Genomic DNA, 288,358 nt, shown 5'->3' with positions numbered 1-288,358 from the left:
AGATGTACACCCAAATGAGGGACTGCTGGAATTTTTCAGCTTTTAAGAAACTACAACATACTATTCTTCATAATAAAAAGTACTAATGGACATTCCTACCAACATTATACCACTGTTCCCTTCTCTCCACTTCCTCACCAACACTTGTTATCTTTTGTCTTTTTGATAGTGGCCATCCTAACAGTGTGAGGTGATAGCTCATTAACATGTATGCATTATTGTCCATCTTTTACTGCTTGATGTTAAAAATCAACTATTTTTCTTTCCATAAAAACTGAGGCCCATCACATGTGCCCAGAGCTTTATCTTTACAAAAACTGGACTTGAAATGATACATATATCTTAAACAAGAAATTCTCTTTATATTTGATTATAGATATATTTAAGAAGCATGAGACTTCTTTAATATTTAAATCCATAACAGAGTTCTAAAATTAGCACTCTTACACCTGGTCAACTCAAATTGCCCTTATTTTTCGTTTTTGCTTGATTTAGCAAAATAATAAAGAATACCAATAGAAATGTCCAAATACCTACAAATAAATTGACTAAGAAGAATAAATCCAGTAATTAGTCTGGGAGCACAAGGCAGGGTTGATTTCATTACATAATAGTTTCCAAAGGGAGCTAGCTGTCTTCCCTTTGAATCTTGATTAAAGGTGTGCACAGGAAGGGTATTCTACTCAATGATCCTTGGGGATTTCTTTCCATGATGTGGTTTCCCTTGAGTAGCTGGTATGATTAACTGGGCTGGTTTCTTTTATAATTGTCCTGAAGCCCTTTGTATTTCAAACTGCTTTTGCAATTGTTTTTTTTTTTTTCTTAGAACATACCTTAAAATTATTCCATTAGGTGATGCAGCGGGGCAGGCACGGCTCAGAGAGGTTGTTGGCAAAGCCAAGATAAAACCATACAAAGTCTTTCTACTTTTTTAGAATGCTCAAGGTGCCCTATTAAAGACATTTGCATTTACAGATACAAACATGTCCAAAACAAAACAAAAAGCAATGAGCTTAGCTTCTCTGTTTGTATGTAGGATAGAGTTGCCATATGAAATACAAGATGCCCAGTTAAATTTGTATTTCAGCAAAAAAATGATTCCTTTGTTTTGGTATAAACATGTCCCACACAATCCTAGGAGTTTTGTATCCTAATTTGCTATATCTAGGAATCCTAATTTAGAATATTATTCACCCCAGAGCTATATTGAACATGAGCCCCGAACTTCTTTCTGGGTTAAAATATCCTCTCTTCTTTCAAAATAAAATGCATTCCCTTACTTGAAAGTGTTTTCTCTTGCTAACTAAGGTACAAAGCAACATCTCTCCACCACCCAAGTCTTACCTGGAGTTTACCTGTGGTGTGGCAGAAGGATGTTGCATGGGGAGTAAGAATACCTGAGTTTAAACCCCATCATTAATTGACCATGCCATTTTAAGCAAATCAAATCCTCAGCGTCTCAGATTCTTATTCTATAAAAAATGGGGAAATATAGTTATCATAAGTGTCAAATTTAAGATGTACAAGAGTGCCTCATATCGATGAAAAGTTACCAACAGATTCTGAATTACTAGCAAGTTGTTACCCCACTCCTGCCAGGAGTCTCTCTCCACGTGTGTTCAAGTGAGTCGTCATGGAAGGTGCTCGGCAGAGGCTCTGTTCCCTACATGATTCAAACCAAGTTTTCAAGTTCAAATGAATTCCTGGAAGGTACCCACAAGTGGTCCTCTTACCATCCCTTCTCTTTATATTTCAAGAGCTAAGGTTCAAATGTGGATCCTACACCTACTTCTTTACATAACAAATAGATAAAATAATATCCATGGCACATATTTATCATAAAGACTGAGTAAGAAAAAACATACAAAAGGCTTAACCCACAGAGTTTCTCACTGGAAACCAGTTCCCTCTCTACAGTTCTCTTGGATGCCTCCACCAAAGCCTGGTCCTAAGTCAAGGTCCAGTGAGTGGATGTGTTTAAGGAGCGGGCCTCAGTTTCCATTCTCCTCCCAGCAGCTCAGCTGCCAAAATCCAGCAGGAATTCCAGGAGGGCCTCCTTCAACCCCTAGGCCTCCCCCTAGGACAGGGTCTGAGACCCTCAACACATTTGGTTTCCCTGAATCTCTCTGGACCCATGAGACAATAATAACCTTGCCTAACCTCAACCAGATTTAAGCCAGAAAGCAGCAGGAGAAAAGTCGCCTTGACCTATACGGGCATCCAGTCTCTCCCTCCCCAGACACTGGCTAATGCAATCCAGACGGCACACAATATTTGATTAAGGCCTCAGCCCTCCCTGGGCCCAGTCTCCCAACCTCAGCCCCTCTCACATCAGACACAGCTTGTTCTCGGTCACATTTTCAGGTACACTAGGTCACTTCTATATGGGAACAGAGAGATGTCTGCTCTGGGGGAACTTTTAAGGTGCCCAGGGGTTGTTAAATTTACCCTTAGCAGAAGCCAACTTCAAAAGGGCATCGGGGAGCTTTGTGCACATATCTGTGGTGCAATAGTGACCTCCAGTGGCAAAACCAGGAAGAAATCACGGTCTGCTCCAGCTCAGAACCACCCTACCTCCCAGGAGGCAAGTGTACAGGTCACCTCTTCTAGGTACCACCCACCAGAAAACCCATGCACAGTATCTTTAAAAAACAAAGAAACAACCCCAGAGTGATACACCAATTGAATTTTACCATACTGCTCCATTACTTACAAATTAAGTAGCCAATGGCCTCTTCAATGACTGCAGGAAAATCTGAAGTCCCCTATACATCAGACGGGGTTCTTAAGGATCTGAGTATGACTGTCTATCATTTAATATTACATCCTCATTTCTTTATACATACCACTTACTCTTTCCCTGTATGGTTGGTACTGCTTCCTCTGCTTTAAATGAACACCTTCTCTTTTCTGTCTGTTAAAACTCTCTTTTTTGCATTTTAGGATTTCAGATCAGACATTGCCCTTTGGGGACACCTTCTTTCCTAGCCACTGAAGAAATAATACTGTTTTCAAAACAGAGCAAATGAAGCTAATACTGATACCTTTGTTTTTCAAGAAATAATAACAGGACACTAAAAAAAAACAGGACACTAATATAAGGCATTACTGTGCTTGCAGACTAGTAGGGAATATATCGGGGAAATAATTGCCATAGACTGTAGTAAGGAGCTATGTATTTCTTACACATTGGGCTTAAGAATGAGAATCATTACTTCAGCCTGTGAAAACAATCAAGACTCCACCCTGATAGAAGGAGAGAGTTTGATTAGGTCTTGAAGGATGAGTAGAAGTGCCAGGCAGACAGGAAAATTCAAAAATGGAAAGAAGGAATGAAGCACATTTGGAGCAGGAAGTAACTCACCTAGAAACAGGATGCTTTGGGTAGAGAGGGTCCTTATCAGTTGGAATATGGTTTTTATGTTACATGGCCCAGAGGTAAAGGGCTAGAACACAACTGTGATCAGAATACAGGATATGGGGATTCCAGATATAAGTCATGAGTTAAGGAGTTATCAAAGACTCTTCAATGAAATCAATATTTAGGAGGACTCAACCGACCAAACTAGCATATAGAACAGCAAAAAGAGATCAATATCAGGTTTCTGCCTCTTAGTGGTATCCAGACATATTGAAAAGTCCACTGAATCTCAACTAAGAAGTTAAGGAAAAGTCAGTGAATGGATAATCATACAGGGCAGGTACAGGACCTCAAAGGAGAAGACTGAAGCACAAGAACTTACAGCTGTGAATGGGAACAAATATCAACATTTCAGAAAATGAAAGGCCAAATGAATGTGTGAAGTCCAATTGTATTCTGGTGAACCAAATCTTGCTGGATCGAGGTTTCTTTTAAAGGGCTGAGGTCTTGCCTTAAGGGAGAAGGTCTGACGAAGCTGCTCTGGGACACTAGAGGACCTGCCCCCAAAGGGCCACGAGGGGCTCCACTCTTGATCTAAGCAGAAGTCCTGAGCATATGGTTGTTGGTAGGCCTGTTCCTTGGGATCAGATGATAAATAGTAACTGCTGACTGGTTCAGGATTTATTACAGAACCCCTCTGGACATTCTATCATGAATGGGAGAACTCTGTCCCTTGACAAAAGGGGCAGGGTACTAATTGGTGGCTGAGAAGAGAGATGGTATAAACCAGGTAATGCATCTACGCATTTTGGTATCGCACATCCCAGAAATCTCCTGAACACAGATGGAGGACCACAATCAATCCATAGCAGGGCCCATCTTGGGAAGGCAGCCAACATGACAAAAAGTGTGGCATGGGTGTTCATCCAGGTACCTACAGCAAGCTCTTTCTCTCTGTTGTGATGCTTAACGCAGCATAGAGTAACTGTCTGCTTACTTGCCCACTTGTCTTAATTGAAAGTAAGCTCCCTCAGGACCATAGACACATCTTCCTCAACTAGCACTGTGCACTCAATAAATACTGTTGAGCCAAAGAACACATAAAGCAACCCAGAATAAGGAAAATTGGTTATGAAGTTCCTGCAGATACCTGTGGGTTAGGCAGGAGTACCAAAAATTCCTATATTTCCCAGATTTGTCCTTTATCCTTTTACAGACATTGCTAACATACGTATTAGAAAGAATGTTAATTTTGGAAACTGATAAAAGTGATTTTGAATTCAGGCTGTGCCAACTCATTAGCTTGGGCAATTTACTCAAATTGTCTAAGATGCCATTTTCTCACCTATAACACAAAGACAAGAATAATACTACCTTCCCACTAAACCGTGGTGAGAGCAAGAAATTATACATGTAATAATTTCTCGCACAAGGCAAAGCAAATCGTAGGCTTCCAACAAGTGGCAGCTGTTGTGATTACAGCATGCTGTTCCTTCTTGCAACAGACTTTAAACCAACACAAATCCCCGAAGCCATGGTGGATGGTCTTATCCAAACAGCAGATCTGGTACAGGACTCAGTAACTGGGGAAGGGTGGCCTGACTTTAGAGCTGGCATCGACGACTTTGTGGGTGGAATAGAGATGAGCACCTGTGCCCTCACCAGTTTAGGGCCTTACTGGGTATGGAACGGTAATAGGATGGGGACATTCTTGTACTCGTACATCAAGGTGTTGCTGCTGGAGATGAGGAAGGGAAGCTATGAAATCCTTGGGGCAGAGAATCACATGGGAGTTACATTCAAGATGAAGCATTAGAACTGCAGAGATCTAGCTCTCAGAATTATAGGGCATAGCACAAAAAAAAACTTGAAAAAAAAGAAAAAGTTACTAACTCTAGGCCAAAGTTGCTGGTAGTTGAGCAAGATCTTCAATACCTTAAAAATCAGCCTGAGCACCCACCGAGTATCAACCAGCTTCTATTAGTGGCACCAGGATTCCTGGCCCAGCACTGCTTGTCACATAGAAAATAATTCCACTTGGTTCGATTGTATATTTAAGACAACTTAAAGTGGCCAACAGAGATACAGGTATACTTCCTGTGGACCTAAGCAATCCAGAGTCTAATGTCCTGGAAACCAGTTTGAGAAAACAGGGACAAAGAGAGGAATAACTTTTCCCCAAATATCTACTGGGTGTGATGAAGTAAAGTAATCTCCCTCACTATAAATGTGAGTCTATAACCTAAATCTCTCTTCTAAGATCCAGACCCTATATCCAACTACTTACCTTGCTGGTCCACATGCATATCTCTCAGATTCCTAGAATTCAGCTTTCCCCAATCTAAGCCACAGTGGCAGCATGGATTCTGACACACAACACTCTTCTTGATTGCTCTAAGGCTAAGCCCTCTACACACACCTTAGTTTTCTATTGCTTTTGCAACAAATAACTACAAAATTATAGGTTTAAAATAACACAAATGTACTATTTTGCAGTTCTCTGGGTTAAAAATCCAACACAAGTCTCACTGGACTAAAATCGAAGTCTTGGTGGTGCTACATTCTATTCTGGAGCCTCTAGGAAACAATGTTTCCCTGTCTGTTCCTAAAGGCCACTGACATTCCTTGGCTCATGGCCCCCTTCCTCCACCTCCAGTGCCACCAATGAAGCATCTCTCTGATGTATGTTCCATCACCACATCTCTTCCTGACATGGCCAGGAAAAGGCCTCAGTTGTCCTCTACTTCCAAGGACTTGTGTGATTGTCCCTGTTTGTACCGGTCGGTACAATTCAATCTCCCATCACCGGATTCTTCATGTGAATCATATTCACAAAGCCCCTTTTGCAATGTAAGGTAACAGATATTTACAGGTTCTGGAGATTCAGATATGGCTATATTTCAGGGGGAACAAATATTTTGACTACCACAACAGTCATTATCTCATAATCATCTGCAGAATTTTGTGATACGGTGACTGTTGTTATCTACATTTTTTAGATGAGAAAACAGATTTAGCAAAGTTGCCTGAATTGCCTCAGATCTTATAACCTTGGACGCGTGGTAGAGAGAGATTCATACTGAGGTCTGTTTGATTTTCATACTGCATTCCTACTTCTTTGTCTCTGCACCCATAGTGTCTCTTGACTGGATCAAGCCACCTTATGATGGTCTTAGATTACTGGATTATCCTAACTGGTCTCTCTCCTTCCAGCCTTATAATCCTTCAATCCATTCTCTACCCTGCAGCCAGAGTTATCTTTATAAAACACACATCTAATAAGGTCACTCATCAATGACATTCCATTACTCTCAGGGAAAAGCCCAGACTTCTGGGATGGCTGTACAAGGACTATAAAATATAGCATCTGTTTAACTCACAAGTTTCACTCATCTCTCCCATACCCTTCCCCTTGGTCTCACAATCTCAGTGCTGAAAGCAAGACAGAACTACTCCCAGTTTCCTAATTTGTTGTGTCCTCTCTGGGCTCCAGATGTTTCCACATGCTAATTCTTCATAGGGTTGTCAGTAGATTAAGGTGCAAGGAGCTTATTATTGCACATGGATCATGCCGGTGTTTAATGAAGGACTGAGTGCAGAGAAAGGCGCTGTGTTGTATGGCAATAAACAATAGATAAGAGACCTTACAACATGGACCTAAAATAAATTAAACAGGGAGTTCAAAGGAAATGTGGCAAATTTGCTTCCTTTTCACCCCACCAATTTGCTTTTCATGGGTTGCCTCTGAAGATTAACTTCAGCAGAGATGAGAACAAAAGCATATTTCAAAAACAACATAGGCAAGAATTACTGAATAGCTCATCCTCTCCATTCTGTTGTCTAACACTGTAAGCACATAAATGGAACAAAAGTAACAGAATTCAAAGACTGCAACAGGACTCCCTCTGTTATAAACCACACCAAGTACAGGGAATGGGCTGGTTAATGTGCAGGGTTCTCACTTTTGAAGCACTCTGTCACAGGGATCAGACAAAGGCGCAGGGTGAGTGATCTTATAAACAACGCATATTTCTATGTCAAATAAAATTTTTATAGAATGATTTAGGGAATATATTCAGCACCGGGTCATGTGTTATCCCATGCCTACACATGCAGTAAGCTCCATTATTAATTCATTGGACAAAGGTTGACTGCACATCTCCATGTCTCGGACACTGATACAGACATAAATAACCCATAACCTGTGAAAAGAAGCTCATAGGTTAGTGACAGAAACAGGCAGAGAGCAAACCATGACGATGCACAATACATAATTCCATGCACAGGATGCTGAGGAAGTTCAGAAGGGAACAATCTCCTCCTCCTCCTCCTCCTGTTTTGGATGGTTAAGAAATCTTTACTAAAAATGGTAATGTTCGAGCAGAGTCTTGCAGAATGCTCAGGAACAAACCAAGCAGCACGTGCAGTGACAGAGAGGCACAAGACAGCATGGCATGAGCTGAAAATGAGACTGGGGAGGGAGGCAAGAGCTAGATCTTGCAGCATCTTGATTGGGATGTCAAGGAGTTTGGAGTTTTATCTGAAGTTAATGGAGTCCGTGAATCATTTTAAGCACAGTGGCAATGTAGGCAAATTTGAATGTAGAGCTATTATTTGGGCTACAAGTAAAGAAGGGATTGCAAGGAGAATGGAGGATGGTTTAGAGGTTGTCGTAGTGATCCAGGCAAGGGCTGCAATGAGGTCCTGAACACTGATCATCAGCAGAGTGGAGATGAGGGGACAGAAATGAGGAGGAGTAAAAAGAGACTTCCTGACTAGTCGGGTGGGGGTGACACCATTCTCTGGCACACAGAATTTAAGACAAAGGCCAATGTGAGGTGGGGAGATAAAATTGGGTTTGGACATTTTCAGTTTGAGGTGTCCGTGATGTGCAGTGGATAGGTGGATGTCTGGACTTGGAATTCAGGAGGGACTCACCATAGACATGAATTTGAGAATCATCACCACAAAGTGAGGGCTGAAGCCATCAGAGGGAGAGTGAAAAAAAAGCAAAACAGGACCTCCCTCGCCCCCAGGGTCCTTTCAGGTCAATGGGGAAAAGTCCATAGAGTAGATCGGGGTTTAGTCACGGAAGAAAGAAAAACCACAGGAGAAGAGCATCCCTGGGGCCAAGTGAAGACAGCAGCTTCATGACAGAAGAACCGTCCCCGAGCACCATGCAAAGAAGAGGGAGAAGTCGAAGGAGGATCACACACCTCAACTCCAACCTACAAAGCCTTGGCTCCCCACTTCTGCCTCCCTCATGTGCCCGTGGCTCGGCTCTCTGTACTACTACCCTGACTGGCTTTCCTCATCACATGAATTCCAGCTGGAAACATCTCATTTGTTCTCATTTGCCTTGTCTGTTTCCCACTATGGAATGTAATGGGAATGCAATGGGGACACAAAGGCAAGAACCTCACACATCTTGTTCACCACGATCTGCATCTGGACTTCACCACAGCAGCCCTGGAGACTAGGATTCAGTGCCAGGAGTTTATTTGGAAAGTGATCCAAGGAAACATGGGTAAGGGAGTAAGGAGGAAAGGCAGCAAAGGGAAGCACGATAATTAAGAGAATATTACAGACAGTTACCACTGTGGGCACCCAGCATGGGTGCTGGGACCATGGAAAAAGCTCTGTTAGTCACTGTGGAGCACATTCCTGGGAATTCTATCCTCCCACTTCTTAAGGAATGTTGGGGTTGGTGCTGGGGGAGAGCTTTAATTCCCAGCACTCTCGCCTACCCTAGACGTAGACAGAGTGGCTCCAGCAGCCAGAGAAAGCCGTCGACTACTGGAAAATAGAAATGCATGTTGGGTTCAAAATAGATAGAAATAGGTGTGAGGGAATAAGAGCAGGCTCCTGACAGCACCTGCTTTAATGCCAAATCCCCAGCCCAGAAAATACTGCTAGGTATATTATGAGGTTTCAATAAATATTTGAATAAATGTCATACTCAGGGAAGGAAGGAGGGGAGGGACTCTTTGGCTTTGCCTCATGCCACCTTCACTTCTCTGTTCTAGTTCTATTGGATTTTTACCAACTCCTCAGCTCCGGGGATTCTCATACGTGGTTCTTAGTGCCTGCTGGGCCGTTTCACTTGCCATTAAATGTCACTTCCTCATTGTGTTAGTCAGTTCTTTGGTACTGTGATCAAAATGCCTGACATAAACAACTTATAGGAGGAAAAGTTTATTTTGGTTCTGTTTCTCTCACCCGCTCTCTCACCCCAACTCTCCCTCTGGGTTGCCATGAACTATGCTGCTTTCCTCCTCCATGCCCTTCTGCACGATGTTCTGCCTCACCTCGGGCCCAGAGCGATGGGACCATGGGGTAAAACCTCTGAAACTATGAACCACAATGTATCTTTCCTCCTCTAAATTGTTTATGTCAGGTATTTTGGTCCCAGCAATGAAAAGCTAACACACTCGTGAGAGCCATCTCAGACCTCCCTTGGAATGGTTTATGTCCTCGGGTTATGTGCCCCCTCAGCCCACTGTCTCCTTCCCTTTAACTCCGAATTTGGAATCACATGTCTACCTTGCTGAGACACCCAGCGTAGTTCCCACGATTAGCAAGTTTTCAATGTGCACTTATTAAATAATTATGAGTTAGGAACAGAGTTAGATGATCACATAGGGATTAAAAAAAAAAAAAAAGAGCCAAGGATAGAAACAGCAGCTGAAAGTGGAAATGAAAGTTGTTGATCAAAAACACATAGGCGGGTTCTGAGCAGCACTAAAGATTCACAGAGAGTGGACATATGAATTTATCAGGGCACTGAGCTTCGTGTTCTTTAGTTTTTTCCCAATTTATTCTCTGAAAACAGGAGCAGGTTCATGTTGATACAGCATTGTTTTTCTAGGGTAGTGCAGGGGGAAATTAAGATGGCAGAGGGGCTGGGGCATTTGGAAGAGTGTCCAATAGATACCCTGAATGCCTAGATGGGTTTCCAGGGGAAACATTGAGCCATATGGCAACAGGCGTGTGACAAAGCAGGTAAAAAGGAGATAAGCCATTCTTGATAAGGAGGAGGATGAAAGTGTCAAGAGAGAAACTATAGAAGACTGAGGTTAGAGAGTAAAATGTTAAAGCTATGGCTTCAGAGATGGAAGAGTATTCAGTAATCATCAGGGACTTGGGGACTTCTGGTCAGCCTCATCAGGACTGAATTTAGCTTCAACTGGCAACATTGGAACAAGATTATGGATCTTATGGCACAATTTTGTAAGATGTGAATCAGTGAGGTCTCTGGATCCTCCCTTAAAAACAAAGCCTTCATCCACCTTATTCCCTGCTATGTCCCGCAGTCTGGCTGGGCACAATTCAGGAGCCACTTGTCAAAAGAAGCGAACTTTATTTTTAGAACCACACATGCCAAACAAAACAGCTCCTCAGGAAAAACCCTCAGAGCCCAACTGCCACCACTGGCTTCCCACAAGCCTCTCACCGCAGAGGAGCCAATCAGTTGGCAGCTAGAAGTTTGCTGGGGCTGCTGTGAGCCAATCATCAACTGGCAGCTGGTTGCTGGCAGCTGGAAGTTTGCTGGGGCCCCTTCGGCTGTGGCTCTCAACAGCTATGATTCTTGGCATCTGTAACAGTGCTTAGAACAATGTGGAAGCTCAGAGAATATTTGCTTATATAATAAATAAATAAATGGAATCCCAGAAATCTTAACCTATCTGTTTTAAGCAAGTAAAGAAATGTATTGTCTGACATAAGCTAAAATCACAAGGTAACGTTGGCTTCAGGCATTACTGGGTTCATAAATCAAATAAAGTAAATCAGGACTTGTGTTCTTTCCATATCTGAGCTCTCCCTCCCATTGTTTTGTCCTCAGTCTTGGGCTTCCCTCAGTAACAAGATCTGGGAAGAGTCACTTTCCAAAAGATCTCAGTAAACATTTCATTGTCCCTAATTGGTTAAAATGCCCATTCCCAAATCAGTCGCTATGGCCAAAAGAACGAGATGATATTATTGGCTCAGGCCTGGATAACATGTACCCTGGGGGCTGGAATGGAGTCACTCCAGTCTCAGAACCCAAGATTAAGGAAAAGTGAAAATTCAATATGACAAAAAGTTGAATAAATTGATACTGTGCCGTGAGAACAACAGGGGCCCATGACAAAGAGCATAACCTACATTCTGTCAAGTAGCAATGGGGAACTGCTGAAAGATTCATCAGGAGCAACGTGGTCTCATTTGCATTTCAGAAAGATAACCCTGGAGCAGTGTGGAAGACAAGTTAAAGAAGATTGAGGCTTGGGGGGCGGGAGGGGGGGGGGAGTACATTAAAAAAAGTGGAGCATCTTTCGCCTCTATGTGGAGCACACTAACAAACAAAACATCTCCCTTGCACTCAATGATCTCTGGTCAATGAAGAAGACAGAAAAGTAACAGTATTCACATTACATGATGATAAGAACCATGGAGCCTTCCTGGGTGTCATCTAAGTTAAGGTGTGAAAGATATGTAGATGTCAAGAGCATCTGCAACCATCTGGATTAAAAGATTATAAAATTTGGGTTGTGGTGTAGCTCAGGGGTAGAGCATGTGTTTAGCATGTGTGAGGCCTTTGATCCCCAGTAGCCCCCCCCCCAAAAAAATATTATAAAATAATATACAAAATCACCACAAAAGATGCTTTTGACAATTCAGGGAAGAAATGGTGGTGCCCTCTATTACCCTACTAAGACAGTAATACTGGAAATGAAGAGAAAGGAACATTTTTGAAGGAGTTTTTGCAGTTGGATAAAGAAAAGATAAAGTAAAGCTAAGGAAAGCAAGTGAGAGTAAGGAGTCAATAGCAGCACTTAGATGTCTTATTTATGAACTGAATGGAAAGGGATGTTATGCACAGCAGGAGAGGAGGTTTATGTGGGGAAATACTGAGGTTTTTTATGGACACACTGAGTCTGAGATGGAGTTCCAGGAGTGAAACAGCAAGAGATGAGGTCAGATTATCCGACAGCATCCTGGAGGGCCTTGTGGGATATCAATGTGGAAATGCAGAGATAGTCTTTGAATTTGTTGATCCGGAGCTCAGGAGAGAGTTTATAGCCAGAAACATGCATTTGGGAGCCACAGGATTTTAAAAATGGCTACTAAAGTCTTAAAGTGGATAAGGTTACTCTGAGACCATTAGTGTTCTAAGAGAAGGATCTTGGCAGCAAAACCTAGGAAGAAAAAAATCTTTAATATGACTGTGTGTCCGTTTTTTGTTGCTGTGACAAAATATCTGAGAAAAACAACTTAAAGGAGCAAGATTTATTTTGATCACAGATTCAGAGGTTTCAGTCCACATCTCTTGGCTCCATTTTTCCTGAGCCTGTGGTGAGGCAGAACATCATGGTGGAAAAGCATGGCAGAGCAAAGCTATTCAGTCTATGCAGCCAGGAAGCAGAGAAAGAGCAGAACAAGATAGAGTCCCCAAGAGTATGCCCCCAAGGGTATTCCCCTCGACTAGGTTTCCTTTCCCACAGTCCCACCACCTCCCAGTAGTGCATTCAGCTCTGAATCTCCCAGTGAGTTAATTCATTGATGATGTCAGCGCCACCCTGATGCAATCACTTCCCCAGAGCCCTGCCTCTGAACATTGTTGCTTTGAGGACCAAACCTTCAACACACAACTCCTTGGGGGACATTCAGGACCCAAACCATAGTAATTAACAAGGACTAGAGCCATCAAAATAACCAGAAGTATAAGCAGGGAGCAGGGAAGAGGGAGCCTGGTATAAACAAGAGTTAGAAAGAAGTGTTCAAAATATTTTTGAGAATTATACTTAGGATATAAAATGAACAGAATTCCTCAATATCCTGAATGAGGGAGAGGAAGGGGCAAGAATGACTTCCAGGCCTGTACCTTGAGGGACCAGATAGATGACTGGTTAGCGGAGGTCAAGATAGGGCTTAGCCTAGGACATAGTCAAGGTGTGCTTTAGCATTATGAGCTATGATGGCTCTGGAGGGGCCATTATCGAGACTGGAGTCCCAGGAATAGGTCTGATCATTAAGGAATAGACAGATAAAGAAGTGCAAAGCAAAGGAGACTATAAAGAAATGGAGAACTGAGTTTGTCATTCAGAAAAAGTCTTCATACGTGTAACTCACAGAGTGGAATATTGGTCCTTTCAGCCATCAATATCCTCAACTACTTTAGGCCTTAAAAGGTCAGGTTACACATATCTCCTAAATATATCTCAAAGCTTATTAAAGATCCTAGGGAGTATTAACTCCTAGAGTTTTCTAACTTGTCTTGGAATAAAGGACTTTCATGGGTTAAAAGAAGTGGATTCCTTAATCCAGCAAGGGCTTAAATTTACTTCCATATTTGGAGATACTTCAATTATTAGGGTTCAGCAGAAACACATAGCATCCTTCAAACACTGTTCCTCTTTCTTCACATGGTGTTGTGAATGGCTCAGCAAGTGGGCCCATCATTTTCTTGCTAATTAATTTAGGTCTAATTGGTTTCAGCCCACACAACAGTGCAGGTTGCAAAAGAGGGCAATAGCAGTCATATTCCACTAAAAGTACCTGCCAGCATCAAAGCCTCCACCATTAAGCGATTCACTACAGAGGGAAGAACACTTAAGAGCTAAACAAAGTGAATTAATCCCCCCTCCCAATTAGCTTCAGAAAATCTCCAATTGCTGAGAACTCTGTCAAAGCACCAGGAAACATTTCATCTTACTATCACCATTCCAGCCTAACACATTTTTGTAAGAAGTCACCAAACATTTACCAGTCTGCATGCTGTGCATTGTTTAGAAGGATCTCAACTTCTTCAAATGACTGTTACTTCTATAGATGCCACAACCAGGACTAGTTTTGTTAATTATTTTTCCCCAGAGGCTAATACAGTGCATATAGATAATTTTTGATGAATACTTGTTACACAAATGAGTGAATAAATGAAAAGAAAGAGATGGAAGAGAGTAGGGAGGGAGGGAGGGAGGGAAAGAAGAATTGATTTGTAATTACGCCAATTCAAAAGGTCACAATAAAAAAAAGTTTTACTTAAACCCAGTGAGCCAGCCCCATCTCCTTTGAGCTGTGTGACCATGAGCAAGTCACCTCACTTTTTGGAATCATTGTTTCTCCTTTTATTTAATGGTGGTGTCTGCACCCCATATCTTAATCGAGCAAAAAAGAATTGATGAATTTGCAGTGCTTTGTTGTAAACAATAAAAGATTGTTGTTGCTATTAAGACTGGGAATCAAATTTTAAATTTTTTCTTCTGCTGTGCCTCTAGTTAGATCATGATTATGTGTTTTATTGATGATATTTTAGTTTTTCCAAACTTTCATAAAATTATTACGGTGAGTTAATGTCCTGAGTGAACAAAGAAAACTACAAGCTGCTGCCCTTAAGGAGCTCACAGTTTAGTGAGGGCCCCCAACATGAAAATAGAAACTATTAACCTAGAAGTATGAACAAGCCTCTAGCTGGAGTGACACAACAGAGATCTGTGTAAATGAACGGCTAGAAGTCACAGAAGAGGGATGACTGCTCTCTTGGGCAAGATGGGGCCTGGAGAGGAGGGAATAGTAACAGATGCTTGTCAGATGGAGATGAGAATAGTCTTGGGGTGCTTGAAAAGTTCACATAAGTAATATTTTACTTCACCTATTTTTTCAACTTTCTTTTTATGCTCAACATTATGTTTTTTAGATTAATCCAGATAGTAGTATAATGTATTCACAGGTATCTATGTGTTTTCTGGTTGTTTCCTATGTTTGAAATGTCCCATGATTTTTTTTCCCCAGTACTGGAGATTGAAGCTGGGGGTGAGCTACATTCCCAGGCCTTTGTATTTTGTTGGTTTGTTTATTTTGCAATAGAGTCTCATTAAGTTGCGCAGGCTAGCTTCAAAATTGCCATCCTCCTGCCTCAGCCTCCCAAATAGCTGGGATTAGAGGCATGTGCCACATTACCTGCTAAAATTAATTATTGAAGGAAAAAGAGCCAAGTACCTGACTGGGAAAAAGGATTTGAGGTAGTTGAGAGGTAGATTTTGGTAGCTGTGGGCCAAATTGAGAAAGATGTTGCATTTTAGAATGAGTGTCTTAGATTTCATTGTTTAAACAAAAGGAATTCATATTTCATGGGTAAAGAGGAAGTAGATTTTTGTTGGTGCCTGGCTTAGAAAGCTAAGTCAAGCTAGGCAGAGAATACGCTGATTGCAGCCAATTGAGACCTGACTCATGCATGTTTTGCTGACTGATTCTATGAACAATGCCCACCTGATCCTGTGAGTCAACCAAACCAGGACAGATCCTTAGCATCAGGGAGACCAACAGAGACCAACGTTGCTTTCGACATGTTAAAACTGGTGCTTCCAAGGCCAGTGTAGGAGGCACAAGCCCACAGGTTCAGAGACCCCAAGGTAGGAAGAGCAGCAAGCTAAGCAAGGCACGCAGAAATATTTCTGCATTCACTCTTATTTTCCCCAACTTTACCAATAAGACATCCTTATACCACCTTGTGCCAATTGTGGACCCAGCCTCAGCCCCAGGATTGAAGGCCAATTGTGTGTTGCCGTGACAGCAAGTATTTAAAAGAAAAATAAAGAAGCGACAAGCTGCGACATGCTATCATTAAGTAATCATAATTTCCTCCCTATATTACGACAATAGATGTCACTCTCTCATCTGGAAGGCAGGCCACGTATAGAAACACCATGTCAAAAACCTTTTCAGACAAAGACGGAGGAGGGGTGAGTTAGCTGGCTGCAGAACAGAATATTTTGATGGGCCGCATCCACCCATTTCCCACCCCCCAACTCCTACATGCTCTGATAAAAGTCAGATCTGTAAAGAACTTCAAAGGCTCCCGAGTCTGACAAACAGTAATAAAACAAGAAATTGAAGAAAAAAAAATCTGCCAAAGCGCATGGAAGGAAGCAGGGCTGACAAGTGCTCTGAGAGTTCTGTTTTAGTAATCAACAGACTAACTGCAGGGCACTTCCTCCTAGCGGGGAGCCGAGCCTGGGCTGTCAACTGTGAAGAAGTACAGAAAGGTCAGGGGCAGAGGGAGTCTGCGGGCCTGGAAGGAGCAATTGTACATTCTTTCTGGCTATTCTTCCAGCCCCCATCCCACCCTAGGCCACAGCTGCACTAGCCAGCTCCGGCCGCCATGGCTTCCTCTCTTTCTTCCAAAGAGAAAGACGTAAGAAGCAAAATTGGTCTATCTGGCCTCACTTTCCCTTCCTCCATTTACTGGAGGACTGGAGGTGGGGGGTGGTTGCGAAAGGGTACAGCAAGGAAATAGCTCTGGAATCCAGAACATCTGGCTTCTATTCAGGCCCAGGCCCAGCCTTGGGAGCATATTGAAAGCATTTGGCTTGTCTCAACAGTCTAAAAGGAGCTATTTATTTCAGACTCAACAACCAGACCAAACATATGCTTCCATTTGGAAACAATTGGAGGTAAGACAGTTCCTTTTCTTTCTTTCTTTCTTTTTTAAGGAGGAAGGTGGAAGTAACACAGGGCCTTGAGTTGGAGGACTGTCCTGCATTCCAGTCCCTGAGCTGCCACTTGTTTGAGACAGCTGTGTGACTTCCTTGGACTTCCTTAGTCTCTCTGCAATTTGAGCTTCTCAACTGTCAGGCCACGATTAAATTCCCCTCAAATGAAGGGATTGGGAAGATCAGGTAACACAGCATACCCTAAGGGCCTAGTGCAGTCCCCTCTTTCCTCAGACAAATCATTTAGCCACAGTTTACCCACAGAGCATGAAAGGGCCTGTCTCCTCTCCCTCACACCGTGTCGCAGCGATCCCATGTATGTAAGTGCTTGGTAAATTTGAAGTGCTTTACAGACATGAGAGATGATAGTTACAATGACAATGTATAATAGTGTGTCATAGCTGAATATTTTGGTTCCTAAAGCCAATCCAGAGGAAATTGGAAGTGAGAAGTTTCTAGAAGTTTCTAGACAAACACTGCTCTTTTGTTTGGTCGCTTTGATGACAAAGACCTCTTCTGCGTTAGCCCACCCACACCCCTCTCGTTAGCTGGTCCTCCCTAGAAACTGCTTTCCCATAACATCCCATGGCCTCTGCTTTTCTGAACACTATTGAGTGGAAGCGGTTTACTGGTGGGTAGATAGACAGCCGTGCTAAGGCACAAAGCAGGGGCTGGTCCAAGGCCTGATGAGAATTGCCCCTACGTCTACACCAGCATGTTTCAATCCATCCCTGGACAGCATCCAAGTCTAGGTAAAGGTGACACCTGAAGCTCCTTTACTTTGGGCAATTGGTGTAGCCCAATGTGTCCAGAACATTGCTAAATTACCAGGCCTCACTAATCTCTAAGACCAGGAATCCTAAGCCTAAAGAATAAAAACCATTTGCATCATGTTTTGGAATATATAAGACACTTTGATGTGCTCTCATGTTTTGATTATGACAATCACTTTGTGACTGTGTCTGATATTTCAGATGAGAAAACTGAGTCTCACCCAGGTAACACTAAGGTGAGTCTCAGGACTCCTTACACCAAGTCTGCTGCCTAATGTCACAGCTCCCAACCAGGTCCTGATGGAATCCAGGCGGAGCCAACTTTAGGTCCTCAGGAACTCTGGATGAGTCCCAGGAAGTACAATTACTCGATGACAACATTCTCCAACCTCAGAGAAGCCTCTCCCAGCTGAAGATTTTGGTCACGTAAAACTATTCCCTACTCTAATCCCTACTGAACCTTTTGCTTGAAAAGAAACTATTGCCCCTTAAAACTGTGGAGGAAGGAGTAGACCTGCAGTGGAGATACTGTTGCCCAGAGCTGGCTGCAGGGCCCCATCTCTCCACACCCCTAGCCCCAGTTTGGCCTCTGCCTTCCAACTTGGTTCTCAGCTTGCCCATGACATTGAGCAGAGCTGTGGTCTAAGCTCCTATCTCTGAACCCAGCTCCTGCCTCTGCTAGACACGTCCTGGTCTCCTGCCTGTTAACCAACCAAGTCTTCTGGGAGGACTATTGGTGTTATCAAGTGATAACGCCAAGGTCGCGGGTTTGATCCCCGTACGGGCCACCAAATGCCGCAGTCTGGCTGGGCACAATTCAGGAGCCACTTGTCAAAAGAAACTAACTTTATTTTTAGAACTACACATGCCAAACAAAACAGCTCCTCAGGAAAAACCCTCAGAGCCCAACTGCCACCACCAGCTTCCCACAAGCCTCTCTCACACCCACCAACCTCTCCACCTCCCACAATCCTCCTGCTCTTGAGGCCGATTGGCTGGGTCGCGTGGGCGGAGTCAAAAAAGTCCCCCAATGAGCAGCTCTGTGGTCTGAAAGGGCAGGGAAACAGCCCAATGAGCATCACCGCAGAGGAGCCAATCAGCTAGATGTTGCTGGGGTCCTGTGAGCCAATCATCAGCTGGCAGTCTGAAAGTTTGCTGGGGTCCCTTCAACTGTGGCTCTCAACAGTCCACTGTGACTTTTAACTCCGTGGAAAAAGCAAAATAAGGAAGTAGTTCTTCACCATAGATGCTGCCCCTCTGGGAAGACTTTTTTGAACACTGTTCCTCCCTCCCAAGCTTCCCCTCAATCTGAGTAGGGGCCACTCCAGTATACCTCGGTGGGGCCTTCCCCTACTTATCCTGTTGATAAATGTTTGTCTCTCGGTGTCTCTACCTTTTGAAATAGGTATTCTGCCTTACCACCAAGGCCACGGTTCCCGGTGCAATGTCTTTAACATGGTTAATTAAATAATATGTAATGAATAAATGAGTGAACTATGTTTTTAAAATGCCTCTATATAAACAAAAGCTATAATAGGACATAGAAAAATTAAAATAATGCTGTACAGCTAGGCATGGTGGAGTATGTCTGTAATTCCAGCTACTCAGGATGCTGAGGAAGGAGGATTATGAGTTCAAGGCCAGCCTGGGCAACTTAGCAAAACCTATCTCAATAATATAATATTGATAATAATAATAATTCTGTAAAATAATGACATTAAGGTTTTTTCTTCTTTATTTGAAATATTATTTGCTCCAATCCAAAGAAAAATAAAGCATGCTTCCAAAAATTTTTATAGAGTGATAACACTGACCATTAGCAATAAATAAATAATGAAGCAGCAGAGCTTAAATTTTCCGAGTCCCTGACTAAGGGCTCCTTACAAAGGCCTAGTCAAAATCATGTTCATAATTTTCTTTTCTTCTTCTTAGAGCACCTCTCAAATTACGTGTCAAGCTTCTTAAAAATCTAGGTCCACTCTTCCTAAAGCCAAAGTTCAATAAAAACAGCACAAAAATAAGAAAAACCACAATAATATTATGAATATCAATGCAAATAACCCTAAGTAAAATATTAGCAAACAGAACTCTTTCAAATACTATATAATTCATTATGATCAAGTGGGTTTTATATTGGAATGCAAATATAGTTTGCTATTAGGAATCTTTTAGTACAATTTATCATTAAAATCACTCTAAGAAGAAAAAAAATCCTTGTAGCTGCTAAAAGAAACAGTATTTAAAATAGAGTACTTATTTTTTATTTACAAAATTCTGATAGACGGATTCTTCCTTGACATGATAAAGTCATATCTAACCCTTCAGAAAAGTCAATGTTCTACTTATCTATTACTGTGTAACAAACCACTGAAAAATTGTGGCTCTAAAACATTAACTCTCAATTTTGCTCACAAATCTGGAGGTTGCCTGGGCAACTTGCAGGCAAACCTGGAGGTTTGCTAGTTAGTTTCACCAAGGTTTGTCAGAGTCAGAGCTGACAGTGGCTGGGGCTGGGCCATCTCCAAGGCTTTTGCCTTCTGGCATCAAGGTTACAAAGACTGAAACAGCAGGGCCGCACCAGCTGTGACTCCTTGGCCTTCCTCCCCATGGGACACCTCAAGGTAGAGACCTCAGGGGAGCTGAGGTCTCTTTTTAAATCGCAGCTGAACATGCCCAAAGCAAATGTCCCAATAGAGAGAAAATGGCATACCCTTTTCTAACCTTTCTGGGAAAGCCAACAGAGTTGATTCATGCACTACATTTCTTGAAGCAGGCATAAAATTTTATTTAACTTCAAGGAGAGGGTGCTAGACTCCACCTCTTAAAGGGATATTATCAATTTGCAAATGTATCTTAAACTTTCCTGTGGCATCATACTTAATGGGGAAACACCAAAGTGGCATTAAAATCAGAAACAAAACAAGGACGCCTACTATTAATCATGATTTTGCATTTAACCTACTTCTAGCATAGGGATGGACAAACTTCTCCTGCAAAGTCCTGAATGGCAAATATTTAGGGCTTGGTAGGGCACAGTGCTTCTGTCACAACTACTTAACTGCAGTGCTGAAGCCACAGATAATCCATAAAACAGTGGGTGTGGTTCTGATCCGAGAGAACTTTATTTACAAAACCAGGTGGCAGGATGCTTTGGACCCATGGACTTCAGTTTGCTGACTTCCATTATAGAGATTCTTGCTAACATTAATTTTTAAAAAGAAAGTAAAAAGTATATATATGGGAAAGGAGATGATAAATTTTTTTATGCCAATAATATGATGTAAACATCTATAAAACTCAAGAGAATTAACTGAAAAATTATAACAAGCAATAAGAAAATTCAGAAAGACAAATGGGTATATATAGAAAACAGAAATTAATAGCACTCAAAAATGTAATCATTTAAAGATATAATGAAAATAGCACTAGGAAGTTAAAATAACTCACAGTATAACTCCAAAACTCAGGATGCAAGAATTGTGTGTGATTTACAAACACTCTTGAAGCTTTACTCTACATATTTACTTGTGAGCGTGAAAAATGATGAAAACACAAAGATATATATCACAGTGGTGTTTGAAATAGCAATATACTGCAAACAACCAGTCCAGCACTTCTTATTTGTATCCAATAGAATATTAAGAATCCACCAAAGAAGAATGAGGAAACCCTTTGCACCAATATGTTTCTGGATACATAGTTAAATAAGCAAACAACACAAAAAGTGTAAAACATATTTATAGTCTTCCACCAAAATAATTAATTAATTAATACCATCTGTGTTAGTCATCTTCACAGCTGGAACAAAATGCCTTAGGAAAAAATACTTAGAGAAGGAAAGATTTATTTTGAGCTCAAGGCTTCAAAAGTTTCAGTCCGTGGTCAGCCAGCTCCACTGCTTTGGGCCTGAGGTGAGGCAGAACATCATGGCAGAAGTGTGTGGAAGAATGTGGCTCCACTCGTGGCAGCCAGGGATGAGAGAAAGAGAGTAAGCATGGGACACAAAAAGAAGCTGTGGGACAAGATGAGTCCCCAAGGACACTCCCCCAAAGACCTACTCCCTCCAACTAGGTTTCCTCTCCTACAGTTTCCATTGCCTCCCAATAATCCACTCAGCCATTATTTTGGTCAGCTTTTTTGCTGCCACAACTGAAAGACTCAACCAGAACAACTGTAGAGGAGGAAAGGTTTATTTAGGGGATCACAGTTTCAGGGGTCTCAGTTTATAAATGGCTGGCTCCATTTCTTAGGGATCAGGGAGAGGCAGAACATCATGGTGGGAAGAATGTGGCAGAGGGAAGCAGCTCACATGAAGATAAAGAAGGAGGAAGGGAAGGAGAAAGAAGGAGAAGGAAGGAGTGAAGGAGAGAAGGAAGGGGAGGGGAAGAAAGAGGAGAGAGGGAGAGAGAGGGACTTCACTGCCTGATACCAAATATATACTCTATAGCCATGTCCCCAATGAACCATTTCCTCCAGCCACACCCCACCTGCCTCCAATCGCCACTCAGTTAATCCCATCAGGAATTAATTCAATGATTAGATTAAGGCTATGACCCAATCATTTTTCCTCCAAAACTTCTTGCATTGTCTTACACATGAGCTTTTGGGGGACACCTCATATCCAACCCATAACAGCTAAGAATCTTCCAGTGTATTAATCCACTGGCAAGGTCAGAGCCCTCATAATCCAACCACTTCCAGAAAGCCCCACCTCTGAACACTGCTGCACTGGGGACCGAGACTTCAACACACCAGTCTGTGGGGTACATTCCAGATCCAAGACATAACACCAACTTTAAAAATTTTATGTGTACACAAAATAAAAATCAAATGCCCTTAAAATGTTTTAATTGACTTCTAATTAACACAAAATAATTGTACATATTAATGGGTTTTTATGTGATATTTCCATTAAATATTTTAAAACTTTTTATGTGTTTATCATTTACTTTTCTTCACAAGTTTCAACATGCCTTAGACTGTGGAGCCACAAATATGAACGAGCACAGAATAGTTGTTAAGAGCACAGACTATTGTTTCATACTGCTTGGATTAGAATCCCAGCAATGAGCTCATTAATGAATACGTCTGTGCTTTGATGTACGTATCTGTAAAGGAGCAGTATTAACGTCATCAAAAAATAAATGGGATTAGCTCTGTTCATTGCCTTTAATCCAGCACCTTGGTGGGGTAACTATGTAATGTAATTACCCTGCATTGTCCACCAAGACAAAAAATATAGGAGGAATTGGAAAGGTAGTATGTTCCTAGAGATATTTACCATATAGGTTAGCAAACCATCAAGTCTTAGACTTGAAACTGATCTTAAATTTGAGAAACATTCCTCCTAACAGAGATTTGCAATGCAGATAAGATACCTGCTTGACTTGTTTAAAACCCTACCAGTTATAAATGCAAATGTTCCCAAGCATGACTGGCAATGTAACCCTCCACCCAGAAAACCTAGTATTATCTCTCAGGGAAATTGTATTCAGAACAGAGTTTCTCAGGCTTTAATATGCAGCTGGGTCACCCAGGTTTATGCTTAAAAAGCAAATTCTGGTTCAGTAAGGTCTGGAATTGGGTCCGTGATTCTGCATTTCTAACTATTTCATGGATGAAAACATGATCGAAGCAATTTGGGAAATGTGGGTATATATCATACTTCTACAGATGGATTCATGAATGAGTTTGCATTCATCGCTCTATTATTCAGGTCAACTTGTGTATAATGTATTTTTACCTTTTTTTTTTTTTTTTTTTTTGTGTGTGTGTGTGTGGTGCTGGAGATTGAACCCAGGGTCTCGGGTACACAAGGAAAGCACTCCACCAATTAAGCTATGTCCCCAGCCCTGTATTTTCACCTTTCACAGGACAGGTTTCATTCATTATATGTGCCATTTGGCTTATTATGTAGTTAAGGGGAATAAAACTGATCCCACTCACAGTGACAGACTTCTAAACTTTTGTTAAAACCTGCATACATTTTGCTTCAAATGAAAACAGGAACAACAGCAAATATGCTATTTTAAATGACATTAGGATAACATTCATTGATTGGACATTCTTTGTACTGTAGAAATCTTAGGAGAATGGACACAGTCCCTGACTTGAAATTGCTTACTTACTTTAACTTCATGTCTTTAACCTATAAAATGAGGATAATTTGCATATTAGAAAGCTAAACAGAGGGCTAGAGTTGTGGCTCAGTGGTAGAGTGCTTGCCTGGTATGTATGAGGCCCTGGGTTTGATCCTCAGCACATATTAATTAATTAATTAATTAAATAAATAAAAGATACACACACACACACATACATAATGCCATCAGGAACTTCTTGCCACTTAGTAGTTAATCAAGGCATTAATTTTTAATCAAAGTAATTAAAGATTACATTTCTTTGGAGAATCATATCATGTAATTTAGGATTACCCTAGAACAATAATTGTCAAACTTTAGTGTGTAGCAGAATTATCTGGAGGATTTGTTCAAACAAAAAGAGAAACACCCTCTACCCAGAGTTTCTAAAATTGTTAGTTCATGTCCAAGAATTTGCATTTCTAACAAGTTCTCGATTATATTAATGTTGTCACTGTAGGGAGCACACTTTGAGAACTATGCTCTGTAGGGAAAAAAAAATATTAGAAACTATCTATTTCCAGAGAAAGCTGATAATATATGCCCTGTGTGTTAGTCAGTTATTATAACAAATATCTGGGATAAACAACTTAAAAAGAAGAAAGGTTTAGAGTTGTGAATGCTTCAGTTTACACTTTGTTGGGCCCCTTGTTTTGGGGGATATAATAAGGCAGTACACTGTGACAAGAGTTCATAGCAGTTCAGTCTGCTTAACTCATAGCAGCCAGGAAGAAAAGAGAGAGAAAAAGGAGAGGCCAGGATTCCACTATTCCCTTCAAGGGCCACCTGCATCTGACTAGAAATCTTCCAACCAAGCCCTACCTCTTAAAGTTTCCCCTGACATTCAATAGCACCAAGCTGGGGTCCAAATCTTCAACACATGGGCTTCCATGAGACAAGTATCAAAATCATCACTCTATGCTTTGTCACAGAATTAATGATAGGAATTGGTGATGTGGTGTGATTTCTTTAACACATACAATTTCCTAGTTCTTTTCATTTTAGCCCTTTGGATTTAGGCTTCATGAGCAACTAAAGAAACAGCCCAGAAGATACTGGTTAATGCTTTTTCATTCACATTACTTTGAAAATAAAAATTAAGACACATTTTATTCCAAAGTGTTCTGGTACTTACAAAAGAACATCTGCTAAGTAACACAGCTGGGATGTGAGCCCAGAGCTTCCGATTCCACAACCTGGGATGTTTGCACTGAACCCCACAGATTTTCAGGAGACAGTATTGAGTTATTGCTATGTCCTCCACTTTCCCCATCTAGATGTTTTAGTTCTTATTGCTCCATAATTCACAGCCATAAATGCATGTACTGAGCATTGGTGTTCCTGAACATCTTTCAAGGATGAGTTTCCAACCATCATGCCTACCCTAGAAACTTACTTAGTATGCACTACTCACTCGCCTCCACCCCCAAGTATTGATAATGCTAAAAATGAATTCAGATTCCTGATGCAAAGAAATAATAAATGTTTGAAGTGATTTATCATTGCATATTGCAAACATGTGTCAAACTATCACACTATACCCCATGAATATGCATAATTATTGCACATCAATTAAATAGAAAAAAATGTGTTCAATAGAGGACTGGGAATAAATTCTCATATACTTTAAAGTCCTACCGTTGTTTTCGAATGAATAACTAAAATCTGTCACCGAGATTCAGGTTAAACATTAATAATCCTTTTTTTAATATATGTTCCTCCAAACATAAAATATATTAGCAACTGCTTAAGATGGAGAGTAAGGAAATGCAGAGAGACCAGGGTAGTGACTAAAGGATACAGGTCATAAAAATATTTGAAAATACTGAGGTAATGTTTGTACCTACTGTGAAAATTCTAAAAACCTTTAATTTTACATTTTAAATTGTTGAGTTGTGTAGTATATAAATTATACAATAATTTATCTCAATAAAGCTGTAAAAATTTTAATTAACAATACATCTTCCTTGACAAGCATGTTGACTCAGGAGGCTGAGAAGGAGGATCGCAAATTCCAAGCCAGCCTCAGTAACTAAGCAAGGCCCTGAGCAACTTAACAAGATAAAAAATGAATAAAATTTAAAAATAAAATAAAAAATAAAAAGAGCTGGGGATGTGGCTCAGTGGTTAAGCGCCCCTCAGTTCAATTCCTGGTACCAAAGAAAAAAATGCATTTTCTCCCAGAAAGCTCACAATTATTACAAGCTCACAATATAATACAGCTCTTATATTTAGTTAGAATGCAACTTATTATGAGTAAATTTATATGTATTATAATTCAGTGCCTTTTCCTCTTTCCTTCATAATTAGAAACATATTTACTCTGAATTATCCATTTCTTATTTAAAAAATAAATAATGCATCTTTTTTCTTAAAATTAGGAATCTGAAAACTATCAGTAGGTCTCAAAGGTCCTATAATAGGACTTGAATTCTGTAAAGTTCTGAGATTCAGTGATATTTTCATGGAAAATACTCTGTTGTAGAAAGTGGAAGATTCTTTTCAGAAACTCATAAACAAAGGACTTGAAAATATTCCAACTGGCTTGTTGTTAGAAGTGGGCAAGACAGAAGAATGGATATTCACAAAGTTAATAAAAGTACTGACAGGAGAACATAGTGACCACTCAAATTAAAACTGGCTCATCACAAGCACATCGTGTCAGATTGACCTTGGGTCTTTCACTGACACGAGGATCACTGGACTAAAACATTTTCTCAAGACATTTAACCATGACTTTCAATGATGTCTTGTAAGAAATGAAAAGTCAATGAAGAGAATTAGTAAATGACAACACAAATAAAGAACCTGTTGAGGGCTGGGGTTGTGGCTCAGGGGCAGAGTGCTTGCCTCGCACATGTGAGGCAATGGGTTCGATCCTCAGCACCACATTAAAAAAAAAATGAATAAACAAAATAAAGATATTGCATCCGTTTATAACTAAAAAAAATATTTTTTAAAAAAGAACCTGTTGAATAAAAACTTGTCCATTCCAAGATTCCTACTAGTGTGCCCTTGAGCCTACAAGGGAAAACGAGTCAACGTCACAGGAACTTAAGAGAGCTGCCTTAAATGCTAAGTGGAATTAGATGAAGTCAGTATTCTTCTTAAGTCAAAAAAAATGCTCAAATATTCAGCCTCATTCATGAGGAGCTCCCTCCTCCAGGACCCGTCTGTTTCCATCCCTTCACACTGTTCAGTTCTCACGGATGTATCTAGAAAGTTCTCACCCCAGTATGCAAGGTCTTTTAAAACTGAGCTCTAACTTTCAATATCTGTTTCACTAGTGTCTCGTGGACACCCAACATTTTCACCAAACAGGACTTCTTAACATACCTTATATTTTCTATCTGCCGGTGTTTGCTACAGCCTCCCAAATCCCCTCCCTCTCTCCCATAACCTCTTTTGCATGACACATGAGGTTGGAAATTTACTCACAGTACATTGAGAAGAAAGAGAAGAAAGCTTACTCTTTTTGTATCTTACTGATCCAGTGTTCTTGTGAGCCCCTACCCAGTGGTTAAACAGGAGGGGGAGTAGCCAGGGTTGGTCGTAGCCACTACAGAGGCCTAAACTGTCCCTTCAGGGACGGCTTTGTCTCTATGTAGAAAACTGAAAGCCCATCTCCTCACATTGCTCAGTCCCCTTCCCGCCTCCCTAGACCTTCTACCCAGTGGTGTCTGCGGGGCGCAAGGGAAGGAATGGAGGGCAGAGAGTGGTTTGTTGACCTCCTGATGGAAGCAGACTCTGGAGTTCTTGAATGTTTCAGCCCCAAGAAGGAGGGAGAAAATGTTAAAGGTGGAGTCTACCCTTCTCATATCCCTCCCTCACACCCATGTTTTCCTTTGTATTTCTTCTATAAGAATCCTAATTGACATCTAGAAAGATAGGTAGCTAAGATCAAAAAGAAGCTCCTGTGCTCAGAGAGTCCAAAATAAAGAACAGACCCTTACCCTCTTTCCTGACTCCTTCATATCACCTTGACCACTGGTGACTGTCCTGTGTGCATTGTTTACGTGTTCACCGGATCCCCACCGGTAAGACATCAGCAAGATGAACAGCAAGAGGAAGGAGTGAGCCAGGCCACTCCAGAAAAACCAGAGTAGATGGGGCAGGAGAAGGCGGAGGAAAGTGGGAAGTTAATTGACTAGAGGCTCCAGAAGAAAAAAGGAAAATAACAAACGAAGCAGAATGCTTGAGCAGAAACAGCACATCCTCTAAGAAATCTCTGATTCTCCACCTCTGTACTGGAAGCCTCTCTGAATGTCCTTCCACTGGGTTATACTGACAGAATCTGGCCCCAAGCCAGGAAGTGTGAAGTCTTGGAATCTGCCTACATTTTGCAGGTAGCATGAAGACCAATATGCCAGCCCAATGTCATGTTGAGTTAATTCTTCCTCTGCCTTTCTGTTGTATTCAAGCCCTCAACGGAGTGACATATGCCCACCAATATCAGGGAGGACAATCTGCCTTACTCAGTCTACTGATTCAAATGCTAATCACAATGGCAACACCTCACACATACACCTAGGAAGACAACAGACTAGCCAAATGTCTAGGCACCCTGTGGTTCAGTCAAATTGTCACAAAATTAACCTTCACAACTTATTTAAAAGATGTTCAACTGTCTAAAGCAAATATATATATATATGTGTGTGTGTGTGTGTGTGTGTGTGTGTGTGTGTGTTATTGGGTTTATTACACTTAGATACATGACAATAGGTCAATAGAGAAGAATTGAAGCTATAATGATACAAATTTCCTAGATTTTTTTAAATTTTGTATTATTGCTAAGTAGACTATGAAACTTAAAGTTACCTATTGCAATGCCTAAAGCAACCACTAAAAGTTTTCAAAATATATCTAAAACGTCAATAAAGGAATTATAATTTTATAACTAAAAATATTTGTTTAACAAAAAAGAATTTGGCTAAGACTAAATCGGAGCAAACAAACAAATAGAATTAGACAAGTAAAAAAAATAACAAATGAGCAAATATAAATCTAATCATAACAATAAGTACACTAAATGTGAATGAACTAAACACTCATAAAGCAGAGATTATCAGGATAAAAAGGTAACATCCGAATGCATGCTGTCTATAAGAGATACACTTTCAATTCCATGACACAGATAGGTGAGGAGTAAAAACACAGAAAAAGATATACCATGTAAACAGTAAGTTTAAGAAAGATGAACTGGCTGTTTTAATATCAGACAAAATAGGCTTTAAGAAATATTACAGGGACAAGGAAAATATTTCATAATGATTGCTGGAGGAAGAGGATGCACAATTTTAAAATGTGTCAAAGCACCTAACAAAATAATCTGGAAATGCATGAAGAGAAAGTTAATAGCAATAAGAAAAAGTAATAAGCAATCATTGTTAGAGATTTTTGTATTTTTCTTATAGTAATTCATAAAGTAAATACAAAGAAAATCTTTAAAGAAACAGAGAACACTATCAAACACAACCCAGGTTCTCACGTCAAAAGGGTACAAGAGTGTGATTTGGAAGACTTTGATTCTGGGTCTCAGAATACCAAGTAGTGTAGGCTCTCTGGAAAAGGGCTGTGTCAGAATGATACACACTGGTTCATAACCCAGGTAAGTCTGCAGAGTCAGCCCTGGAGGTTGGGGCTGGGAGACAGATGGGATAGAGCTCTGGTCCAGGCACAGTGGGGGCCCTGGTGTGCTCTGGGGCCCTGGTTATGCTCAGGCAGTGTCTAAGAGCACTGTCAATCAAGGCATTTTCTACTTCTAATATCTATCTCCAAGAAAACCGAATTATTATGAGGCAGGTAGAAGAATGCTGCTTGATCCCAAATTAATATTTCTGATTAAGAAAAAAAAGAAACCTTTTAATTGCAATATTATTTTTTAAAACAACAAAGTGACTAGTTTCTGCTCCAGCTGTGCAACAGTTTCAAGGCTCCAAACATCACCCCATCCATCAGGATCCTGGCAGCACAGCTGGGAGTCACAACCTGCCAAGATACATTGAGCTTGAAATGCCCTTCTCCTGATAGAAGCTCCTCTGGAGTCTCCCCCTTACCTCTCCAGCTTCAATAGTGGAAGCTGGCGTGCACAAGGTATATTAACAGCACTGTAAAAAGCCTTTCATCAAATGTGATCTCATTTGATTCTCATAAGACTCCTAGCAAACGTATTCCCTGTAAAATTCCTGAAGGTTAAGATGGAAGAAGACTGAGGTTTTGTGATCGGGATCATTAGTTTTCCTCTTCCTCTTCTTGCTTACAGTATTAGACATTGTTGAAAGCTCTAAACTCTACCAAACATCTCTGAGATGGCTCCTAAATCAACTGACCTAAGGACAACCTGCTGAAAGTCCATACCATTTCCCATATAGCCACCCTGGGGACCTCCTTCCCTCCATGTGAACCTTTGAGAAACCCAAACCATATTCAAATCATACCAGATATATTTACTTGGGGATTTTTCTCAAATCATTGTCTCATCTTTCTCCTGTTTCTCTCCATAGGACCACATCCCTTCAATTACACAAATCAGAATTTCTGTCCACTTTCACTCTGAGCCTTCCTTGAGGACCAACTCCATCTTCACCCTGTCTCTTATACCTACATCCACTCCCTGCTGTGGGGCAGACGCCAGGTCACTGTTCCTAATCATCTCAGCAGGCTCCCAGAGGACCCCACGCCCACCCACTCCACCTACTGGGATCAGACCCACAAAGTACTTGATGCCCCATATTCTCTACTAAATGTCAATCCACTCTTTGTCCCACAGACTTATCTTCTGACAAGTTGTGGGTATGGGCTAACTGTAACTCACTGTCCTTTAAAACATGAAAGAGCCCTGAAGCCCCTTCAGAATCTGTACCTTCACTAGTAGATAGCAAGCTACAACCACTGGACAAAACTGGCCCCAGCTGAGAATGTCTTGTACAATTTTGAATGGGGATGGGGGAGTTCCTAAAAAGCAAACTATTTTGTAACATGTGAAAATTAGATGAAATTCGGATTTCAGTATCTTTAAGCAAAATTTGATGGGAACACCACCATGCCCATCTGTTTACCTATAGTCTTTGCATGCTTGTGTACTGCAATGGCAGAGTTGATTGTTCCCCACAGAGTGCCTACAATCCTGAGCACTGACCACCTGGCTTTCTCTGCAGTTTCTCTGTCCCCGATCAACACTACAACCTCACCAACCTTCATTATTAGAATTGTCTTTAATATTTCTTGTACACATTGTAAATACTTCTCAATCTGTCGCTTCTGATGTCAACTATGTCACATCTGTAAGTTTTTAATGTCATGAGCTCAGCTCCATCAGTATTATGGTTTGCTTTTACATTTATGCTTACAAAGGTCTTGCTGTCTATCTGCTTCATAAAAAAATATCATTTATGTTTTCTTCTAATTCTTTAATGATTCGTTCTTAACATCTGACCTTTGTAACAAATATTGGAGTGTGTTGTTGAGGGTGTGAGTCAAAGAAAATTAACTTTTACCCAAATCATTTTCCAATTGTCCTAGCACCATTTGTTAAATATATATTCATTTCCTGCTGATTTGAAAAGGTGCTATTTACACACACTAAGTCCTTGGGGTCTTGTCTGTCTCTGGATTCTATCCTGCGCTACTGTTCTATTTTAGCACCAGTACCATGCTGTTTGAAGTGTAGTAGTACTAGGCGTTTCACTGCCTTCTAGGGAATTTACTTTATTCCTTCACTTTTCAATCATCTTCAAATTTTTCTTCTATTTCTTTTCCCTGTTGATATTGAGAAAGGCAAGATACAGATGTTCCATGACTCAGGATGGGACTACATCCTTATAAATCCATTGTAGGTTTAAAACAACATAAGTTTAAATACATTTATTACACCAAAACATCCTAACCTAAACTATACCTTAGATGTGGTTGGAACACTTACATTAGCCTATGGTTGAAAAACTCATTTAACACACTATTTTATAATAAAATGCTGAATATCTCATGTGCACCCAGAAATGAGTGTTTTTAGATATAATAGAATATAAAATTAATGTAATATCAAATGAAAATAATATAATAGAATACACCATAATTTAAAAAACCCCACTGGAAAAAGGGTTAATCTTGAAGAACTTCCATCTAAACAATATTTAATTCCCCCAACAGTAGGTACGTACTAATATACTTTATGTCCCAAAAATTGTACTAGGTAAACATGATTATTAATTCCACTCTTAAAAATGAGGGAAATAAGGTACTGCAGCAGTGCATTCCATTCCGACACTAACAACCCTGAGATCTCAGAGACCCCACATGTTGCCCTCACCTCAGATGTCAGTCCCAAGTTTCCTCAGGCCACCTATATTTTTGACCAACTGGATATAAACTCAGGAGTTCCCACAATCTCTTCAAGTTTGATAATCTTCTGGAAGGGCTCACAAAACTCAAAAATACACTATACTTTTTTTTGGCGGGGGGGAGGTTTCTGGGAATTGAACAGAGGGTGCTTTGCTACTGAGCTACATCTCAGCCCTTTTTATTTATTTATCTATTTATTTTTGAGACAGGTCTTGCTAAGTTACTTAGGGCCTTGCTAAATTGCCGAGGCTGGCCTGGAACTTGCAATCTTTTTGCCTCAACCTTCCAAGTGGCTGGGATTACAGGCAGGTGCCACCATGCCCTGTATTACAACTTCATAAAGAGAAATTATTTGTTTAAAAATGGACATTAAAAACAATTTTGAGGGCTGAGGTTGTGGCTCCATGGTAGAGGGCTTGCCTAGCAGATGTGAGACACTGGATGCCTCAGCACCAAATAAAAATAAATAAATAAAATAAATATATTGTGTCCATCTACAACTAAAAATAAAAAAACAATTTTGAATATGGTAATTTAATTTCAATTCTCTATACTGAAACATTTAAGAGTCCCCAGATATTTATGAAATATTTGTATAAAGCGTTTTATGCCAGTAGATCACAAGATCAACCCTTAAACCAGTATCAAACCTTGATAAATTTTTCATCTCTTTTGTAACAAGCTTACAAAAATAAGAAAAATTTAATGAGGATTCCTCTAAGCTAACTAGTTCATTCAAAGGGTCTTTTTGTTTTCTGAGAGAACATTTTCTCATTGGGAGTTGCTCTAGGGCTGGGATGTTGCTTAGTCCTAGAATACTTATGTAGAATGTGTAAAGCCCTGGGTTCAATATCCAGCTCTGCAAAACAAAAATTTAGAAAGTAAGATGTGGCAGACACGGATGCTACCTTAAAAAATTTATTTCACAAAATCTGAAATTGGCAACCAGACAACGGCCTTATTTATTTATTCAGGGCTTTTATGGAGTTTTTTGTTTGCTTGTTCTCTTGTTTTGCTTTAAAATTCATGAAAGTCTGAAAACCTGAGAATAGTTCACAAACTGTAGGTGTCATCTCGCCCACCAGATGGCAGAGCAGGCCCATACGTAACTTGTCAGTGCACCACCTTCCGGTTCTGCCTTTGTCCTGGGCGGAGAGCACCAGTTCATCTTTCAAGAGATCCATTTCCTCTTGTTAGGATGTCCGCCCCCCACCCACCCACCCACCCCCGCCGCCCCAGAGGAATATTTTGAGTAGAAGTATTACATCTCGGTCTAAAAATGAAGTTCCTGTCCGTGCTGATTTTAGGCTTGCTCTTTGTATTATCATTTATTATTATAACTATTAATAAAACAAAGACCTAAACAAACTGTTCAGAGATACAGAAAGGCATAGGAGAGGGAGGAGACAGAATTGATCCTAAAGGTTGATCATGCTTTTTTCTAAACCACCAACAGCCAGCCGCACATGCAGCACGCGCGCGCGCACAGAGAGAGAGAGAGAGAGAGAGAGAGAGAGAGAGAGAGAGAGAGAGGGAGGGAGGGAGGGAGGGAGGGAGAGAACGAACTGTCAGAATGTGCAAGGACAGCTCTATGGGGAGTGGAGAAGAAAAAACAAGAGTGGTTGGGCGACCAGAAGGAATATGATTCCTTAGGGTTCCGAAAACGCTTCAGCTTAGGAGACACAAAGAGGAACACCATACTGCCACCCAGTGGTGCGAAGTGTTTATGTCTTAATGCAAACATTTTTTTTTTTTTTTTTTAATTCTTTTAATGGTGCCTGAGCCATAGTCTCCCTGTTCTCACCAGAACCTGATGCCCGCAGGTGCCAGGCCCAGCCCAAGTGGTCAGTATAGACACAGACCTTAGTCGGGGGATCCTGGTCATGTCTGAACAAAGGGCACATGAGCACTTGCTCCCTATTCTTGCCATATCCCCACAAACCATTGGGAAACAAAGAATTACCCAAGGGCCTGGACGTCATTTGGACAAAAGACTTGTGATGACTTTATTTGGTCAATATTCTTTGAAATCCATTTCAGAAAACTTTAGTAAAACTATGATAGTTCCTCAAATGCTTTGTCTTAATGGGAACTGAGAAGCTCCATAAAAAGTCCCAACTTTTCTAGCAGTCACTCCCCTGGACTCTGGGCCAAGAATGCACAACCTTGAAAAGGACCCAGGGACCCTCAGTGTTCAAAGAAGACAAAATCAAGGCACCATGCTTCCTCCTACTTCCACAGTTTGTTCTAAGAAAATTTGTAGAGTACCTGATAGCTCCAGGACCTCCTTCCTTCCTCCTGTTTTTCTTCCACTTCCCAGAGCACCTCTCTTTTAAACTTTGAAATTTGGTAGCTGTGAGTTCAAATCCAGATGGCCTTCCTTTGCTTGTTGGGTCACATTATAAAGTGTTTATTTGCTGTTGTGTGTGTGCGTGTATGTTTGAGGTGCTGGGGATTGAACCCAGGACTTCACACATGCTAGGCCAATGCTTTACCACCGAGCTACAACCCTGGCCTGAAGTACTTGTTTCTTGAAATGAAGATAGGAGAACTTCACCAGCACTCGTGGAGCTCCAGCCTCTCAGTCTAACTCTTCCTTAAGAAATACCTCCATGCTTCCAAACCACCTACTGTATTTCTGCATTCCCATTCAAGCTCTTTATTCTTATATGTCAGCTTTTAAGAAAGCAATTTCAATGAACTAATTTACAATAATGGGAAAATGTCTCATAACAGCCATTCTCTCCTAGAGCCCTATAATCCCACCAGAATCATAGAACTATTGATGGGGAGTGGTCCAAATCCATCATCTTTCAAATGACCATCTGAACCCTGAAGTTGTTTGTGGATGGCATGAGGTGCAGAGTGTTTCATAGAAGAGCCCAGACTAGAGAATGATAGATGCAGGGTACAGACCTAGGCAATATTTCACACTGCCTCTGGGATTCTATTCCTGCCTGCTGTCCTTGGCCTCTTCCAGTTGTTCACCTCCGAACCTGTAAGTACAAGTTTCCTCTCTGCTCCCCTCTTCCTAATGATCACCATCTCGCACAGGTCTCCGGTGTGCATTTAGAACGCCTTAGGGAATGGTTCCAGTCTCCACATCCAAGATAATTAAGTATGCAGTTATTTTGGAAGGACACGTAGAAGGAATTTCTGGAAAAGAGAAAACCACATGAGCAAAGACAAGTGGGTGTGGAAGGTTCACAGCAATGAATCTAAGAAGGTGAAGAAAACATAAAGACACAGGAAACAGAGCAGTGGCCTAAGTTTCAAGTGTGACAGTGGCAAACTGATGACTCAGGGAGATGACCAGGAGGAAACCACGTGGTTGAAGATTCAGCTGCCAGATCTACAGAGTCTGTTATGAGAGAGAATCAGAAAACTAGGTAGCAGGTGGAAAGAAAGAATCCCCAGGAGGAAGTGAAGAGAAAGCAACCACTGGGCTTTATCAGGGGTTGTTTCTCACAGCAGGCTTCCCTTTCCCACCCCCAACACCCCAGGGAGAGAGGGAGGGGAATGGAGTACAAATGCTCAGGCCTTCTCTGGCAATTGGATCAGAACTTCTGGAAGTGAAGCCTAAGCTTCGCTGGTGATTCTTCCCCAGCACATTGTCATGAAATATTTCAAAGCTACAGCTGAGTTGAAAGAATTTCACAGTGAATATGTTTATAGCCACCATCTAACTTACACAATTAATATTGCAATTTTATCAACTGGTAATAATGACTTCTTTTGGGTGCACAGGTCTTAGAATGTGAACCCACGCACACACATGTAACCACCACCTCAGCCAGGAGACAGAACAGTTTCATACCCAGAAAGTTCACTCTTATGACTACATCCTCTCTGTACTTGCAACCTGGCAACTGCTGACCTGTTCCTCGTAACAGTAGTTTGTTCATTTTTGAGAATGCCATACAAATAGCACTGTGTTAATTGCACGACCTTTTGAAAGAAGGTCATATAGAAAGATTTAGATTCATTTAAGTTGCTACATGTATCAACAATGGCTTCCTTTTTATTGCTGAGTAATATTTTATCATATGGACTTGTTATAATTTGTCTATTAACTTATTCAAGAAAATTTGTTTGATGATTTCAAATAAAGTTGCTATAAACATTTGTACACATGTTTTATGCATGCATATATTTAATACCCAGAAGTGAGACACTTGGTCATAATGGCAGGTATAATTTAATTTTTTAAGAAATTCCTAAAAGTTTTCTAGAGTGTTTAGCATTTCTCATTTCTACCAGTAATTTGTGGGAGTCCAGTTCTTTTGGCACTTTAAATATGTTGTGCCACTTCCATCTGCCTACATGGTTTCTAATGAGAAAACCGTAGTCATTTGAATCATTGTTTCTCTGTGGTTAACATGCCATTTTCCTCTGGCTGATTCTTTTTTTTTTTTTAAGATTTTTTTTAAGAGTTGGATCATAGTGTGTCTTGCTGTGGATCTCTTCAGGTCTTTCTTATGTGAAGTTTTCTGAGCTTTTTAATCTTTAGATTTACATCTTTTACCATATTGCCAAAATTTTCAGCCATCATTATATCAAACATTTTTTCCATACTGCAGTTTTTCCTCTCCTCTGAGATGCCAACGACATGAAAGTTAGACTGTTTGTTTTGTCCTAAACTCTGTTAACTCTCTTCTAAATCTTTTAAATATCTATGTTGTACAGATAGACTTATTTATATTGATCTGTCTTCAAGTTCTCTCATCTCTGCCAATTCAGAGAGAGAGAGAGTGTATGTGTGTCTGTGTGTACATACACACACGCAGTTTTTATAAACTCATATTTTTCAGTTCTAAAATTTCTATTTGGCTCCTCTTAATGTTTTCTGTTTCTTGGTTGAAGGTTTCTATTTTCTTATTTTTTTCTAGAGTGTTCATGATTGTTAGAGCACTTTTATAAAAACTTCTTCAAAGTCTTTGTTACGTCTCACTATCTCAGCATTAGCATGGGCTGCTTGTCTTTTCCCCATGAGTTAAGATTTTCCTGGTTCTTCATAAGCCAGGTAATTTCAGATTGTATCTTAGACAATTTGGACACTGTTATGAGACCCTGGGTCTCGTTTAAATCCAGTGGAGAATGTGGACATTTTTGGGCAAAGTAACTGGTTAGATTCAGGTCATAAATTCTCGACTTCCTTATGTACCATGGTACCAATGTCGGTTCTGCTTTCAAAGCCTTTACTGTTATTGGGATCTGTCTTCTGTGTGCCACCTTGTGCTGAGGACCTGGGCAATGGTCGCTCTGTTAGTTCCACTAGAGTCATCGATATGTTGATGAGGATCAAAAACATGTAAGCCCAGGCAGACGATGAGCTCCAGAGCTCATCAATAACTCCGTGATGGTGATTTCCTGAGTTCCTGTGCCATATTTCTCCAGTACGTCCTAGTTTCCTGGAGCTCCCTTTTCAGTCTTCTGTCCAGAAAGTTGGGATGTATTTATCCCACCGGGTGGTGTATTTCTGTGACTAGGCTTACGCCTGGCAAACAGCAGGGAGAAGGCAGAGAAAACAGATCACAGGGAAGGTCTTACTTCCTTGGACTTTGGGCAGCTCCCACAGACTTCCGTTGCTCCCGTTGTCGCTGACAGAAAATTTCTTGGGATTTAGAACTTAAGAGAATGGAAATCAGGAGAAGAAATCGGGGAGGTATTTTTTCATTCTTTCTGATTGCTAAGTTGCCTGTTCCTCAAGCCAGAACCAGAACGATCTTCAGGAATCTTCTCTGTACTAGCTCCTACTTCTGGGTTTGAGTTTTGTTACACTAAGCCAGGAGCTACTGGAAAAAAAAAAAAAAAAAAGATAAATTCATTGCTGTTTCAGTGGTGCTTTAAATTCCGGTTTTCATGTTTGATCCTACTGCCACTCTTTACTTATCAGAGCTCTTTAACAACTCTTCCATGCATTCTGTCCAGAATTTTAAGACACATTCAGTGGGAGAGGCAAGGTAGAAGGTGCTTGCTCCATCTTAAGCAGAACCAGTATGCCCTGCCCATTCTTTAAAATACTAGGCAATCTTAATTTGCATTCCAGGGTAAAAGTAACCTGCTTTCACTCTTCCCTTCATTTCCCCCACCTAATTCTGTAAAGACTATTATGATCCTTGGAAGTTAAACTCAAATATCCCTTTTTCTAAGATGGCTTTTCTGAACTCCCAAGCAGAGTGGATTTCTCTTCCTTCTCTGATCCTCCATGGCATTGACTTATGCCTCCATTATAACATGTGTCAGTCTCCTCCAGACATTTAGTGCCCTCTTTGAAAAAAAAAAAAAAAGACTGTTTTAATCTTCCCTGAATCGCCTCAAGTACTAGACCTCAGCACATAGTAGACAGTTCAATACAATTGCTAAAGGGAAATCAAAACTTCTAGTTTTAACATGGTTTAGAGTAAAGATGCATTTCCACCTTCACTTCTCAGAAATCACTCATAGGTAGCTGAGAGAATGTGAAATAGAAAAGGAAATACCACTCTGTACCCATGGGCTTCTCTTGGCTTTTACAGTTTCCCTCCAAATCTATTGCCTGGGGCAGAGAGTATGCCCAGATGGTGCCTGCTGGACACGTAGCAACCTGACCTATGTTCTTTAGGAGGATTTTTTATTACAGTAATTTTTAAGAGGATTTATGATACTCTTCTAAAGGCAGAAATACGGTTCCTACAAATATTTGTAATGCCAAAAAAATAGCATTTCATTTTATTATCTTCTTAATTTATATTAAAGGTTAAAATTTAAAAGCTTTGGGGGAAAAGGGTGTGAGGTCCTTATAGATCCCACATTGTGTAATGGTGGGGTGTGTGGGGGTACAACTGCTTTTCTTCACTTAACAAGACTCTATATCCTTACGGGTTATGAGAGCTATGTAAGTTAAGACCCTTTGTAGCAGGGGTATCCATGGTATAACACAAGTTAATTACGTAGGAGTGGATGTGTGGGGGTGGGACCTTATGTCACCACCCAGCTGTTCCTACCTGGGGCCTGGACATTGATGTTCAAAAAAACAACAGAGACAATGTTTTGAATAAAAGAAAACCTAAAAAAATTCCTGTAGAAGATAGAGGGAAGCGACTCAGTAAGCAGCCTTCCACCTGCTGATCTCTTGATTCTGGAAACTTAAGACTGAACCCACAACAAGGAGTTCTGAGGGCACCTCTAGGACAGAGCACTCTTCATCTTCCACAGCGCATCTAAGAACTCATCTCATGCAAAGATGAGCAACAACTGAAAAGAAGAAAGAAAATAAAACCAAGAAAGAGACTATAAGAAATTCTAAAAAGAAAAACATGACAAAACAAGAGAAAATACCAACTAGGAAAAAAGAAGATCCTACCCTCTTAACTCCTAGGTCAAAAAACTATAACTTAACTAACAAAACACTAAGACTAATTAAAATACTACAGAGAAACACAGGGGATTATTAATAGAAATAAAAGCAGAAATTAATAAATTAGGAAATGGGAAAATTATGAAATTAGTAAGTAAACCTTAGACCTAATTCTTTGAAAAACAATAACAAAAAGTGATTAATGTTATTATTTTAATAAATGGGCAACAAATATACAAAAAAAGAAATATTATTAGAGAGAAATTTTCAACCTTACAGAGCAAATTAACCTAGCTTGGAGATTACTCAAAACTATGTTTACAATTTTAAGAAAATACATGAAATGTTTGATTTCCTGTGAGAGACTAATTACTTAAATCAGCCTCATAAGAAATGAAAATCTGAACAGTTCGGTTACCATTAAAAGATTAGAAAATTTTTTAAATATAAACTCTTCACCTAGAGGTTTGATAAAAAATTCATCAAACATTCAGGAAAATCAAAGGTTAGAATGTAAAAGTGATATATTAAGAAACAGCTGTATAAAAACGTTACTTAGAAATATGGATGTCACAGGGCACAGTGGTGCACACCTGTAATCCCAGCAGCTCAGGAGGCTGAGACAGAAGGATCACAAGTTCAAAGCCAGCCTCAGCCAAGCAACTCAGTGAGACCTTGTCTCCAAATAAAATACAAAATAGGGCTGGGGATGTTGTTCAGGGCCAAGTGCCCCTGAGTTCACTCCCTCATACCCCTCTCCCAGAGAGAGAGAGAGAGAGTGAGAGAGAGAGAGAGAAGAAAGAAAGATGGATGTCCATAACAGAAGGGACTGGGGATACAGTTCAGTGGTAGGATATGAGTTTACCATGAACGAGGTCCAATGTTCACTCCCCAGAACCTAAATAAGTACCAGAAGAAGGAACTGGAAGGGTTTGGTGAGTGCTTCCTTACAGTGAGGTCACAAGGAAGGGCCTAGAGCTGGTATTCTGCCAGTGGGAACTGGTTTTTTAACCTAGCTTTTGATTAAGAATCATTTGATTTTTAAATATGAATATGCATTACTTGGCTACCTGCAAAAAATAATTAAATATTTTAAAAGATTGGTTTGAAACAAGAGAGGTGCTTAGGTGATCTATTATTTTGGGAGCCACACAAAAGGCCTGGACAGGTCAGGTCCCCACTATCCAGCTTGAGCTGTCTCTCAGAGAGTGAGCAAGGGACCAAGATCCTACAAAGACTCCCCTCCGCTTAGAATATCAATCGAGCTGGGCTTGCAAGCCCTCAGACCGCCCTAACACAGCCTCTATTCTTTCCCACAGGCCCCCTGCTTCAGCAAGGTTAATAATACAGTCTCTTTTCCTGCACATAATTCACCTACAACCTCAGGGTGTCTGAATAATGCCTCTTTCTGAAATGACTTTCATGGCCATAACACTTCCCCCATTCACTTCTGTTCCAGCAGAATTCATAAGCCACTTTACCTAGGTGACTTTCCTGTGTGGTCCCACCTGCTTTATCACTTTTCTCAGCACATTGAGACTGACTTACTGCTAAGGTTTCAGTATGGTTTGTCTCCCCCTCCCCCAACTCATGCAGAAGTTTGATCCTCAAAGTCACATGTTCATGGTATTAAAATACTTAATCTATTATTGAAAACTTAATCTGACTATAAGGTTCAGAAGTAAGGCCTTTAGAAAGAGACTAGGTTTAGATAAGATCAGTAAGGTGAAACCCCAACCATCAAATCTGGGTGGCTTTATAAGGGACAGAGACCAAACTTACAAACACGGACACTCAAGCTGTTTGTCCCTTGCCATGTGATGTTGTGTGTTGCCTTGGTATTTTGCCAGCAAGAAAGCTGTCAACAGAAATGAGCAGATGCCAGCACCGTGCCCTTGAAACTCCAAAACAGAGATCCAAATAAACCCCTTTTCTTTATAAAGTTAGCCTGCCTTGGGTACTTTGTTATAGTAATGAAAAGCTGAGTAGTACATTTATAGATGTATTCATGATAATGGATAAGTTTAGCAGTTGATAAAATATCAGGCAGCTTGCTGGCACTTGGTGACTGTTTCTTGAAATTTTTTTCAATAAATATTCTTCTTAGGTGCTCAGTCTCTCCAAATAGACTGTTGGAGCAGCTCAGACATTGGTATCCTCTTCTGTTGCATCTGATCTACAGAGTCACTCCGGCTGGCTTATTTAGGTAAGATAAGAAATGATCAAAATGTTAATACTACGGTCCTTCTGGGGGTACCTGGTATTCCTAGCTTCAATTTTCTCAAACTGTGAGTTACAGAACATTATCTCTTGAAATGTTAGTAGGTGTACTATATGGTTTTCGTTTTTCTTTATAAAGTTAGCCTGCCTTGGGTACTAAATGTACTACCCAGTTTTCATTACTATAAGAAAGTATCAAAGACAGCCTAACTTTATAAAGAAAAGGGAAAACAATTTTGCAGTAGGCAGACTCCAATGTGACCTCAGTGATCCCTACCTCTAGTATTCATATCCCATGTGGTCTCCTACCATTGAATGTGCCCTGGACTTTTTGATTGACACCTAATGAATAGAACACAGCATATGTGATGGCATTTCCAAGGTTAGGTTATAAAAATACTGTGTCATAAAAGAATAACAAAGTCAGAAATCTTACTTCTTGATTTTAAAACTTGCCACAAAGTTACAATAATCAAAACAGGGTAAGATTGGCACAAAGCAAGACATATTGGCAGCCAAAAATAAACCTTCATATGTGTAATCAAATGACACTTTCAAAAAGATTATTTTTTTGTATTTGCTTCCCCATTTTAGCTATTATGAATAATACTATTAGAAACAGTAAAGAACAGTCTCTTCAACAAGTGGAGCTGGGAAAACTGGACATTCACATGAATCTGTACCATTATTTTATGGTATATACAAAAATTAACTCAGAATGAATCAAAGACCTAAACAGAAGAGGTAAAATTATAAAACTCTTAAAGAATAAGAGAAAATCTTCATGGCCCTTGGCTAGGCAATGATATCTTAACTATAATACCAAAAGTACTGGCAAACAAACAAATAGGAGTGAAAAAAATAGGAGTGAAATTCAAAACCTTTGCAACAACAGACACTATTCTCCATACGCGGGGAGAAAATACTTGCAGATCATCTACCTGGTAAGCGATGAATATTCAGAATATACAAAGAACTTATATAACTCAATAACAAATAAATAAAAAATGGGCAAAGGTCTTAAATAAACATTTCTCCAAAGAAGATATATGAATGACCAATAAGCACATGTAAAGATGCTCAGCATCACTAATTATTACATAAATGTAAATAAAAACTACAATAAAATACCCCCTCATACCCTTTAGGATGGCTATTATAAAACACATGTATGCTGTTATGGTTTGTATGTGAGGTGTCCCCCAAGAGCCCATGTGTGAGACAATGCAAGAAGGTTCAGAGGAGAAATGATTGGGTTATGAGAGCCTTAACCCAGTTATCAGATTAATACCCTGATGAAGTAGTAACTAAAGTCGTAGGGTGTGGCTGGAGGAGGTGGGGCATTGGGGGTGTGCCTTTGGAATATATATTTTGTATCTGTCAATGAGGTCTCTCTCGTTGCTCTCTGATCACCATGTGAGCTGCTTCCCTCTTCCACACTCTTCCACCATGATGTTCAGCCTCACCTCAAGCATAGAGGAATGGTGCCTGCTATTTATGGACTGAGACCTCAGAAACTGTGAACCCCTAAATAAACTTTTCCTCCTCTAAAATTGTTCTCATCATGTCTCTTGGTCACAACAGAAAAAAAAAAAAAAAAAAACTAACTAAAACATGCAAACAAACCAGAAAATAACAAATGTAGACAAAGGTGTGGAGAAACGGGAACCCTTATTCCTTGTTGGTGGGAATGTAAAACAGGGTGAGCATTATGGAAATTAGTATGACAGTTCCTCAACAACTTAAAAGTAGAATTCACGTATGATTCAGCAATTCTACTTTTGCTTATAAACCCTAAAGAATTGAAAGCAGGACCTCGAACAAATATCTGTGCAGCCATGTTCCTAGCAGCATTATTCACAAGAGCTAAAAGAGAAGCGACCCAGGTGCCCATTGACAGAAGAATGGATGAACAAAATGGGCCATAACATACAATGGAATTTTATTCTGCCTTTAAAAGGAAGGAAATTCTGATATGTGCTACAACATGGATGAACCTTGCAGACATTGTGCTAAGTGACATAAGATAGACACAAAAAGACAAACACTGTATGATTCTCTACAAGATACCTTGAACAGTCAAGTTTATAGGGATGGAAATTGAATGATAACTGCTACCAGCTCTGGGGGAGAAGAGTGTACAGGTACAGAGTTTCAGTTTTGAAAGACGAAAAAGTTTTGGAGTCAGAGAGTGGTGATCGTTGCCCAACAAGGTGAACGTACTTAAATCTACCAAACTAAAAACTAAAAATGATTAAAGTGGACAACCTAGGTAACTTAAGAGACCTTGACTCAAAAAATTTTAAAGGTATGGAGGTGTAGCTTAGTGGTAGACCACCTGCCTAGCATGTGCCAGGCCCTCAATTTAATCCCTAGTAAAACACACACACACACACACACACACACACACACACACACGATATCTTCATTTTGTGTGGCCTCCCTCCACAGGCCCCTCATCACCCACACTGGGAGAAGTTAACACAGATCCCTCCCAGTGGAGCATTGGGTTTCTGCAGCCTGGTTGGAGCCCCTAGGACAGAACCTCTTGATGAAGTCATTCTCAAATTCCCGACCTACTTTGTGAGACAATAAAAGTTTGTTGTTTTCAGCTGTTCAATTTTAAGGTCAGTTGTTCCAGCATAGATCCCATGGTCAATTTGGGAAATGTCCTAATATACCTCTTTTGTAGATTTGCCAATATAACTGACTTTTCTTTAAAAAGATCTTTCTGAAGAGCCGGCAAGATGGCCCAACTGGAGAAGCAGCCGCAGCGACCTTTGTCCCCAAGTTCATCTGCAGGTGGGACAGTGACTCCCCTGAGGAGCTACTGGAGGGACTTACAGTGGTGGCCACTGCACCGCGGCCTCGGGGGTGGCTACACTTACTGCCGATGCACCTTCACATGACCAAGGAGGAGCCACCTTAGAGAAGCCAGAGGTGGTGAAGACCATGGCACCTTGGCATGTGGCCCTTCTGCCACTGGTGGTGCACAACTTGATCGGCATCTACAACCCAAGACCTTCAGCCATGTGGAGACTAAGCCAAGTTAAAGGCCACTACCTCCATCACATACAAGCTGCTGAAGCGTAGCCAGCCCAGCCTGGGGCCACTCATTCCTCCCACTTTGTGTCCCCTGAAGTAATCTGCCCAGCCAACAAAGGCACACACAACTCAAAAAAAAAAAAGGTATGAAGTCCTTCAAAAAGAACAGTCATTAAATTTCACTTACCCCAGTGTTACTCAAATTCACTTGACCATCAGATTCTTTTGCCATGGAATGCCTCTTCACATTTCAACATCATGCTACTCCAAGAATCATAATTGGATTTTAAAAAATCTCATTTGCATTCAACTTATAAATCCTTCCTAATTAGGAAATCATTTGGGAGACCAGACAAGAGGATATATATATATATATATATATATATATATATATATATATATATAATTATAACACACCAATAAAAGAAAAATTTTAAAAGATACAAATGGAAAAAAAAAAGAATGTATTAGCTTCAGACTTAATAACAATTTTGAACTTGAGGAGGAGACAAATAACAGGGAGATACCAGTTATATCTGCCCCTTTGTATTGTAAAAAGCAAATACCTCCTTGGAAAGACTTTCACTTATTTTATTACCTGGCAATGTATTGTCTGGCGTCTCCTGCAGGAGAGGCTGGAAAGGTGACTATCTCCTGTGGAGCTGTGTGTATTTCTGTCTAGAACAAAAGTGAAATTTGTTAGCAGGCAAGAAGGGCTAAATGGATACTGCGCAGACAAATGATAGCATATGAGCAGAAAGCACAGGAAGAGCAGGAGAAGTCCACCCTTACTCCCAGAAGGACAATTCAAAGTTCCTGTGTCCTCAAGATGTATGGGCTCATGAAATATTTAAACTGCAAAACAGTCAAGAAATTAAAATATTTAAGCCCAGCTGCTGCGGAATACATATTCGAGAGGACATAAGAAGCAATTGTGGGGTAAAGGGTCTGTGGTTGTAGGAGGAAAATCTCTCAGGGATCACTCAGCTGGGAAACAGTCCTTTCCCTGCCAAAACTCAAATATTCAAAACATCCCCTCACTTAACAACCTCAGAGGGTATTAACAGGAAGCTGGAACAAATTTATTTGCATCTAAACAGAGTGTACAATCAGAAGAACAAAAACTTCTGGGAAAATGCAAACCCAGGTGGTGAGCTTGAATTTAAGCAGTTTCAGGATGAATAACCAAGAACCTTTGTCATTAGTATGTCAGAGGTGAAGAGAAAAGTGAGACTTCGGAGCACACAGAAGGCAATCAGAGAAAGAGGAGGTGGGGTGGGAGGACCTTAGCCAGAATCCAAACAGGAATCTCCTAGTCATTCATGAATGAAAACAGGTACCCATCCGAATGCATGATAAGCATGTATGGGACAGAATCAGTTCATGAAGCTATCATTGCAAAAGCCATGTCTAGTGACAGTGACTGAGCACATTTAATGACTAGAATGAGAACTGCATATTTCACTTGCAGTCTTTGTTCTCACAGTGACTTTTGCACATAAAAATGTATTTTTACAGTACACATTACTATGAAAATAGTAACGTTCAGAAAAGTTTAGAAACTTGCTCAAAAACCACATAGTAAGTGGCAGATGTAGGATTCTGACTAAAATCTGTATGTTGCCAAAGCCCTGTGATCTTTGGTCACTATAATACAGGAAATCTCTATTGGTAGTATTTTCTTATGTGCAGTTTATCTAATAGATTTTAATTGCTCAGTAAATTCAGTTCAATCTAGTCTTCAACACTTTTCTATATGGCCATTTTACTTTTGTAATTTTTTTTAAAAAAAGTACAGTGACAAAGAATTTATTAGAGATGCTAAATCAGATCCTAAAGAACCTATAGAGAAGTTGTTTGTAACATAGGCAATTGAATTCAGGGGCACTCTGTCACCTGTCACTGAGCTACATACATCTCCACCCCTTTTTATTTCTTATTTTGAGACAGGGTCTTGCTAAATTGCCCAGACTGACCTCAAATTTGCCATCCTCCTGAATTAACCTCCTGAATAGCAGGGATTACACGCATGTGCTATCCCGGCCAGTTAGCAAGGTTTCCATTGGGTTATTATTAGAGATTATGCGTTATTGTAGTCTAAACATGCCCACCTCTACGTCCATACATTAAAATTGTAACACCCCAAGGAGATGGTGTTAGGAGGTAGAGCTTTTGAGAGGTGATTAGGTAATAATGACTTTGCCCTAATATAGGAGAGGCCCCTGTGAACTTCCCTGTCCCTTTCACTACATAAGGACATAACTAGAAGGCATCATCTATGAGCTAGAAAAGATAAGCCATCACTAGACATGGAATCTGCCAGTGCCTGGATCTTGGCCTTCCCAGCCTCCAGAATTGTGAGAAAAAGTTTTCTGTTGTTTTTAAGCTACCTTGTTTTTGGTGATTTGTTACAGTAGCCACAACAGACCAAGACACCCATCATCTTGTCTACCAAGACACATGACCAGACTTTTGGTAGCTATGAGACATTAGGGATGCTGAGAAGAGTAAAAAGACCAAAACCACTTGGTCAGAGGATTTATGATATTGTGTTGCATAACACACCATGGGAGTTGGGTAAGATTTCCATTTCAGCCTAAGTCATACAGAAAAGCATAAAGAAGTTTTACATTAATTCCCCTGTGCCCTCCTGTGGTGCCTCCTATCTCCATGGAAAGGGAAAGCCTAGGAGCCCCACTGCTACCATCTTGTAAAAGGCTACCAGTTTCATGTGCAGCAGGCAAGATGAGCAGACACGCAAAATTGCCTTGTTCTTAAGAAAAGTAACAGGAGCATCTGCGAGTGCCCTCCCAGGAGAGAAGCTATAGATTTGCTACAAAGGAAAGAACATATTACACTTGCAAATTTCTTGTGAAAAGTTTGCCTTTGCTCAGAAATCATAGGTATTTGTTTTCTGGAGGTTTTTAATTAAATAATCAAAAGGAGAAGACTGCCCATGTCCAAATGAAATGCTTAACAAAGTTAGGATCAGGTATCCCTAAAAACCTGCTTGGAATTATGTTTATGCCTGAATAACACAAGTAGCATGTGATTTCTGCCCTGAGAAAAACAATAAAAGGGGTCAGAACATTTCCCTCCTTCAAGGTGGTTACCTAGTTATAATGGCAGAGACATGGCTACAGATAGCAGCCATCTCCCCTGTCATCTGCCTTCAAAGACCAAGTAAATTGAACCTATTCTGGGGCTCTGAACCATTTGGATGATCAAAGACAACTACCTTTAGAAGGAAGACAGAAACCATGCATAAATACAGAGGTATTTCCTGACACTATATTTTGATGTCCTGATGTTTTCATCTCGTTATGATTAAAATAATCAAATTATGATTTGGAATAAACAGAGGATGCATCCCAAGTTATGGCAGACCCTAACACAAACCCACATAAGAAAGTGGCAGAAACTAAGTTTCTCTTACCTTTTTAATCTACGGGGTCTCACCTTGTCCCTTGCTCTTTCACAATGTATGAAGTTACCAATAAATTCACTTATTTTACTAAAGAAAAAACAAAACTAGTGCAAATATGTTATTATAGGTAAATCTGATTATTTTCAAGGAAATAACATTGGAGGGCAAAAAGTAGTATACAGGGATGGGGAAAAGCATAAGAAGAACAAAAAAAAGCCCGAGCAAGGTAGCACACACCTATAACCCCAGCAGCTCAGGAGGCTGAGGCAGGAGAATTGTGAGTTCAAAGCCAGCCTCAGCTAACGCAAGATCCTAAGCAACTCAGTGAGAATTTGTCTCTAAATAAAATACAAAAGAGGGTTGGGGATGTGGTTCAGTGACTGAGTGTCCCTGAGGTCAATCCCTGGTACCCAAAAAAAGAACAAGAAAAAGTATATAACACAAATATCTAGTCATCCCTATCTTTTTTGCTGGAGGAACACAGTCTCCTATGTGTGAAACAAGGTGTGAAAGTTTTCTGCTTTGATGAATTATCAAGATCTTTTTATGAATTATCAGGTATTTTCAATTACAAATCATTCTCTAATTATTAATATGGATCAACACTAATATAATGGATGCTCAGGATGCTAGAACTGCAGAATCTCCCAGACTAACATTTTAAAAGTTTTGTTTAGCTATAAAGCTCATAATGTAAAGGAAGGAAGGAAAATAGGGAGGGAGGTAAAAGGAACAAGAGCAAGACTGAGTGGGAGAGGAGATAAAAGATAAATTTGCAGCTTTTATAATTCTCATATGAATGTGATAGTTTATAATTCTCAGATCAGTGTTTGGAGAGAGATACTCTAAATACTTCAGTTCTAACCTAATTCCTCCAATTCAAAGGACAAATTGCTAATATGCCCATATCTAGACAAATTAAATAAGATTAATAATACTTTATTTTCAAGGGAAATTGCAAAGAAAAAAACATCAAGCAATTGTAAAAAAAATGGAAGTTTTTGTTATAAAAATATAAATTTTCTTTGAAATATATCATCCATTCAATTCTTGTTTGTATTTCACTTTTACTTATGATTATGTATCATTACATGTTGAATGCAAAAACAACTTCAAACAATATGAAAACAGAGAGACGATACATAAAGAACTCTCATAACTTTACCCCCTTCCAAAAAATAAAGTTTTAATCTTTTGAAAATAAAAAAAGTAACGATACTTAATACATAAAGCAGACAGAAAAAGAACCATTCTTCCCAAAGGAATGAAGGGAGCAGAACTCAGTAAATTTCTCCCTTTTTCTCCATAAAAGCTTCTGAAAGTTCTAGAGAATTCCTTAGTCTTCTAGAACCAATCATTCTAGTCTAACTTTCATTGACAAGGCAAAAATTGATTTGTGCAAAGCCATAGCTAGAATTCAGATCTCCTGGCACCAAGTTCAGGACTTATGGATACAAATTTTTCTCATTCTAATAGCTGTGATGAAATTAGCAACCCCAAAGGATCTGTTCTGCACCATACAGACTTCTTGACAGAAAACCTGAGATGAAGTCCAGCCATAGAAGCAATCAGGAAAAGGATAATATATATATAATATAATATATTATATAATATATATAATATCATAGCAAGATAATAAGCAATAGAACGTGTGGCTAGGAGGTTCTACTAACTACCCCCACATACTCTTGTCAGAACTGAGCTCCAGGAGGGGATGGCAGTCGCCTATCAGCTTGCCTTGAGTCCAAGTAGAATATGATCCCATCTCGAGCTCAGCCTAATACAGCCCTGCACTTGACACAGAATATTTTTCCAAGTTTTTTCTTCTGGGAGGAATGGTATTAATACATAAAAACATAAGCTGTACTAGCAAATAAAGAACACGGCTAGACCACTGTCCTTTTGTGCCATTTTTTTTTTTTTTAATGTTTGGGGAACTCAAAGTGATTTGTTTAAAAAGAAAATGTTTGAAAGCTCAGCTGATAACCATGCAAACTCATGGAATCTTGACTTGGTTTACCACAGCAGGTTTGCAGGGAATGGGGTGTGTTTGGGGGTGAACTCCATACCTAGCCATGGGAAAAGAACTGCTTACAGTGATCACATACCAAGTGCCTGCTCTGAGACAAACCTTCTAAAAGCACTTTACATCAATATGTGAAATTGTCACCTACACCCCTCATTATCTTCACTTTTTAGATAAAGAAAACTAGAACTTGCTGACGGGGAGTATGTCAGCCAGCTTTACTCAGAGGTAAGATGGAACACCAGTATTTATTCAGCAAATGCTTAATGGGCATTTAAAACGGGTCAGGGACCTACTAGGGGCTAGAGTCAGTGAGGAATAAGGGCAGCTCTCTCCACACTCATAGAACTTGCAGTCCTGAGGGATACAGGCAAGGGAACAATTGTGAGAGTTTGAGAAGCTGACAGAGACACGAGGGAGTGTGTGTGAGCCTTAGAGGGCCCCCAGACAGAGGAGTCACCCGCGTGTCTTCCTGGTCTCATTGATGCTGAAGCACTGGTAAAGGAAACCTGTGAAGCCCAGATAATCTCCCTAAAGCACCTAAGAACCTGGTCTCTATTCCTCTCAGCCAAAGAGCTTCAAGTTCAAGTTGTATCACCTTTCAAGGAGAAAGGAGCAATTTTCTCCCTAGGCATGAGCAATACACGTTCCTTAGAGAGGGCTTAGCCAAGCAGACTGAATGCTTAAAATTTTATTTGTATAATGATTAAAGGATAAATTGTACCTAGTATATAAATTCTATGCAGGCAACTTGAACAATGTCACCGAAAGTATTCCCTTCTCTTAATTAACTATACAGAGTGAGTCTCCCAACACAGAAATCTCCCAGGAGATCCCTACAGTGTAACCACATCCTACCATATTTCTCAGGGATGCTGTCTCCCTCCTAATCTTCCACTACTTTCTGGGTCATCCCAAGCCCTTTACCTCAGGAGACAAAAGCACCTTCTTCCAATAGGTCCTTGTAGATGTCTCCCTTTCTTTTTTTCTTGTATTTCCTCCCCTCATTCCCTCCTCTGTTACTCCTTCCCCAATCCTAGCCTTCTCACTCATTCTGCTTTCTTCAACTTGTAGCTTTTAAAGCTTTTTTCTCTTCTTCGTTGTCCTCAATAAAATTAATCTAAAAGAAAGCACAAAGAAAAGCCAACAATGCCATTTTTCTTTGCTCTACGTGCATGGGTCTCCGTCTCAGTGAATCACAAACTTGCTGCAGGCTGAAGTCACTCAGAATCTTTAATAAACACTGATGCCAGTCAAGTAGAGGAAGTGGACCAGAGTAGGGGAGGTACTGGGGAGTGACATGGAGCAAATTATGTTTTGTGCATGTACAAATACGTCATGATGAACCCCACAGTTTTATATAATACACCAATTAAAAAAGTAATTAAAAAAAGAGAAAAGAAACACCAGCACCTGTTCCCATCCAGACATGCTCATCTAATGGGTCTTCTGGGCATCAGGATTTCTAGATGCTGGGTGATTCTTAAATGCAGCAGTCTTGATGGACTATGGCACTGTGTGGTTCTTCATCTCAGGCACGACACATGAGCACCCACACTAAATATGACCTCCTGTCCAATGACAGGTTTGAAGAATTTGGAGTAAAGAGGGATACGCTTTAATATTCACAGCCAGGCCAATTCCTTCAGAACAGGGCTCTTATTCCTTTTGCCAGTCTCAAATTTAGATTGTCATTCTGAAGGGAATATAATATATTGTCTAGCTTGAGCTGATCGGCAAAAGAAGAGGGGAAAAATGAGCTGGATTCATGATTATATTAGCCTGTCAAGAACAATCCTAAAGGTAATTTATTATATATACAGATGTCAGCTACAACTCGTCAACATTGCACCATCCCCTATATCATGTCTTTCTCTCCTGGAAGGCAGCAGTGGGATGTATGCTCTGAAAGTGATCAGCCTGAAGTTCAGGAAGGTGAAAGCCTATTCCATCATTATTTGGTCAATTTATGGTAGACACAGATATAGGAGAACTCAAATATTCTATGAAAATGTGTAAGCAGTCAAAATTGCCATGGAAATTCTGCTAACATTATTATTATCACATTACTAATTCAGTACTACCACAGACTTTGCAGTAGTAATTTCATCTGGCTTGAATATGGCCCATAACAGAAAACAATGAAGATTTCTGCATAGCCCCTCTCCCTGGAGGGGTACTTAAGCTAACCTCCAACGCTACTTATACCCCTTGCAATGACTGAGGATGCCACAAGCCTCTCACTGGAAAGCGATGCATTAGCCTGATAACTGGTAGTCCCTGAGAACAGGCACAAGGGCAGCCAAGGTCATTTTTTTCAAGCACAGAAGGAAGAACCCTTCTGCTCAGTTTTCCTAAGTTCCTGAACAGTGACTAACAACCTGGTGAGGAAAGAAACTGGTCAGAGGCCAGAGCAATGAGCTAGAATTCTGGCTCTCCACTAACAAGCAGTGTGGTCTTGGCCAGCCATACCAGCTCCTCATCTGGAAAATGATGGTCTTGGACTAGACCATCTCAAAGGACACTTCCAGCTCTCAGATTCATGGATTTCATGATCTGACTCACAGAACAGTCATGCAACTAGCTGCAAAGCCAGGCAGATGCAGAAATTTGCAGCTCCCTGGAGTTACATAACCTTAACTGGAATAAGCTTCTTGGAGCGGATTTGAAGTTGTGGGAATTCTATGCCTCATTTGATGACAGGCAAACCTACGTGTGAGCAGAGGGGTGACTTAATTATAGAGAAACCAAAGTTCAGATTTTCTAAGACATTTTAGATTTCAACCATTTGTTCTTATCATCCCCATAAAGACCTCTTACCTGTCAAACTGTAATCCCTGATAGTTAGGCCAGAAAGCATAATCTCTGTTAAGAAATCTTTTAAATCTGTGCAAGATTTAAAAGATTCCCCGAATCTTCTTTGACTCTCATGGAGCAATATGCACATGATTTCTTCTTTGGTTTTATTCTGCCCATATGAAAGTTCATGTATTTTGTCTCAAAATAATGCAACTTGGTAGAGTAGTTTCATATATAGTTTTTCCATTTATGGATTTGAGTTTTTTTTAAAATCCATCAACACTTTAAGATAGGTGGGATGGTATGTTTCACTATTTTACAAATGCTAAAATTATAGCCCAGGAAGATTAAATTTGTTGCTAGCAAATGTCAAGTCTCTGCCAACTCAACTCTTGGCTTCCAATTTGATTTCCTGTTCACTTTGAAATCAGAACAATAGCAGTTTATCCCCTGAGGAAACTAAGCTGCTACCTATTTGCCATCTCAAATTGATTTGTCAGGTATGACTTAGGCTCACTAGGATGAGACAGGATAAAATGCTGGTTCATGGTCAGGGTCAATGACTGCAGGCTGCACTCGAAGGTTCATGGTCTGACTTGGGACCAACAAGCAGGCTCAATGCACGAATAAGTTCCTGGACCACAGATATTGACCTTTCTGAACCTCTAACAGTTTACTATGTAACTGAATGTGGTTGTTGATCACAGAAGCCAGGCCTTGAATTAGAATGATTAAAAAAAATGGATCTATATTCTTGCTGTTCCAGTGTGATCCAGCTGCATGGGTGTCACCTGAGAACTGTTAAAATACAGAGTCTCTGCTCCACCCCAGGTGCACTGAATCAGAATCTGCATCTTAACAAAGGTCCTGGGTGGCTGGTGTGCACACTAGGGCTTGAGAAACACTTCCCTGAATCCCTTTCCATTCTTGGGGATCTAAGGGCAAGAGTTTTATAAGTTCAACTTCCTGGGCATGCTAGCCAGTGGGGGCGATTGGTGCAAGTCCACCCTGGCAATCTGGATACTTACGGAGTATGCATACACGAGTCCGCAAAAGCCATCAGAACAACTGCAGAGCATCTAGCAAGATGCAAATTGCTCGAACCACTCAGAAAGCAGCTTGTTGATCCACTTCAGGGGGAGAATAGTGAAATTTCCAGGTCTTACCACTTTCCTGAACTCAAACATAAAAAGATGAGTGAGATTCAAAAGCTGATAACATTGAACTTTACCCTCATTGCCTACCTGAAAAGAAAGCTGGTTTTCTGCCTCTGTCTGCCATTCTTCATTTCGGTCTTTCTCTGTTGCCTCCCTCTGTGTTTCTCTCTCTTCGCCAGCTGGCTCCCCAACCCCCAGCACACACCATCTACACACACACATGCTCATAAAGTTATATTTTCAAAGTTTAAGGAATGCAAAGATCATCTCTTCAGATCAGGGCCCAGGAGAGAAGCTTCTGCAAAGATATTTGCATTAATTACCACATTAATTTCGTGTCCCAGGGAAAGCTCAGCAAACCAGAAAAGCTTCCTGCAGGCAAACACCTGTGAGGCCTGGCAGTGGACTGGGGGCCCTGGGTTAGAGAGGTGGCAGTGAGAAGGCTGGAAAGGCGCCCGCTGATGGCTTCCGTGCAGGTGTTCAGCTTAATAGGGTGTTAATTGGGTAACAGGTGGAAGCACAGAGGGTAAGGGAGCAGCAGAGTGAACACGGCAGAAACTGACTACCATAACCTAATTTTAAACAGAGTGGAATTTTCCTTCTCCTTACTTCAATTTGGGCTCTGAAAGCTCAGTCACAGTAGAACTGAACAGCACATCGTCATATATAACAACTAATATTTATAGCTGCTTCAAAGTGCCAGTCCTGTGCTAAGTACATGGCACAATATATCCCTAATCTTAAAGGCAATCCTGTAGGAGACAATCCGGAATCTTACTTTTAAAAATGCAGAAGCTAAGGCTCAGAAGGAGACAAATAATTGCTCAAGGGCACAATAGGATGTGGCAGAGCTGGAATTCTCTGACACTTGTCTGTGCATGAATCCACTGAATGGTGCTATCTTTCTTTCTGAGTTCTTCTTTTTCTTCCACACATTTTATGATGGGTGCATTCTCTTTGTGTTCTTATGAGAGATGAGAAGCCAGCTGGACTATATGTTCATCACCTGCATCTGGAATGTTGTCCACCAGATTGATCTAACTGATTGGAATCTAGAACCACATGAGAATTGGCTAGATCACCACTTGGCAAACTACCACCCCAATCCAAGCCTACTCCTGTTTTTGTAAATATAGGTTTACTGGAACACAGCTATGTATTAACACGTTGTTTGGGGCTCCTTTCATGCTCCTGTTGCAGAATTGAGTGTGTTTATCCCCCTTTATCATCAGGGGATATCACCTAAGATCCCCCAGTGGAGACCTGAAACTGATGAAAGTGTGGAACCTACGTAGAGGGTTCCTTTGCATATACAAATCTGATATGTTTAGTTCATTAGGTAGGGTCCTGTGAGAGATTAGCAATAATACCTAACAGCAAAATAGAATGGTTGTAAGAATATACTAAAATAAAAGTTATGAAAATGTGGACTCTCTCTTGAAATAATATTAAAAAAAAAAATAACTTTGGACCACAGTTGATCACAGGGAAGCAAAACCATGGATAAGAGGAAACTACTGTTGTTGCACCAGAGACCATGAGCTGCAAAGCCTGAAGTCTTTACTACCTGTCCCTTTATGGAAAAAGTTACTCACCACTGGGCTAAATAAACCATTACCCCTGAGCCTAATTGCAGGGACTCTGTTCTGAATCACTACTTGATGCTGCCAAAGAAACTGGGGATATTTTGCTTACAACAAAGAAAATTCAAGGGCATATCATGAAATGGGACTGTTGGAGACCAATGTTTGAATTTTCAGGATCTGCTTTTCGGTCCAACCTAAAGAACTTTCTTTTCCTAATGTGTTTGAGTTAACTTGTCCATTAAGGAGCTCTTCATCACCCCAAATATTCAAATAGCCAGGTGAGCCTCCATCAGAGATGTCACAGATTTTATGACATGATCTCTATGTCCATTTATAACTCCTACGGTCATATAACTTTGTGCATTTCAATGTCACTAATGAGCCTTGGGCTATTTTCTTAAGTCTCTGTGTTCTAGTCCACTACTTCATTGTCTCCCACCACCTTGGGCCATAAATATAGTAACTCTTACTGTAAGCTGTTTGTTAAGCCTCAGTAAAGAAGATATATTTGCACCCAGTTAACTGAGGTTTGACCTGTGGTCAGGATGCATTCACCCTTAAATGCTCTTTTGTTTTCTAAACTCAACAACAAAGAATTATTTTTAAAGCCAAAAAGCCATAGCTGCTATCAAAAGATAGATTAATTAATTTAACTATTTGATAAATATTTATTGAGTGCTGCTATGAGCATGGTCAGAAACATAGAGGTTGAAGCATAGGCCTCTGGAGTCCCTGGTCCAGAAACAGGCAGAGGCAGCTGGGAATCCAAGCCCTGTGGATAACACGAGGAGGAGAGGGGGCTGGAGTCGGAGTCAGCAGGAAAAGGAAACTAGAAAAGCTGTGACACCCCCTGGGACGACAGAAGAGAGGCTGAGAGAGAAGCACACAGAGAACATGGGCCAACGCACCATGGGGTCTGAGATGATTCCCCATCGTCACCAGTGGGGAGAAGCTCTGAGCCATCTCCACAAGACCTGACCTGCAAGTTGGGGTCCCATGGGCACAGTGCAGCCAATCACAAAACCACAATATGGGGACCATTGACAGCAGAGAGGGGGAAACGCTCATTCAGATGCCCTTATCTTCAAATCATTCCAGGATTGTTCTATTATTTACACTTTTTGGAAAGTGAATTCAGCTTCCTAATGTTGACTTTGTTGGCCAGTTTTCAAAGCACAGGAGGGAAATATGCACTAAGGATGAAGAGTCAAGAAAATGAATCCTAATGAAATGTAAAGAACAGAACCATCTTAACATGATTTTTACCTAAAACCTCAAAGTAATTGAAAGGAACTGTCATTTTAAAAAAAGAACAAGAGATTTATTAAACAAAAGCGTCAATGAAGCTTATCGTTTTGTGGGAGAGGAAAAAACAAAATATAAAGTTAATGTGTATTGCCTGGGTGCTTCCTCACATAATTGTTGAAGATTTTGGCTGAGTTCAGATGTATTCCCATCTTTCTAGGAGGCTCAGACCTGGCCAGACCCATAGCATTGTAATGCCAAATTGGACAAAAGGAGGTAAAACAGACAAGAAGAAAAGAATATAAATCTGCAGGGATCAAAGCTGGAGCTAGAACGAAAAAGGAGGGGCAAAGTCCATCTGAGGAAAGTTGTCTGAGGTTGGGAAGAAGTTTTTCTACAATCTACATATTCACCATCATGTGCATGAGAAATGGAATTAACATACTCTCATTTTAAAATTGTCATACTGGCTCCTGTGTATTTTTTGATCATAGAACTTCCCTGAGACTGGACCACAGTATGGTATTTTCATATATGCATATAATCTTAACTTATTTATGTTTAAATTCATTTGGTGGAAATCTTTTGAAATATATGACAGATGTTCCTTTTTTCTTAAGCTAGATAATAACAACCTTTGTCCTATAATGACTAGTATTATATTAGAAGTGTTGCTCTTCAATATGGGAACCCCTCTTCCTGTTGGGGTTTTACCCCGTTTTTTTCAGCCTATGCCATTTCTGAAGATCCCATGGTGCGTGACATTTCACTTCCATCTCTGCTCTCAATCTTCTGCAGCAGGACACCAGACACCCAAGCTGACACTTAGGTTACAAAAACAGTGTGGAATCAACGGGCCTGAAGGTGGTTCTGTTCTCTGTTAAGTCAAAATGTAAAACACCCTGGCATACCTTGTTTCATGGCACTTTACAAACTAAAGATTTGTGGCAACCCTGTATGGAGAAAGTCCATTGACACAATTTTCCAATGGACCAGATAATTGTTAGAATAGCAATAAACTATTATTTAATTAAAGTATGTACACTGTTTTCTTTAGCTACAATACTACCATATACTTAGTAAACCATATTATAATATAAATTTAACTTTTATATTCCCTGGAAAACCAAAAAAAAAAAAAAATTGTGGTGCTCCCATTATTGCAATATTTGTTTTTTATTGCAGTGGTCTTCAATATGTTTGAGATATAACTGTACAAACTTTTTTAATTTATTTTTTTAATTTTTTAGCAGTGCTGGAGATGAAACTCAGGACCTTGCACATGCTAGGCAAATGCTCTACCACTGAGCTACATCCCTGGCCCTGTTTAAGCTTTTTGCAATCTATTTTCTGTCTACTTTTCATTGCTTCCTTCTAAGTGCTTTCTTCTTTCACGGTTATACTATGAACATTGAATGTTATTGTGTGGGTATAAAGTGTCCCTCAAAAACTTTTGTGTTAATGCGGGAATATTCAGAGGTGAAATGATTTGATTAAGAGCAATCATCTGATCAGTTCGTCCTAGCTTAAATGGATTAACTTGGTGATAATTAAAGGCAGGTGGGGCATGGCTGGGGGAGGTGGGTCACCAGGGTGAGCCCTGGATGGCTCATCTTTTCATCTTGCCTGCAGCCCCTCTCCTTCTCCCTCTCTCTGTTTATTGGCCACCATAAGCTGAGCGGATTTCTTCTGCTTCACTCTTCTACCATGATGCTCTGCTTCACCTGGGGCCCAGAATAACGAATTGGTAACCACGAACTGAACCTCTGAAACCGTGAGCCAAAATGAACTTTCCCTCCTCTGAGTTGTTCTTATCACAGTGTGTTTTTTATTCACAGAGACAAAAAGCTAACTGGAGAAGGTGAGAAGTCAAAGTTGGATAAAGGGAACATTACTGTAATGCGAGGAGCTAAGTATGAATTGCTGGTCAAACTGAAAAGTCTCGTTTTTTTCTAATGATGGCAGAGTGAACACCTTCAACACTTGAGAAAAGAGAAAAGTCCCCTGAATAATCTCCTACCCCCAATCTAATTCAGACCACAGCTAAAGCTCAACTGGACGAAACTGTCTCAGCAAAGATGCACCGATTGATGCTGTAGGATGGAGCTGAGGGCCATCAGGCACCCAGAAATTTCCAGGTGTGTACACATGGTACCAAAGAGATGATAAGCAGCCAGCAAGAGCCACTTCATTCATCTATGGAGTCTGACAGCTAAAACCTCCTCTACCGTCCACTGTCTCTCTTATTTGGTCCTTGTTGAAAATTCAATTTATTGACATTTACTATGTGCCCATCACTTTAGTAAGTACTGAAGGAACATGAAATTGAATGAAAAAGAAAACTTTTTTTCATATCGTCACTGTGGCACATACCCATATTCCCAGCTATTCAGAAGGCTAAGGCAGGAGAATCTTAAGTTCAAGGCCAATCTGGGTAACTTAGCAATACCCTATGTCAAAATTTAAAAAGTAAGTAAATAAATAAAAAGTGCTAGGTATGTAGCTCACTGGTAAAACACCCCTGGATTCAATCCCAAGTACTGAAAAAAAAAAAAAAAAACAAAACTTTTTTTTTTCAAAATATCCCATTGAGAAAAGGAATAATGAAAATTGTAAGCAGATTACTAAAGGATAAGGCAGCAAAATCAGCAATGAAATTGAACATCCTGCTATGGAAGCATGAAAAGACTCACTCATTTTGAACAGGAGGCCAGGGAAATCTCATAAAGGAGATAACATTGGGGTCTGATCCTGAGGGTTGGGAAAGATTCCAACTCACATTCAACAGAGGGGGAGTCATGGAGACCCAAGGGAATGGAACAAACCTGAATGCATGCAGGACAGTGATCGTGAACCGCAACCTCTGCCTCAGGGAAGGTTGTAGGAGATAGAAGCAGTCAAGAGACGTCTGGTGCTGCATGCTAAGCTCCTAGAAGTTCCTGGACTTGATCCTGAGGAGTCTAACTTACTCTCCAGTCAGTGGAATTCATGGCCCACCTTTAAGGGGATCAAAAGTATCAACCATTCTGAGCGCCCAGGTGTGAGGACTGTACATGGAGCAGGGATGAGGTGAGGGCTATAGGGGTAGAAGAGGATTGTTTCAGGGGTCCTCACATGAGGAAATGCATTAAATACAGGGAACTTCCTTCTTCCTCTTCTAAAAAGCACTTGAAAGAATCATCCACCTTAATAGAAAGGAATGAACAAGTATGGCCTATGAAGCCATGCAGCCTGCTTGCCTGTGTTAAACCTTGCTCCACCCATGCCTGCTTGCCCATGTTGGACCTTGCTCCATTAATTCCGAACCCTTCACTGAACGGAAGATTGTTTCACTCCATTCTGACCAATTCTGTTGACCTCTGCTGGTTATCTCCATGTACATATATAGCTTTCAGAACAATGCCTGACCCATAACCAGTGCTGGGTAGTGACAGTTTTCTGGATACATTTTCTGGATACACTCTGGATTCATTTTTGCTATATGTGCATGAAAGTCTGAGTCCCCAGCTACAGGCTGTAAAACACCAATAAGTTCCCAGGCTGATCCAAATAGACTCCAATCTATGGAGCCAAATCATTTAGGCTCAGAGACCCTCAGTGGCCAGTTTTTCTTGCATTAAAATAGGTTTTCAGCAAGCCCATAGACAGAGCCACTCAGTAGGTGACTCTTGTAGGACATGGAGGAGTCCCAAGTCAAGAAGAGGCAACAGTTTGTCCAAGCAGCTTCCAAAGTTCCTTGGCTTGAGAGTTCAACATTTCTTTCCCGTATAGCTCTGCATTCTATTCGTTCTTTACCCTACAACCAGATAATTTCTTATACTGTACTTGCTTCCATGACATCTATATTAATTCTCTGGTCTTTTGTAAGAGACAACTCAAAACCAACAGCTGAAGGTGATAACAATGCTCTGTTGTTATTTCTCAGGGAGCTGGAGTTGGGCTGAGCTTAGCAGCGAAGTTCCCCTTTAGGTCTTTTATGGATACAGGCAGAAAGTAGTTGGGTCTGGGATCATCCAAAACCCTACTCACTCCCATGACAACCTCTTGGACTGGGACTCCAGGAGTTCTTCCTATTTTTATGTCCTGGTCCTCTTGCATGCCAACTTCAAAACAGGCAGACTTCTTACATGGGGCCCCGGAGCTCCAAAGGGAAGAGCCTAAAAGAGAGCTGATGGGGAGCTTCATTGCCCTTTCTAACCAAGGCTCGGCAATCATTGACGTTTCCACCCCTTTCTACTCCATAGAGATGAGTCACTGAGTCCAGTCCACTTTCAGGAGGAGGAGAATTAGACTTCACCTGTAGAAAGGAGGAGTATCATAGACTTTGCAGACACATGGCAAATGATGACATCATCTCTCTGCTAACATCCTTCAGCTGTCCCCACTGACACCTTTCAATGTGAAATTCAAACCCTTTGGAGGTTCTCAGAGTCCTTCCTGATCTGACCATTTGCACTTCCAGTTCCTTGTCCTCAACACCTCATACCCAAGCTCCAGTCATGTTGAACACCACTCACTACCCCAGTGAGTACACCAGGACTGGCCTCCTCCATATTTATGTACATGGGGCCCCTATGTCTGGTGCTCCCATCTTCAACCAACATCTGCAGCTTGATGCAGCCAGGAGCCGCACCCCCCCCCCCAAAAAAAACAGCATCCAATGGAGCTAAGGAATAAAATGTGTCAGAGAAAATGAACAGCCAAGCTAGCTTCTGAATTATGGGGTTAATAGCCCTCTGAGAAAATCAGGAATTTAAAGGTAAACAAGTCTTTGAGGCTAAGGGAGTGAGATAACCCACCAAAAGATGGGAGGCAAAGAGTGTCACATCAGCCTTCTGAGACCTCGTGATCAGCAGAAATGCCAGCTAAAGCCTGATATTCTGAAAAGAATATTAGAAACTTCCTCAGATGATAAGGGCAAATTTCTGATTTTCTAGAATAGTCACTTAAATAACACACAGTTACCCTTACCTTATTAGCATAGTAAAATACCCCTAGGTGGCAACCTAACACGGTATGAGACATGCAATACAGGAAGAAACATGATGAAGAAGAGCACAGGTGAAGCTCAAGTCCCACCTCGACACATGATGACATCAAGAGACACAGGTCTCTGTTACCCCTTTGTTCTTTGTCAGCCTGGAATACCTATCCCCCATGTGCTGCCTCCCTTCTGGCTGGAGTAGAAACCCACTCCCCAAAAAATATAGCTTTGCCTGTGCTTAAATTCTTCTGAGCTGGTGTTCACTTCTACAACTCTGGATCCAAGAACCCAAGTTCAGTGACAAGCTTATTAGAAATTGCTCAAGATGCAACTTTGGAGCAGCTTCCTGGACATGGTATTGTCCGTTGAGTTCAAGGCCATCTCCAGCTGCCCCATTATATAAGCACCTACTTTCACCCACACTGCCCCTGTGTCTCCTCATCCTGTGCTGCACTGTGATCTCCTTGAACATGTGGAACAGGTTTTTTTCATCATTGTCTTCCAGATCTTAACAAACCCAGCATATAGGAAGCCCTCAATACATGATTAGGGAATGCATAAATGTCAAGGACCTTCAAAAATTCTGCCATAGTCCCTGAAATTTAGGCTTATCTGTGTATATTTATCCTTACATATGGAAAAATGCTTTCTGAAATGCTGCTCAGACATTCCAATATGTATATAGAAGAGTTTAGACAAAGTTCCCTAGAAGAAACAGCCCAGTGCAAACCTAGGTCAAGAAAAGTGAAGAAAAAAAAATAAGACAAGGAAAGATTAAGGGCATTCTGAATGGGTCTCTGGCCAAGGACTTCAGGGCCAGCCTCCCAGGCAAGTATCTGGATGGCCTGGAGGCATCCCACCCTGTGGGTCAGGCAGCTCAATAGGAGAAGCAGATGGGAAGAAAGGAACCACACGAGATGCCAAGAAAGTGTGCCATGTGCATTGACAAGGAACTGCAAAGTGTGCAATGGTTTAGTAAAAGGTTTAGTAAAAGGACCAGTTTTTTAATTTTTTCCGATCTATTACAGACTGTAACATATAATAAAAATGAAGTTTTGGAAAAAATAATTTTTTGAAAAACAAATACTCTGCGTAGTATTGCTACAGAACATATGAGTCACTGTTGGTGGGGGCGGAAGGGTGTTTATGGCCAGATGAATTTGAAAAACACAGCATGCATGCCGTCTGCTTCTCTCTGGGAGTCTCTGTCTCAAGTTCTGAGATACTCTGCAGTCAGGAAACATGTCCCCTTGCTTGAGCAGAATTTATAAAAATGTGTTTGATCACAGAACACAACTTTTGAAAAATTAAGAATCCATTAAACTTTATGGATTTCAGCCTCATCACATCAATAGACTAGAAGTAGTCATTTGTTAGGTATTTTCAGAGTCAGTTCAATCAATCTGCAAGTCAACGCTAAGCAAAGTAGAACGTGCCCAATCCTGTGGGGCACTGTAATCATTATAGTCTAATTAAGAAATAAGAGTGCTGTGTCTGAAAGGTTTTAACTAGAGCAGGTGGGCTGGGGTGTGGCTCAGTGGCAGAGTACTTGCCTAGTATGTGCAAGGCCTTGGGTTCCATCCCCAGCACTGAAAAAAACTGGAGGGGGGAGGTTGGGAGTGAATAGGACTAAGTACCTTAAGAGGATTTAAAAGACAATTGGAAGAAAAAGACAACAGAAAAAAAAATTGAACATTTTATCAGAGCTTCCCAATTACCGGTAAAAGGCATGAGATTAATATATTGGTGAGAATGTCAATTAGTACAGCCATTATGGAAAACTGTATGAAGGTTCTTCATAAAACCAAAAATAGAACTGTCACATGATTTAGCAATCCCACTTCTGGGTATTTTCCTAAAAGATTTGAAATCAGTATGTCAAAGAGATGTCCACACTCCCATGTTCGTTGCAGCACTCTTCACAAAGGTCAAGTTATAGAATCTCAGTGTTCATCAACAGATGCCTGGATAAAGAAAGGGTGATGTATATGTGCAATGGAATCCTACACAGCCTTTAAAAAAAAAAAAAAGGAAGAAATTATGTCATTTGCAACAACCTGAATGGAACTCAAGAAGCTTAATATAAGTGAAAGCCAGAAATGGAAAGACAAAGACCACATGTTCTCACTAATAAGTGGAATTGAAAACAATTGCTTCTTGAACAGAAGCAGAGAATAAAGGTGATTGCAGAGACTGCAGGATAGGGAAAAATGAAGAGACAATGGTTAAATAGTACAAAATCTCAGACAAGAGGAATAGGTGTTATTTAATTTTGGAGACCTGTTGCACAATGTGGTGTATACAGTTAATAATCGCATATTAAACATTTCAAAATTACTAGGAGAGTAAATTTCAAATGTTCTTACCACAAAAAAGTGATAAGTATTTGAAGTGGTGGATAATGGGTCAATTAGAATGATTTAATTATTCTAAATGATATTAATCAATCATAATATCCCTCTGTATCCCATAACTATATGTAATTAAAAGTTATCTGTTAAAGTTTCGTCCCAGGGTTTCATAAACTGACTTCCAGACCACTTATGTATAATCGAATCAAACCTTTATTGAAGCACACCCGTGGTGGCTGAACAGAACATAAAGCTGTTCCCCTGATCAGCCCCTAACAATTGCAAGGGCGGTCTTTATAAGCCTGAAAACCACAAAAGAGATGTTTGGGGGTCTAGCTAATGCAAGCAAGCCAGGTTGCAGAAGCGGGAGAATGCAATCAAGCGGAGGAAGCCTAACCAATCACAGTTAGCCCAGTCACCCCAGTTACAGAAACAGAGCCCCATTACCCTACTTACAGAAACAATGCCCCATTAGGTAGTTCCATGTTCTTAAAGGTTTCTATAGCAAAAGGAAAAGAACATCTTGCCCCAGTTTACTTACCCTTCTACTTGGCATGGTTGTTTTACAGGATGAAGTCAAAAAACAAAATGGAGTCACATTTGCTTCTACTATCACAATAAACTTAAAATAAAACTTTTTTAATTTAAATAAATAAATAGAACCAAACAATTGATTTACCCAAATGTTTAAGACACATAAAATTTCAATATTATTAAACTATTCTGGAACATTAAACAAAAAGAGAAAATTTCTGAACTATTTCTATGGAGTTATTATATATTGAAAGCATACTTAATAAATATGTCACAGTAGAATCACAATGTACAGACTAATGTACGAATACAGATGCAAAACACCTAAGTAAAATCATTAATAAATATAATCCAGGAACTTCTTAAAAATCAATATACCAGGACCAAACAGGATTTAAATCTGGAGAAAATGGTTAATATCGAGAAATCTATTTACAATTAATTGAGTAAAGTAAGAAAAAAATTATATATTCAGAGATCCTACAAAATCGATTGATAAAATTAAGCATACATTTTTTTTCTTTTTTTCTGAAATAAGGTTTTGCTTATTAAAACAAAATAAGGTTTTATGCCTAAGCTGGTCTTGAACTTTAGGTCCCAAGCAATCCTTCTGAGGGCAGAGAATGTGGTTCCAGAGGTAGAGTGGCTTATCTAGCATGCATGAAGCCCTGGGTTTGATTTCTCTCTCTCTCTCTCTCTCTCTCTCTCTCTCTCTCTCTCTCTCTCTCTCACACACACACACACACACACACACACACATACACACACACAATTCTACTGCCTCAGCCTTCCAAGTAGCTAAGACTAGACTGCAGGCACCTTATACATTAATCAGCTCCCTTCCTGAATTATAAATACTTATTTCTCAATACAAATACATGCATCTGTATCTACTTTTATAACTATATGAATTCTTAAGTCAAAGCCAAGTTTCCAGCTTAACAGTGAAATGCAGGAAGTACAAATCCCATTATTATGTACAACCATAATGCACCAATATAAAAATATGGGGGGAAAAAGAAAAAGACTTCTTTAAATTTTTTAAATTCAATAGATAATTCAATTAAAGTAAAAAACAAGATAAGGTTTTATAATTATTTCTATTTGTCATATTTCTGAAGCTACTAGCTAAGGCAATTAGGCAAATAGATACATGCATTTTCAAGAAAGAAACAAATTCATTTTTTGCAGTAGCTATGACTATGTACGGTTTTATCAATAAGAACAGCTTTCTTATACAAACACATAACATATTTTTTCCTACCAAACAACAGCTATATTCTATTCTACTGCAAGCTGAAACTTTAGCCTGCCAGTTTCATGGATGCTGGCAGAAAATAAGAGACTCCTGAATCAGAGACAAAGGATTGTTTTCCTCACAGTAATTGTGAAGCCAGAATTAGACAGGCAGGCAGTGTAGATAGATAAATCAGGTTGGGTCAAGGAGGCCAATTTGGAGTGAGTCTGGGAAGTTGGAGTCTGTCCCCTGAGGGATCTTATCAAGAACCTGCCCCTGCTCCAACCTGTTGCCAAGGTAACCTGTCCCAGGAATTTCCCCTCCCTACAGGGAGCTATAAGGTTGTTACTCCATCCTGCCCTTCCCCCTTCAGCCCACCTATTTCCACCTTTTGGCCCTCCCACACCGAGCATTTGTGCCGCAGTCTGGCTGGGCACAAAATCACGAGCCACTCACAGCCTTGTAGATTCAAACAGCAATTCTTTATTCCTGAAACTCTCACCGGCACTCTACGCACAAGTTCTGGGGAAAATCCCCACCTCCATGGAGCTCTGCATCCCAAATACTCTCTGAATCCCGCGAGAACTCAGGGGAACTCAAGGAGCGGCGGGCGCCTGAGGCAGCAGGATACTCCCTATTCCCAGCAGGATACACCCTAAACCTGGAGCCACCCTAAACCCGGATCCGCCCTGGTCCTTGAGCAGGGTCACCTTTCTCAAACATTCATGCAATGTCACTGCAAATGACCTGGGTCCAAGGCAAGCCCATTTCCACAATGGAGAGTCCTCCCTCTAAGCAACATTGGATAGGCTGACAAAGAAATTGCCATGCGTCATTTCTACTTGGCTATGGCTCTCAGCATCTCCCCCCTTCTGATTCACTAGCAGAAGGGAGGAGAATACAGAAATGCCACGACACCAAGCCAATTGACGGCTCCTTTGGAAAAATTGCATCACTGGTGACACCATCAGCAAAGATATGCCAGCACTACCACAATTCGCTGCACCAAACAATAGTTCACAATGTATACAAGTGATACATAGTCCAGGCAAGTTCTGCAAGCAGTTCAAAGCAGAGGAGTCTATCAATATGTCCATTTCCTCCCAAAGTAAATCGACTCCTTGATTGAGCATTACTTGTTGAGTTATATGCATTGATGCATCAGTTTATACAGTTTACTGTGATAGCTATCATAGAAGCTGTAGTTTGGTTTTATCTTTGTCTTCACTGGCACTGGGATGAAGAAGGAATTCTGGCAATGATGCTAAAGAGACATTATCCTGAACAGAATTATTAAATATAATGAAAAGGAAAGGTGAAAGTAAACAAACAGATCTGTTAACCTCCTTTAAAAACAATCCTTAACAGCTGTTTACCTAATTTAAATTAAACCATTTAAATCACGTGAATAAAAAAAAATTCGGATCCATTTTTTCATGAGTGATCCTCATATATGAAATATGGACATATGCACACACAGACATACAACACAAAACACAAGAGTGCACACAAACGTACAACACATAAGACAATAGTAAAGGCCTTGTAGCTTTACCTAGGTGAAATCTCCATTGCAATGTTTAAAAACTCCACAGTCAAAAAATAAAACTGATCAGAAAAACATTAACCTAGGTTTGTATGAGCTCAAAAAATAAAATAGAACTTTATGATGTGGAAAAGGCAATAATAAAATAGATATTGGAAAAAGCATCCTGGTTAATCACTGTCGCAGATGTAAGAATAGCCAAGCTGGAGCTCTGGATATTAGCTGTTAGGGATTTGAGTCCAATCATCTTCTTTTTGGTCTGTAGAAATTGCTTTGGTTAGTCTCTCTGGAATCCAAATCGGCTGCTGTTCTCCCTGTGGAAACACACAAACAGAACCCCGACTCCAGACAATCACTGGGTCAGGACCTTTCCATTGTCCTGTTAGAATATCCTTCCAAAGTACCTTTGGCTTATGTATATTTTTTGGATACATATGCCTTTCCACAGCACTAAGTCCTGATGAATCCAAATTTAAAAAGTTTAGAGTAAAAAGGGTTATTTTAAGTTTATCTTTGGGGGATATATACCCCTTTCCAATTCCCTCTTTTTGCTTTAATAAGTATATTTTAATAGTTTGATGAGCTCTTTTAACTATGCTTTGTCCCTGTGGATTGTATGGGATTCCTGTTAAGTAAAACATTAACTGATTTTTCTTCAGGGATGATGTTCCAAAATATCCTATATGCATCCTTTGTAAATTTAAAGATCCTTTTAAATTCAAGTCTTCCAAAAGTTTTTAGAATTACTTTAGTCCTTTTATTTGATGTGGTTTTAAACCAATTTCCTTCTAGTTTAACATTTTCTAAATTGGCTCTTGTCTATAAATTTTAACACCCTCATCTGAGACTTCTAATTTCTACACCACCAGAAATTAAAGTTGATGGGCTTTTTGAAAAAAATTACTAATAATCTCCTTGTTCTTCTATTTTATCCAATATTTGACTTTAAACTTCTCTCTTCTACCCTTTTCTATCTTGAATGTCTGTATCTAATAGTTGTCTTAGCTTTTTGCATTTTCTATCTGAAATACCTTTATTTGACATTTTCAACCATTTTCTATCTTATTTCTATCTTCTAGTTTTTTTTTTTTTTCCCTAAGGTTTATACATTGACCCTTAGTTGCTTTTTTCCTCCTAGTTTTCTTTTGTTTTCTATTTTGTGGGTTTAAAATTCTTGTCTTCCTACATCTTCAATATCTTCCTACATCTTTTTTATCTTTTTTTTCCTTCCTGTACTTCTGTCTTTAAAGTTTTTCACTTCAAATTTCTTTCTAATATTCTTTCTCCAAATTACTTTTATCCTACTATCTTCCCATTTTCATGGTTTTTTTTTTTTTTAAGTAATGCTTTTAAGATTAACTAGGCTTCGAATGACACAATCTGTCCTCTGTCATGAAGGCATCTTAACTACCTTCAATTTAACCTTTTAAAGCCTTCCAATTATCATCTATACTGTACTTTTAAATGTACTTTTTCACCACCTACAGCTTCACTCTTTTAAACGAGGCTTAGATTCTGTTTAAATCGCTTAATGTTTGTTTACATGGCTGCCCTTCAACTAAAGGCTTTTTTTTTCTCCATTAAGAAGCTTTGTCTCAATCTGCCATGTGCAAATACCTTTTTCTTCTTTCTTCCTTTCTCAAGCTTTTAAAGTAAGTCTAGTTTCCTCAAAATCTTTTTAAATGGCATTTTACAACTTTTTACTTTACCACACAGAGATTATCTCATCTAGAAACATATTTCCACATCTTGAATCTTTTTATATCTCTTTTGTAGCCATTAACCCTTTTTTAAAAAATTTACATTGTACATTTACCCTTAGTTGCATTTTTTCCTCCTAAATCTTTTTAAATGGCATTTTACAATTTTTTACTTTACCACACAGAGATTATCTCAACTAGAAACATTTCTTTTTCTTTTAACCTTCCATATTAAAATATATTTTCACATCTTCAATCTTTTAATATCTCTTTTCTAGCCATTAACCCTTTTTTAAAAATTCATATTCTGAAACAACTCTTATAAAATTTCTGATTTAGACAAATTCCTCCACTTTAATAAGATGAAATACTTTCATGTTTTTTTTATGGTACTATAATACTATAATTGAAACCCAACTAAAACTTCTTATACTCTTTGTATATAAATTACACATGATAGAATCTTAATGCTTAGTGACCTTGTTTTAGCAAAGACACAGACACAAAGCAATATTAAACTTTTGTGGTTTTTTTTTTCATTTACCAATTTATGAAAACACACATAATGTTTAAATATATTACCTTATGTAACTTAATAAGTAAGAGTACTTGATTTTATATCTAGTGGTTGATATTTCAACACTTTATCTTTGTAAATTAATCAGATTTCTGTAAAAACCAAGATCTTAGACAAATGTAGTAAGCAGAACTAGCCATCTCTTTCTTGTTGAAGAAAAATCCTTTTACAGGATACCATGATGGTCCCATTGATATACCTAATAACTCGTCTTTAAAAAGCCATGGGCTAAATTTTTGTATTGTATCAACATATGTCCTAACTGTTCTTGGTCTTACTGGGGTGCCTCCTTCCTCTAACAATTTCTCTTCCTCGGGGGCGAACAACTTCAAACCTTGAGTTGACCATTTTCCCCAGTTTGCCTGAGAAAGTTCTAGGAATAGGCAACTTGAAATAAAAACAAAATAAATCAAAACAAGAACACATTGTTTTTTGAAATGGTCACCCATACTTTCGCTTTCCTTCAGGGGCGAGTAATTTCACTTACCTCCAAACTTCAGGCGTTCCCCGTAAGGACCACCAAATGCCGCAGTCTGGCTGGGCACAAAATCACGAGCCACTCACAGCCTTGTAGATTCAAACAGCAATTCTTTATTCCCAAAACTCTCACCGGCTCTCTACACGCACGTTCTGGAGAAAATCCCCACCTCCACCAGGCTCTGCATCCCAAATACTCTCTGAATCCCGCGAGAACTCAGGGGAACTCAAGGAGCAGGCGGGCGCCAGAGGCAGCAGGATATGCCCTATTCCCAGCAGGGTCCACCTTAAACCTGGAACCGCCCTAAACCCGGATCCGCCCTGGTCCTTGAGCAGGGTCACCTTTCTCAAACACTCATGCAATGTCGCTGCAAATGACCTGGGTCCAAGGCAAGCCCATTTCCACAATGGAGAGTCCTCCCTCTAAGCAACATTGGATAGGCTGACAAAGAAATTGCCATGCATCATTCCTACTTGGCTATGGCTCTCAGCACATTTGAGCATTTGTGGGCCTAGTCACATATGCAGGAAGGAGAAAGATAAGGGGGGAAAGGCAGGAGAACAAAGAAAGCCTAGGACATATAAAAACGGCAGAACACCTCATTTCTTGGGCTACCAGGATACCAGCTATGGCCCCCTTCTCCCTCACGGGAGAAGTCTGTGTTACCCCCTTTTTAAATAAACCCTGCTTCATATGCTTGCCTCAGCATGCTTCTCTAATGTTCAAACTTCAACCAACGTGTGGGGAAGCAGTACTTGCCACCGATAACCCGCAGTATCAATCACAGTAGCCACAGTACAACATTTTCACATGACAAACTTCCTGAGCTCTAGTTCCAATAGAGCAGGGCAAAAGAGAACCAAGTGACACAAGAGTTCCCATTGCTGGAGAAGACACAGTTTAGGGAATCTAACTATTGGGTATGCTTGCCCTTTGCTCCTAGAAAGACGCCATCTCTACATTTTTTTAAATTTATTTTTTAAATTTTAACTTGTTATACATGACGGCAGAATGCATTACAATTCATAGTACACATATAGAGCAGAATTTTTCATATCTTTGCTTGTACACAAAGTAGAGTCACACCATTCCATTCATGTCTCCATACATGTACTTAGGAGGATGACGTCCATCTCATTCCACTGTCTTTCCTGCCCCCATGCATTCAGTTCTCTGTTGTCTCTTTTAGTTTTCTTTAACTTCTAAGGTAGGTATTATTAACCAGAACATTAGCGTAATGGTGTCTAACTCATTCCACCATCATTCCTACCCCATTTCCCCCTCCTTTCCCCTCCCTCCCCTTTGCCCTATCTAGAGTTCATCTAATCCTCCCATACCCTGCCCCCACCACATTATGAATCTATATCCTTAAATCAGAGAAAACATTTGGCATTTGGGTTTTGGGGATTGGCTAACTTCACTTAGCATTATATTCTCCAACTACATCTATTTACCTGCAAATGTCATGATTTTATTCTATTTTAATACTGAATAATATTCCATTGTGTACATATACCACATTTTATTCATCCATTCATCTACAGAAGGGCAATTAGGTTGGTTCCACAGTTTAGCTATGGTAAATTGAGATGCTATGAACATTGATGTGGCTATGTCCCTATAGTATGCTGTTTTTAAGCCCTTTGAGTATAGATCAAGGAGTGGGATAGCTGGCTCAAATGGTGGTTTTATTCCCAGTTTGCCAAGGAATCTCCATACTGCTTTCCGTATTGGCTGCACCAATTTACAGTCCCACCAGCAATGTATGAGTGTAAATAAATAACAATAAATAACACTTATTGTTATTTGTATTCTTAATAGCTGTCATTCTGACTGGAGTGACATGAAATCTTAGAGTAGTTTTGATTTGCATTTCTCTAATTGCTAGAGATGTTGAACATTTTTTCATATTTTTATTGATTGATTGTATATCCTCTTCTGTGAAGTGTCTATTGAGTTCCTTGGCCCATTTATTGATTGGGTTATTTGGGGGGGGGTTTTGGTGTTAAGATTTTTAAGTTCTTTGTATATTCTAGAGATTAATGTTCTCTCTGATGTGCATCTGGTAAAAATTTGCTCCCAAAACATAGGCTCTCTATTCACCTCACTCATTGTTTCTTTTCTGAGAAGAAGTTTTTAGTTTGAATCCATCCCATTTATTGATTCATGATTTTATTTCTTGCACTATAGGTGTCTTATTAAGGAAGTCGGGGCCTACCCAACATGATGGAGATTTGTGCCTACTTTTTCTTCTAATAGGCACAGTGTCTCTGGTGAGGTCCTTGATCCACTTTGAGTTGAGTTTTGTACATGGTGAGAGAGAGGGATGTAATTTCTTTTTGTTGCATATGGATTTCCAGTTTTCCCAGCACCATTTGTATACCATCTCTACATTTTAAGGCTGTTTGCTATATAAAAATCCTAGAACAAAGGCAGAAACACAAGACATACAGAAACCTGAGAGATCTGTAGAGAATTGCCTCTCAACACTCCTACAGAAAACTTTAAATGCTACTTAAACATGTTAATGAAGATTTATACAAATTGAAAGATTTGGATAATACTGCTAAACATAATGAAAAGTCCTGTAACTCCTAGATCAATCTAAACATTTAATGCTATCCTAAATAAAATACTAACAGGTGGAGCAAAAGGAACTCTAATTCACTGCTGATAGGAATATAAAATGGTACAGCTACTTTGGAAAACAGTTGGGCAGTTACTTAGAAAGCTAAACATAGTCATACCATATGATCCAACAATCATACTCCCAGGTATTTACCCAAATGAGTTGAAAACTTGTGTTTACACAAAAACCTGAGCACAAATGTTTACAGAAGCTTAACATCTAATTGCTGAAAATTTGAAGCAATCAAAATGTTCTTCAGTGGAAGAATACATAAACACACTGTGGTACACCCACATAATGAAATACTATTCAGCATTAAAAAGAAATATACTATCAAGCCACAAAAAGACCTGGAAAAAATTTAAATTCAGACTGCTAAGTGAAAGAAGTCAGTATGAAAAGACTGCATACTATGATTCTAACTGAATAACAAGCTAGAAATGGTAAAACTATGTAGAGATAATACTAAAATCAGCTGTTTCTGGAGTATCAGCTTAGGACCAGGGAAGAGGAATGAACACTAAAGCACAGGAATTTTTAGGGCAGTGAAACTATTTATCCTGTACCATACTGTAAAAATAGATATACAACATTATGCATTTGTCAAAACTCATAGCATGTATAACATTGAATTGAATTCTGCAAGGAATAGTGGTGCACATCTGTGATCTCAGCTACTTGGGAGACTCAGACAGAAAGATTGCAAGTTTGAGGCAAGCCTAGGTTAAAAAGGTTGAGGATGTGATAGTGAAATATGATGGACATCATTATACAAAGTACATGTATGAAGACTTGAATTGGGTGTCAACATACTTTATATACAAACAAAAATACAAAAATTAAGAATTGTAATGCAAAAAAATAATAATGTTACCTTAAATTAGGCAGAGGGAAGTGAAAGGAGGGGAAGGCAGGGGATGTAGGGATAAGAAAAATAGAATGAAACAGACATTATTACTGTATGTATGTATGTGACTGTATGACCAATGTGACTGTACAATATGTATACTCAGAAAAATGAGAAATTGTATCCATCTATGTATGATACATCAAAGTATATAAGTGCATTCTACTGTCATGTATAACTAATTAAAAAAAACAAACAAACAAAAGGTGAGGATGTAGCTCAGTGGTAGAATGCTTACCTAGTGTACAGGTGGGCCAATACTTGAAAAAAAACTAATATAAATCATGATGTTAAATCAATAATAATGTATCAATATTGTCAATTTTTAAAAATACACCACACAAATATAAGATGTTGTAATAGGGAAAAAAACTATGGGATGGGGAGGAGGAAGTATTATATGGGAATTCTGTGCTCAATTTTTCTGTAAACTTAAAGTTGTTTTTAAATGCAAAGTTTCTTTAATCTCAAAAATGAAACAAATAATTTTAAACATCAACAGGCACAGTTGTATGTATAAGACAATCTGACTCCAAAACTTAGGTGAAAAAATATATGTGCAAGAATAATCCTGCACTAGGCATGGTGGTGCATGCCTGTAATCCCAGCAGTTTGGGAGGCTGAGACAGGAGGATTGCAAATTCAAAGCCAGCCTCGGCAATTTAGTGAGGCTCTAAGCAACTTTGTGAGAGCCTCTCTCAAATAAAAAATAAGAGACCTGGGGAATGTGGCTCAGGGTTAAGTGCCCCTGAGTTTAATCTCTGGTACCAATAAATAAATAAATAAGAATAATTCTGCAACCTTAAGAAAGAAAGAAAAAATACCAGTGTAAAATATATTATAAAACCACAGTAAATAACATAATTTAGCATAAATACTAAATTATACTAAATAGTGTATCTCTAGAATGTTGTCAGTTATAGAAGTTATACTCCAAAGTGTTTGGTAATCTGATACCTGAGAAAGTGGCTCTTCTAATCAGCAGGGAATTGGTGCCATTGAACACAGCTAGTCTGTGGGGAAAAGCAAGATGAATTCCTGTTTCCCACTGTAACTAAAAATAAAACCCAAATAAACTATAGATTTAAATGTAAAATTGAAACATACAAAGTAATATCTTAATTTTTCCAAGGAAGAAATTTTAACTTTTTTTCAAAGTAATATATTTTACTTTTTTTTTTTTTTTTTTTTTTTTTTTGGTACTAGGAATTAAACTCAAGGGACTTAACCCCTGAGCCACATCCCCAGCTCTTTTTTATATTTTATTTAGAGACAAGGTCTCACTGAGTTACTTAGGGCCTCATTAACTTTCTGAAGCTGGCTTTGAACTCAAGATCCTCCTGCCTCAGCCTGTTGAACCTCTGAGATTACAGACATGTACCACCGCACCCTGCCAAATACATTTTACATTTTTAAATATCTGCATTAAAGAACTCCTTAAAGTTGAAAGACAAAATGCTCCTGGGGAGAAAATATTTTCATCTCATACCATAAACAAAGTTTAATTTCTTTAATAGAAAGTAGACATTGGATAAAAGTGTAACTTATAGAAAAACAACAAATGCCTTTTAAGTATTTTGAAGTATTTATATATCTTTAAATATTTTAAGTATATAAAAAGTATTTTAAAAGGTATTAAGTAACTACAATTCTGTTGCACTATTATATTTTTAAAGAGAATAAATGCAAGTTAAAACTGTAAGAAACCATTTTTCATTTATCAGCTTGGCCAACATTTTTTTAGTGGATATACTGTCATTGACAAAGAAAATAAACTTTGTATACCTTGTTGTTGAAAGGGTGAATTGATGTAACCTCGTTAGAAAGAGATTTCTTAATATCCAGCAAACATTAAAAAGCATGTATCCCCTGATCTCATACTTCAATTCTAGAATCTTCCCTTAGATATACATGTGCCCATCTATATGTACAAGAAAATTAAATTGCAGCATCTTTTATACTGCAAAAGATAAAAGAGTTATATAAACTGTGATAACACCATACAATGAAATACTATACTCCCCCCACCACTGGCTGAACCCAGGAGAATGCTACTACTGATTTACACCCCCAGCCCTTATTAATAATAATAATTATTTTTATTATTAATTTAATTATTCTTTATTATTATTTTTATTTTACTTTGCCACAGGGTCTTGCTATGTTGCCCAGGCTGACCTTGAATTTGCCATCCTTTTGTCTCAGTCTCTCAAGTAACTGGTGTTACAGGCATGCACCACCAACCCCAGTATTATACAACTTTTTAAAAGAATAAGATTAAGGTCTGGGGGTATGACAGTGGTATGCCTAGCATGCACAAGGCCCGACCGAGTCTGATCCCCAGCACTGCAGGGAAAAAGTAAAAATAAATAAAGTTGTACCATCAGTATGATCATGGAAAATTTTTAAAGATGCAATATTAAGGAAAAATCCAGAAATAGTCTATGCAAGATACTACCATTATTGTAAAAAAATATTAAAAAATAAAAAGGAGGGAGGATACATACATATATGTGCTCTTGTATATACAAAAGAAGAATCCATGGAGAGAGAATTGTTGATAGTTCTTGGGCCACACACTTCATGATGACAGTACTTCTGTTTTCTTCTTCGTCATTTCTTCCCAGACCCTTGGATACATTAGACACTCAACATTAACTAAAATTAATGAACAGAAACAAATAATGAGTAGTTAAAGACGGAATGACTATTACCAATCAGAGTCTCACTGTTAGCAATGACCTTCTGTAGAAGAAAACTCTATTTTCCTCTTATTTTTTCCTGTGTCCTCTGGATACAGCTTCTCTCTTCATTTGAATTTACAGGGTATGATAATACCAGGCTTTGGAAATGCCACAGATGACTTAGACGACCCTCTTCCACTAGAAAAATGACCTGCCCTTCCCTTTTCCACAGTGCACTTGTTTCTTATTTTGCTACAGTAAGTCTAAGGCTGTCCCAGTCCCAGATTTGCCCTATACATTTCACCAAGGGAATCCCTAGTAAGAAGCTGTTTGGGGGAAAATCTGACTCCATTGTTCCATCTGGGCCACCTTCTGAACAGGGTAAGAACTGGCAGCATCCCTCACAGCCACACACCTTCATCAAGGTGAGACCCTGAAATCAATGGACTCACAGCAATCATTCCTTCAGAAATAGGGACCAAAAATTATAAAAAACAGCTGTCATTCTTTTGTGATGTTGATGAGTCTCTCAGCTGAAACAGGAAAAAAAAATCCAAGTTCCTTTTAGCATCATAACAAAGACAATTGTTTAAAGACAAACCCAAAGCCTCAATAATAGGGGAAATAATCTGACCCAGGTGTGAATGTGGATGATAAAATCTCTAGAAAATACCTAATATTTATCTTCAAGAGATGTGCTTATTTCCCAAGTCAACCCATAAAGAAGTCAGCCATAACAATGCTCATTGGTGGCAAGATTGAAAATCAACTGAGCAGCAACATTCACTGCCAGACATAGCACCTGCATTCATCCTTTCCCTAAAATATGGGATATTAAGCAGACTTAAGCTCATTGACCATCTCACTGAAGCCTCGAGTGATGTAGAGATGGCAGGGCTAAGGAAAGAGACAAGGAGTGAAAAAAAAATGGGCTTCCCCTAGTAGATCTCAGGACAGTGGCTTTATAAAACTCCATATGCATCCATTGATTCTTATCTTGGGCAAAAGAGTAGATCAGCGTACCAAGATTCATAAGTAACTAAAAAAAAAAAAAAAAATACCAATATGTTTTCTAAACTCAGGAAGAGACCAAACAAAAAAAGTGAGGACCCAACAAAATACTTCTAACTTTTCTACATCACCTAGTATAGTCCTTTGAATATAATAAATATGCAACATGTATTTGCTATGGGTTTCAGCTAAATAGCTTCCCAATGAGCATTAACAGCAGATTTCCTTAGTTAAAAGTCCTAGATGAAAATATAAACATCATTAAAATTTCACTCCATGGCTTTCAACTCTCTGAGGTCCATACTGCCAATATTTTTCATCTTCTGCTAAAGTACAAATTAGCTCTTAGATCAGATGGCTGCTGAGGCCTGTGCTCTTCCTTTCCAGAAAAAAAGTCTTTTAACTGTGATTGGAATAAGCATAGCGGCTGCTGCTGGAAGGGGCAGGGATGCAGGGAACAAGCTGTGAGGAGGCTTTGTGGGTTGGCAGATGCTCTGATTTTCCTCTCAGAGCCGCAGTTGTGTTGAGCTATATGTTTTTGCATAGACACATTCCTTTGGCAAACAGACTGTTCTTTTTGATTTATGCCTCCAACAGACTGGTGCCATCCTGTGCAGAAGAGAAGCATGTTCCTCCAGGAAAAGGAAACCAAGTCTGACTAGTCTAGTCAGAGCCAGTCCCCAGAGATGCAGCGCCTGAAATAAGCCACAAGGCGTTGCTCTTGTGCACCGCTGAAATTGGATTTAAGAGACAAAATACCCCTGATAATGGATAGGCAAGAAGGCAGCTGGAGATTTGTGCCCCCAGGCATGTAAAGGAAAGAGTATTTGTTGTAAAATGACTAAGCCAGTGGAGCATGCATATTGGCCAGGTCCTTTTTGAATAGACCATACCACTGAGGAACTTTAACTGCCTCCTTTCCCCCTTGCTGCCAGACTCAAATGAAAATAGCCTCAAGTCAAAAACACACAAAAATTATTAAACAACCAGTGAAACACCAGACTCTATCTCAGAGCAAAGCCTGTCCAAGGAAGGGATATGACTTTTGTCCTTGGAAAGACCCACAGAGCACTTCTAGGCACATTCCCACCCTGCTAAGTGGTTTATCTACAAATAACAGGAGAGATCTGCTGCACCAGGTGTCCCTGACTCAGTCAGGCTAGGTGGGGATCCATAGCAACCCCCTAGCAGCCACCAATCAGCATGAGACAGGGAAATACCTGGGATGCCAGATGACCCTCCCAGTAGTTTATGGTGGTTGATAACGTGTTGGGAAACCATGTAGTTCATTGCGAACACCCCTTATGGCTTAAACCAATCAGTTCAAATGAATACCCCTCTTGTAGTAACCAATCACCCCTACCCAACTTGTTCCCGCCAGTGAATGTGCTAATCATGTTTTAGAGTTGTTGTTTGATTTCCCCGCGGTGTGTGATGATTTGCTAAGAGATGCTATGATGTATGTGGGGGTCCCTGCCTTCTCCAAAGAATGTGTAAAACTGCTGCAAACCCTGGACTTGGGGCCTCTCAGCATCACCAGTTGCTGTGTGTGCACACAGAGGACCGAGCTAGCTCGCAATAAACACCTCTTTGCTGTTTACATCGATCTTGGTCTCTGGTGGTCTTTTGGGGGTCCCGAATTCGAGCATAACACCAGTTATTAGCAAACTGGCAGAGAAGAGTTCATATAACTTGTACTGTAAATAGAACAATGAACTCCCAGCTCTCTGGTTTGTTTCGTTTTGTTGGTCTTCTTCTTTTAGTGTTCCAAACATTCCGCCAGGAGGGAGGCACAACATTCCAGGAGATGGGTTCTGTTACCCTGAGAGTTAGTGGTGGGTAACCTGGAATGTTCCTAAACTGATGCTAGACACAGATCACAAAAGGGTCAAATCTTGCATTCCACTCCCCAAAGGAGCAGGCTCCAGAGCTCAAGAACTTACTTTATTTGCTCAAAGTATATCAGTGCTAAGACCATGAACTCCTTTAGGAAAGAAACCGAGTCACATTCTCTTTCCCTGCTGTAGAGTATCTGCAAAGGTGGCCATCACCATTTCCTGCCAGCCCATCAAGAGGTAGAGTATAGTTCTCATTCCCAAGCCCGGCTGGCCCCCAGTCATTTCTACCCACTGAGTTTTAAGTTATCTATTCCAAAGTGATGGATACCTACACATACCCTTTCCCATCCACCCCAGCACAATGCCTGTCACATACATAGCGACAGAAAAGTGGCTGGCTAAATTCATTACCTCCTCCCAGGAGCCTCCCCAGACTTCCATGCCACTTCTTTCTTGGTTCTTACAGCATTATATCATAACAACTGTGATGCACATGCTGTGTGCCTATGTCTCCCCCAACCTATTTGACTCAAGGACATGAAATGTGTTATATTCATATATGTATATTAAACATCTTAAATTTTATTCAAGGAATAAGTCAAAGAATAAATAAATGGAAATTGAGATATAGACCAGAGTGTAGATATCTCCTGATACAAAAATCCTACAGAATTTTAACTTTGTAAACCAACAGTACAGTCAGAAACAATCAAAATCCATGAACAATCAAAACCAATAGTGTCATTTTTCATTCCCCAAGAATCTGACTAGAGCCACTCATCCAGGGAGACTTGTGTTTGTGTCTCCTTCCTCAGCTTCCCTCTGGGGAGGCAGCTAAAGAGCTAGGCGAAGACCAAGATGCAGCTGAAGGAAGACATGAGCCAGGAATATGAGCCACACAGGCTGAGAGCAATCGGCTCCTAGAGCTTGCTGGCCATGCCAGACCCAGGCAGGCAGAGGTGACAACAGCATCACAGCGGAGAACTGTGTCACCCATCCTTGTTGACCCAGCTGATGTTACTAGAACACATCTCTGCTTGCTGATAGAACCTCAACTGGAGATTCCTATGTTCAGGATTATTCTGCCTCAAAAAAAAAAAAAATGTACTTCTGTATGTGAATGGATAAATACAATGTAGTATATCCATACAATGGAGTACTAACCATTCAACCTCTAAAAGGAAGAAAAATTCTGATACATGCTACCATATGAATGAAACTTGAAAACATTATCCTAAGTGACATAAGCCAAAAACAAATACTATATGATTCCACTTACATGAGACACCTAGAGAAGTCAAAAGACAGGAAGTAGAAACAGTGATTGACTGGAGATGAGGCAGTTATCTCTAATGTTACTATGTACAGAGGTTCAGACAGGGAAGATGAAAAATTTCTGGAAACAGATGATAGTGATGTTCTCATAGCAATGTGAATGTATTTAATGCCAAAGAATTATACACTTAAATATTGTTAAATTAGGAAATTTCATGTCATATAATTATGTACGATTTTTTAGAGTGACACTTATTTGATAATTTAATGAAGGAACTCCCCCCTCCTTCTTTCTGTTGCTTTCAATTCTTTTACGTCTCATCTCACATTTTCCATTAAATTTGACCTTGGGCATGTGTGTGCCACTCAGAGGACTAGGTTAAAGATATTACTATAAAGAAAGCAAGAAAGTGAAAAGCTTACTACCTCCCAGAATTTTCAAGGTGGCAACCCAATGACAAACTTTATAAAACAATATACTTCCAGTAGAGAAATCCCTGAGGTCAGCCCAGCATTGGCAGAGGAGCAAGCTATTCCTGCCAAGTGAATCAGTTGGGTTAAAAAAAATGTTAATTATTTGAATAGGCATTTTAGGATAGCTCTGGAGGGGGGAAAATCTGTGACTCAAAATAGGTCAAAAACAAAAATAAAAAAAACTAGTCCCCTACTTTTATTTGAACTTTCCCAGTGCCTTCAGATAATCAAGTCTGACTCTGAGTGTGCAGTTCTGCCCTAAAAATAGGAGTTTCTGTAACCTTTTCTTTGTTCAAAGTCTCTTTCCCAAACCTCTCACTCAGAGCCAGTCTCTCTGAATGCAGACCTTAAAGTCTCATTTTCTCATTCCACCATTGGATAATAACATTGGCATCACTTACATGGGTTTGGCATTACGTATATGGTTTGGTTTGGGTTTTGCCTCTTTGACCACAACTTAGTGTTTACCCCAACATTTGACCACCACAGCCTAGACTGGGTGTTTCTGCGAAGGAACTCAGAGGTAGCAGCTCAGTGGATTCCCCAATACCACAGACACTTCATATATTTCTTTGGCCATAGCTGTCTTTCTAATACTTCCCTCTCCCTAAATGAAGAATTCATTAGCATTGGATATTAAGGATGTGGAATAACCAAGATAAGCCCTCATGAGCTTAAAGAGAGAGAAGGATGACCAATACATAATAGAAGATAGAGTTAGCAGAGAAGGGCAAGGCCCTGTACCAAGAATGGAAGGACTTAGGCGAAGATCATTTTTAGCTCAAAAATACCCCTCTGAGGGTGTGATATTTGTGCTGAGACTGAAAACATCTGAGGAAAGAATATCGTTGGCAGAGGAGTCAATAAGCGTAAAGACTCAAGAGCAGAATGTACTGGGAATTTGAGGAGTGTTAAGAAAACAAAGGAGAGAAGAGAAGTTTGGGGAGAGTGCAGGACCATTGTGTGAATCAGCTTTCTGTCACCATTGTGTAAATCAACTTCAAGGGAGGAAAGCTTGATTTTGGTTCATGGTTTCAGTCCTTGCTTTCTTGGGCCTGAAGCGAGGCAAGAACATCATGGTAGAGAACAGCGTGGTAGAGTAAAGCTGCTCACCTCATGGTGTCCAGAAAAGGGGGAGAGAGAGAAAGAGGGAGGGAGGGAGGGAGGGAGGGGCCAGGATCCTAATCACCTCCCAACAGCACCTTAGGCTGGCAACCAAGCCTTTAGCACCTGACCTTTGGGAGACATTTAAGATCCAAACCATAATGGCCATGTTAAGGCTTTTGTTATTCTGGAGAAACTAATGGCAGTCTGTGAATAGAGAGTGAGGTCTCCAGATTAGCCTTTCAGAAGGACCCTTCTGCTGACTGTAAAAAATCGAGTGGAGTAGATGTGGTTTTAGAATAGAAGCAGAAACTTGTGAAGAGGCTATTGCAATAGTCCAGGTAAGAGATAATTGTGGCCCAGAGTGTGCTATAGTGGGTTAATGACAAAAAGTGATCAGATATGGAACATGTTTAAAGAGAGATGACACATATTTTAAAGGACCTGCTGATGGACTGGGTGTAGGAGGTTGGAAAAAGAATAAAACCCACAATTCTAGGAAATTTTGAAATCAGAAACTAGAGAATGGTGGAGAGATGGGATCCAGTTGGCATCCAATAAGCAGTGATATAGACAATTGGATCTAATAGTCTGGTGATCAAGAGAGAAGTCCAGAACCTATAATCCCAGTGGCTCAGGAGGCTTCCCAGTGATTTAGGAGGCTGAGGCAGGAAGATCACAAGTTGGAGACAAGCACGGGCAAAGTAGTGACACCCTATATTAATATATATTAGTATATTAAAATATGTATAAATATCATACACACACAAGAGAAGTCCAAATTTGGTGATATAAATTTAGGGGTGTCAAATGAAAAGATGGTATTTAAAGCAATGACTCTGACAGAGATCTCCTGCAGGGAGAGCAGTGAGGAGAAAGGAGCTTGAAGGAACCCAGATGAACTTCCAGGCACCATTTACAAAGGAGGTGAAAGGGTGGAATTCAGGCGGGTAGAGCATCCCTGAGGCCAAGTAAGAAAAGACTACAAATTGGAACCCAATGTAGAAGGAATTGCAAGTCTCCCTTTACGAGTTGTATTTATAAAGCAGAAGAAAAGTGTTGCCAACTGTTTCAGTCTCCAAACCACCTGTGAATTTACCGGAACACCTGGGATTTAGAGAGACTGCTAAGCCTCAGAGAATCAACCCAACTTCCCACACAAACAACTGAGGTTCAGATCATCTCAGATTCAGAATCCAAATGTAAATCATGTCAGATTCGCAAGCGTGAGGTCACTGCCACATCACCTCCAGTGAGCCTTTCTAGGAATTTGAGAGTAATTACATCTAGAACCAACATTGTCTGAAGACAGTGAATAGTTCGTTGTGTAATGTCAGATTTGTTGGACCCCAGTAGACCTCCAGAAGCCAAATCCGATGCAATCCCACAAGAGTCTTTATTGCAAGCTGGAGCCTGGACTCACAACCATTCCCCATGCAGTGGTCCCAGGGAATGAGTCCTGATCTTTTGTTAAGTGAGATTTTATAGGTTTCAGGGGATACTCTATGCATCACAACATCACACAGCAAATCATTCCATACAGTGGGAAAATTAAACAACAACTCTTAACATTGATTAGCACATTCACTGGTGGGAACAAGTTGGGTAGGGGTGATTGGTTAGTACAAGAGGGGGATTCCTTTGAACTGATTGGTTTAGGCCACAAGGTGTGTATGTGCTAAACTACATGGTTTCCCAACATGTTATCAACCACCATAAACTACTGGGGGGTCAAGTGTCATCCCAGATATTTTCCCTGTCTCATGCTGATTGGTGGTTGCTAGGGGGTTGCTATGGGTCTTCACCTAGCCTGACTGAGTCAGGGACACCTGGCGCCACAGACCTCTCCTGTTATTTATAGATAAACAACTCAGCAGGGTGGGTATGTGCTTAGGAGTGGATTAGGACAAGGGTCACACCCCCTTCCTTAGGACAGGCCTTGAGGTAGAAGCTGGTTTCTCAAAAATGGAGTCACAGCAGTTTCTCAGTTGCCAAAGCAGCCAGGTTTTCTTTTATTAACAAGACATAAAACATTGCCTAGGTGTGCAGGAGAATATTTTTGTTTTGGGAACAATTTTTTATTTTCTTTTTAAGTTTGATATTTCTCTGAAATTTAATATCAGTTGCTTAACCACTTTGTGCCAAAGGCTGCAAACAGGAGAATACTGTATGTGGTGAGTCTCAGGCCATGGAGCTGGGGGATAGCTGAAAAGAGGCAGAAGCCCATGTCCTCATTCTTGCGAAATCAGCTTCTACCTCAAGGTACATGAGCCCCACCAAAGGCTACTGGTATTGTGAACACAATTTCCCAACAAGGCATTTGAAACTGGGTTTACTTCTGAAACTTCAATCTGTGTGATTGCCATAAGTAGAAGAAAGCTAGTTGAAATATAGTTTCAACAAGTTCTTACTGAAAGACTCGATTTGGGGTGCGGGGTGGAGGGGAGCGGGGAAGAAAGCTATAGCAACAAATGGAATTTTCAATTGGGTCTAAGGAGAGTATTTCTGAGAACACACTTTATTTCCAAGTTGCCAAGGGAACTGAAACATCAGTCTAACCAGCTGTAGGTACATGCTGCCTGGACTTGAAAGCATGATCTTTTGTGTGGAGACATGTTTCCACCTGGTCTATCATGTAGCGATGACTGTGATGGGTAATAGGTCCAGAGGTGACTTTAGCAGGTGAGACATGTCACCATGCAATCCTAAAAACAAAGTTTTTTAAAAAAGTTAAAGAACACAGAGGAGATAGCCTCATACCAGAAGGAGCAAGAAGAATGTCTAAAAGGGGAAAAATATCAATCCACATTATACGCAAATATACGTCTTTAACTACAAGAGAGGAAATGGAATTTGGAGCAGTCAGGCAAAGAGTCCAGTCCAGATTACCAATAAACTCGGAACAAAATAGACTGAGCCAATTTAACTCGGGGAGACAATGCACCTTAATAGGTATATTCGTGACCCTAGGAATCAGACATATCTGGATTCCAATCCTAGCTCTGCTGGCTACATTTTGGACAGAGTTTTAATCCTCACTGAACCTAAAAAAATTGCTTATCTGGGTAATAACACCCACTTAGAAGTTAAGGAAAATTAAAAGAGACAACAGAGAACTGTATGCAGAATTGTATGCATCATAGAGTATGCAGCATGTTTTCAATTAATGAAAATACTGATAATTAAAATTGACTCCAAGGGAAGAACCAAGTAAAAATTCAATAAGAGAGATCTGGGTGACAGAAATTAAAATCATATCATATAGCGAACTGAAGTTTTTCTTATAGAAAAATATAGATTCAAGAGCTCTCTTTGAATATATAATGGGCCATCATGTGGAAAATGGGTTAAAAAGTGTTTTATATTCCTTCACTGGATAGATTTTAGATCACAGATGAAGAATACAGGGAGACAAACCGTAGTTCTGTCAATGGAGGACTTTGTCTGAAATGCCTGCTTGGAAAACAGAACATCCCAGGGTGAGAAGTGCTCCTGGAAAGGGGGAGTGACATTTGCAGGGACCTTGTCAGGGAACTCAGACCTGAACTGGATGTTGTTTGAGCTGCCTTGCAGCCTCACAATCCTGGGTCTGCTTACTGTGAATGTTACCATGTACTTGCAGATCATGTCTTGAATATCACAGTGAGATTAGAAGAGAGAAATGAAGTACAAAGAAGTAAAGGCTAAGGTTCCTGTCCTTGAAATATTTCCAGTTTCCTTAAGAAAAATTAAATGTACAATTCACCTTAATTCAATAAATATTTATTAGAGCTGACGTTGTGATAAAGCCTTCGCTTTTCAGTAGGAATTCAAAGGGGAGTTGGGATGGTCCCAAGGATCCTGGAGATGCATATATTAGAATAAGAGATATGCCAAGGGCCAAGTGAAATTCTTGCATTATATACTCTTCATGAATTCAGAGGAAGGAGAAATCCTGATTTTGAGCAGGAGCGTCATTCTGTATAATCAGTAACGCCTTAGTGAAGACTTTGTTTACAAGAACCTTCCTGACTAATCCCAATAAAATGTGTTTGCATTTTTAGTTGAGGGCTTGCAACAAGCAGGGTTACAAGGCAGAAAAGAAGCAGGCACCTCCAGATTTCAACCATGAGAGGAAGGGCTCTGGCCTTCAGCCTTCCCAAGTAGGGACAGTGACAGCTGGAAGATCCAAAAACAGGAAGCAGGGATGGGGTCCTCTAGGGTGCATAATGATGAGCTAAAACAACATCGCTGGCGAATGTTCTATTTCTTATTTGGTTGCTGTGCCATTATGCAGGTAGCTGAATGATTACTCAGTCCTTTGATAAGCTGACAGCACATCCAATTTGCCTCAGTTACATCTTTCATGCTTTCTTTACAAGAAATTCTGTCTTAGAAAAAGAAGAAATGCAAAGGAGTTAAGGCAGAAGGATGTAAGTTAGAGACCACCCTGGGCAACTTAGTGAGACACTGTCTCAAAAGAAAAAAGAAAAAGGGCTGAGGATGTAGCTCAGTGGTAAAGGGTCCCTGGGTTCAATCCCCAGGACTAGAAGAGAAGAAATAAAGAAGGGAAGGAAGGAAGGAAGGAAGGAAGGAAGGAAGGAAGGAAGGAAGGAAGGAAGGGAGGGAGGGAGGGAGGGAGGGAGGGAGGGAGGGAAGGGAAGGGAAGGAAAGGAAAAAGAAATGAACACAAAGATTAATATTTTTAACCTCTACATTAGACATTTTGGTTACATTATCCTTTTTTTTTTTTTCGTCCTGAAGGTAATAATGTGAACATTACTGTCACCTCCACTTAATCAATGCAGAAACTGACATTCGAAGGTATAAGCAACTAGCCCTAGGTACTAGTAGGGAAGAAGGGATTCAAATTCAGATCCACCTGGCTTCATAGCACTTTTGTACTAGCCTGCCGTTTTTCCCTTGGGCCTTACTGCAGATACACTAGGTGGTTTTGGTGGCAAGGCAGAGGAGGAAGAGGATGTTTACAATCACTGATGAAGTCAATTACAGAATCACGTCCCATGGTTCTAGGAAACCAAAGCCAGACAATGTCACCAACCAACACAAGAGGGACCTGTAACACCAGACTAAAGGAAAACAGTTTCTTAAGAAAGACAATCCACTCCTGAATCCCAGGAGAGATGTGGTTCTGGCAACACTCTTGCTGCCTCCTAAGCAGCCCACCTGATACTGCATTTCTATCCTCAACTCATCTACATGTTAACTATTATCCTTTGGCTAAGTCTAAATGTGCCTGCTAATAAGACGTTAAGATGGCGTTTTGTTATTGCCTTCAACAAAATAACACTTGGCTTCATTAGCAATGATCTTGTTATTTTATCTAGATTTCTTTGTTATTTAGATGAAATGTGGAATTTTCATGAAAAAACATTTTAAGTAAACAATTCAAGATATTTATTCTGAATGGAAACAAGGAACCTTCTAGTTTAATCTCATAAGAAAGCCGGCATTGTCATTAAGGCAGAGGTAACCCAAGAAGGTCCCAGAGCTCCCCAAGAGACGTATGTTCCTAAGGGTGGGAGGGAAAGCGGAGAATATAAGAAACCAGCGTAGAGAAGGGAAGAGAATGAGAAACCGATGGTCTCAGATTTCCACACCGGAAACTTCCTCTCTCTCTCTCTTTTTTTGGTTGGTTGTTTACTAGTTGTAATCCGAACTGAAAACAGGAAACATATACAACTGACTTCAACTAACAACTCACAAAGTGATGGCTGGAAGTCATGCCAGCAATTTCCTCTGGGTTGGAGCCCTGGGCCCTTTGCCCCACCTCACGTGGCCCTGGGTTCTGCTGACCAGTGGGCCCTTCCAGTCCCGTGATTGGTCCAGACGGAGAGAACCTCTGGTCCTGGAGAACCAGCCTGCGTTTGGGCTCTGTGTGTGTGTGTGGCTCTCAGCCCTGTCCTTAGCGTGATGGCCCCAGGGGCCCCCATCTCCCACACTTCATGGGGCAGTGTTCTGGTTCTGAAGGCCACAGCCAACGCCTTTAAGACGCAGCTTTGCATTTCCAGCTTGTTGCCCCTCCATTTCTTTTTAAATGCAATATATCCAAACTTAATTTAGCAACCCCTCCCCTCCTGCCCTACAGCTTCGTTCTTTGAGTAACCAGTTTCTGAGAATGGAATTTCTACTCCTCTAGGCTCAATCTCTCATTCACTTCCCATGTCTAAGGCATTCCCAATCCTCCAGAAAGGGCAGATTCACTTCCAACACATCTCTTGAACTGAGCGTTTCATATTCAACTGTACTGCCAACGTCTGACTCAAACCATTTCCCACCTGGGTTTTTGCAGCATCAAAATCAGTCCTTCCATATCCCTGAAAACAGCATATACTTTTTACCAGAGTTTTCCTTGAGAAATGAGTGAATACAATTTAACAAGGAAAAAAGACAAACAAACAAAAAACTCCAAGGCCCTCCAGGGTTGATATAATCTTGTTTTTTATTATGATCTTTTAAAATATATACAAACAAAATTGGTTTTCACATATAGTTCTTCATATTACTACAAATCAAAAATTACACTAAATTAAATATACATATGCAGCTAATGAAATCAAAATACATTTATTTAAGGTGACATTTTAATTTATTGAAACTAGTAGCATTAGCGAGGTAGACTTACTAGTTTGTGTTTTCTTTATTGTGTATTTAGGTATTTTTTAAATTTACTCATCTCATTTTATGTTTCGCTTGTGAATAACTTGATTCTTGTGATTCTGAGTGTGGTGGGCCACTTTCTGAGTCACTGTCATATTGTATATTTAACAACTAATATTTTTTAAATTGTCACTGAGTTATTTTTAATAATGTACCTCATAATTTTAAAAACATTTAACACTTCACTCCATACTTGCTAACGAACAGCTTCATGTACAGAGACGTACTCTGAATACTCTGGAAACAGCCACTCCCAAGATGTTGCAGGCACCCAGTGGGCTCTTAGGAATCCAGAATGCTTGTATCTCCATGTCCCAGAAAGGACCGCATTTCCCTCCCTCATGTGTGTCTGAACTGCTTCACAACTTCTGCCCCTGTCTGGCACTGCGACATTGTACTGCCCTTGTTTGGTGTTGATGCCATGGTAGCACAAATTTCAACACTAAAAAGCAAACTCCACAAGGGCAAGGGCTCTTTTTCTTCAGTTTTAATTATTAAAAAATAGTATGTATAGCTGGGCACAGTGGTAGATGCTTGTAACCCCAGCAACTATGGAGGCTGAAGCAGGAGGATCAGAAGTTTGAGGCCATCCTCAACTACTTAGTGAGACCCTGTCTCAAAATAAAAAATAAAGTAAAAGGACAGGAGTTGTGGCTCCATGGCAAAGCATCCCTGGGTTCAGTCCCCAGTAACCACACACACACACACACACACACACACACACAACATAATATATACATTATACATACACAGAAGCCTGTACATAGGTACCTGGGTACCCTTCACCCAGCTATAGCAATCACCAGTTTGGGACAATCCTGCTCCATCCACGTCCTCCTCACTTCCCTCCACCCACTAACCCACTGGCCTATCATGTCGATTCATATACAAATCTCAAAATACACCTCTAAAAAGCTCTCAACTCTAAAAACTCCTGAACCACAACACCACTATTGTACTTAGAAAGATAATGATAACTTCTTAAGATTGAAAAATATCTGGTTGATTTTCAAATTTGTGGAGGAGGACTTTTGTCTGTTCGTCTATTACTCAATACCCAATGCTTAGAACTATGCCTAGCACACAGTAGGTGCTCAATGAATATTCTTCAGGGACAGAAAAGACATTTGACTTGAGACACAGAATTTTTTTTATATAATGAAATCATTCAAATCCTCCAGAGTAGGATAATATTAAGGTTTTTGTTAAGATAACAAAAAACAACAAAAAACCTTAAGATAAAAATATGTGGTCTGATAAAATTATCATCTGATTCAGCAATTCCACTCTTGGGTATAATATAGCCCAAATACTGAAAGCAGGGCGTAAAAGAGAGATTTGCACTCCCATGTTCTTTTTTAAGTGTTTTTATTTGTGCATTATAGTTATACATAATAGTGGGGCTCATTTTGACATAATTATACATACATGAAGTATAATAAGCTCCATTTTAGTTCCCTCTCCTCCTCTCCCCCTGTTCCCCTTTCTCTATTGGTCTTCCTTCTGTTTCTTTATTGCTTTTAAATTGGTGCTTTATAGACACACAGAAAGATGGAATTCACTGTGGTGAGCTTATACTCATACACAGCATATTTTGGTCAATTTCATTCCTCCTTTTCCGTCTCTCCTCCCTCTCCCTCACTCTTTCTTCTACTCCACCAATCTTCCTTCTATTTTCATAGGATTTGCCTCCTCCTTTTCCCCTTATTTTGCTCTAGCTTCTGCATATGAGAGAAAACATTCGACTTTTAACTTTCTGAGTCTGGCTTATTTCACTGAACATGATGTTCTGTAGTTCTATCCATTTGAATGATATAACTTATTCTTCTTTATGGTTGTGTACTCCCATGTTCTTATCAACATTATTCACAATAGCAAAAAAAAAAAAAAAAAACCAAGCAACTCAGGTGCCCCCCAGTGAATGAATGGATAAACAGAATGTGGTCAATCCTTATAATGAAATAGTATTCAGCCTTGAAAAAGAAGGGAATTCTGACCGATGCTACAACACGGGTAAAATAAGCTAGTCATAAAAGGACAAATAATGTCTGATTTCACTTACATGAAGTACTTAGTGTAGTCAAATTCAAGAGACAGAAAGTACAATAGGGATTATCAGAAGCGGTAAGAAATAGATTGGGGAGTTATTGTTTAATGGATAAGTTTCAATTTTATAAGATGATAAGGGTTTGGAGATGGATAATGGTAATGGTTGTGTAACATAATAAATATATTTAACATCATTGAACTGGATACCTAAAAGTGGTTAAGATGGAAAATTTATGTGTATCTTATGACTATAAAATTTGGGGGGAAAAAGTGTAATTTGAAAAATTGTAGAATTTCACCAAATATGCCATAACACTTTCACAAACTCCAGCTTGTTAAATTTGGTACATAGATACCATGGCTCATTTAATCTTCTAGATCCTATCATGTCTCTTTTCTTGAATATTTTTCATGTTTCCCATTTACTTGCTGAGTTAAATCCAAGTTCTTCAGCTGGCATTCAAAGCCTGTCTTAGTCACTGTAACGCTGCTGTAACAGAACACCCCAGTCTGGGAAATTTATAAAGAACAGAAATTTATTTCTTATAGTTCTGGAGCTGGAAGCCCAAGATCCAAGCGCCAGCTTCTGGAATGTGAAGAGGACTTCTTGCTGCATTCTCATGTGGTGGAAGGCAGAGGGGCAGGTGGCGGTGAAGGTCGCATCTTCGCATGGCAGAAGAGTGAGAGCCTATTCCTGCAAGGCCTTTTGAAAGCAGCCTTTATCCATTCATGGAGGCGGAGCCTTCATGACCTGAACATCCGCCTTGGGCTCCACCTCCCAACACCAGGACTCTAGGGCCTGAGTTTCCAGCTTGTGCAATTGAAGAGACATATTCAGTCCACAGTGAGACTCTGGCCTCGACCTGGCAAACTTAAAGGAACTCCTCCTGGAGCATCCCCTGTTCCCTCCCCTACTTTCCTCTTTTCCTTCCTGCTCCAGACCCTTAGTCAGACAGGCCCTCATCTCTGCTGACTCAGTCCTGCCTGCTCATCAGCACAGCCCACAGAGCATCTTCCTCATGAGAACTTCAATGATGCTGCAAATGAATTGCATTGCTCTGTTTTTCAAATTCAGCTAAAATTCCATTCTACTACTATTATCACAGTTTTAGTATTCTACCTGGTTTTATTCATTTTTTAAAATATCATTCCTCTTCCTAGCTTGTAAGGTTCTTAAGGAAAAGTTTTGAGTGTTTGTTTTTGTTTTTTGTTTTTTGCTGCATATTCCCTAGCAGATTTGGCACACAGAGCTTTGCACGATTACTCTCAATAAGTGTTTATTGATTAAGCAAGGCTTAATCAACTTAGGATAAATTGGTGTTCTCTCTTCCTTCTCTCTGTATTTTTTGTTCTCTCTCTCTCTCTCTCTCTCTCTCTCTCTCTCTCTCTCTCTTTCCTTCCCCTACTCTTTGAAGGTCACAGCAAAATTTGGTCCCTGTCTATCTCTAGTTTCATGTCTTACTGTGTTAATCAGCTTTCCATTACTATTACAAAACACATGAGATAATCAGTTTGAAAGGAGGAAAGGTTGATTTGGGTTGTTTTATTCCATGGTCAGTTGACCCACTGAGACAGAACATCAAGGGAGATGCATGTGGTGAAGGAACTCTGTTCACCTTATGACTGGGAACAAAGGAGACAAAGAGGAAGGGTCTGAGACCTCACTGTCCCCGTCAAGGGCACACCCTCAGTGACTGAAGGACCTCCTACGAGGTCCTACCTCTGGAAGTTTTCAGCACCTCCCAACAGCACCAAGCTGGGACTAAGCCTTGAGCACATGGCACTTCTGGGGACATTTCAGGCCAAACTGTAGAATTCACCATCCCATCAGCCACCCCTTCTTCCCTCATTGTCTGAATTCCTGCTACTTATTTTCCCCTTCCTTTGCACATTACATTTCTTTTGCTAAAACTATCTCCTGCCCCTCTGGATCCCTTTGATCATCTAGCTCTTTGCTTAGCTATCACTCCTTTGGGAAGTTCTCACTGACCTCCTAAATCCTATGAGGTGTCCTTCCCATGAATTCCCCTAACAACAAGAACGTCACAATCCTGCCACTTCTTTCTCTGCACTGTAATTGCCTTGCTTTCTATTGCCCATGTCCTGAAGGCCGGGGAGGGAGGGGTGTGTGCCACTCACCATCGTGTTGAGCTGGAGCTTAGAGCTGCTGCGAGTTCCTGGTGGTGCTGAGGCTGCAGAGGAGGACTGCGGAGGTGACATTGCAGTGTGAAGCGGAGGACGTCAAGCATTTAACTGCATCCGGAAGGCAATGGGGAACTCTAACACAGGACTTTTAGTTTGAGAAAGACAATGGCTACGATTACAGATCAGGCTTCAGACAGTGAAGCTTCCCTACAGTGCAGAGGAGAAGAGCAAGACTAACTTGCCTGCCAAGCCTCTTTGTCATTCTCACTAGTCTTGCCCTGCCCTTGGGAGGGCATCTCTCCTGACCCCTGGCCCCTTGCCAGAGCTGCCCAGCCCTGTGTCTTTAGGGTCTGGTTCTGTGACAGAAGTCACATATCCAATCTGTCAGTGTGTTGACAGGACATAGAGAGTTCCATTAGTGCTTCCAGGTGAGGTCACAGGTACAATGGATGTGCTCTGGGATCAGGAGCCCTGGAAATAATTTTCATTTCAGTTATAACCACCATGGGACCTTGGGGAGACTCCTCTGGTGCTGACCTCCACAGAGGTGGTGGTGAGGGTCTAAAGTAAAGTGACTTTGGGTTTCAGACAAAAGATAGGTTTTTTTCCAGCCAGAGGATGAAGCGAGTTCGGAAGGGTTTCATGTAACTGAACGGGGCAAGGGCTCAAAGAAGAGAGATTACGGTGTTTCTTTTTGTCTTTGTATTTTTTTTTTTCTTCTTTTTCTCCAGTGCTGGGGATTGACTTCAGAGCCTCACATATGCTAGACAAGCACTCTACCACTGATCTATTATCCCCACCCCTCCTTGTTCATATAGGAAATGTTCCCAAACTGGCCTTGAACCTGCAATCTTCTTACCTTAGACTGTGGAATAACTGTGTCAGGCACATACCATCAGGTACAGCAAAACTGGGGTGTTTCTGAGGTTTTATTTTTAGTAAAAAATAAATAAATAAATGTTATCTGAAGGATAGACTTGGAGATCCAGGTGAGCAAAATTTGATCTCAAATTTTGATCTCAAAGTATTTGTCCTGCAGTCCAGGATGTCTTACCCCCCAGAGAGGGCTCAGGTAGGGCTCAGTTTCTCTCAGCAGAACATCCTTCTATGAATATATTATTATCTTCAAGCTGATTCCTAATTTGATAGCATAATGTTCCTTTTAACATTAATAACACTCCAGACTCTGGAGTCACATTCTGTCTTAGCACAGGTACAAAACATCTATCTTAAAGCACACAGACTTGTGTAACGAAGCTCCCATTTGTTCTATTAGTTCTAAGCCACACGGTAACATTTTGTAATTCTGTCCTTTTATCTGGGAGAAGGGAAGGTGCTACCCCACTGGGGACTTTGCATGCTTCATTTTCTGAATTGGGCTAAGTACGAAAGCCAGACACCCTCGTTTAACTTCACAAATAGTTTTTAAGTGTCTCCTTAAATGTTTGAAGCAAGGAGAGAAGCTGGGTGATTTTTCCAACTGTGTAATTCTGAATTCCCTTGAGAAACTAGGGTTGGGCAGGGTAAGCGGAAGGGGGATGTGTATAGAAACTCATCCACTATTTCATAGATAATCCCTATTCTAGCTTTGCTAAGGTGCGGATTTCCTTAAAGAGTCATTCCCCTGTCCCCTACATGCCCTCTGTATTTCAACCCCAAGACAGACATAGAAGAGAGAGGAAAGTTCCAACATTTGGGGTCAAATTATCAGGACCAAGTTCCAGATCCAGCACTCGAAGTCACCTCACTACTCTGCAGTTCCCAGCTGTAAAATGGGGCTAAGGACAGAAGGAACTTCCCTGGTACAATTGTGTGGCGTCGTGAATGTGAAACAACTCCGTAATCTACCATGTGGTGTTCAAATGCTCAGGAAGTTATTATGTGTTTCTTTTTCTCCCCCCGGTTTGCCTAGTTCACGTGTTAACTGTGCTGAGAAGAAGAAAATAAAAGGACTCGGAGCCCAGAGCAATTGATGATCAGAGGAGGAGGTGGGGTGTTCACTAAGAAGGACAAACAGAGCAGAGGGCACAGCCAGGGCAAGTGAAAAGAAAACCAGCTCCTTCTTTGTTCTCTGTTCCTCCCTCTCCCCACCCTTTGCCCTCCATTTAGCCTCACCTGAAGCAAGGTGTCAAAGGTGGAGTAGACGCCCTCTTGTCCTCCCAGTGCCTTTCAGATGACAGAGGACGGGAGAAGCTGTCTTGCAGAGGGGAGCAGAGCAGTGGGTGGCCCTGCAGGTTGGCTGGCATTGGGGGGCACCTCAGTGGAGAATCTGATGCCCGTGAATCTGGAAATGGCTGGGAAGTGCAGGTGGCTGAAGGGACCAAGGGAAAGGTGACTTACTGCACACACTGCACACATCGGCTCTGGGCGTGCACCTTACAGTCTCCACTTAAGTTCTATCAGTTTCTGCTCTTAGTAGTGTCATCTCATTTTACAGGTGAAGAATCTGAAGACCAGTGCTTAAGTGACTTGCCCACAGTCACATTACAGGAAACACTAAAATAAGACCCCCAACACACACCGAACCTGGGATTATTGCAGAACACCAAATCTTAAGCATGGATCTGAAACTCTTGGATTTGCAAATCCCTGATGGGAGGGGAAGGCCATCTGTCTCCCTCACCCTACCACCGCCTCAGCTCTTTCCCGCCTCCCAACCTCTGCTGCCTCTCTCCAGAGTGTCCATCAGCCCACGCCATCTCCCGCCAGCTGCAGTTTTTCTCCTGACCACAAAACACTTCCCACTTCACATCCTGCCGCAGACCTACAAGTGAAAAAACCACTGCACCAAAAGGAGACTGTTAAAGGAGCCCGTCCCCTGTCCCTCCCGCCTTTTTTTTCTCTTCTCTCACCTTTTCCCTCCCCCTTGCTCTCTTCCACTCCTGCCTGTGAATGCAGCAAGCCTTTGAAGTCCCTGCAGACTAGCAAGGGACAGCTCTTAGGGGGCTTCTTGAGCTGGCTTCTGTCCCCTCTGCTGGACCTGGGAGATTTGAAATTTCCAGGCATTTCAAGACATTTGCTCATTTCTCTTCCTTACAGATTATTCCTGCAAAACCTGCTTCAACTCTCATTCTATAATGGTTACCCCAGGGAGATGAGTAGCAGGCAAAAAAGAGCATCCTCCCCAGTTTTTAATGAATGCCCAGGTGCAGAAAAATGCAGGAATTCCAAGAGGAATGAGCCTGGACTGTTTTTACCTGCACCTCTTTGTTTTCCCTCCCTCCTGTTCTAATCCCTGTGTTAGGAAGTTCATAACTGCAAGGCCATTGATAGGGAGGGATCCTCTTCATAGCACCATATGCTTATTAGGGACAGTCTGGATCTGAATATTGTGCCTTATTGTTAGATCCACGTAGCTGACGCTGAGTTCAAAAAATACAGTCACCTCATTTATAGTTGACTACACATGGTCCCAGAGGTATAGCAAGACCTAATTCATACCAGGTGTTCTTGGGGGGAAAAAGCCGAATTAGCTGTGTCTACCTGGTCTTCATTCTTACAGTACGAACCGAGCATCCCCTGTGAGCTTGAAGGGGTTTGAGCACAGAGTCTAAGACCCCTGCAGGAATAGCCACAATCAAGCCTTTAACAATTTTGTCCACCTTGCAGTGGAGACAGACAGTTACCTTTAATATAAAAGGGAATCATTTTAGGTACATCATTAAAAGTGATTCCCAATTTCCTCATCTGTAAAAGGGCAATATTCCCAGCATTATTATGAGACAATTCGATCCCTGACCAAAAAAAAAAAAAACAAACATAGAAATGAGGGCTATTCTGATATCTGTCCAGATTGACTCTCTTTCCCAAGAAACATCTGGAGTGAATCAGGCCTTACTACGATGTCAGCAAGATTCTGTCAACTCTGCAAAATGTCAGAGGAAATAAAGGAATGTATGAATGAATGAATACAGCATGAATGAATGCAATGGTTTATTTCTGGTATAAACAGAGTGATGAGCTCTCTCTCTTTTTGTAGGGTGTTACAGTCCGCATTCCACGTTTGTATACTACCTACTTTAATCTCACATCCTTCTATGTAGGATGATATGCGGACTTCCTGCTGAGTGCTCAGCCCTGGGCTTAAATGTCACCTCCTCACCACAGGCTTCCCTTGTCTAATCAGCCAAAGTGTCCTCTCCCCCTTCTCTCTCTTTCTCTTTCACCTGTTTTATTTTCTGCACCTCAACTTTACTTCATCATTAGATATCATCTTATTTGTTATTGCTGTTTTTGAGTCTGTAAGCTATTTTATGTGCCAAGTTCTGTGCTGATTTGAACTCCATCATTGGTTAAAATAATCACAACAGACTGATGAACACAGTATTACTTCTCTATTTTCCCTATGCAGAAGCTAAAGTTTCTAGAATTTAAGTTGCTTTCCCAGTTTAATCGGAAGTAGCAGTTAATCTAAGTGGAAGAGTTCAGAAAAATGGCTGTAACAGCCACACCTTCAAATAGTCAGCTCTCTATATCCTTGGGTTCCAAATCCATGGATTCAACTAACTGAGGATCAAAACTATTTGGAAAAAAAAATTATGTCTGTACTGAACACATATAGACTTTATTTCCTGAACAATACAGTATAACAACAACTATTTACATAGCATTGACATTGTATCTGGTACTATAAGTAATCTAAAAATGGGTTAGAGTATACAGGAGGAGGTGAGTACTTTCTATGCAATTACTATGCCACTTCATATAAGGGATTTGGGCATCCACAGATTTTGCATCCAAGGAGGGGGGTCTTAGAATCAATCTCCAAGGACACCAAAAAATGATTGTATTGTGCTCACCTCCTAACACTGCTATACAATTATTTCTTAGGAGTACTAGTTTTATTTAAGATTTTTTTTTTCAGAATTAATGTATAGCCAGATGTGATGGCACACACCTGTAATCCCAGCAATTTGGGAGGCTGAAGCAGGAGGATTGCAAGTTAAAAGCCAGTCTCAGCAATGTAGCAAGGCTCTAAGCAACTTGGCAAGATGCTATCTCAAAATAAAAAATAACTGCCCCTGGATTCAAACCCTGGTACCAGAAAATTTGCAACATGCTATAATCTAACAATTTCTGAAGGATTCTTTTAATCCACTGATTACTGAAATCAGTGATTAAATTGATGGGTGCAATAGAGGAATGATTCCAGTTTAATATTCAGACTGATAAAAACAAGCAGCATGAGAGCCTTATTAATATCTGACTTGAAAATTCATATTCTCATTCTTCTCAACAGATTTTTACAGAAAATTATTTAACTAAGAGTATACAATACCAGTCATGTAGAAGAGAAAACCAGATCTGTATTGAGGATAAAAAGAAATTAACTATTTAAAACATATTGCTATCACTTATCAAACAAATAGTAGCATTGACTATAAATTATTGAAGATAATAAACCATAGAGCACAGGGCTTAGATTTCATCTTCTGGTACTAACTGTGTGTTTAGGGCAAGTCTTGGCTCATCGAATCTTGTTTTTCTTGTCTATAAAATGAGGGGGGAAATCCTTATTTACAGGGATGCTATAAGGATTAAATGGGACAATTCAGGTAAACTATCTGATGTGTAGTTGGTGATTAGCCACCTTTAGTCTCCTTCCACTATCCCTTGTTTATAATTATTTATTAGTCCATAGATGAGTTATGATTATAAAATAAAGGCCAAGATCAAAATTGCAAGTTAATCCACTAGAATGCAGATGTTGAAGTGAATGCTGGCCCCAGCATAGCAGCATATCTTGGGAAGATACGCATTTTGCCTAACTATGCTGTGTTTGCTCGAAACATTTTTGGAATGCTTGTCTCTACCAGTCAGACCCTCATACAGAAGTCATTGGCAGGAAATGAAATCAATTTGGTATTCATCCATCACGGACTGTTACTCATCCCCTAACAAGTGAGTGAGTGATTCTTTTCAAAACAGACCCAGAAAGCCACAACACTAACACCCTTTTACAGGGTGGCCATTCAGCTCTGGGATCAAGTATCACTCAGCTCCACAGAACTTTTTCCAGATAAGCTCTGAGAAGCACTTGTTGGCAACTTCACCAGGAGCCACTTTCTAAATGGGGAAGTAGATTGGCTCTGAGAAACAGGGAGTATTAGTCACAGGAGGCGAGGGATAGTGGCATTCCTGAAAACAGAGGGGACCAGAAATAGAATTACAAATATCTAGGGCATGCTTTTCTCTAGAGAGAGGTTTAAAAACACTAGCTTTAATAGAGATGGCTGTGGTGAGCCAGCCATGGGCTCTGTGTGTGGACTGGGAGCATTTGGAGCACACAAAGAGGACTGGACTGATGATGCTGCTCTGTCTGGGCTGTGCACCTATGTGTCCCTTTTGCTCGCTCTGCCTTTGATCCCCTCACAGCACATGAGATGGACGTGGCCTTCCAAGATGTCAGTCAACCTGCTGACCTGCAAGATATCAAGAAGCTAGACTCAACCCCCTGAAACCTGATCCCCTTGCCTCATTTGAATGGCTTCTCCCCAATAAAAGGGTTCAGAACACGCTCCTGGCTCTCTTTTTTGCCTGCCTTGCCCCCTTGTGGGAACTGAGGCTGAGGACAGGTCACTGAACCCAAAGAAAAAGGTATTTCTCTGTCTGTGTGTCATTATTTCATGTCAACCCAGTTCTCCTAGAGTGACCCTGACTGTGTGCAGCCACAGATGGCTGTGTGTATGTAAGGGCGAACACGGGAGGGAGACAAACCCATTTCAGAGACATGCACTGGCCTGGAGATGGTCCCAAGAGAACTTACTTGCAGAAAAGTTTGCTTCAACTGTGAGAATCCTGAAGAAGAGCCATTTTACTTAGATTTCAAAGGTCTACCATATTGATGCTCTTAACCCATGATTATTAGCTAGGTCTGTGGATTTATAAGAAGCCCTTGTTGTGATGTGAAAGAGGATGAGTCCAAGAACCAGAAGCCGAATTGTTTGAATGGCTCTGGGGTCTTGGGGATCTTGCTGCCTCCTAATAAGAAGACTTATGTCCCTGATTTGAGTTCTAACTCTACCAACTCTGCTCAGAAGCCTAGACTGTCCCCCTGCTTAAGTTCAGCATCCTTTTCACCTGTAAATACATTACTGTTCCTGAAGAAAAACCTAAGAACCTTTGTAATTTAAAAGACTTACCTGGAATGTCTTCAAAAACAAAAAAGTCAAGCCAAGCACAGAGGTGCACATGCCTGTAATCCCAAAGACTCAGGAGGCTTAGGCAGGAGGATTACAAGTCCAAGACCAGCCTCAGCAATTTAGCAAGGCCCTAAGCAATTAAATAATTCCCTGTTTCAAAAAATAAAAATGCCTGGGGATGTGGCTCAGTAGTAAAAACACTTCTGGTTCAATCCCCAGAATCAAACATTTTTAAACTCATTGAAAAGTAAAAAGAACAATACAACGAATACTATTTATCCCCTCACATAGATCACCCACTGACAAGTGCTTGCAGTACTACCTCGATTCACGTTCTCTGTATTCACACCCACACTTCCCTAAACCACCCAAAAGTAGACTTCTCAGATCATGACATCTCACCCTTAAAAATATCAGCCTGCACCTACCAAGGACTAGAACAGTCTCCAAAAACATCACACCAAAATCACATTTAAGAAAACCAGCATTAATATAGAAATAATATCTGACATGGAGCCCGCATTCAAGTTTCCTATCTGTCTCCAAAATGCCCCTTACCACTTTCTCCCACCACTTCTTCTTCTTTTTTTTTTTTTTTTGAAAAAAAAAAAAAAACTTTTTTTTAACATTTATTTTTAAGTTTTAGGTGGACACAATATTTCCATTTTATTTTTATGTGGTGCTGAGAATCAAACCCAGTGCCTCATGCATGCTAGGCAAGCGTGCTACCACTTGAGCCACATCCTCAGTCCCCATTTCCTTTCTTGTTAATTCAGTATCCAATTGAGGGTTAAGCACCACATTTGACTGTCTTTTGAGCTTTCCCAGAGGAAGAACACTAGGCCAACTTCTTCTGATGTGCATGTCATGGCGTTCTTTACAGGGTCCACACTAGTTTTCTGGCAGAATGTGCTACATTCTGGATGAACGACTATTTCCCTGGTTAGCTTCAGGTAACATTTCTGATAAGAGCTTCACATAGGCCACATTATGTGCTTCCCCCTAACCTTCAAGTCAGAAGTCCCACTTCAGGACAGCCCTGTCAGCAATGCCAAGCCTGAGCTCCGGGATAAAGTCCGTGACCACCAGATCTTTGCATGATGAAGGTATTTCCCTTCTGTAATTAATAAGAAATCTGTGGGGTGATGCTTTGTAACAATGGGAATATCCTAGGCCCAACCACCCTTTTGCCAAAGGACATTGAAGGTTATAAAAATGGATATTTTTTCTAATTCTATTATTATTCTCTATTCATACATTGGGGCTCTTTTATGAAAAACAATTTTCCCTTTTCTCGCCCTCTTTTCCCTTCTTCTTTTTTTTTTTTAATCATTTCAAGTATCACTATGGCCAAGAATGGTGGTACACAATCCCAGCAGCCAGGGAGGCTGAGGCAGGAGGATCAAGGGTTGAAGGCCAGCCACAACAACTTAGCAAGGCCCCAAGTAACATAATGAAACCCTGTCTCTAAATAATGTATGTATATGTATTATGTGTACATATATATATTTGGGGGACGTGGCTCAGTGGTTAAGCACCCTTGGGTTCAATTCCTGATACAAAAAAACAAATAAAAGTATCATTAAGGATTTATGAAGTTTTTTTCATTTGACCTATTATAACCCAATAAAATCATTTTATAGGAGGGGTTAGGAACTTGTTTAAATTGGATGTGGCTGTTCCTTGAAGCTGGCTCCCGTGTCTTTTTTATATGATCCCCTTATTCCTGGGGGCAATTCCAGACTTCTGACATGACAAATTGCTCCAGGCCAATCTTGGGCTTCCCTTCCTCTGTCCTGGAACCAACAATTTTTCAGGGAGCTGGTTCTTTTAGTAAGCTATGGCATTAGAAATCAGAATCTAAGCGCTAGATGCTTGAAACTACAGTTTCTCAAAGCAACTTTAAATCACAAAACTTCTCAGCCTGTCCTCATGCCTGGGATTGCTGAGACAGGACAAGAGTGACCAACAAAATAGCAGATTCCAGGGAACAGTTCACCAGGAGTCCCGAGATAATCCCTATTTCAGATGCCTTTCCGAGGCTGAGGGATCCAACCCTTCATTTGGCCTCACCCGAGAGATGATGCTATTTAAGGAACCTGCCCTGCCCTCCTTACAGTAACAAGTCACAAGGCATTTCTGGACCTAGCCCAAAAAAGAGACAACATTACTAGCATGGCTTGGATTCAGAAAACTTGAACTTTCGAGTTTTGTTTGTTTGTTTGTGCAAACCAGGGCTTTGCATACTGAGTGACATCCCCAACATCTTTTGTTTTATATTTTAAGAGAGGGTCTTGCTAAGGTGTCCCTATCTACCTCAAATTTGCAATCCTCCTGCTTCAGCCTCCTGAGTAGCTGGGATTATAGTGTGCACCACAGTGCTCGGATGAAAACTCGAGTTTAAATATTGACTTATTCTCCATCACTTTTATCACAGGTAAGCCACATAATCTTACTGACCCCAGTCTTTGTGTTTCTCATCTGTTTTTGATGGGTATTTTTTTGTCCTGAATAAAAATGTATTGAAAGTAACTTCCTTATATTGTTTTGCTTTCTTAAAGGGAAAATAATTAAATAAGATAGTATGACTTGAAAGTTCTTGAAAATTGTAAAAAGCTGTGTGAACACTATTGCTAAATCAGAACCAGAGGGTGACATTTTAGGTGGACAGAAGTGGCCTACAGCATCGAAGTGCAAGAGCAATTTCAGCCCCCGGCTCTTTTATAAAGTCTCTAAGGGGCCAACTTGGGTTTGCTTTTCTTCTTCTCTCTTGATTTCCCTTTACAGAAGCTGCTAACTAATGAGCAGAGAACAAGCTATGAGAAAACTTCGAAAAGTGGTCTGGAGGCTACGGCTCTGCACAAAGGGGACACCTAACCCAGGGACACCCACTCTCAGCCTCGTGGGAGAGCAATGGATAATGTGTAGTCAGAACAGAGCAGCTGAAATAACAGAGTCTCTTACCATCTAGGGACATAAGTTGTTCCAACCACACTTCCCATCGAACAATAGAGATTAGCTAAAATGTCACCTCTCTTCCTGATTCAAACCAGCCTACTTTAAGAGGGTCATTTTCTTTCTCTATCCCCCAACCAGCTTCCAGCCACTGTGTGTTGCCTTTCTAGGGCATGCCCCTTAGACAGACCTCCCAACAACTGGCTGCAAGAAGACCCACGTTAGGTCTTCCCAGCACTCTGCCTGATCACCATGGGCATTGGGGGAGTAAGAAGAAAGGTTCTCTGAACCTGTCCTGCCAGTGTGGAGATCTGGAGTGGGAGAGGGAGTGTTGACCTATACCTCAAAACCAGGGAGGGAGGAGAGGAATGCAATTGTTTGACACCTATCAGTGGAGATGCAATTCAAGTGCCTTCAGCAGACATTTATTAAGCACCTCCTGAGGGCCTAGCTATGAGTAAGGCATGTGAAGCTTTATGGAGCACATTCTGCCCTATAGATGAGCATTTAACTAAACGAAATGCCCTTCACTGTGTTAGGACTATGTGACAGGGGCACAGAAGGCCAGGGGTTAGGTATTCCATCCATGCAATGTGGACAATGTGAAATCAGCCTGAGCCTTTAAGAAGAGGCCAGAAGAAGGAAGAGTTCTAGGCAGAAAGGACAGCATTAAGCGAGAGTGGCCTTTTCCAAAGAGGAATGAGCAAGTGTGATTTCCTGAGTCATTTCCTGCCCCTCCCCATCATCTGCCTTCTCCCCTTAATTCAAGTCATGAGGTTAAAAAAGCTTCTAGCCGAATGCAGTAGCGCAAGCCTATAATCCCGGCGGCTTGAGAGGCTGAGGCAGGAGATTATGAGTTCAAAGCCAGCCTCAGCAAAAGCGAGGCTCCAAGCAACTCAGAGAGATCCTGTCTGTAAATAAAATACAAAATAAGTCTGGGGATGTGGCTCAGTGGTCGAGTGGCCCTGAGTTCAAACCCCAGTCCCCTCCCCATCCCAACACCCCAAAAACCCTCTAGACCATGAGGTTCTTCCCGGGCTCCAGATTAGCTGCTCTAAGGAGTACTAGTGTAGTTGGCCAACTAGAGGTGTCAGGCTGCAACCTGTGGAACTAGTAAATGTTACCTGGTGAGGAAAATAAGGGTTTTTGAAGATTTAATGGAATTAAGGCTTTTGAGATGAAAATCATCTTGGATTATGTAGGTGAGTCATAAATGCAATCACAAGTGTCCTTAAAAAAGAAAGGCAAAGGAGATTTCAGAAAGATAGACACAGAGGAGAGAGTGATGTGGATGCAGAACAGAAAGACATCTGAAGATGCTTTCTTAAGATTGGAGTGATGTGGCCACAAGCAAAGAAATGCCATCAGCCACCAAAAGCTGGAAGAGACAGGAGAAGATTTGCCTCTCGTCTTTGGAAAGAAGCCCAGCCTTCCTAACACTTTGATTTTAGCCCAGTGGTGCTGATTTAGGGCTTTAGGCCTCCAAAACTGTGAAAGAACATTTTTTTTTGTTACTTTGAACCAGTTTGTGTTCATTTGTTACAGCAGTCACAAGAAACTAATACAATCACATTCCTCCAGAGGGCAAGCCTATCTTTTGCCCAGAAAGAGGGAGAGAAGAGAGCAAGAAGATGATTTGCTCCTTGTTTTATTAATTTTTCTTTTATTTTTATGGGATACTCTGGACACCCATCCCCAATAGAGAAGATGCTAGCCAACACTGATGGTCTCCACTGTAAAGAGTCACACTTGTGGAGAGGCTTTTCCTGGGTTCTGAAGATGACAAGGCAGGCTATGCCATCTCCTCTCCTGGGCTTCTCACAACCTTATCCACTCAGATCACAGACTTTTCCAAGCAAACCTACATAACCAACCTCCTCAGGCACATGCCTTGTTCCCAATCAGCTGGGAGCTCATAATACATTGAGCACTATCTCTATCAATGACAAATATTTAAAGGGTCCCCATGGGAGGCAAGTAAAAAGCACACAATGATAGTACATGTACATAATCCATATTTTCAAGGAACTTCAAATTAACGTGATTTGGCTAGAACACTGAGCATCAGTTTTACTAAAAACGTTGAAAGAAAATATGTTAGGATATTACCATGGACAACGTTTATGTGGAATGATATCTTTATTTCTTTATTTTTTGATAATAAATCTATGATAAATTGTCTCCCAATATTGCTTCCATGACTTAAAAAACAAACATTTAAATTTAAAAAGAGAAAATGAGATCAGACACAATGCTGAGGCAGGAGAATGGAAAGTTAGAGGCCAGCTTGGGCAATTTTTTAATGAGTCCCTAGCTCAAAATGTAAGTCACTGGTAGAGCTTCCTTGGGTTCAATGCCCAGTGCCACAAATAAATAAGTTAAATAAATAATTAAATTAAAAGAAAGAATGAAAAATAAAAGAGAAATTAAAGGTGGCATATCGTAAGTTATGCATGAGATCTAAGATTTTAAAAATGCTCTGAGATTTTTTAGTAACTGGGGCTGTGGGAAGACTTTCCAGAAATTTCAGGTCTTTAGCTGGACTTTGAAGAATAGGCAATCAGAGTTTTGTCCTTGGACCTAAGTGGTTTGGGGTTGCTGGTCTAATCATTGGGTGGTGCTGCATTTCTCAGTAAGGCAGGTGAGACTGGACAGACATCAGCCAGGGAGCCAGGACCTGTACAGAAGTCTGGTTCTACAATGACCCAAATCCTGACACACCATACCAGTGTCTGAATCTCCTTCTGCATTCCCCAGTCCTCCATGCTCCTACCACTTTAGTCATCAAAGATGACTTGGTCTCTCAAATGTCTGGCCTTCACATGTGCTGTTTCCTCTGCCTGGAACACGCTGGCTTCTCTTCTCTTCCTTCCCAATCCTCCCCCACCCCTTCTCATCTCTTTACCGTCTATTCATCTTCCAGTGTCCAGCTGAGACATCCTCTGCCCTGGGGAAGCTTGTCTAGTCATCCTCCCACCATTCTGCCTCTAAAACAATTTGGGCTCACCACAATGTCTCTCCAATATCCTGTGCTGTCATGTCGTGGTCACTTCCGTCTCTTGCTGGACATCTCACGCCTTCAAGTCACCCCTATCATTGAGTCCCATACCCAGAGAGAGAAGGTTTCCAATTATTGTAGAAGCGAAGTAGGGGGGGAGATAGAGTTTTATCTGTTATGTACTCGCTAGTCATCGGAGGGCTCAATGAGTTCAGTGACGGTCACTTTGATGCCAGATTTGCTGCGATCCTCTAATTCACAGATCTTCAGCCAGAGTCCTGGCCTGTGGGTTCAAAAGTCTTGTGGTTTATTTACTAGCATAGCCATACAAATTATCTACTGAAATGAGGTGCCTATTAAAAATATTTTAATTGATATTAATTAATTAAGCTCCATTGCATAGTGCTCTGTACCTGAATTTAGGTATCTTCATTTCCAACGCTGTTATATCACTTAGGAGCTGGGTGACTTGTGATCAAGTTTCATACTATCTGAACCTCAGAAGGTTTTATTTTTCTTTTCTTTCTTTCATTCGTTTCTTTTCTTTTCTTTTCCTTCCTTCCTTCCTTTCTTTTCTATAATGGAGATCAAACCCAGGTCCTCACACATGCTAGGCAAGTGATCTACCACTGAGCCGCACACCCAGCCCTTTTAAAACTCTGAAACAGAGTCTTGCTAAGTTGTCCAGCCGGGCCATGAATTTGGGATCCTTGTGCCTCATCCTCCCTAATAGCTGGGATTGCAGGTGTGCACCACAATGCCTGGCTCTCAGAAAGCTTTTCAGTAAATAGTTTGCATAGATTTCTGTTTGACAGTGTTGCTGATGGTATTAGATAATACGTGAAAGTCCTAATGTAGTAGCTGCTTCACTTGTTTGTCCTCCCCCGCCCCCCCCCCCAGGATTGCCATGAACAGAACTTTGGAGGGAAGCTAAAGAAGGAATATGAAAATTGGGAGGAGCAGACAAACTCATTCATCCCCGAGGACCCATCTTGTGCATGGCACTTTATGAGTATCCACTCGTTTGATTCTCGCAGCCACTCTACGAGATCAGTTAACGCTGTCTGGCCTTTCAACTGCATCTGTTCATTAGTGTGAGCTCCTTCTCCCACCCCCAGCTCTCAGGGCAGAGGGGAGAAGCCCTAAGGAAGCATTTGCCAATTTCCATGGTGTAAACATTCCCACCACAATGGATTTCAACTACTGACCCTTTAATGACCAGTTCCAGGTCCCCTGAACCTGGAACTCTTGGGCTCTCCCCAGCCACCCTAGCTGGCCGAGGCACACCCCTGCCTGTCTGGTTCTCCCCTCATTCAACCCTTCAGCTTCGCTGGCCTGGTTTGTTCTTTTGGGCATTCTCTCCTTTACATCAGCTATAGTGTCTGTGCCATCTGTCAAAAATTCCCTCCCACTTCCTTCATTTGGCTGCCTCCTTATCATTCCCATCTTGGTATTCATGTTACCTCCACACAGGGTGACCTTCCCTACCCATCCTTGCTGAAGTAGCTCTCCACCCTCAGTAGTACACCACACCCTGTTTTCCTTTCTTTGAAGCACTTATTGTATGTTATTATATTTATTCTTTTACTCTCTGTCACTCCCTACTGGAATGTAGGTTCCTGGGGAGCAATCACTTCATCTCATTCACTTCTGTGTTCCCAGCACATAGTAGATGCTCACTGAATGACTGTTGAGTGAATGAATGAATGATAAAGAAGAAAGTAAAGTAAAACATAGGAGCTCAAACTCTTGAACTTAGTCCTCAAATGTCCCATAAAAGAATCCAGATTGTGTAGCTACATGCAACTACAATGCGAAGAGATCTATTCTGTGTTATTGAGGGAAATATAAATTGGTATAACTATTTTGAAAAGCATGTTTGCATTACCTTCTAAGATGAAGATGACCCAGCAATTCTCCCAGGGACATACACAAAAGTAATTCTTTGCACAAGTGCAGGTGAAGACATGTAAAAATATTCATGACACCATAGTCATAAAAGTAAAATCTTGTAATTAATCAAAACGCGCATTAACAGGAAAAGTGAAATATCACATAGCTAACAACCAGTGAACTACCTGATATTCAACATATACCTTAACCACATACTATTAAGGAAAAAATGGGATTCCAAAAGATTACAAATAGCATTATATGCTTTTATGATATTTAAAGCATCTTTACAAGTTTGGTATATGTTGGAGGACTCCTTGTGGATACAATACAACTATACAAAAAGAAAACCAAGGGAACAATGAACACAGTGTGCAGAATAAAGGTATCTGGGATGCTGGGAGGCAGGAATGGACTTGGGGGAGGTGTCATCTGGATAGATATTGGTTATCGTCAAGTGCTTTTACCCTAGGTGAAGTGTTTGTAGGTGCTTATTGTATTACTAAAAATAGTCTGATTAAATAACTAGCTAAGTAAGTACAAGTAAGCCACATATAAATAATCTAATTCTGTGCTCACAAGTCCAATTCAACAAAGAAACTGCACAAATATCATGAGAATGGGAAGATGAATGGTGCATCCAGAAAGAGCCTCAGCAAAGCCCTTGCTTGGTGCTTTCACATTCATGATTCATTTAATTACCACAAATCCCCTTTGAGGTAAGTATTGGTTTCAACTTAAAGGAAACTGGGGTGAATGGTTTTGCTTATTTCCCAAACTTATAATCTAACGTTAGAATAGAATTTGTCACACAAATAAACTATGAAAAAATGTTCAACATCTTTAGCAATTAGAGAAATGGAAATCAAAACTAAGATTTTATCTCACCCCAGTTATAATGGCAACTATCAAGAACACAAACAACAATAAATATTGGTGAGGATGTGGGGAAAAGGCACAAACATACATTGATGTGGGAATACAAATTGGTGCAACCATTATGGAAAGTGGTATAGTGATTTCTCAGAAAACTTAGAATGGAACCACCATTTGACCCAGCTATCTCACTCCTCAGTTTATATCCAAAGGACTTAAAATTGGCATACTACAGTGACACAGCCATATCAATGATATCAGCTTACTTCACATTAGCTAAACTATGGGACAAACCTAGATGGCCTTCAGATAAATGGATAAAAAAAAAATGTGATACACATACATACACAGAGAAATATTACTCAGCCTTAAAGAATAATGAAATTATGGCATTTGCAAGTAAATGAATGGAAGTGGAGAATATCATGCTAAACAAATAAGCCAATCCAAAAAAAACAAAAGCCAAATGTTTTCTGTGATACGTGGATGCTAATTCACAATGGAGGGTGACTAGGGAAGAATAGAGTTACTTTAGATTAGGTAGAGGGGAGTGAAGGGAGGGGAGGGGTATAGAGTAGAAAGGATAGTAGAATCAATTCGATGTTATTACCCTATGTACATCTATAACTATATGAGCGGTGGGATTCTACATCATGTACAACCAGAAGAATGAGAAATTATACTCCACTAAATATGATGTATCAAAGTGCATTCAACTCTATAACTAATTAAAACAAATTTTAAAAATTTTAAAAAAGAATGGGTGAACACTCTCTAAGGTGTTTTTTTGGGTAGGGAATTGAGAAGGCTGTGGGTGAGGGAGGCAGTAACTGACACTTTTAATTTTTCAATTTCTAGCATAAAATAGAAGAAATATCACTGGATAGAGTTCCTGAATATTCTACCTATGGCTTAGCAGAAAGAAAATGTTCCCTCTCATGTTTTAGTAGGTCAAAAATTATTTGTCTTATATATATAATATATATATTTATATGTTAAATTGGAAAACAATATCTAACCACAGTGTGCATAGTTGCATAGAGGTTCATTAAACTGCATTTTATAGACTTTGTTTTTGTCTCATACTTAGATTTGTATAGCTCCTCAATTTTAATGTATTTCTTAAAAATAAAATTTACTCTTCTGTTGTCTATACATTTCCTTTTGTATACAAAAAGGAAATTGTACGATAAGAGCAAACCTCCTCCCTTTTTGCCTTGTTTATTTCACAACATATCATTGTTAGGTGGCAGCTTGTGGACAGAGACCAAGGCAGTGACATTCAGGCAGAGGCCTTAAGGAGGAGGAACATGGATTTCAAAGTAGATGTGTTGGGGGTTTTGTTCAGAGATGGCAAAGCCCCAAAACAAAACAAAAAGCAAACAATAAAAAATAGTCTCCTCTTTCTTTCTTTTGCAGTTGAGGGAAAGATTTTGATTTTTTTCCCTATAAGAGAGAAATATAAACTTTTATTGGTTTGTACTGATGCTCCAAACTCTGTTTTTCAGCCTTGGCCTTTCCTACTGTTTAACTTGGCTTCACAGATTAAATAAGCAATCGGTAATCAAACACATGCCCCTGTGAACTTTCTATGTGCTCAGCACTACACTGAATCCTAGGGACAAGTTTAAGAGATTGAACTGGCCTCCAGTTCCAGGTCCTTAGGTCTGGTTCACTTGTGCTTGTGGATGGCAGAGGACTGGCCTGACCTTGTAAAGTCCATTTCACTCCAACATTCCCTGTGTGGCCCTTCTCTTTTCTCCCCAACCCAATTTTCCCTATCCTTCCTTCCCAGAAAGCTCTTCCTCCCATGGTCAACCCTACTTCTTTCCCTTTTGCTTTCATGTAGTCAATCATGGTCTGTCAAAACTAAACTGGTTATTAAAAATCATCTAGTTCCATGCTTTAAAATTCATTTCTTCTAAACTCTTCCCACATCTTACATAAAACTCCTGAGAAGGAAAAGTGAGAAAGTATAAGCTCTGAAAGAGCAAGAGGGGATGCCATGCTTTATCCACCTGATGTACAATTGGAGAATCCCCCCTCACCAAACGTTCCTGAGTTCCAAAGTCCTAGGGATTATTAGCCCAAGTGAACACCCTCATGTGGCAGATGAGGAAACCTAAGCATAGAGAAAGGCAGGACATAGCTTCAGCATCCTCTGGCCATGAGGAAATCCAGGAGCTAAGGTCATCCAAAAGTTCAAAAACTGCCCTCCTTCACCAAGGCAACACCCAGCCCTCAGAACTGGAAATGTCCTGTGGACTTTACTTTCTGTTCTTAAAGCAATCACTTGACCTAGTCTCAAGGAAAAGACACAGGACACGCTTCAGAAATGACAAGTTCAGTCAACCGGGCACATCCTGGGCATCCCCATGTCCATTTCAGAAGGGCTACTATATCAAGAAAGTGTCTGGGGTCATTGGCATAGAGTTGAACGGTGCTCAGATGAACAAAAGTGCTTTGTGGTCCAGGATGGATTCTGACGCGAGTGGGCACGGGGACATGACAACTTGCTTTGCCTCCTGAGGAAGCAGTTTAATGCTGATGTGTCAGCGCCATCATTGTGAAAGGGCTCCCTCCCACCTCCTCCCTCTCCACTGCTGTAAGATATACTGTCAGATGAATAGTCATTCTTCTTCTCTCTTTGTAACAGAACAATATGGATGTTTATAAAGCTTCTCCCAGTTTTTCCAAGTCAATACAATTAAAGCACAATGCATCTTAATTGCCAGCCCCCTAACCCTTATAGAACAAATGGCAGCAGTCCCAAGGAAAACAAACTCTGGCACTGAACCCAAGAAGGGTGAGGAAGCAAGCTGGGATTTCTGTAAAAGTGCCCCCAGACAAAATGGTTTGCATCTTAGGTGCCTGGTTTTCTATAGTGCTTTTTCCAGGCCACCTAAAACTATTTTTATGCCCATGATTTCCTCTGTCTCACAGTTTGCCTAGAGGCAGGAACAAAGACAATTAATTCAATCTTTTGGGAGAACCAGACAGAGCTCCAGCAATTCTATGTCAAGGGGCATAGGAGAAGTCATAAAGGCAATCACAATCAGCCATCTTAAAATTTGACATCCTCTCTGACATCCTAACAATGGAAGTAAGTAGTTGTTTGGCCAGATGTTATAAATTCAAGTCCTTACTACCATTCATGAGCCATATGATCTTGGACAAGATACTGACCTCTGTCTGTTTTAGCATCTTCCTTTGTAAAGAGTCTGATAATATGGTAGTTGCTACTTCATAGTTGTGTCAAGGAATTAAATGAGCTACACACAAAAGAAGCCAAGAAGGGCATTAGCATATAGTAAGTACTCAGTAAATTTATTATTCGTGTAGTGCTTTGTGGTTCACAAAGCACTTCCACAGATAATAATTTCTCTCGATTAGATTCCAGACCATTTGACTCTCAGCCAAGACATTTGGAAAAACTTTAGAACACTAAGTAATGTCCAGCATGCTTTACCAAACACATCCAAAGAAGTTAGAATATATATGTTTTCCCTGTTCCTGTCTTGTCTTTTTGTTCTGTGTTCTGCAAGGTCCTGCGCATCCCCTCTGCTTGGGAAGCAATATAAACTGTCTCAACCAGGAGGTATGAACTGTTCCTCATCCTTTACACAGCACCAGGTAGAATTATACACATTGTTGCTGAAGCACCATCTGTCTTATCTCCCCACTTCCAAAGGCCCACTGGATATTTTGTAGAGAACCCATTGGTCCAGGGTGAGGTTCAGGAAATGAAACTGTATCTTTTCCCCTAGTCAAACCTTTTCCTTGCCAAAAGCCACATCAAAAAGCTAGTCCATGGGAGCTGGTTACCCCCTCTCCCCAACACACCAAGCAGGGAAGGGGTAGAGGGCTGCTGTTTCTGGACAATCCTGTGTATGCAATACTAGGTTACTATGATTCATACACATGAGACAAATGGGGCTGTTGAGGGGAGAATAACTTGCCCAGGAGCCTCAGTGGGTAAAAGTTCTAACAATGCACTTATGAGATAAACGATCTTCCTTGGGTCTTTGAGCTGAATTTTCTCATCTATAAAACTGGGATAATAAAAATACACACCTCATAGGGCACTGTAAAAATTAAATGTGTTAATTCATTCATTATACTTAGCACAATTATTGGCACATACAAAAGTCCAATAAATGTTAAGTTTTATTATTATGCAGAAAAGAGAATCTGCTTGGGTTTATACCATGCCTCTTTTGTTACAACAAGTGGTGCTCTGTCCCAGACTGAGGACAATAAGAAAGAGTCCTACTCCCTTAGCCAAATTTATGATGTGGGTCATGGAGCAATGTTAATCATGACTTCCAACTATGAGGTGGGTGGGAAGCATTTAGTCCAACCTGTGGTGCAACTCATTTGTTGTTGCTGTGCAGCTCTGATTTTCCCCCCTTTCTGGTACCAATGATTGAACCCAGGGGCACTAAACCATTGGGTCATATCCCCAGCCCTTTTTATTTTTTTTTTAATTTTGAGACGGGGTCTCCCTAAGTGACTTAGGACCTCAATAAGTTGCTGAGGCTGTCTTTGAACTTGCAATCTTCCTACCTCAGCCTTCTGAGTCCCTGGGATCACAGGTGGGCACTACTGTGCTCAGCTGATCCTGTTTTTGTTGTTGTTGTTGTTTGTTTGTTTGTTTGTTTATTTTTGAATGCTTTTGTTGACAGGACACTCACTTCCTTGTGAGAATCAGCCTCTTGGTATAATTTTCCCTCTTCCTCTATGCTCCTAAACCTTTCTTTCTGCCCTCCTCCTTTTTCCTGTCTTCTTTCATTCTCTCTTCTCCCTTCCAGCCTGTCCTCTCAACTCCTTGGTTCAGTCAGTTTCAAAAGTCCGAGGACCCACTTTTCCCCAGAAGGCCCGTCCAGTCACAGCTCAGTCACGGAGAGTGTGGCAGGTCTTCAGTGTAGACCTTGGCTAGCTGATGGGAACTCGGCCGCCAATGGTCATAACAATTCTTTAGGTTTTGCAGGATCCTTTGGAGGCAAAACCTTTAACTGGGCCTTACTGGTCTTGGCTTCGGGTCCATTAATGCCATCCATCAGTGCACCCGATTTCCATTATTTAACCTCATCAAGAACCAAATAAAACTTAAAAGGGTTGATCTGAAATCTGGAGGCCCCGCAGGTCGATATGCAAGACCAGGAGAAGGCTGGGCCTCTGAAGTGACGCTCTGAAGCTAAGCACACTGGCAGCCTCTGTCGTTGGAGTCTTCTGCCTCGAAGCTGACCCACTGAAGCTCGAACCCAAGCGCGAGTAGCCTGGGACAGCGCTGCCGCTTTAAGAGAGGGGCGGGGCCCGAGTACAGGCCGGTCAGGGCCAGCCCACCAGGCTCCTTTTCCTTTTTGATCCATTCAAAAATTACTCATTGCAAATTCCCGGACTGCTTGCCGAGGAGAAGGAAAGGGGCGGAGTAGGGAGGGCGACCGCAGGCGCAGCGCTGGGAGCACCCGGGGCCCGCCTGGCTGACGGCTGGTCCCGCAGAAGCTGCTTGCCAGCGTCTGGCTCCGGTGGCCTCACCAGGAAGCGTCAGAGTCTCGACACTAGGGAAGCTCGGAGCGCCGCCTCCGCCGCCGCCGCCACTCGCCTGGCTGGCGATCGCGGAGCCCCCTCCCCTGGTCCGGCCCGCGCCGGACGACCGGCTCGGGAGCCTTGCCTGGCAATGGCTGGCCGCTAAGCCATGGCTCAGTACGGCAACCCCAGCCCGCTCGGCATGGCTGCGAGAGAGGAGCTGTACAGCAAAGTCACCCCCCGGAGGAACCGCCAGCAGCGCCCCGGCACCATCAAGCATGGATCGGCGCTGGACGTGCTCCTCTCCATGGGGTTCCCCAGAGCCCGCGCGTAAGTGACTGGCTGGGAGTCCCGGCGACCTCTCCCACACCGCACGGCCGGCCCTCGGCTTCGCTCCGGCTCGCCTCCCGGCGTCTGCCTGACAAGCGGCGCGCTCCCCGCTGCCCACGACCTGTTGGGGGCAGAATGGGCGCGAGAGCAGCCCGGGATTCCTCTCCGGGCCCTGGTACTGGAAAAGAGGCGGCGGGGGAGCGCTGGGCTGAGGACTTGATTCGGGTTGTCCAAAGATTGGGGACACGGGTATAGTGTTCGAGTCCCGGTTAGGGTGCTCCGAACCCAGTGCGCGGGCCCTGCGGGTGGAGCTAAGCGGTTCTGTCGCGCGCGCTTCCCGAGGTCGCCTGCGTTGAGCTCCCTGAAGAGGAGGGGCCCCTTGGAGGACTCTGGCAACCTCTCCATCCGGAATGCTGGGCTGGCTTGGGACCCTCTGGTGACTGGGAAAGGGCAAGGGGTTGCGGGGCAGGGAAGCCGGCGCCCCCCCCCACCCCCCTGTAGCGTCTTCCAGCTCCGGATGTCGGTCTCTGGTTTGGTCTCCCTCCGGAGTAGGAGGAGCGGGAGCGTGGGTGTTGCTGCGTGTTCATTGATAGGGAGGATGGAATGAGGGGAAGCGATTCCTCCAGGGGACCCGGGTTCTCGTCAGTGGTGACGGCAGTGCAGAAATCTGTGGGTGCCTGAAAGTAAGGAGGGGGAGCTGTCCTCCTTTTTCCTTCCTCCCAGAAGGTGGGCTCGGGAAGGGCAGAGAGAGCGCAGGTGGCTGCCGGGACAGCCAGCTGGGTGAGAAGATGCCTGATTGCCAGCACCCGGGCAGCAGCAGCAGGCAGTCTTCTGAAGCTGGTCAATTCGAGTCTGGGGGCTGGAACCCTGCCTAAGAGGAAACCAGAGCCCGGTGGCCAGACCCCTCTCCCCAGTTGGAGAAGTGAGGGCACAAAGCCTGGGTTCTTGCTGCTCCTTTCAATTACATCACCTGAACAGGAGAGTTGGGCAAACTTTAACAGAAAGGGCCAAGCAAATGAAAGTTCTTTCTTTTCTCCTCCCCCTACACCCCACAAGATGGTAACTCTAGGTCTCCCTCCTTTGTCTCTGGTGAACTTTATTCTTTACTAACTTGACTGTACCCTAACCTCTTTATCAAAGCAAATTCATGAATTTCTCATTCCACCCAGCCACTGGGACAGGTTGGAGTTGTGTTGACCACATTTCATGGAAGGTAGCAACATGGACCAAAGGTTTCTGCCTTCCATTGACTTCCAAGCATGAAGGCTCCAATTCTGGATGCCAAAATTGATGGGAGAAGATGTGGTGGGCTCTGCTGGGGTGTGTCAGGTGTGAGTGCTGCAAGGTAGGTCCTTCCTAAGAATGACAATGTGCATAGCTCTTCTTAAGAGCTGGAGGTAGCATCTGGGAATGCTGCAGAATTAGCTTAGTCCTAGCCTCATTCTTTTCTGAAATGAGGCCAGCATTAAAGACCTGAGTTGCTTAATTAAGGGAAAAAGTACTTAGCTGGACTCCTTACACTGTCATATTTGCTATTCAGCAGGCTTTAAAGGAATATTTTTTCCTGAACTGAATCCAGGAGGCCTTGCCCAGGTCCTTGACACATTAGTGCGATGGTCTAATTTTGGCTTGTTCTACTCCTGAAAATTTCATAAGAGCTAGCATTTATTGGATACTTACTAGATACTATTCTAAGTACTTTATCTTTATTACCCATCCCCCCCACAAACTAATGAGAAAGGTACTATTTGCCCATTTTATGAATTGGGAAACTGAGACTTGTAGAGGTTCCATAACTTACTTAAGGTCACAATAGTAAGCAGTGAAGCTGGAATAGGAACCCAGGCATTGTGTCTGCACTGCCAGGTCTCATATCTAGGGACAAGATGTGAATGATTAAATGTGGGGGCAATGATCAGAGCAGTTCCTGACACGTAGGACACAGTCCTTAAGTGTTAAATGCTGAATGAGTTTCCCATGGCTGCTGTAATAAGTGACTAGAAATGGTGTGCCTGAAATCAACAGAAATGTATTTTCTCATGACAAAATCAGTATATCTCTGAGCTGAAATCAAGGTGTCAGCAAGGCCATACTTTTTCTGGAGGCTCAAGGGGATAATTCATTTCATATTTCTTCCAGTTTCTAATGACTGCTGGCATTCCTTGGCTTGTGGCTACCTTATTCCAATCTCCGTCCTTATTGTTATATTGTCATCCCCTCTTTATGCCAGATCTCCCTTTGCATGTCTCTTAGAAATCTTGCATTACATGTAGCAATTTGGTGGTGGTGGTGGTGGGTATTAGGGATTGAACCCAGGCCTCCTGCACCCCAGGAAAGCACTGTACCACTGAGCAACACCTCAGCAAACCCCACCCACTTTTTTTTTTTTTTTAAAGAGACAGTATCTTGTTAAGTTGCTCAGGCTGACCTTGAACTTGCAATCCTCCTGCCTCAGTATCTTGAGAAGCTGTGTGTGTGCTCCTGAACCTGACTCTATTTATTTGGTACTGGGGATTGAATCCAGAGATGCTTTATGCTTTATTACTGAACAACATCCTCTGCCCTTTTTATTTTTTATCTTGAGGGGGGTCTTTCTAAGTTGGTTAGGACCTCACTAAGTTGCTAAGGCTGGCCTTGAACTTGTTGTCCTCTTGCCTCAGCCTCCCGAGTTGTTGGGATTACAGGTGTGTGTCACCACCACCCAGCTATTTTTTAACTGATATATGAAATAAAAATTATACATATTAATGGGGCACCGTGTATTGTTTTGATACATGTATATGTTTAAATAGGGCTAAACTTAAGTATCACTTCAAATATTTAATCATTTCTTTACGGGAAAAATTTCAAGATATTTTCTTCTAACTCTTTGAAATATTTGGTACATTATTGTTATTTATAGTCATATGCATGCTATGCAGAGATAGCACACTAGAGCTTCTTGCTCCCATGTAACTGTAACTTAGTACCCATTGATCAATCTCTTCCTATTTCTTCCTCCTCCTACTCTCCCTGGCCTCTGATAAACCAACATTTCTTTCAAATATTATGAGATGAATTTTTAGATCTCACATGTAGTACTTGTCTTTCTGTGCCTAATTTTTTCACTTAACATAATGATCTTCCATTTCTATTCAAATGACAGGATTTCATTCTTTTTTTTTTTTGGCTGAATAGTATTCCATTATGTATAAGAGGATATGTATGTTTGCACTTGACCCACTTGGACAATCCAGAACAATCTCCCCATCTCAAGATGGTGAACTTAGTCATATTTGCAAAGTCCTTTCTTTGTCATGTAAGGTAGCATACACATGTTCTAAGAATTAGGTTGTGGCTATCTTTTGAGGAGTCATTATTTAGTCTATCATAGCTACTCTTATTATTGCGCCTGGTGCTGCCTTTCTTTACCAAAGTTAGTAACAGAGAAGGCCTGGTGGGAGGGAGGTGGAGTTTTCTGTTCTCTCTTAAATTCTGTGTCCACATGCCCAGGGCTCTTAGAGGTCATCTGATCTAGCTCAACTCCCTGAGCAGGCCTAATCTTCTCTACCTTATCCCAGAAAGGCTAGTGCAATTGGCTTTCCCCTCAATAACTCAGATCTGTAACGAGAGGGGTCAGATTTCAGAGAGCAGACTTTCAACTTCATTCTGGAGAACTGAGAAGAAAGATTGCAAGGGCATCAGGCTCCACTGATAAGAAACTTCTTTCTCAAGTCCTCTGCTTGGAGGAAGGAGCAAGATGAAAATCTAAAACAGGAAAGAACAGGTCCAGGAGGAAGGGATGAGAATGATATCCAGGACGCCTTGAGAAGGGATGAGAATGACGTCCCAAGCATGGCCCTTGGGAGAGTGGTGGCAGCAAGGCCAGGTTTTTCCTGGAGGCGTAACTGGGTCTGGAGTAGTGAGAAGCAAGAAGGGACACACCTTGGCTGGGCTCTGGGTGGGCTGCAGAGAGGACAGAGGCCAGGAAGGCCTGGTCCCATTTCAGCCTATGCTGTGCTGAGCTGCAGGCTTGAAAAGTCACTTAACCCCTAAGGGCATGGCTGGTGCCCTCTCAGGGGAACATGCTCAATGAGTATATGCTTGTTAAGTGCTTGACAGAGCTAAAAGCACAGAATGGCAGGGCTGAGCCCAAGCAGGGAGACGTGGAGTGTGCTCTCTCTTGCTCATTACTCCTGGAGCTAGGCTTGGGTTTTTTTCAACCCATAAGAATTTCAGGCCAATGTAGACACTGCTGTAGAAGAAACTTCCCATGGAGAAAGGTGGACAGTGGAGATCTTGTGGGATGCATGTGTGTGGTGTGGAGCAAGGAGGTCTTAGGGACGAAACAGGAAGGAAAATTTCAAGGGGCCAAAATGGCCTATCCCTTCCTTTTTCTTTCTATACTCATTAGCACTTCCCTGTTCCAAAAGTTCTAAAAATAAAAGTCTAGCTTCCTCCAGGCAAGTGAGGTTGTTGGAAGGAAAAGGTCAAGTGGACGCATGGGCAGAGGCCCCAGGAAGCGGGGGCCCCAGCCAGGAGAGGGGCTGAGCATGACGCCTGAGAAGGCAGGACAGGAACTCTGATAAGAGCTGTGTGGTGTGCACCCGACTTCCTGCAAAGCACCAAGGTCCCCTGCTGATCTCTATGGCCTCTGGGGGACTGAGGGTCCTATGCTACTTTAGCCTGGGGCCAACTGTGGGCCTTAGAGTAAGTCACTAAATAATTGAATCTTAGGAGTCTTTGCTGGTACAACCCTGATCTGTTTCTTATTTTTATTTTTTGAGGCTGCCTATGGCTGGAACTTTCTTTGTCTACAGCAAATGACTTGGGTATGTTTCCTCAATGGATAAGAGATAATAATTTTGGGAGCTGGGGGGTTGGCTGCTTAGTGGTAGAGTAATAGCTTAGCATGCAAAAGGCCCTGGGTTCCATCCCTGGCACTGCAAAAAAAAAAAAAAGGAAAAAAAGAAAAAAGCAAAAAAATAGTATTTTTGAGTAAGGAGTAAGGAACTGACAGAAGTTGAGTATCCTAAGTTTCAGTCCAGCTTGATACCTGAAGCTTTTAGGTCTTGCATTTAACCCCTTTCCCTCAGTACCGTGATCAGCTTCTGTGCATGGTAATACCTGCCCTGTTAACTCTAGAAGCTTTGCAAAGATTAAACAGGAGAATGGATAGAAAAGACCTTGTAAATTTACAAAATGAATTTGAACACTAGATTTTATTATGGTCTTATTTTGCTGGACTAGAAGAAAAGCAAGGAGGAGAGATGGTAGTGGAGGTGTCTGGTAAGGATTTACATGAACTATTGGATTGTTTTTTTGTTTTCCAACTGAGAATATTTGAACACTGTTCAATGTTAAGGAGCAAAACAGAAGGAAAGAGCTGGAATAAGCGCGCCTCCAACTTGGCTTTGGACAGTGAGCTCTGTTAGCTATGCCTCACTGCCCAAAGATAAAGGCAGCTCGAAGCAGGCTCCAGAAGGAATTGAGAAGCAACCTCCAGAGCCCGGGAATTGAAGGATCTAGTTTCTCTGGCTTTCTCCAGCTTACCTGTTGGTTGACATTGGATCCTCCAAAAGCACTTGGTCAAACCAGCATCTCTGAAATGTCTCTGACTCTGGCCTGGGATCTGTGGCTCCTTTCCTAGTGGCTGTGTTGGTTAGAAAGAGAAGACAAATAGGGGCCCACATGGAGATGAAGTGTAGGGCAAGGAAGTCTCTAGGTGGGCAGGTCTTATAGAAGGTCACGGCAAGGAAGTCTCTAATCTATCTGCCATAAAACAGTGCACACATGCACATGACATTTGTGTTTTTATGTAATTTAAAAATTACTCTCACATGCATTAAATATCCCCCTTAATTAACACAACAGAGCTGTAAATTTGAGTGGTTGAGCACACGTTGTCTTAAAGGCAAGGAGATTTGAGGTTCAGTGGAGTTTAGGGACTTGCCCACAGTCACACAGTTGGTGCAAGGAGACCCTGTTGCCATTAACAGCCTCAGGCTGCAACTTCAATTCCAGCGAACTTTTTAGGCTACACAGAGGTCCTGATTTAAAAGTAAAGACCCTTTATTTCTTTCTCTTTTTTTATGGTACTGGGGATTGAATCCAGGACTTTTACACATGCTAGGCAAGCTCTCTACCACTCAAGTTTTGAGACAAGGTCTTACTTAATTGTCCAGGCTGACTTCAAACTCATTATCCTCCTGCCTCAGGCTTCTGAGATTACAGTTCCACTGTGTCTGGCTAAAAGGAAAGACCTGGACATGCCTTCTTTTTAAGTTCATTGATGTAAAACTATGTACAATAAATTAAACCTACTTCAAGATTGATGCATTTGGACAAATGAATGTACCATGTAATCACCAAAATAAGACACAACACATCCATTGCAAAGGGATAGCAGTTTTCTTGTATCCCTTTGCAGCTTTCTGTCCTGGGCAGCTTTCTGTCTGCTTTCCATCATTATAGATTACTTGCATTCAGGAGTCATAAAATATAGCACAGAAGTACCTGGCTTCTTTTTTTCAGCATAATAGGTTTTTTTTTTTAATCTATTATTATTTTTCTCTTTTTGATACTGGGAATTGAACCTGGGGGCACTTTACCACTGAGCTACATCCTCACATCTTATTTATTTATTTATTTATTTGAGAAAGAGTCTCACTAAGTTGCTTAGGCCTAGCTAAGTTGCTAAGGCTAGTTTCAACTTTAAATCCTCCTGACTTGGCCTCCCAAGTCACTGGGACTACAACATATTTTTTTTTGATCCAGATCTTCCATGTATCAGTAATTTGTCTCTTTTGATTGACCTTGAAGTTTCAAATGTGCTAGTAGCATAATTATAACCACTTGCACATAACTTATATGAAAATTCTCTGTTACGCCCTAATTTCTAATAATATCTTAGGTTTTTAGACCATTTAGAGATGACAGAGCAGATTCACATCCATAATCACTATCAAGTCTCACTCATAATTTGACCAGAAAATGAAGGGTCAGAAGATTAAATGCCTTGGAGATTGAAGAGCATCTTGTCTTCTGGCTCTGTCCCCTGCTTGGGGACAGCTGCCTCAGACTCCAGCTGTCTGGGGACTGTCTTTGCCAGAACCAAAGGTTTTGCTTCTCAGAGGCAGCAAACCTAGGGAGTCCTATGTCCTGCCAGCACTGTCCAGCTGGCCATGGCTTGGTGGTGCTGTCAGTACCTTCACTATCCCTGCAGGCTCACGTGCAGGGGGCTGTCCCTGTACAGGAACATATGGAAACTGAAGAGCCCCATCTTTATCCGCTCTATCCCTCTGCACAGAAGTTTGAACTCATGGCAGTGGTCCGGACAGCCTGGGTTTGAATCCTAGCTCTGACCCTCACCAGCAGGTGAGCCTGGGCAAGTTGCCTCTGTTTTCCTATCTATACATTTGTTTGGTTTTGTTTTTGAGATGGGGTCTCACTATGTTGTCTAGACTCACCTTTAACTCCTGGGCTTAAGTGATCCTCCTGCTTTAGCCTCCTTAGTAACTAGGACTACAGGTACCTGCCACCATGCTCAGCTCTGTCTATAAAATTTTTGCAATATAAATGCTCACTTCAGAGAATGCTGTGAGCATTCAGAGGACTGGCTCATGCAAGCAGTTGGAGAGTGTCTGGGTTTCAGTAATGAGGGCAGGTTCTCCTGCCACTCAAGTGCTGAATCCTGTATGGCTTCCTTTGTGGCCTTGGCTGCTATGCGCTTTTACTCACTCCTCTCTGAGTTGGGACACAAAATAGTGAGATGCAGTAAAGGCCAACGTATGCTTTCCCCCTCAGTACTGCATTCTGCTCCCATGTGCATCTCTCTCTCTCTCTCTCTCTCTCTCTCTCTCTCTCTCTCCCCCCCTTCTCTCTCTCGCTCTCTTTCTCTCTCTCTCTCTCTCTCTCCAGAAGGCCCTGACAGGATGCCAGGCCTAAGCCCAAGCAGACCCAGAGTAGAGCCAGCCCTCACCAAGCCACTGACTGTAATAAATGGCTGGGCTTAGGGACTCGAAGGGTTACCATATGGTTGTCTTCTGATTACTCTCAAATGGAATCAGAGTCAAGGCCTGGAGAAAGAGAGAGACACCCTAGAATAGATCATTTCATTTGCACTGTGATGGGCACAGCCTCAAGCAGGATGCAGAATCAGTGCCAAGAGAATGATGCCTGAGGTCCTATAGGGACTGAAAGCCCTGTTTTCTTCTCTGAGGATTCTCCACGGGCCACTGGGTTTTTGCCCAAAGGCTTCTGGGAGAATCACTGGTTTTTCTCTATTCCTTAGAAGATAGGCAGTGGATATAACAGTGGCCAGAGTCCTCTGCCAGGAGCTCAGGGTACATGATAGGTGATCCCTTTCTTGTTTCATCTTGTTAACATCCCCATTTTCCTAGCGATGTTGCAGTCATGCCACCAAAAATCTTCCCTAGTGGTCCTCTGAACCGCAGGAATTTTACATTTTCTAGGTCTGAGGGAATAAAGATTTACTGAGTGTCCAAGGCTCTGGACTCTGTCACACCCCACAGGGAGCCCAGTGGTAACACACCATGAAGACAAGCTAGATCACCTTTCTTTCAGACCACGGCTTTGTCCTCTGTTTATTAATTGCTTGGATTCACATACGTCCTTTTCCTTCCCAGGCCTCAGTAGTCCTAACTATAAAAGGGGTTGAACTCAAGCACCTCCAAGATCCTCTGCAGTTGTGATGACTCCAGGATGACAAGGATAGCGGTTTTGAAAAGCCGGAGGATGTTTTCACTGCCTCATGTATTCTTTTCTATTCCAGAGCATTTGGCCTTTCTATATTTACATTTGTCTTGTTTTTTCCACAGTGCTTTACTATCAAATTCATCTCCTCATCCTTTAAAGACAGCTCTTCAGGACTATTGATATTCCAGAGAGTAAATAAATGGAAAAAAAGAAAGATATGAGGCAGTTACAACAGTAGGGAGTCATTTAACTAGTATGCATTAGAATAATTTTCAAATTGGTACATAATGTGCTTTCTTGCAAAATGCAACCAAAGTGCTGGTTAAATAAGAGAGGAGGTGGGTGCCTTGATCCCAGCACCTGGAGTAAATAAATTCTTCATGGACACCTTTTTAATTAAAGGGACAGCTTTCCTTCTGTGGAGTCGCCAGCTGTTTGTGTAACACTTCCCGTTGTGTTCCCTGGCCCCTGTGGAAGCATAAACATTCTTGTACATAAAGCAACCGTGGCAGTGAACTCCACCAGGGCCAGGGCTGTTCCCACACGGAGTGGGAAGCTGAAAGAAACTCCAACATAGCAGCTCACAGCAGTCCGGAAAATGCCACGGGGAAGCTGACAGCACAGATGGCCAGAGGCAGCCGAATGTTCTCCATTCCTTTCAGATTTTGTTAGAGGAACCCTTTCTGTGAATCAGGTAGCAGGATCGTTTAGAATCCCACTTCCGTCTGGACTGTGCCCTGTTTAAAAATATTTATGGAGTGCATTCGCTTTCTAAATATTTATTCTTTTATCCTGGATAGGAAGCACTTAAAGAATAGGAAAGAAATCTGCCTCCATGCTGCCTTTGTGTACAGTCTATTTAACCGCACACAGACCATGCACAACTACGCAGGTTGCTGGAGTCTCAGGCAGTGGCATCTGTACTCTCATTTCTCAATCAGCTTCTACTTGAACTGCCTGCTTGCTCATCTTTTCTTTTTTTTTTTTTCTGATCAGATTTTCCCCACCTTCAAGAACTAATTCAACCACAGCACATTTGGCTTCCCTTCCCTTTGCTTCCCCCTTCTCTCTTTTCATCTCATCTCCCTCAAACCTCATTAAGCATCATTAATCCCCTATGAAGCCAGCAAGACAAAGGGGATTATCCCCATATTACCTACAAGGATACAAAGTGAACTGCTCAAGGTCCTCAGCCACTTTCTCCCTGAGAAATTCCCTGTGTGATGCCATTTTTTTAAAAAAAAAAATATGTAGACACAACACTACATATTCATGGGCAACTATTTTAGCCTGTGAGTATAGGACCTGGGAGCACATGGATAATTAGATGTAGTCTCTGCCCTTGGGGAACTGACACCCTAGTGTGGAAGATGGAAAGTTGTGATAAAGGGTGGTAAATGTAATGCAAGAAATAGAAGACACAACTGTATGAGAGGAGGAGGAGGAGAATATAACCAGACATGGAGCATTGAATTAAATCTGAAGCAGCCCTCTTCTTCAGGTTGAGAGGAGGGCTTTGAAAAGACCAGTAGACAATTCAAATGATTTCATATTACAGGTCAAGCATCCTTAATCCAAAATTCCAAAATTGAAAATGTCCCAAAATTTGAAACTTTGAGCACTAACATAATACGGCAAATGACAAATTCCACAAGTGACCACATGTAACAGGTAACAGTCAAAATCAGGCATACTAAAATTGTATGAAATTACCTCCAGCCTATGTTTATGAGGCTTATATGAAATATAAATGAATTTCATGTTTAATCTTGGGTCTAAGATATTATATATATATATATGCAAATATTCTAAAATCTGAAAAAAAAAGTTATCTAAAAATCCTAAGTACTTTTAGTGCCAAGCATTTTGGATAAGGGATACTCAACCTATATATACAAGTATAAGATACTGCATTGGGAAAATCCTCCAGAGTCAGAATCTTGGAACATAGAGCTTACCTAATCCAACACACTCTTTTCAAATTAAGTAAAATGAGACTAGCAAATGAAGTGGCTTGCAAGATTTAATAGCCAGTCTGTGACCAAATGGAAGCTTAGGTTGTTGACCCCTAGTGTAGACCATGATTTGCTTTTTCCACATCAGGCTACCCTGAGTCCAGGCTCCAAGAAATAGACTTCTATTAAGGTTTGGCTCTGCTTTCTGGAAGCATGGGCTGACCTATTGTTTGAATCAGCCCTTTCTTATTGTTCTTTGTCTTTTCTTTTCCTTTTGCTTCCTTCCTATTGCTGGCTACTTGTGTGCATCTCAGCTGATAAGAGGACAAAATTCACTTGTCCATAGGCCAGTTGGAATGGGTACACCTGAGGAGTGTCAGATGGTTGGATAAGGAAGTACTATTCACACAAGAGAGTGAAGGATGTGTTGGAGGGGGCCTGTAATTGTCTCAGTCACCACCCCCCTCCCCTCCATGAAGGTAAGAACAAGTTACATGCTGCTATGGGGTAAAGAATTTTGGCTTTAAAGACAAAAGACTGAATTCAAGTCCTGGCTGTTACTTTCTAAGGGTGTGGTTTGGAGAAAGTTATTTCTACAAGTTGGATAAATCAAAGTGAAGCAATGGATATAAAAGTTAAAAAGTCATGCACACACAAAAGGTTACTATTATTTGGTATCAGCAGTTGAGTCCTGGTACTTTTGGGATCTCCTAAAAACCCTAAGATCTGTGGGTTCTGTGTGGTGATAGAGGGCACTCATCATATGTTATTGTTTCAGAGGCTAGTCCCATTAGGATGAGGATATATGGGCCACTTGAGAAGCCAGTTGCACAAAAACGAACACTTCCTTCTGGAAGCTTTAGTTTTTACTTCATCTCTCTTGAGTACTTGGGACAAGAGTCATAAGCAGTTAGCATGTGACTCTTATGAAACATGAAAGGTTTTGTAAATGATAGCGAGTATGGCCAAAGTCATGTGTAATAGTATTCTTTTGCTGCTATAACAAATTTCCACAAATTCAATGACTTAGATCAGCACAGATTTGTTCTCTTACAATTTGGACATCAGAAATTCAAAATCCAAAATCCAAAATTACAGACTAACATCAAGGTTTCCCCAGAGCTTCATTCTGTCTAGAGGATCCAGAAAGGACTGTGTCCTTGACTTTTCTAGGTTTTGAATTCCTGAGTTAGGGGTACATTCCTCCACCTTCCAAGAACATTGCTCCAACCTCTGCTTTGTGGCCACCTCTCCTCTCCCTAACTTATGAGGACTCTTATGATTGCATCTCTCCAGCTTAAGAACATTGGCTTCATCACATCTGCAGAGTCCCCCTTGCCATGTAAAGTGACATATTCACAGTTGAAAGGATTGACAGCTCTAGGAGGCTGTCATTCCGTCCATCACAGTATGTGTGTATGATACTTCTCACAGGAGAGGGGTCTACTAGGCTCATCTTGTCTCCTCACCCTTACCATTCCCAACTCAAGCACTTCACATTTGCTGAGTGCCTACTGTATGCCTTCATGATATTTTAAGTACTTCCTATGTGTATTATTTTGTTTATTTCTAATAATGAACCCAGGAGACAGGAACAACTATTATCCTCATTTTAAAGATGAGAGACTAAAACACAGAAAATCTAACTCTCCTGAGATCACACAGCTAGTAAGCGGTAGAACCAGGATGCAAACCCCGGGCTGTCTGACTCCCAGAGTTGGAATTCTTAACCAGCACCCGCATTATTGACATGTGGCTGGTGTCTAGTGGAGCTTGAAGAATAACAGAAGGAAAGGAATTTTAGGTCCAAAGGAATGACATGATGTCCCTAGATTACCCAGAACTGGGGTCAAGAGCGTAACCTGATTTGCTCTTTGGTTTGGTCTGTTTCTGGGTCCTTGTAACTGCAGTGTGGTTGCTGTCTAATGATGTGGTCTGGAATCAGGATGATGTTATCTCCCTTTCTGGAAGTGTGTGTGTGTGTGTGTGTCTGAGTATGAGTGTGTGTCTGAGTATGAGTGTGTGTGTGTGTGTGTGTGTGTGTATCTATATCTATATCTATATCTATATATCTATATATCTATATATCTATATATCTATATATATATCTATATATATCTATATCTATCTATCTATATATATATATATATATATATATATATATATATATATATATATATATATCATCCAATTCAGCTCCCAACTGTGGGAGGATTGGAACAGGGTTGTACTTGGGAGTCACAGTTGGGGATCCCAGACTCAGCCTGATGCCGCCAACTGAAAGAACTTGGTTGAAACAGGAAGCATGCTCCTTCTCCTGTGTCCTTAATGAAGGGCTCTGAGGACAGATTGCATAGTAGTTTGTCTGCTACTTGAGTTTGTGCTCAGACTGATGTACATTCAAATTTCTACTCCTCTTTGGGCAGCTTACAAAATTCCTCTAAGCCTCATATTTCTCATCTCTTAAATGAAGGTGATGCTATCTGCCTCAAGGAATTGTCACAATGATTAAAGAGATGAAGCATATAAAAACTGGAAGCTTTAGTTTTTAGTGCAGAGCCTGACCTGTAAGTGCACAATCAATGGCGGATGTGATGAGGAAGGTCCTGATCTTTGGAATCACTGATTTGAGCAGCGTCTAGAAGGGGATTCTAGGTGTTATAAGTTTTTCCAGTCTTTGGCAGGAATGTGTTTCTAAGTTCCCTCCCCAACCTCTTTAAGATCTAGGGTCTGGGAATAAATCATGTTCAGTCAATTTGATAGGCATTCTGGGGAAGGCTGAGAGACGAGGGGAGCCAGTTCAGGGATATGGAATGGCTCTCTTCCTCAACGCACATGGGAGCCACACCATGCCTGCTTTCTGCCTGGCCTCCCAAGTGCACAGAGCTGCTGTTCTCTTTATCAAGAAGAATCCACAGGGCTGGGGTTGTGGCTTAGTGGTGGAACGCTTGCGTGGCATGTGTCAGGCACGGGGTTTGATCCCTGGCACCACATAAACAAACTACATAAACAAAATAAAGCTATGGTGTCCATCCACAACTAAAAAAGAAATATTAAAAAAAGAAAAAGAATCCACAACAATTATAGCCCAGTAGTGATAATGACAAGGGCCCTCTGTGGAAGACAGCGTGTAGGTAAGTCTTGAAAATCAATTGATCCATTGAGATGAGACTCCTGGAGACCCCAGACCTTCAGCAACTTTGCTACATCCGGGTTGAGGAAAGTGGCTGAAGTTCTTATCTTGCTCCAAATGCAATGTGAACGCACAGGCTCACCCGTGGAAGGCTGAAAGACAGCAGCCCCTGGTCATCTGACCACATCAGGCATCACAGAACTTCCAGCATCACTTCATCCATCAAGCCTCGGCAGGATGGTGACAAGGGTGGCTGTTCTCTTGTGGCCTATAGCTGCCAACCCTGCAAACCAGAGGAACAGAGAGACAGCCTCAGGAGGAGGGTATGAACACCAGTAAAAGCACCCTAGCAAGATGTCCTGCTCAATGAGTGCCAGAGGCTGTGGGGTGGGATGACTCTCAGGGGACCTCAAGTAAACAGAGAAGGTTGCTTTTTGCTAGGCAGCTGGCTCTGAGGATGTGGAGGATGAAATCTCAGCATGTCAAGTTGTTTTGCTTTTTGTTTGGTTTCTAAAAATTTTTTCCTCTCCAACTGCTGTAGTCTGGGGAACTAGTCTCTGCTTTTCCGAGTTGTCCTGGGAAACAGTAATGTGGGGCTGTGTATGTTTAGTCTGGAGAAGACTTGATGAAGTAGGGAAGATGTTGAGGCAGGACACAAAGAGGGTCCGGTTTAGTCAACAAAAATTTGCCAAGAGATGCCTGGGCCAGGCTCCCAGGAATTTGCTAATAAGATTTAGAAGCAGAGAGAGCAATAAGGCCCAGTGCCTGACCACAAGGAGTTCCCTACCTCTTGGGACGACAGTCAAGCAGATGACTTTGACATAAGATGATAAGATAGAGAGGGAGGGAAGTTATCTTCTACTAGTATCTGAAAGACTGTCTTATGAAAAGGGTATGATTATTCTGTGAACTCTGAATAGGTGGATATAGTTGCCGAGAACAGGACCAGATTTCAGTTCATGTGGAAAAACAATTTTGGAAACAAGTGGCCCAATGACACTGGCTCTGTCTCCTGAGGTCTTATTTTCTCAGTCTACTTGTGATCAAACTCAGCTGAGCTTCTGATCAGCAGCCCCAGAAGGGCCCAAGTGTCTATATGGAGTTGGAAACATGTCTGATGTCACTGGAGATCAGGCTGGGACCTGACGCCTGTGGGAAGGGACATGGCATTGAAGGCTATCCCTTATGGATTAGCTTCTGGGTATCTGCTACCAGTGAGCTGGGTAGTGATGAGCTGATGGCAGCCCAGCAAGAGCCTCTGGAGAGTTGTGTCTGAGCATGCTCTCTCTTGCTGGATAGGTCTTTACCGATATGTACTCGCCCCTGGCTGGTTTTGAGTCTGTGGCAGTGAGTCGAGCCTAGCATTTTGGGGACCAGGGGTTGGGAGTGGATATGGGTGGAAGTTTATAGAGGCATCCGAAAAAAGATGGCAAGCCAATCCAGTGTAACCAAGTCAGGGAACAGCAGTCACCCAAAGAAGGAGGAAAAAGAACTCTGGAGCTGGAGAGGAGAAGAATGCAGGCCCTGGGGCTCCTGAGGATGACTTTGAACTTGTAATAGAGTTAGGAGGCTGGAATTTTTAGCAGTAAGAGGAATAGCTGTAGGTCAGCCCTTACAATAGAAAATTCCAGAAGGGCTAATGTTCTTTCTGTTATCACTGCAGTTTCTGAGGATAAGGAGAATACATATTGCAGCACATACAAAAAAAATTCACTAAAGAACTTGGGACTCTTTCGGTTTGGTCCTCTTGGCTCTGGAATGGCTTTTCTGAACAGAGAGTTTTCCTCTCTCAAAGAGAAAGAAGAAGATCATGCTAAAGAAGGAAGGAAGCATTCCCCTGTGTCCTCAGCCTTCTCAGTATATGCTGACTCCTGCCACAGTAGTGGAGCGTCATCTTAGAGCAGTATACCTAGGGTTAAGGATGCCTCTCTTTCCTCTTTTCACTAATTTCCTGCTTAATAGGGGTTTGTTTTGTGGATACTGTGCTAGGACCAAAAGAAACAAATACGAATAATAAATGACCTCTGCTACCTTGACACTCCTAGTCTGGTAGGTAAAACAAATGCAAAGTAAGTGAAAATTTTAAAAAGAAGTGAAAAGTGAACCTATAAGTACATCACACTCTGCTAAGTGCCCAGATACAAAGAGATGCTACAGAATCACACAGATTCTAGTGAATAACTCTACCGGGCACCCTTAGTTCTACCAAAGGACAGGAAGTGAATTCAAACAAGTCCTCAAAAGTGTTGACAGTAAATACTATTTATTTATTTACTTATTTATTCACTTATTTAAGGTGCTGAGGATTCAACTCAGGATCTCATGCAGGCCAACCATGCACTCTACCACCAAGCTACATCAGCAGCCTAATTTAATCATTTTATGTACCAGTCACTAGCCATAGCACCTTATAAACACAACCTATCCTTCCCTGAAAACCTAGGCAGTTAGCATGAATAAACCTACCTACAAATGAGGAAATGGAAGCTGGAAAAGTTACTGCACATGTACTATGAATTAGGGACAGAGCTGTTTCTAACCCAAGTTCACCTGACTCCAAAGGCTTTGTCCCTGGACCTATGGATGGCGTGCCTTGGTTTCTGCTTGCTGGCTTATTTTCATTCCTGGATCGCAGCTTTAAACTCACTCACTTTAAACTCCAACACCATGACTGGCAAATAAACGTTCCTGGCAATGAAAGCAGCTGCTGTTTCCTGTGTTTAGAGACCACATTGCAGGGAAGTGTTTTAAGAGTTGTTTTGAGTGTTGCGTCTGCCCCTCCATGCAAAGTGTGGATGCCGCTTCTGAGAAAGAGGAAGGTGACGTGGAATGCTCAGTGTTAGGTGGCAGTTCCCATTTGCTGGGGATTTGCAGGGGAATTTGTATGTCACAGGATGAGATCCGAGCCTTTGTTCTCTTTGGTCTGAGAGCATGTGGTCTATGAAATCAATGGACTGTGAGGTCAAAGTTCTAGTGCTAGCTCAGCTGCTGATGTGTCCTGGAACTTCGGGTGAGACAGTTTATGTCTGCCTTGCCCATCTGTGCAATTTAGTTCTCCAAAGTTGTAAGGAGCACTTCTAATGAGCCAAGCATGGTATAGGTCAGTGGACCTCAGAGATAAACAGTGTACCTCCTGGCCACAGTAACCCCTGCAATTAGGAAAGGCACAGAGACATAAGTGGTAGTCACAAAAGTAAGTATGTTGAAAGGGGAGCTACTGGTCCAGTTTTCAAAGGACCAACTTGGAATGGCAGGGAATCTGGAAAGTCTTAATTAAATAAAGACTTGCCATGGTGCTAACTCATCACCATCCTGAAGAAAGTAGTAAATAGTTTTTCCATTTTACAGATGAGAAAAGTGAGACAGATACATTAAAAGGGTTAACCAATTTGGAAGGACTCTACAAATGTATTCAGATTCATCTGGATTTGGAGCCCATTGTCTTTCCACCTTACCCAAAAAGCCCTTTGAAGATTTCATTTATTGGGGGGACTGGGTGTGTTCTATAAAAATTGTTTTTAGTTTTTTTCGGTACTGGGGCTTGAACCCAGGGCCCTACCCTTGCCAGCCAATAGCTCTACCACTGAGCTACAAGATCCCATCCCCTCGAGATTCCATTTTATTTGCTTATTTATTATTTTTTTATGTTGCTGGGGCCTCACACATACTAGGCAAGTGCTCTACCATTTAGCTATGTCTCAGGTCCTTTTTATTTTATTCTGAGACAGGCTGGCTTTGAGCTTGGGATCCTCCTGACTGTAACTGGGATGACAGGTATGCAGAGCTGAGGATTCCATTTTAAAGTTTCAAAATACTGACAATCTGACATTCCTCCACTGTGGAGTTGTCTTCCATTTCCTTCCCAAGGCTCTTTATGTGTCTGAGTATCATGATTGCTGTCAATCAGGAGTTAATCACAGTCTGGCTGCCGCTTGTCTTTCCATCCTCTTCTCTTCCACCCTCCACCCCCTATAACCGTGCCCTCTGTGCAGCTCAGCCCCTTTGATTTCTTAAGTGATATTTTCAGTACCTCTGGGTCTTGCTTAAATTCATTTATCAATCAATAAATGTTTTCTTCCTGGGTGCATTTTTATCTCTTAGGTGAGATCTTTTTTTTTCTTCTATTTTAAAAAATATTTTTTATTTGTTCTTTTTAGTTATACATGACAGTAGGATGTATTTTGACATCATACATACATGGAGTATAACCTCCCATTTTTGTGGTTGTACAAGATGTAGAGATACACTGGTCATGTATTCATATATGAACATAGGAAAGTTAGGTCCAATTCATTCTACTGTCTTTCCCATTCCCATCCCATCTCCCTTCTCCCCACTCCCCCAACACGTCCAATCCAGTGAACCTCCACACCTCCTTCCCACCTTTTGTGTGTCAGCATCCGCATGTCAGAGAGAACATTCAGTCTTTGATTTTTTAGGATAGGCTTATTTCACTTAGCATGATAGTCCATTTACTGGCAAATGCCATAATTTCATTCTTCTTTATGACTAATATTCTATTGTGTACCATATTTGGTGAGATCTGTTATATCCTCTTCAAATATTCTTGTCTTTTGAGAAAAGTCTTCAGATTGTCATAGTTGGCTTACATCAGTTTCTCAGACTGGGCTCTGCCTCCTGAGAGTGGTGTCTGAGGTGTCCTGGTGCTTCGTGCTTAGTCAGAACTTAGTTCACTCATTTATTCCTCTATTAACATTTTTTTAATGTTCATGATCATGTGCCCTATGCTAGTAAAACAATGGTAAGCAAAACTGGACTTGTCTTCATGAGCTTAATAAAAGTTTCCTTCATAAAAGGAAACTGAAATGGATCCAGTTACCTATGAAAGAAAGCTGCTGTCTTAGTGTGGGCTGTTACAACAAAGGACCACAGATTGGGGATTTGAACAACAGACATTTACTTTCTAACAGTTATGGAAGCTAGAAAGAAAGTCCAAGTTCAAAGTCTAGCAGGATTCAGGTTCTGGTGAGGGCTCTCTTTCTGATTTGCAGATGGCCATCTTGTGTCTTCAGAAAGCATTGTGAATGTGTAACTGATGTGATTCTGCAATCTGTATTTGGGGTAAAAATGGAAATGCATAACTCATTTGAATCAAATGTATGGAAGAAGAAAAAATAAATAAATAAATAAATAAATAAATAAATAAAAAAGAAAGCAGAGACAGCAAGAGAGTAGTGAGCTCTGGTTTCTTTACTATCTTCTTCTCAGGGCACTACACTAATCCCATCGTGAGGACCCCACCCTCACAACATCATCTGAATATAATTCTCCTGAAGGTCCCCTTTCCAGATACTCCTGTATTGTGGGTTAGGGCTTCAATCGTCTCTGGATTTTAGGGACACATTTCAATTCAGCCCACAGCAGCCGTCAGTGGCCTTCTAGAGAGAATACTTATGTGAATGTAACGGTAAGAATCTGATGTCATGTTGAACAGAGGGCATTTTTCAGGGCAGGATATGGTTTTCTCCACATGTGTGCCTCTTACGCTCCTCCCTCCCCACTGCCCCAGCTCTCCCAGCTAGCTGGTGGACAGGGGGGATCACGTTTTCTACTCTTCTTTCTACTGTGGCTCTTCTCAGCCTGCATCTGCCTGGCTGACCCACATTCCTCTGGGCCCAGGTGACCAATAAGGAAATAGAAACCACAAGAAGTGAGAGGGAAGTGCCTGCAGCCTCTGGGAGCAATGTGGTGAAGGCCCAGTCTGTTTCCCAGGCCTTCTCACTAACCGCTTTTCACAGTGTCCGCGGTCGCTCCCACATGACTCATTAGTGTGGGTGCCCATCCTGCCACACCACCGCCATCAGCTCTCTAGAGCTGCTGTTGGGAAGCTGGGAAGCTCAGAGCTATGCATTGAAGAACTGACCACCCTGGACTCAGGACTTCCCTGTGCTCCACACAGTGGTCAATCCTGGAAGAGGCTGTTATTTGCAAACTCTCAAGAGTTTCAGAGCACCCACTGAGCCTCCCTGTGAATAGGGAGTAGAGGGAATTCCTTTATCAGGCAGGATAGAGAGTATGCATTTTTAGGCATGGCCTGGGGTAAAGAACCCACATGGCAGACACAGAAAGTGTGGGTTCTGCTTTGGGCTTTTCACTTACTTTGCTGTGTGATAGAGTGCAATTCATTTGTTTGACTCCAAAGAGCATGCATTATCCCTGTGGTGTATCAAGAACTGTCCTTGGCAAGTGGGTATATGGGAATAAACAAGGTAACACAGCCTTTGAGTACCTCTGTGTCTCAATCACATCATTCAGGCTATGAAGAGGAATGTATGGCACTAAAGGGCCTCAGGAAAGTCCATTAAGCCCATCTTGGTGAATTCAAGTTAGCTCCTTTCAAAGAAGATACCCCATTAGCCAGGGTTGGAAGGAAATAAATATCAAGGTGGAGAGGTGGGTTGAAGAAGGGAAATTCCAGACAGAAGTCATTGTATGCATAGGTACAATGAATGAAAAATCTGCACCCTGGGATGGGGGTGTTTGGGGTTAGGATATTGAGCAAATTTGTGCCATCATCAGATCTGAGAGAGCTTATTCCTGCTACTTAAACTGTGGACCTCAGACTAGCAGCTTTGGTATCACTTGGGAGCCTGTTAGAAATGTGGAATCTCAGCTCCACCCCCAAATCTACTAAATTAGAATACTCATTTTAGTAAGATCTCTGATTGGCATGTACAGTGGACCCCTTGTAGCTAAGAATTCTGCATTCCATGGACTCAACCAACTGTGGATTAAAAAATATTCAGAAAAAAAATGCATCTGCATTGAATATGTAGAGATATTTTTTCTTGTTATTATTCTCTAATCAATATAGTATAACAACAATTGACATAGATTTTACATTATATTAGATATTCTACAAGATGCAGAGATGATGTCAAGTATATGGGAGGATGGCTTAAGGGACTTGAGCATCCACAGATATTGGTACATGCAGGGGGTCCTGGAATCAATCCCCTTCAGATACTAAGGGAGAGCTGTACATAAAATTTGAGACACCATGATTTATAGTAAGGGTCAGCAAACTGTAAAGAGCCAGTGAGTAAATATTTTAGGTTTTACAAGCCATATAGTCTCTGTGGTAACTACTCAACTCTGCCGTTGAAATGCAAAAGCAGACATGAGTGATATGTACACAAATGCTCATGGCCGTGTTCCAACAAAAGTTTATTTATGGACACTGAAGTTTGATTTCATATGTCAAGTATCACAAACTGTTATTTTTTTATTAAAAAAAATTTTTAATGTAAAAACCATTCTCAGTACACAAGTCGTTCAAATTCAGGTAGAGGGCTGGATTTTTAGTTTGCTAAGCCCTGATCTATAGGATTCCAGATCGTCAGCTTTCAAATAATACCCCTTGGTCTATATGCTGCAGAGAGTTATTGTGAAAATCCAGTGAGCTGGGAAGTCATTCAAGCCAAGCTTACGTTTTCAGATGAGGATACCAAGCCCCAGAGTGAGAACATGACTTGCTCAAAGTAATATAGCTCATTACTGGTTAGGACTCAAACAGGCCTGCTGAACTCAAGCAGGGGCTCTACCCTTTTCTATGTGTAGTTGATTTGAAAGGAGAGCTAGAAAACAAACAAGGTGGTATGTGCCTGTAATCCCAGTTATTTTGGAGGCTGAGGCAGGAAGATCACAAATTCAGGCCCAACCTGGGCAATATCATGAGACTCATCTCTCAAAATAAAAAGGGCTTAAGATACAGCTCAGTGGAAGAGAGCCTTGGTTCAATGCCAGTACTGCAAAAACAAAAACAAAGCAAAAAGAGAAGAGCCTAGAGCCTTGTGTACCATGCCCCCAAGGAAAAGAAGGAAAAGAAAATTAAAAAGGCAAATTAACTTTCTTTTGGATACATCAAAAATGGTTAGTTAGGGACATTTTAATGTCAAAACTGCTTTGTGCAAGCCAGAATACAGTGAGCAGCCTGTCCTGGAAAAAATGTATTGTGGAAAGCAAGACCCAGGGCATCTCAACACCTGAAATAAGTCATTAAAGATTTTTTAAGTTGTAGATGACACAATACCTTTATTTATTTATTTTTATGTGGTGCTAAGGATCAAACTCAGTGCCTCACTCGTGCAAGGCAAGTGCTCTGCCACTGAGCCACAACCCTAGCCCTTAAAGCCATTTTTAATTAGCAAAATAAACCTTTGAGTAGATGTTATTCTTACAAACAATTAGTTTGGCTAGAAATTATTTAATTTATACCTGTTGGTTTTTATTGAAATCTCAGGGACTAGGAATATAGTTCAGTGATAGAGCATTTGCCTCGCAGTGGGGAGGCTCTAGGTTCTATCCCCAGCACTTCCAAAAAACCAAAAACAAGCCAAAAAGCAAACACAAAGATAACAAAAACTCCTGCTGGACATGATGGTGTGTTCCTGTAATCCCAGCAGCTCAAGATGCTGAGACAGGAGGATCCCAAGTTCAAAGGCAGCCCTAGGAATTTAGTAAGGCCTGAAGCAACTTGTGACACCCTGTCTCAAAAAAAAAAAAAGAAAGAAAGAAAGAAAGAAAGAAAGAAAGAAAGAAAGAAAGAAAGAAAGAAAGAAAGAAAAAGAAAAGAAAAGAAAAAGAAAAAGAAAAAGAAAAAATGGACTGGGGATATGACTCAGTGATTGAGTGCCCCTGGGTTCAATGCCTGGTACCAAAAACAACAAAACAGACAACTCACTCCTTGCTTGTTTATAGAAATTTATGTATAATTCATTGTAATAGTTATTTGAAGGCATAATAGAATAAATCAAATGTCCCACTTGGTTTTTTTTTCCCTAAAACTATAGAATTCCTGAGTAATTCTTATAGCAAAGTCTAAGACAATAGATTTTTTAAAAATCCACCCCAAATTACACACACACACACACACACACACACACACACACACACACACACATATATATATATATATATATATATATATATACATCCTCAGCTCTGGCCCTTTTTCTCTTGTTCTAGTCCAACTCCTCAGACAGAAACAGTTGCTCACAAGGAAATTTGCCTCTTATACTTCTGCTTTGCTTTTGGACACAGTCAATGGGGAGATTGAGAACACAGGCCCTAGATAAACCCAAGTGAACAATGCACTCTGAAATCACGTATGCAAGGAGGGCTTTGTGGACATGGATAAGCTCCCCTCTAAGTAAGGTTAAGTCCTGGGAAGTAGGACCTGGCCATCCATTGTCAGGGTGTCCCATCCCTTAATCTTCCACCATAGCCCCGGGATGGCACACTGCCCACTGAGGTGATGGGTTTGGATGTATATGCATTCTCTGGTACCTGTACACACACACAGATACCCACACATGCACACACATGTGGTTGCATATGCATGTGGACACAGAGGCACCTCTCTTAGTTGCTTGACTCCTGCAGGGTTTGAAAATAAGGTATTGCTTCCACTTGGAGGCTGGGAGTTGCTGGTGAAGTTAGGAGTGCCCTTGAGGAGGGAGCACAAAGAGACAAGTCATCAGTTGCTGCCACACAACAGCCCATCAGTCAGGTCTGCCAGGCCCTGCTTCGGCTTGGTAAGCCTTGTCTGCTGAGCACAACAGCATTGAAGCTGACTCATCACCGCCACCCGGGTGGCCCAGCTGTCAGAACAAGATTGGCCCATCTCCCCTCTGTTCGCGCTGCTTTGTCGAAAAAGCCACCGGTTGTGAATCATCTGCCCATGTAGAGCCACAAGGGAATCTCAAAGGTTAGTGGAGAGGATGACAGAGTCAAAATTCTCCTTCAGAGTAGGACCCTGCTGAGTCACTTTGAAGCCTTGAACAAATTGCTTTTTCCTAAATAATTAATTATGACAGTTTTCATTTATTTAGCAGTTGACTGTGTGCCTGCTCCACTGGAGCCGATAGACTCAAGTCTCATCCCGGCCACCACGCAGACTCTCACCTTCCCTTATGAAATCTCCTCTTAACCCCAGCAGTTTTGACACTGATGGTAGCAATATCTCCATTTTATAGATGAGAACATTGAGGCACAGAGAGTGTTATCCCAGTTGAAGGACAAAGAGTGCATCCAAATTGCGAACTCCAAATTCCTTATTCTTTCCTGAACTTTTATTCTTTCGTACGAAAAACTGAGAAATACTTCTTTCCACTTCTTTTGGTTTCCAGAGTCTGAGATACATATCTTTGTAATCAAGAGCTTTGCTAACTGGGACACTAAGGATCGGCTGTGTGTCTGTGTATTTATCCTCCTGCTCATCCTTCCCTGACATTCTATTTGTAACTTTCTTGGTGATAACCAAATCATGTGTCTATAAATTCCAATGATTTGGTTTATGCTGACTGCAGCCCCAGAAGGCATGGACATCAGTTTCCTATAGTTATTTAAAGTTACTAGTTAGATCAAGAGCAAAATGTCATTTGGATCAAAACTTCACCTAGCCAAGATTCTTGCTAAAACTTTACATCTTTATAAGAGAAATAGGAAAATTATCAAATAGGCTAAGATGAGGCATCTGACTTATAAACCAGCTTGTACACTATGTTTTAGAGAATGTGTTCACATTCAACCCACCTAGTAAACTGATCACAGAAATTAAGGTGGTCCATTGAGAAATGATCTAATGAATAAGGATTTATTGAATATATACTATCTGTCACCATGATGCTCAGTATCAGGGATTCAAAATCAAATGCTTAATCTCTAATAAGAGACAAGCCAGTAAGTCAGGGGTGATGATGCACAGTGAAAATGCTCTGTGCACTGGTTCACAAATGCTAGAGCTGAGGAGAATAGGCCGTGTTAACCTCACTGGGGCACCTGAGGCCTGCTAGACGAGATGACATTTCATGAATCTGGTATAAACAGTTTTAGAACTGAAAAAGTATTTGGTCCAGTTTCCTGCATTTGGAAAAGTGGAGAGGAACTCAAAGCACTGCCTACTTGAGTTCATTTTTTAATAAAGATTTTCAGTGAGGATTTCAAGCAGAGGCTTGAAATCTGCATAGAATTTGAAAATCATTTGTCTAGAACTCTCATTCCTTAACTTTTCTGGACCATCCACTTATTTTCATATGCCTGGGTCTGAAACTAATAATATCTTTCTTTGATCAATTCTGGATCTTCTTTTTAGATTAATACTAAGTTTGCATATGTTGTAGTCAGATTTTTTTTTTTTTTTTTAATCATCGTGAAAAGACTGGTCAAGAACAATGTAGAGAAGGAAAAATTTATTTCTACTCATGGTTTCAGAGGTTCAGTCCATGGTTGGCTGACTTCATGCACAACTCTGGGCCCGAGGTGAGGCAGGACATCATGGCAGAAGGGCTGGCAGAGGAATCAGCTCAGGACATGGCAACCAGGAAGCAGAGAGAGAGCTCCACTCACTAGGGGCAAAATATGAACCCCTTCTTTCAGTTACTGCCCAGTCAATTGGTAGCAGTGAATTAATCCACTTGTTAGGTTACCTCTCTCATAATCTAATACTTTCATCTCTTAAAAAGTCTTGCATTATCTCACATATGAGTTGCTGGGGGACATCTCATATCCAATCTATAACAGCAGTCAATATTCCTATAGCTTCAGAATAGCAAAATAGAGAAGGGAAAAGTCTACTGTGCCTACAGTGAAACTTTTGGTTTCATCATTCAGATTCTCAGATTTGGGCCTACAAGAGTACTCAAGAAATTCTGTAGATCTGATTAACTTATTCACCTTGGATCACTTCCTATCCTTACCTTGGCTAGGAGTTCCTTCTGAAACTTCTCCTCATATGAGTCTTCCAGTGCTATGGGTTTGAATATGGCTTGTCCTCAAGGGTTTATGTGTTATAAGCTTGGTCCCCAGGGTGGCAGTTAAGAGGTGGTGGGAACTGAGGTGGTGGGAACTTTAAGTTGGGAGAGGGGGCTTGATGAGAGGCCCTTAGATTATTGGGGACATGTCCTTGTAATGGATTGAAGTAGTTCTCCTGCAACCCCGCGTTCTTGAGAGAGTGCGTTGTTAAGAGCAAATTCAACCCCTAAATAACTTTGTCCTGTCTAGTGATGTGATTTTTATTCCTATACACTTGCTCCTGCCATTTTGGTGCTATCCCTCATGAGATGATGTAGCTAAGAGAATCCACAGCTGGCGCTATGCTATTTGGCTTTCAGGTCCCTTCACTGAGCTAAATTTTTTCTCTTTGTAAGTAACCTAACTCAGGTATTTTGTTATGATAATGGAAAGCTAATACACCAGTTTATCAGCAGAAGTGGACTTACTACAATGCAAAGCGTTATAATAAAACAAAACCCATGGTAATAACAGCACTTTTCATTTTTTAGCATACCACAGTTGACAAAGCATTTCCATCTCTATGGTCTTATTTGAACCTCACATCAGCCTTCTCAGGTTGAAATCTGAACAAGTAGTGTTACCACCATCTGTTGATGAGGAAACTGAAGCTCTGAAAGGCTGAGTGAATTGCATAAGGGAATACAGGGAGAGAGGAACAAAGAAGGCATTAAAACCGGCCTACCTGGTACTCAAACACTGGGCCACCTTCCTTTCTCTGCTTGTGGAAAATTAAGACCAAAACAGAGCAGGTTTCATGTTGGAAAATCCTCTGGGGCATCCTTTGGGGAACATAGTAGGTAGGACCGCTTAAGAGCCCAGCCGAAAATCTGCCAGACAAAACCCAAATGGATCCCAGAGAAGCAGACTTTCTATCCAATGAGCTGTCACGTCAAAGAAGAGACAGATGCCTAAGAAGGCAAAACATGTGAGCGAACTGGTCAACACATGGCCGAATGTGGAAACAGCAGGCTGGTGTCCAGCTCTTCCGTGAGAAAGCCTGATTTGAGGCTTGATGCTGGTGGCACTGTCTCTACAACAGTCACATGAGGATGCTGTGCACTATGAAGGGGCAGATGTATAGGAAAGGTTGAAAGGGTGCTGACATGGTCTCAACTATACACATGTCTAGGAATTGGATCTGTGAAGGCCTTTGACCATGATGTGTAGGGAAAGAACAGGGCCCTGGAGGAAATCCTTCCAGGCTTATGGGTAGAGCTTGGGGTGACAGCGGAAGGGAGGGAGACCAGAATGTGCTCTCTTCCCTATCCTGCCACAAATGGCTCATTTAAATAGCTCACTCATCCTTGACTCTCTCCTTTCCCTAATCCCCCTTTTTCTCCATCTTCATTACCACATGCCAACTGATCTCAGACACATAGAAGGATCTCTCTGAGCCCTGCTTTTTCCTAATACAAGACCATTTCTATTTTGATGTACCTCCAGTGTGGCAAGATGCAACATTTATGAAAAGTTGAACACTTATGAAAAGTGTAGATGGTTTTCACACCATTACCTTAGATACTTTAGGAGTGTCTAATGAACAGGATAAGGTCATAGCAAATTCAGATATTCAGAATATGGCAATCTGCCACCTGTTTGGAATCCTGCCTGGTTCTCTTTTAACAATGATGACTGGTGAATGGCTTGGCATTTGACTCAAACCTGCCACTTTAGATGGTCCCCCACAGTGGGGCTTCAAATTGGAGGTTTTAATGTTACTCACCCGTGAAGAGAAACGTTCTAGAACTTGAGGAGGACAGAGAACAGGTGTGATGTGTTGGGGGAATATAATGGTTTGGATCTGAAATGTCCCCCAAAGGTCCTTATGCTAAAGGCTTGATTCCAGCCTGTGGAGCTATTGGGAGATGGTGGGACCCTTAGGAAATGGGGCCTAGCAGAAGGAAGTCAGGTCACTGGGGATATTGGCACCCAGAACCCTTCCTCCCTTTCTTTTTCCTTCCTGGCCTCCATGAGGCAAATGGTCATCCTCCACCTACACTTCTGCTGCCATAATACACTGTACAGCCAAAGGCCCAAAGCAACAGGACCAAGTAACCATGATCTGAAACCTCTGAAACCAGGAGCCAAAATAAACTTTTCCTCTTTTAAGCTGGTTTTCTTGGATATTCCATTACAGTGATGGAAAGATATCTAACTCAGGGAGAATGGTGGAGGGGTGCCTCGGAGGAAGTCATTGAGCACCTACTGCATGTACTCTACTATACCACATGTCTTACATGCCATCTTTCTTTCTTTCAATAGCCTTCTTATGCTCATTTTACAGATAAGAAAGTTAAGAATTGGCATAGTATTGGTCCCTTAGTAGATGAGAGCAGCCTTCTAGTCCAGGTGTGCCTGAAGCTAGTCTATTCTTTCCCTCACACTTGGCATCTTGCCATTTGTGCATATCAGCTTCTATGGTGCTCCAGTGCCTTTAAGCTTGGAGCATTTGTCAAGTCATGAACCAACTCTGTGCTCTCTCTTCTCCCTACTCTGACATAGATGCTTAGTTTACCTACTAATGTTGATGATAACTTTAATGTATAATAGAGATGTAGTACTCATGAATTTTGTTTTGTTTTATTAGGTAGCTTGTTAGATTTCTATCACAAAATAACTGAGATAATAAACCTTTGAGGAGAAAAGGTTAATATTGGTTCAGTTTCTGAGGTTTAAGTCCATGGTCACTTGGCTTTATAGCTTTGGGCTTGTGACAGCCAAGGAAAACATGTGGAGGAGGAGACCTGTTCATCTTGCAGCAGCAGGAAGCAAAGAGAGAGAGAGAGAAAGGGAGGGGCTGGGGTTCCAATATCCCCTTGGTGGACATGCTACCAATGACCTATCTTCCTCCCATTAGACCCCACCTCCTAAAGAAGCCACCACCTCCCAATAGCACTGTAGACTGGTGACCTAGCCTTTAGCATATGGGCTTTTTGTGGACATTTCAGATTCAAACTATTGCATGTGGCTTCATTTGGGGTTCTCTGCCTACTTCTTTAGGGCATAGAGGTCTGAGCATGATAGATGTTCAACCTCAGAGAGACAACCGTTCTTCTGTTTTTGAAATTCCACCCCATCTTTCACTCATTCACTGCATATCTTAGGGAGCAGCTGTGGGGCCTCGATTCTGATTGGGGAGACATCAATTGTGTAGAATCTGAATACATTACATTACCACCTCCAGGATCAGACACCAGGAAGGATGGACATGGGTTTTTGGTTATTTCTGATGGGTCTCCATGTAGCTCCACAATTTAAAAAGTAATATATGCTTATCCTGTAATTTTTGGAAATAGAGAAAACACAAACAAAAATAAACAAGCTAGCTAGCTAGCTATTAAACAAAGTTAGGGTTATTACTTAAAATTTTGATGTAAACTCTTTTCTGTATCATAAATTATTCTCCTAACATAATTGCTCATGCATTCCTAGTGTGCAATTATATAATAATGCCATTTAATCAGCTTCCTATTTTTAGAAATCTGGGTCATTTTATTGAGATTAATATACTTAACACATAATTTTTTGTGTCCTGCACAGTAAGACTGAGAATAAAAACCTTAGTATTTTCTTTTATAAAATGGAGATATAAAACTACTTCAGAGACATGTGATGAGGATTATAGATAATAATTCATATAAAGTACTTAGCCCAGTGCCTTGTGCATAGTCAGCCGTGTATGAATGGTAGCTATTGCTGTTAGCTTACTTTATATGTCTCATTATTTTGTTAAGCGAATTGCTAAGAAGTAGAATTACATACTCATGACTGCTTTTTTTCCCCCCCTTTAATACTAAGGATAAAACTCAGGGCCTCTTGCATGCTAGGCAAGTGCTCTATCATTAAGCCACATTCCCAGCCCTATCTCATGATTTTTGAAACATGTGTGGTTTTAACAATTAGCCTATCCAAAGGTCGAGTGAAATGGAAATCCTAGGTGACATATCAGCTCAACCACTCCCTAAGCCAACCAGGTAAGGCAGCCCTGGGACCAGAGATGGCAGACATACTGCTGCTGTCCTGAGCATCCTCAGGAGATCTTCCAGCCTTCAAATCCACTGTGTCATAGGCCCAGCAAGTTTAGATACATATCCAGGAGAGCCAGGTAGCGACCACAAAGCTGCCTCTCCCTCCAAACCTCATGCTTGTTCCCTTATCTCACATCTTTCTGTTGGCTGAGGGTGGTGTGCTAGGCTCAGTGTAATTATGGCTGCTACTGGGAGAGTATTCACCTTAGGCTGTGACCCTGGAAAAGTGGTCAGATGTGCCATCTTGCTGTCTGCTATCATAGTATTTCAGACTGGAAGGAAACCTAGGGATCGTTGGGCTCTGGGCCTGGTTCCCTCCCTTTTTCTGTGAAAGGCTGAAGCCAAGAGGGTTTAAACAGTTTGCCCAAGGCCATGAAAGAAATAAGTGGCAAAGCCAGAACCAAACCTCTATTCTTCCGGTACCTTCCCCCTCTCCAGAGTTTCTCCCCCTGGACCATGCTTATTTCCAGAAATGAAAGGTCATGGCTAACTTGTTGTCCAGATATGTTTGCCTCTCTCCAAAACCGAGTGTTTTTCCTGAGACGTTCATCATTGGAAAAATAAAACCACATGGCTGCGTGTCCCACCCTGGGCCTCTGCTGCGCCTTCCAGAGCATTCTGGAATCATCATCAAGAAGAAGGGAGTAAAAGGGCTGTGGATGTAGCTCAGTAGAAGAACACTTGCCTACCATATCTGGGTTCTATCCCCAGCACCACAAAATTAAGAAAGAAGTAGGAAGAAACTTTTATAAGATGGCTCTTAATTCTTTTCTCCCCTCCCAAATTTTATCCAAATATTTGGAGATGGTTTTTGTAGAATCAAGTCACTCTTTTCTGAACAAAAATTTCGTCAGCCAAGCAAGAAACATTTCTCTAACTTCCTTAAGTGCAAGAAGAAACTGGCCTTCGTTATCACAGTTGCTTTCGACACAGGGCTCTGAGTAAAGAACACAGCTGCAGCTCTTTTCCTTGTGCAGAGAACACAGTTATAAAAATTGTGCCAGTATTCTTTCTCCCTCTGGGGTGCTGCTGGACTCTCATGTAACTCCTCAGTCAATTAAAGGTTTCAAATCTTTGTGAAAAGTGTTTTTTTTTTTTTTTTCAGCTTTCAAAGACACCAGTTCATCTGTTATTGCTGTAGCTACCCACCACTTGCAGGAAAAATCCCAAAATGTCAAATTGTGGGTATTTTTTTAAATGAAAAAATACACTTCTGGAATCAATGAAAAGCCTGCCTTGCTTTGCCTTCTGCTGGGGGAGCTCATGATTTTGGTGAGTCCATATCCCTTAAGCAAGAGACCATAATTGCCATTTGTGGCAGGGGTCCTGTGCTTTGGTCAGGGTGTGCTTGGTAACTTAATTGTGATCTCAAAGAGTATAATCAATGCTACCTACAGGTCATCTGCCCAGGATTTTGCTTCTGATCATGAAGAAGAGCAGTAGGTCAGATAGAATAAGTCATAGACCAGGCCAGAGGGTGGTTATGCACACTGGAAGTTTTCAGGCCTGGGTCCATGCCCTGTGACGGAACCTTGGACAAGTGACATCATCTCTCTAAGCCCAGATTTCCTCATCTGCATACTGCCAACAATAGAAGTACCTATTTTACAAAGGTCGGGCTAATTAAATAAGATCATCTTCACAAATTACCTGGCAGGTAGTAAACACTCTATGAATGTCAGCAATCAATTTGATGATTTATGATTTTCCCTGAGCTCAAATTCAGGTGCTTTGGGAATTGATTAAAGAAGAAAAGTAATATCAAAAATATTTTTCTATTTAACATATCCTTCCTTCCTTTTGATAAGTGATACTTATTGATTCCTCACTATATTCCAGGCACTTTCTAGACCTTAGTGACACAAAAATGAGACACTCATAGTATACCAAATCACAGAGACACATAACAAAAGAACTGCATCCCGTATGGTGGTGCGCACCTGTAATCCCAGCTACTCAGGAGGCTGTGGCAGGAGGTTCACAAGTTCAAGGCCAGTGAGACCCTGGGAAACTTAATGAGACCCTGTCTAAATAAAATAAAATAAAATAAAAAGGGCTGTGGATATAACTCAGTAATAGAGTGTTTTTATAGCATGCATGAGGCCCTGGATTCTATTCCCAGCACCACAGAAGAAAGACCAAAAGAAAAAGAAAATAAAGAACTGCATTGACATGGGATAAGCCCTACAGTAAAAGTGATATATGGGTGTATGATAGGAATAGAGAGAGGGAAATGTTGCATTTAGCTTGGGGAATGGGTCCCAAAGACTTCTCATTAAGACCTTGGAAGGGAGTTCGCATATCATCAAGAGCATTCCAGCAAAGGCACAGTGTACAAACAATCAGAAAAGGAAAGGCTGGGGTAGTCTGGCACAGTAAAAGCCTAAGGGGAAATATGTGGAAGTGCATTCATTTAACATCATCATTGATGGAAGATCCGCTAATGACAGATGCTGATGATGGAGGTGAAACATCTCCTTCCCTCAAGGAATTTAGAGATGGGAAGAAGAGAAAGGATAAGTAAATTCATGGTTATAATGTGGTAAGTGCTATAACCACGGTACTTGTGTACTGAGCACACTGAGAAAGATCTCTTTTCTCAGCCCAAAGTGATAAGGAGAAACCATTAAGGGAAGATGACACAATCTAACACTTTAAGATGTTAGAGTTAACCAGCTGGAGGAAGCAAAAGGTAAAACATTCCATAGAGGGTCCAAAGGCCTGGAGAGATGAGTGAGCATGGACCACAGGAGGAAAATCTAGCCTGTAAGTGTGGCTAGCATAAAGAATGGTGAGGCTAAGCTGAGCACTCATTTACTCAACAGATACATGCTGAATGCCTATGATTCTCCTATGTGATGTCCTAGGTTCAGGTTGCAATGATGGAGACCCAATCATTAAGAGGACATTAATAGGGAGCACACTTGATGTTGGGGAACCATGGGCCTGATTCAGGTGATATGCCAACAAGACTTCAGGGAAATAATAAGTCACATAGTTAACCATGATTTCTTTCCCCATTCTGATCACAAAGCTGGGAGGGTCTCATTTCAGAGCTAATTGACCTACAGCACCCCCTCTCTCTTTTATCGAAGGCCTATTGGCCTTAGGCTTAGGATGCTGGCAGATTAGAGAATCTAATTAGAATTTAGTAAAAGTGCTTGGTTTCCAGTTTCCAGTTTTTTTTTTTTTTTAATCTTGTTTTTACAGGCAGTGCTGCAAGTTTTCCATGTATAGGGAAATATAAAATTTCCTTCAAAATGTATTTGAGTAAATACATTGAGCAAATGAGTTGTTTTAACGAAAAATATGTAAAAATTGTACAGATGCAGACAAAGCAAAACTAACAAATTAATATGGAAATGGCTGCCATTGATGTCCAGACAGCAGTGGAGAGAGGGTTTTAAGCCCAGAGAATGAAGAACACCTAGATTAGAGTTGTTTGGGCTATGGGTTCCTTGAGTGCAGAGTTCAGTGTGTCATCCTGGTTTTGAGATCCCTAACTCTTAGTGTAGAGTTTGGCTCATGTGTGCTTAATTTGGAGTTTCTAGGGCATGCTATTCACAACTAGTCTGCTTTAAAACCTAAAACCTTGCATTTATTGATTCTGTCTACTTCTGTCGTCATTCAATTGCATGGATGCTTCAAAGGAGCTGGAAACTGGCGCTCTCTGTCAGGAACCTGAAAATGGATAGGAGAATCTAGTACCGGGTCCAGCAAGCTGATGTGCATGAGCATCTGGGACCTCCTCTGCAAACTTGCTGAGTTCTCCCAACTCTGTGTTTCAAAAAATGCTTCCAACTTTCCTAGAAATATCTTCCTGGGTCCTATGGTGATCACTCCATTATTCTCAGAGAGATGACAGTCACAGAGAGTAAATGCTGATAAGCGTCTGACATGATCACCATTTCAGTAGCTCTTGAGAGACTTTGGGGTCTCTTTCTCTCTCTTCAACACTCTTTTCACCATTCATAAGCCTTTATGCATGTCATGTTTCATGTATTATAATTCTCTAAGTGCCTTGGATATGTTGCTTGGACCTCCGTTTGCACTGTGCCTCACTCCCTAGAGGTCCTATGATGCTCAGAAAAGTCAGAGAAAAGTACTGCTTGCAGGATTTTTACAGTAGCCCATTGGTTCCTGTGTCTCAAGTATGCAAAAAAGAAAGTGTTCGTTTGGCACTACTTGTGGTAAAGCCATTGGGAGCTTACTAAATAGGCACATTGAGCTTATGATTCCATCTAGTTTAAATGTTCTTTTAATCTCTCAATTCTAGGCAGGCATATTTTTAACATTAATGATGATTTTTATGGGACACCGAGTCACTAAATATGTACATATTTTTAAAAACTTTTAGTAGAAAATAGAACCAGGAAGTTAGGTGCACGTATGTCCAAGCTGCTGCCCAACCTTCCTTGGGCCGTGGTTAATACCAAAGCCACATCAGAGCAGCACTGCACATGAGTGCGTGGCCTTTGGCTTCCTGTCTGTCCAAAATACACACAAAACAGCCCGACTCTAGGGGAGAACTGATGCTGTTGACAGACGTTTCTCCTTATCTTGTTTTCACATCGGTAGCAGCACGATTTCTGTTCAGAGCAAGCGTAGGTGGGGGTTCCTCCTGCCCTGCCCTGTGCTAGCTGTTAAAATAAGAGGGTAGTTTATTGCATTATTTTTCAAATAAAGATCAAGCCATCAGGAGTTGGTGACTCCAGTGGGTCACTGAAGTGACTTGTTTATAGCAAAGAAAAACCAGTCCAGGTCTTTTAGTGATACATTAACAATTCATAAAATAGCTATTTGAATTTGAAGATTAGGGTTTGGGGAAAGTTTAAACTTTAGTTGGACTGCTAAAGATACAAGGTTAGCTCCCCAAACACTTAAATTACACTTTCAAACTCGAAATAGTCGGACTTTTCAATCCAGCACCAGGAATGGTGGCATGAATTTGACCACTCATATTCCAATTGCACTTCCAGTCCACAAAGAACTTTTCCTTGATTGTTCTCATATGACAGATCCGACAACCAAAGTTCAGAAATATGAAGAAACTTGTGTTGGCTGGACAGTGACTAAGAGGGCTAGAATTTGAATCTGACTCCACTGCCTCCCGATGCTGGGTCTTTTTTCCTCCACCATCTTACCCTGGTTTCTGTCTTCTTATCCAGATGGAATGGGCCATTGGCCACTTCAGTGCCTTGATAGATGGAAGGGCAGTGTAGTCAGGTGAATTATAGGAGATTGAGTCATTGTGTTGCCCCAGAGTCATAGGTTGACAGCAACTTCGAGACAGAATAAAGGAAAGAGATGAGTACTGAGTAAGTAACTACTGTGCTGGGAACTTCACACCCTGACACTGTGCAAGGGGTATACTTAAGTACCTCAAACTGCCTCTGGAGACACATTTTCTCATCCCCATCTGACAGATGAGAGCACCAGAGTTGGGAGAGATAAAGCAGCTTGTTCAATGTTGCATATTAAGTAAGTGGTAGAGCCTGAACCTGAATCTGGGTTTGTCTGATTCCAAAGCCAACCCCCACAGTCTATTGACAAGGAAACCAGAATGGCAGGATGGCTCCTCTGTCCCATGTCAGGTCAAGGGCAGAGCTGGGTCTCAGCAGTATGAACCCAGGGCTCTTGTCTGTGCACCCGGCCGACCAAATCTTAGAGTCAGGATTGCTATCTTTCCCAGCAAATGAAAAGTTTTCAGTGCCCCTTCACCCATCTGGAACCCCTAGAATCATGCCGACTTTTTTGCTGCAATTCATATCAGCCATTGATTTCTGCCTCCTGTTGCTCCCCACCTTCCAGAATGTTCTCTGCCCCTCCTCTCAGCCCTAGCAAAAGTTCGTTGCCAGTCACCCTATTTGAACATTTGATTTTTAAATTTTCTCCCTAACTTGCAACAAGGTAGGATTGGATGGCTCATGAGACTATAGGAAAATGGCGTGGCATAAAGCTGAAGTAGAGAAAGAAGACAGGGGCTTCCCTTAGTGGAAACTGCACTCACAGTACTGGAGGGCCCATTGTGAACACCAGGAAGGCACAACTGTGCAGATATTGGACACCAGACCTCAGAGTGCCTCCAGTGCTCTGTGTGGGGCTCACTGTGTTGCAACCAAGGCCAAAACCTAGAGCAGTCCCCCAATCCTGATCCATCCCCACAGTCTCCATCTCCCACCTTCCTTAGACGCCTCATCCATTTGAAATTCTGTTCGCCTCGGCAATGTCATTGGTCTTCATTTTAACCTGAAGTTGTGTGTCTAAATGTCATGTATGCAAGCCACGTGCTGGGATTAGCTCTAAATCTCTTGGTCCCTGTTGGGGTCCCAGGGGCATGAGAGGGGGGAATGGTAGCACCTATTAAATGCCTGCTCTATACATGTATTTCATTTCATCCTCACGGCACCACTACAAGGTGGGTGTTAGTCTTATTTTACAGAGGGAAAAGCTCAGAGGCTCACATTGAGCTCAGAGGCTCCGGGTTTCCCAGCTAGCAGGCGGCAGACCAGGATCAGCATGTGGCCTTCTCTCCAGAGGCCACACTGTTTCCACTTTACCACAAATCAAACGTAACAGAGCACTAACCTTCAACCTCCTCTTCCAGAGGGCGGAACAATATCACCCCGATTTGAAAGATCTCACAACTGAAAAGAGTGGCACCCGGAGTCACAGAACCAGGTCTGCATCATGTCCTGGCAGTGCCCTGTGGGCTTTGGCATTTCCTACAGCCTCCTGGATGCTGTCTCCTCTTCTGTGAAATACCTACAGACAGCAATATGTGCCTTTCACATTGACTATGTGAAACGCACCAGATGACAGATCCTAAAATGTTTTGTGATCTAATAAGCTCTATATGAATGTGAATATTCACTTTTGAAAATCATTCAAGAAATTAATGGTGGTACCTATAGGATGGCAGCAGGACCAGAGGCAGTGTCGTTATCAGTGGTTCCCGGTCAGGGGCTCCCTCAGTGGGTAAGTTGCAGTGTGAGAAGTCAGAAATGAACAGAGAGAAGGCCCAGCCTGCTGTGCACCCGGGATGCCAGGAGAAGGTAGCAGCCATCATCACCCTTAGCAGAGCCCTCTAGGAGTGAGGTGAAGGTCACTCCCTGGTGATAGGTGAAGACCTAGAAGGTATTTTTTTTTTACAGACCTGGTTCAAGACCCAACTCAAGGCTTTAAACTAGAACAAAGTCTCCAGAGCTGAGTGGAGTGGTTTAACATCCAGAGCTTTGTCTCTTCCTTGCTTTGGGTTCTGACCTGAGTTAAAGACAGTGAGTACATATTTTAAAAATCATTTCCCGCCAGGTGCCATGATGCGTGCTTGTAATCCCAACAGCACAGGAGACAGGGGCAGAAGGATTGCAAGTTCAAAGCCAAACTCAGCAAAGGCAAGGCACCAAGCAACTCCGTGAGACCTTGTCTCTAAATTAAAAAATGCAAAATAGAGCTGGGGATGTGGCTCAATGGTCAAGTGCCCCTGAATTCAATCCCCAGTACCCAAAAATAAATAAGTAAATTTTTAAAAAACAAATAAATAAATAAAAATTGTTTCCCAAGTTTAGGATTTTGTTAAGCTTTATGTTTGGTGGATAAACTTAACATTTCTTTTCTTAACATCATTGCATCTTAAATTTTTTTATCTTAGTTTTTTATATTAGAGTTTCATGTGTTCATCTTATTCATACCATATTTTACTTCTGGTTCTGATAGTAATAGTTTGGGTTGTTATTGAGAAAGGTTGCTAACCAACAGATGAGAGGACACTTCAGCTGGGTAAACAAAGAACCCCAAACAATGACCTGCAATAGAAGTCTATATGTGCTCAGAATCCCGGGAGGTTAGTCCACACTTAACTAGAATAACACGTTTCATCACAAAAGGCACATTAGTGCCATGGGTCATGGTTTCTGTTTTATATTAAAAATTCTCAGCCCCCAGCATTCTGATTCTGTCAAGCCCATAAGCTGCTGCTAATTTGCATGGCTGTATGATTCTGCTCCATCTGTTTTGAGTTTCTTGGCCTCTTTGTTGGAGGGTATTAACAGATCCAGTTTTTTCTTGGGAGGGTCCAAGGATCTTATTGATTGATTTTGAATAATAAAGAAAAAGACAGCGGGAAATGTTCTAATTGGGTCTTTTTATTATATTCCATGGCTGGAAGTCCCCCAGAGTAATTAGCTTGAAGTGCAGAAAGTTAAATGTTCCAGTCAAGACGCAATGGGAGAAATCACATAGCATGGAAATGATAAAACGAACTCTTATTAATGAGAAGGATGCACTCACAGTGGCAAGTTCTACTGGTCAGCCTTTTCAACCCTCTTTTTTGGGTAATACTCATATTTTCCAGCATCTGTGGGTTTTTCAAAATGAGCCTGTTCTTCCTCCGGACTATCATCACAAGACCCTGAGCTCCATGATGAGCTCCATGATCTGCTCAAGATCACAGGACCCTCAATTGTATCAAGCGCTCATCAGCCCACCCCTTCTCATGAGGATCTAAGGGTATTCATGGTAAAAAAATGGAGGCCTGGGAATAGGACCAATTCTTCCCCCACCATTTTTGTGCTTCTGGGGTTGAACACAGGAAATCCTTCCCTTTTGACTCTCCCCTCAGAATGTCCTTGTTGTGGTCTGAAAAGCTCTCCTGACAGCGTTTGCCCATAACGAACCATCTCCCTCCTCCGAACGCCTAGGACCCACCTTGGCTGCCTCCCTTTTGAGCCCTCGTACTGCCATGTTTTAATCTTGACTTCCAGAGTAAACTACAATTTCCTTGGGGGCAGAGGTTGTGCTCTTTACTTCTGTGTGCCTCCCTTAGTTCTAACATGTGGCTTTCAAGTACTTCATAGTGTGTATACTTCATAAGGAGGGACGATCGTCAAACACCCCATTAAGAGAAGTGCCATTTGTTCCTTGGAAAACAAAATTATTTGTTTTAGCAACGCATCCAAATCCAAGATAGTTATGTGTAAGGAACCATTTCACCCAAAATACTGATGATGTCAGCAAGGCGAGAGATGTAAATCTTCTGAAAGTCCTGAAAGGAAGATAGAACATCATCACATAAAGTAGAATATAGGACTCCACGCCCCAAAGGCATATGGACCCCTTGCCTTCATCATTCAAGGTCAGATTGGAGACTTCAGAGGACACTAGCTTGCAAGAGTCCAGAAATTAAAAAATATATATATTTTAGGGAACAGATGAAACATTTAACTGGAGGAAAAATCATCAGATTTTTTAACTGACAAAAAATGTTATGTTGTCCTCATGCTTCCATGGACCATATTAATGCAATTAAGTGAAGAAGTGGAATTGCTACAAAATTTACTATGAATCCTGAATCTGCTTTCATTCATCATTCATTTGTCCATTTATTCACTCATTCTTTGAACCAGTCATGTGCTTTTCAAAGTTGTGCATTGTGCCTGGTTCATTTTGGGGATGAGCTTGTCCCTCACTCTGCCCAGCTCTACCTATGGAAGGTACTCAGTAGATGCTTATTGAATTAGGTTGGTTATAGACATGTCACATACATCTTGGAAATTTCTTTTTCAAAATAAATGGCAGTGAAATGATGCTTTTCCCTTTAAGAATATGGAAAACCCCCTATGATTGAGAGTGACAGATTAGGTGTAGGAACACAGGCAATTTATTGATTTCAAAAACAAGTTCAGATCATGTCCAAAATAATAAGTGAGAATAAGTGAGTTTAAGACTCAAGGATTTTACACAAAGTGCTTACTATAAATGTGAGAAGTGTTTTATTCTTCTTTTGAGCCCCTTGGTTAGAAGGACAAACATCCCACTTCTCATGACATAGGAGATGACTGACTGAGTTTCTGAAAGAAAGAGAACATGGTGACCTGGCATTGGTTTAGCTCAAAATGACATTTTTCTAGGGTAGAAAAGAGAGTATTAATGATATTGGGGCATGCACTCTAGGGGCCCAGCATCCTTGGAATGTACCCACAGGCTTTGGAGTAGTTGTACCTCTTTATCTTGGTGGACAAGAGGACCTCTTGGCTCCAGAACCACTGTCCCCTCCATGCAAGCAGTCATGGCCTCAAAGATGACTCACTTGGACTTGGAAACCAGCTTGACTTGCTCAAGGTGCCTGTGGCTACAGGTCTCAGATAGGCCAACGCAGAGTTCTGCCAGCAGCAGCAAATGCTTCGTAGGCTGCGTAGGAATGTAGAGAAACCAAAGCTGGCTGACCTTTTATTTATGGGCTGAGTCCTTGGCTAGCAGCTTGCCAGTTGAGCGGTCATATGGAGCATCTGAATCACAACCTCCCAGCATCCTCCTCTAAGAAGGCACCTGGAAGAAGTTCACATTTCTCAGCTTTTAAACCACCTTCTGCTCTTTACCTTGGTGGAAGATGGCCTTGTAAAAGGTCACAGAGGCCAGCCACATATGAGAATAGTTTCCAGGGAGACCTGAGCACAAGTAGCATATAAGGAGAGAACTCTCCGAGTCTAAGACTGAGGCATATTACAGAGGTCATTTTCCCCAGAGAGGTTATAGATGGCTGACTCTTTTGGGGTAATACTCATATTTGGGTAATACTCAAGTAAAAAAAGATATACTGGCAAAAAATTGCCAGGTGATCCTCTTTGGGAGAAAAGTACCCTTTTTCATGCTATAATAATAATTATTATTTTTAATATAGAACTTCATTCCTGGATTTCAATAAGGTCTAATCTTTCTAGATGTGGCAATAGGTAGAAATAGGCAATTGTCTTATGTTTTCTTTTTTGGGAGCCTGAGGGGGGTGGTACCAGAAATTGAACTCAGGGGCACTTGACCATTGAGCCACATCCTCAGCCCTATTTTATATTTTATTTAGAGACAGGGTCTCAGTGAATTGCTTAGCACCATGGTTTTGCTGAGGCTGTTTTTGAACTTGTGATCCTCCTTGCCTTAGCCTTCTGAGCCACTGGGATTACAGGTGTGCACTACCATGTGCCTGGATTATGTTTTTGGTTTTGTTTTGTTTTTTACTTGCGAGGTTAGAAAAGAGAAAAAGAAGGCCATCCACGTGAAAAACCTAGTAAAGAAGGATTTATTTGGGGGGGATCTCTGCCTCAGAACTTCGACTACAAAAGGAAGCAGGTCTGACCTGACCAAAACACTGCAGCCCTGTCTCTGCGCAGAGAGATGCCACCTCCATGGGCACAGGCTGCCTTCCTAACTGCCACCCAGACTCAAGAGTCCCAAAGGGACGGAGTCATAGCAATCACTCCATGAGCCCACAGTCCACTGCCTGAGGACAGTGCCCTCACTTTCCTTTGCCCACCCCAGCAATGTCTCAAAAATTCTTGAAGCCAAGCCTGCTTTCTAGCCTGACTCAGGGGAGGCTACTTCCCCAGGAGCTACCATCACAGACTTGCTTGTGGCTCTGGGACTTTTTCACCAGGGACCTCGAATCTCACCAACCAAGCGGGGCTTCCCCCACCATCCCCACCTCATATTTAACGAGGAGGCAGTGAAGTGTGGTGAGCAGCTGTGTGAAGAAAGAAAGTGACTGCAAGTGAATTATGTTCTGACCTCCCCTCTTCACCGCCCAACTTCATCACAAGACTGTTCCACCCGTGTTCTGCCCAACAGTCCTCAGGCCGATTTCCTCCTTTCCTGAGCAAAGTAGTTGGCCAGCCTTGAGTCCTGTGAGCCTAGTGAAGTGTGGTATCATCGTCCACAAGTCACACTGAGGCCCTGTGTCACAGATCTAGTGACTGACTGGGTCTAGATCTCAGGCCACCTCATGCCCTAGTGGCTGCTCCTTAGGTGACAAAATGCCCGTCATGAAGAGCGGAGATACAAACATTCCTCCTGTATTTGTCAAAGCTTTCGTTCTTGATGCCACCACTGATTCAGATCTAGGGCTTAGGACTTCAGAAAGTGTAGGTTGTTTGGAAGAATTCATCTCTGGGTTTTTTATAAAAGGATTTGAAAGCTCTCTCCTCAGCCATATACTTATGGTGGCTTCCATATTCTGAGTACTCAGAAAGGTATTCAAAGGTCTGGTTTGCATATCTGATAGGCTGTGGGAAAGTTCCTCCCCTAAGGTTCTGGAGAAGTGGTTTTTCTGCTAACAACTTGTGTTGTTAAAGTAGAAAGTGTACATGCTGCATTTTCCTCCAGTACCCTGGATACTGGAGGGAGTTAGTGGTCTTGGTAACTGACCGTGAGTCATGGGAGGAGGGGGCCCATGGAGAGCCCTCTGATTGATGAGTTTGAAGCTTGTCACTCTCCTGATATTGGGATCTAAAAGGGAATGAAAGGCTTTTAGAGGAAAAATGTAGATGGATGGTCATAGAAGTTTTTGATTAAAAGGAATACCAGGAAGTTACATATGTGTATGTGAAAATTACAACTTGTAGCTTGGTTCACATACTTAAAAGGGAATGTAAGGCAGAGAATTTCAGGTACACATTCCTGTATTGTCTCATGTATAGGCCAGCAGGAGATGGCACCATTCCAGGTTAAAAAAAAAAAAAAAAAAAAAAAGGTTCATCTCTATCTGTAGCTATCTTCACTGATGGATTATATTCTTCAGTTATATATGGGTCCTAATCCTGTCAACAGTGTCATTAGTCCACAGTGAAATGAAGAAAGTAAAAAAGCCAAAAATTGCCAGGTGATCCTCTTTTTCATGCTATTCCTACCTTTTTCATATTAAAGCATCCTTCTTTAATGAGCTAATGATGATAACTGGGAATGGGGATTTGGATTCAGATACTAGAGAAAATAAAAAGTTAACAAATCTATATGATCCACCTGACTGGCTCCTGTTTTCACAGTGCATTGGTCCATAAAATCCAAATAACTGGGACCAACTGGTCTTTCCATCTCTTTGTGTGCCATCAGACAGATAATAGTCTCCTGCTGCTTATCTCAAGAAAAGACTCTACAACCCTACTCTGCAATCTTTTCCAATATTTTCTTCCTTCCCCTGACAGAGAGTCATACACTTCTTTCTAGCCTGCGCCCTTTCTGCCTGGTACCCTCCTTCCTTATCTCTTTCCAATAAAGACTTCTAGATATGTTTGCAAGAGAACTAACTGGCTCCTTCCCCTTCTGTCCTGCCCAGGTACCTTGTCCATACTTTGTTATAGCACTTAACATTGATAAAAGAGAATTATTGAAGTAAGCCTCTTTCTCACTGAACTATGAGGTCCCTGATAATGTTTCTTTTTTCTTTCTTTCTTTTTAGCATAGTGCCTGCTACATTTGTTGCATGAATAAGTATCCTAAATCTCAGTTAAAGCCCACTGTCTCCTTTGTCTCCCAGTAGCAATAAGTAACTAATTCATAGAATTAACTTACAATATGTGAATATTATGATGCAGTTTCTCTTTGACCATCTCTTCTCTTGACATAATAATGCTAGTAGAAAAGTATTGGTCCAGAAATCCAAAAAACTGCTCTCTAATTCTGACATTGCCCAAGCCACTTATTCTTTTCTTTCTTTCTTTCTTTCTTTTTTTTTTAAGAGGTGTTGAGGATCGAACCCGGTGCCTCCTACATGCTAGGCAAGCCCTCTACCACTGAGCCACAGCCCAAGACCCCAAGCCACTTATTCTTTGAAGACCTAGTTTTCTATCTATAAAAGAAAGTGATTGAGACTATTTCAAAAGTTCTCACCAGCTTCAACATCCTGTGGAGGAAAGTGAGGAGGAAGGAACCTTAGAGGTGACATGCTGACTATTCTCAAGAGAGTTTCACTAAATTTTGAACTTTATTTTTGTTTGCTTTTTGGTAATTTTTTTGGTGGGTGGAGGTGCTGGAACCCAGGGTCTCACACATGCTAAGAATGGTACTCTGCCACTCCACACTCCCTAGCTGGTAGCTGGGAATTGAACCCAGGGCCTCACTCGTGCTAGATAAGCACCCTACCACTGAGCTAGGGCCCCAGTCTTGGCATCTCTGAGTTTGATGTTAGTATTAGTCTTGGCTCTATCTTCTAGGAGCCATGTAATATGGAGCAACTTCCCACTCTGAGCTTCAGTTTTTCTCACCAGCTGAATGTTTATTATAATCCTTCTGTCATAGTTATTGAGAAAATGAAATGAGAAAGTGTATGTAATATATCTAGCCTGGTACCTGGCATACAATAAGTGTTCAACACTTGGCCATTTCCCATCATTTCCCTTTACTGCAGGGAGCAGTCTCATGACTACCCAAGACCCAGCTACCTTAAACACTTTAATAAACACCTTCATGCTATGATACGAGAGACTGGAAACTCTTCACCTTCCCTTCCCCAGCCCCACCTTTATGGCTGCTTTGCAAAAGAGGCTCAAAGAGAAGACCAATACCTATCCCACAGCAAGAATTTGGTCATGATGTAATTGCAACAGTGAATTTTGGAGGAGAATGGAGATTTCACCAGTTTTAGACCAGCCCCCATAGAAGTCAACCAAACAAGTGTATTGGGTGATAAATGAGCTTTAACTTTACTAAACACAAGAAGAAGGGAAGGCATGTGTGGTGTTGGTATTCTACATGGAATCATTTAGTCCAAGGCTTTTTGCAAATGGGAAATTTCAGTCACCACCTAGCTCTTTCTTCTTAAGAACGGGATGAGATTATCACAATGTCCAAGAAACTAAAGCTCTAAGCTGGTTTTAGTGACTGTATTCATGGGTTCACTCGTTCATTCATTGAGTTACAGGGGACTGAAAGAACATTCTCAGCCATGGACTTAAAATGGTGGGTAATAAATGATATGACTTTGCTTCCAGGTCTCCACAATAGGAGGAAGATAAGCCAACAGAAGTAAAGTTAGAAGTTATAATTAAATGCAATTTCCAGTTTATAATAGGAAAGTCATTCAGGAGGAGGAAGAACAAGTCCCTGAGTGTCCTGGTAGTTGGGGAGTTGGTGGGGCCAGTATTATTGTGCTTGTTTATTACATGCCAGGTGCTGTGCTGTCCTTTGCATAATTATTATCTCACTCTGCATAACAACAACACCGACAGGCTCAGTCCCCTCCCATTTTTCTAGAAGGCACTTATACATTAAGGACTATATCTGATGTCCCTCATCCGAAAAGTAGTGAAGACAGAAATCCCACCCCCATCCATCTATGCTATGACTGTATCCCCAATGTATTCCTCCAGAAGCACATAATCTCGAGCTACAGTTAATGGTAGCCAATCCCAGTGTGGCCCAAAAGGAGAAGGTAAAGGTGCCAAAGCAAAAGTGGTAGTGGGGGTGGAGGTTCGCCAGGAAGTCTCTGCTGAGGAGAATTGGTAGAGGTGGAGGTAGCACGGTGGGCTGTGGGAACACAGAAAACTTGTGCTGCAGTCACTTCTTTGGGATTTTTCATTAATCCTATGAGGAGAGAGAGGCCCTAGGTGTATAATCTATGACCTGGGGAGGTGGTAGAGAGGTCATGGGAATAGCTAGGCTGGATTTTCAGGGATATTTTAATTTTAAAATTATCCATTTCATTGACAGATCATAAACAAAACATTGCTTTTGACTCCTGTGTCAGAAAGTAAGGTTTCCAGGAAAGTCATGGGGTTAGGGAGTATAGGAACCCTGTTGTCTGAAGATTGTTAGAAGCAAAGTTCTCGGAAAGAAGCGCCTCTCTTCTAACTTTGTACCTCTGAATCCAGACAGGATCTCCTCAGCCATTTCCCTCAAGGGGAGCCCCTTTAAACTGTGGCAAGGAAGCTTCTTAGCCATGCAGCTCCCAGCTGGCTAAAATCTCTGCAGGAGACATTTTTGAGAGACCCACATCCTCTGTCTAAACCCTGAAATCCTTAAGAACTTCAGAAAAAGAGAAGTGAGGTAATAAGATCTCATTCAAAAAGTCTATTTCTTCCTTCTATTTTTCCTTTCTTTGCTCTCTAGCCAGACGGGTCCCATCCTAAGTCATTCATGACAAGATGGTCACCCCATCCCCTGAGTTTTAGGGAAGCTCATAACACTTATGCAGAATGGGTCTGAGTGCTGGGCAGGATGTGGAATGGTGAACAGGTCTGAGTGGAAGGCAAGGAAGGCTGGATATTGTCAACCCCTAAGTGCCTTGCAAGGGCATGTTCTAAGAATACTCAAGTCTATCTCTTGCACATGCTTGCTGAATATTCGGCATAGGCTTGGCCTCATTTCTACTACCTCATTCTGTGTAATGGGTACAAATGCATTTGGGAAAAGAACTTGGATTTCAGAGCCTGGAGTGGTGGTGCACACCTGTAATCCCAGCTTCTGGGGAGGCTGAGGCAGAAGGATTGCAAGTTCAAAGCCATCCTCAGCAACTTGGAGAGGCCCTAAGCAACTCAGCAAAACCCTGTCTCTAATAAAATATAAAAAAGGGCTGGGGATGTGACTCAGTGGTTAAATGCTCTAGGGTTCAATCCCTAGTAAAAAACAAACAACAACAACAAAAAAACCACAGATTTCCTAACAGAATTGCTATCTTATACTTAAGTTTGAGCAAATCACCTGCTGCCTTGGCCCTTCCTTATTCTGTCTTATGGAGTACTAATCCTGCCTTTATGTCCCCTGGACCATACCCAACCCCAAAGATACTATGAAAACAAGGGAGTAAGAGCAAAGAATCTTAAAGCTGAGAAAAACCCTAGGGTTCATTTGTCCATTCCTCCACCTCCAGCCAAGTTCTCCACACAACAATACCTGTGCCAGGCAAAAGAATATGCCAGGGCTTAAAGACCACCTAGGAAGGCGAACCCCCAGCTTCCCCTGGGTTTGAAGCCAAGTTGGAAGTTGCCTTGCCAGTTGTGTGTGTGTGTGTGTGTCTGTGTGTGTGTGTGTGTGTGTGTTTCCCCTGAATTTCTGCTCATCATCAAGTAATTCAGGGTATTGGGGGGGAAAAAAACCTCTCTGGAAGTGAGGGAGTGATTTGCAGCATCTGTTCCTTCCTTTTTAATTGAAATCTGTTCTCAGATACCAGGAGCAAGTGCCAAAGTCAGCAGTGGAATTCAGCTGTGTACATTTTGAAGGACCTGGAAGATGAATTCATGTGCACTGTACGGATGCACACTGGGCAGAAACCAGATGGCTGGACTGTCCTCCAAGTCCTTGGGAGGGTGTGGCCAATTGAAGCTCTGGGGTGAGGAGGTGGAAGGTCAGTTAACTTTTCTAAGCAGCTACCTGGCAGATATGGGGAAACTTGAGCATTTCCTCCAGAGGAAAAGGGAGGTCACATGAGGGGATTTCTTAGTAGCCCCAAAGGACCATGAGACTCTCATGCTTGCTTCCAGCCTGTCCCTGAGGGACAGTTTGGCACTGCCAGGGTCTTGTTGGCCTTAGCTCTTTTTTTCTTACATTCAGTCTTATTGAGCACCAGAAAGGCTATGAAGGGAGCTACGGAATTCCCCATCCCAGAAAGTACCCAGATAACAAGACTAGAAAAATCTGAGTGGTGGGAGGCAAAGGGAGGACTCAATGGGCTTCACATGAACCTTCCTACCATGATGTTCAAAACCAAAATGCCCAGAAAGAAAATTCCACTGGCCTCAATGCAGCTTCATAAAAGCAGTTTAGCTTCCTGGAGAAGTGGGGATTCTGCTCCAGGATGAATGAGCAATGGTGGCACGGAGATGTGTGCTTCTGAGCTGAGCCTAAAAGTTGACTGACATTCATCTTTCTTGTCTGAGAGACCTTTCTGAGCCTTCATAATAGTGCCGGGAGATTGTGATGCACTAACTTCTCGATCTCGCTTGTCTTTCTTGGACCCTGAGACTAGACAAAGCAACCTGGTACTGGTTCCTCATCTTCTGGCAGGAAAGTTGAGGTTCAGAATGGGGACCAGGCTTTGCTTAGGACACAAAGACCCTTAGAGCAGTGCCACAAGAGAAAGAGGGGCCTTGGTATGGGAAAGGAAAATTCAGGTAATAATGCTGACTTTGTGGCATCAGATGAATGCATTGGAAAACATAGGTTCCCCCCACTGGAGGAGGGGAGGCACAGATCTTTTGTGAAAGCCCTTGGAAAGGAACATCTGAAGGAAGTGGAAGGAATATCTTAGCTTTAGCCTCTGAGGAGTGCATGTGATTTTCCCAAGGGGAAGTTTTCTGTTAGGAGCTAAAGAAACTATAGGCATCTTTCATTTTTCTGAAGGTTGAGCCCAAATTCTTAGTAAGAGTTTTTTAGATAATCATAATATTTTATCTTGAAGACTTTAGAATGTATTCATCCTAGTTTCTCCCAAATCTGGCTACATATCAGATCTTCTGGGGAGTTTTTAAGAATGAGATTTTTGGGATACACAGTGGAAGATTCTGACCCCGAAGTTGTTGAGAAACCTGGAATATGCATTTTTCCTGTGCTCCATTAATAGTTCAGATAGTGGACAGTGTGAGAGCCTGACATAGTCCGGCCTTCTGTCAGATGCTTGTGCCCCACATCAGAAACCACCTTTGGTTAAGTTAAGCAGAAAAAGATTTTAAGTAGCTCAGAGAACTGACTAGAGCTTGGATAACCAGGCTCTGAAAACATGGGGGAAGTGAGGACACTGCTATCCACTCTTGTCACACCCCTACACTTTGGTCACTTCCTTAAGGTTTCAAGTCTTAAATGGGAGCAGTTAGTTGACTTAGTCCAGGTCATCTACCTGGGCATTGTCTGCCAGGAAGCTACAGAGAGAACTGCCTTCAAGGGCCACCCCTCTCATCAATATCGATGTTTTAGAATAATCTCACCCATATTCTGAAGATACTGGAGAGCCAAAACAATGGTTGTTCTGTACAAGTTGCCACCAAGTGTTGGTCAAGACTGCTTGAACTCCTCCATGGTTGGGGAGCTCACCTTCTTCCAAGGCAGTCCATTGTCTCTCTTGGGACACATTTGATGATTACTAAGAAGTTCTTCACATGCAACCTAAATCTGCCTTCCCCAAATTGCTACACATTGGCCATTAGGCTCAAGCCCTTTCCAAATGCCAGCTAAATATACCATGGTACATTGAGAAGAAAATTTTCTGAGCTTCATCTTCTTCCATTACTTTAAAATTTGAACCAACTGAGAGGAGATCCCTTCCTCCAGGAACTCGGTCCAGGGGCAATGTGATAAAATGATCCAACCCAATCTTGGTTATGAATCCTGGCTGTGCTACTAATTAGTTGTGTGACTTTGGACAAATTGCTCAATAACTTGGGACCCTCAGTCTCCTCATCAGTAAACTGGAGATTCTAATGGTGGTGGGAACCAAGCCTGAACATTTTACAATTTTCATTCCTTCCTTTCATCCTTGCTAAATAGACTTATGGTACATTTAGCAATGCACCATGTTAGCTAGTGATGGGAAGGCAAGGTAGCTCAGTGGCTAAGAACAGAGGTGTCAGGCAAACTTGAGTTGGAGCCTGGGTTGCACATACCATTAACATAACCTTGTACAAATTATCACCTTCTCCTTTGCTCATGGGTAGTGTGGGTACCATAATGGTACCTACATCACAGAGTTGTTCTGAAAGTAAATGAGACACATTTTATCTATTTATTATTACTTTTTAAATTTTATTGATACATTATAATTATACATAATAATGGAATTCATTATGCCATATTTGCACATACACATAACATATTTGATCTCATTTCCCAGTACCTTCCCATTCTCCCTGCCCCTGTTCCCTTGTGCTCCGCTACTGATCTTCTCCCCTCTATTACTATTTATTATTATTATTGTTGGGATTATCATTTCAATTAGTGCATTGTAGTTATATATGTATATATACGTAGGCAGAAATCATTGTGACATATTGATACATGCACATAGCATATTTTAATAGATTTTGTTCCCCGTGCCCTCTATGCCTCCCTCCCTTTTGATCCACTTCCAATAAGATACATTTTAAATGCTTACATAGTGCTTGCCACATAAATAACACTCAAGCGAGGTTATTTCTTGCGATTATTGACTGGCAGCTGGGGCTAGGCCTCTATGTCTGGACGGACCTTGCATTGCTGCCATTGAGGGGAGGTGGTTGCTTGGTTCAGAATAATCATAGCGCTGTTGTCAGTGTCCATTAAGAATGTGGTTAGACATGTGCTGCTTAACTCTGCATATGCATATACCAGCTGGAAAGCTTCTGAATCAAAAGAACCCGTGACTGGGGTGGCTGCAGCAGAGCTATTGTCTTCTAATGCCATTGCTAAAATTGCACACAGAAATTGCTGGCAAAACACTAATCAGAAAGTCTCTAGTAATGATTGCTACTCTCCTCTATCTTCTCTCCTCACCCCATCTGTTTCTCCCTCACCCCTTCAAAGCATGCGCGCGCACGCGTGCACACACACACACACACACACACACACACCCCTTTTTTCTCTCTCAAAATGGAATAATTACAAAACCAAAAATCCAAACATCCAGCAGAAGTTTATGCTTGAGTCTCAGAACACAATGGCTTCCTGGCCATTGCCAGGTTCTACAAACCAGACAGAGGTCATGATGCTCCCCTGTGGCCTTGGCCTTGGGACCATTTGCTGACAGAGGCAGCATCCTTCCTCCAAAGACTAGGGGGTCATGGAGTTCAGTTCCTTTAATTTTATTACATTTTCTTCTCTTGAAAATGTTCCAGAAATAAAAGAGATTCAAATGCTTCCTTTCCTTCTCATCATTCTAGCACTCTCCTTTCAGCCTTGGATTTAGAAGCAATGAAGACCATGGAGACAGGACTTGGAGGTAAAATTTTCTAATCAGGTTTTGTTATCCCTCTGTAGGGGCAGAAAAGTTACATGGCCACAAACTTGGAAAGGGAATCTTGGGACAAGAGTAGGGACTTTGACATCCTCTGTGGGGAATCTCTGTCCCTTCTGCTGCTTAGGACATCTGGATATCTTTCATCTTATGAGGCCAGTTTGCCTCTAGAAAACCTTGTTCAAAGCTTTCAGACTGATCTGCTCTACAAGGAGGTTTGGATTATAAATGTAGACTCTTCCCATCTGTGAGCATAATATTATCTATTAAGACAAAATTCCTGAGGAGTCCGGTTCTCCAAATCTTGAGCATCAGACCAGGCTGACGAGGGGAAACCTCAGACAGGTTGGCTGAAAGGGAGCCGGGGGGAATCCTTCCCTTTTCTCCCGTTGGAAGACCCTGGGCATGGCTACTCTGGCCTCAAAATTTGTAGATCATAAAGAGACTTGTAAATTATGGTCTCATTTCCCCTTCTCCTTCCCACCCAAGAATTGGCACAGTTTGGCATCTGGATGTCCCGCAGCACGGCCAAGGTCAAAAAAATATCCAGCTGAACAAGACTTGAGCAGCAGCTCAAGGTCAAGTCTACTCTTGGGACCAGCCCATTCTGGGTTGCTTCAGGTCTTCCTGTCGGCCTGGGCTTGGCTGCCTCCATGTGGCATAGATCCCATCCTCCAGGTCTCAAAAAGTTCCTCAAGTATCTCCAGACTCCCTGGAGTCTCAGCGTAAGAGAGCAAAGCCTAGGGACAAGGAGATTCACCCTTCTTCTTCCATCCAAGGCCTGCCTTCCAAATCCTCCTTTTCTGTCCCAAGAACTGCTACATCCCAGACTGGTGACAAAAATGCCAAGTCCCCATCTTTGCTCCTAGGGAAGTGAACCTACCCTACAGTCCCATCAGAGAAGCATGCCAGCACATAATGGACCAGTACCCACGTAAAGAGATTTCCTGGCAATAGCTGAGATGGGTGTCCTTGCCACACCCAGGCTGCCTGGATCCTGTGGTTGCCACCACATGCATTAGGCGTGGTTGTGGCTACAGATCAAGAGAGGGAGAAACATTTTAAGCAGCCAAGGCACTTGTCCATGGCAGTTGATCTCAGTGGGGGTTGGGAGATGAGGGCTATAATTAGCTTCTTGGGTACCCTATGTTCTGCAAAGGGGGAAACAGCCCCTCGGAGTATACACATTTTCCACTGCTGTACCCATGCCGTCACCACAGGTGTTTTCTGGCTGACCAAAGCCTCTCATTCTCCAGAAACTGCTGTGATGGTGACAGTTCTGCAGCTCTGAGAAGTTGCAGGGGGCTTGCCAGTCAACCATCAGCAAATGACTTCCTGTTGCTTTCCCCTACGCTCCTCCACTGGCCCAGCTCTCATAACACTGGGCCAGGGCTTGTATGGTGAGAAGAAGCACAACTATCAATGAATTTCTCACCTAAGTTTTAAACACACCCAAGAAAGGAAATGCCTGGTCTAATATTGAACATGATTCAGATTGAGTTTTCCTTGTGCCCCAACTATCTAACGTAAAGAATGAGAGCCACAAGTTCCTGGCAGATCACCAAGACAGTATGTAGCATCAGTGTTTAGTGCTGGGAGGATTTGTAAAAGGCTTTCATGGCCACAGACCTGAGTTTGAACCCCAGCTCTGCCACCTCCAGCCACATGACTGTGGGCAAGTCATTTAGCCTTTGAGCGCCAGCTTCTTGATCCAGAAAATGGATTTTTTTTGTTGTTGTTTGCCTTCTAGGATTGTGCAATGATTACGTATCACAACATGTGTAAATGCAAATTAACATAGTGCTCAGCAGGGCTCCATTATATATTATATTAGTAGTAATAGTGTGGAATAAAATAATTCCCTTCCCTCCTCCCAATTCTTTCCTTCCTTCCTTCCTTCCTTCCTCCTGTTTTGTTTGTTTGTTTCTTTGTTTCTTCCTTTCTTTTTGCCTTTCTGGCTTATGTGAAAATGTGGGAGCCAACATTAGAGATGGAAAATAAATGGTTTCAGAAACTTTAAAGGCTTACATTTTTCGCTTACCCGTTGCTTTCATTATTCTATCCTTGTCTTTCTTCTTCCCCCTCTTGAAAATTAGTCTTTGAGAGGGAAAGCCCTATAGCATGCTTTTTTTTTTCGTAACAGGGGATTGAATGCAAGAGCTTTTAACCACTGAGTAACATGTCCAGCCCTTTTTATTTTTATTTTGAGACAGGGTCTCACAAAGTTTCTGAGACTGACCTTGAATTTGTAATCCTACTGTCTCAGTCTCCTAAACATCTGGGATTACAGACGTGTGTCCCACATGCAGCTGTGGCATGCCTCCTGAGATGGCAAAACTTAAGCACCTATCCCTCATACAAGCCTGGAGCCTCCAACAGATGGTAGTAACAATCAGACTTAACTTGAAAGATCATTTCAACTGTTTCTCTTGTGAAACCTAAACCATTAAAACAACTTCTTTTAACAATAAAACTTCTCAGAGTCAGCTGTTTCCACTTCTATCCCCTTCTCTCTTGAATGTTTTCCAGTCACCCCTCAAACCCAAACAGTCTTGTTAAGGTTATCAGTGGCCATAGCACTGCGGCATCTGGTGGTCAACCCCAGCCTCCACCATCAGCATTTGATGCAGGTCTTGGCACTTCCTCTCTTGATGATCCCTTGAAGACACTTGGCTTTCAGGAATCTCTTCTCTCGTGGTCATCCTACTTCTGTAGCTGCTTCTGCTCAGACTCCTTGGCAGGTTCCTCACGGTCACACCTCCAAATATGGAAGGACTCCAGGCTGAAACCACAGACCCCTTCTCTTCTGTCTACACTCACCCCCATGGTGGTCTCATCTGGATTCCTAGCTCTCAATAGCATCCCTATGCCAACAATTCCTGCATTCACATCCAACCCAGTCTTCTCTCCTGCTTTCCAGAGCCTCTATTCGACATCTCCCTAGGGTCAAACGGGCATCCCAAACATAGTTCCTCCTGCCATTTTGTCATCCCCAGGTAGGATACCTCCATTCTCCCTGGTGTCCCAGTCTAAGGCCTTGCAGTCACCCTCAGTGCCTCACTTTTTCTCACATCAGCCCACCAACAAATCTGCCAGCCTCACTGTTTCCACACAGTCCAGGTCACTAGTGTTGTCTCACCACACACATAATGTGGTGTGCGTGTATTGCTGCAGTGGCCCTCCAACCTAGTGTCCTTGTTTTTGCTTTTGTTTCCTACAGTTTATCCTTGTCAAAGTATCCAGGAATCCTTTCAAAAATGCAAGGCAGATTGCCTTCCTACTCAAAATGCTCTAGTGTTTTTCCCATTACTAAGTAAAATCTAAAAGCCTTTAAATCCCTACTAGTGTGTCCCTTGCTGCCTCTGTGGATCTCATTTCCTATTACCCTCTTCTGCTCAATCAATTAAAGCCACATGGTCTACTCATTGTTCCTTGAATACACTAAATATGCTTCTGCCTTGGGCCTTTAGTGCTTGCCTGTCTGCAGAAGTGTTCTTGACATTGATGTCCACCAGGCTGTTCCCTCCCTGATTCATTGCTACCATATCTAGTCTATGGAAAATATGGATTTCTTCCCATCTTTCCTGCTTTATTCTTTCCCCAAACACTTATTGTGGGGTGCATGTGTTTATTTATTTTCCGTAGTCTCCCCTTGAATATAAACCACATGAGGATGAAGAGCTTTGTTAAATTTTGTACACTGCTGTATCCCTAAAGCTAGAACAATATCTGGCACATGGTGGATGGTCAATGAATATCTGATAGAAGGATGAATGACTTTAGATGTGTTTTGACAGCGGGTTCCAAAATACCAGCCAAGCTCTTTTTGGAATTTTGTTAAGTTAAAGTTAAGTGAATCTTCTACACACCCATTAAAGGTAGGATTTGGAGTGCCGTGGCTAAGTGAACCACCATAATTTACTTTTCCATATGATAGTATTTACCACACCAGAATTCCAGCTGTAGCTTAAAACTTGCCTGAGGATATTTGTGGGGGTGAACTTGGCCTGAGAGTTCAATGATTCCCAAGATGATTTCCCTGAAAGGATCCTTGTTGGAACATCATCCCTTTAAAATTCCTTAATCCAGACTGCCTGTTCTGCAGACATTCTCAGATGCATTATTTAAAGTTATTTCCAGTGGCGTGTGGGTGGGAGGTGGGAGCTACATTTGTTACTTAGTGGTTTCTAAAAGCCTTCCAGGATCTCTTTCCTTTTCTCCCCAGTTTGCTCACTTTTTAACCCTTCTCCAAATCACCTAACATAACCTCAGAGTTGGTAGCTCATCTGCAGATCTCCAAGTATACTTCCTCTGCTGTATGATGAAATTTAAAGGCACACTACTCCTTTTCTTTTCTTTTCTTTCTACCTCTGAGCCATATCCCTAGTGGGTTTTATTTTATTTTGAGACAGGGTCTCACTAAATTGCTGAGACTAGGCTCAAGTTTGAGATCCTCCTGACTCAGCTTCCCAAGTCACTGGGACTATAGGTGTGTGCCATTGCATCTGACCTGCTGCTCTCTTTTCTAAGGACATCTCTTAGGACAGGGAGCTTTCTTTTTTCCTGGGAAACCAAAGAATGGTATTCACACAATACACTGTTCATTGGATGAACCAGTTGCATAGACTTTTTTAATTCTTTGGAGAATAATCTTTTCTGTAGTATGATGCACTGGCCATCCTACTTTTGAAGGATAAAAACATTACATTGTATTTGTGTGGCCTTTCCCAGTGTTCTACAACCCTTCACATCTGTTATTTTGTTTAATGCTTGGAATGTTTCCTGTAGTAAAGTTGCAACGACATTTTACAGATGAAAACAGAGGGATAGTGAAGGTGGTGACTAGCTGAAGCCTTTCTTGGTTGGTGGCCCAGTCACATCTAGAGCTCAGGACATCTGCTCTTATTTCCTGACCCTGCAGGACTTGCATTTCAGCATTTTGCCTCCCCTTACAATGGATAGGTATCCCTCTGTTTCTCCCTGCCCATCAGGAGCCCCATGATTGGTCTCCAATACTTGGTATTGGTCTTTTGCTGTGGATTCCACTTATGATTTGACATCTTGCTTCTAGTTTCCCTGCTGCCAGGTTCAGAAAGAGAGAAGGGAAGTGTCAGTGTTTCTGTATTTGGAGATTGTCCTTTCTCCAGGAAAATATTTAGTGACAGAAGGAACCATTTATACCTCCATGGAGAGCTGCCATCCCTAAGCTCACGGGTATGTGAGCTCCAACTCCATAGGGAATCGGGCTTCTTTTCTTGACACTTCAAGTGAAGTGACATCCCTTGGAAATTCTCCATTTGCAGGTCAAGCAGTTCTAGATGTTACCTGGTATTTCTTTCACCATGGAATCATAATAATGCCAATTTTGTACAGTGCTTTTGAATTGTGGCTATGCTTTGGAAGCACCCAGAAGTTTCTGCAAATACATTCCTTGACCCTTCCCCTGGAGATTTTAATTAAGTAAGCTTATGAAGGATCCAGAAATATGTAATTAAAAAAAGAAATTCTTTGGCAATTCTGACAACTAACCAGGGTTGGAAACCACTGTTTAGATTACAAAGCCCTTTTGTACATAATATTTTATTTGTTCCTCACAGCACATGGGGAAGCGATTAACCTCCTTTGCAGATATGACTCAAATACGGTAAATAGTTTATTTTAAGTCTCCAAGTTAGTGAATAGAAAAGCCAAATCTCCAGCCTAAGGCCCTTGTCTCCAAACCTGATTCCTTTTCCACTACAGTCTCCCTTGGAGACTCCATGTCTCTGTTTTCCTAGGGCTGTTGATTCTCATATTCTGATTGTCCACCAGCAAAAGGCCAGACCAGTGAAGCATTCAAAGCTACCCTTCCATATCAGTTCTCTGGAGCCACCAGGCAATATTGACAGATAGGCCCAGCCTCACACTGGAGCAGGCACAGCCACAAGGCCATTGCTGGTCAGGGAGTGCAAAGACTGAAGACTAGACTTTGTGCCCAAACACATGTTTCAGCCCAGTTCCAAGAAAAAGTTCCAAAGAGTGGAACCACTGACCACTGGCTTGAGAGTGGTAAATCACCCCTCTGACAAATATACATCATGTTTGGGAGCCAGATCATCACAAGAAACCTCAAAATCTCAAGTTGTATTATAATGGAAAGGATGCAGGGTGACCTTGGGGGTGGCTCTGAGAAATTGTGTGTGGATGTTCTGGGGTTTTCTAGATGAGGCCATGTCAGTGTGGCTCTTTTGTTCTAGTGGGTCCTGGTCCACAGAGAACTCCTAGGCTCGAAATGTTCATGGTGACTTTGAAGGGTGCCCTCTTCAGTCCAGGTTTTCCAGTGGCTGCTATTTGGAGATTTTAGGGATTAGAACTTGGAGAACCTTTGCCTTAGCAATGGTAGTTTGATTTCTAGTTATTTCATTCATTCATTTACTTGTAGACACCATTACAAAGTGTTTAAAAGCCCGTGTGGTAGAGAAAGACTACCTGGATTCAAATTCTTGCTCTGCCACTTACTAGCTTTATATTTCATGTTACTGTGCCACAGTTACTTAGTTGTAAGATCAAAACAGCACTAGTATCTGCTCTCTGGGGTTTTTGTAAGAATTTGATGAATTATGAGTGGAGCATGTAGAACAGGGCAGGCACATAGAAGATACTGTTTTAGTGCTAACTGCCACTACTATTCAGCCAACATTAAGGACTGAGTTCACCACTTGCAGGATCCCAGGTAACATGGAAACAAATCATTGCCGTGTGAAGCTGCAGTATGCCTTGGGAACAGCAGTTAGAGAGGAGCATTTGGGGTGCTGTGGGAGCTCAGACAACAAGCTGGCCATGCACATGAGCTGGAGGAGGTAGTGGCAGTTGATATTAAAAGTTATCAGTAGGAACTCACTAGCTGGAAGCAAAGGAAAAGGCATTCCAAGGAGAGGTGACAGCATACACGGGGCAAACTCTGGCATGTACAGGAAATGACGTAAGGTGAAGAATGTGATGCCTAAAGAGGAGATGGAAGGCAAGACCCCTCCAGTCAGCAAGCGCCATCAGAACTGTCAAAGCTGATTTGAACTTTAGCCGGAGGGAGGGCACTGGGGAGTCATGGGAGCATGTGAGCAACATCTTCAAGTTTGTGTTTTGATAAAAATCACTGGCTCCTGTGATGGCACAATAAAAGAGAAAAGGAAACAAATGAAGCTGATAATTTGAGTTTTTCACCTCATTAAATGGGAATATAGGTCATCTATCATTTCACAGAGAACCCAACACCAACCATGGTTGGGAGGAAAGAGTTGCAAGAATTGAGTGTCTTTCCCGGGACATTCAGGGTGACCTTGAGAAGGGCCCTTCGAGCGTCCAGACTCCCAGTTGTTCTGTGTGTGCAAGAGGGACTGCATGCTGCCTCTCCTGCATCCTTTGCGTAATGGAGGAGCCACTGTTCTCCATTCCCCCAGGTGCAGCCTACTTAGAAGTAAAAGTGGGGATCAGAAGAATTCATTTGCATTTAATTGCACTGCTTAATAGGTTACATTCTCATGGTACAAAAGGCAAAATGATAGAAAAAGCTATTCTTCAACATAAGTTTGTTCCTGCCCCTATACTCCATCACCTTGTTATCCCCAGTCATTCTTATTCATTTCTTGCATATCCCGTAGCATTTCTTTATGCAGGAAGAACGAATAGAGATTCTGACCGTAACCCCTCATAAGAATGGGCACTTTGGGCCCGGTGCTGTGGCACATGCCTATAATCCCAGAGCTTGGGAAGCTGAGGCAGGAGGATCGGGAGTTCAAAGCCAGCCTCAGCACTTAGCAAAACCCTAAGCAGCTCAGCAAGACCCTATCTCTAAATATAAAAATATTTTAAAAGGGCTGGGGATGTGCTTCAGTGATTGAGTGCCCCTGGGTTCAATCCCCAGTACCCCTCCCCCCAAAAAAAAGAAAAGAAAAAAGAGTGGGCACTTTTGGAATATGTATCAGGTATATTGACAGGTTTTGAAAAATAAATTTCATGCATGAGGGATTTCTAACTAGTCCAGTTATTACTTCTAGAATGAAATAAACGCAGAATGTTTGTAGTGATTTTGTCTCCCTGTTCTATAAAATAGGGGCAATGCTGTCTGCCTTGGCTTCCATGTGGGGAAAGTTGTAAGCAATTTCACATTCATACACTTATTCCAGCTTCCCAGCGGAAGGGATTCTCAGAGTGAGGCCGTTTTGATGATTTCTCAGCCAAATACTTCCCCCTTGTTCACTTGTCCCAGGACTTATTTTTAAAGAAAGAATTTAGACTACTAATTGTTAACAAGTTGTTGGGTTTTTTCCTTCCCTAAAGCTCTTCCTGCCTAATCTTTGGAGCCTTAATTGGCCGCCTGGTCTCTACCAGGGCCATGTGTGTCTGATTTGAAGCTGCTTTCCGCTGGAGACTCCTGCGGCACATATGTGGCTACAAGTGCTTCCCCAGTATCTGTTACAGAGTTCTTTATTTTTTTCCGCCATATGTGCTGAGCCACACGGAAGCTTTAAGACTCCAAATCGCAGCAGTGAGCCAGTGCTGACTGTAATTAGCTAGAATTGCAAAACTCCTTCTGATCATAAAGACATGGTGATCTTTGCTTACTGTAGAGAATTTCCTGCATTCTCCAAGGGTCGCTGGAGAGGCTCAGAGGAAGGAAGTTGTGCATGAAACGGGGGAAGGGCTGGACTACATGATCTCCAGGATGCCTTCAGTTCTAAAAATTACACTCCATTGGCATCTTCTTTGGGGACTGCCTGTCACAAAGTGGGGAGTAACTTGCACAGTATAATAAATAAATGAAAGTAAAATAAGACAGTGATACTGTTGCCTGATAAATGCAGAACCTGGTTAATGTTGTGGAAGGGATCTGGGTTCCATTTACTGGGAATCTTCCTGGAAGTCTTTTCTTGAGGCGGTGCATCTGTCTTGGTTCTTGGTAGAGCGTGAGGCCGTTTTCTCTCAGATGTGGGCTTGGCAATGAAGAGCTTAATTCTGTGTTGTGATTCAAAACTTTGCCAGCTTTGTGACCTCAAGAAATCCTTGTCCCACCCAAGGACCCCAAAAGATTTTGAACAGCCCTTCCGCCTTCCCCACAAAGCCCAGCAAGATGGCCACCAGTGGCATGTTCCCTACCCTAAACTAGAGCAAACACATCTAAGTGGGGACCCTCTCCTGCCCTGTAGTTAGGGTCTTTGTTGAAGTGGAACTATGCAGTCAACTTAGATGGATCTGCATACCATGTTCAGGAAGACACAGAGTCGCTGAGTTCACACAAGGACCAGGTAGCAGTGTGCTTTACTCTCGCGGGCTTTGCTTTGGGACGACTCACCCTGGAAAATATTCTGGAAGCTAGTGAGGATACTCCCCTTTGTGGATTGGCATGAGCATCTTTCCACCCTTTCTTTTTGTTAAGGCCACTTTTCCCAGTGTTGCTATTGAAGTCATTGGGACCAGGAATGTGTCGGGGAAGCAGGTGTTAAGCAGAGCTGATCTTAGGGTTTCAACTTAAAAAGCAGAAAACCCATAGACTGAAGCCACCAATCCTATGTCCTTAACTCTGAATTGTTAAGACCCATAACCACTTCTCTTAAATCCGAGAACTTTGCTTTTCCACACTACAACTCCGTATTTAAAGGTTAGCCTCTCCAGAGAGATGTTTATGACCCCCTAGACTAACCCAGTGTCTGGCTCCTTATGCTTGCTCCAGAATTGGTTCTTGGATTAGAATTTCATGCAGCAACATTTATTGAATGCCCACTATGTACCTCACACTGTAACAGAATCTGGCAGTGCTCAAATAAGAGATAACCTTTCTCCACATAGAATTTATAATCTTGGAGGGAAGACATTTGTGGACCCCCAACACCTAGCATGGTGGCAGAAACAGAGGTCACTTGGTAGCTTTGTCAGAGCTGGGGGTTCTTAGGCATTGCAGAGTTCCTCCCTCTCACTTCAGAAAGGAAGAAACTGAGTGGTAAGAGACTTGCTCAAGGCCACCCAATCAGATAGGGACAGAGAGAATGTTCCTGCAGGCCCTGCTCACTGATCTTTCTGTCACCCCATGCAGCTCCTGTTTGGCCTTTAACTAGAAAGATCAAACCGTGAAAGGTATTGGCAGTACCAGAAAGGACAAGAGCCACTTTTATTTCAGGTCTACCATGGCTCAGTGACCTAAATCCTGTGAGTACTGAGAAGCTCTGGACCGTGGTTCTGGGACTTGAAGTGCAAAGTGAGCTACTCACAAGCAGCAGGGGCCCAACTACCTGCAGTGGCCACTGGGACTTCATTCACAAGAGGTAGAATTCAAGCCAGAAGAAGAAGCCTCATTGCTTTGACTCTGTGGCTCAGCACTTGTTTAGAATGAGGTCTGTGAGAGGTCCTCATACTTGAACCATGGGCAACAGCTTTCTGTCCTGCTAAAATCAGGCCAGGACATTAGTTGATGCTAATTCAAACTACCTACGTATTAAAAGACATCTTTTTTTTTTTTTTTTAAATAAAATCCGGGGGAAATAAATGTGGACTTGACATTCAATTATATTGGTGACCAAGGTTATATGGAGTGTTTATGTTAGAAAACAGGCCTAACCAAGCAGAGATGCATACTGATGTTTGGGTTGTTTTAAAATACTCTGGACCAAAAAAAAAAGAAGAAGAAAAAATCATTATATGTGTTTTGGATGAATGGTATGATAGCTGGGATTTGCTTAAAATATTCCAGAAAAAAAAAGTTGAAGAACACATATACAATTCAACAAAACATTAACTGTAATTCTTGAAGCAAGGTGATGAGTACAGAGAGTCTATTGTCCTGTACTCTCTACTTTTTTGTATGTGTTTGGAAAATTCCAAAATAAAAAGTTTAAAAAGATAAGGCTGAAGCTGGTGCCTTGCTCTCTATGCCTACCAGAAACCCGTCCAGGCAGGGTGGAGAGTTGAACTGTAGTGACTGACTGCAGGTGAGGATGACGATGCTGAAGCCCCGGCATCATTGACCTGAGTTCCTCGTTATCGGAGAGGGTGTGTGGGAGATCTGAGATCCTGCGTGTGAACGTGTTTGTTCAAGGCCCTGTATGACACCACTCAGTACCCCATGTCCCGTCCCTGTCATGTCTGTGAAACCACTTCCTCTGCAGCCAGATGGACTCAGCACCGCCCTGGTGTTTTCCATCCACATTACTGGTCCATCTCTGTCTCAGGCCAGCCTCTCCACACTCACCCAGAGAGGCCCATTCTCAGCCAAATCCACTGCGTACTGCACATGGCTGCGGGTCTCCTTATCACCCTCTGTCTGTAACTGCGTCCCTCTGTTCTCTCTCTCTCTCCCTGACAGTAAACCATCACTACCTGCAGGTGTATAGCCTCTACAAGGGAGGGACATTACTATGACTAGTCCAATCTACTGAATCTCTAACCATACTCACTTATGAGGTTTTTGTACCTATCGATGGAATGCCAACTAGAGTATTCCATTCTGGTCTTCCTATGGCCCTGCCCTTTATACCTTTACAGAGTGAAGGTTTCTTTTGGGTTGTTGTTGTTGTTGTTATTTTGAGAATGGCAGTGAGGGTCTTACTTTGTTTCCCAGGTTGGCCTTGAATTCCTGGGCTCAGATGAAGGTCTTCCTGCCTCAGCCTTCTGAGTGGCAGGAACTGTAGATGTGCAACACCATACCCCATGGAATGAAGAGTCCTTAGATCCAAGGACGCATGCTGTCTGGAGCCTGTGTTCCCTTCACTCACCTAGAACACACACACACACACACACACACACACACACACACACACACCGTGTTCTGGATATTAGAAACCCAAATAACTAGGGACCTGCTTCCTGGGTCTTTCCCTCCAGCCTCAAGAAAACAGACACTCCTGCCCTGAATTTGATCAAGGAGTAGCTATCTGTGAGGGTGTGGACAGAACTTTGACATGCTCCTGGGGTGTCACTACACATACATGTTAGGCTCCTCCTGGAACCCAAAGGAGCCAGGATAGAGCATCTAGCAAATAGAACGATAGCAGATAGAACAGCCCACAAGTAGAGAGATCAAGGCCTAGGAGCTGCCGCTGAACTTGTGATCCTCCTGCCTCAGCTTCCCAGGTCATTGGGATTACAGGCCTCTGCCACCACACCCAGCAGGAGTCTGAGCATTCTTGCCAGGTGTTTCAGTCTGATTTTTCACTGCTGTGACTAAAAGACTGACCAGAACAATTTTGGAGGAAGAAAGGTTTATTTGGGGTCTCACAGTTTCAGAAGTCTCAGTCCATAGATGGGGTTTGAGGTGAGGCAGAACATCATGGTGGAAGAGTGTGGCAGAGGGAAGCAGTTTCAAGGATGATCAGAAAATAGAGAAATACTTGCCAGATACCAAATATATACACCAAGGCATGACCCGAGGGACTCGCCTCCTCCAGCTACACCCTACCCACCTTTAGTGGTAACCTTTAGTTACCACTCAGTTAATCCCCATCAGGGGATTAATTTACTGATTGGGTTAAGGGCTTTCCTAATCCAATCATGCCTCCTCTGAATGCTCTTGCATTGTCTCACACATGAGCTATAACTCCAGGCCATTATGAAGGCCCAACAGTCAAGGTGGGGGGTGAGGACATATTCTACCACATCTTCCTGCTTACTCCATCTCTTGGCTCACTTGACATATTTTTTTAGACATCTACACATTGGGTATGTGTTCTCCCTTTATACTCTTGTCCAGGTGCTGCACATTTGAGGCATTCCATTTCCTACTTGAGGCTCAGGAATTTTGCCCTCAGCTGGACTTTATCTTGCCTTAAGGAAGGCTTGTGTTCTTCCACGGTATTTCCTGCAACTTGTAAAATACAGCTTGTAAAGTCTTGTCGTAGTACTGTTTGTTTCCTGTGTTTATAGTGGAGGTGAAATCATGGTTTGTCTTTCCATCTCCCTTCCCCAATGAACCTCAAGTACATAAGCTAACAAGTTATTTAAACTAGCCTTAAGTGAAGGACATGTGTGTGCCAACAGTTTAAGCATGAATAGGTTCCTCTGAAATTTCCTGAGCTCCAGGGGACTGTTCAAACAAAATTAGCTAAAAGACCCCAAAAGTGGAGCTATTTTTAAAATCATAGTTTCCTAAAATGGTTCAAATAGTAGCAAAATCCCACCTTCCTTCCAGTGAAAAGTTTTCAGCTATCTCAGTGAGTTGGACTGAAATTCCTGATTAATTGTAGTGTGTTTATCTATATATATATAGGTAATATCAAAGATTTTGAAGGCCTTTTAGGGTATCAGAGCAGAGGTCTCCCACCCCACATGGGTTATATAGTTGGCCTTCCTCTGTTTAAAGACACAAAGCCCCATGCTAAACAGAAATACAAGAGCACTTTGGATGAACAAATAAGTGGCTTCATACACAACAGAAAATATGTTCCTCTTTTGCTCTAGAAGACCAACCTTAGCAGCTTCCTGCTTACTCCATCTCAAAGCCCAATTAAATTTTAATCTAAATGATCAGAAATGCAAAGTGCTTGGTTCAAGCTCCATTATTTCTGGAGCTCCCCAGTGCCCAGTTTAATAAATGCTTCAGGGAAAGATGTCTGGCAATGACTAGAGGAGGGTATCGACTTTGCAAAGGGGAGTCTTCACATCAACCAACATGTCAATGATAAGTCACTCAACACAAATCCCAGTCATCCAATTTGCTTGTTTATGTGGCCTGATTGACTTGCACCCAAGCTCGGCCCAGATCCAAGTTTCACATTGGTAAGTCCTGCCATTCCACGTGTTTGCTTTTTGTCTCTCAATTGGTGTCAACATATAGAATCTACTTCCCACAGTCGTCCTCCTTTCAGACCTGCATTCATTCAGACATTCCATAATCATGTGTTAAGTAGCTCAGCAGTCCTTGCCTTCCAGACATCCATGGGTGTGTCAACAGATTATCATAGCAATGACAAGCCTGTAGGATAATAGTTATGAATTGGACTAGATGAATTCAGAAGTTGTGTCTTGCTGCCTGGCTTGAGTATGCTATCTTAGAGTAGGCTTCATTCAACTTGGATCATGAATGAATCACAGAAGGGACAGCTGAATTGGGAGTAGAAATGTAATCTCTCTCTCTCTCTCTCTCTCTCTCTCTCTCTCTCTCTTGAGATTTGCACTTCCACAGTTTTCAGCTTTCAGGATTACAGAAAGAGGGCTGGTGTCCTGGGGATCAACTGAGGGCCTTGTCAACAGTTATGGGTGAGGAAAGAGAAAACTGCAAAGAGCTTGGTAAGACTGAGCCAGATGAATGGGGGTTACCAGTGGAAAGGAAAAGGCTCAAAAGCCTCCCTCTTTGCCTGGGCAGTGTTCGTGGATTTACTAGTCATTGCTAGTTTCCAGTATGCCGCTGGGGCGAGAACCAGCTGTCCAGAACGGCCAGTGTGGACAGCTGTCAGCACGATGTTCCTCTGGCTCCGCTTAACGTCCTTGAAGATATGGCTGCTTCACATGCGAACCTCACTGCACCCTGGGCCTTGATTCACATCTTGAAATAACTCCTCATCACTGGATGAGTATTTTAAGACGCAGCTTTCATCAAGAAGATTCCATTAAAGCAATTTCCAGTAGAGGGAATAATCAACCCCCACCCAGTCATCAGACATGCTTGTCTTATAGAATTATGATGAGTTCAATTCTCACTTTTTCAGCCCTTTTTAAAAAAGCCTCAGATAAATGATCCTGCATCTGTGTCAAAAAGTTTCCCTCTGCATTTTCAGATCTGTCTTTTCTGGGTCAGCATTTCTCTTTATGGCTTTTCTTATCACAGTTTTTCCTAATTTCCTGTTTCCTAGCAAGCTTTATATAAACTCATTTTGTCTTTCTTGAAGCCATTTGGGACTGAACTTTTTCCCTTTTTGGAGGTCAGTACTCTTTCGGCACCTTCTTATGCACTGTGCACATGAAGGTCACAGTTATTCCAAATGTTTTGACAAGCTTCAATTATTTGCACTTAAGAGGTTGAGTAGAGGAGTGAAACTGCATACATTACCAGGAAAATGGCATTAGAGCAATCATATGGATAATACCCAATAGCATCCATCTCCCCTGTTGGTTTATCTGTCCTTGGAATGTACTTAACAATCTTATTTTTAGCACACTAAACTGCTACATTTGCAGTTATTATGCATATAATAAGTGGGCACAAAATTCACAGTAGATAGCTCAGCAACATGTGGGTAACAGAAAGCTAGTGTAATATAACTCTTTCCTAACAAGAACAACTGTCACAAAGACAGGCCACGGGTACAATCTTCCAGTTAGAGAAAGAAATGACAAGCTGGATAGACAGGAAGACCTGTTCCACCAATAAGGCTTGCACACACCTAGACTTTATGTCATTAGTAGTTCAATATTTATGGAGCACCTGGCTTGAGCGACATCCTGGAGCACCTTAGATGGTATAGGAAAAGGATTTTATACTATAGGTTACAGGGAGTCCCTGGAGGATTAAGCTGAGAGGAGACTGCTAATAATAATTAGAATAATAATTCTAGAATAATAGTTCTAGAATAATAATTCCAACAGCAATGTGGGATGGTGTATAGGAGAGAAAAGATGGAAACTGAGCAGAATTGCTGGGTTAAAAATAAAAATATGCTGGTATAACATAGTGGAGGTGCATTTGGAGCAAAGGAGATAGTCCTTTTGCTTTGATACCTGATAGAGGAAAGCAATGAGGAAGATGAGAAGGTTGAGAATGCTTCATAATTTCTAGTTACTTCAATTAGCATCCCATTTTTAAAGAGCCATTTTTGAAACATCTACTGCTAAAATACAACTCCTGTTGTTTCTCAGTGTTCCTTCATCTCCCATCAGAGTGGATTAACTCATCCCTAGAGTTAAGATAAGGTATTAACTCATACCTTATCTATGAAACAAAGCTTTTAGATCTTCTTTATTCTTTCTTTTTTTTTGGGGGGGAGGAGTACTGGGGATTGAACCTAGGGGTATTTTGCCATTCAGCCACATCCCCAGTCCCCCCTTTTTAAAATATTTTTTTGGTTGTCAATGGAGGTTTATTTTATTTATTGATATGTGGTGCTGAGAATCGAACCCAGTGTCTCACACATGCTAGATAAGTGCTCTACCACTGAGCCACAACCCCAGCACCCCCAGCCCTTTTTGAGACAGGATCTCATCAAGTTGCTAAGGCTGGCCTTGAACTTGCCATCCTCCTGCCTCAGCTCCTAAATGGCTAGTATTACAGGTGGGCACCACTGCACCCGGCTCCTTCTTTAATTCTTCTTCAACTTAGCAAACATCACTGGCATCGTACTAGAAGATAAAGCATTAAGAATGAAGACTTGAACTTTTTTCTCCAACAAGTTTATAAGTGAATGGAAGAGAAAAACAGATCATTGTAATTACTAACCTGGGCAGCATGAACACACAGGAACCAGGGACCACAGAGTGTTGGCTGGGAAGAATTCACGGTGTCACATTTCTAGAAGGGAGGGCTTGAATGAGGTTATTCATTTTCACTCATCACTTGCCACATGTCCATTCCCTATTCTACATTTGCCACTGAGAATAACAGCCTGATATACACACAATTAATAAAGAAGACAAGTATTAAATAAGTTATTAATTGCAAGCATAATGAATGTTGGAAAAAAGAAATGCAACTATCACAAGAATGTGACACTGGGAAGTCAGTGTCAAGGATGAGGGAAACTACATAGAAGATTTAAACTGAGATGGGAAAATGGGCAAAAATATTGGCATAGGATAAGCGTGTTCCTGCAGAACATGGTGGTGCACGCCCATAATCCCAGTAATTTAGGTTCCACCCAGCTCCGGAAGCTGAGATGGGACGATCGAGAGTTCAAAGCCAGCCTCAGCAAAGGCAAGGTGCTAAGCAACTCAGTGAAACCCCTGTCTCTAAAAAAGAAAAAAAAAAAAAATGCAAAATAGGGCTGGGGATTTGGCTTAGTGGTTGAGTGTCTCTGAGTTCAATCCCCCATACCAAAAAAAAAAGAGAGAGAGAATTGAGGAGAGAATTGAGAATTGTGTGTTCATTTGCTCAGTGTGCAAAAAAAAAAAAAAAAAAACATGATTTGACATGTTCAAAAACTGAAAGAAATCTAATGTGGCCAGAGCATATAGAGAAGGGACAGCAGCTACAAGAAATCAGGAAGAGACCATAAAGTTGATCACACAGATATGTCAGCCTTGTTACCATTCAGGAACTTTATCCTGAAGGTATAGGGAGCTACTGCTATGTTGATCATTGTGTAATTGGACATGTGTTCGAAAATCCAAAACTGAAAGCAGGGGATCTGGCAGGAAGCCTTGGATTAGTCAAGGTGAGAGGTGGTGGTGGCTTAGCATAGGAAGGAGACAGGAGTGAAGAGAGCTGATGTGTGGGAGGCAGACATGGACCTGGTGATCAATCAGCTGTACAAGGTGAGAGTAAGAAAAAAGTCAAGGATGAATCTTAAATTTCTGAGTTGGGAAATTGGTGTGCCATTAATCAAGGGAATTAGGAGAGAGGCAGGTTTGGAGGAAAAGGAGTGAGCTAAGTCTTTTGGACCCATGAAATTTAGTTCAAGCAAGATATTTAAGTGGGGATTTACAATAAGGAGTAGATTATAGAAGCCCAAAGGTTGAGAAATGGGTGGAACCTAAAGATTAAGACATCATTAGGGAGTGACTGGGATCCAGAGGGTAAGTAAAATGTGAAGAGAAAGACTGGGCAGATCTCTGCAGAATACCAGCAACTAACATTTATAAAAGGGAAGTTGAAAAGGAACAGCCAGAGAAAACCGCAGAAGAAAAACCAACAGGGTGTGAGGTCAGGGAAATAAAAGCAGAGAGCAAAGACTGTCCATCATGGGAAATGCTGCTGAGAGGTCAGGCAAGGATGACTTTCAAAAAGCCCATTGGAGAGAGTGACCTTAGGCCTCATCTATAAATTGGAATGATTGATGGTATTTAGGCCAGCATCGAAATATCCAGTAAATATTAGCAATTATCATTCAGTGACACGAGTAACTGTTAGAGGACTTTAGGAAAAACACCTAATAAATGAAGTACCAAATTAGGGTAACATTTAGTCAGAAAGAAAAGGGAGATTGAGTGTTTAGGAGAAAGTGTTTAAATGTAAAGGAGCAGTTCTCTGGGAGGAAGAGAAAGGAGATGCAAGTTGGCTTGGCCTTTAATGGCAATGGAGAAAAGCATCACCAAAGGACAGACTTGAGCCAAGGAGCCTGAAGTGTGGTCAAGTGATGATGGAGAGCAGGCAGAAGAGCTATGGTGGGAGCCAAGCCCGTACAGAAGGTCACTTTAATGAGCCTGAATATTTGAAATTATCTTCTGTAAGTATAAAGGAGCTACTGGCAGTTGTAAAGGAGTAGAAAGTTCAACCTGATTGTTGTAGGAAAGCTAATCTTAATAATAGAGAGAAGGATGGATGATAGAGGAGAAAGATTTATGTAAGAGCTCTCCACTTTGTGGTTCCTGGTAAAAGAATTTTACTATAGAACAACAACAACGACAAAAATACTTGTAGCTATTTGACCTCATCCAGTTCACTTACCTCACCAAGACTCAGTTTCCCATCAAAAAAAAATGGGGTCACTAATATTTATCTCTGAGGTTCTTTTGAGTGTTACATTTGATCTTAAGTAGCTTGTTATATAGTAAGTGCTTCAATTAGTCCCATTCCCTATCATCACTTTCCTCCCACTCTATGTTGCTCTCCTAGGATTCTCAAGACATGTAAATTGGTTTCCTAACTCTGTTATGCTAAAGGAAAACAACAATCTTGTCTTCCAAAAAATTTTGTTTCAAGAGCAGGAATAAATTTTTATCTTTGCTCACTCTTTGGTTTGGCAACTTGACATCATTTAATTTCTACATATCAAATTGTCTTAAGACAAGGATTTTGGGGTTTGGGGCTGGGCAGTGTCAAAAAAAAGTATCTCATTCCCATTAAACTTTTAAGGCAGATAGATAACGCATTTTTCCTGGAAAGAGCAAAATCCTGAAGCCATCCTCCCTCATTTCTTCTCCAACATTCTCCTTTCATTCTGTCTTCCACGTTAGCTGATTTGGTTAAATTCTTTTCCACCCAGAAATAACTGGTTTCTGGAAAAGCTATAAAGTGGATTGTATTTCTGTAAAGCCATATGCTCCATACATCCTGACATTCTCGCAGATGCCATTTGATTCCATTTAGTTTTATTCATTCAATAAATATTTATCGAGTGTCTGCTTGGTGCCTGGCATCTGCAGTACAAAGAGGAATAACATTCAGTCCAGCACTTTGAATGCCCCCATATTTTGTGGCAAATGATCCTAAAGACATAATTTTAGTAGCTTGTGGCCAGGGTAGATATGAATTACCAACTGGCTTTAAAGTGAGTTGGAAGGATGTAAGGAAAAAATTCAGTGAATCTGGCATTCAAACTGAGTCTCAAAGTGTGAGCTCGGTTTCTCCCAGGTGAAGAAAAGAGGAGGAGCACTCTTCTGATTCATTTCCTGAAAAAGTAACACATACTGGTAAAAGAATGGCTGGCTCTGAAATGGGTGAATTGTTTACTGTCCCAACGTTGGGATGCCAGCAGCTGTTTACTGGGAGCACAGTACAGTCTTCCTTGGTATCCATCGGGAACTGGTTGCAGGATGCCTCACAGATACCAAATTCCAAGGGTGCACAAGTTCCATATATAAAATGGTGTAGTATTTGCATATAATTCACATACATCTTCCATATACTTTAAATCATCTCTTGCTTACTTGTAATACCTAATAACAATGTGAATACTATGTGAATAGTAGCTATACTATATTGTTTAGGGAATAATGACATAAAAAATCTACATATTCTATAATGATGCAATATTTTTTTAGCATTTTCCATCTGCAGATGGTTGAATGGAGAACAGGGAACCCGTGGACACAGAGGACACTATATGTGCCATGCCCAGTGCTAAATGCTTCCTGTTTTACTTCATTTTTATTTGCAGAACAAGCACATGAGTTAGGTCCTATAATCATTCTTATTTTACATTGAACATAACCAATGCTTACACATGAAACAGCTTGCCCATGATCACACACTGACGAGTGAGGATTTGAATATAAGCTATCCACTTACCCAGAATATGTGCTTCTGAGCCACCCCAGTATACCAGAAGCATGGGAGTCATGCTCTGATATGCCAGGGTCGGGGTGGGAGGCAAGCTGAAGGCAGAAAGGTAAACTGAGGCCAATTCAAAGTACTGAACAGTAAGGGTTTTATTGACAAATATATTTGCATGTTTGTTTTTTATAAAATTTAATTGTATTATTTAAAAGTGAGTTAGAACCCATTATTTAGTTCATGTTTTAGCTGATGTCATATATTTGTGTGTTATAATAATTGTGTAAATTAGACAAGGGGATGATGACTAATAATCTAACTTTAAAAATTATTCTTAGGGAATTTGATTACTTTTTAACTTCTGAATGCATCCTCACATATTAATGGATTTTCAATCATCAAAGTAAACCCCCCAAATGAGAAAGTACTTCCAACTTATTAGTCCTTTTTGCCTTAAAAATGATGAAATTTATTTTCCATTAAAAAAAGACTTCAGACTGGCTTTAGCCTCCAGATAGCTTAAGGACTATGATTGTGATATGATTCAGATTTCTGCACAGAATAAATTATCTATTCGGTTTGCTTTCTATTCATAGGACATATTCATGTTCTGTTTTTTCAACAGCAAATTGCAAAAATTTCCAAGTTGATTCTAGTAGCAATATTAAGTATTTCTACCAGAAAAAAAATAAATGCAAACAAGCAAAAAACATACAAATCCACAACAATGAAACTCTTGTGTTGGTCTCTGAGTAAATAAAAATTTGGGTGCTTATCAGAATTCAGCAAGGACTCTAACTAAGAATTACATATACTTTTTTCTAGTCCTCACTATAAGACTTAAGTCAGTTCATATCGTGGTTGGTTGTCTGATGTCCCACTCCATAAGATCTTTAGAATATTAAATCTTGAAAATCAAATATTGCAAATTGAATATTGCAAATTGAAATCTTCTGGTAGGAATGCTGACCCATATGCATTGTGAAGCCCAGGATGCTTAGCTTGGAAAATCTCAAATCCATAAGCAAAGAGTCTCCTCTTCCCTCTCCACAGGCCCCAGAAACATGAACTCTGAACTTGGTTGGCCAGGCTGCTTCAGAGTAGCTTCTGGAGTCAGCAGACCCATTTCCCTCCTCCTCTCTCCCTCCCATAGCTTCCACTTCCTGGACCCTTTTGCTGACCAACAAAACAAGCCTTAAGCAATTCCTTGGTGTTTCACCCCAACTAAGCAGTACAGCTCCTCTGGGACTGCTCTCCTCCCCTTGCCACATCTCTTCAGGAACCTGGGCCACCTCTACCTCCACAAGCCCGGAGTTAACCTTGCTAGTCTGACAGTGGAATTGAATCCAGAGAACCCTTTCCCGGCCTCCCAACAAAAATAGTACAGCGACCACAGATGCTCCAGAGTGGAGTGGGATGGGCTCCAAGGTCATCTCAGGCATCTGCTTCCTGCAGATCCTTCCTCTCTTGTCACTCAACGAGACTCCATCATCACAGTCTCTGACCTCAGAGAGCATTCAGGCCTGAAGGGTCAGGAAGAGGCTTTTAAGAAAAGAGTGGGACTTGCAGAGAGAGGGAAGATTTGGACAGTATTCCAGACAGGAGGAGGGAAAACAAACCAAGGGGAAGGGCAAGAAATTGCCCAAGTGGAGGAGTCTCAGGTTTCAGACCTGATCTCCAGGATTGCAAATTCCAGGGTTTCCCCTGGGTCTAGCCTATCCCTTTTTCCTGTGATTTCTGCTGTCCCACTTTGCAGGTCCTGGCCCTTAAATATGTGAGACCTAAAAGGAAGAGGTAGTAAAAAGAAATTATGGCTTGACAGGGGAAATGCTAGCCTAGAGGAAAAGTCCATTCTGCTCACCTTGTCTCCTTCCAACCACATGAATGGTATCTTGGGCTGCTTTGGGAGGGTGTCCTGCTAGTTTGACAGTGGAATTGAATCCAGAGAACCCTTTCCTGGCCTACTACTCCACCCTCCAGAACCCCCTTGGGCAGGAAAATAGTAAAGAGGGAGCCCTCTCAGCTTTAGAGCACTGAGGCCCATTTCCTTTGGAAGGTCATTGCTGAAGAAAAATGATTTTATAACTTGTCTCAGAGAGAGAGAGAGAGAGAGGGAGAGAAAGAGAGAAGTTCCAGAAATGTCATTCACCCCCAGAGATGTCATCTTGCCATGGCTTCTCCTTAATTTTTGTAGATAGTGGAAATCAGTTCCAACTGCCTCGGGCATTTGAAGTATATAAATGGAGCAGCCAGACCTCCTGAATGCTAGCCAGGCCAGCTAGACTTTATTCATGTGTGTGTGTGTGTGTGTGTGTGTGTGTGTGTGTGTACATGTACATGCATGTGGGGGAGGTACAGGGTGGTATGGGGTGAAATGATGCTTCCTGGCCCACATGAGGTGTTGGTCCCCCACCCTGTGACAGTGCTCTGTTCCTGCTAACTTTAGTCCTGTCTCCTTTATGGTACCCCTGTAGCCATCCGTTTTTGCTTTGGCTGTCCTGATAAACCTAAACAACTTAGGCATGCCCAGTGTTCAGAGCCAGGATGAGAGTCACAGATTGTGACTGTCTTAAAATGGAGACTTGATTATTAAATTATGCTTCTGAGACCCCGGAAAAAGTGAGTTAATGTCTTTCTTCTCAGCTTCCTCAGCTGTAAAATGGGTATGCTATTATCACCACAGAAAATCTTGTCTCAAGGATCAAAGGAGAGACTGGTTATGAATAAACATTGCAAAACATAAAGTTCTGCAAGGATTTGAATATGAGAATGCAGGCCCTGGTCAAGTTCATTTTGGAGCAGACAGGGGCAGGGCACAAGGCAGAATGTTCCCATTGTGAAGGAGCCCAGCTGAGTAGGGAGGCCTAAGGGGTGAGGTGAAGCAGCCCAGCAATAGTCCAGGAGGGCTCTGGGAAGAGTTTCCAAAGGTGAGGTCTACATAATGGCAGATGGGCAGGTATAGGCTGTTCCCTTCTTCCTTTCAGAAAACCACCAGCTAAGGGACACATAATTTGGTCTGAATGGCTGCATCAGATAAGCTAACCAGCCAAGATGATGCTACATGGACCTGGGCCAAGCCAGAGCCTCGCTCACCCAGCCTTTCTGCCTGTGAAAGACACAGGCGCCAGTGAGTCCAGCCCATGCACCTGGGTCCCTTCTCAGAAGCTCTCACTTCACCAACACCTCCCCCCCATGTGGGCTTCCTGTTTTGAAACCACCAATAGATGGAAAATGTGAGTGCTGCTGCTTTAACGGCTGGGCTGGGGCTGGGTGTGAGTGTGTAAGCTTGTGCTGTGTGACTGAGTATGTGCATGCATGAGTGTGCACGTGCAAGTGTGGGTTTGCCAGGGTGACAGCATGTGTGTACACAGATGTGTGTTCCGATGCACATGAATGGATGTGTGCCTATGGGTGACTATGAGTGTGTGTTGTGTGAGCACGTGGACATGTGTGTGTTTAAGCAGGGATGCGGGCTCTGTATGTATGTGTGTATGTGCGTGCGAGTGTGTGTGTGATCAAGTATATGCAGCTCCGTGTGTTGCGTGACTGTGATTGTGATCTTGTGTGACCATGTATTGTGTGAATGTGATCACATGTGCCTGTGTAATCATGTGTGAGACCCAGGGTGAACATGAGTGTGCTGCACAGCTGGGGGAAGGGCAACTGAAGCCAAGGGCTTGCCCCTGCAGGGGCTGGTGAGAAGCTGTGTCCTCCCAGGGATCTGTCCACCCAGTAGTACGAGGGAGGAGCCGAGCCGAAAGGGCACCTGCAAGCCGGGCAGGAAAGCTGCTGAGGCTGCTCCTGTCGGCTCCCAAAAACCCGTTTCTCAGCTTGTTTGAAAGTTTTTGTTTTTCAAGTTTTAAAACAAAATTTCTTAGCATTCCAAAAATGACCTCCAACTCTTAGACTAGATCCTGTGGCCCCCAGCTCACAGGGTAGGCAATGCATTAGCGATTTTTTTATCCCTGGTAACTAGCACAGTTCCTGGCAGCCAGCAGAACACAGTGAATTCCTTCAGCAAACACTTATGGGGTACTTACAATGTCCCATGAATTGGTGAGATTTGGGGATTCCATGTGGATCACAATAAAATCTTTGATCCTAGGTACTTTACAGTTTTGGGGGTAGCTCATCATAATCCCATATATACATACAGAAATGTGTCAGGTGCTGTTAATATTGGGTGAAAATGGTTTCTATTTTAGGCTCTTACCACAGCCTTTTAGAGGAGACTCACCATTTCTGGCTACCAGTAGAGAGAAGACCATGATCAATATACCTTTTCTTCTTTTACAAGAGAAATTTTATTGGCTCACACTTATTTATATATATAAAGTTACATGACTTTTTAAAAAATTTATTTTGGTTGTAGATTGACAAACACCTTCATTTTGTTTATTTATCTTATGTGGTGCTGAGGATCGAACCCAGTGCCTCACACATGCGAGGCAAGCGCTCTACCACTGACCCATAACCCCAGCCCTGGGCTCACAAACTTTTGAAAACAAAAATTTCCTCTTATTGAGAAAAATCTAAATGATAAGTTTTCTCCATCCTGTTATGCCTCTCTGCACCCATTGGCCACCTTGTAACTTCTCCTTGCACCTTCAGACCCGCCCACTTCATATCTGCTGTTCTTCTCTCCTCTAGTCTTGTTGGCAAATTTCCACTCACTTTTCAAGGTTTAGTCCTGCCGGCTTTGTGAGGGGCGTTGACTCTCCTTTTGGTGATCCACCTGCATGCTTACAGTGGCCAGCAGAGCATGTATCACAAGTGCTTGGATCATCTGCTCTGTGTTTGTCTCTGTCTCAGCCGAGCTCCTTGAGCCCAGAGAATCTGTTGGGTCTATTGCAGAATCTCCCAGAGCCTGGAACAAGACCTCGCCCTTAGACTTTAAGCACATGTGAGGTGAATGGATAAATGGATAAATGGGTGGGAGGGCAGATGGATCCTGAAGGGAATGCTTCTTTTTTTATTTATATATGACAGTGGAATGCATTACAATTCTTATTACACATATAGAGCACAATTTTTCATATCTCTGGTTGTATACAAAGTATTCTCACACCAATTCGTGTCTCCATATATGTACTTTGGATAATAATGATCATCACATTCCACCATCATTTCTAACCTCATGTCCCCTCCCTTCCCCTCCCACCCCTCTGTCCTATCTAGAGTTCATCTATTCCTCCCATGCTCCCGCTCCCTATCCCACTATGAATCAGCCTCCTTATATCAAAGAAAACATTCGGTGTTTGGTTTTAGGGGAGAGAATGCTTCTTTTCCCCTCTTTGTGTAATGAAACACACAAAAGAAGTAGATTGAAACCCTGCAGGGATGGAATTTTAGCCATGACTGATATTTAATCAGGGCTGCTTTTGCATTTTTATAAATATAAATAATCCAAAGAGGAACTTCAGAGTGAAACCCCCTGGTCTTGGAGTGACACAAAGCTCTTTCAGTAGTGGAGTTCCACACCAATAGGGTAGACCCGGGAGGATCTAAGATGTGAGTGGCTGGCTGACAAGTTGAAGGTGGCTATGGAATGGCTGAAATCAAACCACAGCTTTGAGGCAGCTAAGATATTGTCCCTGGGTAACTGACATTGGCAGAAAAGAGCAAGGACCTGAGTCACTTCACTCAGTCAATGAATTAAACACCTACTATGTGCTGGGGTTTGTGCTCAGGACTATTTGTCCTGCCCTTGCCAATCCCAGTGTGTGATGGAGAAGAATATTCCCATGTATTGGGGAAATGGACATAGAAGGAAATGATTGGGATATGACTAGTAAAGGCTAACAGAAGAATATTATAAGGCGCTGTGACCTCAGAAGGCAGCAGCTCTGCTATCTGGGGTGGGGACGACGGCAGGGGAGAATTCATTCATTCTGTCCTTACTTCACACCTCTCTCAGAGCATTTTACTGCGAAATCAATTCTGAAGGCACAGAGTTGAACAGACATAGAGCCTTATCTCTAAGGACCTTAAAGTCCTTTGGGGAATGTAGATAAGTAAAGCCTGGGAAGGGTTTTAGGGGAGTTTTGGGATCATTATTATCCAAAAACTTCAGAAAGGAAGTTCTGGAAGTTTTCTGCTGAGAAGGTGAAGTCTTAATTTAAAGTCATCCTTTAATTTGATGAGACAGAAAATAAGGGTGTGGACAATCCCAGCAGAACAAGGAAAGTGGACAGAGCCCAACAGTGAGAACAGCAGGGTGCAATTGGGCAGTGACAGAGGCTTCTGTGACTGAGGCAGAGGCTCCGCTTTGGGGTGGGTGTCACAGCAGGAGAGGCAGCCAGGGATTTGGGAGCCTCTGAAGGATTTTAAGTAAGACAGGGGCATGATCTTCTGGCCTCAGTGGAGGATGGACTGGGGGTTTGGGGAGGGTGAAACCAAGCAGAGCATGTGCCTGGGGAATCAAATGAATTGGCCCAATGACATCAGCCTGCAAGATATGGGAAATGTCCTTCTTGTTCTGTCATGCAGGGCACCCTGAGGGAACCACGCAGAGCTCAGGACCAAGAAGCCATATTAGGTAGGAGGAAAGAAAAGTGCCCTGGAGTCATGGGTCCTGAGCTGAGTGATGGCTCTGTGACCACAAACTATCCTCTGACCTGCCTGTTGGAACCTGCCTTGGGACTGCTATGAGAATAAAATGAGATAATGGATTTTTTTTCTAAGTTCTGTATAAGGATCCTGCAGGGATGTTAAGTCATTTGGGTTCCTGTACAATAATAGAGAAAAACCAAGCCTGGAGAAGATCCTGCGAAGGACACTGAAGTCAGACAGGTTGGAAAGATTTCTTTAGGAGAGCTGATCAATGTGGAAAGAGCAAAGGGAGATTGCCCAAATTCAGACTTTATAGCACAAGAGTGCAGAGGGACTTACTCAGGTCAGACTGCTTGCCTTCAAATCCTGAGTCTGCAACTTAAGAGCCACGATTGCCTTGGGCATGCTAAGTAGCCTCTGAGCCTCATTTTCCTATTTGTATAACTAGGGTGATAAGAAGGAGCTGGCTGTGGTGAGGATTTATCTGGCATCATAGTGACCTAATTGTTGCAAGGATGAATTAACACCATGCAGGTAAAAATGCAGTACAAGGTGACCCAGGATAAACAATTAGACAGCAGCTATAAAACCATTAATTGGGAGGGAGGTCTCCACGCTTAGTCTCCTACTCCTACAAAACTGGGAGCCAGAATACCCACCCTGTGCATGAAGAAATACAGGGTGGCAAATAAAATGAAGAACAGCCTCACACGCTTCACTCACAATTTACTCCATCGTTCCCAAAAAATCAGGGTGGGCCTCTCCAGACCTTCATTCTGCATGTGAGCTGTAGGCTGCAGCTGAGTAGCAGCTGCCTCCTTTCTTCCATTGTTTTAATGTTTTATTGTGGAAATTATCAAATATTCACCAAAGTAGAGAGAATAGAATAATGAGCCCCTGTGCATCCTCATCCGGCTTCAGTAATCATCAACATATGGCCAGCCTTGCTTCATTCCAGCTGCCCCTTTAGATGGGGCCTTCACTGACCCAACTCTATGCAGCAGCCCAGTTCTCCTCTGTGCTGTTCTTCTCTTAGTGAAAATGGACAGTGCCTCTGAAGTGTCATTTAATCTCGGTTGAGCTTTCTTTTCACTGGGCGAAATAATGTAAGCCTATACAACTTATTATCCCCAAGCATCTCTTGACATTTTTATCTTCCCAGAGGCTTCTTGGGATACTTTCATTTCCTCCTTGCCTGCAGTAGATTTTGAACCCAGAATAAGAAACAAGAGTCTTGTGAAAGGTCAAGCTAAGGATCACAGTGGTGTGAGGCTAAATGTAAGGCCTGCTCTCTATCCAACTATATGCTCTTAACAGCCCTGAATCTTGTCCTTGTCCCTGGGTCCCTTGTACACCATTGTGCTTAATACTGATTTGCTACTTAACAAGGCTATGAGCTGACACTGAAGGATTATGCACCTGGAGGAAAGGAGATGAGAGGAGAGCCCTCAATTTTACCTATGTTTGAGTGAAGAACATCTTCCTAGTCGAGACAGCCCAGAATGGTTATAATGTTCTCCTGGTCCCACCTGCAGTTCTCCTGTAGCATGTACCACACATGGCAGTATGTCTGTTTCAACTGAGAGAGGAAGAGCCTTTTGCTGACACATCAAAAATACTCAGGTTGAATCCCTTGTGGCTTTCACTGTCATCAAAACTCCTCCCCTGAGGTGTCGCTGAATCATGCACTGTATGTCTTTAGTGGAGGTTTAATCTGTGGGGCTGGCAGCCTGGAAATTGCAAATGATACTAATCTCTGAACTGAATTCCAGAGTGAAACTGCTTCCATGTGTGCCATAATTATGCATAGCAGATAATTGTTACCCATTTGCTGTATGCAAAGCATCTCATGTATTTGCCACGCTTTCCCACAGTTTAGAAAATAATCACAATAGTTTGCATTTGCATTTTGTTTTGCATCTTTGCATCTTTTTTTCCCCCGAGTACTGGGAATTGGACCTAGAAGGGCTCTGCCATTGAGCATCCCCATTCCTTTTTATTTTTAATTTTGAGACAGGATCTTGTCAAGTTGTCCAGGCTGAACTTGAACTTATGATCCTCCCGCCTCAGCCTCTTGAGTAGCTGGGATTATAGGTATGGGCCACTGCACTGGGCTTATGCTTTTCATCTTCTAGAATATTCACAGAGAAAGTTTATTGAGTGCCCTTGTGCACCAGGCATGGTGTCAATAAAAACCTCCAGGCAATACTCTAGTGTTCCTATCACCCTCTACTGTGAGATGAGGAACTGAGAGTTAGCCAGGTTTAGTAAATTGCCCAAAAGTCACACGACTAGTGAGTGAGGAGTAATATTTAAATCCAGGTTTGTGGGTGGACCACCCAACTGTCTTCTAACTCTAATGATAGCTTTGTGAACAATCCTTATTATTCTTATTTTATAGATGAGCTTCCAATGGCCAAAGAGGTTTTCCCTAAATCTCGTTTAGTAAACAGCAGAGCCAAGGCTCAAAGTTCATTATTCAGTGCATTTGTTACTGCAGCTCCTGTCCCTTAGTCAGAGGCTGCCTGAGCTAAAGAACAGGCTCACCAGTGCTGGGAGCCCTTTGCTGAGCTGGGGTCCCAATTGCAGGGTGCCGGACTTTCTTCTTTCCTGGCATATTATTCAGGCTGATTGGGAGGGCAGGGTGCTTTCTACTTCACAGGATCTAAACCCCCAAAGCTACAAAGGTCTCCACTCAGCCAGGGCTATGTGGGCTAAGAGGTCCTGATTAATAATGGCATCATCCATGAGGTAAGGGGTCAAATCCATCAGCCTTTTGTAGTGTAGAAAAAGAGAAAAAGCATTCTTCCCCAAGGACTTTCGTGCAATGACTTGAGAAGCTGAGAATCTGACTCTGCTGAACTCCACTGGTGATTGCTCTCTCGGGTCTGCATTTCCGGACTATCCACTCTCAGCAGAGCCCTGAGACTCACCCAGAGGGCCTCAGGAGGACGGCTGTAATTGCTTGAATGTTCAGATCCCTGTCCAAGCTCTTTCTCTCTTGTCTTAGGGGAGCTAGGGACAAGTCAGCTGAACATATATCCCCCATGCTCCACCATTAAGATTCAACTGTTCTTCTTGTCGTTCTTTTAGGAAAGTCCAAGAAACAGACAACCATGTGACCCATGCTTTGAGGTCTTAGGGGGAAAGGTACAGAAACTCATTTCACTACTAGTGTCACTGAGAAGCATAAGAGCTGCCAGTGTGATGATTGAGGTAGAGTTCAGGGAGCATCAATATATTTGTGCCTGGCTAGAAGGATGAACACCTGCAGGCAGACAGAACCCTACGAGGAGCCTGGGTTTGGGGCCATGTTGCTCACAGTGTTCCCCTGCCTGGCAGTGTTTGGGAAAGTGCATCATCTATTTTGGTGCGTGGCCAACGGCAAAGAGCTTTTAAGTTATGCCTGGCAGCATTTATCATCACTCTCCTCCTATGAATTAGATATTATGTCTCTCTGTAGATGAGGCAACATGTCCCCCCAAAGTGAAGTCCCAATTCTCTTGTACCAAAGAGCATTGTCTCTCCATAGTCTTCCCCAAAGCTGCCGAGTTCCCTGGGAGAACGTTCTCCACAGCCCCGGGATAAGAAGCAGTGTGATGTGCCTAGCTGCTGTCTGCCATCCAGAGCTTCTAGCATCTGTCCTTGTGGAGCTTTTTCCAGTCTGAGGTCATTTGTGGCTGGTCTGGGAGAAGTTGGCAGCCTGGCTGTCTTCTGGTATCAAGGCCACCAACAAGACCCCTCCCGGCTCCAGTCTGCCCTGTAATTAGGTGTTGATTGGGTGATCTATTTCTACTCGGCCAGAGCAGTTGTGCTGGCCGGGCCTCGCATAGCAGTGCTACCTGGCTGCGACCTGCTCTCCTGAGAAGACGGTGTACGTTATGAAGAGAATGGAGTCTAGCCACATCCCAGGCCCTCTGCAGGGATTAGGAGCCTGGGCTCATCTTTTTGGGTGATCTTGGCTAATGACTATGCTCCCCATTTCCCTAGGGTGCCACTTTTAAGTCCCTCGTCACTCACTTCGTGGCTGTAACTCATCCTAGACCCATCAGAGAAGCCTTTAAATGAACAGTGAGGTCACAGAGGTGTGATCCAGGGTGAGACCAATTGCTGCAAGCAAAAGGAATTCATTCTCTAAACCACAAGCAACTACTACTCTGTGTTCCTTTGACTGGACTGGAATTATGTCAACTTATAAAAAAGTGGGGGGGATGAATTTTTAATAAATTCATTAATAACAATATAATAAATTAATAAATACAAGTATTTGAAATTTTTATACTAAAAAATGGAATCCATTAAAGAAAGAAAAGTATAGCCCATTTGTACAAGCTGTCTTGTCAAACCTAGTTTTCTTTCTAGTTTACCTCACTCTCCATTTATCTGGCCCAACTTAAAATGTCAGTCTATAGGCCAACTATGCTGCCCCATCTCTAGGTACCCCTAAGAGTACTGTCTTACTCTATTTTCTGTTGCTATAACAAAATATCTGAGACCAGGAAATTTCTTAAGAATATAGGTTCATTTAGCTCATGATTCCAGAGGCCGGGAAGTCCAAGAGCATGATGGCAGTATAGACACTCGACATCCATGAGAGTTTTCTTGCTACATCATAACAAGGTAGAGGGCATCACATGGTGAGACAAAGCAAGATGCTAGCTCAAGTCTCCCTCTTCTTGTAAACTTACTACTGCCATCATGGGAGTTCTACTCTTTCATGTCTTTGTCTTATCCTATTTACTTCCCAAAGACACCACTCCAAATACTATTAACATATGAATTTGGGAATTAAGTTTCCAACATGCAGACTTTTGCAGGACACCATTCAAATCATAACAGGTACCGAGCACTACCTAAGAACCAATCCTGCCTTTGACTGTTGTCCAATGTTGTTAAGGAGGTGAGACACACAAAACAATCAGAGAACAAGCGTGGATGGGAGAACGTGTTCTAATGTGCAGAGTTAGATGAGCACAAGAAGGTCAGGATTGTTGGGGGCTGGAGTTACAGGCAGGGTGAACTCAAGGTAGTGGGTACAATTTGGAGGAATGGGAGAAGGAAAAGCCTGGGTGGGACAGGAGCACATTTGCAACAGGAGTAAGATTTCTTGTTTCAAGAAAGTCCTACCTGATCACTGTAAAATAGAAGCTTTCTAATCAAATGAGGCATCTGATAGTGTAAAATATCAGAAGGAGGCTGGTCTTGATCTTTGAGGCAGTAAGAAGCCACTTCAGCCTTTGACGCATAGAGGCATGATAATAGAGGTATTGTGGCAGAAATGCTTCCTTGGAGGGGCATGTGATGGACTGAAGTAATCATCCCAAGGCAGGGAGAGTGGCTGGAGGAGGCAGCAAAGTATTGTCAAGGATTATGACCGTGGAACACAAGAGCAACTTGAGGCCATGGTCGATAATGCAAACACCAACCCTGTCTAGTCTCCAAAGTGTTTTCTGTTATACTACCTCATGTGCATCATACAAACATCCCCTTGAGGATGGTATCATTATTCCCATTGACTGAGACTCACAGGGACTTACCCAGCTCACTCCTGCTTACCCTTCTATTTGGAACCTGGTCTAGAACCATGCCCTGGGTCTTTTCTTTCCCAATTCTTTGTCCCATTTAGCACACAGTCTAAGGAAGTGCCAATGGATGCTCAAAAACTTTGAGAATGAACACCAGGGGGAAAAAAATAGAACAAAACAAAGCCCAAGTTTCTTGAAAGAAACCTCTGTGTAATTCTGAATTCTCAACATGACTGTACAGATACTACAGTATTCTCCGCCCTAACTGCTAAACCATGAATTCAATAAATGCATTAGCAAATTTAAAGCCATTTACATGCCAGTCATTGCACTGGGTACTCAGTGAAAGCAAAGTCCCTTCCCTGTGAAACTTAGGTTCTAGCTCGTCACTGTCCAGCTGAATGTCCTATGATGATGGTAGTGACGAGCATGACAGCCGCTGGCACCTGAAGTATGACTAGCGTGATGAAGAACTGAATTTTTAGTTTTATATAACTTGTGGTCAATGATGAGTACATTGGCTGGCACTGCTTTCAAGGAATGGTTTTGCAGATAATAGTGAGGGGAATGCCAAAGCGGCAGTCACGGCTAAGACAGGCAAACCACTGCGGGAAATGAGTCTTTTCCTGGGCAGAGTAGAGGCTGGCTTTCTGGCCTATCACTGCCTCTCCAGAAGTAAAGATGGGCCCTTTATCCTTCTCCCTTCTTCTCCTCCAGCACATCGTCTTCCTGAGAAGCTAAAACAGGCACCTCATTTTCCTGAAGAATCATTCTCCTAAACACAAAAAAGTACAGTCAGCCCTTTGTGTCCATACATAGAAAGGATCTGACCATGGAGACCATTGATCGCGGTTTGAAAATATTCAGGGAAAAAAATGTGCCTGACTGAAACTGCACAGACTTTTTTTCTTGATGTAATTCCATAAGCACTACAGTATAACAATTATTTACACAGCATTTCCATTGTATTAAGTGTTATAAGTAATTTGGGGATGATTTAAACTATTTGGGGGGATGTACTTAAGTTATAGGCCAATACCTTTCAATTTTATTTTTCCCCTTATTTTTGCAGTACTAGAATGGAACTCAGGGTGCTCTATTACTGAGTTACATCCCTGGCTTTTTTCTTTCTTCTCCTCCTCCTCCTCCTCCTCCTCCTCCTCCTCCTCCTCCTCCTTTTCTTTTTGAGACAAGGTCTCACTAATAGTGTTTCCCAGGCTGTTCTTAAACTTGCTATCTTCCTGCATTAGCCTCTGGAATCACAGGCCTGCAGCACTGTGCCAGGCTACTATGCCATCTTCCTTAAGGGACTTGAGCATCTGCATATTTTAGTATCTGGGGCTGGAAGTCCTAGATCCATTGCCCTAAAGATACAGAGGGATGAGTGTAACTGGAGTAACCCAACATGTGTTGTACCTAGGAGACCAGCTAGAAGGGTCAGACTATGTACATAAGCAGCTTGGAGAGTATGTGGTCCCTTCCAGCTGTGACAAAGCAGAGTGAGAGACAGGAGCTGCCAACTTGCAGAGGGCTTGTGCCACTTCTGTTTTGGAATCTGACATCAGTTCCCACTGAGAATTCTCCATGACCCCTCACTCTCTGCAGGCTGCTTTCATGATCAGGCTGTACCCGGCCCACATCTCTGTTACATCCACTCATTTCAGTCCAAGGTTAAGGAAACAGCTCAACTTCCTCCCCCTGGTGGTTGGAAGAAGAGAATCCACAGCGCACCAAAACTCATGTGCTATTATAACTGGAAGAGGCCTTTGAGATCCACATAAGAGTCCCCTTTTTATTTTCCATAATCTCTGGAAGGTTGGGGAACTCACTCAAGGTCACACTGGGACTGAGTGACAGAGCTTGTCTAGAACTCTGTGTGCCTTACCACTGCCTTCCACAGGCTGTGCAGGAGTGAGCCCTGGGGTGGAGAGAAGGCACAGGGTGGAGTGGTGGTGGGGCCTGTATTCTAGTGTAAGCTCTACACTGACTCACCATGACCTGAAAGAAGTCATTTTTCTTCTCTACGCCTAAGTTCCCTACTGTGTACAATGGAGAAGTTAGATGACATGATTCTTCCCCTTCTGCTTCTCTGTGGGATCCAATGATGCCCTACAGATCTTAAACCTATTTAATAGAAGTTAACACCATGGTCACTCTCAAGCCACATATTCTGTGAATTCAGCTTAATACGTTAGCACAAGGACTCTGCAGCCTCTCTCCCCTCTCTCAGGGCCACTCCCTGCCACCCAGTCCATAAACAAAACTCAGATCACACCCAGGTAGCAACTGGCCCTTTGACTTACAGCTTTCTGTGGAAAGGACCAGGGCATTTTAAGTGGCTATGTTTGGTGGTTTTGTTTTTCTGCTGTGCTGGGGATCAAACCCAAGGCCTAGAGCATGCTAGGCAAGTGCTGTATTCCCAGGCCATGCCCCAGCCCACACATGGATTTTTTTTTTTTTAAAGGAAAGTGGAAGTGAAGAAAGTAAAGGTCATATTATCAGTTAGGGAGGAGGGGCCGCTGGGGCCAGAGGGTGTGGCAATTGGAGTGTCCATCTGGTCTGTGGGGCTTTGCCCAGGATTCTTTAGAAAAGCTTCCAATATGAATGAAGATGCTTCTGCAGAGCAGGGCATGCCCTCTACTCCCAAATCCCACCAAAGTGGTCCTCAGCTGGGAGCTGGTTATCTCTCACTCTCACTCCACCCAGAGGCTTTATCAGCCAAGAGGAAGTGAGGCTGGGGGAAGTGACTCATTAAGATCCTCCTCTGAACTGGGACACAGCCCAACTTGGGCTTCATCAACCAGGCCCAAGGTCCTATAATTATCATACTGGATTTATATTTAGAAAAGAAAACAAGCCAGGCATGGTGGCACACACCTATAATTCCAGCATCTTGAGAGGCTGAGGCAGGAGGATTGCAAGTTCAAGGCCAGCCTCAGCAACTAAGTAAGGCCCTAAGCAATTTAGTAAGACCCTGTCTCAAAATAAAAAATAAACTAATAAAAGGGATGGAGATGTGGCTCAGTGGTAAAGAGCCTTTGGATTCAATCTCCAGTACCAAGAAAGAAAGAGAGAGAGAGAGAGAGAGAGAGAGAGAGAGAGAGAGAGAGAGAGAGAGAGAAAGAAAGAAAGAAAGAAAGAAAGAAAGAAAGAAAGAAAGAAAGAAAGAAAGAAAGAAAAACAAACCAGAAAGTGCTTCTAAAAATCTCCTGGATATAAAGACAAACCTGGTAGAAATGCAGGTCATTAGTTATAATCTGCTTTGCTTCTGGTCCTCACTAGTTAGTTTGATTATTTGTTTCCTGAGGCTTGGAACTCATTACAACAGTCTTGTGTCCAAACCTGCAGTACCCCCTTTCTGCTTTGTCATGGAGGGCACTGGACACAGGTGTTCCTGGGCAACTCATGCACTGGCTAAATAAGACATCAATTAATTTAGAACAGAATGAATTGAGCCTGATGCAGACATAAGCACCACCACATGTTGGCCTAACAGAAATCAAGGCTGACCATATTTAGGGGTGGCATTTGAATGCAGCAATAAGAATAAAGTGTGTGGAAAATTCTCAAGAGCTTCTTGCCTTGAAACCCATACAAAGTCATCTAGAGCTGAGTCTTTGTACTCCAGAAATGTAGGACCATGTTTCCATAATTAAAGCCAGTGGCTAGGTTGGATTCTGAAGCATGCACATTTGTAAACTGAAGTCCAGTACTGCCCCCCTCTCTGTCTCACAATGCCTATTTCCTCCTCTTTAAAAATTGCCTCCAAGCTCTGGCAGCAAAATTAAATCAGATATTATATTATTACATGAACAAAAGTGCCCACTGTGCCTCTCTCACTTTCTTCTTCTCCTATTTTCCCAGGAATCCTGGAAAATGGAAAGGGGCCTGTTAGGTGATCTCAAGGGCCCATTTCAGTTCTAATGTCCCCTGTGTTTCTCTGTGCTGAGATTCTCTTCTCCTTCTACCCACCAAGAGGAGGAAATTGGGCTGTTTCTTTAATCTCAGACTTCCCATCCTCTCTGCACCCCATTTATTTTCAGTGTCTTGTTCTTAAAACCAGGAAAGGAGCCATTTTTGGCTCCTTGCAGACTCCAATCCCTTCACATCCTGGATGGTCCTAGCTGCTCTGAAAGGTTATGGTGCCCCTCTGTGGAGGGGTCTGGTAAGGCCTAGGGAGTCAACAACATGGAGGAAGCCAAAGGAGGAAGTTGGATCCCAGGCGGAAGTGCTAACTCTGAAGAAGGAACAATCCATCCGCCCAGTCATGACCACACTGTAAGCAGAAGGGTTTCTTGATGCTCTGTCTGAAGGGGGTCCCAAGGCCTTTCAGTAAATTAGCACTTTCTCAGGAGTTCAAGAGGTTGCACTAGATTAAAAGGAAATGAAGTAGTGTAGTCCAAACAGAAAAGACAGAGACCCAGCCCTGTCATCTACCAAGAGCCTGGTTCTGGGAGTTGGGAGACCTTGTCAACCCACTTACCTGTGTGGATCCTCATCTGTAACATGAGAGAATTGAATGGAGGATTGATCGTAGTCTCCAAGGCCTGAAATTTTGTGAGTACTGTATCCTAAATATCTCACATTAACACACATACTATTATCAGATCTTAAATATCTTGGCCTACACACATAAACACTCACTCACATTCAGGATACTGGGCCTTCATAGATGTCATGGCTCAAAGTGCCCCTCTCAACATCCTCTCTACTTCCATTCCACTGGGATGGAAGTAGAAGGGGCCTTTGGGAAGTGATCAGGACATTAGGGTAGAGCCCTCATGAATGGGCTCAGAGAACTCCCTCACTCTCTTTCCACCCAGTGAAGATATAAGGAGAAGTGAGCAGTCTGTAAGCGGGAAGACGGCCCTCACCCAGGACCCTGCTGGCGCCCTGATCATGGACTTCCAGTCTTTACAACTGTGAAAAACAAATTTCTATTGTTCATAAGCCATCTCAGTCTATGGCATGTTGTCATAGCAGCCCATGAACAAAGACAGTGCATATCTGTTAAATCTAGGGAATCCAGGCTGTGTGTTTTATCCCAATGGAAAGACAAGACCCTAATAAAAACTCAGCCATCCCTTTGATGAGGTTTTCTCAGGGCCCCCAGTCTGCAAAGGGCATTAGTGTGTTTACTGCACACCAGCACTCAAGATGCCTGAGTGCCAGAAGGAAGGGGAGGATGTGGCAAGGGGAGAATGTAGTTGAGCCAGCCAACAAATGGCTGCCTGGAGGGTTTGGACCCCTCTCACTTCCTGATGTGTTTGATAAGGTCCCATTAATCAATACCAAATACCCCCTTAAAGGGGGAAGTAGCAAGCCATTTCAGGAAATTGAGGCTGACCTCCCTTAGCTCAACAGTGCTATAAGAGGCCAGGTAGAATTTCCTGGGATTTCAGCTAGAGAGTAAACTTCCAAAGCATTCATTAAGAACTATTTTGTTAATGTACCAACAAAAAAATGGGGAGAAAAGGAACTATTGAAGGGTTCCCTCCAGGAGTGTCTCAAAGCAGGCTTTATCTTAGTCTATAAAGTTGTAGAAGGCAGTGGTAGGGCTGGGGGGGGGTACCTAGGATCTGTAGAACTCAGGCCCTGTGCAGGCTCCAACTTAGCACCTCCTTACTGCGTTCCACACAACCATGACATGCTGTGTTCAGCCTTAGTCTATACATGTGGGCACCCAGCTTAGAGAAGGCAGGTGTGTCATGCTGAAGCCCGTGTCCTAGCCACTCTACTCTGTCCTCTAAGTCACAAAGCTGTAACTCTTGGCCTAGAATGACCTACATCAAGTTTTAACTGGCATCTGGAATGGGATGAAAAAAGTTCATGATGCATGAATCAAGGCAGCAATTTCCATATGAAGCAAGCACTGTGACCTAGGAGGCCCACAGAGGTGGATCATGAGTTCAAAGCCAGGCTCAGCAGCCTGAGGAGACCCTGTCTCAAAATAAAAATAAAAGCACAGCTTGGGATAAAAGTAAAAGGGCTGGGGATGTATAGCTCAGTAGTAGAGCACTTCCCAGTGGGTCTGGGGTTGGGGCTTTCCAGATCCTACATTAAATTCCCAATTTTCCTGTAACGTTGAGCTTGGTCATACCAGCTCCTACCAACCAAGAATCAATCGTCGTTCCTTTTCTGCCCATTTCTCCTACTGAACGTGTATACACTTTTGTTACTCAGCACTAAACTTAGAGGATAAAGACACCTATTTATTATTTCACAGCTGCTTAGGCCAAGAGTCCAGGCATGGCTGAGTCTGCCTGCAGACTCCCAAAGTCCTAATCAGGGTGTCAGCGGGCTGTGTTCTCACCTGGAGCTGGATTCATTTCCAAGCTACTCAGATGGTTGGCAGCATTCATTTTCTTTTGGGCCCCAGCTTTTTGCTGAATGTTGACTAGAAGCTTCTGTCAAGTCCTAGAGGCCACTTAGAGATTGCCACATGGGCCTCTGCCAAGACAGTACACATCGTGCTCCTGCTTCAAGACCAATAGGAAAGTCTATCACTTACAGTCTCACATGTATACTCTAATGGACTCACAGACCTGACATCATCTTTGCCATATTCTGTTGTATAGAAGTGATTCACGGGGTCACCTATACTCCAGAAGAAGGGATCACAGAAAGGCATGTGTGCTAGAACAGAGTGACAAGGGTCTTAGGGTCTGTTTGCCACACTAGATATAGAAATCCTTAACATCTTCATGAAGGTCATATTTTTTAAAGTTATCACCTACAATCTACCCAATCCTAGGCCAGCTGCTAGAACTACAAAGAAAATAAGCAATGATAGTTCACAGTTGTGACCTTAAAGCATTACCTATGGGTGCAGCTACTGAATTTGGCAGGTCAGATCCGATAGACAATAAAGATACTTACTCTCTTCCTACAGGATAGCATTTATTTTAGTACTACTATGGAAGGAAGAGAAAAAGTGATAGGTGAGCAAGAAAGAGAAGAAAATATACCACCACATCAGGGGAAGCACCAACACCTGAAGTCATGCAGCAGGGGAGTCCCAGGGTAGCTTTTCAGGGTCCCAACTGGGAAGACCTGGTCAGAGCATCCTCTCCTCTCCATAAGTGAGACTCCGAAGTTTTATAGTGGAGTTCCTTAAATACAAGTTAGAACAAATAAAACTCTAACAACCTACATGACCTGGTGATCCCCTCAAGGGCACTTCATCCACCCTGTGGTTGGCCAGATCCCCAAAGGGAGGGAGTGATATCCTTGAGATAAGTGAATGACTCTGAGTTCTCCTGAGCGAGCCAAATCCACCAAGAAGTCAGCATTCTTTAAATGTCCCGTCAAGGATGTGCAAAGGTCATGGCAGGCACATAGACAGGGAAGATCGTCAATATTTTCCTTATCCCCTTCACAATCCATTGCAGAAGACATCATTTTAATAGACCTTGGGAGGGGCTGGCATTCAACTGGGAATAGGGTGATATGAGTGCCCAGATCAATCAGGGACAGCATCCTGGAAGAGACAAGACCCACGTGAGTATTTAAGGATGAACAGGAACTGGCTGGGGAAGTGAGTTGACCTTGCAGGAAAAGGAACCAAGAGGAGAAAGATTTTGAGTAGGAGACAAAGTCCAGGGGCAGAATGTTTGCAGGTGAATCTGAAGAGGTAGACCGGAGTGAGGTCATGTCATGGAGGACTCAGTGTGCCAGGGTGGGGAGTTTTATGTGTTTCTGGAGGTAACAATCTTCAAAAATAGGATCTGCTGAGCCAGGGCACACATATGTGATCCCAGCCTTTCAAAGACTGAGTGAGGCAAGAGGATCACAAATTTGAGATTACCCTAGGCAACTTGAGGACCCTGTCTCAAAATAAAAAGTTTTAAAAAGGGATGCAAAGCTGGGTGTGGTGGCACATGCCTGTAATTCCAGCAGCTTGGGAGGCTGAGGCAGGAGGATCCCAAATTCAAGGCCAGCCCCAGAAATTTAGTGAAGCCCTAAGCAATTTAGCAAGACCCCATCTCAAAATGGGCTAGGGATGTGGCTCAGTGGTTAAGTGCTCCTGGGTTTTACCTCTGGTACCCGCCCCCACCAAGAAAAGACATGAGGATGTAGCTCAGTGATAAATTGCCCTTGGGTTCAATCCCCAGGGTCCCACCTTTCCCACCAAAAAAGGACGTGATGCTTGCTGTTGAATCCTGGATGGCAGCAGGTGGCTAAACCAGCCCCTGTTTGCTTTTCTTTGAATGTAAACATGAATTCCTATTTTTTTGCCCCCACCCACATACCCACTTAGAACTCTACTGGTCATCTTTCCTACCATGAACTCCATGACTTTCTTTTGCTAGTCTGGGTTTCATTCTCTAGGGTTGGTTAACTTTTGAGATAAATGACCAGCAGAGTGGGATTTGGTTGTACAAGAGTTTCTGCCATGCCAGTTAGAAGAGTTTCAAATCTTTTTCAGAGTATCAGTTGGCAGAATTGAAGGGGCAGTGGATGGCCTCTCTTCAGTGGCATCTCCCCAGTCACCTTGAAACCTCACCCAAGAATCTCATGACTATAGCTCAATCTCCTGCCAAAAACCCCCATCTTAATTCTCCAAATTCAGACTCACTTTTTTTTTCAAATTGATATATCTTATTTTGCTTTTATTTGTGCATTATAGTTGTACATAATAGTTGGGTTCGTTTTGACATAATCATACATACATGGAATTTTATTTATTTCAGTTCAGTTCCAGGTGCCCCTCCCCCTCTCCTGTCCTCCTCCCTCCCCCTCTTCCTCTTCCTCTATTCCACTCACCCACTTTTCCTCTACCCCAGACTCACTTTTGCTTACGCACTCCCTATTGAAATTGACCTCCATCATTCTGTAAAGAAGGGAAGGTCGGAGTGGGTGTGCCAACAAGAACATGGGTTTAAAAGCCAGATCTGGTTTGGCCCCAGATCCTTCACTGACTAATGGCCTTGCCTTGGACAATATTCTTGATCTTTTACCCACAGTTTGAAGCATGTGTAAAACAAAAGTAGTAATACCCACCCCCACAAAACTGGCTTAAGAATCAAGTGAGACAAAACCTGTAAGTGACACACCACAAAATGGTCATCTCATTAATGTCGGCTCCTCTTCCTTCCTCTATGTGTTTAAGTGTGATGATTCCCTTTAAGAGGCAAGAGCCATGTTTCCCTTGTCTGTATATTTACAGGGCTTAACACAGTGTCAGGCAACAGAGGCTGATTTAGTACATGCTTATCAAAGGAATGTTTAGTTGAATGAATGACTGATTGGACAGTCTAACGGTGAACTGAGAGGTAGTGCCATTAATGTTTTGTAGAAAGTCCCTATAGAAGATCATCTCTTCGTCTAACATAATCACCATTCAGAAACAAAGCAACCACTGCCAGTACTGACATGCATCTGGTCCTCTGATTCTCAGGAGGACATGTGAACCGGTGCCCACTGGCACAGGACACACCCTCCTTTTTTTTTTTTTTCTTGCAACACTGGGGATGGAACCCAGGGTCTTGTGCATGCTATGCAAGCACTCTGTCACCAAGTTACATCCCAGTGCTATACCTATTCTTCTCTCTTGAAGTGAGTGACCTGGCCAAGTTATACATACTCTGTCTAGGCCTCACTTTCCTCACAAGTTCACTGAGGGAAATAATGGCACCTTCTCAGAGCACTGAGTGTTTCATACAGTGAGCATCTGGCCCCCATAAACTCCAGGTCTGTACCTCTAGTGTGAAGCAAGAAGTACAATGACTTATTGGGTAGAGTTCTAGGAGGAGGACAATGGCTCCTTCTGGTCTGTGGGATTTTTCTCTGACCCTCCAAAGCTGTGAGTCAGACAGAACCTCTTCTGCCGCTCTGCACTGAAACCAGTTCAGAAGCACTAAAAAATCTGCCACGTTTAAATATTTTTAGCTGATTCTAGAGGCTCAGAGAGTGGGGGGTGGGGATGGGAGGAGACAAAAATTAGTCTCTATTGTCATCTGCAACCTGAAGTGACTCCTCATTACCATGTGTTTATCCTGATCCTTTTTTTTTTTTTTTTTCCTTTTGGTGGAGTGGAGTGAGATGGGGTCTGTTCCCTCTTCCCTTTTCAGTCCCCCTTGATGATCATTGGGGTTGAGGTTAACTTCACATGACTCCCCTGCACCCTGAGCCTTCAACACAGCAGATCTCAGACCCTGAACATGAGGCAACAAGACTCCAGGCACACCCTTGCCCTCCACTGAGAAAGGCTCAGCAAGTCTCCTCACCTCCCTTTTGCCGCTTTTTTCTCTTCTGTGCAATGAAAATACCCATGATGCTCTACAGCTGTTCTGAGGAGTCCTGGGAGTGATTATACAAATGTCTTTAGCACAGCTCCAGCACCACCATGGCACTGATGATGTACTTGCTCATGAGTGAGCTCCATCCTCCTGCCTGAGGGCAGCTGCTGCTTTCCTGGTGTTCTGTTTCTTCCCCCAGAACATTCTCCACCTTTGATGCATCCTGGAGCACTTCCCCATAGAGCTGCTGGCTTTAGACAGTGCCTGGGGATTTGCCAAGGCTCTGTGTTAACCTCTCACCCTCCATAGTGCCCCCCAAGGACACCTTTGCCCCCAAACCAGCTGGGCTGTCCTCCGGGAAGTCGCAGTGACTCTGCACAACAGATGCTATTGCTCCAGGGGAGCCCTTATTTCCATGGTGTTCTACAGAACCTGTAACCTAGAAACAGAATCCTCCGGACTGACAAGGAGTCAGAGACTGATGTCTGAAATGTGAAATTGAACCCAGCAGCTTGTTACAGGACTAACCCACATTCTGCTCTCAGAGATCTCCCTAAAGAAAAAGCCCAGGAAAGCCTGCAGAAATGGTAAAGTCCTGGAGAAGATATAGTCCTAAAAATATGAACCCTGGCCATATTTATTATGCACCTATCATGGGCATGAGACTGTACTATGAAAAAACATCCAGGATCTCACAGTAGGAACATCATGCCCTGGCTTGCTGGTGTCCTTGGGCAAGACAGAGACAGTTCCTGACCCTCATTGCTCAGGCAACAATACTACTTCCATGTATACAATTGATTGAACATTTGAAGCCCATATGCTATTCCCTTAGGAAGTGAACTCTGCAGAGTGGAGAATAAAGGTCCCACGGGGAATGCTAGTGACTTAGGATCTAAGGTCTTAGGAAGGAGAGGCAGCCGTAGCAAGCCTTTCCCCAGAGCTGGACAACTGTAGGCTCCCAGCTCATGGCCATAGAGCCTCTCTTTGGGTCCTTTGCTGGGCAGAAACTCCTATCCTCCCATGGCAGCCTGGATGACTATGGCCGTGGAAAGTGTTGCTTTCCTGCTGTCCTTCCCCTACTGCTCGCAGCTCCTCAGTCTCTCCCCCACTTTCCTCCTGACCCAATCTAAATTTCCCTGCCTGACTCCCAACAATCTGTGTCCTCAGCCCTCCTTACAGTAGACCTCCTGTGCCAGGCTCACCCATCGCTGACTGGTTTTCACCTCTGAGCCTTTCCTTGTGTGATTGAATTTCTGGAAAGCTTTTTCTCTCTCCCCAAATCCTAAACACTCCTCAAGACCTTCCCAGATGGCCGTGCATGGTTTTAACAGAGAAGGAATCTGGGTCATTCAATGCCCAGTCTTGAAATATTTCTGTTAGCATGAAACTTAAGTTTACTCTAGGAAAACCACAAAGATTGATTAGGTAATAAGCACAGGTATATGTGCAAATGTTATTCTGTTAAGTGACTAATGTATGTTAGACATTGTGCTGAGCCCTTCAAATGCATTGTCTGCTGTTAACCATAGTCTACCTTGCAAGGTAGGTGTATTAGCCCCATTTAAGAGATTGGGAAGATGAGCCTTAGGATAACTAATTTGTCCACAGCCTTTACCATTAGAAAGAGTTTGGCTCCAAAGAATGTACTTTTTTAACACTGCAAACACTCCCACCTGTGCCTCTGTGCAAAACGCATTGATCTTGTGAGGAGGAAAAGCATTGTCTAGATCCTAGAGAGACTTACAACAGAGGCAAAGAGAAATGTGTTTTATTATGTCACCACCCATGGTCTAATGGCTGGTTTCCCAATTACAAACTGCTGCCTCCCTGCAGCAGAGACCAGAGCTCCAGCCCCTTTTTAGCAAGAACAAAACAAGGCCTCCCATATGGGCTGCTGGGCCTCACCACATAAAAACATCAGGGAACCTAAACAGCATTTTCCCTGCTAACCACCACCTGAGGAGATCTGCTTAATAGGCCCTTTATGGTTGGAAGGGAGAGTCTTGTTGATAGGGATGGGGGTGGCTGCAGGTTGGAGTTCTTCATCTGGTAGGACTGCTTAAGCCCCCAAATAGCTCAGTAATTTTTTTCCTTTCCTGATTAGCTTTCTAAAGCACATTTTCCTTCCTGTAGGCCAGCCTTAGGTGTAGCGGCCCCGGCATGCTCCCTGTCCCATTGATTGTTAGATGTGCAGCTCTCAAACAGGCCACAACGGCTGAAAGCAGAGGCCATTAACCCCAGCTCACTGAAAGGGTTCACCGCCAGGAGACTGATTCTGAAACAGGGACTTTAGGATCAATATATCTTTCTCCATTAGGTTCATTTCCTCCGAAGGAAATGGATAGGACCATTATGGTGGATGCGTATTGACAGGCTTCTCCATGGCGGTCTCTGCCTCATGGGGAGAAGGCCGGGGGTGGGGGCAAAATGTGGGAGATAAGGTGGTTAAAACGAACCACTTGGGCTCTTGACAAGCCTATTTTACTGGCCTTGGTGGCAAATAGTAGCTGGAATTCCCTGTGTGAAAGTGATAGAATCAATGGCTTTTATGACATAGGTATAGAAAATTATGGCATGAATTTGAATATACTTGGAAGGAGTTCGGACCCATGGAAGAACCTTCTGAGAGCGACAGCCATTCAGTGATCAAAAACCATTGTTGAGTCTCCTTTTCTCAATGTCTACAAGGAGAGAAGAGGTTTCCTTTAAGAGTCAAGGATAGTCTTAAATACAATTTTGTCTGACCATAAGGAAGGATGGGAAGGATCTTCGCAAGGTACTTTGCAAAGAATTGCTGTCTAACACTCAAGGTTGCTTCTGAAACCTCAGAACTCTTTATACATGTCATATTTTTTCTTCTCAACTTTCTTGTAGGCTTGATCATCTCCTCTTCTCTGATGATGGGCAAACTAAAGCCTTAAATTAAAAAGTGACTTCCTTTGGGGAATGGACCTGAAAACCAGTGTCCATGTTCTACACCTAAACAGACCTGCTGGGGCCGCAGTATTTGGCCAGTCCTAGATTTTACTGTAGTCGGGAAGGTTTGGATAAATGACCATTGCTATTCTCCTTGGTTTGTGTGGCTCCTAGCTCATCCTTAAGTGTTTCTCACCACTGCGACTGGTGACATTTGGCCTCTTATCATCAATGAAAAGTGGAACAGAACCTTGTTGGCCACTGGCAGCTGAGGGTGACATCAGAAACTGAAGTCTCAATGCATGAGCATTAATAGATGAGAGGAGCTGAAGAGCACGAAGTCAAGGAATTAAATTGGCTGCTTGGCAAATGTTATGGTTTAGATACTAAGTGTCCCCCAAAAGCTCATGTGTGAGGCAATGCAACAAAGCTTAGATAGAGGTGAAATGATTGGGGTATGAGAGCCTTAATCTAAGCAGTCCATCAATCCTCTCTGGGGATTAACTGGGCAAGAACAGTAGGCAGGTAGGGTGTGACTGGAAGAGGTGGGTGAATGGGGGCTTGCCCTTGATGTTTAGGTTTTGTTCATGGTAAAGGGAGTCTCTTTCTCTCTGTTTCCTGGCATGATGTCCTAAGCCTCTTACTCCTGCCATACTCTTCTGCCATGATGTTCTCACCTTAGGCCTCAAAGAATGGAGTCAGCTATCTATGGACTAAGACCTTTGAAACAGTGAGCCACAAAATGGACTTCTTCCCCTTTTAATTGTTCTAGTCAGTCTTGGTCACAGTGGTGACAAAGCTGACTAAAACAACAAGCTTCTCCTAGCTTTGGCCACTGGAGTGCATGGGATCCCATTGGCTCTATATCTCATATCCACTTGCCCATCCTCATACACAGTTGTCCACACATGGGAAAGTGCCATCCCTGGAACCAACCTAAGCCAACAAGAGAGAAAAAGGAAACATGCGGAATATAGTTTGGGGAGGTACAAAACCTTCATCAGCAGAAAAAGGTGAAATCTAGGAAGAATGAACATGAAAAAAAAAAAAGCCAAAGAAATAAGTTAATTCCAATTCAGAAAAAAAGATCAGAACTTCCCCCTTTTAGATTAGCAGAGTTTGTTTGGGTTTTAGTCATAAAAGCCTTTTTCCTGTCTAGACTTGCTTCTACAGAGAATAGATTTGGTTTTACCCACTCTTTTGGAAGATAAGAGAGAAGCCCTCTTCTGATATGGCTGAGATAAATGTTGGGCACCAGCTTAAAGACAGACCAACACTGAAGTTCTCCATATCACCATCCCTCTGCTGCCAAGAAATCCTGGTCCCACCTGGAAGGCACCCCAGGAATCAGGAGCACATCCCTATGATCACACACAATAAGAGGTTTATTGTCCACCTCTGCCTGGGATTCCAGAGAAGGGAGAACTGGGGGTCCATTAGCCAAGACACTTCCCAGGGTTTGAGCTCAGTGCTTCTACACTGATGAGTGGGGCTCTTGCTTTGAGCTGAGCCTCAAGGATGCCAGCTTATCCAAGTCCTTTAGGGGACAAAGGGTAGGAGAAAATTAGTGAAGCTACTTGCTCAAGACTCCAAGATTCCAGGACTCAGCATAATTTGAGTGTTCCTAATCCAAAATTTGAAAATCTGAAAAGCTCCCAGGTCAGAAACTTTCTGAACTATATACAACACTCAAAATTGGGGTGGGGGGGATTGCAGCATTTGGGATTTCAGATATTCAGGTTCAGATTCTCAACCTGTCACCAATACCAAATTCATTTACTTGCTGCTTGAAAAGTGCCTAATGAATCAAAGTAAAGTTGTTTCCAGCAAGGAAAAAGATTCAGTGACCCAGAAAGACCCAGAAGATGGTGAACTATCATCCTGAAAGACCATCTTAGCACAAGTTTTAAGCTCCTTTTATCTTTAGGTAACTGGCAGTCTGTTGACTTACATCAGTCTTCAACCAGGAGGAGCAGGACTAGATAAGTTTCAGGTATAATAACCTTATGCTACTAGTTTAAATGATTAACAAGACTGCATACTCGGAAGGAAAAAGCCTTTTTCTAGCAAAGATAACCATGAACCTAGCTACAAAATGTAATGTCTATGCAAATATTCCAAAAATCTAAAAATAAATACATAAATACAAAACATTTCTGATCCCAAGCACTTTAGATAAGGGATATTCAGTCTTCATTTTGGAAGAGAAATGACAAATTTTTCATCTTAGAGGAGGAAGTTTATAAGACTAGAAGTGTCTGATAATTAACTAACCACTTTGGTGACCACTGCTTGATATGGCCACCCACTGAATCCCAGCATTCTTCATCTGTAGACCTTATCTCCAAGGTATGGGTCATTTGGAAACTCTGGGAGCTCACATCTGTTTAAGTCCAGGATCTTGTGCCCAGGCTGTTCCTGGGCCAGGATGTGGCCTCAGGGTCTTTACCCTCACTTTCTCACTTCATTCGGTTTCTTACAAGGTCATCTCACTCACATGTCACTTCTTGTCACCACACTAGACATCTTCTCCTTCTCCCTTTAGAATCATAGCGGGTAAGACTTTATCTGTAGAGTGAGAACTCCTGTATTAAGCAGCACCGGTGGCTAGGGCACTGTGGGGAGAGGACCTCCTGTCTTCTGTGGTTAAAGAGAGAAGCAAAAGTAGAGGGTGGTAGAGTTGCGGAGGGTGTCTAGGGTCTTTCTCAGCAGAGCTGAGTGGACCGGAAGCATCTCTGAGTGAGAATGTGGCCTCAGGAGTCAAGAGCTATCATGAACTGCCTATGCTGTTCTGCCATGGATACAGGAGCAGGAGTCAGAAGAAGCATGAGTGATAAAAATAGGATATAGTAATAGGACATTTTTAATTGGTTCTGGCATGCATTTGCATGGGCTTATTTTACCTCCCTTTGGCTGCAATCATGCTTCCAGTCTCCCCTCCCCAACCCATGTCCCCAAACCCTTCCCTAAAACAATCCTTCTGACAGTAGTCCAGGGTCATAGTCAAATGTGAGTATGGAAGAGCAGAGACATCTAGTAATCGTTGACAGAAAAAAAAATTTTAAACAAATTAGGAAATATCCTTTCCCCCGCAGCTTTATTACTTGACAGATGCTAAGAGCATTGTTCAAAGCCCTGGGATCCTTATACTTTTACTGTCTTTCAAGGCAGTTGGGGTGGGGTGGGGGAACTTGACAACAGAGAGGCAAAATAACTTTCCCCAAGCCATGCAACACAGAAGGATGGAGAGCGAGATTTTTGAAGCTCTGACTGCAATCAGGTCTCACTGGGCAGCAAATGTGGCTCACTGAAGAGAACACCTGCCCGTGCTGTGGTGCAAGAATCTGGTTCTGAAGCTGGTATAACTGAGCAATCTGGGAGCCTCACAGATATAGTGCATTCCTGAGAGCAAGGACAATGTCTTAATGTCCTCTATGCATTTTACATGGACCTTCGGTGCTGAATACATAGCTGTTGACATGTACTACTGGATGGGTTCCTCATCTGCAATAGAATAAAAGTGGCTACTACATTGAGAGCCCTTATGCAAAGTTTCTTACCATATAAAAATAATTTCCATGAAAAGGAAAGATTCTAACCTCCATAGTCTCAAGCTGTCTGCAGCCCCAGTGCTACATAACTTCACTGAGAATAGTCAGGAATAGCTAGACAAGATTTAGTGGCTCTGGTGGGTGACTCAGTGCAGACACAGTGTCCTTCCACTCCCACAACCAGGGAATTCCCACTCAAGAGGAGTGTGGAGAAACCACATCAGTGCCCTGTCAGTAATATAAAACCCAAATATTTGTATTAGGACCTTTTATCATCATGATTTGAGATACCAAATCATGTATTCAAAAAACAGAATGAAGCATCTGATCTCCCAAGATTGACAGCTGCTCAGTATAGTAGTCCCCGCTTATCCATTTTCATTCCATGGTTTCAGTTATCCAAGATCAACCTTGGTCCAAAAATATTAAATGGAAAATTCTAGAAATAAAAAGCTTATAAGTTTTAAATAACTTTTATTACAGACAACTGAAATGGTTAGATTTTTAGTTGTTAATCTCTCTAATTTATAAATTAAACTTTATCATAGGTGTGTAGGTATAGGAAAAAACATGAAATATTTATAGAGTTCAGTACTATACACACTCCCCAGCATCCACTTGGGGTCTTAGAACATACCCCCTCCCCATGGGTGAGGGGAGCTATTGTCTACTTTTTTGCTGATTCATGGCTTTTAGTTATACTTCCAGAACCAAGCTTTGGAATGGGACAGTCACAGAGATCTGGCTCTCGTTTCAGAGCCAATCCACCCAGGGGCAGTCAGGTGCTAACAATATGGGCTTCCAAGTTTGTCATGAGGGTTTAATATCTGTTAAGTGTATGGTGCATAAAGACTTTCATCATTATTGATGTCTTCATTTTTCTCCTACTAGAGAAACAAATACATGTAGAGTCACCTGTTTGTCCTTGATGCTCAGGTGGCTGTCAGCCTCAGGATGCTGCAGATCAGCCTACGAAGATGATCTATGCTGAGCAAGCATTCAGAGAGCACAGAAAAGGCCTCTGACATTCTATCTAAACTTACTTAAGAAAAAAAGCATTGTTTTTTAGTACACCACAAAAGAATCCCTCAATATTCCTTCATGATACTGGTAGCCTCTTTGTGTAGCTAAACTCACCCACCGTGAAAAATATGAGTTGGGTTCTGCCTATGTCTCCCCATCCCCCCGTATAGTGCAGCCCATTAAGCTGATTTTGAGGGAAGAAAATGAGTCATCTCATTAATTAGGCCATTTTAAAATTGAATTAAAAGTGGTAGGTGTGGAAAACTGAGCAACTGGCATCCTGAAGGTTGAGATTTTTTTTTAAATCCTTTAGTTTTTATTAAATATTCAAAAAATTGTGATGGTCTTAGCTACATAAAGGAAATATATTATTTAATTTTGGTTTCGCAGGGAGTTTTATCCACTTGGAGGATTATGTTCTTGACCCCATTTATTCTCTTTTCCTCACAGATAGGTCCTTGGTCACAGAGAACCAGTGCATAGAGCAGATGGCATGCCAGAGGCCAGGAGTTAATGTCTATCAATTCAAAATCAAAGACAATGCAACTCCAAGTACAGGTCGAACTTCCCTAATTTGATCCTAATTCAAAAATCTGAAGTGCTCCAAAACCCAAAACTTTTTGAACACTAAAATGCTTTTCATTTTCAACTGTTTCAGGCTTCAGATTTTCAGAGTAGGGATGCTAAAGAAGTAAAGTATATGCAAATATCTCAAAACCCCAAAATCTTCAAAATCAAAACGTTTGGTACTAAGTGCTTTGAATAAGGGATACTCATCCTATAATTGAAAAGCTCAAAAAATTAGTTTTCTAATTGAATCAAGGTCTAGGGCTGGGGATATAGCTCAGTTGATAGAGTGCTTGCCTTGCATGCATAAGGCCCTAGGTTCAATCCCTGGCACCATTTAAAAAAAAAAAAAAAAAAGTCTCACTATTTTGAGGGAATATATGTCCATTTAAATATATATAATTATATATGTAGTAGGCAATATATATATATTATTTTTATTACAGGCATTGGAATTTTGTCAAGTGGCAATAATATAAGGGAAGGACTCTCCTTCTAAAGTCACATGGAGGTTAATGCTAGAGAACCAGGGGTCATACCCACCTGCATTAGGGATGTCTTGAATATTTTTTGGCCTCAGTATTGAATCAGGAGCAGAAGATATTCCTTAGACAGGAAGTAGGAACTCAATGGTGGCCCAAAAGAAATGTCTTGGTCACAAAAAGAATAAGACAAGGATTCATAGTCTAGAAAACATTCTAAACACTGGTACATGCTTATAATCCCAGCAGTTTGAGAGGTTGAGGTAGGAGGATCACGAATTCAAAGCCAGCCTCAGCAAAAGCAATGCACTAAGCAACTCAATGAGACCCTGTCTCTAAATAAAATACAAAAAAGAGCTGGGATGTGGCTCAGTGGTTGAATGTCCCTGAGTTTAATCCCCAGTATCAAAAAAAATAAAAGAAATAGATAACATCCCAGGAAGGAGATGCCTAGAAACAAGATGGTTCTAATCATGATACCTGGATCAATAACTACCACCCTCTGCCCAAACTTGTTTCTATTCCTGCACTCTCCCTCCTCTGAAATGTTCCAAAACCCCAAACTCCACCATCCATACTGTCAAGCTACAGTCCCAGGACAGCCTCTGAACATTGCTCCATCCACAATCCAAACATCATTCCAACATCGCCACCTCCACTGCTCTAGTGCATGCTCTCCAGGCACCCTTCTGATCTGCGGTCAAGACCTTCTACAGTCTCCCACCACCCCAATGGGGCTTCAGGGGAGCTTATCTCCCTTGAGTTTATCCCTCTGTTCCAATCCCAGCATGCCACTCTGGCTGAACATCCTTCTCCGATCCCTGCAGATGCAATCAGGTCTAAGCTCTCTAACACAGCATGCAAGACCTTTGTGAGCTGACCGCAGCCTACCTTTGCAGCTTCATCTTTATCCACTCCAGCTTTTCAGTTTTTGCCCTAGCATCACCTAATTCTAATTTCCCTCTAAATACAGTGCTGCCTCTGGCCTTCCTTCTTTGGCTGACACCCTTCTTGCTACGTTCTCCCTTTCCCCCTATCTAGCTTGCTACATCATTTCTTCTTGGACAAATTTCAAAACTCTCAGGTCACAGCACCTTTCATGTATCAGTAATTTTTACATAGAGCTTGTGGCCAACATAAATATCTAACAGTTCTATTTATTCAGTATTTAAACTCAAACACCTCGGTAAGTATTTGTGTCCTAATAACTTAGGAGGCATTTGAAAAAAATAAGTAAATTGAAAGAAAAATAGTATTTTTTATTTTATCCTTAAATTATCATCACTATATATTAATGGGATATGTGTGTCTATTGGGCACTATACGACTGCTCAAACCTTTGGTAATTGCTGATATATATATATATATATATATATATATATATATATATATATACACACACACACACACACACACACACATACATACATATATATGTACACACACACATATATATTAATTATACATAATAGTGGGATTTGTTCTAACATTCTTGTACATGCTTTCTACTACTGCAATTGCTAAAACCCCAGCTTCACAAAATATGATATCAAGAGAAATGTAGCACAACCAAATATTGAACCTTGAGCTGGCTTCAGTGGATGATGACTATCACATTGTTACCTCAAATATTAAAATGATCTGCAAGGCACGGTGGCACACACTTATAATACCAACAGCTTCGAAGGCTGAGGCAGGAGGATCACAAGTTCAAAGCAAACCAGTGAGGCCCTAAACAAACTCAGTGATACCCTGTCTCTAAATAAATACTTTAAAAAGGTGGGCGGTGCTGGGGATGTGTCTCAGTGGTTGAAAGTTCCTGGGCTCAATCCCCAGTACAAAAAAAAAAATTGAAAAGATGTGAAAGCACCTCTTTGTCTTTGCCTTAGTAACTGGGTCTAGGTAGCTCTGGATAAAATATAAGAACTTCAGACTTAGAAACTCTTTAACATGGAGCTAGAGCCCTTAGCCTGAGCTTTCTTGCCACTCGATGCCACTGTCCTGGCCCTTCACATACTGCATTATAAGAACCTGCTCTGTGTGTCTTCCTTCCTCCATGTGAACCCTCTATGAGCAAGACCCAGGCTCTCCTCTTTCTGCACCATATGACAACCCAGGGCCTGGCTGGTGTCCAACAGACAGGAACTCAAACAACAGGAGGGCCAGAGCCATAGTGGATACCAGAGAACTAGTGTGGCTCAGAGGGACTCATCCTGCGAGAGAGTTAAACAAGTGATTCCTGTCAAGCTCAAAATCTGCTGGACCTGGAAGTAGCACCAGCCTGACTCAACCAATGAACCAGTGGCTCTTGTCCCTGAAGGGTGCCAACCAGTCAGAGTACAACACTCAACACACTCATGGCTTGGTTTTAGGTTTTCATTTGGTTTCTGGCAAGAGTTTCTTAAGAGTAAATGAAAAAAGATAGGAAAAAAAGAAGGAAAAGGGGAAGGAAAGAAAAAATAGAGGAAAGGAGAGAGAGGAGGGGAAGGAGAAGGATTGGAGGAAGGGATGCTATTCACCTCAGGCAAACTCAGGAGAAAGGGATCTGTCCTTTGCAGGCTGTGTTCAAAGGCACAAGAGTATCTCTGTGACCCTGGGACCAGACCTACCTCCTGTCCTAAGATCATAGTGGGAGGAATCCCAGCCAAGCCAACAAGGCCATCTATGGATGCCACTGGTTCCTCCCCTTTTAGCCAATTTCCTGACAGTTACTTCCCAGATTTCTTGACTAGCCATTGTTTTTGTCTTATTTGTGCTGTTCTTCCCCATCCCTGGTAGACATGAGAATTTGCACTATTTCTTTTCACAATCTGCTATAAATGAACCCTAGACATAACTGAGAAAGTTAGGACCAGGATCCGAAGTCAAATTTGTGTTTGTATGTGATAGAACTTCCATGATTCACACAGCTCACTGATTTTAACCAAGAAGATCCCATTGAAATTGTCATTACTATAATCCCTTGCTGTAATCCGATAGCAGAGCTGCTGGTATCTCAGTTTAAAGAGATGTCCGTCTAGGATACAGTGACACATGCCTTTAATCCTAGTGACTAGAGAGTCAGAGGCAGAAGAATTGCAAGTTTTGCAATTAAGTTGCCTGGCAATTTACCAAGACCCTGTCTCAAAAAAAATAAATAAATAAAAAAGTGCTGGGGATAGCCAGGCGCGGTGGTGTATGACTGAAATCCCAGTGGTTTGGGAGGATGAGGCTAGAGGATCGCAAGTACAAAGCCAGTCTCAGCACCTAGAGAGTCCCTGAGCAACTAGCAAGATATTTGATTTTGCCCTATCTATATCTATATTTGATATCAAATATCTATATTTGACATTTGCCCCATCTAAAGCTCAAGAGTCCCTGAGCAGCTAGCAAGATTTTTTATTTTGAGATGGGAAGAAGAAATCAAATAGATATAAAATAAAAAATAAAAAATGGGCTGGGAATGGGGCTCAGTGGTTGAACGCCCCTGGGTTCAATGCACAGTACTAAAAGAGAGAGACAGAGAGAGTCTTTTATTTGCTTAAGGTCTCAAAAAGTCTCTGAAATGAATCCTCAGCCAACTTCTGAGTCACTCAGAGAGTAGCAGATGTTCTGGCTCGGCCTGGGGTTCGGGGTCCACCCCACACACTCCCACTTCTCCCAGCATGGCCCCAGTGGATGGCCGCGGAGCTGGCGCTCTATGGCAACGGTCTCTTCAGCTGGGTGAAGAGGAGGAGACTTGTGCTACTGATTCCCGTGTTGGGCTGTTCTGTGGGCAGAGTTCTGGGAACAAACTCAACCCAAATCATTGCCAACCCGGTAGTGAGTGAAGAGGCCATAGGGTCTACCTGGGGATCTAGAGAAAAGGAAAGTTTACCCTCTCTGCATCCTGTCTAGGAAATTTCACTCCTCTATTTCAAATCAATAACTGCTTTCTAGAAATTTAAACACACACACACACAGAAACATTCAAGCATATTACTTTCAGAAAGTTCTTTCTGGTAGCTAACTTGAACCCTTTGTCCTGTAGCCAGCACTGACTTTATTTTGGCTGATCCTTACTAGAATGGGTGCGTCAGATAAGATAACCCTCCACAAAATGAAGGCCCTTTCAGACTTGTCTTCTTTAGAAAGAATTTGGATTTCCTTAACCTTTTATCACACGGCCTTATCACACCTAAACCTTTAATTATCTCTCTCAATTTTTTTCTTTGAATCCTATCCAAAACATGTCTTTTGAGTTACAAAGATCATAACTTAATTAGATCTTTCATTTCAAGAGGATTCTCCTAGTTCCTCAGAAGAAATAAATTTCAGTCAGATGTATTTCATTGAGGGAAGGGTGTAGGAAAAAAAGAAATTGGGTGGTTTATATAAATAGCACATTGTCTGTGCCACAAATGAGTTTGGCTTTTCCCAATTGTTTTTTAAACAATGGGTCCTTTTTTTTTTTCTGTGAGTTTAATCCCTCAGAGATTCTAACCTCGAACAGATCAAGGTTGGTCTGCCTTTGTGGGTACGTGGCTTCCCTGTTGACAGAAGTGAGGTCCCTGGCCTCTGTCTGGCACATCTAAGCTGCAATGAAGCACCTTGTCAAGGCTGGGGAGTGAGTGTGGGTCACTGTGCTGCTGTTTCAAGGGGACCCCAGGGTCTGTCTTGCTTTGGCATATCTTCATCTTATTGTGAGTAGGCTTGTCTTTCACGATGCTGTTCTAACTGACTGTGCAGATGTCTTTATCCTGATCTCTGCGTATTTGCTCAGATTTCCTCGGGGAAAAGGAAGGTCTTTGAATGATTTTCAGATGTGGAGCGGAGCAGCGGAGCAGCGAGCCTGGCCTTCACCCAGCTGTCTCTTAACCAGGCTGCTTTACAGCACGTTTCTTCACTTCTTTCCACCTGAGTTTTCCCTTGTGTAAAATAAAGAAGTTGGACTCATAGATGATCTCTGAGGTCACTTCCCACCTGACCCGGAGGTTATCACAGCCTCCATCATTCTAATTGCTCCATAGAGAGGTAAGAAAAGGAAGGAGGATTGATTGAGTTCTGGAGCCAACTGGGAAAGGGAGGCTCAGAAGGAGTGGCCGTTTAATTTGGATTCACTCCCTGCTGTCTCCCTCCCGAGGACCCCAGATCAGTACAGTGTAAAGGGGCAAGAATGATGTTTATTGCTCATGTACAGTGCGTGGTCACTCTAAGGCTCCTCATCCACTATCTCGTTTCAACTTTCCATCTCACCGTAGGGTAGAGGTACTAGTGTCTTCCACCATCACAGCCAGCAAGCAATCCCACCCACCCCCACTCAGATGAGTCTACATCCTTCAGGTCTCATTTGAAATGCCACTTCCTCAAAGCCACCTTCCTCAACCAGGGATGAGGCAAGAACTCCCCATGGCTCCCTGTGCTTCCCCTCCATTGCATTTACCACCTGAGTGATTAAACAATTAACCATACAACGAATGTCTCAACCATACTCAGCTGAAATCTTCATGAGTGTAGAGACCACACTGTTCCTTATTGTATTCCCAGTGCCCAATAATGTCCCAAAAAAAACAGTTGATGCTCTAGATAGTGAGTAAATGAATGTATGCATGAATGAATGAAAGGATGGAGGGAGAGCAAAGCTGGATCTGAACCCCAATACCTGACTCCTGTGGATGTGTCTAAAATTTCAGAAGACTCTACTTATAAGCTTGTGCACAAGTGCTCACTGTTACAACCATCCTGTGAATACTGACCCACCAGTAGTGAGGCTTTCGGTTCTTCCTCCCAATGGGGGAATATCAGCATGGCTCTGTTCATGCCCTTTCCCAGTGCTGCTGTTTCCAAAAATGTCTGTAAAATAGTTAGAGGAGATGGATCAGGCTCTTGGTGACGGGAGAGGGGTGAAAGGAGGTAATGACTCTCCAAACCCAATTGTCTTGGTGGGCATTTAGCCCCACATCGCTACCCTACCCCACCCCCATACTAGGGATCAATCCCAGCTCCCCTGGGATTAATTCTACAGAGCTATATCCCCTGCCCTTTTTAAATTTTTTTTTTTTAATTATAAGACAAGGTCTCACTGAGTTGCTGAGGCTGCTCTCAAACTTGTGATCCTCCTGCCTCAGCCTCTCAAGTAGCTGGGATTAGAGGTGTGGGCCACCAGGCCTGGTATTGCCTGATGTTTGCATAACCTTCTAACCCATTCTGCCAATGGGCTGCAAACAAGAATCTGCTCTGTAGGGGATCTGGGTCAGTAAAAAATGAGTGGGTGAAAAGGGAGGAGGAAAAACCAAGACATGACAACTTTTAGGAAGCAAAAATAAAACTCTAATGTGGAGACTGCTGAAAATAGACTGCTTGGGTGTCAGGCAGCATGCAAATCCAATGCTAATTACATGGAAATCAGTGACAAGTCCTAACTTCCATGTGCCTTGATGTGACCCTTGGGGAAAACCTGCTGCAGGTGTCTGCTGCGCACCACTGAGGATGAAGTGGGACGTGGGCTTTGATGTGGCCTCCTTCATCTGCTCTTGTCGCTGCGCTGAGGAAAGCTGAGAGGTTGCTAAAAATACTAACAATAGATATTTGATTTCTTCTTCCAGACAAAAAGCCTTGGCATCCACGGGAGGAAGAAGTGTTCAAGCAGCATGTGACTGGTTGGTATGAAATAAATAAATTGAGAAAATAGCATATAATTAACTCTGAGTGTGTGTGGATGAGTGGGGACATGCAGGCTTTCTCCAAAAGACCCTTCCAGGGGGAGTGAACCAGAAGGCTCTGAGACAAGCCCACTTATCAAGTCAATTGCCTCCGCTACCCTGGCCTCAGAGTGTGATTCTCCTTGGACTGGTTAAAGACGTTCAAAGTCTTTCCAGGATAGACCCTCTCACAATATCTGCTCTCCTCCAGCCACTTAAAGATTCACTTTTGGGAGCTGGGGCTGTAGCTCAGTGGTAAAGCACTTGCCTGGCGTGTGTGAGGCACCAGGTTCGATCATCAGCACCACATAAAAATAAATAAAGATGCTGTGTGTTCATCTACAACTAAAAAATATATATATATTTTTTTAAAAACAAGATTCACTTTTGGTGTGTAGATGCGATGCTGGGCAAATCAATATTGAAAAATATTCTTACCTTCAGGATATCACTACCCGGGAAAGACCCTACAAAGTGACCCTCCTGGGAGCCTCCTTGCTCCTGGGAGTCACTGTGGGCTCAATCAGAGACTAAGGGACAGGATGTGTTGGAATGGTACTGGAGGATGGGGAAGGATTTGGAGTTAATGGAGGAAGCTTCCTGGAGAGCAGCTTTAGGGTTTTTTAAGGGAGTTGTGGGATGACAAGCAGGAGACCAGAAGCTGATGCATCTGAGAATTGGTTAGTGAGATTCGAGAGGTATTTTTTGGCACAAATGAAAACCCTTCTCCATGCGGTGCCCAGGGAGCGGAGCTTGGGAGAGGGGATCTGTCTCAGCTCTTTCTTCCCTTCCATTTTTCTCCACTGAGGCCTCCTTGGCTCTCTTCTCTCTTCCAGGTTGTTCTCCCATGTCGGTGACCCCTTCCTGGATGACCCCCTGCCCCGGGAGTACGTCCTCTACCTCCGCCCCACCGGTCCCTTAGCGCAGAAGCTTTCTGACTTCTGGCAGCAGTCGAAGCAGATCTGTGGGAAGAACAAGGCACACAACATCTTCCCCCACATCACCCTCTGCCAGTTCTTTATGGTGAGCTGCCCCTCCTCTCCAGGGGAGCCTGGCTCCCAGTTTCCCAGCCAGCCCCTGGGGACCCAGAGTAAAAGTGGGAGCTGCTCAGGAAGATTGGAAATGGTCCTGGGCTCCTGGGCTGGGTGGAGCTCCCAGGGGCCAGCAGGGCCCATCTCTCTTCCCTTATGTCTGCTGAGGCCCAGGAGCACCCCGGGTTTGGAGTGGCTCCTCAAGACCCTAGGAACAAGCCTGAACCTCTGTGGGTGACACACTGGCCTAGCAACTGGAACAGAGCCCCTGATACTGTTTCATTCTTGCTCCTTGTCAACCCTCTACCTCCTATGACAAGGAAACAGAGCAGGGAACAAGAAGTGTCATCCACAGACCAGAAAATGTATTTCAGCCTCGTGGGCACTGTCCATGGGGTTTTCTCACTACATCTTTCTAGAGAAATCAAAGATGGCTTTTACCTGCCAGCATACCTAATCCATAATCCTATCAGAAAGCTTATTTAATGATACATTAAATCCCCATCACTATGATACATTAAGTATGTGTATTTACTTTGGTTTTCCATGACAATGGAGAAAGAACAGTTAATTTATCCACATACATTCAAGACAAAGCATAACAGGAGCACTTTTTTAAAATATATATATATTTATTTTTTAGTTATAGGTGGACACAATACCTTTATATTATTTTTATGTGGTGCTGAGGATTGAACCCAGTGCCTCACACATGTGAGCGCTCTACCTCTGAGCCGAACCCCAGCCCAGAACAGGAGCACTTTAAGACAATTTTTAAAAAATATATTTTCCTTTGTTTCTTCCAAATATTCTCGCTCTCTTAGGTAAAAAAAAAAAAAAAAAAAAATGTTCCTAACACCTTCCCTTTTACCATTTACTCTGAAAATTAAAGTGATTATCGCTTCCTCTTAGTCATCTCAGGATCTTTCTTGAAAACATTCAGAGTTGAAGAGACACTCATTCTTCCTTCCAATGCTCTGAAGAGGGTAGGAGGATGATGTCACAGCTCTCAGAGCCTCGCTCTTCTCAACTACCGTGGGGGTGGAGGGAGAGACTACTTTGATCATCTAAAAGGAATTGAAAAGGTACAGATGATACAAAAGAGTACAAAACACACGAATTATCCTGGGATGCTATACTCTCTCCCATGATGTTTCTCCTGGGCTTTTTGTTGTTGTTTTGGTTTGGTTTTAGTTTTGTTTGTTTGTTTTGGTTTTTGGTTTTGAGCAAAGAAAAATGTGTTGTTTTATTTTGTTTTGTTTTGTACCAGATAACCAGGGATTAAACCTAGGGGTCTCTCCCTCTGAATCCCCAGCCCTATTTATTTATCTATTTAATTTTGGTACTGGGGATTGAACCCAGGGGCACTTAATCACTGAGCCACATCCCCAGCCCAGTTTATTTTTTATTTTGAGACAGGGTCTCAACTAAGTTGCTTAGGGCCTTGCCAAGTTGCTGAGGCTGGCCTTGAACTTGTGATCCTCCCGCCTCAGCCTCCCAAGCCTCTGGGATTACAGGAGTATGCCACTACATACAACAGAAAACTTTCTTTTTAATTGACAAATAAAAGTTGTATATATTCATGGTTTAATATATGTGTACATTGTGGAATAGTTAAATCAAGCTAATTAATGTATGTGTTGCCTCACATACTCCATTTATTTGTGGTGAAATACTTAAAATCTACTCTCTATGTCTTTTTTTTTTCTTTTTTTCCTTGTGTTGCTGGGAATCAAAACCATGCCAGCCGAGTGCTCTATCACTGAGCTACACCCAGCCCTCAAGTCTACTCTCTTACAATTTTTGAGTATATACTACATTGTTATTAACCACGGTCACAATGCTGTACAAAAGCTCTCTTGATTTTATTCCTTACATCCAAATGAAATTTAGTATCCTTTGACCAACATTTCTCCAATCCTGATCCTTGTTTTTGCTTTCTGCTTGACCAGTCCTGCTGCATTTTGGTGGAATAGTGTCCACTGCAGAGCAAGGGAAGGAGGAAACCGGTCACACATTCCCCAGCTTAATTTTCTCAGTTGGATGATCTGTGTCCAGATAATCAGGAGCCTGATGTTCTTCTTCGGCCATACAAAAAGGAGTATGGTTAATTGCATTATCAGCCTCCGGTCTCTGGGGAAAATATCCACCGATATGTGGCAGCAGCCTGTCTGTCTCTTAGGCTCTGAGTGAAGCCTGCTTGTTTTCCCCTTCCAGTGTGAAGACAGCAAGGTAGACGCCCTGGGGGAAGCCCTGCAGACCACCGTCAGTCGCTGGAAGTGCAAGTTCTCAGCTCCCTTACCCTTGGAGCTCTATACCTCCTCCAACTTCATTGGCCTCTTTGTGAAGGAAGACAGTGCAGAGGTCCTCAAAAAGTTTGCCGCCGACTTTGCTGCAGAGGCTGCTTCTAAAACCGGTGAGCACACACAACTGCCATCCCAGCCCTGGTCCCTGGTATTTGGAGTTGGGAAGGATAGGGATGGGGAATGATTATTAGGTTTCCATTGCTGTGTCAAAAAACCTGAGAAATCAACTGAAAAGGAGAAAAGATTCATTTTGGTTCATCATTTCAAAGGTTGCAGTCCATGGTTGGTTGGCTCTGTTGCTTTGGGGCCTGTGGCAAGGCAGAGTATGGTGGCAGGGAGCATGTAGTAAAGTTGTCCATCTAATGGTGGTCAGGAGGCAGAGGGAGAGAAGGACCAGGTTCCCTCTCTCTCCTTTAACATGTCCTTGATATACTCCTACCAGGCTCTGCCTATTAAAGGTTCCACCACTTCCCAAAAGCTGGAGACCAAGCCTTCAACACATGGCCTTTGGGGTGCATTTAAGATCCAAATCATGATAGTAATAGAGGAACAGGATGGAATTAGGAAGGGGAGAGCCATGCAGGAATGGGTACACATGGCAAAGCATACCCCACACCCCTTTGCTCTCTTGTAAAAATGTCTACTTCTGTTGTGCTACCCCCTGGAGACACTGTCCAAAGCTTACTCCCAAACACCCAGGGTTGGAGGTGCACAAGTGACAACTCAATACTGAACTATAAATTATCCCTCTGTACTACTAACTATCCCAGTTTAGAAGTTTCTTGCTCCCAAACTCCTCTCCCCTGCAGGTGTTTATCTGGATTTCACCATTTACACTGTAGCATAAGACATAGAGTGGAACCACTTCATAGTATACCATAATAAAATCCACTGAGCCAATACCCTTCAATGTCGTGAAACCCAGTAGAGGAGCTCCTAAGAGCCTTAAAACTCTGTCCAAAAATGTAACCTCTTCTCTTCCTGCTCTTTTCATGGAAGCTTTTAGTTGAAGCTTTTTAATTGATTTTCTGTGAAAGGAATTACCTTTCAGGGATGCTCAGGTTGTGTATGGACAAGAAGAGAAGTTTGCAAAGTTCTTCTGTCTGACTGCAGGTGCAGACAAGCTCTCTTAGCCAATGAGAGCCTTTTGCAGTGAGGGATGAACAGACAATCCACAGGACGAGGGGACTCTTGACTCCCCCAGAATAAAATCACAGTCAGCAGGTATTTATTGGGCATGTGTGTTTATGCAACAGAGAAGTGAATAAGAAGTGATTTTCCTTAGCCAAAAGCTGTGGCACATCCCTGTGATTCCAGCGGCTTGGGAGATTGAGGTAGGAGGATCAAAAGTTTGTGGTCAGCCTCAGCAACTTAGCAGGGCCCTAAACAACTTAGTGAGATCCTGTTTGAAATTCTAAAAACATCTGGGGATATAGCTCAGCAGTAAAGCACTGGGTTCAATCCCCAGTACTTCCCCCACCCCCACAAAAGAAGGCACAGTCAGGAAACCTGATTCAGGCCCTGTGTGATACCCAGGCATTGAGGAGAGTGAGAGGCACTGCAGAAAAATGGTTCCATCTTCAGAGAAGAGAGGAAGCTGGGAAGAGGTTGATCAGGAAAATGAAGGAAGGGCCCCTCCAGGGTACAGGTGGCCAGAGGGATGGCAAGAAGAAGGGTGACACAGGTGTGAGAAGCACAGCTGAATCTGCACGTTGAAAGCAGAACTGAGACACCAGAACTTGCCAGCTCCCGTATCCTATGGAGGACCCGGGAGGAAAAGGCCTGAGCAAGGCCACCAAGGGTCAGCCTCAACCCTGCACTAATGCCCCACTGCCACTGTTGCTTGCTGTTTATCTTCATCACCAACTTGGGCCCTCTTGCTTGGTGTTCCTCTTTACCATAAAAGCCCCAGCTAGGGCTTGGACCCTGGGAAGAGTGTGGTCAGGGCTCACTGCAGGAATTCAGTACATCTCTGCTATCAGAAGCAGCTTCAGGCTCTCAAGACACTTTCTCTGGGCTCAGTGGTAAAGCATTTGGCTAGCATGAGTGAGGCCCTGGGTTCCATCCCCAGCACCTCCCCATACTTTGGTAGCAAGCCACCCTAGGCTACCCCACCCTCGCTCTGGCGTGCCTTTCTTCCCAGGGACCAACCTTGAGTTTCTAGCTTTAATGCCTGACATTTCACACAAGCTGGATATTTCAGAGAAACAGCATATATCCTGGTTTTTTTTTTTTTCCCTTGACCTCAAGAAAACAGTGTTTTGTTTTGTTTATTTCGTTTTCTATCCCACAGTGGCTATTGTCAGAACCACTAAATCCCCACAAAAACCTAAACTAATGTTGTACCACAAAACCTTAATCCTTCACAAATCAGAAAAGCAAGTTTCATCCAGGCCTGTGGCAAATTCTTAGAGTGCATGTGGAATAAGAGATAGTTAAGGTCCTCACTTTTCACATGGGAATGGGGGAGCGCCAGTCCCTCTCCAAGAATCTGCTGTCATTCTCTAAGAACTTGGCCCCCTTCATGTCTCTGCCTTTGTGAGGCCTCCTAGTGGTGATTGGGGGAATTTCTTGGCCCTGCCCCAAGTGGCTGGTCCTCATCTTTTTTTTTAATTCTAATTTGTTATATATGACAGCAGAATGCAATTTAATTCATATTACACAAATAGAGCACAGTTTTTCATGTCTCTGGTTGTACATGCCATTTGTGTCTTCATACATGTACTTAGAGTAATGATGTCTGTCTCATTCCTCCGTCTTTCCTACCTCCCTTCCCTTTGCCCTATCTAAAGCTCATCTATTCCTCCCACACTGCCTCTACCCATCCCCATTATGAATCACCCTCCTTATATCAAAGAAAACATTCGGCATTTGGTTTTTTGGGATTGGCTTACTTCATTTAGCATTATATTTTCCAGCTCCATCCATTTACCTCCAAATACCATGATTTTATTCTCTTTTAATGTTGAGTAATATTCCATTGTGTATGTATACCACATTTTCTTTATCTATTCATCTACTGAAGGGTATCTAGGTTGGTTCCTCAGTTTAGCTATTGTGAATTGACCTGCTGTAAATATTGATGTGGCTGTGTCCCTGTAATATACTGTTTTTAAGTCCTTTGGGTATAAACCAAGGAGTGGGATAATTGTCAAATGGTGGTTCCATTCCAAGTTCCATTCCCAGTTCTCCATACTGCTTTCCATATTAAGAACACTAACGACAATAAGTGTTGGCAAGGATGTGGGGGGGAAAGGCACACTCAAACATTGCTGGTCCTGATATTTTAATACCTATCTATGGAAAGCAGGTCATCATGTCTTTGCCCCACAACTTGGCATTCTAGAGTTGTTGGCACACCCAGATTCTTTCAGCCAGCAGATTGTCATTCTCCACTCTGGGTAGCTTAGGGAGGCTCATCAACAGGTACTGAGAACATGGATAGTATACCTAGTGGAAATACAGAGTAGACAAGAGGCAAACACCTTGCTCGTAGGGTTTACTCCACAGAGATGCCATGCAGGCCAAGCCCAGTGGTGCAAGTCTGTAACCCCGGTGGCTCAGGAGGCTGAGGCATTGATCATAAGTTCAATGCCAGCCTCAGCAGCTTAATGAGGCCCTAAACAACTTAGGGAGACCCTGTCTGTAAATGAAAGCTTTTTATAAAGAGCTGGGTATGTGGCTAAGTGGTTAAGTGCCCCTGGGGTTCAATCTGAAGAAGAAGAAGAAGAAGGAGAAAGAGAAAGAGAAGAAGAAATAATGGCATGTAGTATAACTAGAAAAGCACATAAAACCTAAAGACCCAACTTCTAGTTGTACCTTAGCCATTAATTCTCTGTGCAACTTGATCTAGCCCCTTATTTCTCCAAGTCCCTAATTTCTTCCAGTTGCATCTTCTTCATTATTAAACTTAGAAAGTAGATGACTTTCCCTCAATTAAAGCACAAAAGATAAATTAAAGCCATTCCCACATATAGGTCGGTTTGTTTTGGTTTTAGAGTGTCTTAAAATGAGACATAATTTAAATCAATTGTCCTCAACCAGGGTTGATTTTGCCCCCAGGGGACACTTGGCCAAGTGTGGAGTCATTTTCAGTTGTTCCAACTAAGGTGATGATGCTGGCATCTAGTGGGTAGATGCAATATCCTATAATACACAGGGCAGCCCCCTATGGCAAATAATTATTCCACCCAAAATGCTGTTGAGAAACCCAGCATTAAACTTTAAAGGGTTCTCCTCCTTTTCCCCTCAATTCTCCACAAGGCTCACTCAGAAGCTAAGAGACTTGATCCCAAAGTGAAGGCAATACAATTGGGAGTCACAAAGCATGCTGTGTATCTTTACATAACTTGTACTATCCTTTTAGATCTGTTTCCTCATCAGAATGGCAAGGCTAGTAATAATCAGCTGGAATTGTGAGGAGGGGCCAGCCAAGAAGATTACCCCTCAACCTATTCATATCTTCTACATAAAAGCCATATATGTGGCTCCTTATCTCTTGATTAGTGGGTTGATTCAGGGTCTGTGACCCCTTTCCCCTTTATTCTGCTGTTTTGAAGGAAAGGAGAAAAACATCTTTCTTTTCACCAAGGGACTCTCTGTTATTTGGGAAGAATTTATCTGGGTATTCGTCTGTGCTCTTTCTTAATTCTCCACCATTGTTAGGATCACCACATTCTCCTCATTGACCGTTTTCTTCATTTTTCCAGAAGTACACGTGGAACCTCATAAGAAGCAGCTACACGTGACCCTGGCTTACCACTTCCAAGCGAGCCACCTACCCACTCTGGAGAAACTAGCCCAGAACATTGATGTCAAGCTAGGTTGCGACTGGGTAGCTACCATATTCTCTCGGGATATCCGATTTGCTAACCATGAGGTAATGTCTCACTGTGGCTCCTGATGCTACTGGGTACGGGGTTGTGATCAGAACCAGGAGTGCTTGCTCCTGGCTACTTTAGGAGAGGGATGCCTAAGGGGAACAAGAAGCAAGCACCTGACCAAGAGCCAGGTGGCCTAGGATTTTTGTCCAGGCTCTGCAGACTCCCTGAGAGGCTTTGAGAATGTATCCCTCCCTTCTAGGTCCTAAGTGGTTCATCCAGGTAACATTCGCAGGGTTCTTTCTGCTCTGCCAAACTTATTGGAGGAATACAGAAGTAAAATAGAGAAGAGATAGAAAATGTTGGGAAAGCTTTTAGTATAATATATAAATTCTTGATTTTGATAGAAGACAAAATGAACAGATGTATGCTGATATCTGTGGCATGCAAGGTACCCTGGAACATGCTAGACTTTTTTAAATGGTTCTGCCCTCAAGGAGCTTTGAGTTCAGCAGGGGAAAAAAGACAGACAAATATGAAAAAAAAAAAAAAAAAGACAGTTGTGTGAGCATTCATGTGCATGGCAATGGGCAGCACAAATGGGAGGGCTGATTCCTGTTGTAGACAGACAGACAGATCCTAGTATTCTCTTTTGAGGGGATCTGCATTGCTTTCCACTTAAGCCTGTGCCATCTTAGAAGAGTCATATTGTCTTTTATCTCCTGGAGGAGAACATGAAACAAAGATTAAGTGTCTGGTTCAAAGCAAGGAACAATTGAGGACCAGAGATGACTTCAGAGCCCAGGAATTTTAACCAATAAAGATGGGCAACCCATCTAGAAAAGATACTACATACAGTAGTCCCCCCATTCACCCACCATTTCACTTTCTTTGGTTTCATTTACCTGACATCAGTTGCAGATCTGAAGTTATGAAATGGAAAATGCCAGAATTAAACAATACATTTTATATTACTCTTATGACAGCATATTGGTTTTGGTTTGGTTTTGTTTTAGTTTCTGTGACAGGGTCTTGCTATGTTGTCCAGGCTGGTCTCAAACACCTGACCTCTTGCAATCCTTGGCCTCAACCTCCTAAGTTGCAGAAGTTCAGTGCAGGCCACCATGCCCAGTTTACAGCGTATCATTATAATTGTTCTATTTTGTGATTAGTTACAAGTATTGATCTCTTACTGTTCTAAGCTATAAAGTGAATTTTACCATTATTATGTTTGTATAGGGAAAAAAACATAGTTTACATAGAGTTTGGTGCTATCTGAAATTTCAGGCATCCTCTGTAGGTGTTGGAAATAATCCCCCATGGATAATGGAGAACTCACTCTAGTTAGATGAAATGTTTGTTTTCCAATTTAATATTTATTAAACAGTGTTTACATGTGTCTCCCAATTTTCAACAGCAAAAAGAAATGAGATTTTTGTGACTTTACATAGACTTTTAACATCTCTTTTAGGCTTTTTTTTTTTTTAACATGAAAAACAGAACGTCATGGTTGAAACCAGGCAACCTTCTTGTTTTGGGAGTTTTGGGAAGAGCCAGTCCAAGCGTCAAAACTACAGGGCAAGGTGTGGTAGCCCATGAGTGTCAGGGACTCGCAACTCTGCCTGACTTCATTGATCGGAATGTCATGACCTCCTTTTAAATTATTTGATGCAAGTTTCTATAATGATGAATTAAGAAGACTAGGTCTGATTCTCTTTAAGAATTCTGGCATCTCCTGGGATCACTTAAGATTGGCCCTAAAGATAAGGAGAAAGGTGTGGCTGATTGGAAACTTCCCAAAGACAAAAAAATAAATAAATAAATGTCAAGGGTTGTTTGTGATGGCCTCTGAGAAGTCACCTTCCTGAGAGGAGAAGGTGGCAGTGGAATTTTACAAGGCACATCCTCTAATCAACACTGCCCTCCAGTTAACTCAAAGGGTAATTGCTTTTCTGCCTGACCCACATTCTACCCAATTGGCATGAAAAGAAAGAGGCAGCAAGCGCCCACATGAATTATTTTTCTAAAAATAACTTGGCCTCTTTTATCTCTTATTTGTAAAAGCTCACTTATTACTGTTCCTTCTGATTAAACCCTCCTGGTCTCCTTTGACTAGACCCTCCCTCTGAAATCTTTTGGTTTTATCTGCAGACTACCTGTGCCTTTCTGCGTATGCAAAGCTCTTGCCTTCCTTCTCCTTCACTCTGTCTCCAAGAGGCAGGTTTGACTGATTGTTCCAATGAACAAACAGATGTCTAAAGGAGATCTGTTTAGCAAGGACACTTGTCAAGGCACAGTGATGCTTCAGAAAAACTGCAAGGTCTCATCGCTCTGCTGTTTTAGATTTTCAATTGATTTGGTCTTACAAATGCCCATTTATACTTCACACAGATTCTTCCTCATTATTGATGACATTGGACCACACAACTTATGTATGCCAAGCAATAGAAATCAAGAGGAAGGATGTGATTCTATAAATGCATTAATTTTAGAGCCTACCATCCCTGGCTTCAAACCTGGCTCCTTCACTTCAGCAGCGGTTAGATTCACTTTGACAACTTACATAACCTTCCAGTCCTTAGTTTTCTCATCAGTAAAACGGTGATGATGTTTTGCTGAAATGTTCCGAGAACTGAATAAGAAGATGTATGGAAAGATCCTAAGGCAATACCTAACACAGGGCAGGTGCAACCAAAATAACTGCTGCAGCTATTATTGTTCCTAAAAAAAAAAAAAAAAAAACCTCCAAAAGTTGTTATTGTCACATGGAGCTGTGATGGCTCTTCAGTCAGCAGACTTGGGGTTTAGTTTTAGTGTAGCAAGGAAGGAAAACATACCATAGAATTCTCACAAGCAGATGCTAGACATTAGCATTAGTATAATATGGTACAAACTAGGCATGTGTCCTGATATCTCTCATATTTAGGCTGTTTTTGTATCTGCTTTGGGGAAGTAGGAAAGGAAGTGGTCATGGATCCCAGTTATTATTTTATTTTTTAATTTGATGATGATAATGGTGGAGGTAATGGTGGTGCTGGAGATGGCACCCGGGGCTAGCTTGTTAAGCATGAATTCTACCACTGAGCTACACTCCAACCTCCACACTTATAATTTCAGATTTGCTGCACTACCTTAATTCTTATGTTGTTCATTCCATAAACCAAAGCTACTATATGTTTCCGCTATATTATCTCCAACCTTTCCTGTGCCTTGATTTTTCTGAGGAAATCCTAGAGTAGAATACTCATCCCTCTTTCTGATGGGACAAAGGAGGAGTTCTCTGAGCTACTTTGAGCTTTGCCAGCCACACCTGTGCTGTACTGGAATAGGAGAGGCTGAGTTTAGACTTGTTTCACCATGACTTTCCTTCCACCGTGTTCCAGGAAAGGAATGTTGCTTTTTGTGGCACATCACATATACAACTTTGAGATTTGATTTAAGAAATTCTTGTGAATTCTTATTCCTTTTTTTGTTTATTTGATTCTAGGGATTGAACCCAGGGGCCTACATCTCTAGGCTTTCTTATTTTTTTATTTTGAGATTTTGAGATAGGATTTCACTAAGTTGCTAAGTCTGGCCTCAGACTTGAGATCCTCCTGCCTCAGCCTCCTGAGTCAGTGGGATTACAGGCTGTGCACCTCTGTGCCTGGCTTTTTTTTAAAAAAATTAAAAGCCTAACAGAAATCTCCCTGGTTTGTTTGGAAAAGCATTTTGAGTAGATACAATGCAGGGGGAGCAGGAGAAGGAGAAAGGAGGTAATCTAGATGGAAGATCTAGCCCAGAAAGGAACCAGAATGAGACTTAGGGAAAGAAACAGGCGCCCTATGAAGAAATCAGTGATACAAACAAGTTCCATGCGTTGTTGACTTCATCCTCTGAGATAAATCACACTTACTAGTTCTTTCTACTGGAGATTTCCAGGAGAAAAATCTTTCTGTAGCACTTGTTCCCGTGGCTCACCTTGACACCACTGAGCCGATCAGCTCACAGGCCTACCCAGTCAGGGCCCAGGGGCCAGAGTCAACTGCAAGGAAGGATATTGCTTGGAAGATCAGGCTCGTGGTTCAGTAGAAACAATTAGGCCCCTTCTGTATACAAGGCTCCATCCTAAGGCATTTGTTAATATTGTCTCATTTAACTTTTTTAGTTAGGTAATATTTTATAGATGAGAAAACCGAGACCAGAGTTAAATGGGAACTAGAATTTGTGGCCTATCACCAACAGTGTTAGAACTGCCGGAGGGAAGATAAGAAAGCATTTGCCATCTTGCCATCCCCTGTGAAACAAATAGGATAGAGGATGTTTTTCTTACTATTGAGGTCTCCAGCTGTTAATTAAAAAAAAAAAAATCAGTAATGTTTTCTAAAATACCTTCAGGCCTATCCCTATGATGTTAATATTACCAGGAAAGGAAGGCCCCTAACGTGGAGTCAGCCGGCCAAGTGGCATGGCCCTGTGCTGGGTCCTGGAGGCTTTCTCGGTGCTCAGAGAAGGAACATGTGGTCTCCAGCTGCTCCATGATGAAACACGCCAGGCCACACACGGATGTCTATGAAGAAGAGTTTCCTTCCAGGGTCTTTGTTGAAACTGTAGATTTAAAGAAAGCTCCTTGAAGGCAGGAACCAGGTCTTGTGTAAACAGCTGAATTGGGGAACCCTTCACTCCCAAGCGCTTCCTATAGGAGCAATTCCCATCCAGCCCTTCTGTGACCCCCATGCGGAAGTCATGGTTTCTATGAGCTGAAGTTCACACGTCTGCTCTGGTGCGTCCCACAGCAGATGGAGCAGGGGAACCGGGTCCAAGTGCATTTGCACAGTAGTTGACTGGAGAGCCTTCCAGCTTTTAGATAAATTTCCAGAAACCATGTCTGAATTCTGATGAGAAGTGAAGACATGCCTGAAGGAAAGTCTGGAACCATACAGGGACACAAAATGCCCATAACATTTTGATGAAGTGCTTTCTGACCAGAATCCAGAGCCTGCCAGACCCCAGGGTCTCCTGGACATATCCAGTCCTCAGGTGGTGTGTGCTGTCTATACAGAATGCTCAGGCTTGCCCTCCAGACACTCAAATGGTGGGAGGACATGGGTCTCACACTTCCTCTCCTTCTCTTTCAGACATTACAGGTGATCTACCCCTACACCCCACAGAATGATGATGAGCTGGAACTGGTGCCTGGAGACTTCATCTTCATGTCTCCCATGGAGCAGACCAGCACCAGCGAGGGCTGGATCTACGGCACCTCCCTAACCACTGGCTGCTCTGGCCTCCTGCCGGAGAACTACATCACGAAGGCTGACGAATGCAGCACCTGGATATTTCACGGGTAAGCAGACTCTCGGACCTCAGCCTGCTGTTTCTTGAAGAACACTGCATCAGCAGGCTCTAGGAAGTGTCAGGAAATGGACTTGATCCTGGAGCCTTAGGGTAGCAGTGAGAGCAAATGGTGCCTATGGGGAAAAAGACTCATTGGTTCTACACTTCCAGGAAATGAGCTGACTTAAGACATGAGAAAATTGAGAACCAGATTACTCTGCTCACTCTCCTGCCCCATTTGGTGCCAGTGGATTTCAGGCTACCTAGTGGTCCATCTCTCTGGCTACCCCCAGTGCTAGGTCTCCATTGTCTTGGGGCACCTTGTCCTGGGTCATTACTCAGACTGGTATGTCTCCCTGCAGTAGCCAGGCAGATTCCTACTATGCCTGCCAGACCAATAGTGGAATGGGGTTCAAGGATCTGGAGCCCTAACTGAACTCCTCACTTGCTAGGTGACCCACCCTGAGCAAGTTCTCAGCCTTGGCACCTGCATGCCTAGACAGCAGAGGCAGCAGGTAACTGAAAAAGGGTACGTTGCCCACGCATCCCACTCTTCTTTACGGTGGATGGTTTCTACGCATCTGTCACTACTGCCCCTCCCCACACTGGTCCCATGTTCAGAATGGCCTGTGTGGAATGGCCAGCTTTGTCCTAATAGAGGGGGGAAAAAAAGGAACAAAAATCACCTTCTTTTTCTTAATCCAAGCAGCTCAAAGGCAGCCCTTCCCTGGCATGCCCGGGCACCCAGCCAGCGTGTACATGCTGGTTTGTTGTTCCTCCGTCTTGGTTTTGCCGTGTGGCAACATGGCTGAAAAGCAGAAGCCCTGAGCAACAGCTGCCGGGTGGCTAACACTATTATTACTGCCATTAAAAAAGGGGGTGGGGGCAGAGAAAAGGGTGATTTCTTCAAGTGTTTTGCCTGGAGGGAAAAAAGAAAAGAAGATCCCCTACCCTGCTCTGCTCACTCTCCTGCCCCATTTGATGCACATGGATTTCAGGCTGCCTAGTGGTCCATCTCTCTGACTACCCCCAGTGCTAGGTCTTCATTGCCTTGGGACACCTTGTCCTGGGTCATTACTCAGACTGGTATGTCTCCCTGCAGTAACCATCTCCCTGCAGAATCCAGGCAGATTCCAAACAAACCACAAACCCAGAGATGGAAAAGAACATATTCTTCCTTAATAACCCCCACCCAGCAATTCCTTCCTCTGCCTTACATTCTGTCCCTCCACACCAGCCCATGAACATCCAGCCTTTGAAGGTCAAAGTTGCCTCATGTTCCCCAAACACTGGCTTTTCCAGAAATGTTTCTGAAGATCAAAATATATGAGTTGAGTTTCCAGAGTCACCATCTCATCATCATAAAAACAAGTAAGGTTGGTCTTGGGTTGTGGCTCAGTGGCAGAGGGCTTGCCTTGCACATGTGAGGTACCAGATTTGATCCTCAGCACCACATAAAAATAAACAAATAAATAAAGATATTGTGTCCATGTATAACTAAAAAATATTAAAAAAAAAAAAAAGTAAGGAAAATAGAGTCAGGCACCATATCACGTTCTAGGCAATTACAATCTGCAAAGATGACCTTGGTCACCTAAAGTTATACAACTTAGTGACACTGTAGGCTACTTAGTGTAAATATATTCTGTGATGCTGCACAGAGACCAAGTCACCCAAGGACACAGTTCTCAGAATGCATCCCCATGGTTAAGTGACACATGACCTTATAGAGGAATAAACTGAGAGCTGAGAGATTATTTGCTTGATGAAGCACAATTCCCAGGTCTTTTCCTAACAGAAAGACTATGGGTGGAAGAAGAGTATGTGTGAGAAGATCTGCTAACCTATTTAAGACCCTTGCATCCAAACCCAGTCTTTCTCCCATTAGAGCTCAGGCCAAAGCCCAGGTGAACCCAAGTGGGACTTCAGGCAGTGGGTCATACCAACATCCATGTGTCATTGTCTCCTTTTATTTTGGAAAATTACTAATGATGTGATTTCCTAGAAACTGTGTCTGAAGATCACCAATTATCATTCACAGCCAAACCTGCTAGAGTGGAGAAATAATAATGTTAGGCACAGGAACACTGTAATTAAGAATTCAAGTTTAATTCCAATAGTCTTGGACTCCCTCTTACCACTTTGTGACCTTGGCTCTGTTACTTTACGTCTCTGAGCCTCTGTCTGCTCACCTATAACATGGGGATAATAATTGCACTTACCTCTTGGGGTTGCTATGGAGAGTAGAAAGCACTTAACTTTATACAGTTCAGCACTGAATAAAAATAACCATGGAAGTTATGATTATTCTTTTCTTCTGTCTTGGGTTTAACATACTCATCAAATCAAATGCCTCTTCCACAAAGGCAGTCCTCCAGACACAAACTTTTCTTTGCTATTTAACTCCTGAGATGGAAATGACTCAAGGAGACAGAGCTCCATTCTAAGAGAGACCTTCCCTGGCTCCTAACCAAGGACAGACTGGAGGAGGTGGAGCCACAGGGTGGAGGCTCCAGCAAGACCTGGCTGGTTGATGGGAAGCTGCAGAGGGGATCCAGGCAGCAATCAGGGAGTTGGCATCAATGTCCTTCTCACACCTCCCTACCCATGCTTCTCAGTTCTCTGGGTCCCTCCTAAGGAAATGTTTTCTCACTGCTGTTATGGGACTGTCTTGCCTGGTTCTGAGTCCCCCTAGGGATTTTCCAGTTGATGAAACACCAGGGTGTCTCTGCAGTGGGCCAGCTGCCTGGCCCTTCTGAGCCTGCCACAGGCCTAATGTGTTCCAGGGAGGAGCCAGAGTCCCTGGTGCTTGAGAGGAGGTACTGAATGTCATGCCCAGGCCCCATCTACTCTGTTCTTAATATAAAGCATCTGACTGTTGTCCTTTTAGAACTGACAGCCCCACGCCCATCTCAGAGAGAATGAGGTCCTTTGATTCCAGTGATGGTTAAAAGGGGAAGAAGGCTGGCACTGTCCTTGGGAGAGAGAAGGGATCCGGTCAGTGTCTTCCTAGCTGCAATAAAGTAATTAGAGACATGGACAGGCGAGATGTCAGCATGATTCCAGAGAGCCAGATATTTCAAGCCCTGAAGCTTTGATGAACCAGACATGGAAACTGAATTTTCTTCAACTGTACAATGTTCAGGAGGGTCTCTGTTTAAAATACAGGAGAGCAGCTGGCCTATGAGACTGTGTGAAAGATACAAGATATCCTTGAGCTACAGTTACTTAAGTTTCCCCACAACGGGATTCTTCTGACTGCACATTAGTCTTACTGATACAACTTTGTTAAACTCCAGGTTCCTGGTTCCCACCCCACCCACCGAGTTGAGTCACGACCTGTGAGGAGTGGGACCCAGGCAGATGATTCTGATAGGCACAAGGACTGAAAATCACTTCTTCAGGGCTTGGGGCTTCTGAGACCTTTACTTTGAAATAGAATGAATCTATCATTCATGGTCTGAAAAGGGCCACTTCTCAGAGCGAAAGGAGTCCCCAGATATTTAAATCTTATGATTTTTTTTTGAAAAATAAAATTAACAACTGGTTAGCTTAGTGATATTGAAGAATATTAACATTCTTTTCCAAAAATAAAATTCTGATAGTAATGCTGTATTAAAAATGAATAACCCAGAACAGGTACAAAACTGGACAGATTGCTGGATCCACAGGCACCAACCAGGACTCTACTGGGCACATAGGGATATATGGCCACACACGTCGTAAAAATGCAAGAAATCTGATTTAAATGCTCCCCCTAAATACTCCCCAGTGACACAGAGGGGGATGTTTGTTGGACTTGCCTGGCCGTATTTAAATAGCAGTGTTTATTAGCTCAAGCTTTTGGAGTCTTACTATGAACAATGATTTAAATGCTGCATGTTTTGACAGCCTTCCCTTTAGCAAGATCTCTTTGGGGCCTCTGTAGTTACAGTGGTACAGGCAGAAAGGAGAGTTCTTGGCCCACAGTTCTAAACATCTGGTGAGAATCGTCTCCTCTGAAATACTTCTATCCTTAATCATCTTGTTGATTGAGGTGGGGATAGGGTTGGAGACTGAATAGGGTGGAATAGAGGATAATGGCCGGAAAGTTTCTTTGACCCTAAAGAGCCTCCGGCAAAGTGTGAAGATGGTTAAAATTAAAAAGAAAAAAAAAATTAAACTCTCATTCTTTCCTTCAGATGGAAATTGCCATAGAAAAGATGAAGGGCAATGGGAATTGTTTATTTCATTTGAACTAGAAAAATAGCTGGAAACAGTGGTACATAATTGATACTCATTATTCTTTAACATGCCTTTGGTGCCAAGCATGCCTGTGGCATCCTAATAAGCGCAAAATCACTGGACCCCATCCCTGCCCAGAAGGATGGATGCATCTGTTCTGGATACAGAAGTCCATCTACTCCTAATTTATTAACTGCAAGATTTTAGTATTTGAGAAAAAGAAAATCTCCCCAGGGATGGGGACCCCGTGCTCATCTTTCCCAGCCACTATCCTACCCAGAGAGTGTGATGTGCCAGTTCCCACTTCCATTGGGCCCCCAGGAAAAGTGCTCATGACTCCTGGCAAAAGTAGTTAACATCCTCCTCATCTTACTTTGCAGTTCTTATTCAATCTTAAATACATCATCGTCAAACTCACTCACATTTGGTGATGGAGTGTTGGAGAGACGGCAGTATGAAGACCAGGGACTCGGGGAGATGACGCCTCTCACCATCATCTGTCAGCCCATGCAGGTAAGGCTGATTGTTATGGCCACATACTCCAGGCTAATGGGGATAAACTGTTTATTAAGTATGAGCATAGCCCTTGCTGCCTCCAAAGAGTCCCTAAACTCTCGGGGAGAGGAAAGTGCACAAAATTATAAAATATAGCCAGATCTGCTGGTGCACACCTGTAATCCCAGTGACTTGGGAGGCTGAGGCAGGAGGATCATAAGTTTGAGGTCAAATTCAGCAAACTAATGAGGTCTTAAGCAACTTAACAAGATCCTGTCTCAAAATTTAAAAAGATGAAAAGGACTAGGGATATGGCTCAGTGGTTAAGCATTCCTGGGATCAATTTCTGGTACCAAAAAAAAAAAAAAAAAAAGCAAACAAACAACAACAAAAAAAGATTACAAAATATATTCAGCAATTCAAGGCTGGAAAAGTCAGATGAGTGGTGCAAATAATGACCACCAGTCTGTCTGGCCTATAGAGGAGATTTTCATCCCTAACATAACAATTATACCCAAGTTATATTAGCTTTGTGGGTTAATGTGATGACCAAAGGAAACAATAAAATAAGGCTCTTATCACCATAAATAGAGTGTGCTTAAAATATGAGAAGTTTTCCAAGAAAGATTGGAGGTAAGAGGAGAACAAGAGCTATTGCTGAGTATTACTGACAGGGTCCAGTAGTAGGGTCGGGCTCGCTGAACTTTTTTTTTTTTTTTTTTTTGCAGTTTTATTAGATCTTAAAAAAGATCAGAAGAGCAAAGTACTTAAGACTAGAGCCTTGGGTTTGAAATAGGGAAGAGTAGGAAAAGAGATGGGAAAGTTCACATCACCAGTCTACACATTAACCTTGTCAGACCAACTGGAAACTAACGAGGAAACTGGGAATAGCTGATAAAATTAGAAAGTAGAAACATCTAGAAAGATCCACTAGCATTTATACAAAACAAAGTCACTTGGACATGCCTTCGATGAGACTTGCCTATTTCATCATTGAGAAGTAGCCACTGTCCTCCCTGAGCCATATCTGGGAACACCAAACTGCCCACCTGGTCAGACCAGAGCTCACATGGTGACTGGAGTAGATAGAGCAGGAACTCCCTGCTGGAGCAGAGAGACTGAATGTAAAACAGGCATTAACACTGGGACTGCTCCTTTTTTCCATGGGACCGTGTGCTCACGACCACATTTTAGAGGTGAGGCAGTGAAGAAGCTGATGAAGCATCCCTTTGGGGGAGAAAATTATCCTCCTGAATGACAGTCTCTTTATTAATGGCCAGTTGCACCTCGGAGCTGCAACTCATGTGCTTTTCATGTTTTAGTAGTTGCCAAAAGCTACTCCCACTAAAAATAGCACCAGCAGCCGTGAAAATAAGCCTTTCATGACCCTTTTTATTTTACAAAGCACCTGCAATTTCTCTCATTTGAGCCTCAAAATAACTTGTGAAGTATACAGAATGAGTCTTATTATCCTCATTTTATAGTCAGGCCAACCTAAATCCAAGGCAGTTAAGAGGCTTGTCCAAATCATGCATTGGCAGATTTGTCTTAGAGCTCAGCCCAGCTGACACCAGGACAGGTCTACGGCGCCATGTTTCCTTACTTTTCTTCCTCTGCAGCCCCTGCGGGTCAACAGCCAGCCTGGGCCCCAAAAGCGATGCCTCTTTGTGTGTCGGCACGGGGAGAGGATGGATGTTGTGTTTGGAAAGTACTGGTTATCCCAGTGCTTTGATGCCAAAGGTGAGTACAGTAATCCCACTCCTATTTTTCCCCCACAGTTTTGCCTTCTTTGGTTTCAGTTGACCCCAGTCAACCATGGTCTGAAAAGATTAAGTGGAAAACCCCAGAAATAAACAAGTCATAAGTTTTAAATTACACTCCATTCTGAATAGTATGATGAAATCTCAGTGTCCAATTCCGTCCTGCCTAGGTGGATCATCCTTTGTTCAGGGTATATACATTATATATGATACCTACCTTTAGTCACCTAGTAACTCGCCTGGCTATCAGATCTACTGTCACAGTATCACAGTGCTCATGTTTGAGTAGTTCTTACATACTACCCTGATGGTAAGTCTTAATGCCCACATCTTTCACCTCACTTTACTTCACCATATAGATATTGTATCATTTCACATTACAAGAAGAAGACTGAGTACAATGCAGAATAATATTTTATGAGAGACTACATTCACATAACTTTTTTTACAGTATGTTTTTACAGCTATTCTATTATTACTTATTATTGTTAATCTCTTATTGTGCCATATTTACGAATTAAACTTTATCCTAAACATGTTCGTGAAGGAGATAACTTAGGATGCATAGGGTTTAGTACTATCTGTGATTTCAAGCATCCCCTGTGGTCTCCTAACATCTCCTACCTATAAGGGGGATTTACTCTTTGTAGTTGGTTGGCCTGCTTAGCATTGGCATACCTATCATGGCCTCTAGGGGGCAGAGTCAAGCTATGTAATTTATGTACATGGTCTTATTTATGGGTTTGAATACTATTGAGAAAAGCATGCTATCTATAAGTCCTTACTGAATGTCTTGAATTTTAGGAAGGAGGTAAGTGTTCTTGTTCACACTCTATAAAAACTGAGAAACCAAGAACCAAAGAATAAATTACTTGCCCATGGTCATATGGCAAAGTCCATTGGAGAAGAACAGTGATTCCATGGTCAGAGCTTCCTTCATTAAACTCTGAATGGCCATCATGGTGTAGTCCTGCAAAGTAGGCCTGTCTCTTCCATTTTCATTTTCATTGAATGGCATTTTAAGATAGCGACTTGCCTATCAGAAAAGTCCACCTACTTAGAATGTCTAGTTGTTATCATCACTTAGAAACTATCTCTTGTCACTTCTATTAACAGAATGGAAGAGTGGGTTCCAAGGCAGTCTACTGAAGAAAAAGTGTCAGATTCAATATTTTCCATTAGCTCCAGAGAACTCAATTCAGACTCTGACTTAGAAGGAGGATGTACCAGGATCAACAAGAGAAGTCTTCAAATAAAAAGTTTGACCTTTTTATTTTCCCCAGGCCGCTACATACGCACCAACCTGAACATGCCTCATAGCTTACCTCAGCGGAGTGGTGGTTTCCGGGATTATGAGAAAGATGCTCCAATCACTGTGTTTGGATGCATGCAGGCAAGATTAGTAGGTAAGTGTCCTGGGATGATACATAGCATTTCCTGGCCCCTTTTCAAATGTCGAGTACCAAGTGTATACCAGGACACTTCCTGGGGTTATCTGTAACTTCCCTACACGTGATCTATTTCCTTTATTCAAAAGGGATTTATTATATAACTCAGGACAGTGGCTTGGTTTACCAAAGTGAACAAGACATGGTCCTTACTCAGGAGCATGATAGGAAAGGTCAAGCATGTTTTACTTACATCACTGCTATGCAGACAGGTCAGATTCTAGTTTAAGAAAGCATCATTTACCAACATAGCTATAAAATTAGGGCAAGGATGAGGAGGGAAGCTTGGGGTTGCTGAATTTATAGAAGCCAACTGATGCTTTGAAGATGCTCAACTCTTTGCAGGCCTATTCCCTACTAGGCATGAAGAGGCAAATGCCTTGTTCTATTTTTTCCCTTAACAGACATGTATTGATTATTTATAAACTAGGTGTTAAGGACCCATGCATGTTAGTCCCCACTCTAAGGGAAACCAACAGATGTGGACAAATATCATACCACATGGTATTCGAGTAATAGAGGTATGCATCAAGTATAATGGGAGTGCACGCACACGCGCAGGCATACACACACACACACACACACACACACAAAATACATGTAAAAGCAGAGATGTGAGCTGTGACCTGGAGTGGAAGTAGCTGAGGAAAAAGAAGTAGCAGGAGGAAGAGCAGGACATTCTTGGTAGCAAGACAGTGTAAAGAAAGTCACAGGTTAATAGCATCAAGAATGTGGGAGAAACAAACGGTCTTGTTTCTAAAGCATCTGTTTCCAGAGGCAGGGCAAGAAGTAGACTGGAAAGATTAATAAAGACAAGTTCCCAGAAGACTTTGACCACCATATTAAGGTATCTGAATGTGGGGAGCCGCTCTGAATGACCACGCCTTCCAGGCCTGAAGCATGAGGCTCTGACCAATCACTACATTCCATAGTGACTTGGGTGATGTTCCAGCTCAGACAGCAAGGCATGGCTCCAGGTGTAGGTGTCACCTGCAGGGTTGAGCTACACTCACCTATTCCTTTGTAATCCTACCCCTTGCCTCATTTGAATGGCTTCTTCCCAATGAAAGGGTTCAGCATGTGCTCTTTCTCTCTTTCCATGGACCCCTAAGGTCAGAGGATCCAAAGAAAAATGTATTTCTCCGTCTCTGTGTGATTATTTCATGCCAGCCCAGTTCACCTGGAGTGACCTTGAGTGTTTAGCCATGGAATACGACATCTGGAGCTTGCCTAGTAGAGAAAAGAAGTGGATTTCATGAGGAAAGCATTAAGCATCAGCTGCGCTTTATCTCTGGTGTGCATAACATGACCCATGGAGATTTTGGTTAACACAGAGTGACAGTAAAGCAAGGTTAATCCTCTCCCTTCTATCACAAGGTAGAGTTAGAGCATTATCCTGTTCCTAGGTCCCTCCTAGGAGAACATTTTACAACTCGTTGACACCAGGGAGAAGGAAAGAAAAGGACAAGAAGGGGCCTGCCTGCTGCTTGGCCTCTCATTCAAACACCAACAATGAGGGGGATTGTTGGAAACAAGGATTATACTGATGGATCTATAAGAGCCCCCAGTAGGAGAGAAAGGTCTAAGGAGTCTTCCTAGCAACCAAGTGAAAGCCAAGTAAATCTATCAGACTGATTCTCCTCGGATTTTCTTCGCAGGTGAAGCCTTATTAGAAAGTAACACCATTATTGACCATGTCTATTGCTCCCCATCCCTACGCTGCGTTCAGACTGCACACAATATCTTGAAAGGTAAGATTCTCCATTGAAAGTCAACTAGTCCATCCCTCTGTCTCTAAGCACCTAATTATCATAGGATAATTATCATTATGGGATACTCACCAATTATAAGCTTTGAATCTGAAATTTTTAGCAGATTCTTTCATGAGGTGATTGATCTTGCACAAATCACAAAATCATACTATGACAGCATAACCAGATAAAACAAGGTTTGCCAATAATGATTTTCCTGAGAATTTAAAGCTTTTAGTTGTTGTTGTTTTGTTTTGTTTCGTTTTGGGAGATTGAACCCGTGGACACTCAACCACTGAGCCACATCCCCACGCTTTTTATATTTTATTTAGAGACAGGGTCTCGCTGAGTTACTTAGGCTGGCTTTGAGCTCAGGATCCTCCTGCCTTAGCCTTCGAAGCTGCTGGGATTACAGGCATGCACCATCTCACCTAACTGCTCTTTTGGATAAATTGTGGGACTGAAAAATATATAGAGCAGTGATTCTTTCTTTGCACATACATAGTAAATAATTTCACCCAGCTTTAATCTGTTGTTTGCCAATTGTTTACAGCAGCAATAGTACTCTTGGGAGTCTCCAATCTTAACCATCCTTTTTTCTTTAGTTAATTGGAAAAACTATAAAAAGACTCAACTTTTACTCTAAAATCCATAGAACTTTGCATTATAGAGATCCCCACACACATACACCATTTTCATTTCACTGAAAGGAAAAATGAAGAAAACAGAATGAAGTGTGTACTTAAGCTAAACAAACAAATGAGCCATAAATGGACAAGCCAGCAAAGAATTTGACACTATATTTGAGCCTTTAATTCTTTAACCCAAGTAAGCCTTCCCTGCACTACGATGAAGCACTTATATATTAAATTGGCATAGAAAAAAAAAACTGGACTAAATGTAATATAAAAGGAGCTAAGCTAACAGAGACAATTCCTACTAAGAGTAATCACACTACAATAAAATCTAAGATTTGTGCACTGGTACTTTTAAATATTCAACATTAGATTTTCTGATAGGAAAAAATAAATAATTTACATGATAGTCAAATACAATGAAAGCTATTGTGTAGTAATGGATGCTAAGAGAATATCTGAAGTTTTTTGGTCACACAATCATGGAATTTATTTTGGAAAGAGGAATTACAGTAGTCACAGAATTGAACCAATTACATGGATAATGATTTGTGGGTTTTGTCCTGAAATCAGACACCAAACATCCTTAAAGCCAGCATACATTCTTGAGGTGCAGCCAGAGTATTAACTCATGTGTCAGTAAAACACAAAAATTATAAGCCTTGTCCAAACCCACAGGCTTCCACTTCCTTCCAGGAGAAAGAATAACTGCTTTAACAGAATTGTGTAAGGATTTGGCCTAAAACTTATTTTTCCACTGAGAACATCATAGCACTTCCTTCATCTTCGTTTTATTTTACCTCTAAGGTTTACAACAAGAGAATCACTTGAAGATCCGCGTCGAGCCTGGCTTATTTGAGTGGACAAAATGGGTTGCTGGGAGCACGTTACCTGCGTGGATACCTCCTTCAGAGTTAGCTGCAGCCAACCTGAGTGTTGATACAACCTACAGGTAACCCTCTGAAACTGCTGCTTCCTGGAACCTGTGTGGAAACACTTTCCATGCTCTCCCCAGACCAGGCTAATCCATTGGATGAAGGGCCAGGCATAGTCTGCAGGTGGTTGTCCATAAGTGGGAAGGCCAAGCTATGATTTGAGAAATCAAATCTGGAGAAAAGCCAGCATTCCCTTGCATTTAGGTGTGTTAGTCAGCTTTTCATCACCGTGATTTAAATACCTGACAAGAACAACTTAGAAGAGGAAGTTTATTTTGAGCTCATGGTTTCAGAGGTTCAGTCTATGATTCGTCAGTTCCATCACTTTGGACCCTAGATGAGGCACATCATGGCAGAAGAGTGTGGTGAAGGAAAGCTGTTCAGCTCATGAAAGCCAGGAAGCTGAGAGAGAAGAAGGGACCATAACCAGATATAGTCCAGACCATGCCCAGTGACCTGCTTCCTCCAGTCATGCCCCACCTCCCTACAGTTACCACCCAGTAGTACATACAGTCGATTAATCCACTGATGACATTGCATCTCTGATAATCTAATCACTGCACTTCTGAACATTTCTACACTGCCTAATAGATGAGCTTTTCTAGGGACATTAAAGATTCCAATCATTAACATTAGGGTAGTGTGAATTATATTCTTCACCCCAACCCATGTCAGATTTTCCTGACTTTATTATATTTGTTTCAGTGGAATAACAAAACCATTTTGCATTCCAGAGACATGTACTAGCTAATGGTAATGTAATTCAGATGCTTGTTGGGAAATAAGGGAGTTGACAATGTTAATTTTCCAAAACATTTATAATTTTCCTTATTATATTCATTTGTTAGGGCTACCACCCTAGAATGTGAGCAAGTCACTTTTTTCTTTTCTTTTCTTTCCTATTTTTTACAGTGCTAGGAGTGAATGGAACCCAAATCCTCACACATGCTAGGCAAGTGCTCCACCAAGGAACTACATCCTGAGCCCAGCAAGCCACTCATATATGCAAGAGTTCAAGTGGCTTGCCTAAAGTTATAAATATAGTGACTGACCACACATAAAAATAATGATGACAACTAACATTTATTGATCAATTTCTGCATACCAAGTACTGTGTACTCTTTACAGTCATTCTTATTCCTATTCTGTTGCTTTTGCCATTAGACCAGACTAACTCTACTGGCATTTTTTTTCCTTTGATGTATAGACTTCTCCCAGCTGATAATCCACATGCATACTTCAGCATCAACCAGTGAGCTAGGTATGGTGGTGCATGCCTGAAATCCCAGCAGCTCAGAGGCTAACGCAGGCAGTTCATGAGTTCAAAGTCAGTCTCCTCAGTTTAGTGAGGTCCTAAGCAACTTTGTGAGGCCCTGTCTCTAAATATATATATATATATATTTATTTATTTATATATAAATATATATATATGTAAATATATATATATATATATATATATATATATATATATATATATATGATTCAGTGGCTAAGTGCCCCTGGGTTCAATCCCTGGTACCAAACCCCTCCAAAAAAACATCAACTAATGATAATACAGTTACATTGACTATTGAAAATCCACTAAAGCTATGTAAACTCTCTTTGAGGAAGGACAGAAGTCAGAATTTGGAACAAGTGGCCAATATTAATGCTAGCTCTCTTTCTTGTAATATCTGTTGAACTTTCACTTCAAATACCTACCCAAATCACCAATGAAACAATGTGAATTTCTGGCTAAGGTAGAAGAGGTTATCCTTTTTCTACCCTAATATTTTTACTCTGCAGATAAGATGTCAGATAACCCCTTCTTTAATTGTGTGATATATCTTCTTTCCTTAAAAGAAATTAGCATTCCTCAAAAATAAAATTATACCAGGCACCCTGGCACACAACTGTAGTCCCAGAAACTCAGGAGGCTGAGGCAGGAGGATGGCAAGTTCAAAGCCATCCTGGGCAACTTAGTGGGGCCATCAGCCACCCTTTCTCAAAACAAAAAAATAAAAAAGGCTGAAGCTGGGTGCAGTGGTGCACTATAATCCCAGCAACTTGGGAGGAGGAGGCAGAGGATAGCAAGCTCAAAGCCAACCTCAGCAACTTAGTGAGACCCTGTCTCAAATTTTTAAAAAATTAATAAAAAGGGCTTGGAATGTGGCTCAGTGGTTCCATCCCCGGTACTACAAAAATAAATCAATAAATCATAAAATTAAATCAACAATCTGATCCCCTACCACACTTGACATTTTGTTTTGTCCCTTCTCTGGTCACTGTTTTTCTATCCTTCAGGCACAATAAATCATTGTCCCCATGTCAACAGCCACCATCCGTCTAGCCAGAAAAGAGTTTGAGTTGCTGCCAACACTGGTGAGGTGACTTTTGTCACACCCCATCCAGCCCCATCCTGGCTTACTTGGGCCAGCCATGTCCTGTTTCCCCTTGGTGTGTTCTGCAGGGCTTCTCAAGGTGACCTACAAAGTTCTCCAAAGCCACTCTAGCTGAGCCGACTATGCACTCGGAAAAACACACCCAGACACATACAGACCGCACAACCCCATCAGCAGTGCGAGCAGGATGAAGGCCAAGAATTTGGGAATCAGAACATGGTCCTTATTCCAGATCTTCTTTTCTTTTCAGCAAATCACAGCTCAATTCAACCATTTTTCTGTTTGGCATATGGGGAGGGAAATGAAGCCTCTAATTCTTAGTTATCTGAGAAAGACAAAGTTAAAGTGTATGAAAGATACAACCTCAAATTAAACTCTCCATGAGATTAATGATGACAAAATGAACAGGCCTTTTGAAGTAAGTAAGTGAAGCCCAAGGGATTGAAGATACCGTGATGAGAAGAGAAGCCAGCCCTGGGATACAGGGTAGTATGAGTCGAGAGCACTCAGCTTTAAAAGCCCTGTTACCTTGCAACAGGGGCCAGCAGAGAACAGGAGGGAGAGGGACTGGAAGCCAAGTTAGGGGAACTTACTAGACTGGTGACTCATACCGAAGCTTCATCCCTGGGCAGCAAGACCAGCCTAGAGGGTGGGTGTAGCAAGCAGCCCAGTCTTAGCAAGCTGGACCAGTGCAGCAATGCAGGAAAAACAAAATGCCTACCAACCAGGCAGGCTCAGAGCAGGGAACAGGGCCCTGACACGTGGGGGAAATGGGACTGGAGGAAGGCATGGATCTGGAGTGCTAGAGAAGCAGCAAATCAAGATTTTGTGGAGCTTAAGGCAGAAGTCGGCCCTACAGCCTGAACCAGAGCAGTGGGGAAGTAAGGAGTTGATGAGAATACTGTTCCAAAGATGCCCCCAAAGGACCTGGAGCTGGGCATGGTGGCACATGCCTGTAATCCCAGAGGCTCCGGAGGCTGAGCCAGGAGGATCGTGAGTTCAAAGCCAGCCTCAGCAAAAGCGAGGCACTAAATAACTCAGTGAGACCCTGTCTCTAAATAATGTATTTTATTTAGGGCTGGGGATGTGGTTCAGTAGAGCACTGAGTTCCAGGTCCACTGGGTGTTTCAAACCACCAGACTCTGGGAGAGTTCAGGACCCTACAGGTGTGACAGTATGACAGTTCCTACTGTCTTCAACTTCCTCCCAAACCCATTGGGAAAGGTCAGATAGAGGAGCCAATCAAAGGTTTTACTTCAAGGTGCTGGGAGAGGCCACAGGCAAGAACTGATCCGGAGGAACTCGATCCCAGCATGTATCACAGCCTTCACTCACATAAATCTCACACATCACAAAGTGGTCTAACCCTTGAAGAGACTCCTTGAGACTCATGAAGTAGCCTATTGTTGCAGTATGAGGGGAAGAGAGAAGCTCCTAGGACATGGAGTGATGTGAGTGGTAATGGAACTGAATAAGAGGTGCAGTTAGGAAGGAAGAGGAGGAGAGTTTGCTTCAGAACAAGCAGGTGCAGCCCTGTCGGTGGTGATTTGTCTCTGCTAATAGCTCAGGATAGGGTGAGATTTGGGAGGTTGTTGCATGCTGAAGAGAAGGTTCTATAGGGGCAGGTTTCCTTCAAATGGAACCACTACAGCCCTGACAGTAAGACCAAATGCACAGAAGGGTGACCTTCTAGGACACTGTCAGAAGGTCTCCAGTGTGGAGAATCTGCTCACAGGCTAAGTGTGAGCCCCAGATTCAAGTCTAGGTTCTAAGAGTTGTTAACAGTCTGAGCAAGTCCCCTGTGGCTTTTTTTTTTTTTTTTTTTTTTTTTTTTGAGCCTTGGTTTTGTAATGCTTTTGTAAATCCAGAAACTTGGGATTTACAAAAGCATTACTGGGAAGATTATACTGAAAAATGCAAGCAGGGTTCTTGCACAGAGCCTGACACTGGAAGCCCTCAGTAAATATTTGTAGTAGTAATGTATTCAGATCAAGATGCCATATGGAAGTTGCAAATGTAGCTCGGTGGTAGAGCCCTGCCTAGCATTTGTGAGGCTCGGGTTCAATGCCCAGGCAAAGAAAAGGAAGGAAGGAAGGAACAGATAAACAAACAAACTGGGTTCTATGCCCAGCAAAGAGAGAGAGAGAGGAAAAGAGGGAGGGAAGGAGTAAAGAAAAGGAAATGCCTTGTGAAATCACTTTGAGAGCTTACCATCATCTGCACCAGGCATAAAACAGCCATCAATAAAAAACAAAACAAGAAAATAGAAAAAGCAAAGGACATGGTCATACTCAAGAACAAGATAAATAACTCATGGACCAGAAATAACCCAGAAATTCTGAATAGTAAAGGGAGGTGGAAGCAGGTGGTGGTGGGCCCAAGGGCATAGGTTGACTGGGTCACAAGGTCAGGCATTTTGATCTTTCTTTTTAATGTCTTTGTAGATTACATAGTTATCATTTGCATCAATAACCTCCCCCACTTGGTCCACACAGAGAGCTAGCTCCTCAAGCCCAGACATTGGGCTTTCCTCATCTTTATATCTTATGGGCTTGTCCTAATGCCAGGTGTCTGATCTCTTTTTTTCAATAAGAGGCAAAGAGAAGGAAAAGGCTGGTGGAAATTTTTATGACGTCACAAATCAGATGGATTTTCTGCTTTTAAAACCTGTCCTGATCCAACTCGCCTTAATTCGAATAAGGTATATGATTAGGTCCATCAAAGATAATAATCAGTAAAAGTAGTCTAACTGTGGGTATATCATCCTGTGCATGGAGCATGAACTAAATATCTCATTTTTCAACAGGTCACTGTGACACCATACCTACAATCTGTTTTAGTACATTTCAACCCCATGTCTTTATAAAGGCAGTAGTCTTCTCTTTACCTCCCTTCTTTCTAGGGACATGGATAGATATATGGAAACTTTAGAAAAGGTCCTAAAAAATGGTTTAGAATATCAATTGCTTCATCCCAGGATCAAAATGTTTTCATTTCTTTTGTTCATTCTTCTGTTCCAGACCTCACATTCCAGTCAGCAAACTAGTGGTTTCAGAATCCTATGACACTTATATCAATAGAAGTTTCCAAGTAACAAAAGAAATTATAAGTGAATGTAAAAGTAAAGGTAGGTGGTATTATTTTGGACTCCATATTTAAATATGTCACCATTTCTCTATCATGGCTAATAGGGCTACTCAAGGTGCTTGCAGTTGCTTTGACAGACTTGCTTAATAGGAAAGAAATATATTTCTAGCTCTCTTCTAAATTCTTTGACATTGAATTTGTAATATTCTCTGAGTACCTAAAATGGTAGGAATCCCAGGGGAACACACTAGACTTAATTACTTAAATTTAATAACTTAGATTCTGCACTATAGTTGGCCATCTTGCACCCTACCAAGAGGACTCCCCATTGCAATTTCCAGAAGGTCTCTAGAATAGCACTGTTTGCCTATAATTGACCAGAGAGCATGGACATTCATCTATAAAACCATCTACACAAGCTAACCATTGGTAGCACACACCGGTAATCCCAGCAGCTCGGGGGCTAAGGCAGTAGGATCAGGAGTTCAAAGCCAGCCTTAGCAAAATAGTAAGACCCTAAGCAACTCAGCAAGACCTTGTCTCTACATAAAGTATTTAAAAGAGCTGGGGATGTGGCTCAGTGGTAACCACCCCTGTGTTCAATCCCTGGTAAAAAAAAAAAAAAAAAAAAAAAAAAACAGAAAAAAGAAACATCTACCCAAACACACATATTAGCCATGCTGCCACCAAGAGAAGGGTATGTAAGGCTCAAGTCTGTTTGCTGTTACATTTTCCAAAGATTGGGTTCAAATATTTAATGATATTTCTGACTGACTGTTGACTATAAATTTCAAGCTAATTTATTTATATTCATAGAACAAAAACTATAATTATGTGCACAAAAATGTTGACAGTAGATGCCCTGAGCAACAGTAGATGGTTGTCCATCTACTGTTTCCGTTATCACTCATAAGCTGCTCACTACCATGAAGGTAAACAGCATGTGCTAATAGCCAGGAGGTCTCCAGTGCTCACAATTCTCTAGTGGCAACATTTCACTCTGTGTTAGAAGGGCTGGCCCAGGGGCCCTGTGGGTGTAGAGGACTTCTGCTTCTTGATTCTCATGGTGGTTACACACAGTTATGCACGTGGGAGAGTGACACAGAACTATATACTCATACACAGTGACTGCCTGGTGAGCCACATAAGCCAGGCAGATTGTAACTGTCTCCATCTCCTGGTTTTGATAGTGTAGTATGCCTGGGTTTGATCCTCAGCACACACACACACACACACACACACACACAAAAAAAAAAAAAAAAAAAAAAAAAAACCCTCAAGAGTTGATAATGTAGCATGGTTATGAACAATGTAACCACTAGGGAAGGCTTCATGAGACCTCCATTGTGTGTATATATGTTTGTATGTGTAACCTCCTGTAGATGAATCTATAATTCTATAAAAAAAAATTTTTTTCCCTTTTTCTTTTATTTATTTTGGTACTGGAAATCAAACCCAGGGTTATGTGCATGCTAGGCAAGTATTCTGCAACTGAGCTGTATTCCAAGCCCCTTTTTAAATTTTTTAAATAAACATAATAAATATGTTTTATGGGTTACAATATGATATTTCAATAAATGTATACAATGTATAATGATTTAATCAGGGTGATTAACTTTTCCCCTCTCCTTAAATATTTACCATTTCTTTGTGTTGTTTATAATTATTTTAAGACAAAAAGTTGTGGTTTTTTGTTTTTGTTTTTGTTTTTTTTAAATAATGAAGAATTTTCAAAGTGTTGCTTGGTTGGGCAAATTGCCTTTTTTTTTTTTTTTTTTTTTTTTGAAGTGCTGAGGATTAAACCCAGGGGTGCTTTACTACTGAGCTACATACATTCTAAATTGTAATTTTTTTTTTTTTTTTTTTTGAGAAGGGTCTTGCTAAGTTGCTGAGGGTCTGGCTAAGTTGCCCAGGCTGGCTTCCAGCTTGCAGTTCTCCTGCCTCAGCCTCCCTGGGATTACAGGCTTGCTCCACCCTGCCTGGTTTTGCTTCTTTTTGAGAATGTTGATTCCTCCCCAGAACATGAATCTTCCAGAATTTACAAAGTTTACATATGTCTCTATAGAAATGGCCTTCCCATTCTTTGCCTTTGTCCCCAGGAAATAACATTCTGATTGTGGCCCATGCATCTTCCCTTGAAGCATGTACCTGTCAGCTGCAGGGCCTGTCACCTCAGAATTCCAAGGACTTCGTACAAATGGTCAGAAAGGTAATTCAAACTTGAACTTATGGGACCCATGGTGCCTAGTAGTTTAATAAGACTTCAGCGACTGGCTGTTGGCTCATTATTTGAAGCATGTATTTATGCTGAGCTAGGAAGATTCACTTATTGATTTACTCAGCCAAGATGCATTGAGTGGGACTCTGTAAAGCACTTTATTAGACCTTGTGTAAGAGAAAAAGATGTGTTAACGACAATTCCAGCTTCTCAGAGCTAAAATTTGGGAAGCAGCTAAGAATTACAAGCAATGAGGGACCTTGGAGTGGATAAGGAGAGTTAGTCTAACACAGCTGAAAGCTTAGCTAGGTGAGCGGTTCTCGCAAGCTTGCAGGCCAAGGAAAGCAACAAGTGATGGTGGTCAGGCCACAGGCAAACCCAGTAACAAGACAAAACCCCAGGAGGTTGACCTGTACATCTGAATTCTTCCTTTTCATGCCTATAGAAAGGGTTTTTGGTCAGTCCCCTACCATATAAGGCAGCTACTTCCTTTCCGTGCCACCAGAAAGGAAACTCAATTGCAACTCTCTTCTCATTTTTAAACAGGTTACTTATGTGTCCTCCCCACTAGTCTGTAAGCTGCTGGAGGGCAGGGATTATTATAAATGTAGCTCTGGACACATATGCAAAAATATATTTTAAAATTGCCATAACAACTGATAATAGCAAGGGCAGAACTTCTGCTTTGAATGTCACAGATATGTGTGTCCCCCCCCCCAAAAAAAAGATAAAGCAAGGGTGAAACAAATGATTAAAAAATAAATGATCTTTGCCATTGTGTTCAAGTACAATTTCAAAAATGTTCAAAGAAAAAAAATGTTCAAGGTGCCTTTTTAACTTGACGTGCAATTTGGGATTGATGTGGAATTAGGGATTAATTCCTGGAACCCAGCCTCATGGTAGCCTCCTTAACCAAGATTTCACTTTCTGAAATTGTATTTACCTGTGACCAAACACAATCCAAAGATACAATCCTGCACAGTAAGATATTTTGAGAAAGAAAAATACTACACTCATAACTTTTATTATAGTATATTGTTAGTTATTCTATTTTATCTATTATTGTTGTTAATCCCTTACTGTGCCTAATTTATAAATCAAACCTTATTATAGGTATGTACATATGGGGGGAGGGGAACAGCATATAGAGAATTTGGTATTATCCATGGTTCCAGGCATCCACTAGGGGTTTTGGAATGTATCCAAAGTGAATAAAGTGGGGTGGGAGGGAATATTGTATATGTTTTGTTCTTTTGTCTCTCACCCTATCAAGCAGCAATCTATAAACTAAAAAACTTATAGCAGGGGATTCATGGTTAGATAGATCCTTCTGATGGATCCTGCTGCACTGTAAATACTCTTCCCTCTCATTTATCAGTTCTATTCATGTCGCTTATTGACTTTTAAAGAGGATACATTTCTACAAAGCCCCTGTTCTAGAGCCACTTTGTGTCATATCTTTGTGTCTAGGTGAAAGTTGAAGCATTTACCCTCCGTCTTCCATTTTTCCTTTTGTACTACTCTTACTTCAGATCCCATACCTAGGCTTTTGCTCCTGTGAAGAACTAGGAGAAACTGGAATATGGCAGCTAACAGATCCCCCCATCCTTCCCCTGACTCATGGACCAACAGGGGGCTTCAACTGGAGAGAGACCTTGCTGCAAGAGTAAGCCACAGCAGGAGTGAAGAAAAGGCCTTTTGGAGAAGTCTTTGGGGTGTTTAGTAACAGTGGAAAACTCCATGCCACATTCTAAATGGACAGCTCAGAATAATCTAGCATATTTTCTTTCGTGCTTAAAGTTCTTATGATGAGACTGTAAATGAAAGAAAGACATGATTCAGGGAGAAAATAAATCCATTCTCTCTGGACTCTTGCCCAGCTAACAAGGCTTTGGAGAACTGTCTTCCAAAACTGGGACACCCGCTGCAGCAGATGCTGTTGTCCCCCTTCCGCCTATGCATGGCTAAGGAGCCTCACTCCTCCCTGAAGGAGCTGCCGGCCTGCAGCTCTGTGGAAGGATGCAAAAGGAAGGAGTATGCCCAGAATGCAGTTTGGGGGTGGGGGTTTCTTCTGAACTCCATTTTTAAGATAGGCAAAGCTGAGGAATCCTTTTAAGGTTATTAGAAAACATGCCCCCAAAGGATGGTCCTTAGGTCACACATCAAATTCCACCCTCAGCAGACTCCATACCCCAGTGTTGCTGGCTCAAGACACCTGCTGGAGGACTCTAACATTTACCCTGGTACTGCCACATTTTCTCCAGAGCAGCTGGCCCTTCTTGCTTCTATCTGTGAAATGGGGAAACAAAGCATTTTTGCTCTCAGTGTGCTTTTACTTCATGTGGAAGATACGTGTGACATGTTCAATGGTAGGTGCAGAAAGCTTGCAAACTATAAAGAGAATTGGAATTTCCATATCATAGTCTAATGAGCCACAGCAATTCTAAATCACCAAAATTTGCTAGTCTTTGCCCCCTAGACTATGCTACTATGCTAACTAGTTAAGGATGTTGACATTTTGAAAGAATATGTTCAATAAATTATTAGAATAAGCAAGAAGCTCATTCTGTGCAATATGAATATCTTTATAAACCACACCAAGGGCCAGGTTGTTGGATACTTATAGTACCTTTTAACCATAACAGAACATCCACAAATGCACCACTTATACCAGGGATGTATAATGAAGTCAGGGAACTAATCTCAATGCTGACAGTCACAATGCACTGCTACTTGTGCTGTCCTCTTTTTGTTTGTTTTTCTATGGTAATTTAGAATATAGAGGAGGTAGGGCCACTTGAAGAAAATTAGAGAACCACATCCTGTGGTTTCTTGTTATACCTACTTCCCATATTTAAAGGGAGTTTATTTAAAAGAAAAAATGAATGACAATCAAACCAAAACATCAATGATCAATGTCTATTTAATTGTGTGAATAGCTGACTATTAGGGCCACAGACAATGGTCTGGTATGGAATAGTTCATTGTGTAGAATTTGTGTACAAAGTGAAATCCCAGCCATTTGAAGGGAACAATAGTGTAAAGCAAATCTATATATGTTGTAGAATAAGTTTTAAAACCCAGACTCATAAAATATATGGCAAATAAAAACAGACCTATGCTGGTAATTAAAATTGAAATTTGATGACCCCTGGAAAGAAGAGGAAGTGAAAGGTTGCTGGCAATATGTGTTAATCAGGGAAAGGGTTCTGGTTGCATTTTTAAAAGACACTTAGAGAAATATGTCACAAATCCTACATCTGAAGAAACAGATTGTGATTTCTTTTAGCATTGCACAAATACCTATCAACTTTTGGACATAAAAATAACCCTTTGCTGATATATTAGTATGTTTTAACCTTAAAATAACTGAGAGGGAAATATCCCATTACAGTTCTCAAAAAAGAAAAGTCACACTATAGCTAATGTAGTGTCCCTGGTATTTGTAATAAAGTGAATCCACCATTTAATCAGGTCTATAATATTTATTGGATTCACCACAGGTTTTCCTGGGCTTGAGTGCCCAGAATATGCTTGAACACTTCACATCAGATTTCCTTGACACTTTGAAGTGTGTCCTAGACAGTGTCTTTACTTGTGTAAAATAGAGTTCAGAATAGGTTATCCTCTCCATCTCCCTCAGTTGTCTTAGTCCTATGATGTCCTGATAAATCAGTTTGACTGGGCTGCATTCCAATGTCCTTAGTCTAATACAGACACAGCCTTAGGCAACTGCCTACCTGAGCCAAAGGAAGCAGAGATCTAAAACAATTTTCTGCATAATTTAGGTAGAGAACCCTGAGTACAAGAAAGAGTTTATTCCTCTGCTTTAACTATCCAAATTGCTTATCAAAATGGCTGAATAATCTGAATTCACATTAAAATCTCTTTGCACAATTACCTATTAAAAAATTTAACTATGGACTCCAACTAAGGAATTCTTTAGAAATAATATTGAATCTATGTATAATAAAAGAAACAACAGTATTACCAGATTTCATATTCATACAAAAATTCTAAGTTGACATTACAAACTGAAGTTGTGGCTGGTTCTTTTTTGATCTGAGATTGATGCTTATTAGAATAATAATTATCCTTTTTTATCCTTCCCCTGTAAGGGAAGGATAAAAAAGAAAAAAAGGGAGGAAATGCCAGAAAAGAATAATCAAATGGTTTCTTATACAAAAGAAAAAAAATTTAATGTAGAAAGTTATCTGAAATAAACTAGGGGAAATGAAATTAACTAAAGGATTTAATCTGGGATTACAAATCTGAAACCGTTTTCTGCTTCTACAAATGTGTCACATCAATCTGCTAATGCCCCAGTATTATTCATAGATAGGACTTTGTTTTCCATGGTTTTAAAATGCCACATCTATTCTGCCATGGACTAGAATAATTGGCACATTCTAATGCATAAACCGAGGGCTCCATTTTCCCAGGCTCTCTCCGCCATCACTGCTTTCCTAGTGAGGAGCCTCTTGCCTCGCCCAGTATGGCGTTGAGATTACAGTGTTGCCCATCACATTTAGATTCCTGGAATCTAAATGGCCAATTAAATAGCCAGCTGATGGCTGAAAGGCTTGGAGGAGTTTCTACTTTTTATTTTAATTACACTTTTAACCAAAGAATTGTTTTAAAGTTATCTTATATTTGAAAGATGATTTTGCAAAAAAAAAAATACAAAATAAAAAATATACCTTCTGGAGTGATATCAGTTTGGTAAGTCATCATTGATCATTTTCTTGTCCGTAGTGTTCCAGACACATATAGATTGTCTTCCTGTTGTGCATAGCATTACCATAAATGTATCTTTTCCACTTAACTAGCTGTATTCGTATTAAAATGAAGTTTCTTATTTCAATTACCTAGTGTCACTGGGAACTAATTGAACAGCTACAGGAAGAGAAGTTCCTATCTCGTTGCTTTTGTAGAAAGGGTTCCCTGTGTGGTAAAAGGAAAGCGTTTCTCCGTAACCTAGGCACTTGGCAATGCCAGTGTTTAATTTAAAAGTAGTGATGAATTGCTCTTTTGAATTTACTCTGAGTAATGCATGTGTTGGAATACAGATGAACCTTCGTTTAATTTTCACAGAAATCAGCACAGTCAACTGTACCGAATCTTCATGAAGTTAGATAATGAGGCTGGGATGATTTGCATTTAAATTGTAATCCAGCACATGTGTGAGAAAGAAGAGGCGCTTGGCTGACAAGGCTGCTTTAGAGGGAGGGGAGACAGGCGGAGGAGGGCAGGAAAAAGAGCAATTGAACATCTATTTAGGTTAATGTTCATGTTACAAAGGTGATGGCGGTATTTTGGTAGGTGACGGCAGATGCTTTCCATTTTTAAATGTAGGATTAAAATTGGATTTGCTTCTCTTTAATACTTCCACATATTGAATTTTCCTTGGGAAGTGACTAGTTATACTGAAAATTCAAGGAAAGGGGGAAAAAGATTTCCTCTACATGCAAAGAGAATAACTTGATTTTAAATACATGTAATATTAGGTTTGATGTATGTAGGCTTAAAATTATAGTGATGAGTAGTCAAACTTAATATGCAATCATTCCTTACAAATATTTTATTCGGTACCACTTAGCTGCCATTACTCACACAAAAATCAGAATTTTGCAGCTGTTCAACTATTCATGGACTTTGTACAGGATACATATGTGTAATGAAAAATGTGTACTGGTTCTTTCTTTTATTGCCACTCAAGATGGGAATAAGATCCCAAAGCCTTTTGGCTAATGCATAGACCATCCTAAACCTGCTATTTGGGGGAGGCAATTGAGTTCTTTCTCACTTATTAAAAACTATTGTATCATTTTTTTTTCTATGTGATTCAAATGTATTTATTTAAAAAAAAAAAGTTTGTAATTATAAAAAAGAAAACCTCATTTAACTGTATTGCCAAATTTCTTGTTCACTACCCAAGCACACATGCTTTCCTGGCTGAGAGCTGTCCCCTCTTGATACAGCCATGGCACTGTTGTAATTAGTTCTTTCCATTCCAGGAGCATCTCCGTTGAAATGGTTCATAGATGATTTAATAAAGAGAAACTGTGTCCTCAGTCAATCCAGAGCAATCTCATATTAAATTCTGAATGGCGTCTATTCCTATCCTATTCTCAGATGTTATTGTGGTCATTATTATTTCATAAGTGTCCATTAAGAGTGTGATTCTTCTCTCGTAGGGCCTGAGGGACACTTAACTGCTAATTGACTGAAGGGCAAACATGCTCCAGCAGTTCTGAGGGTCTCAGGTCCCTTTTGGTCAGGCGCTAAGTCTCTGAGTCATCCAGACTGGTGAGGTGAAAACCCAGCCATGAATGGAAAAGCAAGCTCCAAAATGCGTCCACTGCCCCCAAATATCTCTCCTTCTACAATCATAGGTTCATGGTGGAGGGCCCTTTAGCAAACGGCAAAATAACAAGAGAAAAACATACAGATCTAAGTTTTCCACAATATGAAAACTTCATCAGGAAATGAAGACCCAAAGAAATTGTTAGGCTTAAGTATTTTGATGCTAAGTTTGATGAGGAGTGAGCAGCCATGAAGAATTATGATAAAGAGTATGATCTAATGGTGATGAAGTTAGAAAAACAGCGCTGCCTGTTTGGATTCCTCCCAGTGTCCTTTTGTCTTCAGAGATAAGGGTGCTTCTTTCAGCCAGATATAATAGGGAGGACACCTCTTACATGAGCATCTATTTCAGGTGGAAGTCAGAGAATCCTTCCTAGGTTTTATGACCTGCTTCAGGGGAGATGGACAGGAGGTGAGGGGGTGTCAAAAGGACCTTCCTGCTTCTGCCATTTGTGTCAAATCTTTCAGCTTTAAACATACCCTATATCTCAGTGCCATATTTTGGGAGTAGCATGTCCTGAATCCCATGAGACTCTTCATTCCTCTCCAACAGCCAACTCAAGGAGGTTCACCAGGTCTGATCCATTCAGGAAGAATTTGGGTAACAGAGAGGGCAAATCCAACTCAAACTTGGTTCTCCACCACTACAATCCATGGAATCTATAATCAACGTAATTATATGTTAAGGTAACAAGATTTTAAAATAAGCCTGGATTGCAAATTTGTGCTGGGGATATGAATACAGATTTTCATTGTTATTACAACCATCTACTGCCCTGGCACGGTTTACTTCCTGAGGAAACATAACAGCTAATGTTGGTGTCTGACAAAAGACCAGGCTGTGTTTAGCCTTCTGGCTGGTTCTCAATCATACTCTGCCTGACAGATTCCCAAACTCATTTCCCGCTTTGGTGATGTTCGTAAAGGCTGCTTACACATCCAGAGAAAATCAGTCAATGTACTTTGGATTTGTTTAAGCCTAAATCAGCAAAATGTGTAATGTGTTGCTGCTGTTGTTCTTGAAAGTTGTTTAAGGACCAAATACACACACACACACACACACACACACACACACACATTTCTTCTGAAGAAACATAATACTTCATTTTACCAGAACTACACTTGTGAAATACAGAGGACTTGCCTCTGGCTGTGGAGAGATGTCATGGCTTACTTAGCTTCCTGGCCGCCATTCTGTCCTTAGGGCAATCCTCAGGGCTGTGTGTCTCTGGAGAAGAACATCCTGTTGTAGTAAGAAACATTCCTGAGTCGCAGAGCTGGGCGGTGATCCTGGCTTGACTGCTTTGTACATACCTTCAACTCATTTCACCTGTAAAATAGGCACAATAATGATTTTTTTCCAGTGTGATTGTGAGACTCAAGAGGGATAATGAATATAAAATACTTAGTTGTACATGCTAATGATAATAAAAGACTACATACTAATAAGTAATTAATTTCTTTGCTAAGGCCGAAATAGGATCCCACATGGAGCCCTTCCATTTGGCTATGGGGAATATCAGGGATGAGAAATAAAACAGCTTCTTTTATATGGTCATTGCTTTACCATTCTCCTCTTAAGTGAGTTTCCATAGTAAGAGAAAAATATTAACAGGGTGTGTTGGTTGAATTCTGTGGTTTGTTTAAAAAGCTGTCTGACTGATTAACCTTCCCTTTGGTACAACTCTTTTTAATTTAAACAACAAATTGTTCATTTGATTCTCATAACAATTTTATAAGGTAAGGAGACCAGGGATTATTAACTCATGGTATAAAAGAAACTAAGATATTGAGGTTGTGGACTAGTTCATCATTCTGTGATCTTTATTGGATTCTATATCTTAGCAGGCTGGTGGACTGGAGCTATAGTGGCAAAGAAGAAAGTAGGGCACATAAATGAACAAGATAATTATAGACTTTGATAGAGGATGTTTAGGAAGTAAAGTGGGTACATGACAGAGAGTAACTTTGGAGCAGGGGGAATTCTCTTGGAGAGGATGGTCAGAAATGGTGTCCCTGAAAGGCAACCATTAAACCAGCCGATCAGGGAACTGGTCATGGCAAGAACTATACAAGGAGGGTTTCAGGAAATGACAAGTGCAGAAACCCCCAGGTCAGAAGGAAGTGGCTGAATTAGAACAGAAGAGGTTGGGGAACGAAAGCATAGTAAGCATGACAGAAAGTCGAGGGAGACAGGCTAGACAGGTGGGCTGATCCAACGGCAAGGAGTCTTATAGACCAGGGGTCAGTAAGTTGAATCTCACCCATGAGCAGAACCCAGCCTATAGCCTGTCTTTGTATAGCTCACAAGCTAAGAATTTAACAAAAGAACAATGTATTTCATAACATGATAATTATATGAAATTGGAATTCTAGTATAGTTTTATTGGAATGCAGCTTTCTTTATTCATGGCCACATTGCCTGTAGCTGCTATGAGGATACAAACACATAGTTAAGTAGTAAAAATATTTACAATATTTACTACTTTGCCCTTTGTAGAAAGAGTCTGTGACCTCTAATGCAGATCATAGTAAAACATTCAGATTTTATTCTAAGTTCACAGAATCTGGACCCAAACCAATTTACTTGACATAACACATTCATAGATTGGGGGTGTCCAGAGACTGGCACAGTGACAGCCAGCATTTTTTAAGGCCTTGTATTTATCAGACACTTAAGTACTTGTGTAAACTGATCTTCTTGACACCCCTATTCAGTAGATACTAGTCCCTGATTTATGAAAGAAGAAACTGAGTCTTAGAAAGATGCAATAACTTGCCCAGAATCTCATGACTAAGAAATGTTGGAGCTGAGATACCAACTCATCCGTCTGGTTCCACAATATTTTTAAAAATATTTTTAAAATATTTTTTAAAGAAGCTGCTTATGAGCTGGGCACGGTGGTGCATTCCTGTAATCCCAGTGGCTAAGGAGGCTGAGACAAGAAGATCGTGAGTTCAAAGCCAGACTCAGTAACAGTGAGTCCCTAAGCAACTCAGTGAGACCCTGTCTCTAAATAAAATATAAAATAGGACTGGGGATGTGGTTCAGTGGTTGAATGCCCCTGAATTCAATCCCTGGTACCCCCCTCTCAAAAAAAAAAAATAAAAGATGTTTATGGTGGTGCTCATCTGTAATCCTAATGGCTCCAGAGGCTGAGGCAGGAGGATGCAAATTCAAAGCCAGCTTCAGCAACTTAGTGAGACCCTAAGCAACTTATTGAGACCTTGTGTCAAAATAAAAAAGGGTTGAGGAGGTGTCTAATGGTTGAGTGTTCCTGGATTCAATCCCTCGTATCTATATCTATATATATATATATATATATATATATATATATATATATATATATAAAATATTTTATATATTATATATATAATACATAATATATACATACACAAACATGCACACATATACACACATATTTTTAAAGAAAATTTCATGAAAACATTTCAAAAGGCTGAAAAACCTGGGAAATTCTTGGGTTTTTAGAACACAGATGTGAAACCCAACTTTTCTCAAACCCCATCTACAGAGAAAGCCACTAAGGTTGGCCACCTCTCCAGGAAGACTTCCATGAGCTGGTACAGAAGGTGACCTCTGCTGTTCTGTGATATATTCACCTGAACCACAAATTCCTTTTGAAATCCTTTCTTATCTGAACTGTTTCCAGAATGATTTATTTGATTATATTAAAGTTTCCACGTCCACTGAAGCCCAGGTTCACAATGGTTGGATTTCTAAGCAGAAGCTTTAAGAGCAAACAAATCTTAGTTGTCTCTTTCCTTTCCAAGCAAATCCAACCTACCGTGGATTCTGTGGGGCTGAGATGCTGCCCAGCCATCTAGGTCTATAGATTCATGTAGGTCCTTTATGTTCCACACTGCAGGGTGCTCTGGGAACTGTATTTAATTCAAACCTCCCATCACCTTAGGCTGTCTACCTATTTTGTAGTTGAAAAACATAATTCTAAGAGGTAAATGATGTGCAGAAGCTACCCAGACAAAGCTCAGGTGACCAGCCCATCTCTGCCCCCATGTTTATCCCACTAAGTTTTGCTGCTCCTAGGAAACTTTTTTCTGAATCAATAACTAATTTCAAAGGCTGCTGGTCTAACTTAGAAGCTCCATGGTAAGTTTTACAACAGTGCTCAAAGAACCCCACCCCAGGTGTGAATTAGCAGCAGCAGCATCTTCAGGGAAATGAGGTGAGTCCATCTCTCTCTCTGGCCTTGGGAAAGGCCATGGTTCTCTATAAAAGCCATGAAAGGTCAAGAAGAAAGTTTAGGCCTCTCTTGTAATTACAACAAAAACCCCCTGGCTTCTGCACATGGGGAAATCCCCTATTTGTTCTGACCCTTAAAACAGTGCGTCTTTAGGCTATTTAATAGCTGTGTCTTTTTTCAGTTTTCCCCCCTCCGGTGACCCAGGTGGACCAGAGTGACCATGGGAAATAAGACATTTGCTTATTTCTCTAAAATATGACCTTCTTCCACCAAGAACCTACTATTTTTTCCTGTTAGTAACTGAAACATTACATAAGGATTTCATGGAATAGGGATCAAAATGACAACTTGGCAGTCAGTTGAAGGGTAGCAGAATATGCCACTTGTATTTAAAAAAAAGCAAAATATGTATTTACTAAGGTCTCATTCCCTCTCTATCAAGGACAACTTGGTACCAAGGACCATTACAGTCAATTTTAAACCTTTGTTAATCCAGAGAGGGCACCAGAGGAAACTTCATAGCAAGCTTCAGTAATCAGCCCTTCTTGACCAAGAGTTTCCCCATATATTTGCCTTCCCCAAATTTTCCACCATTCAAGACTCAAGATCTTTGTCCTTTGTCTAGCCATTTCTCTAAAACTGCACTTTTTATTAAAAATGTTACGTAGACCAGAGTTCCAAGACATCTCCTTAAGAATTATTCATTCCTGCTGGGCACGGAGGCACACACCTGTAATCCCAGCGGCTCAGTAGGCTAAGCCAGGAGAATCTCGAGTTCAAAGCCAGCCTCAGCAATGGCGAGGCACTGGGCAACTCAGTGAGACCCTGTCTCTAAATAAAATACAAAAAAAGGGCTGGAGATGTGGCTCAGTAGTTGAGTGCCCAATACCAAAAAAATAAAATAAAAAAGAGTTATTACCCTCTGTGTATTTCCCATGCATAGATAAAATATACATTATGAAAACTTATTGTTCATTTTTTCTCATATTAATCTATCTATTATTATTGAGGTCCCAGCTAAGAATTGAAAAGGATAGGGGGGAAATTGTTGTTATTGTTGTTGTTGTTGTTGTCTTCCCCTACAGAGTTGTGAAGACTCCCACTTACAAGGTGGTCAGTAGACACTGTTCCATTAGAAAACAGGTCACTCCTTGACCACTATGCTCCAACCTCATCTTTTCTCTCCACCCCTCTAAGCAGCCACAAACTGCTGCCCTTCCCTATTGAACACACTGTGGGCTGTAGGCTGACGGAGGTTAATGAGAGTAGGAAGGACTATGCAAACCACAAGGGCATGTACTCTGCAAACCTGCCTTGCAGCGTTTCCCCAGGGTCTGTCTTTAATCTCTGAGTTCAGTGGACTATTGTGGCATTAGTCAAAGTTTTCAACCAGCAGAATATCAAACCTGTAGGTGAATAAGATACACTCACCATTGACCAAAATACAATTGAAAGTAAGTTCTTCTTTAATGCTCTGGAAAAATGATAAGTCAAAAAACTTTAAGAACAGTGTTTGCTTCACAAAGGATGAGTCCATTCATTGTTTCATTGACTCACTCTGACATCCCATTTCAAATGAAAAAAATGGTGTAAAGGTTATCTTGACTGACCCAATTAATGAGAATTAATAAGCACCAAAATTCTATTTATTTTTTCACCCACCAGATCACAAAATCCTTATTTCTAAAAAAAGAAGATGTTAATCTTTCATATCTGATTATGTCTTAGAGAAGTGCATACAAGCTGACTGAATAAGTTGGGAAATGGTTGGCAGACAGATGAATGGATGGATGTATGGTGGATGGTGGATCGTGGGTGGTAAATGAAAGGATGGAAGGATGGATGGATGGGTAAGTATGCAGATTTCAAAAATAAGTAAATATGTGAATGGATTTGTCTCCTGATAACCATTAAAAATTGTTACCAGATTTAGAAATATAAATTGTTCACAAAGATTGAGTAAAAAATTACCTAACCCTAAATATCGAATGAATATAAGTCATATAGTCATTACAAAGTAAATTACTAGAAAAGTAAAAATAAGGATGATATCATTACACAGGGACATTTTAATACCTCCCCCCAAGCCCCTGAAGCCTTTCAGTTAGTGGACTTACCAGTACTACCCACTTGTGGTAGAACAACTTTAATCACCAACACATCATTCACACCTCTCCATAACCAGGATGACAAATGTGGTCCCCAAAATGTTCCACCTGAAGGTGTTTGGGGGCAGCTAACTAGGAGGGGGCTCCCAGAGAAGACAAAGGAGTTGACACCATGAGGTCACAGAGCTACTCCCTCTCCCCCTTCAAAAGAAACTACTTTCCTGCATTGACTTCAGAATCTAGAGGAAGTCAACAAAGTGTTACAGCAGCGCGGCACAATATGTGGTGGAGAGTCCTCAGCTTGCTGTCTTGGTTCCATTTGCAAGGTAAGGACTTAGAGTGAATATCTTTATTGTTCAGATGACTTAATATTTTTCCAAATCTACCTATCAGCCTGTCAACTGCATGCATAAGGGACCCACTGTGGAAGACATGGCAAGTAAATTTGCTAAGGCTTTTCGAGCCACTCCCAAATCACAAACCCAAGAAATATTATTCCATTTGTTGAATATCTTGTTCAATTGCTAATGGGAAGAAAACGATCATTTTAGTGTGTGTCTCTGTGGGATCTCTGTCATGATAAAATGTAACAAACTTACTAGGCTCTGTATTTAAAGGGTTTACCAGTTGAGAGAGAATCAGTTTTGGATTTAGAGACTTCCTTGTAATATAAATTCTAGTCAAACAATTTAATTTCTCTACAACTCAGTTTCTGTATCTTAAAATGAAGATGATAACAATGTTTGATCTACCAAACTCCCTGGATTGTCATAAGAGTTAAATTTCAAATTTGAAAGCACTTTGTAATTGACTACATAACTTGTGTTTAGTTTAGAGATAATAATAAGCCCGGTGAAAATTGAGCTCATTGTACATAAATCAGTTTCATTGTACATTATTACTATAATTTGGTTTTTGAAGTATAATTCTAATGTAGCACTATGAAAATTAATTGTCTTATACTCTATAGAACACCTATGTCTGTAGAGAACACTGTTTAAAAATAAATATAGTACAGCCTGTTTAAAAAAAGAAAAAAGTATAACACAGTTACCTTTTCCACTCAGGTCAAATTATTTCTCCTCAAAAGTGGAAGCAAAGGTAGAAGCAATGACTCCTCGTGACCCTGAGTCTGACTGCACTGCATTGTATCAGATGCATGCAGAGGAAACCACTTACAATCCATCACTTAACCTTTATGTGTTTGTTTCCAAATATTGAATCTGCAGTTCTGTATTGTCAAACACACTTACCTTTCTAAATTTGCATTCACTGTAGAATGGCATCTGAAAGATGCTATTTCAAAAAACTAGATTCCCTATTTTACACAGCATTTCAATTCCTGTTTCATGTACTTCAATTCAGTGCCTTCTTTTTGGTCCCTATACCCTGAGGCACTCAACGAGGATTCAATTTAGTAACAAATAATATTAGTTTTTTCAATAAGTGGAATAAAAAAGAATCAATGGATTCAGAAAGACTACATTTAGACAGCTAAAATTAGAACAATTTCAATTATTCCTAAGTTTAATTCCCTTTAATTGATCTTAACTTTTTCAGGCTTAAAATTATTGCCTCATTAAGAAAAAATACCTCATAAAAATAAGTTTCAAAATAAACAGCAAAAATGGTGCATTAAACTAAACTTAGGACAAGTTTTCTAGAATATAAGCTATTCAAACACCTTTTTTGGCAGGGGGCAGTGGTGGGGGTACTCTGGTTACCTGGTATTGAACTCAGGGGCACTCAACCACTAAGCCACATCCCTAGCGCTCTATTTAAATACTTTTTATATAAAGAGGAAACATATTTATTGTGTCATGCACAGTGCTGGCACATTATGTTAATAACATTCAACCTAGCAAAAATACTGAGGTAGGTGTTGATATCCCCAATTTACAGATAGGGAAGTTGAGGTTAAAAGAAGTTAAATAACCTGTCCAAGTTTTCATAGCCAGTAAATAGTAACATAAACGTCAACCTGTAAAGCACACAGTAAATGTGTTATCTCATGAAACTTTGAATTAAGGTGTGTGTGTGTGTGTGTGTGTGTGTGTGTTGTATTATAATAGAAAATGTGTTCCCGATGTGGATTGAAAGTTTGAAAGCCACTGATTACACAGTTTGGAAGATTCAATACTGAAAAATATCCTAGTTTGAGGATTCATCCAAGGGACCATCCCAGGGCATCTATGTTCAATGGTGTTTGAACAGCTATTGTGAACTCAGGCCCATCAGAGTCCCAAATAGGGAAGGCGCCAATCATGCAGATTTCTTGTCAGTGAATCATCAATTTTGGCAAAGCTACACATTGTCAGCCTATTTCAGCAAATTAAGTGATGGGAAGATCAGAGCTGCTTCTACTGCACAACTTCTATGACTGCCAAGAATTTTTAGACCAAAAACAGTCCCATAGTCTTGGACCCTGCCTTCTTTTCAAAGCTATTCCCAGAATAGATAATATCTAGGATGGATAAAACTCCATAAGAACGAAGTTTTCAAAATTAATTTCACTTACTTACATTGTAGACAATGAATGAAACTATCAAATTCATCAAAATTTCATCACTGTATTCTGGCTACTTAGTGTAAGGTAGGCTGAGGAAATGTAAAGAAAAATTGCAAAACTGAACAGTTATTTTGTTCTTTTGTAATTGAGACAGCTTCTTTAATGCTATACTGAAAATAAATTGATTTTGAAAAGTCTGATTTTTTCCACACTTACAGTTTTTTCTCTATTGATTCTACATTAAAATAACAAAACTCTCTTTAAGTAATGATCTGAATTGAAGCATATGTTTGCTTACTACCTCATAACAGTCATGTAAATAGGGTTCTGGTTTAAGAGTTAACTCACTGTGTATTTCTGGTTTTAATTTAGTTCTAGTGTCTGTTATTTGATATAATAATTTCAAAGCAAGATTAGCACCCTAGTAAAATATTTACCTCTGAAGATGTCCATTAATTTATATTTACCCATAAACTCAACCAATACCTAAAATCTTATTTTGTGCTAGACCCCAATAATATAAAATGAATGAATGGCAAACAATTTTTCCATGAGAAGTTTGTAATTTATCCACAGAGATGTACCTGTAATCAAATTAATTATAAAGTAATGTGCCATGTGCTATAATAGAAGTATATGCAAAGCCTTTGGGCATCTAAAGGAGAGAATAAGTTAGGGTGGGGAAGAGGAAGGCCAAGGCCTGATTGGAAATTCTGACAAAGTGGTGCAATGTGAGTTCAGTCTCCAAGTTGAGTCTCAGAGGAGATAATAAAGGCATTCGAGGTCAGGAAAGCAACACAGACAAAGGCAAAGTGTCTCTGGGACCTAGAAATTTCAGGACACAGCAAATGACCATTTGCATGAAATACCTGAAGAGAATATTTGCAGATGATACTGGAAGAGATCACAGGAGAAAAGTCATGATTCCTATAGGCAATGGGAGTCATGGTGAATATTTTAATAAAGAAGAAACATGATCAAATTTATGATTTTAAAATGTAATTCTAGAAGCAGATGAGGATGATGAATTAGAGGGAGGAGAGAGTAAAATGTGGTCAGGATGGTCCAGGAAAGAAATGACGGCAGTCCCAACCAAGACAGCAACGATTGTGGGAAAAAGGGGAATAAAATGATCAAAGAGATTTTTAGGAAAGACAAGAGGCGAAGGTGCCTGTCAAATGTCTGTTTTGCAGTGAACTGGTGATGACATTAATTTTAATATAAGAAATCCCTGGGACAGAGCAGGTGATATATTTTATCAGGTATGGGAGGACACTGAGGGCAAGAGAAAGAATGAATTCCACCTCAACATGTTTCTCTGAAATGGTTTTAAATTTACTACATGCAATAATTGTACTATTAAAGCAATAAAAGAGAATATTTTATTCTTTTTTCAGTCTGCTATGATGACCTATAATAGAGGTAAATATCACAAACAGTAACCCCCCGAATTTTGGGAAAGACCAAGAACTCTTTAGAGCACTCTGGTTTTGTCTGTGTGTGCTTTGGTAGGTGGCTGTGACTGCTGTTTGCCCTTTTGCTTGAGAGTTGATCACATGTGCTTTGGCATGAAGCCATCCACTGATAGAACAAATAGTCCATGGGACTGGGTGCAGAGATGATGGTGAAGGTCACAGCTTCTATGCCTATATTGAGTATGCATTATATAATGATGTTTTGATCTACAACATATACAATGGGAGTTCTATAAGATTATAATATAGCCTATGGTGTGTACTAGCTATTCCATCTAGGTTTGTGTAAGCACACTCTATGATATTTGTACAATAATGAAATCTCCTGATACTTTCCTCAGAATGTATCCCTGGGTTAAACAACACATGACTGTACAAACCAATAACGATCTATAACCCCAGGCTCAGATAGAAGTCTCCTAACACGTGGCCATGTAAGGCTGGATGCTTCCAGTCAGAGACACCAAGCCCCAAAGCCAATAATCCACCCAGTCAACATGACCTACCAGTAAGAGGTGGTGACCTCACAGGAGAGACTCCACATCATTTATTGTCTAGCTCTGTGTGGAGCCACATAGGGAAAATTTGCAGGTAAGAGCTCTGAAGCCCAGGTAGGGAGGACTAGAAGTAGGGTACATGGTGCTCGGGGTCGACATAAGAAAGGTTAAGGGTGAATGAGGATACTGAGCAAGGCTGTGGAGTTTACAGGGGAGGAAGTGGTGAACACAAAAACACCTCACACCTCAACAAAGGTGAAAGTTTGACTACAAAATTAGGTAAAAGAAAACTAAAAAAGACAAGTTCCAATTTAGTCTCCAATGATAATGAGAGAATCATGGGGAACTCTGCCTCAGAAGAGGTGTCACCCAGACTTGAGCACAGCACCCTCCTCTCCCACCCTTCTACATCACCTGCACACACTGAACAAGATTTTTAAACACTACAATTAAAGGAAAGTTGGGTGGGCCTGTGACTTCTCACTGAGGCTATTTTTTCTTTCTACAATGATTTCCTGTCACTAAATCAAACACAGGGTCGACATGATAAAACTGCAAATATCTAGGCCTATATAGCCAAAAGCAAGCCTTGCAGAAAGGTGTATTCTCTGCTTCAAACGCAGCCCTTCCATGTGCAGTGCAGGCATCCATCCTTGGATGATCCTTGTGGGCAGTCTGCTCAGCAGCCTGATACTAAATTCTCAACAACAAGAGCAAATACTAATCGTAGGATATACTGCACTTTAGAGTATGCTAAAAAGTCTTACTACATTTCATCACAATTTTCAAGAGTCAAAAGACACAATTCAAGCCAGGAGCAGTGGCACATGCCTGTAATCCCAGCAGCTCAGGAGTTCAAAGCCAACCTCTGTAACTTAGTGAGACCCAAGCAACTTAGCGAGACCTGTCTCTAAAAAATATATACATTTAAAAAAAATAAATAAATAAGGTTGGGGGATGTTGCTCGGTGGTTAAGCACCCCTAAGTTCAATTCCTGGTACCAAAAAAAAAAAAAAAAGACACACACACAATTTAATTCCTAAGCATGTGTCCTAACAGAAAGACAAATGATATATACATCTTTAAAATGGGAAATATTGGGCTGGGAATGTGGCTCAAGCGGTAGCGCGCTCGCCTGGCATGCGTGCGGCCCGGGTTGGATCCTCAGAACCACGTACAAACAAAGATGTTGTGTCCACTGATAACTAAAGAATAAATATTAAAAAATTCAAAAAAAAAGAAAATGGCAAATATTTATTCCTATCAGGCACCTATAAATCCCACCATTCTCATTATACCAAATGCAGAATTTCTGGGTGCAAATTTTATCAAAGGTAACATTGGCAAAAGTTTTAAGTGCCTATTTCTTGACCCAAAGGATTAAATTAGTGCATGTTTCTTAACCCTAGTTTTTATTCGATTGTTAATTCAATGTGTAACTTTCTTCCAGGAACTTGCCCCTGTTTCTCAGTATTATTTTTTTTAATTAATTTTTAATTGGAGTATTGTAATTATAGAGAACAGTGGGATACATTGTGACATATTTGTTCATGCACATAACATATTTTGGTCAATTTCATCCCCTAATACTTCCCATTTTCCTCCCCTCCTACTTCCCCCAGTCCCCATCCTCTACTCTACTGGACACCCTTCTGATTTCATGTGTTTCTCAGTGTTCTTATTAACACAATAAGGCAAAGATATCTGTCTATTGACTGTATTATAGTGCCATGATGAGAACTGACAATACTTTTCAAACCACACTGTAATAGTTTCTGTAAGGAATTAATTTTAGAGAAATATAAAACACAGTCATAAAAATACAAACACTTCAGTGTGCTTCTGGGAAGAGAAGTTATGCATGAGAACTGTGCACAAGGATCATCATAACTATCGTAATGCAGTTGGCTCTAAATTCAAATCTTGGCTGGGAAGCTTCTGAGCCTTGGAACTTTGATTTCTTCAAAGCCAGCCTCTGCAACTTAGTGAGACCCAAGCAACTTAGCGAGACCTGTCTCTAAGTAAAATATACATAAAAAATAAATAAATAAACAAGGTTGGGGGATATAAATTGGGAATAATGACACCTTCTCCAGAGTTAATGGTTTTTGGCCTGAATAACTGGGCTTGCTATTTGTTGGTGAAATCTAGAAGAACACATTTCAGAGGAGAAAATCAAAAGTTTGGTTTTGGGGTGTAGTTCAGTGGTAGGGTACTTGCCTAGCGTGTGCTAGATCCTGTGTTTGATCCCTAACACTGCAGGAAAAGATGAAATTTTTACTTGTTAGGTTTCAAATGCCTTTTAGATAAATCTAAATGGAATCACCAACAATATAACAAGGCCAGATGAGATATCTAGGGAGTGAGTGGAAGACAGAGAAGAGATCCGAGGTCTGACATCTATCTGGACAGGACAGATAAATGAGGAGAACCCAAGAATGGAGGATGAGAAGCAGAAACAGCAGTGAGTTAGGAGGAGCATAGGGAACCTGAGACCTGGGGAGCCAACTGTCTAGGGAGCAGTGAGTGGTCAGTTACAGCAAAGGCACACAGAGGTTGGAAAGGTAAGTCCTGTAAATAGACCTTTGGTTTTGGCAATGAGAAATACCCTGGTGACCTTGACAAAGAAAAGAGCAGCTTCCATGGATTGGTGGGGTTGAAAGCCTAATCAGAAAGAGAAGAGTAAAAGGAAAAATGTAGATAATTCTTCAGCAAATGCTTTAATAAAAGAGAGGGAAATAAGGCAGTAGCTGGAGAGGAAGGTGGCATAGCATTTTGGTTTGCTTTATCATATGGGAGAAATAGCCTGTCTGTGTACTGATGAGAATGATGTTGTTAAAGAGAATAAACCCTGATGATACAGTCCACCCCCAGTGACACGCAAGGCAGGTGGAATGTGCAGTCTAAAATTTTTGGATTTGATTTTGTGGTGGGAGCACACAGAGGTTTGTGAGCAGCACATTTATAGAGCAAGACTGGTACACACATCTGCAAATAAGTTAATGTTTTCACAGCAAAAAAATTAACATGATGAAGAAAGGAGAGAAGTGGAAGGGAATTTCATAATTTTATTATTTCACAGAGTTCTAACAATCTCTCTCTCTCTCTCTCTCTCTCTCTCTCTCTCACACACACACACACACACACACACACACACATATTCACATTCACATACACATAAACCTTTCCCTCCATCAAATAATGATAGTCTGCCATGCACTAACTCCATCCCTGGCACCTGAAGTCCAAAATAGAAAGAACACATTATAATGTATGATCCTCAAAATCCTTAATCCTCCGGAGCTGTTCCAGTTACAACAAGCATATTGTCACTCTAATGACCTCTTTGAACATCTACAGAGGACTTCAGAATGTCTAGGAAGGAACAGTCTTGAAACATTTGGGAAGGAGGTGTCAGGTAAAGAGCTGCAGAGCTGCTATGAGGCTTTGTCTTTTGACACTGACCTTTCCATTTTTTTTTTTAAAGCAAGATTTGAGGGTCAGCTCAGCTCTTCTACAAAATAATAGAAGTATGTGATGCTTACTATACACTCAGTACTATTTTAGTTTCTTTACATATCACTTGAAAATCTTGACAACTCTATGAGATGAATAATACAATTTTTTAATGTTAAGAAACAACTTACCCAAGTTCATACTATTAGTGGAAGAGCCAGGATTCCAAACCAGGCAATTTGGTTGAGGATTTATGTTTCTTTTTATTTATTTATTTATTTATTTTCAGTGCCAGGGATTGAGTCCAGGCAAGCACTCTGTCACTGAGCTAAGCTCCCAGCCTGAATGTGTATGTTTTCACCTTGCCTACACCACTCATGTTAAGGACAGAGATATGAATATAATACAGCTCCTCTCTACATGAGGTTCAGAGGGTACCCCCCTAGGGGTCCAATAATAGATAAGAGAATCAAGAGTTGAAATTTTCTCAGGAATTTTGAACTCTTGGCCTGAAATAACCAAATAAACCTGATTTAGGGAAAACATAAAATCTGAATTTGGTTTCCAAAGTGCAATGTATCAGCGCAGCTGAGAGAAATATGTTGTGACCACAAGTTCTCTGGAAAGAAATCTGAGTGTTTTTGGTGACCATAGACTCAGCACAAGGCTAGCAAGGTGTTATGAACTCAAGAGCAAAACACTGGGCTTAATAGTAAAAGGGAGGCCAAGGGTTCCATGGTGTGGCAAATGAAAGTTCCCCTGAACTCTGGCCAGCTCAGAGGACATCTAAGTCCACTCTTCCAAACATAGAGTAATATTTTTGGAGGAACACTGACAAACTATGGTATATTTAGTTGTGGCAGATGGGGAAGGGTAAAGAAATGATAGTGAAACTAAAGACTTATCTTCTTTAACTATTTGGCCATGCCATGGAAAAGTCAGTAGATGAGTTTATCTTCACAGGACAGAAAAAAACAAGATAAAAGTGTAAAGTCATAAGATGACAGGTTTGGCTCCTTGGCACCACCACCCACCCCATTCCAACCCCAGGCTCTGTCTTAAGGCTTAGATGACTTCAAGACCAGGTCTCCATTTGCTCACATTTTCCTTGGTTGACTTTATATTCATATCTCTATCCCTAATATAAACGGCATATGATAACATGGTTAAAACACATACTCAGGCTTGGGGTGGGTGGCAGAATACTTGGCTGGCATGTGTGAGGCCCGGGCTTAATCCCCAGCACTGAAAAATAAAACAAAAAGCAAACACAAATCCTCAGCCAAATTGCCTGGTTTAGAATCCCGGCTCCTCCACTAACAGTATGAACTTGGGCAAATAGTGTGTCTTGTTTTTCTTTATATATATATATATATATATATATATATATATATATATATATATATATACACACACACACATACATACACACGCACACATAAATGTACATATATTTCATCTCATAGAGATATTGAGATTTTTTCAAGTAACATGTAAAAAACCTAGAAAGTACTAAGAATATATGACTTCCCAAATTTTTGTTATCAACAAAACTCCCTTTGGTGAAATTCTACTGTCATTTCAAAACATCTCCATTAATAGTACCTTTATTCCTCAATTATGGGTTGATTTTATAAATGAGAATATTTCCAAATAACCAATGACCAAACCTAAGCAGAATTTCTATTTGAGGCCTCAATGCTTTTTTTTGAAAACACAATTTATTTCCTCCCCAGCCCCCACCCTAGAAAGAGCACTCAGGGCCTCTGGCATGTTAAGCAGGCTACACCTCCAATCCCATATATCTCTTTCTATTGACTCGTTGTTCACTATAGTATTGGCTGGTGATATGGATATTTTTCCATTAGGACTCAAGGAATGTGTTTTCTCATGAAAGTCAACATTGAATACAATGTAGTAATTCCAAGTTATTACCGCTGGAAGCTAGATTGAAATTAATGACCTTGGAATAGAACACACAAAAAGAGCTGCCCAATCAATTTCCAAAGCTCCCCAAAGCATTTTTCCTAATACTTAAAGTTGATCACAAGGAAATAAACTCTGCTTTTGTTTCTTTTTCTCTTTTGTGGTGTAAGATAGAATATGTTGTATTTGTTATTCACAATTTATAACCCTATGGTTTTCTTCAGCTTATGAAAATGTTTTATAACTTTATTGATACGAATTGTCCTCAGAAAAAAAAAAGTTCTTAATTTAAAATGTGAAGAAACCATTAAAGGAGAGCTGGGTGCAGTGGTGGACCCCTGTAATCCCAGAGAATGGGGAGGCTGAGGAAGGAGGATCACAAGTTCAAGGCCAGCCTCAGCAACTTAGTGAGGACCTAAGCAACTTAAATGAGGCCCTATGCAACTTCGTGAGACCCTGTCTCCTAATGGAGGGCAAGGCTGGGGATGTGACTCAGTGCAAAAGCCCCTCTGGGTTCAATCCTAGTACCAAAAAAGAAAGAAAGAATGAGAGGAAATATATGTGCCAAATTAGCAATGAAGTCAACTTATTTTTCCATCATTTTCTTTCTGGGGGCATAAGTTTGCAATTATTTAGAACTAATTGTTAATTATTTTCTGGGGGGGGGCATGATTGAGAGGAATTGGACCCTCAGGTTTACCTGGAGAAAGTGCTATTGGGGCAAATTGAATTGGAGATCTTAGAACATCCTCCCTCTGGGTAGAAGCTATTGGCAGGTGGAGGTTTACCTACTCTCAGTGAAGGGCAGCTCCATAATTCATGACAGCACTTCTTTTTGGTCCGTGCTGGAGATCCAATCCAAGGCCCTGCCCATTTTGGGTAAGCTGTCCTGCCACAGAGCTACACCCCAGCCCCAACATTTGTTCACAGAACTCTGGACACACAACTTATACTGGAAGGTACAAGTTACCCATTTCATAAACTGAGGCCAGGAAAGCTTAAACTTCGGGGGGTCTCATCGCTTAGAAAGGATGACTTAGTTATACACACATATATTTTGATATCCACAGCCCTGGGTACAGAGTCCAGTTCCATGACCTCTGTGACCTTGAGCCTTTGGAACCTCATCTGTAAAGTGATAACAACTCTTCTCTGTAGGGTTAGGTTGAATATTACAGTTAGGCACCATAGCCTGTGTAGTTCCTGGTCTGGGACAGAGCAAGTGCCCCCAGTTTCCAACTTCCCTTTTTTCCTGTTAAAACCAGACTCCTCCATTCGGACTTCACAGCAGCGTCCCCTCCTCCTCCACGTGGCATCTCTACACTTCCCACACACAGTGCTGGCTCTCTCCTCATATCTGTGGGTATTCACTTTTATCTCAATTTCTGCAAGAATATGCTATAAATGATTGAATGACTGAGCGTGGTTGTGTAGAGACGAAATCCCCGCCCGCCCCTGGTGCGGCCAGGCACTGACAACTTGACTATCCGGATTCTCTTCCTCCACAGAGGCCTTTCTCACCAACCACACGGAAACCATTACCGTGGAGGAAGGGCAGACGCTCACTCTGAAGTGTGTCAGTTCTCTAGGGAAGAACGCCTCCCTCCAGTGGCTGGCCCCCTCAGGCTTTACCATCTTTTTAAATGAGCATCCTGGTAAGTGAATGAAAGAGAAAAAAAAAAATATATATATATATACACACACACACACACACACACACACACACACACACACACACACACATACACACAGACACAGACACACCAGACCTTGACCTAAGGGATTTTCCATCCTGGCAGGTTAGTAGGACAGAAAGCTGCATGAGTCACCCTAAGGGTGGGCTCAGCCCTCCTACTGCACACGTGAATCACGCCTCCAAAGCCAGTCATTTGACACATGGCTGCTTTTCTGGGGGCAGGAAGTCTGAAATGGAAACCCCACCAGAATGGCTGTTAAATGGGCTCAAATTATAAAGCACCTTTTTGTGTCCCCACCTCACCCCCACATTGCTTTTTGACTCTCGGTGACCATAAAACACCCACAGCAAAATGAGAAGCAGACAGTGGATCAACCTGGGGGCCCTCACCTCCCGGAGCCCATATTATCACCCCACCTCTGAAGCCAGCTGCTTTGTTAGTCATCTGAGCAATCAAAAGTCACATTCCAAAGCCCCCTTTCAGAAATCTCTTTTCTTCCCGTTGGTCTGAACATAAAATCAAGACTTCTAAGCGATAGAAATTGACAAAGCCGTTTCTCTCTTCTCAAACACATATTAAATGAGCACTAGATGCCTGAAGTGGAAATCAAGTCTCAAAAATCTATTTCATTCATCTCTTGGACTTTGGACAAGATTTTACTAAAGCCTTTCCTGTATCATGAGACCATCTCATGTCTCAATTTAATATTCCTAACTGCCAGATATTTGATAAAGCATCTATGACAGCAAATTCAATTCTTGTTTACAAAGCAGAGTACCTAGATGCTTCTGGCATCTAGCAGGTGAAGGCCCAGGACACTGCTGAACATCCTACAATGAACAGAATCACATCCATCACAAAGAATTATTCTCTCAAATGTCAACAGTACAGAGATTGAGAATCCCAGAATTCTAATTATATGAAATATCAGTACCCCAGGACACATAACTATTTAAGGTTCAACTATTTTAGGCTTGTTCATATTATACATCTTAATAGTTTAAAAAAAAAAAACAAGCAAAACCACTAATTTCCAGAGTCTCTGTTAGGGGATCTTTGACTGCAGATGGAAACCCCATGTCAATCATAGTCAAGAAGAGAGCTTGTTATTGGCTGGAACTTCTTAGAGCTTCCTTTTTTTGCCATTGGCTAAACACCTGGAAGGACTAAATCATAATGTACGGGAATCTTCAAACAATAATGAACATCTCTAAATTTAAAAATGCTTAGTTTTTTTAAAAAAAATCACTTAGCTGGTGCATTTATCAGTGCATATATCTCCATTCTTGAATTCCCTGTGACAACATGACCTCCAGTGAATCAAACTTCAAAGAGGTAAATCAGTGGAGCACTTACCTTGGAAAAACAACTAGAATCCTTCTACAATCTGAATCTTTCTCCCATCTAGCATTCGTAATTTCCTACAAGTACAAACAAAGCAATTTGTTTATTTCACAGATCCACTATTGAAATATTTTATTTCCTAAACTATCTTTGAGAAGCACCCAGCTGATCACACTAGAATTTGGAGGGCAGCTCAAACGAAGACAAGACATTTGTTCCTTTAAAGTGTGAAAATCAAAAGCTATTCCTGTGAATGATCAATCTGTATTCATCTGACACCTTTCCTCATAACAGCTCTATTTTCTTCTTGTACAGCTTTTAAAAATTCCAGATACCAGCTTCTTCATCACTCTGCCACCCAGCTCTCCATCAGTGTGCCCAGCGTAACCCTGCAAGATGAAGGAACATACAAGTGCTTACGTTACAGCAACTCCGTGAGCACAAAGGAAGTGAAAGTGATTGTGTTAGGTGGGTACCCCAGCAAGTAAACCCAGGCAGGGGGAATGTAGTTACCATTTTTAAATCTTGACCTTTTAGTTTACAAAGTGTTGCTAGTAAGAAAGCATTTCCTGGGGGCACCTCTGCTATCTTTTGTAAAAGAAAATGAAATAGAGTATTTTGAGTGACAAGCTCTAGATTAAACTGTGAACTTGTGAATTTATTTGCCTTTGGCATCAATTGAAATTTCTTTCCGGGAAACTAAGAGAAAAAATAATTAAAACTGGATGAGCTTTGACTATATGCTGGTGCCATGTGAGACTCTAGGGGATACAAAAGGAATTAGGCGCAACCTCTGCCCATTGGGGTTTGCGCTCTATTTAGGAAGGTAAACTAAAAGAACCTGGTGACAGTGAATCCTAAGAGAGGATGGAGTCACGTGTACTTGCACTGGATGCTCTACTCACATTCTCTCCCAAACAATTCCTCTTTTCTGTTGGGGGGGTATGCAGAGGAAGTGAGTCTCCTGATCATTGGGGACTAGCTCAATTCTGCAGATGGTCAATTGTGACCAGTATATGTCTTACCAGCTTTTAGTGGCAGAACAGATCAATTAAAAAACATTACTTTATATCTGTCTCTAAATAACATAATCCCACATAAAACTCACATAAAATGATTCCTCAGACCTCTGTGGTTGAATTACAGTGTGACGCTTGTCGTAAAGGAAAGGCCTGGTGGGAATGTAACAGAGAAGGAGTGACTCTCTTGAGTGCTTGGAGCATCAATGTGACTCAGCTCTGTGCCTTCTCCCCTGTGTGACTGGCCACCTGTGGTGCCAGCCTGGTTCAGGCTGGTCATGTGTCCTTCTGGGCTTTCAAAACTCTGCTATCATTGCCTGAAATACTTCATCTTTTTTTAGTTTTATGGAGCTGGGGATGGAATCCATGGCTTCACACACACTAAGTACCTGCTCTACACTGAGCTACAACACGTGATCCTTTAATTAAGAGTTTAGGGGCTGAGTTTGCCACCAGACTGTCAGCTCCTCAGAAGACCCTGTCTTTTTCATCGTTATGTTGTCAGCATGTGACATATCTAGCGCAAGTTTGGAGCCAATTAAGTGCCTTGACAGTGTCTCGATGGCAGATATACAAGTTAAATAAAGGTAGAAGAGCAACATTCTAGACCAAAGTAGAAGTGGGATAGAAAAGAAGAAGAAATAAGCCCAACTAAAAAGTATTTCCAAGACAAAAGCACAGAGAAATAGGACCAATGGGTCCTTTATAAGAGAGAGTGCCTTTGATGTCAGGAGGGGACAGAAGTAACTGACTTTGAGATAAGTCATAGACTCAGAAAAGTTTAGAGCTGAAGGAGCCATCTCATTCATGTCACAGGTGAGAAAACACTGGTGTGCCAAAAAGCTCGGGGACTTACCAAAGTTCTTACAACCAGCCAGTGATAGAGGTAGGTCTGGAATCCAGGTCTCTCCCTCACCTAGTGTCTACCAACCAAATACAATAATATATCACATTTGAATTGTTGTAAAATCATCTGTTTTGGAACTTTCAGGGACTAATTACACCCTGAGTGACAAATAGTCTGACTTTAGCTAAAGAAACTTTGCAAGCATATAACAGCCCTTCAACATGACTGGATTCAGGGAAAGATAAAGTGAAAAATGTGCCCATTCATTAGATTATGTCCTACAATCATCCCTATAGAATCTTAGGCTCTGTGCTTTGCTCAGATATGATGACCAACTAAGTAAACATAGAAAAATCAATTTCCTTCTAGCAACTCCTGTGAAGCCAACCTTAGAAGCTTCAGTTATCAGAAGGTTGAATGGAGAAGACCATGTCTTACTTAAATGCTCCACTACAAGAAGCAAGCCCCCTCCACAGATAACCTGGCTACTGGGGAATGGCATGGAGATATATGGTAAGGAGAGAAACCAGTTCTTTGTTTTCTTTTCTCCTTAGATTTATAATGAGTTTTTAAATGTTCTGGCGCCCTCTGGTGGCCAGAGGTATCAATAGATACCATTGAATAATTCATCTATTCTGTTTCCAGAGAAATTATTCTTATAACCAAACCAATGTTATGCCTTGATACTAAAAGGCTAATTGCAGAAAATAAAAATGCTTTTGCTTAAAACAAGGTAGAAATAAAGTGGAATATTTATAACATTTTCCTAAAACTTGGCAATATTTCCTTAAGTAAGAAGCGTAATATAGTTATTACCTGTGAACAGAAAGTTTTCTGCAGGCATAAAATTGAAAATATATTTTATAAAGTACATATATGAGCAAATGGGGATTCTTCAAAAGACTAGAAGTGGAAACACCATATGACCCAGCTATCCCACTTGTTGAACTAAAACTAGCATTCTATAATGATACATGCCTGCGAATGTTTATAGCAGTGCAATTCACAATAGTCAAGTTATTGAACCAGATTAGGTGTCCATCAGGAAATGAAGAAATGAAGAAAATGTGGTATGCATAGGCAATTAAGTTTTAATCAGCCATAAAGAAGAATGAAATCATGTCATTTTCAGGTAAATGGATGGAATTAGAGCACATCGTGCTAAGTGAAATAAGTCAGACTCAAAAAAATCAAGGGTCAGATGTTTTCTTTCATATATAGAAGCTAGAGGGAAAGAAAATGGAGAAAAAAAGAACTATTAAAAAAGAGGGAGGATCTCACAAAAAATACAGAAGACCAATAGAGTAGAGGAAAGCTATCAAGAGGGAGGGAGGAGAAGAGGGCCTGGGAACTGGGAAGGTAACAGGGAATGAAATCTACCAGATTATGCTATATCTATATATGAATATACCACAAATAATCATATAATATATAAAATCTCATCTGCATATGATTAAAATACACTAATTAAGTAACAATAACTACTATAAGGGAAATCAGAGCAGAGTCAGCAGATCAGGAGAGAGAGCAAGGGAGGGAAAAGGAGGGTACTTGGAAATGAGATTGATCAAATTATGTTGTTTGCAGGTGTGAATATGGCATCATGAATCCCACTATATGTTTAATTATTAATGAATTAACTGAAAATGGTAAAAATTTTTAAATAGATTCAAACTAAAAAATAAAATACATATATGGATGCTCCTTGACTTACCATGGGGTTACATCTCAACACATCCACTATAAATTCAAAATATCTTTAATGAAAAATACACTTAATACACCTAACCTATCAAACATTAATCATGCTTTGAACACTCACATTTTAGCCTATACATGGAAAAAAAAATCCAATACAAAGATCATTTTATAATAAGTGCTGAATATCCTTTTTAAAATTTATTTACTTTTTTATTTGTTCTACTTAGTTCTACATGATAGCAACATGAATTTCAATTCATTGTACACAAATGGAGCACAACATTTCAATTGTCTGGTTGTACATGGTGTAGAGATGCACCATTCATGCAATCATTCATGTATCTAGGGTAATGATGTCCATTTCATTCCACCATCTTTCCTACACTCATAACCCATCCCCACCATCTCCTTCCCTTTGCCCAATCAAACATTCCTCCTTTCTTCCAAAGGACCACCCCCACCCCATCACAGATCAGCATCCACTAATCAGAGAAAACATTCAGCCTTTAGTTTTTTGGGATTGACTTACTTCACTTAGCATTATATTCTCCAACTCCACCCATTTACTTGCAAATGCCATAATTTTATTTTCTTTTAATGTTGAGTAATATTCCATTGTGTGTGTGTGTGTTTGTGTGTGTGTGTGTGTATCACAGTTTCTTTATCCATTCACCTATTGATGGGCATCTAGGTTGCTTCCACAGTTTAGCTATTGTGAACTCAGTGCTGAATATCTTGTATAATTTGATAAATATTCTACTGAAAGGGAAAAAACAGAATGGTCATATGGTATGCTTTCAACTATTGTAAACACGAAAAATCTTAAGTTAAGCCATCATAGGTCAGAGACTGAATGGATTTGGAACAAGCAAGATCTTCCTTATATAATGTAGTAGCATGTCACACTCATAACGATAGATTAAAAATATTATGAGGACAAAGAATCCAAACTTTCGACCTTTAACTGAAACAGGCTAACTATTTACTGTGGTGTTGGGAACTACTTAATGGTTTGCTTACATTTCAATATACATTGCCTTTCATGGCTAAGTAGTCATACATCCTTGAGAACTGTCACAGTTCTGCACAGTTAAGAATACTGAGGGCCAAATAGAGTTTTAGAGAGAAAAGACCTAAAACCCGGATCTAATTCCCAGTCCATTGTAAGCTCCAGGTCCTTGTGTCCTTCTTATGAAATCACTGTTAAGTTTTGAAGTTTTTCCCCAGTAGTGAAGGGTTAGTTGGAGCTCATCCACTCTTGTTCACCTGCTTTCCTTTGTGACCAGAGCCTATACACACAAGGCAGCTGACTGAGGTTAGATTGCGGTTAGAAATTTAACATGTTTGCCATGAAGTCCAAGCCATTGGTCTCTAACAGAACCAAATCCATGAAAGAGCATTAAAAAGCCATGCTTTTTATCTCTCTTTAAATTTCTACATAGGCGGAACCCACCATGAATTTGAAGCTGATGGGAAGAAGTGCAACACGACCAGCACCCTTGTACTGCACACATATGGCAAAAACTCCACAGTGGACTGCATTGTCCGACACAAGGGCCTGCAAGGGAGAAAACTGGTTGCATCCTTCTGGCTTGACGATTTGGGTAAGGGTTAATGATTGTCTTCAGTCATTTTACATTCACCTTCATATTGCACTCTCAAACAAAATTAAATGGAGTGGGCAAAGTCCTTCAGAGTGAGATTACTGTCAATAAAGATCTCCTTAATAGCATGTTTCTGCAATGACTGAAATTTCTCCAGCTGAGGACAGGACTGTAAGGGTTCCAATTCCAATGCCCAGAAGAGTCCCAGCTGGGCGTGAGGTCTAGCTGAGGTCTAGAGCACCACATGCAAATAGCACCATTCTCTCTCTTTGATAATGACAGCTAGCAGAAATTGACTGCAGATAGTTTTATTGCAGTTACATTGTTGGAGAGAGCATGTGAAGCATACTGCATCATTGTAGTTGACCCAAAAGGAGATAGTAACTAAAATTTATCAAAACTAGTCAATATCGTTATATGTTCTTACAAAATAATTGCACAGTTACATTGAGATGGTGGCCCTTTAGATATACTTTGCTGTCGCTGTATTAAAGATTCCCCAAAAGTCCAAGAAATAATTAAAAACCCCCAAACAACTCTTCAAGCCAAGGATCCTTTAAGAAGCTGCAGGAATCACTGGCCTATCAGTCGTAGAGCTCTGAGCTTCATTATTTTACAAGGTACTTCTTGCTGGAAAATGAGATTCCTGAGTACAAGGAATTGTTCACACGAATGAAAGAGGAAGATGTTGGATGAGGATACATTACTGAAAAATCTCTTTTATCAAATGAAATAATTTATGACAAAAGGCACTCGTTCAGGGCAAGGTTGCTTAGTGGAACCTCACTAGGGAAGGCTGCCACGCTAATCTGTGCAGGCTGTTGCTGTGATCAGCAGACCTCCTTCAAACTACCACGTGCTTTCCATGGGCCCCTTTCTCACCAACCAAAAACAGTTTATTGAGGAAGCTGCAGTCAAAGACTCAAGGGCCCCCAGACTGGGCTGCACTGTAATCTTGTGTACCTACCCCTACCTCTTGGTGATTCCCCACACTTCCCCCTCCGCCACTGGAACTGGAGCACAGAGGCATTTAGGTTCTTAAATAAGAGAACCAATAATGTTGGGTGGGAATGTATTTTTACTTTTCAGCAATGTTTCAAGCCACCTATCATATTTTTCCCTCCTTTTATGCTATACTTCTTTACGTCTCAAAATTACATCTAGAAATATTTATAATAATAGGCTAAGATGAGTTGTATTTGTGATCTATTGACTATCTAGTGCCATAGTCAGATCTCTAAGTACTCAAAGAGGACTGCCAGCATCAGCTGTTGGTGGCTTCTATTTGTTTATGACCTTGTTTCTTTGGTGAGCTACGTACGTCTAGGTTGACATATAGATATTACAATAGTCTTTAGTTTAAAACATTTGCTAGCTGAGGATGCTTTAAAACACATTTACAAGTGAGAGTTCTGACCCTTTCATCCCTACTCTCTCTGTAGGGTGGGACCTGGGTGGGGGGCAATGAACCACATCCATGAGGTGCCACACTACACGAGTGCATTGGAGGAGATCAGACTCTCTTCAGAACCACTTACTTCATCTTCTCAATGAGGAATTTTGATTTCCTGTTACTTATCTGTAGATTTTTTTAAAAAAATTAAACAGTTTTCAAATTTTTTACTTCAGCACCCCTCTACATTCTTAAAAATAATTTTTAAGACCTCAAAGAACTTTTACTTATTTAAATTATATCTGTCAATATTTACCTATCAGAAAGTAAAGCTGAGGAATCCAAAATATGAACTTATGCTTTTATTTTAAAATAATAAATTCACAAAATGTTAACAGAAATGGCATGTTTTTCTTTAAAAAATATATTTTGTAATACCAAAAATTAGTTTAAAATGGGCATTGTTTTACATTTTGAAGATCTCTTTTGTGTCCGGCTTAATAGAAACAATTAGGTTTTTATAAATTTTACATTCAATATGTTGTTTTGCGTGAACTACACATAATTCAACTTCACAAAAATATGTAAATTGGAAGAGAAAGGGGCCCATGGAAATCATGTGGTAGTTTGAAGGAGGCCTGCTGATCACAGCAACAGGCGCATATTTATTTACTTTCTGAGTCTGGTTTAATTCACTGGATGATATTCTCCAATTTCATCCTTTTACTAGAAAAACATAGAATTTGATTATCCTTTATGGATGAGTAAAATGCCATTGAATGTGTGTGTGTGTATATGTGTGTGTGTGTGTGTATATATATATATATATATATATATATATATATATATACACATATATCATTTTAGAGAATAGTTTTAATAGCCTTTTTTAATAATTGTGGATATTGTTCTTTGAGATTATACTCAACAAGATGTAGCTTCTTAAAGGTTAGTTGCTATGTGGATCCTGGACCCTATAAATGAACTTTTCATATTCTGTTATATTAAAATCCATTG

At 41.6% G+C, this 288,358-nt stretch overlaps 1 protein-coding gene across 2 annotated transcripts; it reads left to right on the top strand.

The window, feature by feature from the left end:
* The first annotated feature begins 114,652 nt into the window (after positions 1–114,652).
* Positions 114,653–259,812, top strand: Ubash3b (ubiquitin associated and SH3 domain containing B). 2 transcript variants are annotated; one of them, XM_076843676.2, is made up of 14 exons: positions 114,653–114,833; positions 222,674–222,727; positions 223,606–223,792; positions 226,018–226,216; positions 230,816–230,985; positions 236,044–236,252; positions 240,847–240,979; positions 242,581–242,701; positions 244,005–244,127; positions 245,828–245,920; positions 247,363–247,507; positions 252,892–252,998; positions 255,058–255,167; positions 256,709–259,812. In XM_076843676.2, exons 1-14 carry the CDS (start codon positions 114,673–114,675, stop codon positions 256,844–256,846), a joined length of 1,950 nt encoding a protein of 649 aa, XP_076699791.2. In that variant the 5' UTR covers positions 114,653–114,672; the 3' UTR covers positions 256,847–259,812. The 2 variants fall into 2 exon arrangements, with proteins under 2 accessions (XP_076699791.2, XP_076699792.2); XM_076843677.2 differs by having other exon boundaries at positions 114,766–114,833; positions 222,674–222,731.
* Positions 259,813–288,358: the final 28,546 nt, after the last annotated feature.

This window comes from Callospermophilus lateralis, chromosome 2, assembly GCF_048772815.1.
Source record: "Callospermophilus lateralis isolate mCalLat2 chromosome 2, mCalLat2.hap1, whole genome shotgun sequence".
NCBI classification, from domain to species: Eukaryota; Metazoa; Chordata; class Mammalia; order Rodentia; family Sciuridae; genus Callospermophilus; species Callospermophilus lateralis.
This window is presented reverse-complemented; position numbering and strand designations above follow the sequence as displayed.

Bases quoted from the DNA above. Each gene is read 5' to 3' on its own strand.
- Ubash3b (XM_076843676.2), top strand. From the start codon at position 114,673: ATGGCTCAGTACGGCAACCCCAGCCCGCTCGGCATGGCTGCGAGAGAG. The intron at 226,217-230,815 runs GTGAGCACACAC...TCATTTTTCCAG, and splicing joins AGAGGCTGCTTCTAAAACCG to AAGTACACGTGGAACCTCAT. The intron at 252,999-255,057 runs GTAGGTGGTATT...CTTTGTCCCCAG, and splicing joins AAGTGAATGTAAAAGTAAAG to GAAATAACATTCTGATTGTG.